Raw genomic sequence first — 288,358 nt, 5'->3', positions numbered from 1 at the left:
AATAAAAAGCCAGCATCCCTAAGAAAGGTGAGAATTAATTGAGATCCTGTATGTGAAAGCATTAATCAAAGCTCTATACCAATGGCACATCAGTGTTACCTTATCTCCTTTGGTCTCTTCAACCCCTATCAATAATATCTAGAAATAGAAAACTGGACAATGAGAACATGTGCTAAAGATTATTCCTATGCCCTTCTCTGCATTAATTCCCATAGGAGGTGTGATTTTATGGAAAACAAAATATGTTATATTCACCCCCTCCACCCCATGTTTATACAGTTATAAATGGTTCAATTTAGTCCCTATCTAAGGAGACATGTCATTGTGTGGGAAACATATATAATAATATACTCTTCACCACATAATAAGCTCTTCACCAACCTTAGGGGTTTGAGAGAGCTTCTTGCCTGGGGCGGAAGTGAGGGAAGTGGGCAGGATGGGGCAAATGGCGTCTCAACCCCTTCAGCTGATAGTAGTTTAGGAAAGAGACACCGATCATCATCTTCATAGCAATTAGAAACCTAGAGAGGTGGGAAGAACGCTGGATAATGAGTCATGAAAATTAGATTCTAGTCCTGACTCTGCCACTAAAAAGTTATATGACATTAGAAAAATTTACGATCTATGGGTTTGGTTTTCTAATTTATGAAATGAGGTGGTTTGGACTAAATTGGCTTTACCTAAAGCATGTTCTTCTGAATATTAATAAATTGTTTGTTTTGTTTTGTTTTGTTTTTTGAGACAGGGCCTCGCTTTGTTGCCCAGGCTGGAGGGCAGTGGCACAAAAAAGGCTCACTGCAGCCTCGAGCTCCTAGGCTCAAGCCATCCTCCCACGTCAGCTTTCCAAGTAGTTGGGACTACAGGTGCATGCCACCATGCCCCTCTAATTTTTTTTTTTGGAGACGAGATTTTTCCATGTTGCCCAGGCTGGTCTCGAACTCCTAGGCTCAAGTGATCCACCTGACTTGGCCTCCCAAAGTGCTGGGATTACAGGCGTGAACCACTGCAGCAGCCAAATAAGTTTTATATAAAAAAGGAGGATCTGAGAAACTTAATTTTTTGGAGGAATTTGGTTAAACAAAACAAAAAAGTATCATTGCCACAGAGTTTTTCAGGGTATTAATAAACTAATGGGCCTCATTAAGCTCCAAAAGGCAGATAGTCGCAACCACTTGGGAGGCCAAGGTGGGAAAATCACTTGAGCCCTGGAGTTCCAGGCTTCCGTGAGCCATGTTCCTGCTACTGCACTGCAGCCTGGGCAGCAAAGGGAGGCCCTGTCTTAAAAAAACAAAACAAAACAAAAATACACAGTATACAATATTTCCCAATGTATTTGGTCATAAAATCACTTGTGCACAGAGTATTTCCGGAAGTAGCAGGCTGAGGAACTTACTTTGAGAAACACTAACTTAGAAAATCTATAAAGTGCCTTTTAATTCTAATGTTCTTGTTCTATAAAGCTGGTGTGGTGCCAAGAAAGTGGACATTTGCCAGTTGTATGAATGACATGCTAGAGTAGAAAATAGTTTTTATTTTACCAGTGTCTCCTTTAAACTTTCTCCTCTTTTAATGGCGTCACTATTCTTGCTGTCAGCCAAGCTGGATACTTCAGTACTTTAGGGGCCACTTTGACTCTCGGCCATCAATCTGTCCATTGCTAAATCCTGATAATTCATCTGAAACTCATTTCTGCGTCACTAATCCTGTTTCCAGGCTTTACTGATGGACCTGTGTTTTGATTGTTGCTTTTGCTGGCGGAAACCCTGAAAATTTCTCTAGCAAAGACAGGAAAAGTCTCCTTCTCTCTGCCGGTCTATTCTTTACCTTCATGCCAGAGGTTTTTCTTGCAAACCATGAATCTAATCAGGTTACTCCTCTTCTCAAATATTTTCAAAGGTCCTACATTGTCACAGTATAAAATTTTAAATTCTTCAAAGTCAGTCAATGTCCAGGCCTAACTTTCCTTTCTTATCTCTATAAGCCAAGTTCCCTGCTCCTTAAAGATATCTTATTTCACGCTTTTTCATCTCTTTTCACATAACTTTCTGTCCTTGAGATTCCTCCTTTATTAAAACACTTGTCTCCAATAAAACATTTGTATCACTCAAGACCCAGCTCTAATGCAACCTCTTCTTTGAAAGGTTCCCTTGCACACTTATTTAGATGTGAGCTCTCCCCTCTCTGTACTTGGCTAGTACCTCTCTCATCTAATATGCCCCCCCTGGTATTATGATGATCTATAAAGTCATGCTAATCATTCTTCAGATAATACATTTATTGAACACAGGGGTACAGTGAATGACTCAACTAGGCACAAAAACTGCAGCCAGTTCAATCATCTCTGATCTCATTCATTCAGTCAGTCATTCAACAACTATTTATTATGTGCTAGGCACTAGGGAACATAAACATGGTTAAGACCTTACCATCAATTCCTTGGTTGCCCTAGTTCGGTTCCTAGTCCTCTCCTTCAGGAGAGGTCTCATTGCAAGTCCATCCCAAATCTCTCACATTCTTCTTGAGCCAGTTCACAGTTCACAGTTACTCTGTTCAAACAGTAACTGCACAAGCTCCGAATGCCACTGTTGAATGTCCTTTTTGTCCAGGTGGTAAGTGTTCTCTCATTTGAGTTCCTTAATGTTTCTTAAAAACTCAACATTAAAAGACACCTGTCCTTTGATCAAACCTCCAAAGCCTCATTTTCAGATTCATCCTATTAAGGCTCTGGAACAAGCCTGCACTAAACCCTCCACAAATCCTGATGCACTTACTTGAGTATTATTTACTGTAACCTTCATGAATGTGCAATAAACACACAGAAGTTCCCAACGCTGAAGGCTGGAAAGACGTGGCAGGATGATAAATAAGCTTTGATGATGATTTCAATGGATGGTAATTTCTTGCTTCCACAGAGACGCCACAAACACAGCTGTCAGAAGTGCATTGTGTAAATCAGATGCTAATTCAATTAAATTCCCACTGGAATTAAGGCAGCAAAGTATTTTGTCTTGTTTTCTTGCAAACTAGGCCTCTCAATCAAGACAGCTGGAGCACTGGCATTTCAGGTACGTGGAGGCAACAGCTGCAGTGAAGCAAAGCAACTGCTTTCATGATTAAATTGCCATCGGTAAAAGGAAAAGAGATGCCATTTTTGACATTAGTAATGCTAAAAATTCAAACAATTTAGCAGAAGCAGAGCTGGACCAGGAAAGAAGAGGTCTGGGTTCTGATGTAAGTTTTGGCGAAATCATTTTATGACTCTAAGCTTCAGTTCCCAGCTTCTTCTCCCCTTCTTCCTCCCTTTCCTCCTTCTTTCGTTGTTTCTGCTAAATATTTATTGAATGCCAATTACCGCCAGGCATGTACTGGGTCCTGAAGACTCAAATACATAGGACATTTTTGTCCTCTTGGCGTACCTGGTCTTTTTGAAGAACCAGGGGCTGGGACTCTATGATCATGGCACCTTCTGGGAGTTCTATCATTCTAAATATAAATGTTTTGAAAACCAGCATTTAGGTGATATTGACTTCACCCCACTTCTCTGAAGAAGATACATCCCTGACCCTGCCTTTAGTTTTTAGTCTAGTGAGAAACCAAAGCACACGTGACTGGTACAACATTTGATATTCCACAGCCAGAAATAAGTAGACGTAAGAAAATATTGCCTAAATTACGTAGAGAAGGACTGGGAAGCAGAAGCTTGAGTAAATAAGTCATTCAATGAATGCTTTTTTTCTTCATTCAATACTTCATGAAACACTGACTAAATGCTTACTATGTGCCAGGTTCTGTGCTGGGGATACCAAGGAGGCAGTCTCTGCCATTAAGGAGCCTCCAGTTAATTGGACAGGCAAATATATAAAATGGTAATTATGGTAAAATATGGTTACAGCAATGTTAGAAACATTAGAAATCATTACAATAGATGCATGGCACAGGAATAGGTTTACTAGAAAAACAAACTCAAAGCACTACTGAAAGTATTCTATCTCATCTGTTCTTTCAGTTGTCTCTACAGTTCATATTCCACAAATCACTCCTTCTTTATTTATTTATTTATTTACTGAGGCAGGGTCTCACTTTGCCACCCAGGCTGGAGTGCAGTGGTACAAACTCAGCTCACTGCAACCTCCGTTTCCCAGATTCAAGCAATTCTTCTGCCTCAGCCTTCTGAGGAGCTGGGATTATAGGCACGAGCCACCATGCCCAGCTAATTTGTGTATTTTAGTAGAGATGGGGTTTCACCATGTTGGCCAGGCTGGTCTGGAACTCCTGAACTCAAGTGATCTGCCCGCCTCCCCCTATCAAAGTGCTGGGATTACAGGTGTGAGCCACCACACCTGGCCCCATTAATATCTTAAGACTTAAAATCCTAGAGAAAGTAACTGTGTGTTGTGTATTTGCTTTGTACAAGGCGGATCCCAGTACAGGGTAGCAATATCCCTCACAAATACAGTCTGATGCTAATGATTATTTGCTCAAGAATATATGGTGTTATAATAATTAAAAATGGAAGACAAACTGGCATATTCATAAAATGGAATACAACCCAACAATAAAAAGGAATGAGCTACGAATATGTATACATGCCACAAGACAAAATCGTAAAAACTAGGATAGGCAAAACTAATCTATGATTGAAAAAACTTAAAACAGTGATTTCCTGTGGGAAGCAGGAGAGGGGATTGATTGGGTAGTAGCATGAAGGAACTCTCTGGGGTCATGGTAATGTTCTCTCTTGTTAGCAGTTTAAAATACAAAGATCTGTACGTCGGGTTACACAATGCATACTTAAGATTTGTGCATTTTGTTTAATACACATTTTACCGTAAATGAAATTTGTAAGAAGTATTAAACTCCATTTAATAATCTGTATGCTGTCATTCTGATACCAAAGCCTGGCAGACACATAACAAACAAAAGAGAATTTTAGACCAATTTCCCTGATGAATATTGATGCAAAAATGCTCAATAAAATACAGGCAAACCGAATCCAGCAGCACGTCAAAAAGCTTATCCACCATGATCAAGTCAACTTCATCCCTGGGATGCAAGGCTGGCTCAACATATGCAAATCAATAAACGTAATCCATCACATAAACAGAAGCAAAGACAAAAACCACATGATTATCTCAATAGATGCAGAAAAGGCCTTTGACAAAATTCAACAGCCCTTCATGCTAAAAACTCTCAGTAAACTAGGTATTGATAGGACGTATCTGAAAATAATAAGAGCTATTTATCTGAAACCCACAGGCAATATCATACTGAATGGGCAAAAACTGGAAGCATTCCCTCTGAAAACCGGCACAAGACAGGTATGCCCTCTCTCATCACTCCTGTTCAACATAGTCTTGGAAGTTCTGGCCAGGGCAATCAGGCAAGAGAAAGAAATAAAGGGTGTTCAATTAGGAAAAGAGGAAGTCAAATTGTCTCTGTTTGCAGATGACATGATTGTATATTTAGAAAACCCCACTGTCTCAGCCCAAAATCTCCTTAAGCTGATAAGCAACTTCAGCAAAGCCTCAGGATACAAAATCAGTGTGCAAAAGATCACAAGCATTCCTATACACCAATAACAGACAAACAGAGAGCCAAATCATGAGTGAACTCCCATTCACAATTGCTACAAAGAGAATAAAATACCTAGGAATCCAACTTGCAAGGGATGTGAAGGACCTCTTCAAGGAGAGCTACAAACCACTGCTCAACAAAATAAAAGAGGACACAAACAAATGGAAGAACATTCCATGCTCATGGATAGGAAGAATCAATATTGTGAAAATGGCCATGTTGCCCAAGGTAATTTATAGATTGAATGCCATCCCCATCAAGCTACCAATGACTTTCTTCACAGAATTGGAAAAACTACTTTAAAGTTCACATGGAACCAAAAAGCAGCCTGCATTGCCAAGACAATCCTAAGCAAAAAGAACAAAGCTGGAGGCATCATGCTGCCTGACTTCAAACTATACTACAAGGCTACAGTAACCAAAACAGCATGGTACTGGTACCAAAACAGAGAGGCAGACCAATAGAACAGAATACAGGCCTCATAAATAACATCACACATCTACAACCATCTGATCTTTGACAAACTTGACAAAAAAAAAAAAAAAAAAGAAATGGGGGAAGGATTCCCTATTTAATAAATGCTGCTGGGAAAACTGGCTAGCCATATGTAGAAAGCTGAAACTAGATCCCTTCCTTACATCTTATACAAAAATTAATTCAAGATGGATTAAAGACTTAAATGTTAGACCTAAAACTGTAAAAACCCTAGAAGAAAACCTAGGCAATACCATTCAGGACATAGGCACGGGCAAGGACTTCATGACTAAAACACCAAAAGCAATGGCAACAAAAGCCAAAATAGACAAATGGGATCTAATTAAACTAAAGAGCTTCTTCATGACAAAAGAAACTACCATCAGAGTGAACAGTTAACCTACAAAATGGGAGAAAATTTTTGCAATCTACCCATCTGACAAAGGGCTAATATCCAGAATCTACAAAGAACTCAAACAAATTTACAAGAAAAAAACAAACAACCCCATCAAAAAGTGGGCAAAAGATATGAACAGACACTTCTCAAAAGAAGACATTTATGCAGCCAACAGACACATGAAAAAATGCTCATCATTACTGGTCATCAGAGAAATGCAAATCAAAAAACCACAATGAGATACCATCTCACACCAGTTAGAATGACGATCATTAAAAAGTCAGGAAACAACAGGTGCTGGAGAGGATGTGGAGAAATAGGAATGCTTTTACACTGTTGGTGTAAACTAGTTCAACCATTGTGGAAGACAGTGTGGCAATTCCTCAAGGCTCTAGAACTAGAAATACCATTTGACCCAGCAATCCCATTACTGGGTATATACCCAAAGGATTGCAAATCATGCTACTATAAAGACACATGCACACGTATGTTTAATGCAGCACTATTCACAATAGCAAAGACTTGGAACCAACCCAAATATCCATCAATGATAGACTGGATTAAGAAAATGTGACACATATACACCATGGAATACTATGCAGCCATACAAAGGGATGAGTTCATGTCCTTTGCAGGGACATGGATGCAGCTGGAAACCATCATTCTGAGCAAACTATCACATGGACAGGAAAGCAACCACCACATGTTCTCACTCATAGGTGGGAACTGAACAATGAGAACACTTGGACACAGGGCGGGGAATATCACACACCGGGGCCTGTCGTGGTGGGGGGCAGGGGGAGGCATAGAACTAGGAGGAATACCTAATGTAAATGACGAGTTAATGGGTGCAGCAAACCAACGTGACATGCATATACCTATGTAACAAACCTGCACATTGTGCACGTACCCTAGAACTTAAAGTATAATAATAATAATAATAATAATAATAAAACAATCTGTATGCTGAAGTATTTAGAAGGAAATATATTATTGTCTGAAATTTACTTTCAAATGCATCAAAAATAAGATGGACTCATGGATGGATAGGGGGATAAATAGATGGACAGATATATCATAAAGCAAGTATAGTAAAAAAATTAATTTTTTTGAGGCAGAGTCTCATTCTGTTGCCCAGGCTGGAGTGCAGTGGTGTGATCTCAACTGACAGTAAAATATTAATTATAGAATCAAGATGCTATGGATATAAGGGTATTCACTATCGTAGTCTTTGAACTTGGCCGTATTTCATAATAAAATTTGGGGGCGGAAAGGATACACGATGGTCCCAAATTGCTGACACCTGTTGGGTGCTCTCTTACAGAAACTGTGCATCTTTCTAAGTCCTAGTGTAAGAGAGCACCTGGGATCCTGTGTGGCAGCAGTTCCTAATCATAGGTGAATGTAAGAATCTCTAGCTGAATATGGTGTCTCACACCTGTAATCCCAGCACTTTGGGAGACCGAGGCAGGAGGATCACTTGAGCCCAGGAGTTTGCAACCAGCTGGGGCAACATAGTGAGACCTCGTCTCTACCAAAAAAATTTTTTTAAATTAGTGCCCAGCTACTTGAAAGTGGGCGCAGGCTGAGGTGGGAGGATCACTTGATCCCAGGAGGTGGAGGCTGCAGTGAGCTGTGATTGCACCATTGTACTCCAGCATTCCAGCCTGAGCAAGAGAACAAGAGACCTTGTCTAAAAAAAAAAAGAATCTCCTCCATGAGTTTTTACAAATTCACATGTCACAGAGACACCCTTGGAGACCTTGATTTCAAGAGGCTTGGAATGGGAACCTGGATATTTGTGTCTGTAAAAGCACTCCTAGTAAGTTTTATATGAACCCCTAGTATGATATCCTACCACAAGGAATGAAATTCTCTGTCCACCAAATTGGCTCTAAAATAAAAATAAAAATAAACCCTCCAACAATGGGATTGTTCAGCACCCTCCGGGATCCCTCCTTGGTTTGTAAATAAAATGATCTAAGTGATGGTGTGACAGCCTCCTCCAGCAGGGCCATCACAGCAGCTTGGGCACATCGTTTATACCCAGCAAGTGAAAGGGTATTAAAAGCATGACCACATTGTGGTGTATCTTTGATCTCAGGAGCTCTAATACCAGAGGAAAGACAGTGCCTAGGCTGGGGATGGAAAGAGGGTAGGAGAACTTGGGTAGGAAGTGGTTAACCAGGCTCCAGGTTTTTGGCAGCTTATTTCTACTCCCTGGCTTCTAAATGGAAGTAGGATTTGCTCGATTCCCCCTTCTTTCCTTTCATTTTTCCTTTCCCCTGCCCTCTTCTCACATTTCCTGACACCTTTATCACTTTAAAATGAAAATACGAGGACAATACATATATGGCTATGTCTATACCTGCTTTCTGCTCCTTTCCCTCCCACTGAGGCTCTGGAAGGCCATTCTGTTCTGTACATTTGTAGTATCCATAACACCTAGCATAGGACCTATGCATATGGAAGGCACAACAATGAATTTAATTAAAAAGATAAGGTCAAGATTAGAGGTGAAAGGTGGGTGGGGTCTATTTTTCACCTAATCTAAAGAGCAAATGAAAATTTTGACATTTCTCCATGGCCCTGAATGTACTACTGTAAGTCAATTCTTTGTCATCAGTAGCTATCTTTTCCTATGTCACATATTTTTGAAGGCATAACAGTTCAGAAGTTATCCGGTAGTGACATTTAGTGAGCTGACTTTAATTACTATGTGAAGTTGGCAGTTTTTCATACAGTCTTTCTCAGTTTCCAACACAGCTCAAAAAACCATTGTTCTGAGTTGATATTTCTGGAAGAAGAAACTTAAAATTGCCCATATTACTCCAAAGGAAAAAACAACCCACTAATCTGTATATGAAACCTAATGGAGCAAGCCATTTTCAATGGTTAGACCATTACTGCTCTCCCCAGTCCACTTAAAAAGTATGTTATAATGTTTGTCTTTGCCCAGGACTCAACCTACAAAAATATTACACTCCATTACACTGGAAGCTTCTGTAGACTGATTCCTGTGGTGAACATCTGGAAATGTGCCCCAGAGTAGGGGAAAAAAAAAGAAAAAGAAAAAGTAAAAACCTTTCATTTGCCACTGTAGAAACAAAGATTAAAAAACTTCGACTGGGCAGCCATAAATTAGAGAATAAACAATAAGGTAGTGTATAAAGGGACAAAAAAGTAGATTTAAAAAAGGTGAGCAACTTCCAAGAAACAGCCAAATAAGTGGTTTCCAAATTGGTAGATACAACTGCTAACTCAGTATTTCCTATAGTGTGATCCTTAGAATACCAGTACCACAAAATGCTCCATTAAAACACACACACACACACACACACACACACACACACACACCCCACCATGGTCAAATAAAATTGAGAAATGCTACATATCAGAATCCCTTCTTGCAGATTTACAGTATGTTTTTTACCTCTGAGATGTCCTGCAGTAGAGAATCCTATTTCACTTTGCTTAACTCAGAGTGTCTTAAACTTTGACCACCAATTAATAGCTATTCATATCCCATGGAACTAATGTTCTAAGGCAGTGGCTCTTGAACTCTTTGGTCTCAGGACTGCTGTATTAGCTTGGGTCCAAAAAGAAGAGAGAAATCACATGGTAATTTGAACAGGGAATGTTTACTATAAAGAATTATTACTATAACATGGGATTGGCTAGTAAGAAGTACAGAGAACTCTGAAGAATATAAAAATAGCAGATAGAAGCAGCATTCACTAATTTCCCTAGGACTGACATAGAGTATACAAAGGAAGAGCCCTCATAATTCAGGGCTTAGATCCAAACCTTATTGGAGAAGGCAAGGCCCTGGTTCCGTGAGTGGCAGAGAAATTACTATGGTTAATGTTGATGGAACTTGCTGGAAACTTGCTCTCTGAAATTGCTAGAGAATTGCCCTTTAGGGTGCTAGGAAAAGCTGTTCATGGAGAGGTGTCTCAGTGGAGGCAATCTGTTACAAAACCACCTGAGGGAAAACAACAACAACAACAACAACAACAACTACCTGAGGGAAGGGATGTTGGGGACATTGCTGTCTCCTGGGTGCTGCTGGGTGCTGCTGGGTGCACATCAGAGGCCTGGTGCTGGAGAAGCTGCCTGTGCTGCAGGAGCAATGTGGTAGTGAAGCCACGCCTATGCTGCAGGAGCCTCTGGAGAGATCACATCAGAACCAGGAAGGAAAACATCCTCCTTCCTCAATGTCTATCTAGCTCCCTCTACTGACAAAGGCTACTACCAACTAACAAAAGGGAAAAAAATTAAAGGGCCCAGATCCATCTTCACAGAGTGAACAAGGAAGGGTGAATATGGAAATGAGAGGCAATTGATATTTAGCATGGCTGCAACAATTTGAAATTATATATTCATATATTACTTAATAGCTAATGTTCATTGATCATTTTTCATGTGCCAGGCATCATGTTAACTACTTTACGTCAATTGTTTAATCCACACAAGTCTTTAAAGAGTACTATCCTACCACTATTTTTCATATGACACAACCAAGGAATATAAAAATTAAGCTTGTCCAATGTCATACAGCCAGCAAGTGGCAGATCTAAGATTCAAACCCAGGCATGTGAATTCAGTCTCTCTCTCTATCTTACCTGAGATTAGGGAGCAGTTTTGCATTGTGCAATGCTGTGTCTGCTGTGCCGACATAAAGAAAAAATTCCTAAACATTTATTGAGTGTATGGTTCAGTGTTTCTCAACCTTTATACATCATTGTCCCCTAAGGGGCCTTTTCAGACATCTTTTCTGAATTGTCTCCCACCGTGAAATTTTAATACTGTACATATACTTTATATACATATTTATGTACTATATGTATATCTGTATTTTATACATAAAAAGAGCAAGACTCTTGCCCCCAACCTGGAATGAATTTTTGCTTCCCTGGGGGGAATATCACTCCTGTTGAATATGCTTTTTAAAAAAATGACAGCTATACAAGTGGCATGGATTGCATGCTGTGGAGGTTAGGAAAGGTATGTGTGGACTAAGGAATATGAACTTGGGTGAGTCACTTCACCTCTTGGCCCCAATTTCCAGGACTAACAGGGTGTTAGTTCAAATGTCTACATGATCCAAGTTTGTAACATAAATGTGTTAATCAGGCCAGTGTAAAAATACTATGTGGGAGAGACCATGGAAAACTAGAGACACTAAATCTGGTTAGAGCCATTTGCATTAAATTTGTAAATAACGCTGTGCCTGCCAAGCAAAACACTTCAGTAGGATGGGTTTGTCCCCAAAGGCTGCTAGTTTGAAATCTTTGAACTAAAGCCCCATTTTAACTCTAAGATTCTTCATCTTTAATTAAGTAAATAAATGACTCGTGGTACCTCTTTGTCACTATGAAAGTTGGAGAACTCGTGTGGCTTCCAGTTTTTTCTCTTATGAACAGTATTGCCAAAACCATTCTTGTACATGTTTCGTGATGTTCACATGTAAGAATTTCTCTTGGATTGTGTCAGTTGGTCTTAGGAAGCCAACACTAACACAGAGTAAGAAGCCCAAGAGATTTCTTGGGGGTAACATCTGTGAAAGATAAGGGGCATAGGGAGTGGGAAGGCAGGGAGAACCTTCAGACCATGGTGCTCGTCTCACCTGTGAAAGGAGAGGAGGTAGGAAAGAGGTTGGGTAGGAAGAGCCTCAGATATTTCTGCAGTGCAGCTCTGAGAAAGTCTCAGCCAGCCCAATGAGAAGCTCTAGAACAAAGATTGCCCGTGGAAGGGTCCCTTGTTGGCAAAAAGTGACAGTTCTCTTGACCAGTTTTTGGCTGGGGACTGCCCAGGAAGCACATAGCCTCAGCTTGAAAGCTGGGGCAGGCCGGGTGCAGTGGCTCACACCTGTAATCCCAGCACTTTGAGAGGCCAAGGTGGACAGATGGCTTGAGGTCAGGAGTTCGCAACCAGCCTGGCCAACATGGTGAAACCCTGTCTCTACAAAAAACACACAAAAAAATGGGCCAGGAACCGTGGCTCACGCTGTAATCCCAGCACCTTGGAAGGCCAAGGTGGGCGGATCTCCTGAGGTTAGGAGTTCGAGACCAGCCTGACCAACATGGTGAAACCCTGTCTCTAGTAAAAATACAAAAATTAGCTGGGCTTGGTGGCGGGCACCTATAATCCCAGGTACTCAGGAGGCTGAGGCAGGAGAATCGCTTCAACCTGGGAGGTGGAGCTTGCAGTGAGCTGAGATCACACCACTTTACTCCAGCCTGGGTGACAGAGCGAGACTCTGTCTCAAAAAATAAAAAACAAACAAAAATCCCCACAAAAGTTAGCCAATTTTTGTGGTGGTAGGCATGGTGGTGAGTTTAGTGGCCAGTGCCTGTAGTCCCAGCTACTCAGGAGGCTGAAGCAGGAAAATTGCTTGAACCCGGGAGGCGGAGGGTGCAGTGAGCCAAGATCATGCCACTGCACTCCAGCCTGGGTGACAGAGTGAAATCCTGTCTCAAAAAAAAGAAAAGGAAAGAAATAAAAGAACAAAAAAAAGAAAGCTGAGGCAGATCCTAGAGTCACCCACAGCTGAAGGCTATCAGTCGCATTCCCTGTGGCAGCATCTCTCTTAAAAGGAGTTATGGGCAGCACATCTTTGTGGCTGCCATATGGGTGTACGGCTAGGAATGCATTATGTCTTTTTGGTTCTCTTACTATTTTAAAAAACTGCATGTATTATATTGTTTAAAAATCATATAATTTTAAACAGCAACCAAGAAAACAAACATTTAAATATTTTTTTACAGGAGTACAGGAGACTGAATGTAAGGCCCTGATACTGTCCTTCTGCTCACTCCAGCTACCAGCCATCTGTCCTGAGTGGATGATCTCAGAGGGCAGTAGGCAAGTGCATTCTGGAGGATATGAACAAGGCCTGGGGCTTTGCCACAGCAGGGGCATAGAAAACCTTGAAATAACTTTATTCCCCTCTGGATCCTACCAGATGTTGAAGATCTACAGCAGAGCTCTGGGGCAGAGATTAGAGTGTGTGAATTATGGGTTTTCTTAGAGGAAGGGGAGCCACAGCCTTTGTAAGTGCTCTGCGAATTGCGGGGTTGGGGGGATATTCTGGTTTCCCTGGCCCCTAAGTGGGGAGCATGGAGGGAATTGGAGAAGCAGGCTGGGTCCTTCCTACTCCTGAGGCTGGCAGAGCACACCCTATAGCTGAGGAGACTGGAAGTTAAAGGGTTTCTTTCTTGACAAGGAACTGACAACTTGCCAGCTGTATGTGTCTTCTTCTTCTTCTCTCTCTCTCTTTTTTTTCTTTTATTTTAAATTAATTCAGAGTCTCATTCTGTCACCCATGCTGGAGTGCAGCGGTGCACTCTCGGCTCACTGCAATCTCTGCTTCCTGGGCTCAAGAGATTCTCCAGCTTCAGCCTTCTAAGTAGCTGGGATTACAGGCACACGTCACCACACCTGGCTAATTTTTCTATATTAAGACGGGGGGTTCACCATGTTGGCCAGGCTGGTCTCTAACTCCTGACCTCAAGTGATCCACCTGCCTTGGCCTCCCAAAGTGCTGTGACTACAGGCATGAGCCACTGCGCCCAGCCATGTATGTGTCTTCTTGTAGCTCACCGAATGGCTGCTGCTGAAAGCACACTAAGGAAGTAGATCTGGGTCCCAACAGTGAATAAAGCCATGTGAAGGCAAAGTTATATAATGCTGCACTCATGAAGACTAGCAGCCAGTTAGAAACAGCAAGCAGAATACACAGAAAAGGCAACTTCTAGGAAATATAACTGGGACACAAAGTTACAGCAAAGTATTTTCTGGAACTATAAAGAACTCTTACATTCAAAAATTTAGTGGATAAATTGAAGGGAAAAGATACTCACGGTTGAAACACTAATTAGTTCCCCAAAAGCTCAAACAGAAGCAGTATCTCAAAGCACAGGGCAAAAAATACAGAGAAGTAAATGTGGTGCAGAAAACAAAAACAGATGGATTGCCTGAGGCCAGAAGTTCGAGACCAGCCTGGCCAACATGGCAAAACCCTGTCCTATTAAAAATACACAAATTAATCGAGCGTGGTGGTGCACACCTGTCTTCCCAGCTTCTTGGAAGACTGACATGAGAATTGCTTGAACCCAGGAAGCGGAGGTTGTAGTGAGCTGAGATTGCACCTCTGCACTCCAGCCTGGGCAACAGAACAAGACTCTGTCTCAAAAAAAATAGAAAATAAAATAGTAAAAATAAAAGATTGGAATGACAAATCCAAAAGACCTTACATGTGAAAAATAGTAGTGGGAAAGAGGGATGAATGGGGGAACATATAGCATTTTTAGGATGGAAAAACTACCCTGTATGATAGTATAATGGTAGATACATGTCACTATACACTTATCTAAACCCAACGAAAGTACACCAAGAGTGTGTCCTAAAATATGGACTTTGGTCCATAGTGATGTGACCGTGTAGAGACTTCAAGAGAGAAGAAGAAAAGAGATGGAAACAACGATGAGAAATGAGCCTTACAATGTGTACTAAAATTTAAATAGATAATGATTGAGTGGGATTATATAGGTGGAAATCGAATTTTTGAAATAGAAAATATTTTCCACAAGAAAAAATTTACTAAAAAGTTAAAATTACAGGTACCAAATTATCTCAGCAAAACCTAGGGATAGAGGAAAGAGAAAGAAGGGAAGTAAACCAACTCTTGGAAGTAAACCAACTCTTGGGTCTCATCTTATTTTGGGGCAGGAGAACAGATATGGATAATGGGCAATAACATTCTAAGGGTTTCATATTCTTAGGAGGGAGACCAGTGGTAAGTAAAGCACCTGGGTGGGGACAGGTGGCATCTTTTTTGATGAAATAGTCAAGAAATATATTTGGTTATAAATGTCAGAGAAGAGAAGATAACCATCAGGAATGGGAAAATATGGTAAAAATTTCAAGTTAATAGGGAGAAAAGGCTGGGTGCGGCGGCTCATGCCTGTAATCCCAGTACTCTGGGTGGCCAAGGCAAGCAGATTGCTTGAGCCCAGGATTTTGAGAGCAGCCGGGGCAACATGGCAAAACCCAGTCACTACAAAACATACAAAAATTAGCCAGGTGTGGTAGTACATGCCTGTAGTACCAGCTACTCGGGAGGCTGAGGTGGGAGGATCGCTTGAGCCCAGGGGGTTGAAGCTGCAGTGAGCCATGATTGTGCCATTGCACTCCAGCCTGGATGACAGAGTGAGACCCTGTGTCCCAAAAAACCAAAACTAAAACAAAACAAAAACAGAAACAAAAAAACCCACAATAATTATATAGGAATTTTATTACACCACCAAAAACAATGAAAAGGGAAAAGAAAAAAACACAAACAAAGTACCTAATAAAAATAAAAATGAAAGTGATGAAAAGAAGCACATCAGTTATTTTACTATGTATGAACAGGATAATTTTATCCATTTAAGACAGAAACTTTTTGATAGAGTAAAAGGCAAAAATAAGTATATTTGATTATAAATGTCAGATATATCAACATATCATGCTTAAGGTGACAAAGATTAACAATAAAAGGATGGACAAATAACACTAGATACAATGCAAACAAAAAGAAATCAAGAATGGCAACTATAATATCAGACAAGGTGGAATGTAAGTTTAGAAGCTTGAAACAGGATAAAAAAGAATATTATATAATGATAAAAGACACAATCTACAAAGAAGATGTGTAATAATTACGTATATACTAAAGAGCATTGCATTATATATGAAGTCAAAATTAATTAAAATATGAAACCTTGATAAAAAACGTACAGTTACTCTGAGAGATTTTAACTCGTGTCTTTCAGATCAATAGATACAGTAGTAAAAAACGTAAGACATATAAAGACTGAATAAAAGTCCAAAGTTTTATGTCCCGTAAATAGAGAACTATTTTATTGTTTGTGAAGCATTTTCCAAAGCTGGTATTACCTTGACCATAAAGGTTAACAAAAATTTTAAAGTAAATATTTTTTGCAGGCAACATTCTTTAATCAAATACCAATTACATTAAATATAAATAACTAAAGGATGGTAATTGTATTTTTTTCTACTTGAAAATTAAGAAGTGCCTTACTAAATAAATCCTGGATCAAAGAAGAACTAATAAAAAACTATGCTTTTAGTTAGGAAGACAATATAATCTTCCAAATATTAATAGGCAAATAGAATATACTTCAATGAGATTCACTTTTCTATTCTTTTTTCTTCAGAGATGGGGTCATGTTATGTTAGCCAGGTTAGTCTTGAGCTCCTGGCCTGAAGCAATCCTCCTGCCTCAGCCTCGCAAAGTGCTGGGATTCCAGGCAAGAGCCACTGCACCTGGCCACTATTGTATTCTTAATGAGATAAAATTATCTTAAAGCTTTTATAGAAGATTAAATGTTAAAGACTTTTTAAAAATTGTGAAAAAGAAGAATAATGAAAGATACTTGCCTTTCCAGATATTAAACATATGTTAAGATCTAGGTACTAAAATTTTATGGTAGTTGCTCATTATCATTATGATTGACTCTCTTTATCCCTAGTAATATTGCTCACCCAGATGTCTACTTTGTCTATATTAATATAGCCACTCTAGCTTTCTTTCTATCAGGGTTTGCATAAGATGATATTTTTTTTCACTGTTTTACCTTTAGCTTACATGTGTCCATATTTAAAGTGGGTTTGTTGTGGACAACATATAGCTGGGTCTTACTTTTCAACCAGTCTGACAATGTTTGCCTTTCAATTGGGATGTAGAGACCATTTACATTTAACATAATTGTTAATATGGTTGGGGTTCTATTTTTTTATGTGTTTTATCTGGGTTTTTTGTTCTTTTTCCTCTTACCCTTCCTTCTTTTGGATTAAATATGACTTTATCTCCTTTATTGGCCTATTAGCTGTAACTCTTTGTTTTGTTAATTTACTGGTTGCCTTATAGTGTACATCTTTACATAGCACAGTCTACATTCAAGTGATATTATACCACTTCACATGTGATATAATACGCTTACTTCTATCAACAATACATCAAAGAGAATAGTTTTTATCTATTATTGCCTCTAGGTTTGTCTTGGTTAAAAAGTTCTTTTCAAACCCAAGCTTATACATGTATTCTCTTAAAATTGTCCCATAGTTTTTGTTTACATATGGATTTTAAGTTTTTATGGAAATTATTTTTTGTATATGGTGTGAAACAGGGGTCTAACTTTATTTTCCTTCAGGCCAGTTGTGTCCTAACCAGTACAAAATAAACCATTGTTTTCCCATTGACTTCAAATAGCGCTTTTGGCATACAGTCAGATGTTGCTTAACAATGAGGATATGTTCTGAGAAATGCATCATTAGGTGATTTTGTCATTGTGCAAACATCACAGAGTGTGCTTACACAAACCTAAACTGTATAGCCTACTACACACCTAATGCATGGACAATAGAAAAAGTATACTTCTATTTTCTCCTTCTTGGCCTTTGTATTAACCTTATGATATTGGTATCTTAATAGGCAAAAAGAAAAGTAGAAGAGAAAAAAATGTCCAGAAATAGATGTCAGTATATATATGATAACTTAATATATAGTCTGGCACTATAGAACTACATTTTGGTCAACAGTGGACTGCATATATGACAGTGGTCCCATAAAATTATAATACTATATTTTTGCCATACCTTTCCTATGTTTATATACACAAATACCACAGTGTTACCATTGCCCACAATATCAGTACAGTAACAAGCTGTACAGGTTTGTAGGCTAGGAGCAGTGGGCTGTACCATATAGCCTAGATGTGTGGTAGGTTCTATCATCTATGTTTATGTAAGTGCACTCTGTGATGTTTATTCAAAGGCAAAATCACCTAAAGATGCATTTCTCAGAATGTATTCCCATTGTTAAGCAATGCATGGCTGTATGCCAAAAGTGCTATTTCTAGTTAATGGGAAAAACAATGGTTTATTTTAAATTGGTTATGGCACAACTGACCTAAAGGAGAATAAAACTGGGGCCTCTGCTTCACACCATATACAAAAATAAATTTCCAGAAAAACTTAAGCTGTGTATATAAACAAAAACTATAGAACAATTTTAAGAGAATATATGTGTAAGCTAGGGTTTGGAGAGAGAAACCTTTTTAATCAAGACAGGAGCCTAGAGGCAATAAAACATAAAATATATTTATTTGATACATAAAATATAAAATGTTATATGGCGAAATAAAAACAAAATCAGAAGACAAAAAGATTGATAAAAAGTATGTGCCACAAAAATAATTCACACATAAGGAAATGAATATGCATATCAGTCAGAAGGCTCTTGCAAATAGATTATCAACAGAATACAGAAATAGAGACAAATAAATATAAAAAGTCAATTTATAGAAGAGAAATGCAAATGGTCAATAAACCAATAAAAATATTTTCTAATATGGAGAAAATGCAAATTAAAGTAACAATGAGATATCTCAACTTATCTACCAAATTAGCAGACAATAAAAACTTACTATTGATGAAAATGTGAAAAAACTTATTCTCTGCATATTGCCAGTGGAAATTTGGATTGTTACAGCTTTTATGGAAAGCAATCCAGATATATATTTTAAGTTTTACAATTTACAGACTGATGGAGAAATCCTTCTGGAAATCTATTATAAGTGAAATTCCAATATGTAAAAATATAGACACAAAGACATTTATTTACCACAGCATTGTTTTTTTTGTGGCAAAAAATTAGAAACTCAGTAAATGCCTTTCAATATGGTGGAAGAAACTGTGATACCATTAGGCCGTGGAATATAAGTTAATTATTGAAAAGAATGAGTTGCAGTGGGGCATGATGTCTCACTCATGTAATCCCAGCACATTGGAAGGCCAATGCAGTAGGATTGCTTGAGCCCAGGAGTTTGAGACCAGCCTGGACCACATAGGGAGATCCTGTACCTACAAAATTTAAAAATTAGCCAGGTGTGGTTGCTCAGGAGGCTGAGCTAGGAGGATTGCTTGAGCCTAGGAGGTCAAGGCTGCAGTGAGTCGTAATTGCACCACCGCACTCCAGCCTGGGTGACAGGGAAAACCCGTCTCAAAAAAAAAAAAAAAAAAACAAAGAATGAATTGAATGTATACCATTGAGAGAAATTCCATAATGTATCAAGTGGAAAAAAAGTTAAAAAAAACTAGACACACAGCAATAACTATAATATGATCCCATATTTGTAAAACACACATTAATTAGAAAAGAAAAGTTTATTGAATATAGTTTATATGTGATTATACAAATACAAATGAAGCATGAAAGAATAGATAACAGATTGCAAATTTTGGCAGAGAAGAGGAGTGAAAGGAAACAAACAAAAGGAGACTAAAGAATTTTTCTGTTCTTTTATTATTATTATTATTTTTACCATATGATTACTGATTTTTTTTTTTTAAACAGAATCTCACTCTGTTGTCCAGGGTGGAGTGCAGTGGCATGATCTCGGCTCACTGCAACCTCTTCCTCCGGGGTTCAAAAGATTCTTGTGCCTCAGCCTCCTGAGTAGCTGGGACTAGAGGTGCATACCACCATGTTCGGCTAATTTTTGTATTTTTAGTAGAGACAGGGTTACACTATGTTGGCCAGGCTGGTCTCTAACTCCTGACCTCCAGTGATCCATCCACCTCAGCCTCCCAAACTGCTGGGATTATAAGTGTGAGCCACCATGTCAGGCTATGATTTTTTATTTAGTAGGAATGATAAAAAATCTATGAGGATACCAATTTAAATACTGATATATAGTTTTAAAATGAATTATGATTTTTCTTTTCTCTTTTATTTTAAAATATTTATTTGACAAATATTGTATATACTCAAGGTGTACAATGTGATGAAGCATGTGCATATACATTGTGATATGCACAAATTAACCATCTATTATCACCTATGCTATATATTAGATCTTTATTATTTTAAAACCGAAAGTTTGTACTCTTTGACCATCATCTCCCCATTTTCTCCACTCTGAACTCCTAGCAACCACCTTTCTACTTTCTGCCCGAGTTCAACTTTTTGAGATTCCACATACAAGCAAGATCATACAGTATTTGTCTTTCTGTGTCCAGCTTATTTCCTTTAGAATAATATCCTTTAGGTTTATCAATGTTGCCACAAATGACAGGATTTTTTCTTTTTTATGACTGAAGAATCTTTCATTGTATCTAACACATTGTATTTACTCATTCATCTGTCAATGGGCACTTAGGTTGTTTCTGTATCTTGGCCATCGTGAATAATACTGCAACAAATATGGGGATATAGACATCTCTTCAAGGTACTGATTTCATTTCATTTGAATATATATCCAAAAGTGGGATTGCTTGATCATATGGTAGTTCTATTTTTAATTTTTTGAGGAACCTCCATACTGTTTTCCATAATAGTTGTACCAATTGGTATTTCCACCAACAGTGTACAAGGTTCCCTTTTCTTCATGCCCTTGTCAACACTTGTTTTTTTTTTTTCTTTTTGATGATAGCCATCCTAACAGATATGAGGTGATATCTCATTGTGGTTTTTGATTAGCGTTCTCTGGTGATTAGTGATTTTGAGCACTTCTTTATAACCTGTAGGCAATCTGTATGTCATCTTTGGAAAAATGCCTATTTAGATCCTCTGCCCATTTTTTTATTGGGTTACTTGTTTTTTTGCTGTGGAGTTTGTTGTACATTTTGATATTAACCCTTTGTCAGATATATAGTTTGCATATGTTTTCTCCCATTTCATAGGTTGCCTTTTCATTGTGTTGATTGTTTCATTTGCTGTTCCATAGCTTTTCAGTTTTATATAGTCCCATATGTTTATTTTTGCTTTTGTTGCTTGTGCTTTTGTTGACATATCCAAAACAATCAGCAAACAATTAACAAAATGGCAATACTGTGTCCTTATTTATTAATAATTATTCTAAATATAAATGGATTACATTCACTAATCAAAAGACACAGAGATGCTGAATGGATTAATAAACAAGATCCAATAATACACAGACTGCAAGAGATTCATTTTAGTCTCAAGGGCACACAGACTGAAAGTGAAGGGGTGGAAAGAGATACTCCATGCAAATGGAAACCAAAAGAGAGCAGGGGTAGCTACATTTATATTAGACAAACTAGACTTTTAGTCAAAATCTGTCACAAGAGGCCGGGTGCTGTGGCTCGTGCCTTTAATGCTAGCATTTTGGGAGGCTTAGGTGAGAGGTTCACTTGAGCGCACGAGTTCAAGACCAGCCTGAGCAACATGGCAAAACTCCATCTCTACAAAAAATACAAAATTTAGCCAGGTGTGGTGGCGTGTGCCTGTAGTCCCAGCTACTTGAGAGGCTGAGGTGGGAGGATGACTTAAGCCCAGGAAGCAGAGGTTACTGTGAACCAAAGTTGTGCCACTGCACTCCGGCCTGGGCAGCAAGCCAGACATTATCTTGAAAAAAAACAAACAAAATCTGTCACAAAAGACAAAGAAGATCACAATATGACGATAAGAGGTCAATTCATCAGGAGGGTAAAACAATTGAAAATACATATGCACCTAGCATTGGAGCACCTAAATATGTAAAGCAAATATTAACAGAACTAGAAAGAGAAACAGACAGCAGTGCAATAATAATAAGGGACTTCAATACCCCACATTCAACAATGGATAGATCATCTAGAGAGAAGATTAGTAAAGAAATAGCAGATGTGAATAAAACTATAGACAAATCAACCTACCAAACATAGGCAGAACATTCCATTCAACAGAAGCAAACACACATTCTTCTCAAGAGCACACAGTACCTACTCCAGGGTAGATCACATGTTGGGCCAGAAAACCAGTCTTAAATCTAAGAAGATTGAAATCATATCAAGTATCTTTTCTGATCACAATGTTACAAAACTAAAAATTGACAATAGGAAGAATTTTAGAAAATTCACAAATACGTAAAATTAAACAACACACTCCTAAACAACCAATAGATCAAAGAAGAAATCGAAAGAAACTCACAAAGTATCTTGAAACAAATGAAAATGGAACACAACATATCAAAACTTACGAGATGTGGCAAAAGTGGCGCTAAGAGGAAAGTCTATGGTGATAAATGCCTACATTAAGGAAAAAGACAGACACCAAGTAAATAACCTAACTTCACACCTCAAGGAACTAGAAAAACAAACTAAGCTCAAGTCAGCAGAAGGAAGGAAATAAATATTAGAGCAGAAATAAATGAAATAGTCTGGGCGCAGTGGTTCATACCTGTAATCTCAGTACTTTGGGAGGCCGAGATGGGCAGATCACCTGAGGTCAGGAATTCAAGACCAGCCTGGCCAACATGGTGAAACCCCATCTCTACTATAAATACAAAAATCAGCCAGGAGTGGTGGCACGCACCTGTAGTCCCAGCTACTTGAGAGGCTGAGGCATGAGAATCACTTGAACCCAGGAGGCAGAGGTTGCAGTGAGCTGAGATCATACCACTGCACTTCCACCCTGGGTGACGGAGTGAGACTTCTACAAAGAAAAAGAGAAATAAATAAAATAGAGATTAGAAAGAGAATAGAAAATATCGATGAAACTAAGGGTTGGCTTTTTAAAAAGATGTAAAAAATGTGGCAAACCTTTAACTAGACTAACCAAGAAAAAAAAAATACTAAAATAAATGCAATTGTCAATGAAAGAGAAGGTATTATAACTGAAACCACAAAAATACAAAGGATCACAGGAGACCACTATGAACAATTATACATCAACAAATTAGATAACTTAGAAGAAATGAACAAATTCCTGAAAACATGCAGTCTACCATGCCTGAATCATAAAGAAATGGACAATCTGAACTGACCAATAATGAGTAAGGAGATTGAATCGGAAAATCTCCCAACGAAGAAAAGCCGAGGACCAGATGATTTCATGGTTGCCATCTATCAGACACTTAAATAATTTATGCCAATCCTTCTCACATTCTTCAAAAGAACTGAGGAAGAGGGAACACTCTCATTCTTTTGAAAGAGAATAGCTTGAGTGCCTTCAAGCACAATCATAGGAGCATCCACAGATGTTGAACTTAGATGAATGTGTGCACACGTGCTTACTCTGTGTCAGGTATCACTTAGGTGAATGTTGATGGTTACAGTGATTTTGAACATTACACAGTTTTTAATTTTTTTGTCATATAACATTTATAGTTATAATGAGTCATTCAAGAGAGAACTACTAAGGAACATGATGGGGAAATATATTAAAATACTGCAACATATTAAAGTGATTTAATTCTACAAGGTTTTTTGAAAAAAGTGACCAAAACTCAGTCTGACTTGGATAACTCGAGGATCACAGCTCTGGGAGTGATGAGCAGAGACGGTGACAATGCCCAACGGAGGGCAGAATCTTATCTATGCAAAGCACGGTGGAGACCAGCAGTAAGAGTTTCCAGTTCCCTGGAACTGGGATTGGCAACAACAAAGTGGGACAGGAGTCTCTAGCCACAGAGTTTCTTGTTTTCCTTGGGGCCTTCAGTGGTGGGGTTAGCTGGAATAGGGAAGAGATGGTGAAACCTTGGAAATCTAGTGAAGGCGGACTAAGCAATCTGGACTCCTGCTGGAATATGCTTATCTATTTCTCATCTAATTGTGTTGCTGAAGTACCCACAGTGTTGGCATCAGGAGAGAACATTAAGTCTTTGATGCCATTTTGCCTTCTTAGAGGTCTCATGACTGTCTTTCCAGGGTATCAAAAATAGGAGGTTTCAGTGTCCAAATGCCCCATCCAGTGAGGGCTGTTCTTGGGCAGCAATTCTCCATATGTCTCCAGAAGGAAGGGAAATAAGGCAGTAAATTTTAGTGTTATTGGCTAGACGCTAATTTCCAGTGTATCTGTGCAGAATTAAATTGGACTTGGGAATCATAATTCTTTCCTCTCTCTGAAAAGTAAAGAAAGACTTTGTCTTTTGGCTGATAAGCCAATAGATCCTTTTTCATGTTTGAAATCTCAGTTCTAGGATATTTGATTGTGTGAAGAGAAAAAATAGAACGAAACTACTGCCTGTGGTAGTATCTAACACTGACAATGCAGAGGAGAGGCTAAGAAACAAGATATAAAAGAAAAGCAGACTCTCAGGATTTGTGCTCTGAACATCAAGTAGGAAATGCTATTACTGCAGACATTGATTGGCATTTGTTAAGTGCCTATCATGTGCCAGGCAGAATGCACAGTGCTGAGAACTTTCTTTGTTGAATTATCAGACATTAGCTCTTTGTCCAAACCTCTGTGGAGTGAAGAACCTACAATTGTCCTATTCTTTTCCATTTCGGTGTTTTATTTCTCCATCAGAAAGATTTGTCTGAAGAGGTAGTCCTCTATTTCAGAGTTCCTCACCCTCAAGGTCAGAACCAAAACGTTTTGAAATTGATTAAATAAGCCTCAAACATCAGTTTAAAAAAAAATGAAGTGGAATAAAAAAGAAAGTATCAGAAAGCAGGTAGTAAAATAGTTCCATGAAATTTTTGTTTTGATTTTATAGATGTGTGTGTGTATTAGGTCTCTGTGGAAATGTATTTCTTTCTCTGGGTAAAGGTTAAAAAGTTTGAAGAGCACTGACTGATTGATTTCACTGCACTGAAATGTACAATGGTTTACATCCAGTGGAAATATGGGGAGTGAATTATGTGTGATAACATCTCGTTAGAAAAAGGGGTCATGCTCTGTTTCTTTAGGAATATTGCCAAACATGCTTACAGAACGAATAGATGGTAAAAGATAAGCAGACTGAGAGATTTCTGATCAGATTGAGTTTTCCTGAAAAATCACTTTCCTGAAGATTGCATATCATGTGCCACTTGTTGAAGCTCAGAGCAAACTGTTCAAGCATACAGCTTTCCTTTGCTAATTATACCTATCCTCATGTCATTTATTGCATTCACTAGTTATAAGTCATTTTCTTCTTCTCTCAAAAGAACCCCTTGCTATATTTCTTAAGTCCATGTGCAATCACCTAAAAACAGACTTTATAAATCTCTGGAGTGAAGGATGTAGTGGGAACAGATGATACAGTTGTGCTTGAATTATTTAAAGCAGCACAGATCTTGAGTGCCTAAAATGAGAATTCAATTGGTAGTTTAAAACCAAAATCCCAAGAAAGATATAACGTAAACAATGAAACATTCTTTGAATTTTGTATGTGGTATTTTAAAAATGAATGCTGACTAGGTTGTTTGTGTAAATCCTTTGCCAACACAAAAAGCAACAGAATCTTGCAGAGCATGCAAAACAATTTCTTAGTCTTTTAGCATGTGTGTTTTGATTTTGAGGAAGGACAGAAATTGTATTTTTGCAACTTCAAAACAGATCTTCAAGATCTTATGTACTCTGGAAGCTCCAAAGTGCTGAATTGAGCCTACTGTCAATAAACTAGGTTGAAAATCTTGCACTGCCATCATCTCAGAGAAACGGACAGGAAACTTGAGGTCTGAGAACTGAATTGTGCCAGATGCTTGACAGTCTTTTCTTCTCTTCTTCCCCCAATTTTTTTTTTTCAAAATATCAAACCTACACAAAAGTTGAAAGAATAGCACAGTAAACATCTATAGAGGTACCTTCTATTTCAGTTCACCAATTGTTAACATTTTGTCACATTTGCTTTCATATATATGTATATATGTGTGCATGTATATAGATATATTAATAGATATATGTGTGTATGTGTGTATATATATGGGTGTGTGTGTGTAAGTTGCAGATATCATAACAATTTTCCCCTAAATACTTCAGCAACTATCTCCTAAGGATAAAGGTAATCTTCCACATCACCATAATATTTAACATTGATTCAGTAATGTCTTCTCATGCAGAGCTGAATCTAAATTTTCTTATTGTTTCAGCACCTGGTATTCTTGGTCCTGTGCCAAGACTGCATTCTTCAGCTCTTCCAATTCCTAGACTGAACAATTCTCTTAAACCTGCAATATATCTTCCTTACCCCATGCAAGGGACTGTTTTCTAGCCAGGCCTATATATTAGTATTCTACCCCCAAACCCCCACCGGCACTGAGGGATGGAAGGAACATGACTGACATAACAGAGAGAGGAGATTGCCAGTCTGGAAGTCCTCCTGGGGAAAGCAATGTTCTTCCTTTAACCCTGAGCAGATGAGCCGGGAATCTTCAAGCTGTAGGACACTGGTTCCAAACTTGCTCCTACATAAAAGGTCTATTGTGCTGGAGGGACATTTGCACTTAATGCCAAGGCCAAGTCCACCCCACCTACAGTGGCATACAAGGCCCTTCATGAGCTGGCTTCTGTTTATCTCTCCAACCTTATCTCCCTCCTCTCCTTAGAACCTACTCTCCAGCCTCCCTTAACAAAGTTCTCTTTGACCTCTAGGCTGTCACTCATGTTTCTTTTGCCCAGATGATGATTTCTACCCTTTCACTCCCAGGATTCCCCATGATGCATTCTCTGAGCACCTCTGGCCTTCCAAGCCTAAGCTGCTTCTCCCCTGGCTCCCATCACTCATCCCTTCTCCTTTGTACACTGCCACAATCTATTGTAATTGCCTGTTTATTTGCCTGTAGCCCAGATGGTAGAGACCATGTGGGTAGAGCTATGTCTCCTCAGTCCCTGGCATAGCACCAGCTCATAGTAGGTGCTCAAGCAGTATTTATCAAATGGACATTTATATGGTTCATCAATTCCTGTTGTTGAGGAACTGAGCCCCTCGTAGTTTATGCATTCCTTGACACCCTGTTTCATGTGAGGTGCTCAGTGGCTATGTACTATATGGTGGAATATCCACCCTCCAGGAGTTATGCTCTCAATAGGGAGGCAAGTCTAAAACGCACAAAAGACCAAATACTAGTATAAAAAACTGGGTGAGAGATGGCCAACACACCTGCATCCACAGGTCTGACTGTGCATTGGAATCACCCAAGGGGACTTGCTAAAAATACAAATTCCTGGTCTCCCTCAGAGGTTTTCATCAAGAAGGTCCAGGGATCTCTTGACATAAGTGACTCAGGGAATTCTGATGGACCATGGACTAAACTTTAGGAACCTTTTGCAATTAGGGGCAAAACTTCATCAGATGGAGTGGTCACAGTTAGGGCCCTTCCATTAGACCCTTTGGTGCCTCTGTGTGAATGAGAAAAAGGCACCCCCTCGGAAGGATACCACCAGTGGACACATGGCCTGATTTGTGGAGGCCAGGTGCGCTCTGCTTGCCGTCCTCATCTGGAAGCCCTTGTAGAGGGCACAATGCTTAGATTTTACTCATGGCTTTGTCCTGGATGCCCCTGAAACGGTATCTAAGCACTTTTTTCACATCCCTTCAAAGTGCTCCTTAAATGCACATAAGGAGATAAACAACAGTCATTATAATGTATCTCAACCTCTTCCATGTTAGCTGGTCAAGTGAATCCCAATAAACATAGAAACCACACAAAACAAATGACTTAAACACTATTATTTGCCTTACAGCCTTACGCCTCCCACTTCAAGGCAGCCGAACCCCAGGAGCAAAGGGAGGTTATATTCCAGATGAGAGATCCTCCAGTGAGCTTTGTGAACAGCATATGTTTGTAGCACTGAAAAAGGAATATCTGACTGTACTGATACAGACTCCTACAAAACCCCAAGGGTCAAACACTGGGTCACAGGGTAACCAAATAGCCATTTTCCAAAGAGATGAATCCTGGTGGTGCAAAGCTCCCTAAGTAATCCCTAGATGTTCAAGCCCATCAACATTTATTGGGTACTATAATATACAAGGCACTCTGCTCAGTGCCAGTGGTGGGTGTGTGAAGGTAAAGAAGGCATGATACCTGCCCTCAAGGAGACAAAAATATAGTAAACAGAAACTCCACCTAAGTAAGATGATGTTGTAACACCTCTAAAAATGATTCAGACACAGTGCTATTGGTGAACAGAAAAACGAAGATTTTATGCCACATAGAAGGACTGGCAAAGGTTTAATGGAACAGGTAGAATGTTCACAGAGTGTTAAAAAATAGATAGGGTTTTGACACATAGCACTGGAAGAAGATATTGAGGCTGCTGGAATCTTGGCTGTGAAACTAATTAGCTGTATGACCGTAAGAAAGTCACTTAACCTCTCTGAGTTTTAATTCTCTTGTGATTAAAATTAGGAAAATGATGACACAAGGTGCTATCATCTGAATGTTTCTGTCCCTTGATAAATTTGTATGTTGAAATCCGAACCCCCAAGGTGATAATATTAGGAGGTGGAGCTTTTGGGGGAGGTGATAGGTCACTGGGGCAGAGCCCTCATGAATGGGATTAATGCCCTTACAATAGAGGCCCAAGGGAGCTTCCTTGCTTGCCCCTTTCATCATGGCACAGTCAGGAGGTGCTGTACTATGAACCAGAAAGCAGGTCCTCATCAGACACCAAATGTACCAGCACCTTGATCTTGGACTTCTAGTCTCTGAAACTGCAAGAAATAAATTTGTTTATAAACCACCTAGTTTATGGTATTTGTTATCATAGACCGAACAGTCTAAGACACAAGGTTGAGTAAAATATGAAATGACATGCATGAGAGTACTTACCACGGTGTCCAGCACCTAACAGGTTTACCCAGTCATCTGTTCTGCTGTTCCTATATAGAAGAGGAAATAGGGTGAGCAGGCTGAAGACTTTGTGGGGAGAGTGAGAAGAGGCCTCACTGGAGAGGAAGGTAGGGTAAATGAAGAACATGGCTGGAAAGCTGGTTTGGGGCCAAGTGGGAGTGGCCTAGTGCATGAAAAGCACTTGGAGGATGTGCTGAAGAGCCTGTCCTTGATTTGTCATGTAATAGTGGACACAGTTATCCGAATCCAATCAGAATACTGTTAATTATTCCTCAAATCCAATCATAATATAATCTGAATACTCTGTAACTAAATATTAATTTGTAAAGTTTACCTCCCACAAAATTAATCTCCAACAAAGACTAACCATAACTGTTATTTTAAGAGCAGCAACTTAATACAAATAACTATTAAATAGGTATTAAAGAACTAAAAATAACTAAGGTATCAGAAAGGAAGCAGGTTCAGGGAGAAGCTTTGTTCCCTAGGGCTTAGGAAACTAATAGGAGAATATGGAGTTATTAAAACTTGGAAGTATGGAGCAGTATGGCAGTTTCTCAAAAAAATTATAATAGAATTACCTACAATGTAGCAATTCCACTGCTAGGTATATATTCCAAAGAACGGTAAGCAGGGACTCAGAGACGTTTGTACACATGTTGTATTCTCACAGTACTATGAAGAACTACTTGAGATTGGGTAATTTATGAAGAAAAGAGGTTTAATTGACTCACAGTTCTGCATGGCTGTGGAGGCCTCAGGAAACTTACAATCATGGCAGAAGGCAAAGGGGAACCAAGACAGGTCTTCACATGATGGTAGGGGAGAGAGAGAAAAGAGGGAAGTGCCATACTTTTAAACCATTTTGTGGTTTAAAGTTTTGTGATTTTGTGAGAACACACTCACTCTGATGAGAACAGCAAGGGAGAAATCCACACCCACGATCCAGTAACTTCCCACCAGGCCCTTTTCCTGACAAGTGAATATTTCAATTCAACATGAGATTTGAGTGGGGACACAGAGCCAAACTCTGTCACTCATGTTCATAGAGGCATTATTCACAAGAGCCAAAAGATAGAAGTAACCCAAGTGTCCATCAATGAATGCATGGATAAACAAAATGTTTTAATTACCTACAATGAAATATTATCAACTCCAAAAAGAGAGTAAATTCTGACAAATGCTACAATGTGGATGAACCTTGAGGATATTATGCTAAGTGAAATAAGCCAGGCACAAATAGACAAATATTGTGTGATTCAACTTAGGTGAGGTACTTAGAGTAGTCAAAATCATAGAAACAGAAAACAGAAATGGTGGTTGCCAGGGGCCTGTGGGAGCGATATGGTTTGGCTCTGTGTCCCCATCCAAATCTCATTTCCAACTGTAATCCCCACGTGTGGAGGAGGGACCTAGTGGGAGGTGATTGGATTATGAGGGCAGTTTCCCTCATGCTCCTCTTTTGATAGTGAGTGAGTTATCACAAGATCTGATGTTTTTATAAGTGGCGGTTTTTCCCGCTCTCCTTTTTCACCTGCTGCCGTGTAAGACGTGCCTCCTTCCTCCTCCACCATGATGGTAAGTTTCCTGAAGCCTCCCCAGCCATGCAAAACTGTCGGTAAATTAAACCTCTTTTCTTTATAAATTACCCAGTCTCAAGCAGTTATTTACAGTAGTGCAAAAATGGACTAATACGGGGGGAAGGGGAAATGGGGAGTCATTACTTAATGGGTATGGAGTTTCAATTTTGCAAGATGAAAAGAGTTCTGGATATTGGCTGTACAATCATGTGGATGTACTTAACACCACTGAACTGCACACTAAAAATGGTTAAGGTAGTAAGTTTCATGTTACATATTTATCAATATTTAAACAAAACAAAAACACTTGTAAGTTTGGAAGAAGAACCTTGCAGAGCTAAAACTCAGGCCTTGGAGTGTTGGTGTCTTTGAGCTCAGAGGAAAGGCCCTGTGGGGCTGGGACCTGGACCTCTGGGCATGGTGGGGATGGACTGACTGCTACTGGTGTCTCTGAAGGAGCCACAATGATCAGGCTGCCTCTGTAAGTGTTGGAAAAACTGCAAACTGGAACCAAGTGCTGGTACTGGGACTAAACGAACAGCTGCTGCCTGGTAAGGAAGAATTACTAGGGTGAGACTGACAGGAAGCAGAAAGAAATTCCTTCATTCTTCTCCAGCCTTGCAGTCTCCCTCTACCAACCTCTCTTGGCAGAGTCTAACTTGGAACCAGCTGGTAAACAGAAAAGTGGTTTGCAAAGTCCTGATCCCAGCAGCACCAAGCTGAGTATAGAAGAGGGGTCTGAAAATGAGACAATGGCTGACACAGTGGGCCATTGAACATTTAATTTATGAACAAGGAAATGGCATAATGAGAGTGTTAGAATGCTAACTCTGGTGGCAGTGTGAGAAATAATTGAAAAAAGGGAGACTTAGGAGACTATCAAATCTATCCAGGAAAGATGCAGTGAGAGTCCAGCCTTGGGTTTGCTCCAGTTCTGACATCAAAGTTTCTGTCCTGTTCCTGAATCCTGAGTCATTTTACCCATGTTTTCCTTAGTTCTTGCAAGTGGATACCTTTCCAATTTCCGTTGCTGTGCCTGACTTTTTAGATTACCCAAGACTGCCCATTCACAAGTCGAGGACAGTTGAGAACTCTACACTAGACAGCCTGCCTGGTTCCCCTAATATGAACTGCTTTAAATAGCAGCGTGTTCCAGGAAACTCTTCAGACATCCTGCTATTCCTCTGAAATCTCTGAAGCTAACTGCTTACCTAGTCCTACTACGTGCCATACCTAAGTGTTAGGGTTTCAGAGATGAATGAGATTCTCTACTCAAGGGGCTGGGCATGGTGGCTCATGCCTGTAATCCTAGCACTTTGGGAGGCTGAGGCAGGAGGATCATTTGAGCTCAGGAGTTAGAGGCCACCCTGGCCGACATAGGGAGACCTCATCTCTAAAAAAAAAAGGAGAAAAAGTATTCTATACTCAAGGAAACTGAAGTTCAGGGAAAAAGACATAAAATGTAAACAAATAGAATATGGTGATAGAAAAATAATTGCTAACATTTATTATAGGATAGGCATTTTTAATTAGCTTGAGATATATTAACTCATTTAAACCTCATAACAAACCTAGGAGGTTGGCTCTGTTATTACTCCCATTTTATAGGTGGTGAAACTGAGACACAGAAGATTAAGCGATTTGTTCAAGGTCAGGCAGTAAGGAAATATTGGAACTGGCATTCAAGTCCCAGAGCAGTCAGCCTCTGAATTCAGGATTCAAGGACTGAGAGCAGGGAAATTTAAAAAGGTTGCTGAGGTTCAAATGGAAATCAACAAGAGGGGCTGACAAACTGGATTAAGTTTTCACCTGTAGGTAGAAGGGGAAAGTGTGTGTGTGTGTGTGTGTGTGTGTGTGTGTGTCTGTATGTATGTGTGTGTGCATACATATGTGTGTATGTGTTTGTATTTGCACGTGAGCACGCGCGTGTGTGTGTAACTGCATGGCTCTCCTTAGAGACGCTTCTTTAAATCCCCTTTCTCTTTCCTACCACCGCTTATATCTCACCTTTTCTGCAACAAAAGGCAGAGATGAGGACCTGCGTACACTCTATGATAAATTGTTGGAGTAAAACCTGTTCAGAAATGAAACCTTCCTCTTTGGCTGCCCACCACTGTGCTGGATTCAATCATAACAAGTAGCCCAGACCCCAACTATCTTCTCTACATCAACCTCACCTTTATTCTACAACAATATCCATCGGTTATCAAACGAGATAAAGTATAGGAGAGCATTTTATAAGTTATCAAGTGTCATACAAATATTATTTTCATCGTTACTACCACCTGCAAAACTGGTCAATTTTGATGTTTCCTTTTTTGCATGTCTGAGTTCTATGAAAAACTTCACTAAGAAGCTTATTGAAAAATCCCCATGTTGTTTTTGGGAATGATCACTAGGTGTTGCTATTTGATAACACATTATCAACACCCTGCCCACCCCCAAATGCCTGTATTTTTTTGCAGAGGTACTGAGATTGATTTTTGTCTATTTGATTTTGAGAATTACCTGTTGTGTTTCACATAATTTGCAGTGAAATAATTTGAAGTCAAGTAGGAGTAACTGGCCTTATTCTTGCTTCCTCTCTTTCTCCTCTTTCATGCCCTCAATTTTAACAACCATCTCTCTCACTGCAGTGCCTGCAATGCAGATCACTCCTCAATCCCTATTTCATGTATTCAACAAATATTTATTGAACATTATATATAAGCCAGACATTGACTAGGAGCTGAGCATACAGGAGTGAATAAAACAGACAAAGTTTTGGCCACCATGCAGCTTACTCTTACGGCTCGCTCTTGGACAACAGACCCACATTTTCAACTTTCTATTGCGATAGGAACTAAACTTATCTTTGCATCTCCCACATTGAAAATCTCTCAGGTAGCACCCATGTAGCTGAGCTGCTTCTCAAACTCATCATATTCATCCACAGCACCACCTTTTGACTTGAATGGAAACATCACTTGTTCTCTTAAGTCATCAAGCTCAAAAACCTCAGTTATGCTAAGTGAAATAAGCCAGGCACAGAAAGTCAAATACTGGATGATCTCACTTATATGTGGAATCTAAAAAAGTAAATTTCATGGAGACAGTGAGCAGAAAGATGGTTGTGGTTACCATAGGCTGGTCGGGGGGAGAAGGGTGGGAAAAGGGAAGGAATGTTGATCAAAAGGTTCAAAGCTTCAGTTTAGACTGAAGGAATACGTTTAAGTGATCTATAATAATGTATTGTGTATTTCAAAACTGTTAAAATAATAGATTTTTAACATCTCACAAGAAAAAAAGATAAATTGATGAAGTGAGAGATATGTTAATTAGCTTGATTTAATCTTTCTAAAATGTGTGCTTGGATGAAAACATCACATAGTACCTCATGAATACACATAATTATTTTTGTCAATTAAAAATAAATAAAGTTTAAAAACCTAAACTTTTTTTTTTTTTAACTGCTTTCTCTCCTTTGCTTCCATTCCTAATCAATTGTCACATCCAAGGTTTGGAACAGGTCTTCAGTGCCCCTGGCCTGGGCCACAGTGATAGACTTTCCTGCCTCCTTTTCCTCTTACCTCCAACAAATCCTCTATATTGCTGACAGAGTAATTCTCTTGAAGAGTACTTCTCACCACACAACCCCCACCCCCATTCTTTATTCTAAGCATTTAAACTCCTATTCTTAGCATCTAAGTCTCTCCATCACCTGACTTCAACCTCCATAGTCTGCACTCTACCTCTAAATCAACAAAAAGTGGGTTAAGAAATGTTTATGTATCATGCATTGGACTAAGGCACATGGAGTAGAGATATGAATAAGACCAGAGCCCTTCCCTCATGATAAGCAGAAGGTTACTAAGTAAGTGTTATAGATTGAATTGTGTCCATTCCCAATTCATATGTTGACATCCTACCTGCCAGTACCTTAGAATGTATTAGGAGATACGGCCTTTACAGAGGTAAAGAAGTTAAATGAGGTCATGAGGGTAGGACACTAATTCAGTAGGACGGTGCTCTTGTAAAGGGTGAGAGATACACCATGGACGCACACACACAGAGGAGAGGTGACGTAAGGACACGGAGAGAAAGAAGACAGCCATCTGCAAGTCTGGAAAGAGACCTCAGGAGGAACCAAACCTGCCAACACTTTGATCGTGGACTTCCAGGTGATGACAGTGGAAGGCCATTTTGAGCAACCATTGCCAACATGCCAGCTGCAGCAGGGAGGCACAGTCGGGCTGCATGCTCCATAAAGCTAGCAGGAGCTGGGGAGAGTGGGACCCCCACCCCTTCTGAGTGGGGACAGGAGCTTCCTGGATGCCACAGCTGCAGACCCAGGCATCCCTGTGCTCTTGGGGCCCAGGAGCAGGTGGGCGCTCCAACCTCTGGTGCACAGCTTCAGCTGCCCAAACCGGGGCTGCAGACCCAGGCCTCCCGCTCCATGGAGCAGGCAGGAGTCACCTCCCCTCCTGCCCCTCCTCCACCCCAACAACTGCAGCCTCCCAAACTGTGGCTGCAGACCCAGGCATCTCTACACTCTTAGGGGCCCCGGAAGGCCTCCTCCTACCCTCACAGGCTTGGAAGTGCCTGCTCCTACTGCCTGGCTTCTTCCTGCTGTAGGCACCTGCTTTGATCTTGAAGCAAAGTCAGGCTGAGCCCAGGCACTGTTGGAGCCTGGCCAAGTGTGCATATACTTGGGGCAGCGCTGACATGCCAGCTCCTTGCCATCTCAGCCACTTCTGGACTTTGGGCAACAACAAGCATAGGAAGGAAGCCAAGGAGTGCTGAGGGCAGCTCGATGCTGGCCTGCAAGTGCCCCTTGTCAACTACAGCCTAGATACCATGGACGGCAGCTGGAGGCAGACAGGTTCCTGGGTGGAAGTGGGCAGATCCCTGGTGAGGCTCCACATTCAGGCAAGGGAGGGCCTGAAGACTGTGGGCTGGACTGCCAGTCCTATGGACCAGAGTAGGAACTCATGGTGCCTTTTCCAGGCCCACCCATGGCCACCCGTGGACCAATCGCACACACTTCCTCCCCTCGGAGGCCCATAAAAGTCCTGGGCTCATCCAGAGCGGAGCACACATTGGGATGAACAGCTGCAGAGAGGAGCTACCCACTCCAGGGACTCCTCTCTGCTGAGAGCTGCAGAGACAATGGCATAACTTGTCTGCAGAGAGGAGCTTCCTACTCCAGGATCTCCTCTCTGCTAGGAGTTGAACACTTGCTACTGGGACACCCTGGCTACAGAAAGGAGCTGCCCTCTGTGGGAGAGTGAGCTGTTCTATCCCTCAATAAAGCTCCTCTTCATCTTGCCCACTCTCCACTTGTCTGCATACCTCATTCTTCCTCATCACAGGACAAGAACTCAGGACCCATTGAATGGTGGGGCTAAAAGAGCTATAATGCACAGAGCTGAAACATGCCCCTTGCTTGCCATGTTGCAGGCAAAGCAAAGGAGAGATGAGCTGTGGCCTTTCAAGGAGCCCAGACCTCGGAGCTCCCCGAGCCAGGGCTGTGACTCCCTCTTTAAAGCCCTGCAGTTCCTGGGATCTCCAAGCTTCCAGGTGTCACCATATTCCACAGTGCCAGCCATGGGAGCTACTTGTGTTGCATCTGGTTCAGCTGCAGCTTCTCAGAGAGCTAGCACCCATGCCAGCACCTGGAGCTGCCCACCCCACTGCAGCAGCCAGCATGTCTGTCTGGTTGCAGTGGCCGGACCCCAGACTCATTTACACACCCCTCACCATTCCATGCCTGGCTCATCCTTGACAAGCATGGGGCCCAGGCCAGTAGTGTGAGACAAGTGCAGCCTGCCTATAGCCAAGTGGGAGAAAAGAGCCCAGAAGGCCCGAGCAAAATTTGGGCAAAGTTACCACCAGCTACAGATATTTCCAGCCAGAAAAATGGCACCCCAAAGATCCCATAACACAGTCTTGATTTTGGATTTCCAGAACTATTAGAAAACAAATTCTGTTGTTGAAGCCACACGGCCTGTAGGTATTTTGTTATGGTAGCCCTAGCAGACAAAGACAATAAGTAAATGCAATAAATGTTTGGAGAAATGGTGTTGGACAGAACACTGGGACCACAGGAGGGAGGGGTCAACATATCTCTCTTTTGTATTATTATTATGCATTATTATGTGTTGCATTATTCATTGTTTTCCTAATATGCCAGTCTCCATAGCTTTGCCCTTACTGTTTTCCTCACTGGGCAAATGCAGCTCCCTATCTTCTCTCTACTATCAAAATCGGCCCATCTTTTAAAGCCAATGCCATTACCAAATTCTCTATAAAGACTTTCCTCTGTTCCAAACTTGATTTTGCCAGTCTTTTCTCTTGGTTCCCTTACCACGTTTTGGGTGTGCGCATGCTTTTCTCATAGTCCTCATTTTCTGCAGCTTTAATTTTGATTCTTTGTGTTTTTTTGTTTTGTTTTGTTTTGTTTTTTAAGATGGAGTTTTGCTCTTGTTTCCCAGGCTGGAGTGCAATGGTGCGATCTCGGCTCACTGCACCCTCTGCCTACCGGGTTCAAGCAATTCTCCTGCCTCAGCCTCCCAAGATTACAGGCATATGCCACCACGCCTGGCTAATTTTGTATTTTTAGTAGAGATGATGTTTCACCATGTTGGTCAGGCTGGTCTTGAACTCCCAACCTCAGGTTATCCGCCCACCTTAGCTTCCCAAAGTGCTGGGATTACAGGCATGAGCCACTGTGCCTGTCCAGATTCTTTGTATTTTTAACTCACCTATTCTCCCAATTTTAAGTGCCTCAACGGAAGGAAATGTCTGTCACTCATTTATATGTACTTACTGTACCTATTACTGGGACTTGCACAGAGTAGATGCTCAATAAATATTTATTTAATCTGTACAAGGGGAAACTCCTGCAAGAATAAAGAGAATTATACATTTTTGCTGACATTTTAACAAAAATATATACTTTCTCCTTTTCTGAAAAAGAAATGGTGGGGTTATTTTCCATTCTCTTGCAAATTATGAACTTAAAAGGGGTAACTAAAAGAAACTGACCATCCAAGTTTCTATGTCTTCAAGCGTCAGTGTATCCAAATCTAGAAGTTTGGGTTAAACACACACATTCAGAGTTGATCTCTAGCACACTTCTCTGTAGGTATGAAACCAGTTGGGATTGAAGAGTTACTGGAAATTTAACTTCTAGAGAATGAGAACTCTGACCTAAAAGTTTAACTTCTTCTTTTTTTCCTGTCCCCTACGTTATGTCCTCAGCTTCTGAAGCCCTTTCTTCTATACCCTTTGCTAAATTTTATTAAGATCTAGCATTCACCTTAAAACTTCAGAGGGCTCACAGAATAGCTTCAGAATTCCCCCACTAACTCTCAGTACAAACAAGTACTCTTAACCCTAAATGCTTTCCTCTTCTTTTCTTTCAGTTAAACCTTAATTTTAAAAGTGTAATGAAAATATTTCTGACCTGGTGCAGTGGCTTATGCCTGTAATTCCAACACTTTGGGAGGCCAAGGTGGGTAGATAGCTTGAGCTCAGGAGTTCGAGCCCAGCCTGGCAAACATGGTGAACCTCTGTCTCTACTAAAAATACAAAAACTAGCTGGGTGTGGTGGCATGTGCCTGTAGTCCCAGCTACTTCAGAGGCTGAGGTGGGAGGATCATCTGAGCCCAGGGGAAGGAGGTTGCTGTCACCCTCCAGCCTGGGTGACAGAGTGAGACCATGTCTAAAAAAAAAAAAAAAAAAAAAAAAAGTCTAAAGAACTTCAGTAACTCAAACATGAGTCATGCTGGAATTAAACAGAAAAAATACCTGTCTTGCTCTGTTGAGCTGTTAACACAATAGTCTTCATATAAACCTAAGCTAGGAAATCCTATTCTCATTTGCTCAATGGAATGCTACACAGAAATGAAAGACCATAATGTGGAATGAATGAAGCTACTCAAAAGAATACATACTCTTTCTTTATTACAAAGCTTGAGAATGAGCAAAATTAGTATCTAGTTGTTGTAAGGATTAAATGAGTAGATTCATGCAAAGCCCTTGAATGAATAGATTAATTGAAACTAGTCACTTTTATCACCATGAGGGTTGGTCACTGAAACCCCTCTGAAATAATTGTAGTCATTAAGTGGTCTTTTTTTGACACAGAGTCTCACTCTGTCACCCAGGCTGGAGTGCAGTGCTGCAATCTCGACTCACTGCAACCTCTGCCTCCCAGGTTTAACCAATTCTCCTGCCTCAACCTCCCGACTACAGGTGTGTGCCAAAACGTCCAGCTAATTTTTGTATTTTTAGTAGAGACGAGGTTTCGCCACATTGGCCAGGCTCATCTCGAACTCCTGACTTCAGGTGATCTGCCCACCTCAGCCTCCCAAAGTGTAGGGATTACAGGTGTAAGCCACCGCACCCAGCCGCATTAAGTGGTCTTAATGAAGAATCTTAAGCCGCCCTGATGACATGGTGATGAAACCTCCAGTAAGCTAACTTCACTCAGAAGACTGGTCATCTCCATCAGGACTTGCAGGTAGAGGTGATGCTAGCAGTAAAATAAAGCTCACTGAAGGGCAGGAAGCAGAGAAGGGTATGGCTCAGGCGAGAGATCCAGTGAAGAGTGGCTAGCAAGGTATTTCTGAGAACAGCATGGGGAGGGTGGGAGAAACAGGAAAGCAGGTGTAATAGAAGCTCCGGAGTGGGACTTTAAAGAAACCCCCACACATGATAACTTCCATTACCCTTCCTCAAGCTATCCCAAATAAGTGCAATCCACGGGCAGTACTTTTTATAATGTAAGAGAAAACCATAGGCTCGCTTCGAAAACAGCTTCAGGAGATGTTCCTTAGCCCTGTTCTTAACCAGGACATCCCTCCTTTAACACTGAATCTGGAGCAGCCCCTGGGTCCTTGGTCCCTCATTCCCTAAGACAACAGCCTGTTCATCCTGCCTTAGATGGTCCAATGAGGCAGGTGTGAGGGACAGGAATGCATCCCTTCTCTGGTTGCAGAGTTATGTCCCACAGTGGTATTTTTCATTGTACTCTATCTGGCTATATGTTGAACCTGCAAACATGCTGTTAATGCTCTTTTTAATGTTCTGTAGTAAGAATGTATGCATGCTCAAAAATGTTGAATAGCAGAAATATCACTTTTTAACAACTGCGACCTTTCTATTTATTTCTCTCCTTTTCCATCTACTCTCCTTTTACTCAGGAATTTGCAGATTCAAAGTAACTTAACTAGTGGTTTGGAGATTTATAATAGATTTTATCAAGAAGGCTTTGAAAGTACTTTTAAAAATACTATATTCCTTATATTTCACTCTATAAATGTAAAAGTGTCTCCATAAAGAGCTAAACTGCACTTAAACTGTCATTTTCAAATTCATGGACACTCATAATCCAAAATTAATTATAATCCTCAGTAATTATAATGACACCATTAAGTTCTTCACATCTCAGGATTTGTTCTACATGAGAATGAGAAGAGAATGATCTTAACTCGATTATACTTCAGCAACCTGAGTTGTCACATAATTGCTCTCTGAAACTCACGAATGGTGACACCACAGGTACTTAACAAATGCTGTTGGATTTTCTTATCCTGATCATGTTTCCTTTTTCCTCACCTCTAAAAAAAATGATGTAGGAAAGGTAAAGGCATGGAAAAGGAAATATAAACTGTTCATGACACTTTTCAAATGAAATGATAATTCAAATTATGTTTTGGGTAATAGAAAAATGGAGCCTTAGGCAAAAATTGTAGACTAGTTGGCATTCCTCTAGCTACAATAAGTGAAGACTGAATCTTTGACTCTACATCTTGAAAGTACCCTAAGGGGAGCAGACTTTGGGTTAGTTCTGATAGTGTGGTTTTCTCAAGAAAAGTCCCACAGGCTGGGTGCGATGGTTCACATCTGTAATCCCAGCATTTTGGGAGGGCCTAGGTGGGCAGATCACCTGATGTCAGGAGTTCAAGACCAACCTGGCCAACAAGGCAAAACCCTGTCTCTACTGAAAATACAAAAACTAGCCAGATGTGGTGGCAGGCACCTGTAATCCATCTACTCAGGAGGCTGAAGCATGAGAATCGCTTGAACCTGGGAAGTGGAAATTGCAGTGAGCTGAGATTGTACCACTGTATTCCAGCCTGGGCAACAAAGTGAGACCCTGTCTCAAAAAAAAAAAAAAAAAAAAAAAAGAAGAGTCCCACAAACTTTGTTCCCTAATGAACTGTGCTATGTTGAACCATATGCATTTATAAATGCAGGGTATACTTTGTCTCTAATAGATTGGGTTAACTTTGCCTATGTAATCCATCACAGTTTCCCAAGATGAGGGATCATGGACCTAACAGGATCATCCATGAGCATATTGTATGTAAAATTGTGTGTGGGAGCATGGGCTTTTTCTTGGAAGAATTGGTGTATATTGTGGATCATATTTTCAGAACGGAAATCATTCTCATGATAGAAATAAGGGCAAAAAGCACTGACCTCTAGGTAAGAACCAGAAAAAAACAAAAACAAAAAAACCAAGGAGCCCAAGAGCAAGGTCTAATGCTGGTACAAGACAGCCGGAGGGGTGGGTGGAAGGAATGGCACAGGCAATGGTTCTGAAGCATCAAACTAGAAAATAGCTGTCCAAGAACAGAAAGCCATCCATCCTAGAATGATAGGGTTTATTTATTGCAAATACTCTGAGTTCATTTGCCAGAATTGATTTTTTTGAGGCAGGCTCACACAAATCATTCAGGTCAAAAGACTCTCCAGCCAAGCCCTAATGGACAGAGGAAAGATGTCTGATGTGAACCATAGGTGGGTAACCACTTCAGCAAACACGCAGGAATTTGATGAGGAGGAGGGAATATACTGGCTGAATTCGTGTGCTTAGACCTTAACTGAGGACCAGATAAAGGACTCATCATATAGGTGGTTCCTTTCAGGTCTTTTCAGTTAGTTTATGATTTGGCCAGAGGTCATTTTTCTCCAAAATAGCACATCTGTTTTTATTCATTCACTCTTAGCTAGGAATTCAGGATGTATGGTGACACTGGAGCAGTTAGATGCAGGGACAGGAGGGAGGTGGGAAGGGAGAGACACAAGGGGAAGGGCACATGGACTGAGGGACAGCAGTTCTGCAGAGCTTCACATCTCCCAGGAGGAAGAGTGGAAGGGCCTGGGATCATAGCACTGTTCTGGTAAACTGAGGCCCTCCTGTTCCATATGTCAATCCACTATTAATGCTTCATTTCATTAATTCTTGAAAGCCTTTTTTTTTAAATGAATATTTTCCAAGGAAATATTCATTTAAATATTGGGAGGATCAATGCTTAAGACCTCTTCAGCTTCCACCTCAAATTTTAGTTAATACCATAACAAGGGGTGGGAACACAGAGGAAATATGAGAGAGTGATGATTATGTTCCATAATTTTGCTAAGAAACCTACCTTTTTCAGTGTTCCTGTCCCAGCAGTATTTAAAATCATTATTGGCTTACATGTCAAAGGTTCAGGGATCGAATTTTTGAAATAAAACTTTCCTCCAGTGAACTGACAAGTATAAGTATACTTACATGGATAATAGGATAGGATACCCGAGATTATAATGAGCTTTACCAAAGGTGGCTGACTCCCATTTCACCTATGAGTTACACCCTTCCCAACCTACAATTAGATCTGCTGGCTAGATGCCACATGAAATGTAAAGTAAACTTTTCTTCCCCTTAAAAATTGTAGAAAAATTACTGGTCTAAAGTTTTGGGTAATATTATACTTTTTATTTGGACACTTTGGTTTAAAGACTTTTATTGTTTAAAACTGTATATTTTATTGTCATATGTTTTAGCTGTCAAGAAAAGTTTATTATCAACCATAACAAACTTATTTAAAAAGTCCACAGTAAATAGCTTTTGATGGTTTTAAGAATATCTGAATGCTGGCATTCTGGGAGTGTTTGAGGGAAGTCCAGCTTTTAAGATAAACTGATGCTTAGAATGTATAGAAAGAATGTTATCTACCTTTGTAAACTGAGATCTCTTTGGGCCCTTAAAAAAAGCAAGAGAGTTATCTTTCTCTTTAGACTATGAATACACAGGAAGAGGAAGGTGAAAACTGAGTTGGTTGGGTAATGGACTATTTTAAGTGTTTCATGTTGATTTGGCGAAAACAACTATTTTTCTTGTTTAAAAACTACATTTCACATCAAGATTGAATGATTTTAATACTTTAAACATATATTTGTTTTGTTAAAGTAACTAGAAGTGATTTTATTTTAAGCTTATTCTTTCACCTCTGCTTCTATGAAATGATTCATGTTACACTGAAATGTAAAGTACCCGAGTCTGCAATAGGGAGAAATTTCTTCAATGAAAAGAGATATTTTTCTATCTATGAATGCTGCATATTTGTCAAGGAAAAACTGTTAGTGGTTTTGCTGCTTGACTTTTTCCATTTCATGTATTATTTAAATAAACACATTAATTTTAGATTTGGAACTGTTTAGACAGTTAGCTTTCCTGAGTCATCTAAGACCACTCTCTGTTCACCTTACTGTCAATTATCTTTTTTTTTTCTAGTCTCACAGCAGTTCCTTAACTCTCTCCTTATAGCACCTACCTTTCTTTACCTACCATTTTATCATTCTTCTTTCTCTGTATCTGACTTTGTTTTTGAAAAGAAACAGATTAAATTTGCATTTTTCAAATTGTCCAAGTTGGGGAATGACCCTTTACATATAATACAAGTGAAGATGAGTGAACTTCTGTGAACTTTTCTTTCTTCTGTGAACTTTTGTACCATTCATGAGCCAGAGAACCAATTTTTGGTATATTACATATGCTGTGTGTGTGTGTGTCTGTGTGTATTTAAATATATCTTCTTAGTTAAAAAATTGAACGGTGTAAAATAAAATAATAACATTAAAGTCCAATTTGAATTCATTTATATTAAGCAAAATACACTAACACACATACCAAAGCTTTATTCCAGATTCTCTTGGAATCTTAGAGTCAGAAGTTAGGTCATCTGGCCCAAACTCACCCACTTCTCATTAAAGCAATGGTGGAAGATCATCATTCACATCTGTTTGGAGGTCTCAAATAATGGACAATTCTTTCTGCCTGTTTTAAATAGCTTTTTTTCCCTATTGATTCATGTGTTGATTTGTTTATCTCCTTGTCATTTATCAGACACAAACTATGTCAGTCACTGGAAAGCACAGTCATCTTTTCGGGTATATTTCCTGCTCTGCAGGAATGTAAATTACTGTGGGAAGAGACAGCTATGTAAATGCGTAAATGATAGCATGTAGTACGGTCATTAACACTACACAGATACGAAGCCTTGGATGAGGCCAGAGGACCAGACTCATTACCTCCTCTTGGAGGGCATTGTGAGGCTTCATAGGGTCACATTTGTGATAGTCCTGAAGGTGTAACAGTTGAAGAGGCAGAAGGAAGACATTCCAGGTACAAAGAAAAACACATGCAAAGAAACTCAGTAAGAAGAGACTGGAAAGACAGGGTAGTTGGAGGTCTGTTTCATGGAACCTCTTAAGAGAAAACTAGATTTTATCAGAAGGGGTGAGAAGATAGGTAATTTGGGGGAGAGGTAGCGAGGGAAAAGATAGAGGATGAGTCTGGAATGATAACTGGCGGTTCTGAGTAGGACAACCCACGTCTGTTAAGGAATTGGATTTTATCCCATAAGCAACATGAAGCCAACTAGTGCTTTCAACAGTAATAATAATAGCTATCACTTATATTGCAGTTTCACTGTGGTGGGCATTGTCCTAAGTATTTTAGATACATTAACTTAGACTTTGTACCAACCCTATGAGGTAAGAACTATTATCATCCCCATTTTAAGATGATGAAACTGAGGCACAGAGAGGTTAGGTAAGTTACTTAAGACCACACAGATAGTAGTGGACAAAACTGGGATTTGAACTAAGTAAGGGAGTTTTAGAAAAATAACTGATAGCAATGTGGAGTGTGGCCCAGAGCTAGTGGCAAGAAGACTAGTCCGGAGGCTGTTATAATAATCCAAACAGAAGAGTTTGTATTGAGACAGTGGCCAGGATGGAAAAGTATATCAAAAAAACATACTGTGTCAAAATTTTATCTCTTATATGTTTGCTGTGGGATGAAAAGCACTCTGAGTTCTCTCGAATGATTTCATCATAAATCAGAACTTTGATAAAGAATGGCTATAGAAGAACTTAGCAAATATTTATTGCATGCTCATTCACGCAAGCCCTGGTGCAACTCTGCTCTACTTTCAGGTATCATTTGCTTCGTTTTTATTACAACTAAATTTCCTAGTAGAAATATAATCTAGCATTTAAAATTTGGCATGGTATTTCCTTCATGCACAGGTATTCCCAGAGAGATGTTCTTTCATATTTTCTGACCAAACGAAAATAAGCCACTAGTGTCTTGCTATGAATCCCTGTCAGAAAGTGGCTCATGTTTTGCCAGAGTTTGGGTGGGCAGTGGGCCAATCTCTAATGATTTGAGTAAATCATTTGAACCCAAACACTCTCTTCTTGTTTTAAAACCTCCACGGACTAATGGTGGTCTGCCTAAGGACGTGGTTGTTCCTGCCTGCATTCTCCATGTGTTCCCTCCTGACTGGCACAGACTCCCTCTGTGTGGTTGATGGGAGTGAGGGGTGGAGGTTGCTGTTCACATTAAGGCCCCGACAAGGCAAGCCAAGGCAATTTTCTGAATACTTAATGGGAAAGTTGGGGTTGGGTGTTAAGTGTCCAGGAATTTGTCTGAATTTACTTCGCCAGTGAACAGATAAGACATTTGCTCACTATTTATTCAACAAATCATTATTGAACTCTATTATATGCTAGGTTTCATGCTAATTGCTTAGAGTCAGAGACAAATAAAACATTGTTTGTGACTTCAGGAAGGTTACCTCCCAGCTCCCCATATCAATAAAAAGAAACCACATTAGTTATTGTAACAGAGTGAATTCAGTATTGGGAATTGGCTAAGTGGGTGATGGACAACTGAAAAGGCAAGAGGGGGCACTGAGGTCATAGAGAGACAGAAGTTGCAGGAAGCAGCTCACATCTCTAGGGCTGGAGGAACAAAGGGAAGAGCAGGGGCTGCAGAAGTGGTGCCTGGGACTTCGAGGAGGGGCCACCTTTCAGTAGCAGATACTCTTGGGGAACTGATGAAGTTGGTTTTGGAAGCAGGATAAAAGCTGGAAACTGGTCCTGACAGCCATTCCCAAGGAGAAGGACCATTCCAGGTGACACTGATAGGAAATAGGAAACACACAGGAAAGAGAATGTCCCTTCTCTGTCTCCTTTCAGTATCCTTCTTTTGCCCCCTATTGGCAAAGTCTACTGGACAGCAACTGGCAAAGAAGAAATGTCCATTGGACTGACTTGTGCAGATGGAAATGCAAGCAGCTCAAGCTTTCTAGCAGGAGGTTCAGTCTAGGCCTAAGCTGGAAGTGAAATATGTTTGAACATGTTGCATTCTAGAGAACTGGATATCCAGAATTTGATTTGTGTGCTCTTGCTTCAGGGTCTTTGCCCTGGTCTTCCTTCCTTGTTCCCTCTCCTCCCCTCCCCTCCCCTTCTGTCCCACCCCTTCCCTTCCCTTCTCACTGAGTCTAGCTCTGTAGCCCAGGCTGGAGTGCAATGGTGCAATCTCAGCTAACTGCAGCCTCCGCCTCCCCAGTTCAAGGGATTCTTGTGCCTCAGCCTCCTGAGTAGCTGGGATTACAGGTGTGCAAGTCATCATATCCCGCTAACTTTTTGTGTTTTTAGTAGAGACAAGGTTTCACCATATTGGTCAGGCTGATCTCAAACTCCTGACCTTAGGTGATCCATCCACCTTGGCCTCCCAAAGTGCTGGGATTGCAGGCGTAGCCACCGCACCCGGTCACTTTTTTTTCACTTTCTTCGAGCCTCTGCTTCAGTGTCACTTCTTGATGACTGCAATTGCTACTCCCACCCCTGCCCTTTTATCGTGCTCTATTTTTTTTCCAAAGTATTTATCATTATGTTAATTAAGCCTGTTAAATTATAATAAATAAATATTTATCATCATGCTAGATACATGAATATATTTAGTTATAACATATTTATTTATTGGTTTATTATTTTCTGTCTCCTCCAACTAGAATGTAAACTCTGCAAGAGTAGGTATATTAGCCCTAATTTTCTAGATAGCCAGAACAAACAGGAGATAGCTAGGTAGCTAGATGAGAAGGGATTTATTAGAGGAACTGGCTTACGTGATTATGAAGGCTGAGAAGTCCCATGATAGACTATCTGCCAGCTGGAGACCCAGGGATGCAGGTAGCATGGCTGGGTACAAATCTGAAACCCTCAGAACCAGTGAAGTCAACGGCCTCTCTGTCTGAGGCCAAAGGCCTGAGAACCCAGGGAGCTGCTGGTGCAAGTCTCAGTGTCTAAAGGCCAGAGAACCTGGAATTCTGATGTTCCAGGGCAGGAGAAGAAGGGTATCCCAGCTTCAGGAGAGACAGTGAATTCACCTTTGCTCTGCCTTTTTGCCTCACTCTAGGCCCTCAGGTGCCTGCCTATGTTGAGGGTGGATCTTCACCACTCAGTATACTAATGGAAACACCCTCACAGACACACCTAAAAATAATGCTTTACCAGATATGTAGGTATTTGTTAATCAAATCGATACCTAAAATTAACCATCACAGCAGAAGTTGTTGTCTTTTGTTTACCAATGCGTCCCCAGCATCTAGAAGTAGACACTCTCTAAATGTTTGTTACATGACCAGATGGATGAGCTGATGCTTAGTTGAGGAAGAATAAGAATGTTCTTTTGGGCAAGAGGCTAATAAAGCTAATAAGGATAATATGGTGTCTGTCTTTGACGTTATCGATCTCTCTCTCATGTAGAGAGGGGCTGCAGGAAGAAACCGAAGGAGGTGTTTCACAAACAGAACTTGTGGAATTGGGTTTCAGCAGTGACCCTTTGTGTTTAGGTAAAAAAGCATGACCTGGGGTGGAGAGAGGACATTTGCAAGGACCTTCACTTTGAGGCCTGAAGGATTGGAAGCATAGAGGACATATGTAGACAAGACTTTGAGTCAGGGCAGCAGTGATGTCTCAGAAACTATACGCAGTTTGGCTCTGCTGGAGTGAATGTTGATGCGGGTGTGGTGAGAAAAGTCAGCAATTTCTGCATGTTTATTTGTAAATATAGTCTCAATGTTCCATTTTCCATAAATGCCACATAAATCCCTCCAACATTATTTGGGTTGTACTCCTTCAATACCAAAATCCTTATTTGACTGCCATGAGAAAAAAATTGATAAAAATAATAAAACGTGACCTTAAAAATCCACAGAAAAGCACTTCAAGAGTAATTACATGAAGATATTGGTAGTTGGATAGCATTTGTCCACTCTAAGAAAGCAACGTCCTAGATTACCATACTAAATAACACCCGATCCATAAATTATTAATCTTATAGCCATATGGATATCAGATCAGTTTCTCTGATTCAGTCTTACACACTTTCTGTTCAATTCCTTTTTTTTTTTTTTTAGATGGAGTCTCATTCTGTCGCCAGGCTGGAGTGCAGTGGCACAATCTCGTCTCACTGCGACCTCCGACTCTCAGGTTCAAGCGATTCTCCTGCCTCAGCCCCCCGCGTAGCTGGGGTTACAGGCACGTGCCACCACACCCAGCTAATTTTTGTATTTTTAGTAGAGATGGTGTTTCACCAGGTTGGTCAGGATGGTCTCCATCTCTTGATCTCGTGATCCTCCTGCTTCAGCCTCCCAAAATGCTGGGATTACAGGCGTGAGCCACCACACCCGGCCCACTTTCTGTTTAATTCTTAATACTCGTCACAGACCTTTGGTCTTGCTTCTGTTTTGTATTACAAAATAATAAAAGTATACAATGCTAGATAGTTATATAGTATATTGACAGTCAAATGTTCTTTTCACACTTTTGGTGGGGTGAGGGGAATTGCATTAATTATATTTAAGGAAACTTTCCTTTAGAAATATTTAAAGAACCTTACTTGTGTGTAAGTAGGGTTTGGCCAGGTTGAGCAAATAAAAATGCAGGACACCCAGTTAAATATAATTTCAGATAAGCAATGAGTAATTTCTTACTATAAGTATATCCTGTGTGATACTGGGGACATACGCTACAAAATAATCTGAAATTCAAATTTAACTGAGTATCTTATATTTTATCTGGCAACTCTATGTGCAGGGCGTTTTTCTGGGTAGTGAGTATTTGCAGTGCGGAGAAGGTCCCTCTCAGGACAAAAATACAGAGGAATCAGAAATAACCTGCTGGCCGGGCATGGTGGCTCAGGCCTATAATCCTAGCACTTTGGGAGGCCAAGGTGGGTGGATCACCTGAGATCAGGAGTTCGACACCACCCTGGCCAACATGGTGAAACCCTGTCTCTACTAAAAATACAAAAATTAGCGGGCGTGGTGGTGGGCACCTATAGTCCCAGCTACTTGGGAGGCTGAGGCAGGAGAATCGCTTGAACCCTGGAGGCGGAGGTTGCAGTGAGCTGAGATCTTGCCACTTCACTCCAGCCTGGGTGACAGAGCAAGACTCCATTTCAAAAAAAGAAAAAAAGAAAAGAAAAGAAATAACCTGCTATGGTTCTACCACGTGTACTCAAGGCAACTATAATCAACCTGTGCTTTATTGTTCGATTTTAAAAGTTTTTTTTTTTTTTTTTTTTTTTTTTTTCTGGAGACGGAGTCTCGCTCTGTCGCCCAGGCTGGAGTGCAGTGGCCGGATCTCAGCTCACTGCAAGCTCTGTCTCCCGGGTTCCCGCCATTCTCCTGCCTCAGCCTCCCGAGTAGCTGGGACTACAGGCGCCCGCCACCTCGCCCGGCTAGTTTTTTGTATTTTTTAGTAGAGACGGGGTTTCACTGTGTTAGCCAGGATGGTCTCGATCTCCTGACCTCGTGATCCGCCCGTCTCGGCCTCCCAAAGTGCTGGGATTACAGGCTTGAGCCACCGCGCCCGGCTTTAAAAGTTTTTAAGAGAATGCTAAAAATAAAAGAAGTGACTTCTCACTAACTAATCAGGATGTAAAGGAGGTGTATCCCCCTTTAAGGCATGAATCCATTGTTTCTACAGGAAAAGTTTTGCCTCAGCATTCCCAGCCTGTAGTTAATTCTGTTTTAGGAAATGTTTCTTATCACTGAGATGCAGAACTGAAAATTCATTCTGTTACTTACCTACCGGTGAGATTTCCAAGTTAGGATTAGAGCTGTGGATCTATTTTAGTTACCAACCATGGAGTGAAATTTTTATTGGAAAACAAAGGCTTGTTTTATTAGTTGCTGTGGAATTTAGCAGGTGAAGCTTTCTCTGGCGGGAGTATCTCTGCTTAGTTTTGATTTTCATGGGAGGAAAACAAAGTGAGGCTTGTGCACCAATCAAACACGTGGAATGCCCATTGCTTTTGCAGAGAAACAAGCAGGATTGGAGTTCAAAAGTATTAACGTGTACAAAAATCCTTAGGAACACATCCACCCAGGTTTTTAGTTAATGAGTATCATGCCAAGTCTCCCTGTTATGTTTCTTTTACACATGGAATTTCCATTGGTTTAGATCTTAAAGAGGTCTGAAGCAGAACGGCATCCCTGTGGAAATCACATGTTTTATTTGGATTCCACAGGAGTAAAGAGCTGAATAAGGCAAAATATTATTTCTATTAGAAATGTATTTACTTCAAGAAGATATGAATCGGTGCTAAAAATATTTTTGCAGGATATACAAACAAAATTAGATCAAAACACTGAGGGGAGAAGGAAATGGGGAATTATTGTTTAATGGATACAAAGTATCATTTTGGGAAGATGAAAAATTTCTGGGCTGGGTGCGGTGGCTCACACCTGTAATCCCAACAATTTGGGAGGCTGAGGCAAGAGGATCGCTTGACCCCAGGAGATCAAGACTAGCCTGGGCAACATAAGGAGACCCTCATCTCTAAAAACAAAAAAAAAACAAAAAAAGAAAAAAAGAAAAAAAAAATTAGCCAAACATGGTGGTGCATGCCTGTAGTCCCAGCTACTCAGGTGGCTGAGGTCGGAGGATGACTTGAGCCCAGGAGATAGAGATTGCAGTGAGCCCAGATCACAGCACTGCACTCCAGCCTGGGCAACAGTGCCAAATTTCTGGAGATGATGATGGTGAGTAATAGTTTCACATCATTAGGAAGGAAATAGCACTTTAAATTTAGTAATTAATTTTTCACTTTATCTAAGAGTTGTTAAGATCTTCATAGAAAATATCTTGCCTTTAATAAGCTGCAGAAGAGTTAGGAATTATTAATTGGAGATCCCTGGCTGATCTTATTTATCACTCAATTCATAATCTGTAATTAATGCAAGTTTACACCAAATGGTTAATATAGCAGAGAGTATGCTGTTGTGATTGCTTCCAAGTGTAGACTAGTTGATTTTGCCACAAATTTCTAAATTACTGGATTTAGTAGTAATTTAGTAAATTGCCACTAAATTACAAAGGGACAAGGATATAGTTTCAGACATAACTGCAAATGATATCGATGTTTATGTTGGTGGTAAAAAAAAAAAAGTAAGGAAATGGCATATACCCATGCATGAACCAAAGAGAATGTAGAATGTGTAAATAAACTTTATGAATAACTAACCTTATTAGCTCTGTTAATTAACCCATCTACCTGTCTGAGCCAGTTGGTGAGTACGGAAAAAAAAAAAAAAAGCAGGAAAATTTTCCTTAAAATTTTCTCTCCTGATTCAGATTCACATGTCCATTATCTATTGTCACCCACAAATAGCTTTTGAATAGCTCTCACAGTTCTGCAGTCAGGCTGATGCCATTATACAGACGTGGGTAAACTCCAAAGATCAGAAGCTGAGTGGGAGGAGACTGAATAGTGCACTTTTAAGGATTTCACAGTAGTTTCCTCAAGTGTTTCACTCTTTCTACATTCAAAGATCAGTTAGTTAACTGGGAAGATCAGGATTGGGAGAGAGGAGATTGTTAACTAGTTCTGTCTCTGGGACTACCGAGCAATTTGGCCTTAGGAAAACCACTATGCCTAGCTGGAAGGGCATTAGTTCCTTCCTCTGTTGACATGCATGGTTTCCAAAGTCTCCTTCCAGCTTTATACTCTGATTGCATGATTCTCCCCACCTGTGTGATTTTAATAGTAAAGTCATCAAACCCATGGTAATTGTGACGGTTTTCCTGAATGGACCAGGCAGCCATGGAGGTGTGCAAATCCTTCTCCTGTTCTTGAGCCTGAGGAGAGAAAGTGGCTCCAGAGCGCTGGTGGATGCTATAGGATGAGCTGACAACCTTGTGTCTTATAAATTGATGTCTTGGGGTTTGATTGCTAAGAGGGGAAACCTACTAAAACGATTCTTAGCCAAATGGGAGATTTACTGGAAGGACATGGAATTTTCATAGAACTTAAGGGCAGAACATTTAGCTGGATCTCATAAGGGACTGGGGAATCAAAAACTGAAAAAAAGGGAACTAAGATGATCACCTCTCAGATAAGTCTTCTCTTTTTCCAACTTTCTCTCCTTATCCTTATTTCCTTCTCATCATTCCTGTTGCTCTCCACCTTTTCCCGTCAGTTTTGAACATCTTACTGATGCCTAACCTAATTATAGGTTTGGACGACATTTCTAATTTAGCTTAGTGGAGCCCTGTATTGTGCATTGCAAAATCCATGACGTGAGACTTTCTAGACCTGTTTGAGTTCAGTGTTCATACCTGGTCTGGTTTGCTGTGGCAATGACTGTGGTGCATTCAGCTCAGTGCCCATTCAGAAGGGACTCTTGGAGCACATTATCTTAAATAAGGATTGGATATGAATACCTCCTTAAGATTGTTTTGGTTGCAAGCAGCAGCAATCTTCTTTGACTAGCCAAAAAAAAAAATGTTTTGGAATTATACAGGGATATCTCCTATAACCAAAGGAAACAGGGCAGGTCCTGGGTCTTTGGTAAAGGGTCTTAATAGATTTTTTTCTCTAGGGAACTGCCATTTGTGACTCAGTTCTACTCAGTAACTATATTCTCTTTGTGTTTCTCTATGCCTCATTTAAAATTTCTGGGGCAAAGAGTCTAAATGGTCTGGTTTAGGATATGACCACCTTTGAATTAATCTGTTATGTAGACAGGGGACATGGTAAGTGCAACCAGTTTGTCTCAGTTTTCCCAAAACTATCACAGTTTAAGCACCGGAAGTCCAGCATCCTGGTATCCCCCTCAGTCTTTTTTTTTTTTTTTTTTTTTTTTTTGAGACGGAGTCTCGCTGTGTCTCCCAGGCTGGAGTGCAGTGGCGTGATCTCCGCTCACTGCAAGCTCCGCCTCCCGGGTTCATGCCATTCTCCCGCCTCAGCCTCCCGAGTAGCTGAGACTACAGGCGCCCGCCACCACGCCCGGCTAGTTTTTTGTATTTTTAGTAGAGACGGGGTTTCACCGTGTTAGCCAGGATAGTCTCGATCTCCTGACCTCGTGATCCACCCGCCTCGGCCTCCCAAAGTGCTGGGATTACAGGCTTGAGCCACCGCGCCCGGCCCCCCCTCAGTCTTTAACAAACACGTAGCTGGTCACACTAGGACATGGTCTCTTGTGCATATGTGGCCCATAAAAGGACTGCCTCTATGTATTTCAGCCATTCCTACAAAAAAAGGAATTGTGGGAAGCTATAAGGAAACATTTCACAGAGCGTCTATTACATTCTACTTCTTGGCACCCAGTGTGGGCGCACACACACACACACACACACACCACACACCACACCACATGCACACTCTCTTTTTCCCTTCCTTTCAAAAACATATTTTGCCGCTATGTGAATCGGTTATTTCACGTACCACCACAAATGGACTACTAACCTTACCAATGGGAGAAAACCCAAAGGTGTAATCTTTTACCTCTTTTAGAGTTAATGCTATGCCGTCTAAGTACAGACTTTCTACATGATATCCATTCCTCATTTTCTTCTACTGTAATCCTATCTCCATATATATTGCAACATATGGCCTTTTGCTGGCAAAAAAGAAAAATTTATGTATTATACCATTCCTTTTTAAAAAGGCAAAGAAAGGGCTTGGTGTGCAAGAGAGTATTTATTAGGAACGAAATGGAGCAAAGAAAACAATAAATGCAACAGTCCTCATTACTGTAGCTGGTATTGAAGCTTCTTTCTTCTGGGCTCATTCCATAGTTCCCTGTGACTTCACTTAGCATCTCATTTGGTTGGGGTGATTTGCTCAATGCAGCAACCTGAGGGGTATGATCCCTTGTGGTCCTGCCTTTATAGGGTTGTGGTAGCCATCTTTTGCCTTTACATCTGGGTATGGCAGTTCGAGAAAGCATCCTCAAGGATAAAACATGCTATTCATGATCTATTTATTTTTCTTTGATGACTAGGACAATCCCCCTAGTCAACCCCATGACTCACTGTTTTGTCTGTTCCCTTAGATGACACCATGGATTCCGTTGCACGGAGTCTCTGAAGTCCAAAATTTTTAAGCATAAGGTACAACGTTCTTCATGATCTGGCCTTGTCTTTTCTCATTATGCTTGCTCTTGCATCCGCCATCTGACACTTTGCTTAACTCCTGGCCAGCTACCGGTACAAGCCAAGCTCTCATTCCATACCATTCTTCTCCTCTGCATGCCCTTCTCCACCTTGACTGTCCTTCAACTCTTATTCATCATTTATTTCAGTCTCAATTGAAGAGTCGTTATTTCTAGAAAGCCTTCTCTGCCCAGCTCCCTACGTCGCACTGTTCCCTACTGCACCACCAGAGTGCCTCTAACACTTGAGGGTTTCATTGCTTATATATTTGTGTTTCTGTGCATAAGCTTCCCCAGGGAGCTGCCGCTGTTTATTCTATAGCTAGTTTTATTTATTTATTTATTCTATAGCTAGTTTTATTCTATAGCTAGATTTATTCTATAGCTAGTTCCTCGCCCTGAGTCTAAGCTCCACCAGAGCTGGGGCTGTTCTCTGTTCACTCTATCCCCAGTCCCTACAGCAGTGGCTGGTTGTTCACAGGCCATATACAGCAGGTGATAATAATGTGAATTATCGCACTGTCTTGCGGAGTGATTTACTTCTGTTTTTACTTATATCAACTTTTAACTAGATTGTGAGGACAGAGGTCAGTGTCTGAGTCATCTTGTGCCTCACTGGGCTTGAGCAGAATAGACGCCTGGTCAACCATTTGCACACTGGTCGATGGATACACTAGAAAGAGCAGGAGCGCGAAAGGGAATTTTTTTGGCGCCTGCCTCGCCCTTTCAAGCCAAGCTCCCCTGCCCTCTGCCCCTTGCCCGCCGCCCGCCGCCTGCCGCCAGCAATCCCTCTCCCGCGGAGCAGTAGTCAAGCGAGGCCAGCCGGCCGGGAGCGGGCGGGGGGGCGGGACTTCCGGTCCCGCTCGCGACGCGGACCGCGCCAGGCGGAAGCCCGGCTCCGGGCCAGGATCTGAGCGCCCGGACTGGAGGTGAGTTCGCAGCCGGAGCGTTGCAGGCACTTGTTTCCTCAGTGGATGCTTTTCGGCGTGCCGCCGCCCGGCGCCGCGGGACTGGGAGACCGGGTAGGGACGGGAGAGGCGGCACCTCCCGCGCCTGTGGAGGGAGAGCCGGGACCCGAGGCGTGCGAGAAGGGCCAGGACTGAGAACGGGGAACCAGGAGAGCCCTAAGGGCAGCCGTGAGGGGCTGGGGAGGGAGGCACCGGGGACCCTGAGGCCAAAGAGGCCCTGAGACTGGAGGTTGAGGATGACATGGGGCAGAGATGCATCCCGGAGGAAAGTAGTCATTCGTGGGGGCGTGTCCCGGGTCCTGGCGGATTGTCTGCGAGGGTGGCATGAGATGGCAAAGGTTGGCTTCTAGGGAGAGGTTAGAGAGGAGGGAGTCAGTCCTTCTCTGCGGGTTGTAGATGAGAAGGGCGTCTTGACCTTACGAACCAGAAAGATGACCAGCCACCTATTGGATGCTGAACTCCTACTGCTTCATTTGCAATTCATGCACTTTTTTAAAAGAAATCTATCCCGCTCCGCGCGTGTGGATTTCGGGAAAATATTGTATATTCCTAGGGACCGCTTGAACTCTTGCTTCACCCACATTCTGCGTTTGTCAAACTGATAGTAGTTAAAAGTTCTCTTCACCCAAGGAAGCCAACCAAAGTTTTCCTTTTGAACTCCTCTCTACCCTGCAGAGTTTAGCTTGTCTTATTTCCTTTGTCATGGGATGAACTAAATGCTTTTAGAATTATGGTGATAATCATATGGAAAGCCAGTGCTGTCAATGTTTGCAGTTGCAACTCATTGTTTTTCTGCCCAACTTTCTAACACATTTTTTCTAAAAGCTATTTTGTTGGGTTTAGTCTTTTAGTTTAACCAGTAAAGGCAATTTTACATCAGGGTGCAGCAAATTACTAGCAGTTCTTAAGATATTACTGTTCCTTTTTATTTCTGCTATAAGGAGAATATATATATATATATATATAAATATTTGCCATTATCAGTGTTTTTAAAAAATGTTGATAACCCAAGATCTGTTGTTACACACACGTTAGCACATTTAGTTTTCCCAGTGGCCAGTGTTTGGTATGTGGGCTCCTTATTATTACCAAAGGTAATTATTTAGTTGTTATTTACCTTGTATTTATGTTTTATTGGATGTGATTAATATGTGCTTCCTAATCTACATAATATGGTATCTCACTCAGTGTAATTAGAAAGGAGTAGATGGTAGTTGAATTGGATTTTGTCACAAAGTGGGAAGAATCATAACACTGTCATTGGTGAAGGGTGAGAGTTGATGATTGCTTTGCGTGTTTCGGGTGTTTCATATTTCAAATGTTAGACGTTTTTGTTTTAAAAATTACTGTATTATTACAGGTAACTTTTAGATCTGATTTGATGGTCTGACTTGAACTAATTCAGGAAAACTAGAACATTTTATATTTATTGGTACTGCGATGTCTTGCTAGCTTGTAAATTCTTGATGGCCTTGAATATCTATGCTTGAGTGAAATACGCAGTTATAATGTCCTTCTGTTTAGGAGGACTGCTGATATTTACAAGTGTAAAGCAAGGCCTAAACATAAACAGTGCCTTGATATGTAAATGAGCATATTGAATAAGTTTTCAAATTACAAAAGGAAGAGATAACACTGATCTCTAAAGTAATTGAATTAACTGTCATGTTAATTTCTGTGTATGTCTCAAGTTAATCTTATTTCTTTAAGTAGACAATATTGTTTATCTGATAAGGCTTGATTTTATTTTTCTTCCGCCTTTTCCCACGGTTTTTGAGAAATAAAGCACTTGAGAAAGCATGCAAGTCTTTAGACATTAGTTCATGGTTGGAGGAAGTGCTCGTTGTTGAAACACAAGAGCACTTGCCCTCTTGGGCAAGTTGGGCTAGCTATATATATGAATGGTATGTTGAGGTTTGATTGCCCTGTATTCTGGAAAATCTTTGGAATTGTATTCTTTCTTCTAATTGTTTAGTAAATTTAGCTTTCTATCTAGGTAAATTATTTTTGTTATTTCATAGGATTTAGATGTATTTTACAGTTTAACCAATAATGGCAGTTTTCAATTAAGTACAGTGAACTGCTGGCTATTTTATAGATTCACTATTTCTTTTTATTTCCGAAATATGTACAGTGTCTGTATTGGAAGAACTATCAAAATAGGTATAACCAAAACACTGTCTTCATATATACATACATTTGTCTTCCTTAATCTTTAGTTTGTAAAATATGAAGTAATGTGCTAAGTTGAGCTCGTTGGTTCTATGCTCTTTGGTTATCAATTTTCTTATATAGTACGTTCTCAATTATCTGCATACCCTAGTTAGAAAGCCATTTCCCGCCACTTGATAGAATCGAGAATATTTGTTACAACGGGGAAGTACGGTTTTTGGACGAGGAGCTACCAAAGAGTGCTGATCTGCTAACTTATGGTCCAGCTGCTGCACTGCCTCTGATGAAAAGTGTGGCCCTTAATGAGGTTAACTCACACAGGGTTGACTGCTTTTAGTATCACCTTCTGTCCTTTTCTTCTGGTGAGTTAGGCCTTTTCTCCGATAGTGACCAAGATGACTTGGGTCTCAGAGTGATTCAAAAGGGGATGAGTCACTGCAGTCCTGTTAGTAGGGCCCTGTCCATTCTGCTGAATGTGATCCCATAAATCTTGGCACATTTTCCGGCCTCTAGGCACGTAGTTATGACTGTGAACCTCTTGTTTAGGTTGTTGTTTTAAAAATACTTTGAACACTAAATCATAATTTGTTGGATTATATAAGTAGACTCAGTTTTGCTTTGAGTGAGGCATCACATGACACTATAGATGAACTTTTCTATAAAGTGATAGGCTGTAACTCACAATGGCAACTATTATAGAAAACACACTGATTGCCCTTAACCTTTGTTGTTATTATTAGTTTTGTTTTTAATTTTGAGAGCCTAAGGAATAGAAGAACTATTGGATAAATGATTTGCATGGGGGGGGGTGGGGGAAGTTGACCACTACCAGTGACATACTAGGGGTCTTGATGGTGGGAGCTGTCTGCTATAGTTGGAAAGAGTATTTTAGCACTGAGGTTTAGAATTGCCAGCTCCTGGTGACAATATAGCAGAAAGACTTTTAGCTGGTTTTATTACAGTTTTTAAATACCACACAGATGATGCACTCCTTGGTTACCTGCAGGTGGCTGGGAGGGGAATCCCTCCCACCACTTGTGTGAATGACCTGGTGGAGCCTCTTGAAGCAAAATAGTACCAGTTTGATTTTCACTGTGTTAGTGTATCATTATGGTTCTCTGGAGAAACAGACCATTATCACATATAAATGTGTATTTGTTAAAGAGATTTATTTTAAGAAATTGGCTCATGTAATTGTGGGTGTTGGCAAGTACAAAATTTGTAGGTCAGACCAGCAGGCTGGAAATTCAGGCAGGAGTTGATTCTGTAGTTTTGAGGCAGATTTCTTTCTTCTTTGGGAAACCTCAGGTTTTGCTCTTAAGGCCTTCAGCTGAGTAGATGAGTCCTACCGACATTATGGAAGGTAATCTCCTTTACTTAAAGTCAACTGATTGTAGACATTAACTACATCTACAAAATATGTTTATAGCAACACCTAAATTGGTGTTTGATTAAATAGCTGGGTGCTATAACCTAACCATGTTGACACATAAGGCTAACCATGACAGCATTTAAAATACTTTTGGTGTATTAAACTAATATGGGCATATAAAATATTGCATAGTCAATAGGAGAATATTGATACGGTTTGGCTCTGTGTCCCCACCCAAATCTCATGTTGAACTGTAATTCTCAGTGTTGGAGGTGGAGTCTGGTGGTAGGTGATTGGATCATGGGGGTGGTTTCTAATGGTTTAGCACTGTCCCTCTAGTGCTGTCTCATGGTAGAGTTCTCACAAGATCTGGTTGTTTAATAGTGTGTAGCATCTCCCCCTGTGCTGGTCCTTTCTCCTGCTCCAGCCATGTAGGACACACCGGTTTTCTCTTTGCCTTCTGCCATGATTGTAAGTTTCCTGAGGCTTCCCCAGCCATGCTTCCTGTACAGCCTGTGGAATCGTGAGCCAATTAAACCTCTTTTCTTTTTAAATTATCCATTCAGGTAATTCTTTATAGCTGTGTGAGACTGGACTAATAAAAGTATCGAAATTCATAGCCCAGTTACTTTTTAAGGGATTTAAAAGCAGTGAAAACCTGGGTTTTCATCATGCCAAAGAATGGAAAATGGACAATTTAATGGCCCCTCCACTCTCTGACATTTAAAAGTTACTCTCTTTTTGCGGTTTTAATATGTTATATATACATATATATATATACACACACACACACATATGCATCTTTGTGGGTTTTTTTTTTTTTTTTTTTTTTTTTTTTGAGACAGTGTCTCGCTGTGTTGCCTAAGCTGGAGTGCAACGGCACAATCTCGGCTCACTGCAACCTCGGCCTCCTGGGTTCAAACAATTCTTCTGCCTCAGCCTCCCGGAGTAGCTGAGATTACAGGTACTGGCTACCATGCCTGACTAATTTTTGTGTGTTTAGCAGGGACGGGGTTTCACCCTGTTGGCCCGGCTGGTCTTGAACTCTTGACCTCAAGTGATCCACCTGTCTCAGCCTCCCAAAGTGCAGGGATTACAGGTGTGAGCCACCGTGCCCAGCTAATACGTTGTGTATATATTTTTACTTTAAGGTGTTTAAAAACATTTTTAAATTTTGTAACTATTTTTTTTAAAGTTTATGCTCTTGCTAATCTTTCTGCTTAAATATTTAGATCTGGGAATTAGTTTTGTGCTTATTTAGCCTGATTCCTCTCATTTATGTTCACCAAAAGGGTCCCAGAAAGATGATTTACCCAGGTACCATACCTAGTAAAAGAACCAGAATTTGAGGCCAGATCTCTTTGTTTCCAATCCAGTGCCCTTTCTGTTACAAAAGTAGTTATAGTTAAGTGAAGCTAATCAAGGGCAAATTTTCTGTAAGGAGGGTGATTTTCAGTCTCTATTTAAGGGAGTATGAATTGATTGTTATGAGAATGGAGGTGATATTCGGGCTATTCAGTTATATTAGGGGAAGGAAGAGCAGAGAGTAGATACATCATAAAATATCTAAGTAGACTACATAACTCCTTGGGGCACATAGTGAAGTGTGATACCCATGGGGCTTGAAGGGATTTGCAAGCTAGCCATTGGGTGATTCACAAGGAGTATTTGAAAAGACCTTAAGGATAGGGAACACATGGAACAAGAGAAGTTACTGAGAGGACTTCCTTTCTGGAGGCAGTTCAAGATAGGAAAGCATGGTGCTTTTGGAGCCCAAGTACTTGGAAACCCTCCAGAAGAGAATTTTAAGGACTCCTTGGGGGATAGAACATTATAGGACATAAATGGATATTCTAGAAGCTTGCCAGGTTTCAGGCATTAATTTGAGCTGAATTATGGTAATAATAATAATTGTCATTTGTTGCTCACTTGCAATCTCAGCACAGTTAAAAGAGACCTTAGGCAAGTTACTGAACTTTATGCTTTACTTGCAAAATATGCATAGTAATACCTACTGTACATAGTCATTATAGGAAATACAAGATAATGTATATAATGTGCTTAGCATACTGCCTGCCACATAGTACTCAAGAAATTGTAGCATTTATTTTACATGGCAGCTGGCTGAGGGTGTTATTAGAAAATATCACTAAAATGAGATCCCTTTTTCCTCCTACAGCTGTACGTTACTCCCACAGGTCTTTTTTATTTTTATTTTTTAAAATTTATTTTATTTTATTTTTTTCTGACTTCAGAAATATGCTTATCCATCCCACGGGTCTTTGGCATGCTTTTGCCTTCAAGTTTATAATTTCTAAGCAGGTGCGTGTGTCTGGCCATATGTAGAGTACTTCTCTACCTCTGTGATCAGTAGGGCTGTTGTTTTTGAATGAACAATGCACCTTTTGGCTGTATTTCATTGCAGGTTCCATCTCTTCAAACTGAAATGATGTTCTTAACTACAGTGCTATCTCCAATTAATTTTATTACTCTTCTTGCTTTTTTTTTTTTTTTTTTTTTTTTTGCTTTGGAATGTAACTATTCAGATGGGGTTGGGAAGAGGAGTGGAAAGCACAAGCATTTGAAGTAACATTTTTCTTTAAAGGGTTCTTCCCTTCAGGTTTTGAGTAAACAACTATTTGAATAAAAATAAACTATTTTGACAGATGCCAGCTCCAAAGATAATTGGTTAAAAAAGACATTTTCTGGGATGATGCATCGTAAGATATGAAAGCACTTAAGGATTTGATATGGTTTGGCTCTGTGTCTCCATTCAAATCTCATCTCGAATTGTAATCCCCATGTATTAAGAGAGGGACCTGGTGGAAGGTGATTGACTCATGGGAGTGGTTTCCCCTATGGTGTTCTCGTGATAGTGAAGTTCTCATGAGATCTGATGGTTTAAAAGTGGCAGTTTTTGGCCAGGTGCAGTGGCTCATGCCTGTAATCACAGCACTTTGGGAGGCTGAGGTGGGCGGATCACTTGAGGTCAGGAGTTCAAGACCAGCCTGGCCAACAGCCTGACTCTGTCTCTGCTAAAAATAATACAAATATTAGCCAGGTGTGGTGGCGGTCACCTGTAATCCCAGCTACTCAGGAGGCTGAGGCAGGAGAATTGCCTTGAACCTGGGAGGTGGAGCCTGCAGTGAGCCAAGCTTGTGCCACTGTACTCCAGCCTGGGTGACAGAGACTCCATCTCAAAAAAAAAAGGAAAAAAAAAAAAAAAAAAAAAAAAGTGACAGTTTTCCCTGAGCTCTCCCTCTTTTCTGCCACCATGTCACCATGTAAAACATGCCTTGGTTCCCCTTCACCTTCCACCATGATTGTAAGTTTCCTGGGGTCTCCCCTGCCATGCAGAACTGTGAGTCAATTAAACCTCTTGTTTACTCTTGTTTATAAATTACGCAGTCTCAGGTAGTATCTTTATAGCAGTGTGAAAATGGACTATACAGGATTGAATGACATATTTGGGCTCAAGATCCAGTAGTGAGATTACTAGGTAGGAGGCATAGAGTATCTGCCTTAACTTTGTAGTGTAATTCTTTCTGAACCAGACCTGGAAACCGTTTCACTTGCGTTCAGAAGGTTGGTAGAATTTGCATTTGAATCAGAGTGACTTGGTATGTTTAGCTATCATTCTCAGGAGCCTTTGCAGTGCTTGAAGATTTATTTATTAGGATTTATTTATTAGCCTTTGCAGTTCTTTCTGGAACCCTTCAAGCTTGACAAGAACCTCTCTATATCATTTTGTATGCTAGGTTTTAAATTTAAGTTGAGAAATTTATGTATTTCTACATTTATAAGCAGAAAGAGTTTAGCAAAGCTTGACAGAGGCTTTTGAGGGAAGAAGTAAGTTTGCATGTTTTTCCTGTAATTCCAACTGTTTTTTAAAGATGTAATTAAATAAACATTGAATTTTCAATGATAATGATTTTCATAAATGATTTAATACAATTTGATCATGAGATAGGACAGCTGCATATATCCAGACCTCAGTGTTTCAAATTATAAGGTTTTCTGTTTCACGGTTCTACAGTTGATAAGTTTTGGTAATCTACAGCAGCATTTCACTTTGAGTGAGACATGCTGGCAAATTATTGCCGCTAAAATATCAGTGAGTGGTATGTTGATCATTATATTTGTTCCATAGCCTTTGGTGCACACCTTCTTAAAATCTCCTCCTTTTCTCTGCTCTGTTACTTTCTCCTTGGTTAATGATGCTTTCTCATCTCCTAAGTGTCCATGCATTAAAATCGTACATTTCTCTTTCTTGTCCCTTAACCTTTCTCCCAAAGGGAATTTGCTTCTCTCCTGTTAGCTAGTCTGAATTATCTGAGTTAATTCAGAATAAATAGTGGAATGACTGATAGACCTAATTCCAAATTACATCAGGATGCAGAGAAAAGGTAACACTTATACACTGTTGGTGGGAATATAAATTAGTACAAACTCTATGGTAGACAATATGGAGATTTCTCAGCGAATTAAAAGTAGAACTACCATTTGATTCAGCAGTTCCACTACTGAGTATGTACTCAAAGGAAAATTAATCATTATATCAAAAAGATACCTGCACTCAGTATGTTTATTGCAGCACTATTGACAATAGCAAAGATACGGAATCAACCTAAACATCCATTATGGATGACTAGATAAAGAAAATGTGATGTACACACAACAAACACACACGAATACTATGCAGCTTAAAAAAGAACGCAGTCATGTCTTTTGCAGCAACATAGATGGAACTGGAGGGCATTATCTTAAGTGAAAGATATCTTAGAAAGGCATTATCTTAGAAAGTAAAATACTACATGTTCTCACTTATAAGTGCTAAATAACACATACACATGGAAGTAGAATGTGGAGTAATAGTCATTGAAGACTGGAAAAGGTGGGAGAGGGTGAGGGATGAGAAATTGCAAATGGGTACAACGTACATTCTTTGGGTGATGGTTACACAAGAGGCCAGATTTCACCATTATCCATGTAACAAAACTGCACTTGGACGCCTTAAATTTATGCAAATAAATAAAAATAAATAAGTAAAAAGCAAAAAAAAGTGTATGTATTTTGAAGTGAAGCTTGTAAAACTGAAAAGTTCTGTTCACCTAAAGAATTAGCAAAGTATTTTAATATATGTAGATTGCTTCCTTGTTTACCTTGTTGCTTCAGATTTCTTTCTTTCTTTCCTTTTTTTTTTTTTGACTCCCAGTATCTGAGAACATATTTCTTCCCTATAGGAGTTGAGAAGAGGAGGAAGAATAATGGGAGGAGACAGGACCTTTTTCAACTTGACAAATAGGTATAGCTACTTCTCATACGTTTTTTCCCTCTCCAGGTCCTCAGAATCTTATTACATTTTTTTGTTTGTTTATTTAAATACTCCCTGATGAAATATTACATGCCTCTTAGTTGCAATTTCCCATCTCCCAACTTGTTATAAGATAAATACTTCTAATTTATATATTAAGTTACATATTAATTTATGGAACTTATTTTACCTTGTTTTTCAGAACAGTAATAAGTTTTATTGACTTGATAAATTTTTTCCACCAAACAGGAAAATTCACCAGTAAATGTGTTGAAAATGCCTCTAATGATATTGGCCTCTATTTATTGATCATATATGCCAGACACTGCACTGCAATGAGAAATGTAACTCATTTCTTACAACAACCCTTATATAAGGTAGATGTTTATATTTGACTTTTGGAGTGATTAATTTGTCTAAGCTTGTGCTACCTGTGAATGGTGGAGCTTATTTTAAAGCCCTTCTGCTTTTGCTTATACACTGTTTTCTTCTACATTTCAAAAGCACCTTAAATGATTTGGTGCTGATACTTAAAGTACTTTTTAGAGAGAGTTAGCAGCATGTTGATTCTACTTTTTTTTTTTGTATGTCTTCATACTCCTAAAAGTGTTTTATTTTCCTTTTGTTCCACTGTAAGCATTTGTTAAATGTAATTCATTTATTTTTTCAAGGATGGTACCATAATTAATGTAGCATCTAGCATAGTTGAAAGTAGCAGATACTTTAAAAATATATGCTGCATTGATTCAAAACAGTAACGAAAGAAGAGGTGGCAGTTAATGGAGGGGGGCTCTTCACATAAAAATTCGTTTCTGTTGGAATGTGAGGCTGGAACCTTTCTCATATTACAGCATGCTGCAGGGCAGGGCTAGAATCCAAGGTTTGATTAAAATCACCCAAACTCTTTTTTCTTTGCTTTACAACCCCAAGTTATTGCCAGCTGAAAAGGATAATGGAGGGTAATGATGAATGTGTTTCCATATGCCGCTGCTGCTGCAAAAAATTTTTAGACAGTTTCATTTTTTTTAAACCTAGATAAAAAGACCACTTTGAAATGAAGAGTAAATTAGTGGCCACTAAATGAGTGGTTATTAGATTGCTGCCCTAGAAGCCTGTTCAGGTGATGCTCATGGTGGTTGCTGCCAGTTAACAGTTCGGTCTCAAATAGTTTCTCCCCAGGGGTGGGGAATGTTGGTGGGGGCGGGAGGTGGTGGTATAAGAATTCAAGCATTCTTCAGAGTCTTTCTTTTTCATTCCCAACTGTAGGTTTTAGACATGGGTGTTACTTTTTCAGAAACTGCCTAGATTTTCAGGCTGTCAAGGTCAAATATATTGATTTAGCCATTTCATAATATATACGTAGATGAAAACATCATGTTGTATACCATAAATATATACAATTTTTATCTGTCAGTTAACAAATTTTAAAAAAGAAAGTCAAATGCAAACTAAACTTTAATAATGTTCTGCAATAGATCCTTTTTTAACCCACTGGAACCTGGGAGAACTAAGCCATTTGGAATAGCCTGTGTCTCTCTCTCTTTTTTTTTTTTGAGATGGAGCCTCACTCTGTCACCCAGGCTGGAGTGCAGTGGCATGATCTCAGCTCACTGCAACCTCTGCCTCCCAGGTTCAAGCAATTCTCGGGCCTCACCCTCTTGAGTAGCTGGGATTACAGGTGCCCACCACCACACCTGGCTAATTTTTTTTGTATATTTGGTAGAGACAGGGTTTCACCATATTGGCCAGGCTGGTCTCGAACTCCTGGCCTCAAGCAATCTGCTGGCCTTGGCCTCCCAAAGTGCTGGGATTACTGGCGTGAGCCACCACTGTGCCCAGCTGAATAGCTTGTATCTCTAATACATTGTTATCCCAGCCTCCTCACCCCCTCAGCAGTTAAACTATGTGCCGGGCAGATTGAATTGCTGTGCTTGCCAAATTGTTTGTTTGTTTTTGATACTGGGTCTTGCTCTGTCACCCAGGCTGGAGTGTAGTGGTGAGATCATAGCCCACTACAGCCTTGACTTCTGGCCTGAGGCAATCTTCCTGACTTACCCTCCCAAGTATCTGGGACTATAGGTGTGCACCACCATGCATGGCTAATTTAAAAACTGTTTTGTAGAGACAGAGGTCTCCTTTCATTGCCTGCGTTGGTCTTGAACTCCTGGGCTCAAGCTGTCCTCCTGTCTTGGTCTCCCAAAGTGTTGGGATTATAGGCTTGGGCCACCAGGCCCATCCTGGGTTTTTCTTCTTAGTATAGTTGATTATTCCTCATGGTTGCCCCTCAAGATGACTTCAGCAGCAGTATAGTATAGTAATATTCCCCTAGTCCTTTAAGACTATAACCTGATTATTAGTAATTAGAGCTCTGGGCTCAATTGCAGATTAGTAGTGTCCTTTACACATTAATACTTTTTTTTTTTTTTTTTTTTTTTTTTTTTTTGGAGACAGGATCTCACTGTATCACCTGGGCTGAAGTCCAGTGGTGTGATTACAGCTCACTGAAGCCTCAACCTCTTGGGCTCAAGTGATCCTCCCGCCTCAGCCTCTTGAGTAGCTGGGACTACAGGTGTGTACCACCATGCTCAGCTATTTTTTTTTGTTTTTTAACTTCTTACAGAGATGGAGTTCTACTGTGTTGCCCAGGCTGGTCTCAGACTCCTAGGTCAAACGAGCCTCCTGCCTCAGCCTCCCAAAGTGCTGGTATTATAGACTTGAGCCACTGCACCTGGCCTACACTTTAAGAATTTTTTAATGATTTGTGGTTGTTTGGTATTGGCCTTTATGTTATTATATATCTGCTGAATGCTGTGTGATGGGTATTAAGATTATCCACTCCTATCAGGGAGCTACTAACTAAAATGTAATTTCTTTAACCATTGAATTTGGACAATCTGACTTCAGAGTTTTAGCTCTTAACTCTTTTACTATAAAGCTGATACCTCCCATTTTATAAATAATATAGCCCCTATTTAAGATTTCTAAATATAACATTCCCCCATGTCATTTTCTATTAGAGTATGTGTATATATGCAAGGTTTTCCATTTCCATTCTAATAAAACTTTCATCTTTAGTTGTAGTGGTTGCCAGTTGGTTTCTTGGAAGACGTTTTCTGCCTTTAGCATTTTTATTTCAGGTAAAAGGATTGTGTCGCCTTGATGACTTCTTGGCATATATGCTCTAAAGTTAGTCTTCTGTACCGGTAGAGACAAACAGTTAAAGCATATACAGTACTTCTTTTGGATTATGTTATAATTTGGGGGACAGATTTGCCATTTGAAGTTTGTCTTAGATACATAATTTTTATTCTGTAAACGTACAGATGGTGGAATTCTGGAAACATCCTGTGTTGAAGAGAAAAATTCCACTCAGAATTTAAAATTGGCCTTGGAGAATTATAAAAAGGGGTAGGGGCATGGATCATCCATATGTGGGTTATTGAATTAAATTTATCACTTTTTTAATTCTTAGAGTCAACTTTTATAATACTGTTACTGGGATTGCTTGACTTACTAAGCTTTTACTGGACACTTTAATTTTGGGAGTACAGTTTCTAAACTCCTGATATAATCTTCATGCAACAAGATGTTATTTTATCAAATTTTGGTATTACATGCTCATTCTTAACTTTGACAAATTTTAATAGGTGAGTTATACATCTTTAAATTTATATAATTAATAATCATTCTTTTTTATTTCTAGAACTGAGGTCAGGGGTAGTTAGCTATCTGAAAAGTAACAGCTGGGTTTTATTTTATATGCATTGTTAATCGTGGCATTTTGCTGTGGAAGGGGCATTTGCCTTCGATTTAACTTAATCTTCCTTGTGAAAATCTAAACATATTTAAGCATAGTTTAGGAATAATAAACTTGAGGTACTACATATAATTTGATTTAGAAGCTTTTTAATCCTGAATAAGGAAGGAGTACATAGAAAGTCAAGGAAAAATTCTATGTAATAGTTGTGATACTCAAGCTGAAAATAGTCTGATCCAGCAGCCTAAAATAATGACCTCCTCACTAGTTGAGCATGCTTCCGTGTCATGAAATGAACAGGACAGGAAAAGGTATCTGTGTACAATCTTTGTGTCAGGACTGTACTAGGTATAGTGTACTTGCATGTTAACTCAAATACTAGGCTAAAAAGTTTGTATTATTATTCCTCTTTTAAAGATGAGGAAACTGAAATTTTAAAAGTAGGTGACTTGTCTGTGGTTAGAAGAAATATATGTAGATTTGTGATTTATGCCCAGAATATCTGACTCCAAGACCTAAATTCTTTCTACCATATCATATACTTTCTTCTCATCTTTTGTTTGTTTTTTTCCCCCCCTTGAACTGTGTTGGAAGTTTTCTATTTCTTCTTTTCTCTATGGTTACCATAGAACTGTTAATATGCATACTTAACAAAGTCTAAATGTAAATGCCATCTTTATCCTTCTCCTGAACCTCCTTCTGACAAGAACTATTTTTATGAGATATTATAGTTTTGGGACTTGATCTTTCAGCCCCAGAAATAACAGTGTTTAGATTTACCCATATGCATTTACTCTTTTTTCCCCTGACCATTCCTTCATGTGTATCGATTGTAAGATTAACTGTTTTTTAATTTACCCCCCTCAGGAGCTTTATGTGAGACGGTCTTTGCTCAGGCTCTCCATTTTGTACAGGCCCTCAAGTTTTGCTGCCTATTACCCTATTTTCTATAGCTCCTGTCCTCCATCAGGTTCGTTCCACCAGGGATATGTTGATTCCCCAGGGCAACATTGGCTTCAGCACTAACTCACCTCTCTAGACTTGTACTTTTTAAAAAATTATTTCTGCCCTTGAGTATTTCTCTTACTTTGTTGTTGGCTCTTCCATACATTAAAACAAAATTTTAAGCACTTAATACAACATTTTTAGATGATCTCCAGCCATGGGGCTGCATTGCCAGAAATAAAAGTCCACGTTGTCATTGTGCTTCATGGGAGTATTTTGTATTGAACCTGTGGGCTGGGGGATGCATAGAGGATTTTTTAAAATTTATTTAAAAATAAATTTCTAGTAACTGATAAAACTCTTTCATTTAGAGTCATAAGAAATGAACTATTTGTTTGATGAAGAAGCAACAGATGACTTCCAAAAAGCACTTTTGAAAACTCCCCTTACTGAAGGTTTATATTAACTGCCCTCTGGAGGAAGAAAAAAAATCTGAGAAAGATCTTTTAATAGTACATTAAGTATGTTTTCCCTTGCATCTTTTTCTAAGATAAACAAGAACCAAGGATTACTTGCTCTGTGCATGGGATGCCATGTTGTAAAGTTTAGGTAGCAGATGCTCTAAGAAAATTTGTAACATTAAGGCTGAAATTACCATGAAAATGCCAAAACATCTTTGTATTGGAATTTTACAAAATTTGTTCTTAGGACTTAACTTCTTATATCAGTTTTCAAAGAGATGGTAACTTACTTCATCAGTTCTCTTTGAATTTTTTTTTTTTTTTTCATGAGATAGAGTCTTACTCTGTTGCCCAGGCTGGAGTGCAGTGGCACGATCTCGGCTTACTGCAACCTTTGCCTTCCCAGGTTCAAGCGATTCTTCTGCCTCCTGAGTAGCTAGGATTACAGGCATGCACCACCACGCCTGGCTAATTTTTTGTATTTTTAGTAGAGATGGAGTCTCACCATGTTGGCCAGCCTGGTCTTGAACTCCTGACCTCAGGTGATCCACCTACCTCAGCCTCCCAAAGTGCTGGGATTATAGGCATTAGCTACTGTGCCTAGCCAAGAAATAGAAAATAACTTTAGAGCAGTATTTTCGATATTCTGTTTTTTTCATATATTCTCATATGATTACCTACATAGGATATATGTGTTGTGTTTTGCTTTGCTTACCTGATAGAACACTGTTAAAAATAATATTTTAATTGAAAAGATGTTTAACTCACATTTTTTAATGGGTTAAGGTTAATGTTTTGAGGTTTTTTTTAGCAGATGGTATTGATTTAGTGTTTTTGGCAATAATTTTGTTAGCACTGGTAGAAAAGATGAGGATTTGAAAGGAAACAATTGCTTGCTTTGTAAGTCATGATGTTCAGTAATGACTAAGTACATTCATTTGCACAGCCAGTATAAACTCCAGATGATTTTTTCGCTGCCTGTTCCTTAAGTGGGTCATGTGATTTAGTGTTTATCACTGACTTGAATATCTTCAAGTTTTACAAACCACATAACTTGACCATGAAATCAAGCAGCTCTTTCAAAGGACTCTTTGAAAGTATATTTTATTTTTATTTTTGGGGTCATTTCAATGAAAATAAGATTGTACAATTTGTGTATGGGTTTTGGAACTTTTCTCCCTTCCTTTCCTTCTTTTTATTTCATCTTTCTTTCCTGCCTTCTTTCTTCCTTCCATCCTTCCTTCAACCTTCCTTTGTTTTTGAGACAGCGTCTCGCTCTGTCACCCAGGTTGGAGTGCAGTGGTGTGATCTCGGCTCTCTGCAATCTCCACCTCCCAGGTTCAAGTGATTCTCCTGCCTCAGCCTCCTGATTAGCTGGGACGATAGGCACGTGTCACCATGCCCGGCTACTTTTTTGTATTTTTAGTAGAGACAAGGTTTAGTCATGTTGGCCAGGCTGGTCTCGAACTCCTGATCTCAAGTGATCCTCCCTCCTCGGCCTCCCAAAGTGCTGGGATTACAGGCGTGAGCCACAGTGCCTGGCTCCTTCCACCCTCTTTAAAACAAATTTCAATGCAGAGATTTCTGTGGTACTTTTTGGTTGGTCTTCCCAACACGGTCTCTGCCATTAGCAGTTAGCTTTTAGCAAGGCTGATAGGCCATTCACTTATTTTATAAAATCAATTTGTGTATATGGTATTTGGTGGCCATCTTTCAGAGATGACAGTGACTCAAGTGTCTGTGTGACTGTAACTGCTGCATTTCATTTAGATCTGGTCCTTTTTGTTCCAGGCATAATGGGAAAGGAGCCTAATCCCTAAAGAATGATATCTAAATTTGTGAAGAACCTGCCTAAATTGTTATGGTGGCACATGTGACTGATGGATCTTTTGGATTTGAATGCCTGTAATGTTTTAAATATATGTTTACTATTAAAATTGTTCCTGGATTCCTTCTTTCTTCTGTAGGATATGTGTATGGATTAGTTGTACAGAACCATTAATATGCTGACCTTTGTGCAAATGTGAAATACTTCTTTAATGGTTCTTTTAAAAACTGGGTTCTGTCAACATTGAGAATTTCAGCATTGTTATCTGATAAGAGTTACTACCCCATTTTAAGTATTGATTAGTTTGACATATGTATGGACACATACACATGTGGAATCATAGATTAGACAATGATATGTAAAAAATGGGGAGATTATTTCAGAGGTAGTAGGTTTATTTTTGAATAATAAGTGTATCTTAAATTCAGTAAATTAAATATATAATAAATGCCTATGGTGTATAGGAACTACGTTTGATGCCAGGTAGATTTATAAATAGCTGTAAGTTCTTATTTCTTATAGAATAAGGAATTGTCCATAAAGACCCTATAGCTTAGAATTGCTGAATTTAATAAGCTCTATAATTTTTGTCATTTTTTGTCACTTTTTGTCAAAAAAAATAAGCTTTTTGTCATTACTTTTAATGGCAAAAACTGCAATTCTTTTGCACCAACCCAATAGTAGTTCACATGAGAGACATCACAAGACAAAGAGATTAGAGAAAACTTTATACATAATGACTTGGGACTGGTACTTGAAGATAGGATTTGTAGAGGCATAGAGGCATAGGGGACAAGTACCCAGTAGAGGAAGCCTGGGACAAGATGGGAAGTTGCAGCATGTGTTTGAGGGACCAGTTTGGTTATAATATATGAGATACATTTTAGAGAGTAAGGGAAGATAAGATTGGGGCTAGGACATATAGGACCTTGAGTACCATCTTGAGAAAACTCTGAAGTTTGTGAAACACTGAGGTGATTGATCATCTATTCATTTTGTAACCAGTTGAGTATCAGTTGTGTGCCAGGTACCAATTAAGCAGAAAAGTAGAGTGGGTAAGAATCACATAGCAGCCGGGCATGGTGGCTCATGGCTGTAATTCTAGCACTTTGGGAGGTCGAGGTGGGTGGATCACTTGAGGTCAGGAGTTAAAAACCAGCCTGGCCAATGTGATGAAACCCCGTCTCTACTAAAAATAAAAAAAAAATGTGGTGGGCACCTGTAATCCCAGCTACTTGGTAGACTGAGGCAGGAGAATCACTTGCATGTGGGAGGCGGAGGTTGCAGTGAGCCGAGATTGCACCACCGCACACCAGCCTGGGCAATAGAGTGAGACTCATCTCACAGGCCCTGGGGCAACTAAACTTCCAAGTTTAAGTCTTGATTTACTCCTTGTTGGCTTAATGACCTTGTGTAAGTTTCTTAACCCTCTCAGACAGGTCTAAGTCTATCTGTGATGATAAATTTGTTAAATCATCAAGTCATTGATTTTTATAAAAATTTCTAATGTTAAGGTCTAAGAAATTGTTATAAGAACTTTCATTTTTGGTTACTGGTCTAAGAGATAGAGAACTATTTTATCATTAATATAAAAAATTTTAGTATTTCACAGAGAAGTTTTTTAGTTGAGACCTTTTAAAATGCAGGATTACTTTAGCTATTTTGACTTCTTTTGGATATTCTTGAATTTAATTTTAAGTCAAATTTAAAATTAAAAGGAAGGCCAGGCAATGGCTCACACCTATAATCCCAGCGCTTTGGGAGGCTGAGGCGGGTGGATCACCTGAGGTCAGGAGTTCGAGACCAGCCTGGCCAACATGGCGAAACCCCGTTTCTACCAAAAATACAAAAAATGAGCCAGGTGTGGTGGCTCGTGCCTGTAGTCCCAGCTACTTGGGAGGCTGAGACACGAGACTCACTTGAACCCGGGAGGCGGAAGTTGCAGTGAGCCGAGGTTGCACTGCTGCACTCCAGCTTTTGTGACAGAGGGAAACTCTGTCTCAAAGAAATAAAAAATGAAAGTAAATGTAAGTTAAATTAGATTACACACATTAAATTTTAATTTAAATAAGTTGAAAATTAAAACCCAAACACACCTTAAATAAATCACAACCCAAATAATCTTGTACCCATCTATCTCTTCAACTGGAGGAAGGAATTGAGGACATGGGGGTTCTGTGTTTGACTTCTGCGAACACAAGGTAGATGTTTATTTGTTGTTGCTGCTGATGTTTAAATCAGAAAAGAAGGTTAGAAACGCATACTGAGTAGGCAGAATTACAACTTCCACCCTCTGTTATAGACAGTTTAGGATAGATATCTGATTGAGAATAGACTTTTAACAAAGTGATAAGAGTTGAGATAAGTCACAAATATAACTTCACTACTGTTCATATTAGTGTAGCAAAAGTGTGGGTATTATTAAGTAGGTTCTTCCGTACACTCTACTTTTTGTTCCAGGACATTTCTATGGGTTCTGATCAGTGGTATTTAGTGGTATTTAATATTTGTATGCCCCATGACCACCCTCTAGTACCCTACATATTTATTACTATAAACTAACTTTTGATCTCTGATACTGTGGAATAGTTCAGTTATATATTCAAACTGTGTGGCAAGACTTGCAGTGGAGAGTATAGGAAATGGGGTTTGGCCTGAGGAGAAGGGAAAGGCTTGGTGCTGTGCCTTGTTCTTTAGAATTTACATCCCTTTAATTGCTTTCCTCCTATGACCATTGCTTTGCCATGACTGTGTAAAACTATGGTATGATGTATGAGTTATGAGGTGTTCATTTCAGATGTTATGCACTGAGCTCTAATTAACTTGACAGAAGCCAGATTCATTTTTATGCAGAGACTTTTAGTATAGTAGATTTGGAGCTAGAAGACCTAGGCTTGAACCTTGGCTCTTTCTCTTATTATTTGTGCCACAAAATGTAGGTGTTCTTAATCTGTTTTCTTATTAGTAAAGAGGGAATAGTCATTACCGTCGTAGGTTGTTGTGAGGTTGTTGCAATAAGGCTTAAATGAGATGCCAAGAAAGCATTTTATAAAATTCTAAAGAGCTGTTTAAATGCCCAGTGTCCTTGGTACATGGTGAGTCTTTGGAGGCATGCAGTGTGTCTTAAGTATCATTTGGAGCAACTACAACACTAAGGCACAAATTTTTAAGTTGTAAGCTCTGTGAGTACAGACTTTGTCTATTTTGTACTGCTGCATCTGCAGCATCTTACAGAATGGTGTTTATTTATTTCTAAGTTTCAAAACTTTAAAACATTTTTCTTCTGCTTACCCCCTTTCCTTAGAAATTTGATGATTCTTTCTTCATCTTCAAAAGAAAAAGAAAAAAAAGATATTAACAGAGCATAGCACCCTATCCTGTAGTTGGATAGATAAGCTAACTCTTTGTGGGCTGGTCCTTAAAAGTAAAGAGGGAGGGTGGTTACAATGGGATTCTCTTTTAGTTCTATTTCTGCCACAAATAAAAAGAAACAAGATAATAGATGGGAACCTGAAATGAAAAATGTTTCAGTAAAACTTAGAGAGATAGGCAGGAATTTAGGAATAGCAGTTGAATGAAGAAGCCAGAATAGGAGTTTGGGTTGGGTCCAGGGAAAGATCTAGACCGTAAAGGCATACACGAGGTCTTACTATTGAAACATTCTGTCACAGCCAGGTAGGGCACACTAAGCTTATACATGGAAATTCAGACTGCTTTAAAAAATGGTACCCTGTTTATATTTTTATGTATGTAAATCAGCATTCCTGTGGTGATAGAGGATAGATAAGATTATATTTTCAGATAGTATCCCTATAATTCTTTTTAGTAGGTTAAATATACCCTTCAAATTAGTTTTCTGAGAGTGAATTATTTGACTCATCCAGGCTGTGTTACACATGAGCTGTGCGATATTGAGCAAGTTATCCAACTTACTTGACTCTGTTTTTCCCATGCCTTAAAGTAGAATAATACTTCCCTTGCAGAGTTGTTGTTAGGATGCAAAACAATGCATGTGAAGTACCTAGTGCAGTACTAAGTGCACAGTAGGGATTCAGTTAATGGTGGGAATTATTATTTTTTGATCTAGGCTTAATGTATAATTATTTGTATATCATTTGACAGTACTATTGATATAGTATGAACATTCCAAATGTTGTTGGTCTTGTGGGTTTCGGTGTTTGTTTTTAGACTAAATATATATTATGTTTTCCTTTCATAGATTTCTGAGAGAGCAGACACCATCTTATTTCTGTTGAATTATATTTAGTAACTCAAAAGGCATATACCAAGCTGTCAGAAGCAGCTTCATTTAAAAGGTAATTTCAAATTTTGAAAGGGTCATTTACTCTTTAATTTTACTTGGATTATATTTGTATACTTGGCATAGATAATTAATGGTTCTCTTACACTAAATTTGATTCATTCAGACTATAGAACATCCCTATTATATCATATTCACTCCGTATTGGAGTTTTTTTCTTTTTTAAAAAAATCTTTGGTAATACAGTTGATTTTCCAGTCTCAATGAGCACTACCATGCTATATGACATGAACAATGTAAAAAATTTGTTTCCTCGCAAATATTTAAAATTTTTTCCCACATGATTTTAAATGTATTTTGTTTAAATGCAAAATACCAGGTGCATTTGGAATTATCTCAGTGGGGAGCTTGTTACTGGAGTAGGAAGGAGAGAAGCTGGAAAGAAGTTGTATGCAATGACAAATTTTTATACTACTTTTAGGCAACCTTGACATCTATTTAAAAATCGAGTGGCCGGACGCGGTGGCTCACGCCTGTAATCCCAGCACTTTGGGAGGCCGAGGCAAGCAGATTACCTGAGATCAGGAGTTTGAGACCAGCCTGGCCAACATGGTGAAACCCTGTCTCTACTAAAAATACAAAAATTAGCCGGTGTGGTGGCACATGCCTTGTAATCCCAGCTACTTGGGAGGCTGAGGCAAGAGAATTGCTTGAACCTGGGAGGCAGAGGAGGTAGCAGTGAGCCGAGATCGTGCCACTGCACTCCAGCCTGGCAGACAGAGTGAGACTCTTGTCTCAAAAAATAAATAAATAAATTTTTAAAAAATTTGAACTTAATTCAGCAGACTTCCTAGATCTCTATTTTGTATTTAAGATAGTAGTAGCAAATAGAGCTTTTAGTGGACTACGAATAATTTTGACTTTTGAGATAGGAGGAATAAGTTGTTTTATTTTCTGAGGGCACACTTGGTACCAGAATCTTTAAGTGACCATGAAATGAAGGTAAACATAATTGGGGGAAAAAACAGGCTTAAATTCTTTTACTCTCATGATGTTTGTAAGTAAGAATGCTAGGTTTTAGAGATACACAGAGAAACTACTGTGACTGTGAAGGTTTCTTCCTGTAGCTTTATGCTAGTCCAAAGACAACATTACTTTATGAATTCTCAGTAAATGTACAGAAGTGGTAATGTGTGACCAAACTTTAATATCTGCTTGGAACTAGTGCTTTCTTATCATTTGGAAGAAAAAAAATTATCATTTTAAACCATTTAACATCTGGGAATGGCTATAATTATGACAGACAAACTTTATTTTCACTAGAAGATAGAATAGGATAGTGAAAAGAGCACTGGAATGAAAATCAGGAACCCAGGGTCTCTACTTGCCCTTTTTTTTCAGTAACTGGCTATGGGACCTTAAACAACTCATTTAATCTCTGAGTTTTAGTTACTGTGTAAAATGAGAGCATTAGAATTAAATATCAAGGTCCTTTCCACCTAAGGGAAGGAAATTTTGTAATAAAACAAATAGTATTAAGGAGGACACCCAAGACTATTTGGTTAGAATCATCCAGTTGAGCAAGAAATTAAAAAGAATATATATATATATATATATGGTTATTTAGCATGATTTAGCAGGGAGATAGTATGGGATCCAGAGACAGAAGAGGAGTTGAATCCTGGCTTAATCATTGCTGGCTATGTGGCCGTAGGCAAATAACTCTGATTTTCAATTTTCTTATCTTTAATAGGGATTATAATACCTACCTATGACAGAGACTGCCAGATATACTCCAGTAGCCATTCTGCGTTTCTTCTTTTCAGAAATAAAATTTCTAGTCCTGCCTGAAGTTTAAGCTAGCCCATGACTACCCAAGTGTTTCCAACTGTGTTTCCCAGGTAGATGCTGGTAGATTGGGCCCAGTAAGTTTGGGCCATTGGGATGTGCAAGGAAGAGATGCGGGCAACTTTTTGGGTCATCTTCTTAAAGAAAAACCCATGTGTCCTGGATGTCCTCTTTTCTTTTTTCTCTTTGGCTGGGAAATGACAAGAATTAAAGCAGCAGTCTTGGATCCAGAGATGGACGCCAATTGATGAAGACGGCAGAACTGACTGGCTAGTCTGGGTTCCCTGGAGCAGAGCTGACTCTCCACCCTAGGTTATCCATTTACTTTTGCACTGTTATGTGAGAGAGAAATAAACTTCTATCTTCTTTAAGCCCTTGGTTTTTTTTGGTATTTCTTTGTTACGGCTGATTAGTCTACCTAGTGGCCTAAACAAAACGCTACCTTACAGGGGGGGGGGGGGGGGGGGGGGGGGGGGGGGGGGGGGGGGGGGGGGGGGGGGGGGGGGGGGGGGGGGGGGGGGGGGGGGGGGGGGGGTACCTAAGAGTTGTGAAGGCTAGAGATTATAAATTGCCTAGTTTAGTGGGTGACACATTATTAGTAGGTGCTCTAGCAGTGTTATCTATCATTTGTTAAATATTTGCTTCCCATCTATTGTGGGTGGGGAGCAATGCTAAATGTAACGATCATGGAAATAGTTTCTATTATCAGTGGATTTAAGAACAATTAAAACAAGGATTCTTAACAATTTAACAGAAGTATATAAAATAACTAGCAATAGCCAGTTAGAGAACAAAATTTTATAGTGTCATTCATAATGGTAACCAAAAATATAATTTATCTAGAATGAAAAAATAAGAAATGGGCAAGAAGACTTTTATGAGAAACAGTTTAATTAAGACCAAAATACCATAAAATTTATGGAGAGCTATTTCTTGTTACTTAATGTTATAAAACATTGTTTCTCACAAAGGTTAGTTTATAGGTTTAATTAATGTTAAAAACTCAAATATGACATAATGCATATAATGAAAAACATTGGTTCCCTGGTCCACCCTTTCTCATCCCTGAATGGTTATCCCCAGAGGCAACTACTTATAATCCTCTCGATATTATGCTGCCATTTAAAATTTTTTGCATTTTAATGATGTATGTTGACTTACTAATAAGGCAAAGGAAGATTTAGCTTTTTTATACTTAAGTTTTTTCCCTTTCCCCCTCAACTTTCTTTCCCTAATGGAGTTATCACTATTTTTGGTTAGTGTCTTCACTGTTAAAATTATGTATTATTCATACTTGAGCTACTCAGTGATTATGATTACATTTACTGTTTTTCTAAAACTTGTTTTCTTGGAGTTTATGGGAAATTATCTTGTATTATATCCCTGATAAATTTTATTCTCATTTTTTCTTTTCTAGAATTTCTTTTGTCTAATATTTGAACTCCTGGATTTTGATTTTCTAATTTTTACTTTTCTAGTGTCTGGGAGATTTTCTAAGCCTTTTCTTCCAATGTTATTGTTATATATTTTTAAATGTTCTGCTCTCATTTAAATTTTTCAGCTGAGCACGATGGCTTATGCCTTTAATCTCAGTACTTTGGGAGCCCCAGGTAGAAGGATCACTTGAGGCCAGAAGTTAAAAGACTAGCCTGGGCAACATAGTGAGACCCCATCTACAAAAAAAAAAAAAATTAGCATGGTGCATTGGTACATGTCTGTAGTCTTATCCACTCAGGAAGCTGAGGCAGGAGGATTGCATGAGCTCAGAGTTAGAGGTTACAGTGAGCTATGATTGTGCCACTGTGCAACAGAGTGAGACCGTGTCTCAAAAATATTATAAGTAAACTTTTCAAAGCCTTTTCTTCTTTTCTGAGCATTCATTTTTATAGTCTATTACTGTTTTGTGGTTATAATTTCACCTCTGTCCAAATAATTTTAGTTTTTAAAAAATAATTTCTTTGTGCATTGTATTTTTGTTTGTTTTTCTGTTTGATTTGGTTTCTTTATTTCATGATAGGAGCATTCCTTGGTTGGTCCTCAAACATTTAGCTAATACTAAAAATCTTGGAAACTCTGTGTGCATGGGTTTCACTGTAGGGCTGTTAGTTGAATATCAGATTTATTTTATTGAGACATTGCTGACTCTTAATATCTATAGCAGGGGTCCCCAACTCCCAGGCTGTAGACTGGTAACAGTCTGTGGCCCATTAGGAACTGGGCCACACAGCAGGTGAGTGGCAGGCCTGAGCTCTGCCTCCTGTCAGATCAGCAGCGGCATTAGATTATCATAGAGTGTGAACTCTGTTGTGAACTGTGCATACAAGGGATCTAGGTTGCAAGCTCCTTATGAGAATCTAATGCCTGATGATCTGAGGTGGAACAGTTTCCTACTGAAACCATTGCCCCCACCCACACTGTCTGTGGAAAAATTGTTTTCCATGAAATCGCTTCCTAGTGCCAAAAAGGTTAGGGACCAGTTATCTATAGCCTTTTCTCTTGGGCTGTTTTCTCTTTCCAAAGAAGAGTCTTTCTCCTGCCTGGGAGGTACAAGTTGCTACTAGTTTCTGACAGTTAAACAAAGGAAGAGAACTGAGAGGTAGAGAGTGATCTCACTGCTTAGTATAGAAATGCTCTTTAATTTACAGTAGCATTATATCCTGATGAACCCATTGGAAGTTGAGAATATCATAAGTCAAAAATGCACTTAGAGGCGGGCACAGTGGCTCATGCCTGTAATCTCAGCATTTTGGGAGGCTGAGGTGGGCGGATCACAAGGTCAAGAGATCAAGACCATCCTGGCCAACATGGTGAAACCCTGTCTCTACTAAAATACAAAAAATTAGCCAGGCGTAGTGGCGGGCGCCTGTAGTCCCAGTTACTCGGGAGGCTGAAGCAGGGGAACTGCTTGAACCCAGGAGCTGGAGGTTGCAGTGAGCTGAGATTGCGCCACTGCACTCTAGCCTGGGTGACAGAGCGAGACTCTGTCTCAAAAAAAAAATATATAAATGCATTTAGTACACCTAACTTAATGAAGCCTAATCTAGCCTATCTTAAATGTGCTCAGAACACTTATAGTAGCCTACAATTTGGCAAAATCATCTAGCAGAAAGCCTATTTTATAATAAAGAGCGAATACTTTATGTAATTTATTGAAAACTGTACTGAAAATAAAAACCAGAATGGTCATACCATACCAAAAGTACAGTTTCTACTGAATGCATATTCTTTTCCCACCATGGTAAAATCGAACTATTATAAATCAGGGACCACTGTATAAATTGAATCTCCCTGTCTTCGGTACAGTATCTGGCTTTTTTTTTTTTTTTTTTTTTTTTTTTTTTTTTTTTTAAAGACCGAGTCTCACTCTGTCACCCAGGCTGGAGTGCAGCGGCATGATCTCGGCTTACTGCAACTTCTGCCTCCAAGGTTCAAGCAATTCTTGTGCCTCAACCTCCCAAGTAGCTGGCATTATAGGCATGCCCACCACCATGCCTGGCTAATTTTTGTATTTTTAGTAGAGATGGAGTTTCACCATGTTGGCCGGACTGGTTCTTGAACTCCTGACCCCAAGTGATCCACACACCTCAGCCTCCCAAAGTACTAGGATTACAGGCGTGAGCCACCGTGCCTGGCCTTCAGTACGGTATCTTATCCTCACACTCAGTTGTGCTTGTAGTCCCAGAGTCTGGTATCTGTCTGATTCAGTTTTTTTTTTTTTTTTTTTTCTAGAGAGTAAACTGCTTTTCTCCTGCCAGAATGCAAGTCACAGAGTTGTAGAGGGACATCTAAAATCTCTTTTTTTTTGAGACAGAGTCTCGCTCTGTTGCCCAGGCTGGAGTGCCGTGGCACAATCACAGCTTACTGCAGCCTTGACCTCCTGGGCTCAAGTGATCCTCCCACCTCATCCTCCTCAGTAGCTGGGACTATGGGCATGCGCCACCAAGCCTGGCTAATTTTTAAAATTTTTTGTAAAGACAGTCTCCATGTTGCCTAGGCTGGTCTTGAACTCCTGGGCTCAAGTGATCGTCTTGCCTTGGCCTTCCAAAGTGCTGGGATTACAGGCATGAGCCACCACACCCAACAGGGCATCTAAAATCTAATTGTTCCTTATGTGGACTTTCTGTCATCCTTCTGATTTTAGCCTTACCCATAACTCTGCCCCATTTCTGGACTCTTTATTGTGAATTATTTTCTTGTTGGTATTCCTTTTTTGTGTGCATGTGGAGATAGTGCCTTGTGCTTTTTCACCCAGGCTGGAATGCAGTGGTGCTATCTTGGCTCACTGCAGCCCTGACCTTGTGGGATTAAGCAGTTCTTCCCATCTCAGCCTCCCAAGTAGCTGGAACTACAGGCATGCACCACCACACCTGGCTAATTTTTGTATTTTTTGTAGAGATTGGGTTTTTCTGTTGCCCAGGCTGGTCTCAAAATCCTGGGCTCAAGCAATCCACCTGCCTTAGCCTCTCGAAGTGCTGGGATTACAGGCATGAGCCACCATGGCTGGCTGGTGTCTCTCTCTTAACTACACGTTATGTTTCAACTTTCTCTGTTCTGCTAAGTCAGAAACTATACTTCTGCTTTGCATCTTCCAAGCTTTTATTAACTTTTTTGTTTTCTTTTATCTCTTCCAGCCATTATCTTCAGTGTTTATAATTTTTAACATTTCTTTACTGTCATGTTAGTGGGGTTTTGGGAGCAAGTGAAGATAAATGCATGTATCCAGTCTTTGATTTTTAATTAGAAATCCTTCGATTTTTAAAAATTGAGACAATTTAAACAAAATAGCATGAAAATAAAAAGACTTAAGAGTTTGGTGCTATATGGATTTCTCCAGAAGCAAACTTCATTTAAGAATGTCCTATTTTCCATTTGGCTGCAGCATCTTTGCCCCTTTCTGCACAATTTGTGTTAGCACATACAGGGCCTGTGATGTTGGGAAAGGTCAGTTTTCCTGGCACCTGGCAAATTACAGTTGTGTGTCTGCTGAAAATCTCCAATGTAAGGCAGAGTCTTGTTTTTCTTCCTAAGCCATTTCTGAAAAACAACATGTATTTATTAACATAATAAATTTCTACTTCATAGCTCAATATTGAGTCTAAATCAGAGGAAATTTTTGTGATCAATCAAATAGAGCTTTAACCTTGTGCCATGTGTATCCAATAGAATGCTTTTAGTTGCAAAATAATAGTAAATATACCTAGCTAAAACAAGAAAGGGGATTTATTAATTAACTGGAAAGTTTAGAGAGAGGTCAGTCTTCAGATATTGTTTGGTCAAGTCTGTGGCTCTGTTGCTCTGCAGTTCTCTCAGCTCTGCTCTAATCTTTGTTTTTAGTCTGACTTCCCTTACAGTTGCAAAATGGCTACAGGAGTTCCAGGTATCATATTTCATATCACATCATTCAGTTGAAGAGAGAGTTTCTTTCCGAGAAATTTCTAGAAAACATGTCTAGACCTACTGGCTTGAATTAAGTCCTTGCTGACCCTTGAACCAGTAAGGTGGAGCATTTGCACTGAGTAACTTGTATCTGAGTCTCATGTCCCATTTCTAGAGCAAGGGTAGTGATATTTCCCCAAAATTTATAGAATGTGTGTCAGGAGTGATACTCAGAAATTAAAATAGGGAACATGGATGTTGGGGAGGTAACCACAATATCCTTTAGTTGTGATTGTTTTTTGCTTTTAACTTTCTTGTTGTTTTTTCTTTATTTGAGACAGGGTCTTGCTCTGTCGCCCAGGTGTGAACAGGGCTCACTGCAGCCTTTGAACTCTTGGGCTCAAGTGGTCCTCTTACCTCACCTCCTGAGTAGCTGGGACTATAGGCTCATACCACCGTGCCTGGCTAATTTTTATTATTTTTATTTTTGTAGAGACAGGTGCTGCCATGTTGTCTACGCTGGTCTCGAACTATTGGGCTCAAGGGATCCTCCTGCTTCCACCTCCCAAAGTTCTGAGATTACAGGTCTGAGCCACTGTGCCCAGCCTTTTTTTCGTTCGTTCTTTTTTTTTTTCTTTGCCTTTAGAGACTTTTTAATTCTACCTTTTGGTAGTCCCTCCTAAAGAAACTTTTCTTCTCCCTTTCTCTTTCATCCTTCCTTACCTCCTTTCTCTTGTCTTAATGAATCCTGAGAAAAAAAATAATTGTATTCCTGGTTGCCTGACAAGATGCCTCTTTCTTAGAGGAAGGGTTCTATGTTTTCTTCCTTCATATGCTGTTTCATCTGATTTCCCTTTTCCACATATGCTTATTGAATGACAATAATACAAGCATAGAGTCTTCTCCTTAATGTGCTATTATTATGTTTGTTTAATTTTTGTTTTTAGTGTACCTTGTAGTTTCTTCATCTTGAGACAGTGTTGTCTGGTCTTTTGAGATATCCTGTTAGTCACTGGTGTTTTGTAATTTCTTTGTGTCTTAGTTGGGATATGTTATGCTGGTGATTCCTCAATCTGATGATTAATGGCTTTCATTTTTGGAAAATTCTCAACTATTATCTGTTCAAACGTTGCTTTTTTTTTCCCTTTGTATTCTTTCTTGATTTGATAGAAGATTTTGCTAGACATTTTCATCCTCTCCTATGTATTTCTTAGTCCCATTTGCTTATTTTCTGTCTCCTTATCTCTGTTCTGCATTCTAAGTAATTTCCTAAACTCTATTTTCCTTTTAAAAACTAATTATTTCTTTATCTGTATCTAATCTGCAGTTTGACCCAGTGTGTATTTTTTTTTATTTCAATGCTCATATAAAATTCTGTTTGTTTTTTCCTTTCCCTCAGATCTGCCTGGTCTTTTGATATTGTCTTTTTTTTTTTTTTTTTTTTTTTTTTTCTGGTCTTTTATTGTCTTTCTTTTTCTCCCATGTTTTATAATGTCTCTTATGTGTTTAATAATTTTAAATATACTTATTTTATAATTTCCATCTGCACTATCAGTTGAAATTTTTTAATGTCTAATCCTACTAATTTTTGTGTCTGCTGTCCCCTTATGGTGAATTATTTCTTCTTGTGCGTTACAGCTTTAGATTATGAGCTTATCTTTAGTGACGCTTTTTTTAAATATGGGAATTCTATGGGTCTGGAATAGTTTTACATTTGCTTCTGCTAGTTATCTCAGGAATATTATCAGCCTGGGATCACCCTTTTTATACATTTCTGAGCCTTGAATTTCTTGGATCATACAGGTGGTATAAACTTGAACTTCAAACCATTGTGAAGGCTGGCCCAGGATTTAAGTTATTGGTGTAGAATTTTTTTGTTCACCTAGAACCTAGACCAAGATAGTTATGTTTACTTGGGGAATTTGGTTTTATGAGGGTCTTTTAGTTCTAACTTTCTGTGTCCCAGGGTTGGTGCTCATTCCAGCCAGTTAATAGGTATTAAGATTCAAATGTCTTGGTTATTGAGGCTGGTAAATCTCCCCTGAGTAACCATAATCAGTTTCTGCTTACTGTTCTGGATTACAGTTCCTGTCTTGTTTTTGGCCTCTGAATGTTTAATTTCTTACTATGCATTTAAAGGAATGTTTGTTTGATTTAATCCAGCATTTTGAGATATTTGAGAATGCCCTAGGTCTGGTTCTGCAGGGAATACACAGATTTGAGGCAGAAATTTGCATGCAGGAGATTTTTTCGGCAGTCCTCTTGGCAACCAACCCCTGTGGGGAAATGAAGGATTGTGAAGCAGATTCAACAGAAGGAGAAGCTAATCCATAGTGCAGCTGCATCCAAGACACCAGTCGATCCTATGGGGAGCTCCAGACCTGGGATTAACCTGCAAAGAAGTCCCAAATCTAGGTACGGGGGCCAGGTCTTTGAACTTCAAGGAGCCCAGCTTCTCATAGTATCTCCTATTATGAGGACAGCCACTACTGAGCTCAGGAATATGGTTGCCCTTTTCATCGGTGTATTGCTTATGCTTTGGGAAATGTAATGCCGTTTGGGCCCTCTCAATAGTCAGTAGGCAGTTTTCAGCCTTCCTTCATATAGACTCTCTAGCATGGCCACTTCTTTGGAACCTTTCATTCCCTAAATTTACTATCTGCCACAGCAGTTCTGCCATTTCTCCTTCACTTACTGTGTGCCTCCACTTTTTCCAAACTTTCAAGAGCCATCTTAATATTGTAGTATCATTTCCAGGGGCCTTGTCAGGGTGTTAAATTCAGTATAATGGGAGAGTGCTCTCAGTTAGGTAAGTCTTCTTTTATCCAACTTCATATTCTATTTCCCTTGGTCCAGTGTCTTCAGAATCCAGCCTTAAGTCTGTTCTTCCAGCTCTTGCTTTACATGTTGACTAAGTTGTGCAGCTCTTTCAGCCATATAGACCTTTTCCTCCTCAGCAGATTCAGCACTTCCCAAACATGGTTATTTGTGATTGGTCTGGAGGTCAAGAACCAGAGGTGGAGGTAGATCTGGGAAGACATAGGTTATCTTGTAAGGAAGAGGCATGTGCTTCATCTTGAGCAAAGGAAAGGCTAATTTCTGCAGGATCTGATAGTTCCTGGGACTCTGTGACTCCAGAGATTCAAGATTTTTAAATGTATCATCCAACTCTCAGGGTTCTGTGCCTTCGTAAGCAGAATGCTGACCCTGGTGTCATACAGTTCAATATTCATGTATGACTGTCCGTTTCTTGATTATTCTTTTATATTCCATAATATTAGTGTTAATTTCTATATTGTGAACAAGGCTTCTGTGTAATGAGTTGGTCATCATTCAAATGATACCTTCATGGAAAACAGTGGGGCTGTGTACCTGCATGCCCTATGGCTCAAGAGCAGTGTTCCTACCAAGTAGAGCAATTGAGGAGCTATAAGGGCCCTACTTAGTGCCACATATTGATACATCTGTCTTTGTGTCTTTAACATTTATTGGGTGTTTATTGGGTACCAGTCTCTGTGCTAGAGGCATTATCTCATTTGATCACAACCTGTGTGATAATGACTTTTGGTATCTTCATTTTCCAGATAAAGTAGCTGAGTCTTTGACAAGTTAAGTTACTTGCCTTATTTTATAACTAAGAAAAGACAGAGCTGGCATTTAAACCCATGCATTCTGTTTCTTGAGTCACATTCTTAAAACACTATGCTATACTGGATCTCTCTCCTTGAATATTGATAATAGTTATTTTTACTTTTCTTTGGTGAACTTGGTCTTTTCTTCCATTCCTATGATGTTTCTACTTGATGACGATTTTATCTTCTTGCCATAGTCTTGTCTTTTTCACTTTTGATGGAATGGCAAATTAATTGTATTTAAATAAGAAAATTGGAAAAGTGTCAAATGCTTAATCAAGCTAGTTAAAACTGTTTATTATAAAGGTTTTCCCATTGCAGAAGTACTATTTGCTATAAACAAAGTAAAAAATACTGTTAAAAACTATTGATACATCAAAAAGTTATAATATTTGACATGTTCTCCATTTTTTTCTGAAATAAGTATTGCATATTTTAGATAGGTAGGGTTTTACAGTACAATCATTAATGAACAATTTGGGAGTATTTATCAAAACCTTTAGTAACTCTTCTCTGAACTCTCTTATGTGCAATATAGAGTATCCTCAATTAAATTTTAGAAGGGCTGATTAGAATTGACTACGTCTTTTTGGTCCTTAAGATATAGAAACAAGAGATTGCAATTTAGTTTATGGAGGGATTGGCTATTCATAATAATACAAAATAATTGTATATCTATGATATTAAAATTTTTAAAATGTTTTATTATTATTTTTCTAAACGAGGAGAAACTCAGGTATTAAAACTTTATGGGAGAACATGATAGAGAAAAAAAGGTCAAAAAAGGACCTTAATCTGGGTGGAATGGCATGGGCCTGCAGTCTCATTTTACTGGGGAGGCTGAGGTGGGAGGATTGCTTGAGCTTAGGAGTTCATGACCAGCCTGAGCAACATAGTGAGACCCTGTCTCAAAAGGCATTTTAGGGAAAAAAGGTGAGAAATGATCTGGAGTATATAGATCCTTGTAGTGTAGTATCTGGTATATAGAGGTAAAAGCGGGACCCACCTGCATAGGATATCTCTTAGTTGGTATATACTATGCATTTTTATATTCTGGATACTAACCTACTTTAAATGGCAAAATATGTGCTCTCATTGAATGAAAGCCCTGCAATTAGATAGTATGTATTGATTTCATTTCCTGAATCTGAATATTAATTGTATGATAATTTAGAGGTTTTTAAAAATGTATTATTATTATTTTTTGTGTGTGTGTATGTGTGTGTGTGTGTGAGACAGGATCTCTCTCTGTCACCCAGGCTGCAGTATAGTGGCATAATCGGCTCACTGCAACCTCTGCCTCCCAGGCTCAAGCCATCCTCCCACTTCAGCCTCCCAAACAGGTGGAACTACAGGCATGTACCACCACGCCTGCCTAATATTTGTATTTTTAGTAGAGACAGAGTTTTGCCATGTTGCCCAGCATGGTCTCGAACTCTGAACTCAAGTGATCCACCCACCTCGACCTCCCAAAGTGCTGGGATTACAGGCGTAAGTCACTGTGCCTGGCCAAGAGTTCTTAACATTAAAAAATTTTATTTCCCATATTATGAGAGAGATATTTCTTATACTTGTCATTGAAAAATATAACTACACTTTTCTTTCATTTTTATTAATCAGTAGACTATTTTTAGACCAGTTTTAGGCTCATAGAAAAATTGAGTGGAAAGTACTGAGCTTTCCTATACCCCCTAATTCTTTCCCTTCCAGTTACCCTCTATTATTAACATCCTCATCAATGTGATATATTTGTTACAATTGATGAATAAACATTGATACATTAACTAAAGGCCATAAGTTTACCTTAAGATTCATTCTTTTATTGTACTATTCTATGGGTTTTGACAAATGTTATCATTTTATGTGTATCCAGCATCACAGTTCATATAGAATAGTTTCACTGCCTTAAAAATCCCCTATGGGGTTTTGAAGCGAAAAGAACAGGTATTTTTCTACTAACCTTCCCATTCGGACCCCTCTGAGAAACTTGAGTGTCTTTTTAGAATTGTCTTGGCAGTTTGGCTTTTTCATGAACAATGAATTTTAGATTTCTTTCCATATAAGTACATGTAGATACTTCATATTTTTTTCCAGTGGCAGCATAGTAAACAATCTTGAAACTTCTTAAAGGAAGGAATTACCAGGTAAATATGAGGACCAATAGTGCATTTATTGTTGAGTAGTGCTCGGAGAAGAATACTATGAGGTAGCATATCTAATGCTATACAATAGCACCAGTTTGGTATGGAAATTAAATGGTATAATTTAAGCTTTTAGGATTATTGAACACAGAATAATAATGTTATTAACTAGAAGATGAAGCAAGTGCTGTGACATATGTATATATGTATTATGTCCATTTCATAAGCACATTTGTCTAATAGAAAAGCTTGGCTTAGTATTGTACAAGACTTAATAATTTCTCATCCTTGATATTTTAAGCCTTTAAGCAGCTTTCATTGATTATGTGATTAAATACTTCTTAAAAACAGATATCTTAGGTTTTCTCTTTGAAATATGGAGCTTGAAAAAATGTGAATTAGTGAAGTTTTAAGGGTGTTTAATGAAAGTGCCAGGCATTGTTTTAAGCTTTCTCATAAAATTGTAAGAGTATTTGCTGGGCTGGGTGCAGTGGCTCACGCCTGTAATCCCAGCACTTTGGAAGGTGGAGGTGGGCGGATCACATGAGACCCAGGAGTTCCAAGACTAGCCTGGGCAACACAGTGAGACCCCATCTCTACAGAAAAATGAATTAGCCAGGCATGGTGGCATACAGCTGTAGTCCCAGCTACTTTGGAGGCTAAAATAGAAGGATTGCTTGAACCTGGGACATCAATGTTGTAGTGAAGTGTGATTGTGCCACCACACTCTAACCTGGGTGACAGAGCAAGACCCTGACTTAAAAAAAAAAAGAGTGTTTTGATATATGTTTATGTTAGAAATAAAAATTAATTACCATTTGGTATGGTTTGAATGTGTTCCCCAAAAGTTTATGTGTTGGAAGTTTAATTGCCAGTATAACAGTATTAAGAGGTGGGAACTTTAAGAGGTGACTCAGTCATAGGGCAGAACCGTCATAAAAGGATTCATGCCATTATATAGAGAATTAGTTCTCTAGGAAGTGAGTTGTCAAGAGAATGTGTTATTATAAAAATGAGCTCAGCTTACTCTTGTGGTCTCTCTCTCTTGCATGCCTACTTGCCCTTGTACCATGTTATGATGCAGCAAGAAGGCCCTCAGCAGAATGGGCCTCTTGACCTTTTACTTGCCAGCCTCAGAATGGTAAGAAGTACATTTCTGACTGGGTGCAGTGGCTCATGCCTGTAATCCCAGCACTTTGGGAGACCGAGGCAGGTGGATCACGAGGTCAGGAGATCGAGACCATCCTGGCTAACACGGTGAAACCCTGTCTCTACTAAAAATACAAAAAATTAGCTGCGCATGGTGGCGGGCGCCTGTAGTCGCAGCTACTCGGGAGGCTGAGGCAGGAGAATGGCGTGAACCCAGGAGGCGGAGCTTGCAGTGAGCAGAGATCACACCACTGCACTCCAGCCTGGGCGACAGAGACTCCGTCTCAAAAAAAAAAATAATAATAAAAATAAATAAGTTTATTTTCTTTATAAATTACTCAGTCTATGTTATTTTGTTATAGTAACACAAAGTGGACTAAGATACCATTTAATTGACTTGATATACTTTTAAACTTAATTGTGAAAGAAATAGAACTTCATGACAATTCAAACAAAAAAATGGACTTTTTGTTATATTCTGTTTTTTTATGTTATTCCATGGAAAGGAACACGCTTTAAAAAAATATATATATGATAGGCCGGGCATGGTGGGCTCACGGCTGTAGTCCCAACACTTTGGGAGGCTGAAGTGGGTGATGACGAGGTCAAGAGATTGAGACCAGTCTGGCCAACATGGTGAAACCTGTCTCTACTAAAAATACAAAAATTCGCTGGGCGTGGTGGCACACACCTGTAATCCCAGTTACTCGAGAGGCTGAGGCAAAGGAATCGCTTGAACCCAGGAGGCTGAGGTTGTAGTGAGCTGAGATTGCGCCACTGCACTCCAGCCTGGGTGACAGAGCAAGACTATGTCTCCAAAAAAAAAAAATTAAAACCATATGATAAATCTATTTTGTATTTATTTTTCTTGCCTTTCATATGTACCATCCAATAATGCTGACAGTATAAACTTTGATGAATCAATTAAAAATCAGTTTATGCTCATATCTGTAGCAGCATTATTCATAATAGCCAAAAGGTGGAAGCAACCCAAGTATTCCTAGATGACTGGATAAACAAAATGTGACATTACATACAATGGAATAGTATTTAACCTTGAAGAGGAAGGAAATTCTGACACATGCTACAACATGGATGAACCTTGAGGACATTGTGCTGTGTGAAATATGCCAGGTACAAAAAGGCAAATACTGTGTGATTTTACCTATATGAGGTACTTGCAGTGGTCATAGTCACAGAAACAAAGTAGAAGGGTGGTTGCCAGTGACTGGGGGAAGGCAGAAATGGAGAGCTGTGTAATGGATATAGAGTTTCAGTTTTGCAAGATGAAAAAGTTCTGGAGACTGTTTGCATGACAATGTGAATGTTGGTCCACTACTGAACTGTACACTTAAATTGCCATTTAAGATGGAAAATTTTATGTTAATATGTATTTTACCACAATTAAAAACTAAGAAAAATCAATTTACTTAAAGATAAACAGAGGCAACTAATTTTCTCTAGTGGAATATTCTAGCAAGGCATGGAGAAATCTGAAAGTTTAAGTGACTATTCTTAAAAATGTATTATCACATTTCCTAAATATTTAAGTTTAGGAATATGCTGCTAATGTCAACTACCAAAAGCATGAAGAGGAAGATAATCATTTTGGTCATTACTGTCTGATCTTAAAAGGACTGTAGACTTAATACTTTTTATATATTTGTAAAAGTTTTCTTTCAAATACCATTTGAACATTTATTTGTATTGATTGAAGTTTTGTGGATATGGTGTATACTTAAGTAATCTAATCTAGAGTTGTAAGATGTAAGTGGCCTAGTTAAAAAGAAGATACCTATGTCATAGCGCTGCAATGCAGGTTGAAAAGTATCAGTCTACCCATAAAAGAAGTTTGAGGATGTGAGGAAAACCACCAATTTGCCTAAGAGGAAAGAAGCAAACTACATGCTTCAAATTACTCTTTGTTTGTTTTTCTCAGAATGAGGAAATTATTTGATAACCAAAAATAGTATTAGTTTAAGATTAGCTACCAAAGCTAGGTTATTATTTCCAACATTCTTTAGCAACTGAGTTCTGAGACAAGAGTTAATAAAAAACGTGATTAGATATGTTTATTCTCCCTCTGTATCACTAGTGGTCAGCTTTTGTTTGTAGTATGTTTAGAAGGGTTCTTAAAAAAATAAAAATAATTACAAAACCCCAATTTTGTGCATAGTTATACCATTTAGTTACATACTATATATATACAACTGTCATCAAATTATTATAATAATAAATGCAAAGGTGAGTAGAGCACCTGATTAATCTTGGACAGAGATTTTATCTTATTTATCATTGTGATTCCATTACATAGCACAGTGCCAGACATATAAAATGCTATTAATATATGTTTGAAAGAATGAATGAATTAATGACTAAATCTGTGTGTGTATGCTAATGAGTGTAGTGGGATACATACCTTTTTCATCTGTAAATTTTTCTTTTGTTAGCATATTTTATTTTCTTTCTGTACATATTTGACTTCTTTTAAAAGCTCATTATACATTATTTTAAGTAGTTTTATTTTTTAGTAGGCTCTCATAACACATAAACAAAGATGTGTTTATCAAACATTTATACATTGTTTACTGTGTACCTAGTGCTGTTCTGTGTACCTAGTGTTTAAATTAAAAACCATTTAATCCTCATAAAAACCCTATAAGGTGGTTACTGCTAATATTCCATTTACAAGAGGAAACTGAGGCACAGAGAAGTTAGGTACTCACTCAAGGTTATCCCGCTAGTAAGTGTCATAGCTGGGACGTGAACTCATGTCTGAGTTCCAAAGTTTATGTGTTTAACCATTACACTAGACAGACTCCTATTTTTAAAAAGTACCAGCTCTTCCCAGCACTTTGGGAGGCTGAGACGGACGGATCACGAGGAGATCAAGACCATCCTGGCTAACACGGTGAAACCCCGTCTCTACTAAAAAATACAAAAAACTAGCCAGGCGAGGTGGCGGGCGCCTGTAGTCCCAGCTACTCGGGAGGCTGAGGCAGGAGAATGGCGTGAACCCAGGAGGCGGAGCTTGCAGTGAGCTGAGATCCGGCCACTGCACTCCAGCCTGGGCGACAAAGCGAGACTCCATCTCAAAATAAAAAAGTACCAGCTCTAAAAATTATTTCCATCTCCAGAAGACTGCCCTTACTAGTGAGGCTTTTGTTGTTATTTACAGTAAATTTTATTAAAATTGAAATTTTCAAATGGTAATATTCACTGTACTTGTCTTTTATCATCAAGCTCTTTAGTGAGTATACTGTTTTATTTTAAAAAGTGATATTTATTATAAACGTATTTGATGTCTGTATGCTAACAATTATATTCATAAAATGTTGATATTGGTAAAATTTGGCATTATTTCAAAATGTGATGGAATATGTATGTGTGACTGTTGGAGTGCTTTTCTTTCTGTTGGTATTGGTAAAGTATTCTTTCTGACTGAAGCATCTCTGAAATATCAGAGGAAAAATGGGAGGTGGAATCCAGAGGAATTGGAATTTTAGACATCTTTCAATTATTTTTGTCATTTGTGATAAGTACCTAATGAATTTTGAACCTGGTAATGCCCATATCTGCTATTTTGGTACCTGAGGAACTGGAGTGTTTCTATTCTTTGCCTTGTTTAGTGGTCTAGGAAAGAGGTCTGAAGATTCAAACTCTAGTCTAGTTTAAGTTTGTGTTTGATAGTTTACAAATCAAGGTGCTTAAATTTACATTTTATTTACTGCTATATGCAGCTCTTTTTAAAAGCCTTTTGCGATATTTTTTGGTATTTTGATTGTTTAAAGCCCTCAGATAGCCTAATTAAAAATGAGATGTCCAAATTCACTGAGGCATCTGTTAAATAAAACCTGTCATTAAAAAAAAAAAAAAAGGAATTGTCTGTTTTATTCTATAGCCACAGCAGAAGGGTTAAATATGGACAGAACACTATTTGTTCTTTTAGGTATTACTGTTTTAGAAGGAGATAATAGCTACACTTTCTTTTTATGCCTTCTCTCTTTCCCTAAATAATTAGTACTTTTATAAATATAGTATCTGGCAGAAATTGATTTCTGTTAAATATCAAAAACAGCAATCAATAGTGACAGTGGTCCATGTATATTAGTATTTTCCAAAGTATGTTCCATGGGAGATGGCTTGCTGTAATATGGTTTTATAATCATAAATAGAGGAACAATTGCATAAATACTGCCCCTCCCAACATACAAACATGCATCTGTTAACACACAGGCTTTGGAGAGTCACAGTATACATAATTTATTAATGGTACTAAGAAGTCCTGTGGTAATAAAAATGGATTTAATTTTGTTTAGCTCAACATTTCCCACATTGTTTGACCTCAGAACCTTTTCTTTCCTAATCTTGTGGTTGTCTAATGCACTTTGTGCTCCACAGACGGCTCTTTGGTATATAATGCTATATTCTGTGACAGTATAACAGTAGATCTGTTATTTTGATGAGGTTTCAGAAAAGTAGCCCATCAAAAATATGCCATTATTAGTTCATTCATAGTTAATAAATGGATTTTAGGAATGGCATTTAAAAGTTATTAGAAATTTGAGGTACAATGCATCTTCCTTGAATTTATATAACATTGGACCTTGCATTTATAGACCTATTACTTACCAAGGACTTTAATCTCTCACTTGATATATAATGAGAGAATGGTAAACCTCATTATTTTTGACTAATCAAGGAAGCTAGGCAAATCCAAGATAGTATTAAAAAAAAAAAACAATAGTTTTTAAAGAAATGCAGTGTTATCACTGCAAATACTGTATCTAAAATTGTACCAACAAAATAGTCCAAAGTAGAAGATTCTGAGTGGAAATCCTTTAAAGAATAAATAACAGTGACTTGTAATTAGTTCAGTTGGAATTATATAGGTACTTCTGAAATAAATGACATTATTTAAAATTTTTTTTCAAAAGGTTTAGCTTTTATTACATGTATCTTATTTACAGTATTTACTTGCTAAACCATTTCTTTATAGAGTAGTCTATTTCAAATTTCTAATGTGGTATGGCTTGTAAAAATTTACTGAGTGATCTGTATCCTAATTGAGAATAGAATGAAACATGGAAATAAGGCAGGGGAGAGATCTTCTCTAATGAAGGAAGGGGAAGAAATTTCTTTTGAGCAGTGATAAAAAGAGCAAACAAGAACAAACATTTGACTATTATTGCTGAAAGGAGTGATTAATAATTAACTAAAAGGAAAAGCATCTGCTTCTTGAGTTCTGTAAAAGTCCAGATTGAGGGCAAACTATTAAATCACAATAGCAATCAAAAGACAAGAAAGAAAAATGAAAACATGGTGGAAGAGAAAGATGAACTTGTAGCAACCAGGATGGTTAGATATCGGGGAGGCCTCAAACAGATAACATTCCACAGAAGAGTCAGCATTAAAAGATGCAAAAGCCCCAGAAAAAGTAGATAAATCATGTCATTCTTGTTTTTACACTGACGATATAGATATATTACACCCCGGTTGAAGTGTGGCGTTGGGGCTAGGAAAGGCACTCGTGGAATTGCGATAGTCTTTAAAGTACTACCTTTTTACATCCCAAATGTTTATCTCTAGAATATATCCAGAGTAGCTCATTCTCCAGTCTTTGTTTTTGCATTTTTAAAACAGCATTTACACATTTGTTTCGTAAAATCTCATCATATCAGTTGTTTTTACCAGGCTTTAATAGACCTGATGTGTTGAGATTCCCTCAATTCCCTTTTTGCTTCCTTTGTTTCTTTTTATTCCTTTGTGATATAAGACAGCATAGTAGCATCACCTCATTTTATAGGAGTGGGGAAATCAGGTTGAAGGTTAAGTGGCTTGTGTACGGAGTGAAAGGAAGGCTTTCAAGTGTAGCTTAGAAAACAGGAGTTTGGTATTTTTATAGGGAAAAAATATGATGGCTAATTTAGCAGGTTTTCTGAATTAAACTTCTTATGCTTGATTGTACGCTTAAGTATTAAATCTTTCAAGTATTCTCTGTGTCAGTACTGACTAATCTGCCTTCAGTTATATAATGGATAGCCGATCCAGCCTTTCCTTTTAAGAAAATCCTTGATGTATTACACCATTAGAACAAATTCTAACATTTGGTGTTCATTAGTGTTGTAACCGAAACAAAAACATTTTAATGGTTAATCCCAGAGTATTTTGAAGTTAGTGTAATTTTGCAGGAAAGGTATTTAAGCCTTAGTATCATTTGCAAATAGGCCACGAGCCAAGTTTCAAAGCTGTTTCTTAGTGAGACATTTGAGTTTTTCTGAATGCAAAAAAAGGATTATGCAGCATTATGCCTTGTAACAAGGAAACAGAATGGAACAATTACAATGAGATTTGTATTGATAATTGTGTTTCTGTGTGAGTCGTTTAAGTTACTGGGAAGCAAAGTGAGATTTAGAATAACTCCCCAGCAGCTTCAACAATTGCTTAAATTTAGTTGTAGACCACGAAAGAGGTATTTTTAGTATAAAAAAGGATGGGAATTGCTGGGCAGCAATTAAAACTTCAAACTCAACATTTAGGGTTTAGCCAACTGAATTTACTAAAAGGGAATGCTTTAACTTTTTGACTCTATATTTCAGGAGAATTGCTAATTGTAGTTTATTAAGGTAAAATGACTTTTTGTGATGTAGTGTTAAAAAGGTCAAATCTCCACTTAAAATATTAGGTTGGTGCAAACGTAATTGCAGTTTTTGCCATTGCTAGCTTTTGGTAGTGCTAAAGAGCTTTGCAAAATGATTTTTCTTTTAAAGAATATTTAATTTACTTTGCTTTTGGTAAATGCCAAAGAAAGGCACAGTGAAGTATTGTAAGTGCATTCAAAATCGATTCTTCAGTTCATTTGTCATCCTAAAGCAAAAAAAAAAAAAGAAGTGGAAGACAATTATTAGATGGATAGTAAATATAATCTAATGATTTATATGTTGTTTTGACATTTAACCATGGATACTGTTGCTTAAAAGGACTCTTTAAAGAAAATCTCAGCATGTTTTTTATTCAAAGTTGTTTTGACTTAGGTATTTTTTCCATGTAAAAGAGAAAAATCCCACAAATATTAAATCTGTTTCAACAAGTGTTTTGGAAACATTATGCAGATTTTTAATGCAATTTACATGAGCACAATACATATTTCTTAATGCTGTGCTTTGTGAGTTTCTGGAGTTTTGAACAATATGTTTAGGTCATTTTGAATTATTTTTGTTATGACTGTGAACTGATTTGTTTATGTGTGTGTATTTGTGTGTTTTGGCTCTATCTGTATCTCAGCAAGACGGTTTAATGTCAGCTCTATCACAAGATAATTTACTTTTTTCTCCCTCTATGATATATAACTTTGGGGGTAGAAATTTGTTTTGGAATGTAATTTTTGGAAATGTATTAGCCACTTGACATGCTTTAATATTCAAAACAATTCGCAGTGAGTCTGGATTTTTAGTGACTAGTCAATGTCCTTGGCAGACATTTTTGTTTTGATTGATGAAGTTCATTTTATCAGTTATTCTTACAAGGCTTGTACTTTTTGTATGCGGTCTAAAAAAATCTTTGCCTAGCCTAAGGTCTTGAAGATTTCTTTCTATTTTTCTTCTAGAAATTTTGTAGTTTTTGGCTTTTTCGTTTAGGTCTATAATCCATTTTGAGTTAATTTTTATGTATGTTGACTATGGATTTTTTTCTGTTTTCAAAATGTTTGTACAGAGAGACAACTTTAGTGACGGTGTGGAGGTTGCAATGAAAAGAGTGAAAAGGCTGGGTGTGGTAGCTCATGCCTGTAATCCCAGCACTTTGGGAGGCCAAGGCGGGTGGATCACCTGAGTTCAGGAGTTCGAGACCAGCCTGGCCAACACGGCAAAACCCTGTCTCTACTAAAAATACAAAATTAGCTGGGTGTGGTGGCACATGCCTGTAATCCCAGCTACTCGGGAGGCTGAGGCAGGAGAATCACTTGAACCTGGGAGGCAGAGGTTGTGGTGAGCCGAGATCATGCCATTGCACTCCAGCCTGGGCAACAAGAGCGAAACTCCGTCTCAAAAAATGAGAGTGAAAAGACAGGGAATATGAGTTCATAATGACTAGAACTAGGATAGCAGTTCTGCATATCAAAAAAGCAGGGAAGAGGAGAGATTTGATGACATTTTAGAGACAGAATGAATTGGATGGGGAGTGAGCATGGAGGTAGAAGTAAAGATGAATCTAAGGCCTATGGTTCCAGAAAGTAGTATGACCTGTGGCAAAAACTGGAATACAGGACAAAGGGAAGTTTTATGATTCTCCATTGTGGTGAATGGAGAAGAATTTTGTTTTCAAACTGTTGAGTTTATGTGATAGCAGGACATTCTGTCCTTGTCCACATGTATACATGTTGAGGAACAGCCAGATTCTTAGTGAAAACATTTTTTCTTTAATTCACTGTGACTAATTTTTTATGTTATTACATAATTTCCATTGTGATAATTTTTGTAGCTTTTCATCAGTATTTAAATTTTGTTGTGAAACTATTATATCTACTATATAAAATAATGATTTAAAAAAATGCCACTAAAGTGGTTTCCACTGTATTTCCCTCCTCTGTTTTCAATACAACTTGACCACTAATAAGGATATTCTGTCAGTATTTGTCTAGATATGCAGACATCTCATATTATTCTTTCCACAGAGGTAAAATTGTATTATCCTTATTTATTTTGATGCTCATATTATCCCAGGCATGGCCAGTGGAAATAACATACATTAAGCTAACTATTGTGTCCTTTTGACATGTCCTCATGGTTATTTGAGAACTTTCTTAAATTCTGTCATAATAAGATATTCTAGGCTCATGTTATACTTTCCCTGGGCTAGCCCTGTATCAGCCATTTCACTCAAGGTTCCTGGTTATTTTTAGTGGAGAAGGGTATTTAGAAACAAAGATCTGAACACTGGGTGTGCTCATTGCTATGAAGACATCATTTCTTTTAGGTTTTGTCAGTGAACAGAGCTTATAAATTGTATTTACACATATAAAAATGTGTATGTGCATATACACACAGGAATATAGATGGTACACATATATCCATATTTATTTTCTATATCAAACCATCTTTAAAAATAACTCTAAGTTTACACCTATACCTCTAATTCCAATCCAGTCCAATATATATATATATTTTTTTCTGGCCTTTTCCTTTTCCATGTTTGCAATTCCCTCCTCTTGCAGTAGAAACCTGGCTCCTATTAAGTCAATATATTTTGCTGTAAGACACACCAACCCCCACCCCCAATAGCCATGTGCAACCCAGGGGGAAGGGAGAAGGATGAAAGGGAAGGAAGAGGGAAGGAAGTTCCTCCGAATGAATTTTTTTTTTAATTAGCCCCATGGTTAAAAAAAATAGAAGAAAGGAAGGAGCCATGTAATTTTAAACTTGCGAATAGTCAGTTTTGTCCATCTTTCTCTTTTTTAATGTCTTTTTTCTGGCTTTTATGTCACGAATAAAGCTTATGAAAATAAACTTCATACTACTTTTTATGCCTTTTTTTTTTCTTGGTTTCTGTGAACCTATTGGGTTTTTTACATTTTAATTTTTAGGACACCTGAGATTTATTTGGGAAATATTTTATATTTTATTTTTCTGAATGGATAGCTAGTTATTTCAACATTAATATTGATTGATTTATCTTTTCTCCATTGATTTGAAATGCCATCTCCATTGTATCCTGTTCTACATTGTTCTGTTACTGTATTCTTCTGTCTTATCTGTTTGTTTTTTAAATTGCATGCCTGATAGTGGGACAGTGTAGTATTTATCGCCTAGAGTGACTCTGAACATTAAATGAGAATGCACATAAAATGGTCAGTATGGTACCAGTTATGTAGTATAAAATGGTCAACACATATTAGCAACCATTAGCATCTCAATATAAAAGGAATAAACTTTACAAACAATATGAGAGTAAATTACAAAAAAAGTAAAAATTAAAGTAAGTAGTGACTTTTTTTAAAAAATAAAAACTTGTAGGATTCTTAATTTTTGTACTTTGTGTATGGAATGGCAAAAGTTCATATTCTTTATATACAGATAAATTATGTTTAAAAATGTGTCCAATATTAGATAAAGTTAAGCTATTTAGACTTACAGATGTCCTGGATTGCAGGCTCTTTGAGGGCAGAGACTATGTCTCATTTCATTTAACGAATACCTATTTAGCACCTCACCGCGTCAGGATCTGAGCATAGAATGGGATATGATATCTACCGTGAGCAGCTCACAGGCTAGTTGGGGAAACAGACATATAAACAAATAAATATAAATAACTTGCAGAGGGCTAATATATGTATAGCAATGTACTTAGTTGTCTTCCATTAATGTGAAAATATTTATATCAGAGCTCTACACATTCACTGAGGCATTTTTCTAAATATGGGGATGGGATGAGAATATTTAAACAGTATTTTTATGCTGACTTCCCATGAACTATGTCCCAAACTGCTTGATTGTACCTCACCAAATCTTTATATAATACTAACCACAAAGAAGGCAAAAAGTCACATATTTGGAGTGTCTTTTGTATTTTCTGCTTTTAATATGTATTCCATGTGTAGTCCTCAATAGTGAATGTGTGTATACCGCATATTAATAAAATGGTAATTTCAGCACTAATATTCTAGTATTATTTTCTCTGAATGCTTCTTTCAGTTATTTGACTACCATCAGGTAATGAATTTGTATTTTTATAAGATCAAATTAATGCATTTTTAATCCAAACATCTGTTCTCTATTTGCTCCACACCTGTGACAAGATTATTTCAAAGACTCACTTATAAAAGAGAAACACATTATCAAGGGGCAACCCCGCTTTGAAGCATACATTCTATTTTTTGCACAAATAACCATGTGAAAAATACCAATTACTGAAACTCTGAGAAGAATGAAGTTACTTCTAGTATTTATACAAAAAAAGGCTGTCTAAATGAAAACCAAACTGAGATGTAATAGACCAAATCTGTGTAACATAAACCTTTCTAGATCAATGTAGCTAAAAAAAATGTATCCGTGATTTGGGAAGGCAGCTTTAACAAAACAGTATTGTACAAAAATAACTAAAACAAAACAGCTGGCCACCAATGTGACAAACATGCACCTTAGCAGGAGGCTGTGAAATTTGAAGCACCTTAGTGAGTATTAGCACATACTAGTAGACTGTTACAGGTCATATTTCTGTGTACACTATTGAAAATATTCTAATGTACATGAAGTATTTTGACAAGTGAAATTATGAAATTTCTAAAAAATTAAAAACCTAAATAAAGGTACCATTTTGGTTGAAATGAAAATCATACCAGTTTTAGGTCTCAGTGAGAGTGTAATTTAGATTCTGGTACTGTACCTATTAAGAAATACAATTTATTCTAGTGTCACCTTCCTTATTAGCAAATTGTCTTCAGAAGGAACACAAACAGGAGAGGTCTAGAGATGCCTTTTAGAGTGTTAGAAAGACAGGTTTTATGTGGATATGGCTAATAAAGATTGAGAGGCTGGCTTTGTTTAAATCCTAACTCTGTCATTTTCTAGGCTATTGAACAGTATTTTAAACATTTCTCTGCCTCAGTTTCTTGAGCTGTAAAATGTATAAGATAGACCCCATAGGGTTTCTGTGGATTTAAATGAGTGACATTAAAAAAATGCTTAGCATGTTGTCAGCACATGAGAAATCCTTAATAAATGCTGGCAGTAAAGTTCAACATGAGTAGACATTTTTTCCTTGTGCATTTTCCCTCCATTTTTCTCTCTTCTGCTAACCCTCTTGATTATGATTATTATTGTTTTTGCCTTTCTCTTTAGTTTTGTAACCATTGCATTTTTTTTTTGTTTCACTAGCTCCCTTGTTCTCTCTTTTTAACCCCTCTGTTTTCTTCACTTTACCCCAGGTTTTTATTATTCTTTAAAAATTTTCCATCCTCCAACTGCTATACTTTTTTTTTCCACTGTATTTTAATTTTTTTTAATTTTAGATTTGGGGGTACATGTGGTTTGTTACATAGGTAAACACGTATCATGGGGGTTTTTTGTACATATTATTTCATCACCCAGTTATTAAGCCCAGTACCCAATAGTGATCTTTTCTGCCCCTCTCCCTCCTCCCACTCTCCCCTGTCAAGTAGACCCCAGTGTCTATTGTTTCCTTCTTTGTGTTCATAGGTTCTCATCATTTAGGTCCCTCTTATAAGTGAGAACGTGCAATGTTTGGTTTTTTGTTCCTGCAATAGTTTGCTAAGGATAATGGCCTCCATGTTCCTGTAAAAGACATGATCTCATTCTTTTTTATGGCTGTATAATAAATGTACATTTACTGTGTACCACATTTTCTTTATCCGATCTGTCATTGATGGGCATTTAGGTTGATTTCATGTTTCTGCTATTGTGAATAGTGCCAACTCCTATTCTTTTATCTGACAGGCCCAATGGCCACTCTTTCCTTCATAGGCCTGTATCTCTGTATTTCTGCCACAGGGGCTGTTAATCTGAGATCTCTGAATGTCCTTCAGATGACCTACGAACTTCTGAAATTATTCAACATTTTATGAATATGCATTTTTATTTATTTATTTATTTGAAACAGAGTTGCTACTCTTGTTGCCCAGGCTGGAGTGCAATGGTGCAATCTCAGCTCACTGCAACCTCCTCTTCCCGGGTTCCAGTGATTCTCTTGCCTCAGTCTCCCAAGTAGCTGGGATCACAGGCATGCGGCACTACACCCAGCTAATTTTGTATTTTTAGTAGAGTTGGGGTTTTGCCATGTTGGCCAGGCTGGTCTTGAACTCCTGACCTCAAGTGATCTACCCGCCTCTGCCTCCCAAAGTGCTAGGATTACAGGCATGAGCCTCTGCACCCAGCCGAATATGCATTTTGTAAAGGAGAGGTTCCATAGTTCTTTACAGGGTTTCAGAGGACTTCACTAATTTTATGAGTTTAAGAACCATTGCTTGATAAGATGTAGCAACCCTTCCCTCCCACCTGATTTGTTGAGCCTCTCTGCCATTTGCCTCATTGATATTAGGGAAACTTTCTATACAGGAAAAAGTGTTACTCAGCGTATGTACTGGATTTGCATCATAGTATTAGAAAGGAACTTCATCCCCAGGTAATTCATTAATTGTGGCATCACTGTGTTATGTTGTAATATTTATAAGCAACAACTTTGTTTTTAAAACTTTTTTTGCATTGTGCATTCCCTAAAAGTTCTTTTTCCCAGTTTCAAATATTCATAACAAATGGTCAGCTCAATTTAAAACAAGGTAAATATTTTTCATTTTATTTTATTTTTCCATTTCTATGTAAAATACCCAAGCCAGCTTTGAACCAAAGCATTCAGCATTTTAGAAGCTAATAGTCCAGCAGAAAAATAATGTTTTAAAATTAGTTATAAATTTGCTAGAGGCCAGGCGTGGTGGCTCATGCCTGTAATCCCAGCACTTGGGAGGCTGAGGCGGGCAAATCACTTGAGGTTGAGAATTCGAGACCAGCCTGACCAACATGGAGAAACCCCATCTCTACTAAAAATACAAAATTAGCCTGGCGTGGTGGCACATGCATGTAATCCCAGCTACTCAGGAGGCTGAGGCAGGAGAATCGCTTAAACCTAGGAGGGAGAGGCTGTGGTGAGCCGAGATCGCACCATTGCACTCCAGCCTCAGAAGCGAAACTCCAACTCAAAAAATAAACAAACAAACAAATAAATAAATAAATTTACTAGAAAAAAATTGCAAATTGACAGCATTTGGGTTTTTTTTAAAAAAAGCCTTCTATAACAAAACAGTCATGTAGGCTTTTAGTACATTTTTTTTCTAGTTGGTCAAATAGCCAAAGTTGTTTTTTGTTTGTTTTTCAGTGGTTTTTTTTTTTTTTTTTTTTTTTGAGTAGAGGCTGATTTTCACCATGTTGCCCAGGCTGGTCTTGAACTGCTGGACTCAAGTGATCCACTCATCTTGGCCTCCCAATGTGCTGGGATTACAGGCATGAGCCACCGTGCCTGGCACCAAAGTTGTTTTCTTAACTAAAATCATCATTCACATGAATCATCATGACAGCCTGAAAAATGTAGAACTCGTCTAAGAAAAGGAGATAACCCAGTAAGTCATTCTTTACACATCTTGTTCATGTTTAAATGTCTAAAGAAGGAAACTATTCCTTTGAAAATAGCACTGCTTTAATCTTTGCACGGATAATTCTGACCTCAAAAATAAAATACCCATTTTTAAGACCTTGGCTCTACTGGGGAATAAGCAAACCAAATGAACAAACACAAACCTTGTGTATCCCCCCTTCCTTTTTTTAACCACTGATGATGAACCTTGGGTTAGCATGTAGAGCATAGATAATACAATGCCAAATACATATTTAACAAAAGTGAACTGAGTGCCTGGCATATGCAGGGCTCTGGGTGTACAATAGTGAGTAGTGAGTATTTGAGAAAAACAAATATATCTGTGTATATATACCAAATGTATTCATATAGAAATAGTAGTAAGTGCAATGAAGAAATGAATAGGGTCTGAGGAGAGAGTAAATCTTGCTTTAGAATACCATTAATTATCTCATAGAAAAATTAGTTATTTCATAGAAAAAAGAGAGTCATTTAGTCTCTGTTAATTTGTTTTCTGTATTTTAAAAATGAAGTTGGTGGCAGGCTGTTCAGAAAAGAACTACCAAGCTCACATTGGAGGTATCATCTCACCGTTAGGATGACTGTTATGAAAAGGATAAAAAATAACAAATGCAGGTAGAGATGTGCATAAAAGGGAACTTATATGTTACTGGAAATGTAAATTAGTACAGCTACTGTGGAGAACAGTATGGAGTTTCCTCAGAAAACTACAAATAGTACTACCATCTGATCCAGTGATTGCACTACTGGGGATTTATCCAAAGGAAAGGAAATAATGTATCAATGAGATATCTGCACCCCCATGTTTACTGCAGCATTATTCACAATAGCCAAAATATGGAATCAACCTAGGTGTCCAACAGCAGATGAATGGATAAATAAAATGTATATATACACCACGGAACACTATTTGGCCATAAAAAACAATGAAATCCTGTCATTCACAGCAACATGGATGGAGCTGGAGGACATTATGTTAAGTGAAATAAGCCAGAAACAATAAATTAAACACTGCATGTTCTCATGCATTTGTGAAAACTAAAAAAGTTGATTTCGTAGAAGTAAAAAGTAGAACAGAGAAGGGTAGGGGAAAGGGAGGGATAGGGAAAGGTTTGTTAAGGGATACAAAATTACAGCTAGATAGGGAAAATAGGGTCTAGTGTTCTATATCACTGCAGATAATTATGGTTAACAAGAATATATTGTGTAGTTTCAAATAGCTAGAAGGAGGATATTGAGCATTCCCAACACAAAGAAATGATAAATGTTAGAGATGATGAATATGCTAACTACCCTCATCTGATCACTATATGTATCAAAACATTACTGTGTGCCCCATGAATATTTACAATTTTTTTGTCAATTAATAAAATAAAAAAAGAAGCTCTCATCGAGATTTTTGTGCCTTGAAACATATAAAATTTGCTCTGGAAAGAAAACACCATGGCAAGATGTTGGCCACAGACTATAAATATAGGGGAAAGAAAACTGAAACAGCTTTATTTTTTATAACTCTGTTTCCTTGATTCGTAGATCTCTTAACAAGAGTGAATCATAGAAGCTAGGCGTATTAGTCTGTTCTCATGCTGCTGTACAGAACTGCCCAAGACTGGGTAATTTATAAACAAAAGAGGTTTAATTGACTCACAGTTCTGCATGGCTGGGGAGGCCTCAGGAAACCTACAATCATGGCAGAAGGCATCTCTTCACAGGGTGGCAGGAGAGGGAATGAGTGCAAGCAGGGGAAATGCCACATGCTTATAAAACCATCAGGTCCTGTGAGACTCACTCTTTATCACGAGAACATCATGGGGGAAACTGCCCCCATGATCCAGTTCTACCTGGTCCCACCCTTGAAATGTGGGGATTATTACAATTCAAGGTGAGATTTGGGTGGGGACACATAGCCAAACCATATCACTAGGACCCTTGAATCACTGTTTTGGAGATAGTTCTGAATTCCGGGCACTAAGGAGTACCATTTGGACACTGATCCTTTTATGTTAAAGATGGTGAACTGGTGGGTTTCAGCGAGCTGGTGGGTTTCAGTGTCCTCCTTTCAGTTGGTTAATTGGGAATCCTATAGTTGAGCCTAAATTCCTCAGTGTTTTGCTTTTTTTTTTTTTTTCCCATCATAAATGGCAAATATTGTGCCTACCTAGAATATGGTGCTTTGAAACCCAAATGTTAAGGAGATAAATGGGTATACCTAACTGCTTGGGATGAACAAGATTTTGGGGAATAGGATAAAAGCTTCTTTAGAGACTTAACAGTTATTTATGTGGCCTGGGGAAGTGGGATAGTTCATTCTGAATCATTTTCAAACTTGTCCAGGGAGCTCTGGGGCTCTTCAGAGGAACCTCAGTACTACTAGTGGGAATAGAGTTGCCAAGAAGGGCCAGGGTCTCATCCCTACAACCTTTAACTAAGGAACTTCTACTAGACATAAAGGAAAACAAATAACTTTGAAGATAATAAATTAGCTTTTGCTTCTTTGTCATAGAATCTTCCTGAGTTACTGTTTGTATACCAACTCTTGAGGCTTTCATCATGTATGACGAGGAGCCACATCAAGACCTTTCACCTGTGTTCTCTTATTCTTTTCTGCCATTTCCTCTACCCTTCTCCTCACACAAACACTTAAGTACCAGGCCTTGGGAACTAGTTAAGATCTGTTAGAAAAGAAAGATTTAAACAATATTTGAAAGCCCTGAAAATTATGTTCCTAAATCTTCTACCTAAATGGAAATATGTGTTATCTTCATTAGGAAGAATATTTATGAAAGTAATCAACACACTGAACTAGTTAGAAAGCAGTGTATTTTAGCCAGTAATGAGCCTTAACCTTTGCAGGGTTAGCACATGGAAATCGTTATTATATACTAGCAGATACAGCTATGCCACCATACTTATTTTGTCAAGGACCAATTCTTCATTATACCAGTGCAGTCTGATTTTCACAGTTAATCTTACTTGGTTGCTAAATGCCTTACATGCCTAATGAAATGAAATTTGAATAATTGACTAGCTTAATTTTGCAGTGTGAAATGGTTCCCTCCTCTTTATTTTAAAACATTTTTTTCTCCCCAAATTTTGAAGATATTTTGACTAATTCAAATTTCACATAATTTTAAGAGTACTATAATTTATAAGCCATAGAGGTATGTGATTTGAATGCTTCCTATCTAATGCAACTGGAATTTTTCTCCAATTATAAGAGAGACAAGACCATCATTCTCCAGTTTCAAAAAAAAAAAAAGAATGCAGCTGCTTGCAAGAGGAGAGCTAAACTAACAGAACGTTTAATATTTTGAAAAATATGTCCTGGGGGAAAAGATTCTTCTGTTTAAAAAGATATTAAACTATTTAGCTTGGCAGCTCCAGGGTGTGAATATTTTGAACTCCATCACTGTCATTTATTTTTTATCGAGTTCAAATGGAAAAATTGAGAACTTTATTTTGACATGTAATCCTTTATGAGATATATAAACCTTTAGCTGCAAGGGACTACATGTTACTGTGAATTACAAAGGCACATTCCACTTTCAGTGGATCAGTGTTTAATTTTCAAAATTCTCAGCAAATAGCACAACTGCAGCCAAAAATCCTGTTCTGAGACTCTTTCCAGCCCAGATGAAACTAATAGTTCCAGGCTGTGTTGCTGTCATTCATTACTAATCCAGGTATGGATGCTTACTGTTTTTAATTTTCCTTTTCTGAACTTGAAGGCAGCATTTGTCTTTTCCCACAAGAAGTTAGAGATAATGTTCTTAGATTCCAGCAACTGGAGATAGCTGACCTTTTCCACACTGACACAACTAGACTTTCTTTTAGGGCTAGTACAGATAGGAGTTTGATGATAAACATAAAACAGTGGGAGACAGGCACATGGTAGGGTATTAAGGAAAAACAAGAATGTATTAGGGATTTGCCCCTAATTTTTGGAAGCTGGTGTCATGGAAAGCATCCGTTCCCTACCATACAATATCTGTTGATGGCACTTGCCATTTGAGCAAGAATATTGAATTAAGGGGATATATGTTTTTATGTTTATTATAATTCTTTTTTTTTTTTTTTTTTTTGAGATGGAGTCTCACTCTGTTGCTCAGGCTGGAGTGCAGTGGCTCAATCTTGGCTCACTGCAACCTCTGCCTCCTGTTTCAAGCAGTCCTCCTGCCTTAGCCTCCTGAGTAGCTGGGATTACAGGTGCATGCCACCATGCCTGGCTACTTTTTGTATTTTAAGTAGAGATGGGATTTCACCATGTTAGACAGGCTGGTCTTGAACTCCTGACCTCATGTGATCCACCTGCCTCAGCCTCCCAAAGTGCTGGGATTACAGGTGTGAGCCACTGTGCCCAGCCTATTATAATTATTATTAGTAATAGAATTTTCAGAAACATTCAAAATGTCATCACCAATTATTCTATTCAAATCAGACCAGAATGGATTCATTTTGCATTTTAAACTGTCTTAATTGACACTTAAAAACAGCGTGACTTTTGGCTAGTCAGGAGGCTGAGGTGGGAGGATACCTTAAGCCTGGAGTTTGAGGCTGTAGTATATCACGATCACATCTGTAAATAGTTACTGCATTGCAGCCTGGGCAACATAGTGAGACTGCATATCTAAAAAAAAGAAAAAGAAAAAAACAGTGTGATATAGAATGAAGAATAGAGATTGCAGACTTTGGAACTGGACAAAAGTTGGAAGCATTCCCCTTGAAATCTGGCACAAGACAAGGATGCTCTCTCTCACCATTCCTATTCAACATAGTATTGGAAGTTCTGGCCAGGACAATCAAGCAAGAGAAAGAAATAAAGCATATTCAAATAGAAAGAGAGGAAATCAAACTGTCTCTGTTTGCAGATGACATGATCCTATATCTAGAAAACCCCATTGTCTCAGCCCAAAAGCTTCTTAAGCTGATAAGCAACTTCAGCAAAGTCTTAAGATACAAAAATCAGTGTGCAAAAATCACAAGCATTTCTACACACCAAGAATAGACAAGCAGAGAGCCCAGTCATGAACTCCCATTCACAATTGCTACAAAGAGAATAAAATACCTAGGAATACAGCTAACAAGGGAAGTAAAGGACCTCTTCAAGGAGAACTACAAACCACTGCTCAGGGAAATCAGAGGACACAAACAAATGGAAAAACATTCCATGCATATGGATAGGAAGAATCAGTATCATGAAAATGGCCATACTGCCTAAAATGATTTATAGATTGAATGCTATTCCCATTAAACAACATTCTTCACAGAATTAGAAGAAACTATTTAAAAATTTGTATGGAACCAAAAAAGAGCTCGTGTAGCCACAACAGACCTAAGCAAAAACAACAAAGCTGGATGCATCTGTTACCAGACTTCAGACTTCAAACTATACTACAAGGCTACAGAAACCAAAACAGCATGGCACTAGTATAAAAACAGACACATAGACCAATGGAACAGAATAGAGAACTCAGAAATAAGACTGCACATCTCCAACCATCTGATCTTTGATAGACCTGACAAAAACAAGCAATGGGGAAAGGATTCCCTATTTAACAAATGGTGCTGGGATTACTATTATGTATAATATCTATACTGGCCCTAAAAGAAAGTCTAGTTGTGTTTCATATACAGAAAATTGGAAGAGGACCCCTTCCTTATATCTTATACAAAAAATTAACTCAAGATGGATTAAAGACTTAAATATAAAACCAAAAACCATAAAAACCCTAGAAGAAAATCTAGGCAATACCATTCAGGACATAGGCACAGGGAAAGATATCATGATGAAATCACCAAAAGTAATTGCAACAAAAGCAAAAATTGACAAATGGGATCTAGTTAAACTTAAGCTACTCTGGGGGCTAAGGAAGGAGAATCACTTGAACCCAGGAGGTGGAGATTGCAGTGAGCCGAGATAATGCCACTGCACCCCAGCCTGGGGGACAGAGCGAGACTCCGTCTCAAAAAAAAAAAGAAAAAGAAAGAAAGAAAGTGATTGCTAGAAAAAAGTGGGGCAGGGGACCACTTTCTTTCCCCATTATATGTCAACAGAGTGAACTGGCAACCTGTAGAGTGGGAAATGTTTTTTTTTTTTTGCAATCTATCCATCTGATAAAGGTCTAATATCCAGAATCTACCAGGAACTTAAACAAATTTACAGGAAAAAAAGAAACAACTCCATTAAAAAGCAGACAAAGGACATGAACAGATACTTCTCAAAAGGTGACATTCATGCAGCCAACAAACTTTTGAAAAAAAGCTTAATATCACTGATCATTAGAGGAATGCAAATCAAAACCACAATGAGATACCATCTCACACCACTCAGAATGGTGATTATTAAAAAGTCCAGAAACAGCAGATGCTGGCGAGGTTGCAGAGAAATAGGAACAGTTTTACACTGTTGGTGGGAATGTAAATTAATTCAACCATTGTGAAAAACGGTGTGGTGATTCCTCAGAGATCTAGAACCAAAATATCATTTCACCCAGTAATCCCATTACTGGGTATATACCCAAAGGAATATAAATTATTCTATTACAAAGTTACATGCACACATATGTTCATTGCAGCACTATTCACAATAGCAAAGACATGGAATCAACCCAAATGTCCACCAATGATAGACTGGATAAAGAAAATGTGATACCTGTACACCATGGAATACTATGCAGCCACAAAAAGGAATGAAATCATGTCTTTTGCAGAGACATGGTTGGAGCTGGAAGCCATTATCCTCAGCAAACTAACACAGGAATAGAAAACCAAACACCGCATGTTCTTACTTTTAAGTGGGAGCTGAACAATGAGAACACACAGACACAGGGAGGGGGACAGCACACACTGGGGCCTGTCGGGAGGTGGGGTCGGGGGAGGGAGAGCATTAGGAAAAATAGCTAATGCATGCTGGGCTTAATACCTAGGTGATGGGTTGATAGGTGCAACAAACCACCATGGCACATGTTTACCTGTGTAACAAACCTGCACGTCCTGTGCATGTACCCCAGAACTTAAAAAAGTGGTAATTAAAATTCTCAGAGATAAGAGAAGATATTGTATCTACAAATGAATAACAGGATAATTTAGATGGGATCATTTAAAGAATAAATAAAGGCTCTTGGGTATTTCAAAAATTGTTAATTCAGTAGAAGGGTTGGGAGATAAATTTGAGACTATCTTCCCAAAAGCAGATTTAAAAAGACTAAGAGATAGAAAATAAAGTGGCGATGTAAGATAAAAGAAAGTACAATTAGAGGAAAACTATGCTCTCCAATGTTTGACTAGTAGAAGGAGTTCCAGATAGAGTTTGGGATGAATTAGTTCACTTAGTTCGTTCTATAACCTAGACTGTAAATTCTGGAATGTTGGGGAATATGTTGTTGGTCTTGTTCACTATTTATTCATTGTCACAGTCTGTGCACCTAGTAGGTCTTCAGATATTTTGACTGAAATTATTCTTGTGTCTTGTTGAGAAGAGGCATAGAAAAACTAAGCAAATTTTTAAAAAGAGGCAGCTAATCAGAAGGAAACTTTTTTTTTCAATAAAGGAAATTCATTTGTTGTTTTGTTTTGTTGAGATGGAGTTTCACTCTTGTTGCCCAGGCTGGAGTGCAATGGTGTGATCTGGGCTCACCACAAACTCTGCCTCCCAGATTCAAGTGATTCTCCTGCCTCAGCCTCCCGAGTACTGGGATTAAGGCATGGGCCACTAGGCCTGGCTAATTTTGTACCTTTAGTAGAGACGGGGTTTCTCCATGTTGGTCAGGCTGGTCTTGAACCAACAGGTGAGCTGCCTGCCTCAGCCTCCCAAAGGGCTGGGATTACAGGCATGAGCCCGGCCCCATTTATTCTTTAAGTGATTCACTTGGGAATAATATTTAGTCATAATAATGTAAAACACTAAATATTGATTTAACCAACAATCGTGGTGTGACAGTATTGAGAAAGCAGGGAAGAGCAATGCTACAGGAGAGCGAAATCTGCATCATCTATAGTAGAAAGCCAATACATAATGCCTGAGATATTAAATTTTAAAAAGCAGTTACGGGCATGTTAGAGATAGCTGAAATAGTTGAAAGTAATTGCTAGGGCCGGGCACGGTCGCTCACGTCTGTAATCCCAGCACTTTGGCAGGCCGAGGCAGGCAGATCATGAGGTCAGGAGTTTGAGACCAGCCTGGCCAATATGGTGAAACCCTGTCTCTACTAAAAATAGAAAAATTAGCCGGGCATGGTGGTGTGAGACTGTAGTCCCAGCTACTCTTGGGGCTGAGGAAGGAGAATCACTTGATCCCAGGAGGTAGAGGTTGCAGTGAGCTGAGATCATGCCACTGCACTCCAGACTGGGGGACAAAGCGAGACTCCGTCTCAAAAAGAAAGAAAGAAAGAAAGAAAGTGATTGCTAGAAAAAAGTGGGGCAGGGGACCACTTTCTGTCCCCATTATATGCCTTGTAGAACTAATTTTAAAACTATCTAAATGAATTGTTTTGATAAAATGGAAATTTAAGATATTTAATGGCACCAGGCCACATCATTTTCCATATTAAGGCCATGCTTATCAATGAACCAGAATATGGCTATCCTAGGGCCAGGGTATCTTCTCTTTGGGATGGTCCTTCTCTTTTTCTCTATTTCCTTTGCCAACTCACCTCTCTTTGGAATTAATGTGTTCTTCAGACATAACCATGTGGCTTGAAATACTTAGCCTGTAAGTTTTCTTGTCTATTTTGTGGTGACTTCCTGTTTTAACTCTGAGTTCCTTTCTATGAGATTTTTAAGTCACTTGTGGTTACAGTTACTTTATTGCAACCTCCACGATAAGGCTATTAATGCTTCAGTGTTGTTCCAGTCAGTTACATATTCTAGACTCTAAATTCTGTGAAGTCAGGGATTGCTGGTTTTGTTCACTATTTATTCAGTGGCTATCTAGTAGTATGTGCATATGATTGAAATTATCCTCATATTTCTTTGAGAAGGAAATTATGTAAATTTAAGAACATGGCTTTTAGGTTAGACAAACCTGGATTTGAATCCCATTGCTATCACTTGCTAGCCATGTCACTTAACCTCTTTTCTGAAACCCTCTTTTCTAAGTATTAACATTTTCTGTTTCAAATTAACACCTAAAGGCCCTCCACCTCACAAACGTTTTCACCATTTATCATTTGTTATTTCTGATTATTAGCATATTTCAAAACACCACAATAAGTGATTAAACTTGCATTTAAAAATAATATGTAACATTAATAAAGCAAGTTATACTTTTTTTTCTGAATTCTCTAGTAATGTAATTACACTATAGGTCATATTAACAACTCATTTTTTAAAGCAAAAACATGTTTCTCAGAGGATAGATTTATTTTTAGGAATGTTTATTATATAACTTCTGGTACAGTGGGGAAAATGTTTACTACTTCATGAGAAATATGTGTTTTTTATAGTACATTTTTCTCATGAAGACATTGGCTGCATTAAGGGAGTAGTAATAAGATAATTTTGCGACCTGTTTTTCTGAAAGGCTGAGCAACCCTTTTAAGACTGGGATGTCATCAAGGGTAGGAATCTGTGTTGTGCTCATCACCTCCTTGTCTATTGTCTGGCATATAGTAAAATCTTAACTGTTGACTGAATGACTGCATGCATGAATGAATTAACTATCGTGTTGCTTTATTTGTTTGTAACTTTTTATTTTGATGTAGTTTAAAACTTAATGAAGACTTACAAGATTAGTACAAGGAAATCCCATATACTGTTAACCCAGATTTATCAATTGTTAACTAAGTTTAAAGTTTTTATATTCATATATTGTTTTTCGGAGTCATTTGAGAATCAGTTGTTGCTATTACACCCTTTTACCCCTAAATACTTTAGTATGTAGTTCCTGAGAACGAGAACATTCTCTTTTATAATAAAACACTGTAAACTTATCAAAATCTAGTAATTTAACATTGATATAATATTTCCTAATCCAGTTTGTTTTCAAATTCATCAATTGTCTCAATAGTTTGTTTTTGTTTTTGTTTTTTAAGATAGGACTTCACTCTGTTGCCCAGGCTGGAGTACAGTGGTGCTATCATGACTCACTGCAGCCTTCACCTCCCAGGCTCAAGTGATCCTCCCACCTCAGCCTCCTACGTAGCTGAGACTACAAGTGTGTGCCACCACGCTTGACTCATTTTTAAATTTTTTGTAGAAATAGAGTCTCCCTATGTTGCCTAGGCTGGTCTTCAACTCATGGGCTCAAGCAGTCCCCCACCTTGGCCTCCCAAAGTGCAGGAATTATAGTGTGAGCCACTGCGCTCAGCGTCAATCGTGTCTTTTGCAGCTATTTTTTCTGAGTCTGGTACCCAATCCAGGGTCACACATTCCATGTAAGTTTCATGTCTCTTTAGCCTTCTTTAATCTGGAACAGTACTCTAGTATTTCTCTTTCTTTCTTGACTTTAACATTTTTTAGAAGAGTTTAAAAAATAATTTTGAAGAATATTCCTAGTTTGGGTTTGTATCATGTATCCTCCTGATTAGATTGAGGTTTTGCAGTTTTGGCTGGAAAACCACAGAAGAGATGCTGTGCTATTCTCAGTACATCATATCTTTAGGCACATGAGGCCACTTTGCACAAATATTAGCAACTCATCTCTTGCTTAAGTTGTATCCACAGGGTATTTCCACTGTAAAGTTGCCATATTTTCCTTGGTGTAATTTGTGGGGAGAGGGCTGAACGCGGTGGCTCATACCTGTAATCTCAGCACTTTGGGAGGCTGAGGTGGGCGGATTGCTTCAGCTCAGGGGTTCAAGAACAGCCTGGCAATATGGTGAAACCTTGTCTCTACAAAAAATATAAAAATTAGCTGGGCATAGTGGCATGTGCCTGTGGTCCCAGCTATTTGGGAGGGGGCTGAGGTGAGAGGACCACCCGAGCCCGGGGGTGGGGTCGGGGAGCTCAAGGCTGCGGTGAGCCATGATTCCACCATTGTACTCCAGCATGGGTGACAGAGTGAGACCCTATCTCAAAAAAAAAAAAAAAAATCTGTGGGGAGATACTTTGAAACTGTAAATATCTCATCCTTCATTTATGAAACTTACACTCAATAAATTTAGCATCCATCATTTGAGTCTTCCACATTTATTAGTTGGCATTTTACTATAAGAAACACCTTCCTTTTATTTTTTATTTATATTAGTTTGAATTCATAGATTCTTATTTTATTCATTTAGTTGTAATCCATTACTGTCATTAATTATTTTGATGCTTAAGGCATTCCAGATTTGGTCCGTGGGAGTCCCTGCAAACTGTTCCTTTGTTGTTTTGCTTTGTCTTCAATGTTCCTTGAGAATTTTTATCTTTTTTGGTGTAATAAGATATGCTAGGTCCTTCCTGTACTTTTCCTTGTCCAAGCCCTGGAGTCAACTTTTTTTCTGAGATGTCCTGGTTCCTTTTAATGGAGAATGGTATTTTAAAACCAAGATCTAGGTGCTGAGTGTGCTCATTGCTACTAATAGCATTGGCTCTAGACTCTCTCAGATCTCTCAGGGACCAAGCTCAGAAATGTATGTACATCTAAATTAAAGTTTTGTAGCTAAACTAAGAGTTCATATTGACTCCTCTAGTTCAAATACAGCACTCCAGGGTTCATTCTAGTTTCTCTCCATATTCGTAATTCCCATTTCCAACAGTGAGAAACCTGGCTCCATGGTATTGTTTTGTATCCCAAGTGTCTTGTTCAAGCCTTGGCATTAAGTAATTGATATATGTTGTAAGCATTTGAATGAATGAGTGAATACATAGTTATGGCATTATCTCAGTATGTATTCTCACTGCTGTGACCCATGCTTGGCATTAGGTATTAATAGATGCTAAATAAAACTTTGTTGAGCAAATAGCTCTCTTCTTGCCAATACATTTATTATATATTTTTGAACCACATGAGAAGCGACTCTGTAGGAGTACTCTCATGTTTTTGCCATTTAAATATGAATCCTTGTAAATTCAGTTAATATGAACAATCAGTCCTTTTTACAATAAGAAAAAGTCATAAGTAACAATCAGATTGATCTATTAAAAATAATTCTTTTTTTTTGTTTAAAAAAACTTTGATATGGGCAACATCATTGAAAAGATTTCAGAATTTCTAGTTATGAAAATTGTGCCTTGCAGAGTTTGGCACATTTTTCACATATGTCAGCTCTAGCAATGTGAAATATGTTCTTCATTTGAATTCTCTTCCTATACCCCCTGCTGTCAGGCAAAAAGAATTTTCACTTCACTGCTGCTTGTTATTAAGCTGCTATAAACAAGAATGCTTGAAGGTAACTTATGAGCAAATGACTAGAAATTTCTGATAACCTTAAGACTCATTCCCAAATTATATTATTAACTCTGTGAGTAATTTGGGGAAAAACAGTAGGGTTTCATTTGCCTGTGCCCTCAGAGGTTATAGAGTTACAATTTAGGACAGCCATTAATGACACTAATTCTTGAGATAGGTTTTTTGTTTGTTTGTTTGTTTTTGTTTTGTTTTTTTTCCTTAAACCTCAGGAAACGTGGTCTATTTTTCTCTCCGATGTAATTAAAACTAACAACTCCTTGCTCATAAACTGACACTTTATTCCTAGAAACTTGCTTAAAAAGGGCCCTATCCTTTTCTATCTTTGCTTTTTCTAGTTACCTAAATTATGTTAAATGTATCATATGCATTATAATTTATGGTATAGAATTCAAAATGTAAAATTTGTCATGAATCATACTACCAGAGAAGTAGGAAAAGTTGGAAAAGTGGTTATTTTTATATTAGTAAGACTTTTTCACAGAACTGGCTGAGAATTGATGACTTTTTGTTTTAAAGAAAATGTTCTCCAAGATAACATCTTTAGCCCTGTGTAGAAACATTTAAGTTGCCCCCCCCATACTTAGAAGAGGGAGTGGGTCTTTTTAAATTAATAGAAAAATCAAAACATTTAAAGCACTTCCATCTTAAAAGCCTTTCCTGTTTAAAGAAAAACTGAAATGCTGCAATTTATACAAATAGTCTTCTTTTCCTAGATTAAATTTTAAAAGCAAAGTTCTGTATATAGAAGCAAAGATATATTCTGTATCTTTTAAGTATAGACATTTAAAGGTAACATCTAAAAATTGTTGTTTAGAAAGTACTTTTCTGTGGGGCAAAGTGGTTTTGTCATATCATAGATTCCCTGTTCCTTATTTCTATAAATAGAATTTATTCCAGCATTAGTCTGGTACTACTGATTTTGTACCTACACACATATACACAGAATAATAACTATAAGAGGTGGGTATGTTTGGCATATTTCCCAAATTGTCTTTGCACTTTTAGCCAGTTATGTTTTTGTTTTCCCCTGGATTTTCCCTTAGGGGCCGGCCCCCTGTTGAGTTTTACAGTCATACAGTATCTTCTCGTAGGAGTACAGACACAATAACCCAGATGAGGTAAAAGTAACTAAGAGAGAGGAAACTGGCCCCCTCAGGTAACTGAGGGTCAGTGTTGACCTCAGTAAGTCGATGTCTAGTTCTCCCTGCTAACTCTTTTCCTCCTTTGAAAAAAATGAATGTCGGGGAGAGGGTGGCAGAGGAACTGTTGGGGTACTCTTTTTCTAGTTCTTTTGGCTGGAGCAAATGCCATTTTCTTTCTGTCACTCCCTTTATCCTCACCCTCAGCCTTTTCTATGGCTTCTTTTTTTTGAGGCAGAGTCTCACTGGGTTGCTCAGGCTGGAGTGCAGTGGCGTGATCTCGGCTCACTGCAACCTCCGCCTCCCAGGTTCAAGCAGTTCTCCTGCCTCAGCCTCCTGAGTAGCACGTTATGGGCACGTGCCACCACTCCTGGCTAAGTGAGACAGTAGAGACAGGGTTTAGTAGAGACAGGGTTTTTAGTAGAGACAGGGTTTCACCATGTTGGTCAGGCTGGTCTCGAACCCCTGATCTCGTGATCTGGCCCCCCCCCACCACCACCCCTTTGACCTCCCAAAGTGCTGGGATTACAGCCGTGAGCCACCGTGTCCAACTCCTGGGATAGTTTTATATTTCCTTCTTCTTTGTATGTTTTTAAGATAAAGATGAAACAAAATAAAATCCAGGTATATTTTAATATCACATACGATCTAAAGGTAGTTATGGATATTAAATAACTTATTGCCACTCCTTTCATATAAATTTGCAGTTTGGCAAGCTTCTTTGCCACTTGAAGTGAAAACTAATATTCCCTTCTGTCTTTAAGAATGCAGCAGAATATTTGCAAAAAAATACATGAACCTTTTAAAAGATGCATAGTAAAATTTAAATTCAATCCAATGAAGAAGAAGGACCAGTTTAGATTGGAAAACCATCTGAAGTGCAGAATGGTTTAGAACTATACCATCCTAGCAATGCGTAGGGTGGTGTTCATGTTTCTTTTTCACAATTGTATCCCTAGTAGAAAGCATCTATTATGTGCAACTGGCGATTTTTAAATGCTTGGTAAAGGTCTATTGAATGAATCAATGAATCTTAGAAGCTTTTGGTTTACTTCTTAATTTTAGAGATGAAGAAACTTAATCTAAAGACTGAATGGCTTAGGCAGAAGCAGAGCCCAACTTACTATTGATGGTCATTGAACATTTACTACATTTTTAAAAGAAATCTTTTTATTATTTTCAAGATATGTAATAATTGGAACTAAGCCAAACATATATAAAAATGAAATTTTTAGACATGCTGCTTCAATGAATTGACCATTATAGTTGTGATTAGCATATTCTTTGTACATAGGTAATTATAATGTTCTTGTGGAGGTACTTAAGTGGCTTGCTTTCTTGAGTTGTTAAAATATTTTTTCTTTTAATATTGTTCATGTGGTTAATTTGTTAGGAAACCCTTTGTGCAGGGTACACAAAGGTTCTTTTAGTAAACTCCCCTCTCTGGGTTGTCATAAAGTCTGCATTTGTTAAACAGTATATTATTGACTTCAGTGTGGAGGGACTTTAGGGAGTATCTAGTTCAAGCAATTTATTGTTTAGAGGAGGAAATGGACCTCCAGTTAAGTAACTTGTCGATGTCACATCAATAGTTAGTGTCAAAGCTAGAAATAGAGCCTGGGTTTTATGGTTCTCTGTCAGGTGTATCTTTGTTGTAAATAATTGACTTCTGACTGCCTTATATGTGAATGTCTTGGTGTAGATTTATATAGGCAATGATACATATTAAAATTTAGGGCTTTGAGGGGCAGCCTTAAATATAAAATTGGTTAAACTAAGCTTTTCTCTACTCCCTAATGCTTAGGCCAATTGGTTGTTGCAGAGGGAGTTAGTGAGAGGAAGTTTTAAAGAAAAAGGGGAATTTTAACAGTGTCAGGTTTGGAGCAAACACATGGAAAGGGTCTGAACCTCTATCAAGAGGAGGGCGAATGATTAGGAGGATACTAAATTATGTTATGTCTATACTGTGTAATTTTTTGCAGGTATTAAGAGAAGACTAGATTAGTCAGGCATGCTAGTGTTTGACTATAGTCCCAGCTACTTGGGAGGCTGAGGCAGGAGAATTGTTTGAGCCCAGGAGTTTGAGTCCAGCCTGGGCAACATAGTGAGACCCTCAACATCTCTTAAAGAAAAAAAAAAAGATTCAAGTAGCTCTGTATTTACTGATTGAAGGCATAGCGATGACAGAAGTGAAAAAGGCAAGTTGCAGAGTAATATGTGTTATCCCATAAAAAAATGAAACAAAACTCCATGTTATATATGTGTGTATATATGTTTATATATGTATATATTTATAGATATGATATTTGTATATATTTCAGTGAGCCTGGAGAAATAACCAGGCTAATAACATTCATTATATCATGAAGTGTTTGGGAGAGGAATTATTCATTATATCATTGAAGAATTTGGGAGAGGAATTATTACTTTTTCTTCATTTATTGTTGTATTATTTAATTTGTTACATGAAACATCTATTTTGTTATGTCTAATAATCTAATAAATCCATTTATAGCTTTTTGTATTTATGACTTTTTAAAATGAACTTACAACAGTGATGTCAGTTAGTAGAGCTTCCCATAGAAGAAAAATACAGATGATCTGGCTGTGAATTGACTCTACTCTGGTATTTCTAATATACTGAAATTCTTCAATAATAACATATGTGCAGAAAGGAACATATTGAAGCTAATGTTTAGAGGTGCTTTCCCTAAGATCAAAAGTTTCAATTGCCTATATTCTTGATTCACATAATGTTAAAGATTTCATTTATTTTATTTTAGAAATCTTTTAAAAGATTCATATATAGATTTTTGCAACTATATCATATTTAGCAGCAAGCTAATTAAAGTTAATATATTCAGTTAAAGATGAATATTGTATCCATGCAAAAACAAAGTTAAGAAATTCTCATAATGCCTTTGATTTAGTTAAGACTTAAACCTTCCTTTTGCCAAGAAATGAATTGCTTTTTGTAATTACAATTTTTATTTAAAAGAGGAAAAAATAAACTCCTGCATTTTGTGAGGTTTTAAGGCTCTTGAGCCTTCAATAACCCCAAATAAGTGTAAATGCTCCTGTAATTTTCCAACATTAGGGATGTCTATGGTCTTAAGAGGCTATTTGTTTGTTTTAGATCAGAGGTACTAATAAAAGAAAAATATTTTTGGATGTAAATATTTACTAGAAGCCTGTTAGTCATAGGTTTCACATAGCACTAACAAAGTTGTTCTTTATATAAAATTTAAATAGCAGTCATTTAAAAACCTGTGAGAAAAATACCAGTAACAATTTGTCTTTGGAATGGAGAAAACAAAATACTAGCCCTTTTCTCAATTTAGGTGTGTGTGTTCTAGTCAGCTGCTCTTGTTATAATTTCTATTTTTTTTCATTATGGCACCACCAAATTAATATCTTTAGTTTGTAACCAAGACTTGATTCAAGCACTACATTTTAACATGGGAATTCTTTCACTCTGAGGAGCTAGCAAAGCTTGGAGAAACCAGGAGCATCTGATCTAAAAGCCGATGATAACTTTAAGGATTAGTTGATGCAGGCTACCAAAGAACAAAATAAATTGTAGATGATAAGATAATTATAAAGAAAAATAGAGGAATTTTATTTTCTTAATATTTTCTAGCTTTTAAAATGAGACCGTTAAAGAATTCATGAAGAATTCTTACTGCCTCTTAATACCTACTATTATTACAACTCTTAGTGAAAATTAGATAATTATTAGGTCAAAGGAAACCATTAGTTTACCATTGTAAATGAATTGGTAAACCATTAGTTTACCAATTTGGGGAAGGAGATGTGTAGAGGATAGAAAATGAGAGAGAATTTGGGGCTTATAACGGGATGGGGTAGGTGAGTCATTTAGCTTGGGCCTTAAATTCATGATGTGCCTTAAATTTAGATTTTTGCCTGTAATCCCAGCTACTCGGGAGGCTAAGGCAGGAGAATTGCTTGAACCCAGGAGGCGGAGGTTGCAGTGAGCCCAAACCGCACCACTGTACTCCAGCCTGGGTAACAGAGTAAGACTCCGTCTCAAAAAAATAATAAAACAAAGATTTTTAAATATCCCCAATTCAGTTTTTATATACACTTGTATTTTTTTTGTATGTGTACTAAAGACATTAAACTATAAAATATACTACAAATTATTGTAACTCTTGTTTTGGCTTTTTTTCCCCCTTTTATATGTAGGAAACCAGAGCCTCTCTTGACCTCTGAAAGGAACAAAGAGAATTTTAGATAGAAAATAGCATCAGAAAGGCCAGGTGCAGTGGCTCATGCCTGTAATCCCAGCACTTTGGGAGGCTGAGGTGGGCGAATCATGAGGTCAGGAGTTTGAGACCAGCCTGCCCAACGTGGTGAAACCCTGTCTCTACTTAAAAAAAAAAAAAAAAAAAAAAAAATTAGCCGGGTGTGGTGGCGCATGCCTGTAATCCCAGCTACTTGGGAGGCTGAGGCAGGAGAATTGCTTGAACCCAGCAGGTGGAGGTTGCAGTGAGCCAAGATTGTGCCATTGCATTGCAGACTGGGCAACAAGAGAGAAACCACATCTCAAAAAAAAAAAAAGAAAAAAAGAAAAAAGAAAAGAATAGAAGAAGAAAATAGCATCAGATGCCTGTTATGAATTAACATTAATTGAGTTTTATCTCTTGCCACTGTTGTATTTAAGATATGTACCTGATTCTAAAGTTTTCCTGAAAAAAAAAAATGTACAAACAGACAAGGAAATTCTGAAAAGGAGAATTGCTGAGGGAAACTTGATCTATCAGAGGACAAAATGCGAGTAATAACAGTATCTGCCTCTTGTCATGAGGCTTAAAAGGTATTATTTATTTAAAATTATTAGGACATCTGCCACAGACAAATGTTTAATGCATTTTTAACTGCTAGTCTTACTTCCCTGATTTGGATATTCATTTTATTTCATAAACATTAATTGTGTGTGGTGAGGTATGGCTGTGGTCAGTCATGGTGGAGGAAAAGGAGAGTAAGATGCAGCTTCTGGAGTATATACTGTGATATCTCTTAAATCTTCAATAAAGATAAATATAAATGAAGCAGAGTGGCAACACTTTGGTGAACAGTTTTGCATTTTCTACTCACATACCCTTCTTCCCAGAAATTTCACTTCTTAGTGAAATACAGGGGAGTCATTCCTACATATGTACAAGGAGACAAAAAGGTTCACTGCAGCACTGTCTATAATTGTAAAATATCAAGACTACCTAAATGTCCATCAAATAAGAAGAGGTAAAGAAATTTTAATGTCTTTATACTGTGGAATAAAATTGCGCAGTTCAGAAGAACAAAGTAGAGCTGTGTATGAACATAAATCTCAAAAACAGCATTGAGCAAAAGAGTTGCAGAACTACAGATATCATCTGACACTATTTGTATAAAGTTGGAAGACATGCAAAAGAATACATGCATTATTTATGGATACACAGGTAGTAATAGTGTAAGACATTCATAGGATGAAAACTGCAAATTTGGGATAATGATAACCTCTTTAGAAGAAAGAAAGGGAATAGGATTCCAGAACATTCCTTGGGGAGATCCATTGTACTTGTAATGTTTTATTTAAAAAGAAAAAAAAAAAAAAACAAATGAGAAAAAATATTAAGATTTTATAAATCTGAAAGGAGAATACATGGGTATTCATATTAGTCTCTTTATCTTATGTTTGAAATATTGCACGCAAATTAAGATAAGTATATGAACATGTTGTGAAAACAGCAAAGAGAGAGAAAGAACCAGGCTTCTGGAGTCAGAGGGGCATGAATTTGTTCTGTCTCTGCTTCTTCCTGATTCTGGCTTTGGGAGAGCTGCTTTACCTCTCTGAGCTTATTACCTCATCTATAAAATGGGGATAATAATGTCTTCATCTCAGTTTCTTGTGAGGAATAAATAGGTTATCCAAAATGCCTTTGTGTTAGTCTGTTTTCACACTGCTGATAAAGATACACCCGAGAGTGGGAAGAAAAAGAGGTTTAATGGATTTACAGTTCTGCATGGCTGGGGAGGTCTCACAATCATGGCGGAAGGCAAAGAGGGGCAAGTCACTCTTACATGTATGGCGGCAGGCAAAGAGAGAGAGATTGTGCAGGAGAACTCCTCTTTATAAAACCGTCAGATCTCATGAGACTTATTCACTATCACAAGAACAGTATGTAGGAAAATGCCCACATGATTCAATTATCTCCCACAGGGTTCCTCCCACATACTTGGGAATTATGGGAGTACAAGTCAAGATGAGATTTGGGTGGGGACGCAGAGCCAAACTATATCAGTCTTTTGTAGTGTTTAGGATCCAGAAGTGCCAAGCACTGGGAATAAAATGTGAGCAACATGGGCATTGTCCTGCCTGTATATAACTTTAGAGTCTAGCAGAGCAGACAGATGATCAACTAATCACCCAAATAAATGTAAATTTTACCTATTATCGTGTCTTGAAGGACAAGTGCTGTGAATCCCTCTACTAAGGAAGTTCATGTTGGTTGGGAAGTCTTGAAATGCTCCTTGAGAAAAGCCTTGAGACTGGTTTTTTAAGGAAAAGAGCAGGAACTTGGTGAAGAAGGGAGGGCAGGATGGTCCAACCAAAGGGAACAGTCTTGAGATGTAGGAAGGAGCACAGCCAATAGAAGCTGAAGAGAGGCCACTGAAATGGAGCAGAGAGTTCCAGTGGGAGAGTGGTGGTGCCAGATAAGGCTGGAGAAGTGGTACGAGTCAGATCCTACAGAACTCTGTAGTCTCCATTGGGTAATTTGGGGTATATGGAAAGAACCATTGGAAGCCACTGACTATTATAGTAAGCTAAAGTTCCCGAATATCAATGAGAACAGAAGCAGTGCTTCAAGGACTGTTTGAAAACAGCTTTAAACAATGAGGTATTGTTATGGAGTCCTTGAAAATGATCTGGTGAACTACTGCAGAGCAATCAGAGCTAATACTGATAGTTTTTCAAAAGAAGATGAGAGTGAAGACGCAGAAACCATATCCACTGGAGTACTGGTCACCCATTGATTCTTTTTTGCCAATAACTGTTCACCCTAATGATTCTTTTAAAAATATGAGATCCTGTTGTAGTACAGATTCTAAGTTTATATGGTTATACACAAAGTTAAAGCCTAAAATGGTGAACGAAGGTGAACTTAGTAATATTGGTTGTACATAATGGAATCTATTTAGAATACTGTTAAATTCCTTTTTTAACAGTATACCCCCCAACTGAAGTACTTAATATGTTAATGTTTTAAGTGTTTTTTGTATATTGATGAATTAAATACTTATTGAGGGTTTACTATCCCCAAGGCCCCATGTTCTGTGTATGGTAAGATCTCCAGGGAATAGGTCTGCTCAGGGATTAGCTTTAAGGTAAATCATAAAATATTCTCAGTATAGGTGCCTATGTGAAAGATAGGCAATAACAATCAACTACAACAATTTATGGATAAAGCATTTTTGCAAACCTAAAGTATTGTAGAAATATGACATGTTTCTAGGTTTTGCAAGTTTACTTTTGAGAGCAGCACCTTCAAATATTCCTTTTAATTCTTAAAAAGATCTTTAAGGGAGCTTCTGTAATCTTAAAAATTAATTTCAGGAAACCAGAGGTCTGCTCTCTAGCAATAGCAATTTTATGTGTAAGGAGATTAAGTGTAAATACTTGCTTTTGGAGGAAGCATTTTAATTAATGTTTCTTTATTTGGCAGCTTGGTTCTTTGTCTGGTTCTTCGTTTCTTCTTTTGAGCAGTTAGAGAGTCTGTCCTATAATAATAATACGTTAGGGGCTTTAACAGTTTTACCTCATACTGAATGAAACTGGCCCTCTTAGGACTTTTGAAGACTATTAGTTTTTAAATTGTGCTTGTTAGTGTAACGTTTGTTTTAAAAACAAGGTTATTTAATATCTTAAGTGACAGTCCATTCCCTGGCAATGAGACACCTGGCTTAGCTCTGTATGAAATATTTTTACTTTTCCGTTTCCTTTGCAACACAAAATATATTGAGTTCTTTAAAGCTAAAGAACATGGTATACCTATTTCTGACTCTTGGGAATGTTTAGCATTGGCTGTTAAAAATGAGGAGTACTGTGGTGTGAAGGAAGGAGGTGGTAATGAGGAAATGAATGAAATATGTCCTGTTCGTTTTTTCAGTAACTTCATGTGATGTTATGTGATGTCATGAAGGATGGCAAAGATATTTTGGAAATTATATAAAGAATATTCATATATCATAGAATTTTCTATTTGAATAAAATGTGATTATGTACATTTCTGTAGGTTATGAAGAATATCTTTTAATCTTTGTCATTTTTAAGACAAAACTTATAAATAAAAAAGATGTAAGGCAAGTTAGTAATACTGTAGTTGGGTTAAGAAAGATAAAGTTAATATTTGTAAATATAAATTGTTAAAAACACGGATTGACAAGAAAAAGACCAAAGTCTTAATGGGCAAAAAGCCAATTCACTCAACAAGACATACATTACTACATTAAAAAGAATTTAATTTCTCTAGTAATCAAAGAAATATAAGTTTAAAATAAAATACTGTTGTTACGATTAACAAAATACACTATACTGTTGTTAAGATTAACACAATACTGTTGTTAAGATTAACAAAATAACACTATATTGTTGAAAAATTGTTGAAAATTGCCTGTGGAATATAGAGGAGCATAATATTAAAGAAAAAACTTTACAATGTGTATGAAAACTCCACTTTGACGACTTTTGAGGAAATAACAAGTATGCACAAAAAAAAAAGTCTTGCATCAACGGTATTACCGTTCATGATAATTCATGACTGAAATACCTTTTTATAATAACAAAAATCAGAAGCAATCAAAATGTTTAATCGTGGGGAGAATGTTTGAATAAATTATGAGATATCTATACTCATTACAATTTACACTTACGGAGATTAAATTAACTTGAGAAAGTGATTGTTATGATATTAGTGGAGAAAAAGCAGGATGTACAACCTCAGTTATATTTTACAAAGAGAAACAGACGGGCATATAAAAAAGTCTGGACACATATACATCAAGATGTTAAGAGGGTATTTTGGGCATTAAGATCATGGGTGATTGTTATTTCATTGTTCATGCTTTTCTGTGTGGTCTAATTTTTCTTCAGTTTGCATGTACTACTTTTGTAATCAGAAAGTATGTGAATGTTATGTAAAATTACTTCTGGAGCTATGATCACGCCGCTAAACTCCAGCCTGTGTGACATATTGAGACCACTTCTCAAAAAATAAAATAATGAAATAAAAATAAAATAAAATCCCTTCTATAATGACCTTTCAATGCTAGGGAGTACAGCCTGCACAGGCCTTTGCAGATTTCTATTCACGGAAAGCTGTTTATCATAGGTAAAAATTTAGGTCTTTCAAAGAGTGGGCAACATTTTCCTTTTTGAATGAATCACCTAAGAATAAAGATGATTCTGGTAGAAAGTGTTGACTTCCTGTGTGGAGAGAGAAGACTACATGTAACTTGGTGGTTAGTCATCTTAAAATAAAATGTCTGGGACAGACATGGTGACTCATGCCTGTAATTCTTGGGAGGCTGAGGCAGGAGGATTACTTGAGGCTAGGAGTTCAAGACCAGTCTGGGCAACATGACAAAACCTTGTCTCTATAAAAAATATAAATATTAGCTGGGTGTGGTGGTGTGAACCTCTGGTCCTAGCTACTCTGGTGGCTGAGGCAGGAGGATCACCTGAGCTCAGGGGTTCATGGCTGCAGTGAGCTGTGATTGCACCACTGTACTCCAGGCTGAGCAACAGAACAAGACCTTGTCTCCAAAAAAAACAAAGGTCTGGAAGAATTTTAGAAAAGTGTTATATATAGGAAAATTAATTTTAATTTGCTTGACTTTGATAGGCCTAGTATATATCTCTAAAGCAGAACTTGTCAGTATCTTTTAGAGTTCTTTTTTTCTTTTTTCTTTTTCTTTTTTTTTTTTTTTGAGACACAGTTTCGCTCTTGTTGCCCAGGCGGGAATGCAGTGGTGCCATCTCGGCTGACTGCAACCTCTGCTTCCCAGGTTCAAGCGATTCTCCTGCCTCAGCCTCCTGAGTAACTGGGATTACAGGCATGTGCCACCACGCCTGGCTAATTTTGTATTTTTAGTAGAGACAAGGTTTCTCCATGTTGGTCAGGCTGGTCTCGAAACCCTGACCTCAGGTGATCCACCCGCTTCGGTCTCCCAAACTGCTGGGATTATAGGCGTGAACCACCGTGGCTGGCCTAGAATTGTTGATAAAGTAGCGCTTTAGTTGCTGACATTAATGGATTTTAAGGAAGTATTAATAACAAGATGTTCAGATGGGGTGTTCTTGTTTTTTCTTCCTTCAGTTCTCTTTACATTGTGAGATAAGAGCCATGCTTGCAGCTTTATAGTGGATTCATTGGCAAGGGCCTACTGGCATCAGGTAGAGTTTGAGATTGTAAAATTAGCAACATAATATTTTCAGTTGTTTCAGTTGCTTGAAGGTTTTTACGGGTCATTTTTGCCTTTAATTCTGGTTTAAAGGAAAAATATTGCCTTGACAATCTTTAATTCTAAATTTGGAAAGGACATAAAGATATTCTTATACTAAAAAGAATGGGCCAGAACAGTTGCTAAGTACCTTCATGTATATTTATGTGTATGTCTGTGTGCGTTTGTGTATTTGACATGTACACATAACTTAATACCATTGCATTGAATCGAAACATTTAAAAAGGCAGTTAACAAGACTGGACCAGCAAAAGGGAAATTCTGAGGTGGAGAGGAGTATGTATTTTAACAATTAAAATTTAGAAAAATAGCAGATATTTTCTTTTCTGTAGAACTGGAACTTTGACAAAGCTTTAAAGCAATACGCCATGAACATACAAGAAATTACCTAATTTCAATATGAAATAGACCTGGAGATGTTTTAGGTTTTCTTAATTTATTTCATTATGGACTGTTTACCATGTGTATTCATGTTGTGAGATAATCAAGAATAAAATAATTGTACACTACAAAGAACAATCATTTTATTTTTCAATGATTTTTTCTCATTTTTTATCATTCATCCTCTCAATTTAATTCCTTCTTGAAGGCGTGAGAATTTTTCTTCACTACTAGAGGGTTATTCCAGCCATCTGCACTACAAAGGAGTGGTTTCTCATTCTATTTTAGTAATCTGGGAATGGCAAATATTTAGAGGAACTCTAATACAATGGCAGAAGGAGAAGGAAATTAAAGTTTGGTGAATTCTTCTCTTCTCTGCATTAGATTTAAAAGTATTTTTGTCTAGAAATATTGCAAATTTGCAGGTTAATTTAAAGGGACATTTTTCTCTTTGTAACTTTACGAATGAATAGAGAAAAATATTCTCTGTATGCTTCCTTTGTTCCAGTTTTAAATTTTCCTTTATTATATGTTTTACTTTTAGGTCATTTCCCATTTTTCTGACTTGGTTTTACATGGAATTTGACAGAACAAAGAAAGCATTTAATGATGGAGTTATATAAATTCTTTATCTTCTGTGACAGGCTAAACTTACTGGAAATAAATGTTGATGACAATTAAGATTATATTAAATATCTGCAGAGTGTATTTGTATAAATGCTTATAAACTAATATACAATGAAAAAATATTAAAAAGTATTAGAGAAGCTAAAAAAGAAATTTTTGCAAAAGAAATTTTTCAGAGAGGATCTTGAGATCTGTTACATGTAAATTATGATTAGATCAACCTTTAGAATATACATAATCTCCATATAGTGAAGAAACTTATGAGATAGTACTAGTCATAAAAGAAATGCCAGTTCAAATAAGGTAGGAAATAATTTCGTGTGTTTTTAACTAACATTTTTTGTATTTAAATATGTTAAGGCCCAGTTAGTCTGGGTGTAGGATTTAGAGGGCAATTTGGTAATACAATTTAAGTATCGTAAAAATGTTCATGTTTAACATTTTAACATGTTAAACCCAGTAACCCAGTAATTCCAAGCATAAAAATTAATCCTAAAAAAAAATTTAGAAGAAGTAACAGTACCACCACCACCACCAATGATGTACATATATACAAAGTTTTAAAAGAAACATTTTTTTTTAATTTCCACATTTTTTCAAAATAAAAATGGCTGGGTACGGTGGCTCACGCCTGTAATTCCAGCACTTTGGGAGGCCGAGGCGGGCTGATCACAAGGTCAGGAGTTCGAGACCAGCCTTTCCAACATGGTAAAACCCCATTTCTAGTAAAAATACAAAAATTAGCTGGGCGTGGTGGCACACACCTGTAGTCCCAGCTACTTGGGAGGCTGAAGCAGAAGAATTGCTTGTACGTGGAAGGCGGAGGTTGCAGCAAGCCAAGATTGTGCCACTGCACTCCAACCTGGCGAAAGAGTGAGACTCTGTCTCAAAATAATAATAAATTAATAAACAAATAAAGATTATACATTGTTTAGAGACAAGCTGTTCAAGAATTTTAAGAAAGAGTTGCACAGGCATAAGCATACACAGGTTTGTTAATTATACACATGGTGGTAAGTGTGCTTGCAAAAAGGTCTGTTAAAATATATACTAGACTCTGGAGGTATACACTGTGTAGTGTTACAATTCTGTACTTAAAACAAGGAAAACTGACAGTATACTGTGTTTGCTCACAAGTAGACAAAATGCAAAATACACCTACCTGTGCGAAAATAGAAGGCATTCAATTTACATTTTATAAGGTGAGAGGGGCTCTGATTGTAAGGAAAGCTACTGGACTGACAGCTCTTTGAAGACCAGGACCCATCTTTTCTTATTCATCTTGGTAGCCTAATAGAGTGCCTGTCCTATAATTGACTCTCAGTAGATAATTACTGTTTGGATCTGTTATTCTCTTTAACCACTGCTGCTGAATAAGGTTCCCAAACTCCTGCCAGATGACTGAATTTGAATCACTTGGGCTCTCTGCCTTGAAATTCTTATCCCTTCACCTGGCCCAGGAACTCTTTTTTTTTTTTTTTTAACTTTTTATTTTGAAATAATTTTAAACTTTCAGAAAACTTACATAGAGTTCCTGGGTTCTCAGCTTTTCTTCATGTTAGTATCTTATATAACCATAGAGCACAATTATTAAAACAAGGAAACTAGCATTATTATAATACTTCTATTAATTTAAATTTTGCCTGTTTTTTCACTTATATCCTTTCTCTGGTCCAGATCCAATCCTGGATCCCACACTGTACTAAATTGTTGTGTCTCCTTAGTCTCTTCCAATCTGTTAGTGTGTGATAGTTCTCCAGTCTGGCTTTATCTTTCATGACCCTGGCAATTTTGAAGAGCACTTTTTAGGTTTCTTTTATAAAATGTTCCTCAGCTTGGGTATAGCTTATGTTTTAGATGGAGGCTATGCAGTTTCGGCTATGCATCCTACAGAAGGGATGCTGTATAAGTCTTAATGCATCATATCAGGGGTATATGGTGTCCATATGCCTTTTTGGTGATGTTAACGTTGGCCACTTGGTTAAGGTGTCTGCCCCGTTTTTACTCTGTAAAGTTACTATTTTTTCCCTTCATGATTAATGAGTATCTTTTGCTCACTGATTTTAGCATCCATTGATGGTTCTTGCCTACAATTATTACTATGGTATTTGTCTAATGACAGCTTTTTATTTTTTATTTATTTATTTTTTATTTTTTTGTGAGACGGAGTCTCGCCCTGTCGCCCAGGCTGGAGTGCAGTGGTGCGATCTCGGCTCACTGCAAGCTCCGCCTCCCGGGTTCACGCCATTCTCCTGCCTCAGCCTCCCGAGTAGCTGGGACTACAGGCGCCCGCCACCACGCCCGGCCAACTTTGTTTTTGTACTTTTAGTAGGGACAGGATTTCACTATGTTAGCCAGGATGGTCTCGATATCCTGACCTCATGATCCGCCCGCCTCGGCCTCCCAAAATGCTAGGATTACAGGTGTGAGCCACCGCGCCCGGCCTGTCTAATGATGACTTTTAAATTTCTACATTTCTTCTACATTCAGTAATTGGAAAGCTACTGTAAGGAAGAACCATTTCTTCTTCCTCATTTATTTATGTAAGTATGGCCTCATGAATATTTATTTCATTCCATGGGTTATAATCCAATACGATTATTAATTTATATTTTTGCTTAAATTGTTCCATCTTTGTCCATTGGAAGTTCCTTTGAATTGGCTTTTGTGTCCGTTCCACATGTTTTTGAGCACTTCCGTACTTTGAAGTGCCACAAGATATTCCAGGCTCATCTTATATTTTCCCTGCACCCACCCTAGAGCTCCAAGGAGCCCTGATTTCTTTTCTTTTTTTCTTTTTCTTTTTTTTTTGAGACAAGATCTCGCTCTGTCACCCAGGCTAGGGTGTAGTGTTGCAATCACAGCTCATTGCAGCCTCCAGCTCCTGGGCTCAAGTGATCCCCCTGCCTCAGCCTCCCCAAGTGTTGTGGTATGCACTACAGCTGCATACCACAATACTTAGCTAATTTCCTAATTTTTGGTAGAGGCAGGGTCTTGATATGTTGCCCGGGCTCCTGATTTCTTTTATTGAAGAATGGTATTTAGAAACCAAGTCTGAGTGCTAGATGTGCTTCCTGCTCCTTGGTGTCATTGCTTCTAGGTCCTTTGAGAGGGCAGAGAGAGGAAATATATGTATATGTGCTAACATGTCCATATGTATATATGCATATATATATATATATTTGTTTTGTGTGTGTGTGTATACATACAATTTCAAAATTGCTAGCCTGTATCCCTGTGAGAAATAAGTTTACTAACTAGAAGATAATACTTGTGTACAGGTTTTTCTTTCTTTCATGTTATAGTATCGTCAAACACTGTTATCTAAAGTTAATTAGGGTTAATTATTTCCTTATCCACCCTCTTCAGTATGGCTGGGTTATTCACTTTTAATACAGTTGGGATCATTTGTTATTGTTTGTATTCAGCTTTGGGTTCATCCTGGTTTTACTTTGTTTATTTTGTGAGTATGTGAAACATCACAGTGTTAAGAGTCAGAGCAGTACAAAAAAAAATTGTATTCAGAAAAGTGGAAAGCTCTTTTTTAAAAGTTTTCCAGATGATTCTGACATTTCACCTGTTTTCAGAACACTGAGAACTACCCATGGGCTTTGGAGTCATTCAGCCCTGAATTTAAATTCAGCCTCTTATCAGGTATATAATGTTGGGTAAGCTACTTTCCCTCTCTGAGCTTCTGATTCCTACCTCTAGGGATTGTTGTGGGGGCGAGAAAAAATATATATGAAATGTCTATCACAATGCCTGCACAAAGCGAAAGCCAAAGTGATAGCTGTATTCTTTCATATACTAGTTTAGCAAATATTAATTGCATTGCTACTATGTACTGAGGCACTGTACTGTTTCCTAATGATTCAAAATAACTAAGACACATTTTGGGGGGCATCTAGCAGTTTTGTAGAAAATACAGTGACCGTTTCTTACATTGAAATGCAACATAAGAGGCTAACATTATAATAAATGATAATTTTTTAAAGCTTTTCTGTAGAAAGCTTAACCAGTACAGACTGTATCTCTGTAGTGAACTATTATGATAAAAATCTAGGGAAAGAAATGTATGTCTCTGATTCTCTCAAATATAAGTCATTTTTGGCTTTTAGAAGTGTCTAGATCTCAGACCATTTGAAATTGAATTTTCTAGTGTATGCCTGTAAACATGCGTTTAGTATTCTTATGTACCAGACACTCAGGTGATTCATATATCCAATATATACAGTCATCCCTAACTATCTGTGTGGGATTGGTTTCAGGACCTCTCTGGGATATTAAAGTCTGCAGATGCTCAAGGCCCTGGTAAGGCATAGTATTTGTATATAACCTATACATATCCTTCTATATACTTTAAATAATCTCTTGATTACTTTTAATACCCAGTGTAATATAAGTGCTATGTAAATAGTTGTTATACTGTCTTGTTTGGGGAATAATGACAAGAAAAAAGTTTGTACACATTCAGTACAGACAAAATTTTTTTTCAATTATTTTTGATCTGAGTTGGTTGAATACATGGCTTTGGAACCCACAGATACAGAGGGAAGCCTGTATATAAATGTCCTAGAATGGTGCTTTTCAATTTTAATGTGCATGTGAATCATCTGGGAATTTTATGAAAAAGCGGATTTGGGGTCAGTAGATCCTGGAAAGGGAACTGAGAATCTGCATTCATAACACTCCCAGCAGGCACAGTGGTTGTGGACCACACTTTAAGTAGTCAGGGTCTTTACTGCACTGACTTTGAAATCATACTTTCTGCCTTTCAATCCCAGTTCTACCGGTTATGAAATATGTGCTCATTATTAATGATTAATTTCACTCAATGTGCATATTGTACCTTGAAGTACTATTGAAGTCACCACTAATAGCAGATGAAACATTTTAAATGAACACTTAGTACGTGAAGACAAACCTCATGACTTAGCAATGCAGCTAAAGATGTGCTGCTTCTGTTTTGGACCTATATGTTATTTGTGAGATTTTTTTTTTTTTCCACCGTGACAACCACTAAAACTAAGTACCTAAATTAACTGAAATTAGAGTCAAACTTGCAAACGATGTCATCATTAAGGGTTAAATCAAGATTTAAAAAGAAGACCAAGAGCAGTGGCTCATGCCTGTAATCCCAGCAGTTGGGGAGGCTGAGGTGGGAGGATCACTTGAGCCAAGGAGTTTGAGATCAGCATAGGCAATATGGCAAAAACTCATCTTTACAGAAAATACAAAAATTAGCTGGGTTTGTTGGCCTGTGCCTGTGTAGTCCCTGCTCCTTGTGGGGCTGAGATGGGAAGATCACGTGAGCCGGGAAGGTCGTGGCTGCAGTGAGCTCTGATCGCACCACTGCACTCCAGCCTGGACAACAGAGTAAGACCCTGTCTCAAAAAACAAAGACAAGAAAAGGAAAACATGTAATAACATTGCTGTCACTATGTTAATATACAATTAATTAACATCATGTTTTATTGAAAGTTTTGGAAACTTTAATAAATTAGAGTATTTTAAAATATTTTTTGCTTCACCCATCTAGCCTTTTAAAGTTTCTAATTTGTGGGCATATTTGAATTTACGTAATTTCTTGATACTGAAATACTTTGTATAACCTATATTGGGGGTGTGTGCTCATGAATACTTTGCTCATGAAGGGAAGAAAACAAAAGTTTAGATTCTACTACTATGTAGCATAGAAATGATGATTTTCTTTCGGAAAAAGTGTTGAGGGCAGATGTTGATAGTTTTGCACCTGGATTAAGTAAAAATATGTTTTTCAGGGTATTTTCCAGGATATCTGATATTTAGAAGCTTTGTGATCTAGCTCGAATTGGAGGCCCTTCATTTGGGATTAGTGTCTATGGCAACAAAAGATCCCCACTTCCCCTCAACAACAGAATGTAAGGGAGCTCAAGTTTTAAGTGATTAATTAGTGTGTTACATTAGGTAAATTGATCTAGTCCCAATTAATGAAAGGTCTGGTCTTTAAAATATATTTTAAAAAATTATTATAGTGACATTGCTCTAAGTATAAGTGATTAACTCACCCAGGCACTGTGGAAATGTGGGCTGCTTAGGTGTCACTCTAGGCCCACATCTAGGAGTCTGATCTATGCCACATCTATGTGGCTTTCCTAGTATTGTCCTTTCAGTCTTATAGTAATTTCAGACTTCCTAAGCCAGTGGTTCTCAAACATTTTTGTCTCTAGAAAGAACTGTTTACACATACTCTTAAAGTTGATTGAGGGCCTCAAAGAGCTTTTGTTTGTGAGTTTTATATATATATATATATCAATATTTATAATAGTAGAAATTAAAATATAATTTTTTCTTTTTTTTTTTTTTTTTTTGAGGCAGGGTTTTGCTCTGTCACCCAGGCTGGAGTGTAGTGGCACAATGAGAGCTCACTGCACCCTCCGCCTCCCGGGCTCAAGTGATCCTCCTACCTCAGCCTCCCAAGTAATTGAGACTACAGGCACATGCCACCACGCCGGGCTAATTTTTTGAATTTTTGGTAGAGATGGGGTTTTGCCATGTTGCCCATGCTGGTCTCAAACTCCTGAGCTTAAGCAGTCTGCCTGCCTCAGCCTTCCAAAGTGCTAGAATTACAGTGTGTGCCATTGCACCTGGCCAAAACAGAATTTTAAAAAAGCATATTCATCAATTCTTAAAACTACAATAAACCTGTTGCACATTAATGTAAATAACATTTGATGAAAAATTACTGTTTTCCAAAATAAAAAAGTTTAGAATAGTGTATTGTTTTACATTGTTTGCAAATCTCTTTAATGTCTGACTTAATAGAAGACAGGTGGATTTTCTTATTTGCTTTTACATTCAATCTGTTGTAGTATCATACATAATGTAGCCTCTGGAAAATCCCAGTGAATGCTTGTGAGAGAATGAGAGTGAAAAAAGGCACATAGTGACTTTATATTGTTATGAAATTTTTTTTTACCTTTACATCCCCTGAAAGGGTCTCTGGGGTGTCTAGGAGAGTTTCTTCCTAAACTAAGGAAAAAAGGTTTCCCATAGCTGTCTATGGCCTCCAAAATGCTTCTCCACAGATGTTTGGCAGGGGTATACTTAGGGGCTGTGTTTGGGGTGCAGCTACCCCTCTCTTTTACTCTTCCTGATTATGTCATAGCTGTGATTGTCAAATTAAGCATCTGTGGCACTGTGGTATCCCATGAGCTGCCTCGGCTGTGTCTCTGCTAATTCTAATAAAGGTAGTTTTTTCCAAGTGGACTGAAAAATAAATTAGATGGATAGAACTTGCTCAATTTTAGTTTTTCTTTTATAAATTGTACATATCTGTTGTTAGTAAACAGCAATAACAAGACAAATAAACAATTAAATTGTATTGTGATTGATAGAAGACCTTGAAATGATCCTATACAATTATAAGGTTATCTTTTGTTGTGATACACAGGCCCTTGGTTACCTTGAATTTTTTTTTTTTTTAGAAAAACAAATATATATACATACACACACACACAGACACTCACATACACATGGAGTAGTGTTTTCTCCTACTGAGATTATTCCTAATTTGTATGACAGAATTAAATATAAAAGCGTCATGATTTTTTGGTGCTTTGCGGTGTGAATAAGTTTGAAAACTACTTCATAGGGCAACTTGGAAGGAGATATATAGGCTTAAACTGATGTATATAATATAGCATTCAGAGTTCCTCCATGTCAATCATGGGGAGACAAGGGGATGACGGAAAAGACCTTTCAGCGACACCTTTCCAAGTCAGATAATGGAGCTCATACACAAATTCCTTTTATACTTCTACATTTTTCTGATGCTGATGGCAAAGAGAGGTAGGCTATAGAAAATCTGAACAGTGAATGTTGAGAGAATGGTAGAGACAGCAAGAGAAGCAACGCTTTGAGGTTTATTAGGCAATAATACCAATGATAGGGGTAGCTACCACACCTGTTAGTTTGCACTTGTTTCATATGCTGTCAGGTTCAGACATTCATGTAGTCATGAAATGTTTATTGAGCATCTATTATGTGCTTAAAAATCACAGTGCAAAAGCCAGCCAAACTTATTTTCAAAGCTCCACTGACTCTGTGAAGATAAAGTTTAGATCTCCCTGGTAATAATACCTACATTTCTTCCTTAAGGAGGATTAACTTGGTATAGAAGAAGACAACTGAGCACAAATGTAGCTGGCTAGGTGCCAGCTCTTTGAAATTCCTTAACTTGCATAGACTAACCCTGTCAATTCTGAAGGTATAGGAAGCCAGATTGTACTTTGATGTCAGAACTGTTTTGAGAGACCATTTATGTTGTATTTCCTTTGAAGAAGACTGATTCAAGGCAATCTTTGCTTACATAGGGCCAATGATTTGACCTAGAAAGCCTACACACAAAAATCCTTTGCCAGAAAAGAGTTGAAAGTAGCTATAAGTGATCTGAAACATCATATTTACTTAAGAGTTTTGAGAGAGATCATTTGGAATTAATCTGGTTTACCTAGAGGCAGAGAATTAGTTGCTCAAAATGATTCCTTATAGGAATTTCTAGTTTGATGTATTGCATCTCTCAGAATTTTTTGGGCACTGGCATGTTTAACTGCAGTCATTTCTGGGTTTGTTTATAGATAAATGCACAACTTTACATAAACACAGAGTATGTGATTGAGACATTTTTTTAAACCAGCTAAAAAAGATTTTGAGTGGGAGAAAAATAATCACAGAAGCTGAAGGTTCAGTTTCAGAGATACCAAGTTATCAGGTTTCTTTCTCAATGTCAGATTAATGGGAAATTGGAAACTGCAAGCTGGCGTATGTTACCCTCTTACACTTTAAAATGTTGCTTGTTAAGGCAGGCACATTTTTAAAATACTTGTTTGAATACCTGAAGTACAAGCCCTTATTTTCCTGCCTGTTTGTCATCCTTCTGATTGGCTGTTCTGATTGTAGCCGGAATATCTGGGCATTTTTCAGGCAGTTGAGATTAAAGAAACTTGTCAGTATTTTCTTCTTCATTACTCTTAAATTCATAGTTCAAAATATTTGTTAGTTTTAAGCATAATAGTTTCCTGAATTAGGTAATTTATAAATGTCACATTGTTTTTGTTTTTAATATTTTTATGTTCAAAATGTTGATGTCTTTGAGAATGGAAATAGATCTTTTGTCCTAATTTGACCAATTGGAACAGGGTGTAGAGGTCACAGTAGCAGAGAAGTGGCACTGCTGAACCATTATAATTCCATTATTTCAGTCACTGATATTAAATCTGGGTTCAGGTTGGGACCCTTTGGGTTCTTGGCTTCAAATCCCTGAAATGTTGACTGTAGAAGTTTCAGTTCACAATTTTGGGTGGATTTTAAAAATTGATCTGCCTGACTGTTTAGGAGCAGGTTGCATTTCATACTAGTTGTTTCATTTAAGAACATTTCTAGGAGATGGTTTAGCTTTATAAAATTACCTGAAATATCACAATACAGTCCTACTTGAGTTTCCTGGGTTCACTGGTAAGTGATCAGTGTGTAATGGAAAGAAAGACTCACTAGTAATTTTTAAATTTAGATGTACCAGCCAATCATAATGAGTATCACATATGAAATATAGGCTGGCTACTTACTGCATGCATGTGAATGAGACAGAGCAAATCTCTACATACATTATTATATTGAACAAACCATCTTTTAAAAAGTTAAAAATTTAAAGCTATTACATAAATTGAAGAAACTAATCTTAAGGAAAATATTTTTTTTTAAGTAAAATTTTCTTTGGTATTTTTATTGGGTGAAAAGGGTAAAAAGTTTTACTTTAAGTAAATTTTTTTCTGGAGCAAGGGAATGCTGAGGGTGGGGTAGTATAAAAATTGTGAAATTAGAATGCCCAAAGTAATGGGAGAGGCTGTATTAAATTTTGAGTTATGTAGTGTGTTTATCAGAATGTATTCTGTTGCACATTGAAGATAAAAGGCAAACCAGAAAGTATTTAGAAAATTCGTATTTTCTCCCACATACTGAGAGAGTAACTACATCTTCTTAAATATCAACAATATTACCTTTTATAGAAAAATTAAAATGCAAGATTTCTTTTTGTTATTTTAGTGACAACTTTATCTTGAGTGACTGGTTATGTTATTTGTGTGTGTGTGTGTGCGCGCGCGCGTGTGTGTGTGTGTGTGTGTGTGTATTTGAATGTCTCCGAAGAGATTTCTTAGTTTATTTAGTTGCTTACTTTTTTCTCTCCCTTCAAAAACTTTTTTAAATGGACAAATAATAATTGTACATATCCATGGATATGTACAATACATAGTGATGTTTCTATACATCTGGTGTACAGTGATCAATCCGAGTACTTGGAATATCCATCACCTCAAACATTTATCATTTTTTTTGTGTTGGGAATGTTACTTTGAAACATTTAAGATAAATGTTTTTTTCCCTTAAGATTCCAACTCTTTAAAAATATACTTTATAATTTGGGTGGAGTATATTTTATATTTTTTATTACAATATATGGCATATTTTGGGAAAAGGTATTGGGATTCTTTTGAGGTCAAGAAGTTTTATGTTAAGAACAGAAGAAAAACCCCTCAAAATCTAAGCAGGCTAGCATTAAATAAATTGATGTTTAATCCTTTGTAAGCCAGGGTTTTGTTTGGTATCTAGTTACCTTGTGTACCTTGTCTGCTGAACTGATTGATGATAGGTGATTCTGTTTTCCTCCAGTAAGTGCTTTTCCTCAATTCCTTAAGACTCCTATTTAAAGGGAACTCTTTCAAGAGATTTTCTGATTAAAGGTGAGAGAATGCAAACAGTAGCACTTGGGATAATCTTTTGGCTTCTGTGATACAGTTTTTCTTCCAAATGTAAATTTTTCATTGGTTTGGTTTATCATTTTCCCCATGCAACTATTTTTTTTTTCACAGAGCCACGTTTTATTATAACTACATGAACTATATATGCCTTGGGCAAAGACTACACAAAACGTAGAAACAGGAAATGCCTGTTAGGTTAAGAGACATGAGATAATGGGCAAAAATATCTTCTAAAAATTACTTAATGTTGTCAGCAGTATTGCAGTAATATATAACATAAAATGAAGACAATTTCTGATTTCATTATCTTGAAAACTTCTTTTAAACTTGTATTTTCCATTTTGTTGTTTCAGAGCAGAAACCTTAAGGAAGTAGTGAAGTTTCGTATTTTTATTCTATGAATTTAAATGATTTTGAAATCAGTCATAGCTTAGAGCTGTGCCTTTCAAGCTGTATTGTTGGCACATGTTTCTAAATATTAAATACCAACTGGAAAGTAGAAGTAAATTGATGTAACTAAAAAAGATTTACTGGCCGGGCGCGGTGGCTCACGCCTGTAATCCCAGCACTTTGGGAGGCCAAGGCAGGCAGATCACAGGGTCAGGAGATCGAGACCACGGTGAAACCCCGTCTCTACTAAAAATACAAAAAATTAGCCAGGCGTGGTGGCGGGCGCCTGTAGTCCCAGCTACTCGGGAGGCTGAGGCAGGAGAATGGCATGATCCCGGGAGGCGGAGCTTGCAGTGGGCCGAGATCACGCCACTGCACCCCAGCCAGGGCAACAGAGCGAGACTCCTCTCAAAAAAAAAAAAAAAAGATTACTTTAGCATATGGAAGGTTATCATCTCTAAACTGTTAATATTTACAAGTGATTTTTTAAAGTGATAAGCTTCCTTATAATGAAATACTTGTCATTATTAAGTAGGCTCATTTATTCAACATGTATAATTGCTTTCTATATGACCAGCTTTCCATATGTTAAGAACTGGATATATAATCATTAGTGAGCAAAACATTGATAGGTTCTTCTATTGGAGTTTATGCATTAGTTCATTTGGTAGATAATTGTTGAACACCAACTATGTGCCAGACACTGTTGTATAATTTAGGGTTATGCTTTGTGGAGGGAGAAATAAGTAATAAATACAGTAAGTACTTAGGTAAATGATTAAGATCATTTCAGATAGGGATCAGTACTTCAAAGGCAGTAATGCAGGGAGAACTAATGAAGTACTTGAGCTGATCTACTTTACAGACTAGTAGAGGAGATAATTTTAGTATAATTAATCATATAGATAAATATGATAAATGCTGTAAAGGAAAAGCAATGAGTGTTTATGAGAGCTCATAAATAAGGGAGATGATGAATAGTTCCTTTTGGGGGAATCAGGGAAGACTTCCTGGAGGAAGTAACTTTTGAGTTTAAATCTGAGCTACAACTAGGTGTTAGTTTTCTAGGGCTGCCATAACAAGTATGACAAACTGGGTGGTTTAAACAACAGCAATTTATTGTCTCTCAGTTCTGGAGGCTAGAAGTCCAAGATCAATGTGTAGGCGGGGTTGCTGGTTCCTTCTGAGGGCTATGAGGGAGAATCTGTTCCATGCCTCTCTCTTATTTTGTGGTGATTTGTTGGACATCTTTGGTGTTACTTGGTTTGTAGACACATTAGCCTGATCTCTGCCTTCACATTCACATTGTGTTCCCCCCTTGTGCTTGTCTGTGTCCAGATTTCCTCTTTTTATGAGGACATCAGTCATACTGCAGTAGGGACCCGCCCTACTCCAGTATGAACTCATTTTAACAAATTATCTCTACAACAGCTTTTATTTCCAAATAAGGTCACGTTCTGAGGTACTGAGGGTTAAAAGTTCAATATATGAATTTGAGGTGGACGTAATCCAACCCATAATACCAGGAGTTAGCTAGGTGAAGAGAAGAGGGGGATGACTTCCTGAAGAGAGAACAGCGTGTGTGAAGGTATTGTGTTGGAAAAGCATGGCTCATTTAAGAAACGAAGTGTAGCTGAAGCATAGAAACTGAGAGGAAGAGTGAAGTGACACAATTCCAGAGACATGTTAAAGGTAGAATAGATAGATGGGGCCTAATGACCAGCTGAACATGGTGTGAAGGAAAGAATAATCAAAGATAATTTCCTACCTATAGCTGTGATGAAAGTATTTTCACCATTTTCGGGTAGAAAGACAAATTTCTGCCTGAAATCAAGGGAAAGGTTGAAGCTGGAAATAAGGATTTGGAAGTAAACTATGTTATTGGTCAAAAGTTAGCTAAAATTATTCAGGAAGAATGCCTTTAGATGAGGGCTGGGACCTAGAACCTTATAAAACATCCATATTTAAAGATGGGACCAGAACAAAAAGCCAACAAAAAAAAAATCAAAAAAGCAGGAAAAGCAATATGCAGTAAGAAAAACTAGATGGATTACTGCTTGGGAAACCAAGCTAGAAGAGAGTTTTGAGAAGGAGGGACTGGTAGATGGCATCAAATGCTACATGAAGGTAAAGTAGGATAAGACCTGGAGAGAGATCTGATTTCATTTGCCAGTTTGAGGTCCTTAGTGAGTACAACAGGTTATAGAATGGTGAAAGTGGAAGCCAGGATTTGTGTGTGTGTGTGTGTGTGTGTGTATTGAGGAGTAAAAGGCCAATGAGGAAGCAGAAAGAGTAAATATGAACGACTATCTTAAGAACTGGCAATGAAGGGAAGGTGATACAGGGAAGCACATACAAATTTTAGAAGATGGTACAGAGTTTAGGAAAAACATGTATGACTGAAAGCCAAGAGCAAGAAAATTAATGGGGGTGGGGAGAGGAGAGGAGGGAGTGATACCTTAGGTAAAGATACCCAAGAGAAGTGTTCCCATTCAAGATTTGCTTCCTGGCATTTCTCAGCAATTTTATGTTTTTCTAGATTCCCAAATGCTGAGAAATTTGGTGGGAAAAGCAGGAACACAGGCAGGGTATTATAATTTTCCTTCAAGTTTAGCAGTCAAGGCAGAGGTTACTGATTAAATTCATTGACACCAAGTCTGCAGCAACAGCAGGAAACATGACACAGAGAGTCAAAGGTTAAGATGGCTATTTCTGGGAAGCTGGAGAGGAACACAGGATGGAAAGCTTTACGTCTTATTGTGGCTTTGCCATGTACTAGTGTGTATTCCTCACCCTGACTACTGCTAATGGTGAATCATTCTTGCAAATAACAAGTATTAATAAGCTTATTCACATAGTATATTTTGTATATGATTCCAGTGAGTTGTATCCCAAGAAATAGTAAGTTTTGACAGCAAAATCTTAAATTGGTCATTTGGACATGTGATTTTTTGTAGTGCTATTAACATTGCTAGGAGATCTGAATGTTACATTACTTGAATACTATACCTAAAAATGTTTGCTGAGGGCTCCCAGTGTTTGGTATCTGCTACAGGCTACAATTATTTGTAAATACTTTTGACAGAATAAATGCAAGAGATGATCACAGTGTGGCTGTGGAACACTCTGATGTGAAATCAGAACATCTGTAATCTGGATTAGCAAAGCAGTATTCATTTTAATGACAAAACCAAAATCAGGGCAAGCATACAAAATATTTTCATTGTTAAAAAAGAAAATGAGCTTAAATGAAGCAAAATGGGTTTGAATGTCCAGCTTGGTGATCACACCAACATCTATGCAACATGATAGAAAGTTTTCTATATCTGGAATGTTTGTCATGAAACCAAAGTCAAGTCTCAAATAAGGCAATTAATGTTTTATGTGTTTTTAATTTTTATTAAAAATTGGTGGCTTTTAAATATCAAATATTTGTGATATCATCTGTAAATTTTTAAATAATTTCTATTTGACATGTGTTAATGTTTACTTGATGTTTTCTGTTATTAGATGGCTATATCAGGTAGAGATCATTTTTATGTTATGAAAATATCGATCTTATCACAATACCACAATATATTGGTTGATAATTATAAACCATGCCTTTATTATTAAATCTTTTGTGTTACAGAAAACTACTAAAACTTTAGTGGTTTTCTACTAAATGGATAATAACCCTATCACAGAAAAATTATTCACTGTATAGAATAATTACTGTCACTCATTATTGTCACAGGATCCTTGGGGTGTTACTTGCCAGCTGGAAACCTCTGTAGCTGGCGGAGCCTTCTTCCTGAGCATTGCTTGTGCCTGCTGGCCTCATTCCGCCCACTCGACCTGGCAGGCTGTGCTTGGCTCATGCTACCGGCCCGGATCCCACACCTGCCAAAGGCAAGCCAGGCCGGAGCGGTGAGGGCTGTGTGGGCGAGTGAGCGTGAGGTCTGGCCACTGTGCACAGCTAGGCACATCAGCTGCTATGGCAGGGCGGGCAGCTCCAGGCGCCAGCACTGACTCCATGGAAGGCTGCGGCTGGACCAGATGTACTGCATCCAGCTTCCACTGCAGGCATTCATGTCTGGAAGCTTGGAGACGCCAGAAACTGCAGAGCCCGAAAGAGAGTGTCACAACCTTGGCTCCGGGAGCCCCTAGGTGTGGGCTCCCTTCTCTCCTTGTGGCCCACAATGTGGCTAATGGAGGGGGGGCATGTTTCAGCCCTGTTTGTGTTACAGCTCTTTCAGTCCTGCCATTCGGCGGGTCCTGAGTTCTTGTCTGGTATCCGGGAATAATGAGGTACATGGACAACTGGAGGGTGAGCAAGGTGGAGAGGAGCTTCATTGAGTGGCAGAACAGTTCTCAGGAGACCCGAAGTGGGTAGCGCCCTCCCGCAGGCAGGTCATCCTGCGGGAGGTGAAGTGAGTAGTTCCTTCTCCCAGCTGGTAGTCCTCATGTCTGTGTGAGTCTGACACACTGGGTGGGTGGTTATGGGTCTCATAATGCAGAAAGTGTGTGCTGGTTGACCCATGGGTGGGCCCAGAAAAAGCTCCCTAAGTTCTCACTCCCAGTGCAGACTTCACCTAGAACTGACAGCCCGGCCCCCAGGCTTCAGGCCGTCCCTGGCTTGAAGGTGGGGCTTCACCACAGACCTATCCCTTTCCACCTAGGAGCCAGTCTGCCTCCTGACACCATAAGTCACTTCAGTCTATCATGCCCAGGCTGTTCCTGCAGAGGGGCACCTGTAGGCCAATGGCTGAGCCACCGTCAGTGCCCCCTCGGGCTCCCTCCTATCCCCGTAGGCACCCAAAATCCAGAGGGGACTGAGACAGCAGGGGGCTGGAGTGTCAGCACTGCCTCAAGTATGCGCACACCCGGCCAGGTTGAGACAGCGCCTGGACTTGGCTTCAACTTTGCTCCGAAATCAGAGCGGGTGCTGGGAGCAGGGAGAGGCCAGGCAGCGGGAGCAGCCTCTTCCAGGCCGGTGGGGACAGGGGGCTTCCCGGGCTCCCAATAGTGCAGAGATGCCTGGGTCTGCACCCATGGCTGGGTAGCTGTCGCTGCGCCTGGGAGCATGGGGCTCCTGCCTTGCAATTCGGAAATGGGTGGGGCTCCCACCTGTTCCCGGCTCCTGCTGGCTCCCTGGAACAGGCACCCCGAGCCCGGCTGTGCCTCCCCTGCTACAGCTGGCGACACTGCAGCGGCTGCCCCAGACGGGCTGCAGCTGCCATCATTATTATTTAAGAACACATAAATAAATCTTTGAAAAATACAGAATAAGTTATGAGGTTGAGAATTCTTGTAGATTCCAATTTATTTCCTAAAGATTTAGAAACACCACCTTTGAGACTGATTTGACCCAAAGGCTGGGATTAAAGACCCACAGGTAGAAAAATAAGCATCTGAGTAGGGACACCCTTTCTTTTTTCCTTTTTCTGAGGGAAGGATTTCAGGATAGGTAGAAATACAGATGAATTTGAAAATCTGGAGAATAGTTTCAGTTTTCTTTCCAAAGAAGGAGTACACTCACACTCCTTAATTGTGATGGACAAAGGGCCGGGTTGGGATACCAGAGGTAGGTTGTTAGGGTTTGGAACAGCTGACCGGGGATGAACCTAAGGAGATACTGTCCAGTTGAAGGCTCAGCTGAAGTGTATCAGGGAAATTCTGAAAGGCTCATTAGGAACCTTTTATAGACCTTGGTGCTTTTTTGCCACTGTACTCCTTCCAAGTAGTTAATCGAATACCAGTCAACTTAGAAAATAAATTCAACACATTTTACTGTTAATTTGGTTTATTTATTAGGAATAACTGATTTTTAAAAAATAATGAAATACAAATTTCTGCCATTTATCTCATCATTTTTTGCAATCTGTGATTTTCTTTTTCTTTGTGAGAGAATGCTGGGAATACATCAGTAGTTGCCCAGTTCTGACTCTTTATAACAAACACAAGAATTAATGTACATTTTATCTCTTTAAAAGAACATGATTGATAAACAGATCAATGGAACAGAATAGAGTCCTGAAAGACCCACACATATATGGCCAATTCATTTTTCAGCAAAGGTGCCAAGGTAATTCAATGAAGAAGGATCAGTCTTTTCCACATATGATGGGTTAACTGCATCTCTTGCAGATGGAGAAGGAAAACTTATGTATCCCACAGCAAATTTTCTAAAAGTAGATTATAGGCCTAAATGCTATAAACCTAAGGCTATGAAACTTTTAGAAGAAAACATAGGGAATCTTTGTGACCTTAGGAAAGGCAAAGATTTCTCAAGATTTTTTTTAAAAAACCTATTCATAAGATTTTTTAAAGTTTTGATAAATTGGACTTTATCATAATTACAAATTTCTGCTTTTCAAAATATACCATTTAAAAAATGAAAAAGCGAGGCGACCAGGTGCAGTGGCTCATGCCTGTAATCCCAGCAGTTTGGGAGGTCGAGGTGGGAGGATAGCTTTACCTCCAGGAATTTGAGACCAGCCTGGGCAACATAGGGAGAGGAGACTCTGTCTCTACAAATGAAAAAAATTAGCTGAGCATGGTGGTGCATGCCTGTGGTTCCAGCTATTGGTAGGCCGAAGTGGGGGGATTTCTTGAGCCTGGGAAGTCAAGGCTGCAGTGAGCCATGATGCTGTCACTGCACTCCAGCCTGGGCGACAGAGCACACTCCTGTCTCAAAAAAAAAAAAGAGGCCGGGCGCGGTGGCTCATGCCTGTAATCCCAGCACTTTGGGAGTCCAAGGCGGGTAGATCACCTGAGGTCAGGAGTTTGAGACCAGCACGACCAAGATGTTGAAGCCCCGTCTCCACTAAAAATACAAAAATTAGCTAGGTGTGGTGGCGGGCGCCTGTAATCCCAGCTACTCCAGAGGCTGAGGCAGGAGAATTGCTTGAACCTAGGAGGTGGAGGTTGCGAGCTGAGACAGCGCCATTGCACTTCAGCCTGGGTGACAGAGTGAGACTCTGTCTCAAAAAAAAGGAAAGAAAAGTAAAAGGAAAAAGCAAGGTACAAAGTAGGAGAAAATATTTGTAATACAATATGTGACAAAGGGCTTGTATCTAGGATGTTGAAAGAACTCTTACATGACAAACAACTTTTAAAAGGTGAGCAAAGACTTGAAAAGACACACAAAGAAGATGTACAGATGGCCAATAAGCACATGAAAAGATGAGCATCATCATTAGTCATCAGGGAAATTATTTAAAACCCACAATGAGATACCATTTATAACTGCCAGAATGGCTAAAATGAAAAAGACCAAAGATTTCAAGTATCAGAGAGAATGAAGAACAAGTGTAAAATGGCATAACCACTTGGAAAGTTTTGGAGTTTCTTAGTCAGCGTGCATGTACCTTATGACCCAGTAATTCCCTACATACATGAAAACATGTGCCCACAAAAAGACTTACTTATGAGTGTCCATGTCAATCTTATTTGTAATAGCCCCAAACTGAAAACAATCTAAGTATCCATGAATAGGGAAGTGGACAAACAAAATTTGATATAATCATTCAGTGGCATACTCCTCAGCAATGAAAAGACAGTGTGGATGAATCTTATAGATATCTGTTGAATAAAAGACTAGGCACAAAAGAGTATATATTATATGTATTATGTAGTTCCATTTAGGAAGTTCTAGAGCAGGCAAAACTATGATGATAGAAATTAGATCAGAGGTTGTCTGGGATGGGATATAGTGGGGAGATTACTACAAAGGGGTACAAGAGAACTTTTGGTGGTGATGAAAATATTTTATAACTTCATTGAGGTTGTGGTTTCATGGATGCATCTATTCATTGTCAAAACTCATTGCACTATATATTTAAAATTTGTACATTTTATTGTATATAAATTATACCTCAAAGTTGTTTAGAAATAAAAACATGAAACTTTAAAAAATAATGAAAAATATTGTTAGCATAGAGTTTTGTATCCTCTTTAAAAGCCTTTGTCAGCTAAATTTATGGAGATTTGTACTGTATTTCTAGGATACTTTATTAAGCTTTCTAGGTGGCAATTCAATGAACCTGTCATTAATAATTTCATTTTGCACCTAATGGTTGTGGTTAAATCTAGAAATAATGAGCTAAGCCTTATTCCCTCAGGGAAACACTTCTTAACATCTATCACTTTCACTTTCACTTGAATGTTTTTATTTTAAAAATACATACCAGTTTTATTATATTTACTTTTCTGTATGTACAGAGGCTAAAGTACTTGGTGTTTTAAACATACCTGTAATGTAAAAACATGTACATGTCCATTTCAGATTTATTTTCAAAAAGATATTCCCCATCGAATCTGAATCATAGGAATATTTAAGTCTTAAATCTTCCCAGTAAGTAGTATATTTTTACTGTAATTTTTTCCCCTGCTTTGTATCTTGATATCCTCCCGATGAACTGGTGACATCTGATATTCACTAGTCATGTTCGTTGAGGAAAAATGTTCGTTGAGGAAAAACATACACTTTCTTATTAAATCTACTTATCTGTAAAGTTTTGGTCAGGGATTTTAGCTTTTAGTATGTGGATTCTGTCTTACAGTATGTGGAAGAAATTTAACTGCAGGGATATAAACATTGTTTTGGGTGGAAAAAGCCTGCACTAGCAGATGTAGTATAAAAGTTGAAGCCAGTATCAAAATGTCTTTTTCAGAAGTGGTAAATAGATTTTTTTTTTTAAACACTGAGATCAGAGAGCCAATTGTTGGGGAGGGAACACAGTGACTGAAGTATCAACTTTGTTTTTGTGTGGCATAGAGTGTTCTTAAAGAGTAAAAGTGATTTTGTTGAAAAACAAATGGAAAATTCTTAATTTGTAACTCTTGAAACTTCCTGCCAAAAATTTTTTGAAGTGTTCCTTCATTTGTTCACATTCAGGAATATATTAATACACGTATCCCTGAAACCATTTTACATATTGAGTACCTATGTGCCATGTACCATTGGTTTTTTTTTTTTGAATTTCAACTTTTATTATAGATTAAAGTGTACACATTCGGGTTTGTTACTTGGGTAAACTGAGGCTTGGGGAATTTAATAATAACAGAATTTTTTTGAATTAAAAGATGCCTAATGGTTTAAAACATTTTCAAATGTGTCACTCACATGACCCACACGACAGTTTACTGCACTTGGCAGGAAGATACTGTTTTCAGTGTTTAATAGGTAAAGTATGAGGCTGCCTTCAGGGTTTGGTTATATTACTTATTTTCATTGCCTTATGTCTACTGTATATCTCAGCTAAACTTCATGACTAGTTTAAATTATCTCTCTAGTTGATATACTTGGGCCCTGATCTGGTTTACTTGTGCACACACCTAACATGAAGTTATTTTAGCCTTGTGACATTTAATCTTTAATGTTTCTGGAGAAAATAATTAAATACCTTTTTACAAAATAAATTATGAATACCTTTTAAGCAGCTTCTATTTGAAATAACACTTTATATAAATATAGGAATATATAACATTCTTATGTAAGAATACTTTGTATGGATATAGTCCTTTATCTTTTTGATTCCTACAGCAAGGCCATGAGAAAACCAAGGCTCACAGAAATTATGTTTAATACAGTCTTTCCATGTCATTGTGCTGCCTCCCCCAAATTTCAGCCTGTTTGAATTTGGGGGAGGGGTTGTGAGGGGAGCAAGAAAATAGTCTCAGGTTCTAACATAGGATATTTAAAACATTTTTAAAAGTTGCTTGTTTTCAGTATCTGCCAGAGAAATAATCAGAACATGTCTTCTTAGTTGATGAATTATCATGGGTGATTTTCAAGTTGGTGAAATGGTTAAGAGTAATTAAATAAATGGTTGAGAGTATTTTGGGCATTAAATGCTAACTTTTATGTGCATCAGGTAGTCAAAATAAAATCTCCATCTTAATTATGTCCTCACTGCAAAGGGTGAGGGTCTTGTTTGATATTGTCTGGCTTACAGGATTGAGATTGTTTAACCTAGAGCAAGAGGAAATTTTTTTTTTTTAAGAGATGAGATCTTGTGCTGTTGTCTAGACTGTAGTGCAGTGGCATGATTATAGTTCACTGCAGCCTCAAATTCCTGGACTCAAGGGATCCTCCTGCCTCAGTCCCCTGAATACTTGGGATTACAGGCGTGAACTACCACACCTACCTCAGCAAGAGCAAATTTTTCTTTTTTTTTTTTTGTTTGACAGGGTCTCACTCTTGCCCAGGCTGGCCTTGAACTCCTGGGCTCAAGCCATCTATCTGCCTTGACCTCCCAGAGTGTTGGGATTACAGGTATGAGCCACCATGCCTGGCCAGCAAGAGGAAGTTTAATGTTAAGTACTATGTAGAGCTGATTGTTCCCTTAATGAAAAATTTCTAAAAAATCATGATTTTGTTTTTAGCAACCCCAAAATGCTTCTGACTTCAAGAGTTCAAATAATTTTACTGTAAAGTTTAATAAAAGGCATAAGATATGCTGTGTAATTATGTAAACTGGTAAGATTAAAACAAGTAAAATACACGTAGTTTAGTTCTTAAAATCATCATATACATTTTCTTATTAACATTAATCAGTAGAATTGAGATTGAATATAGTACAGCAGTTATGAATTTAGGCTCTAGATTCAGACTGTCTAGGTTTGAATGTAAATTCTATCACTTTCTCATTGTATAACTAGGGACAACATTTTTAAGCCTTAGTTTTCTGATTGGTAAAATGAGGATAATCTTAGTGTTTGCCTCTTTTGCTAAGAATGAGGATTAAAATGATATATGTGAAACCATTTATGTCATACATACCCATTCACATGATACAGTTAATTTGGATTGTCTATGTCAGTAGATGAGATACATAAAAAAGAAAATCCAGTTGATGAGTAGTTTTGACATTATTGCATACTTAATTTGTGGATTTTCAGTGCTTCTGTTTTCTTTTTTCTATTGGAGATCCTACTGAGTAATGAATTAATTATGATATGGAAAAGTAATGATCCTCAACACATTTGTAAACTATATACTTGGATAATCGGAAAAACTAAAACTTAACTGTACTTATGCTTTAAATTAAAATAGCAACAACCAAAATACCCAGAACATACTTTTAAGGCAGGATAATAACTCATCTGACAAATTAGAGATAGGAGATCAAGATGAAGGTGGTGAAGTCAATGATGTTTTTAGTTGATTGCAGTATGATCTCCATCAAGTTAACTATTATTTTTACTAATATATGAACAGAGTGATGAGTGGGAGCTAAAGTTAGGTACTTTGTGGGGAAATCTATGCACTATTTCTAAGGAGCTGTAGGACTGAGAAAGGTATTTTACTTGTTTTGTGTTGTTTTTAAAATGAGAAAAAAGCATATTTGTATGCTGTTGGGAATGATCCAACAGAGAGGGAAAATGAGAAAGATGAGAAGTATTTGATGGTCTTGTTGAGTAGATGAGAGGAATTGGAATATAGTACACAAATAGATTATTTTTAGAAGTGAGGACAGATTATCTCTAGAAACATGCAGGATTGCAGAAAACTAACCCACAAACAGATACTGGTGGGTGAATAGCTCTGGTGGTGATAAATTGTGGAAGTTCTCTTCTGATTGCTTGTATATTCTTACTGTATTCTTAGTGAAGTAGGTCATGAGCCAAGCTTGAGGATGAAGGATTCGTGAGAGATTTGAGGAGCCAGGAAAGCATATGAAATAGATATCTGAAAGAAAAGGAGAAAGTATTAACAGTGACTAGAGACAAAAAATAGGTTTTCTACCAAGAATGAAAATGAAGATTGAAAATTAACTTCTAATAGATGACAAAGGCAATGGAATAATACCTTTAAAGTACTAAGGGAAATAATTTAAGGGTAAGAGTGAAAAACAAAGATATTTGGGGACCTGCAGAGGCTGAGGATGTAATACTTATAGATTTTTGTTCGTTTGTTTTTGTTTTTGAGATGGAGTCTCACTCACTCTGTCACCTGGACTAGAGTGCAGTGGCACAATCTCTGCTCAGTGCAACCTCTACCTCCCAGGTTCAAGTGGTTCTCTTGCCTCAGCCTCCTGAGTAGCTGGGATTACAGGCATCACCACCACACCTGGCTAATTTTTGTATTTTCAGTAGAGACGGGGTTTCACCATATTGGCCAGGCTGGTCTGGAACTCCTGACCTCCAGTGATCCACCTGCCTTGGCCTCCCAAAGTGCTGGGATTATAGGTGTGAGCCACTGGCCAATACTCATGGATTTTTGTCGGAAATGCTACAGAAGCATATACTTCACTAAAAGGAAATTGAACCCAGATGGAAAGTGTGAGATATAAGAATCAAAATGAGCAAAGAAATGGGTATTTTGGTATGTCTAAATACATATTATAAAAAGTAAATACTAAATTTATATATGTAAATATATTTACTAGGATATTGGATAACTTGGGATATCTGTTTTAATATAAACAAATTGCTTATTTTTTCTTTCCCTTTGTGATGAGAGGGAAAACAAAGTTCTGCCGACTGTTTTTAAAGAGCTCAGATTTTTTAAGCTGGCTTTGTGATCACTGTTTAAGAACTTTAGATGTAGTGTGACCTTAATCTACACTATGTAAAATTAGATGGTATCATAGATATTTGACATTGCCTTCCAAGTACACTAAAGATTACTAGTCTAAATTCTTTATGAATCAGATACCTAAGCCATTCCTAGGTTCTGAGGTGTCTACTCAGAGGTTAGGGAAGAGAACTACTTCTGTGCATTAGAAGACTTATGTTTGGGTCTTTCCTCAGAAGGAGGCAGTAGAGTGCATAAACATCAAATTTGTGCTTAAATACATTTTATTTTTATTTTAATCTGCTTCAGTGTTTGTGGCAGCCTTACTTAGATCAAATAAAACCTAGCATATGAGCTGTGTACTCCTGCCATTCAAATTCCTTTTATGGAAAAGAAAAATAGTCTTCTTATTCATTTCCCTAATCGGGAAGGATGAAGCTAATAGTTATTGGACAAAAGCTGAAAAAATATTCTCATGTCCACGTAAAGGTTTAGACATCTTTTAAAACCAGTGCCTGCCAATGTGAGGTTTTTAATGTATTTTACATTTCCAAAATTAAAAAGTAATCTCCAAGATTGTCTGAACTACTTGTTAGATAGAAAATATATTTTTGTGAGCTTCTGAAGCCTCTGCGCTTAAGTAGTCATTCAGTCTTCACTATTACATTGTAAGTCATTACTAAGCCTTTTGTTCTGAGCCATACTGAAGATGTTATTTATATAGAAACATACTTACAGATGTTTTCAGTATCATTTAGTACATTAATTAGTATTCATGATGTTAAAAAGAGACTAAAGTTTATTTCTGATAGCTTCTCTCTTAATATGATATGTTATATAAATTTAGAAACGGTAATTTATCTTTAGTTTATTCAGAGACTCTTTTATTTGTTTGTTTGTCTTGAGATGAAGTCTTGCTCTTTCTCCCAGGCTGGAACATAGTAGCGCAATCTTAGCTCACTGCAACCTCTGCCTGGCAGATTCAAGCAATTCTTCTACGTCATTCTCCTGAGTAACTGGGACTACAGGCACACACCACCATGCCTGGCTAATTTTTGTATTTTTAGTAGAGACAGGGTTTCACCATATTGGCTAGGCTGGTCTTGAACTCCTGACCTCATGATCTGCCCGCCTCGGTCTCCCAAAGTGCTGGGATTATAGGCGTGAGCCACTGCCCCGGCCTCATATTTTAACTAATAATTTCTAGTCATTTGATTATATTTTTGGAATATTTTTACTTTCAAAAACTGTATTTGTTACCAGAAAGACATAAAAACTACTCATGCTGCAAATATGCATGCTGGTAAATACAAATCAGATCATTTATTTCGGGACTGATTTTATTGACTTTTTAGGTGAGGATTCTATTATTAATAGATCTTAAATAAGAAAGAAGTAACTATCATAAACCGATTTAAGAACAAGTTGGAGCATAAAAACACTAAAAATAACATGGATTATGATGTATTAAGTGTTCTCCAGTTAAAATATTATTTTATAAACAGTTAAATAATTTAAGAAATATTTCTTCCCTTAAATGTTAGTTCTACATCAGACTAGTCTCAGATGCATATTAATAATGCTCAGAATGGAAAACATACACCTGTGGTAAAAGAATATATCATGGTAAATATGTTTACACAGCTGTGTGGTAATGTTAGTTATTACAGAGTACATTTGCAGAATCATGTAATGAGCCTCATTTTCAAACAACCATTAACTTTGGCTTAGAAATGGCTAATTAAAGAATAACTTCATTTTTCAAATGCAGACTGTACAAACAATATATAGCATCACTGTAGCTGTCTTCTTAACTGAACATATAAATTTGATTGTAAGTATATGTTGGCTAATTTCGAGGAAATTCAAACTTCTTATAAGACTATTTCTTATTTATAATTTATACTTTCATTGCATATAATGCCTACTCTTTTAGTACCAGACTGAGTTTCCATTAAACTTTATTGCACTTACATGGAGTCTTCTGTCAAGCTTCAATAAAATTATAAGATTGACTTAATTGGGTCTATCTGAAAGCTTCCTTTATCATTAATAAACTTTATTTATTCCATGGGGTTATTAGTCTTGGACAACTTGTATGACTTCATTCAAACTTGTTCTAGAATATGAATAAATATTATTTAAAAATTAAGCATGAGTAAAAGCAAATTTTAAAATATTGTCATAGGACTTTGAGGATTTACTCAAGAGTGCATAAAATGTTACCGTGAACTATGTATTGCTGTAGTGCTATCTGTAAAAATATGCTGTCTAAAAAGTTTAACAAGCAGTGGGTGGTTTCATCCATTCGTCTCACTTTGGAGCACCTGCTAGGTAAACTCCAGAAACATCAAGAAGGAAGGCTTGTTTCCTGCCCTCAAGTATTTTAGTTTCCTTCTACCGAGCGTCAACGTTTACTACCAGCAGTTACTTTTTTTTAAAACCTACCGCTTGAGAGGAAGATCCTGCAAGTGTATTCAACATATAAATAGTGGCATCTTTATTAGACCCGTAGCTCTTTTTAGAGCTCTCTAAAATGGATATTAAGTTACAAGAAGACCAGGAAAGAAAATATAACAGATTCGTGGCATATTTATTTCCACTCCTGGAAAAAACAGTTTGATGTGCTTTGGGGGTACTTTTTTCTTGTTTGAACAATTTAACTTCTAAGGTGGATACAAAGTTGTCAGAGGCGTTTGAACCAGAGCAACTCCATCTTAAATAGGGACTGGGTAAAATAAGGCTGGGATCTGCTGGGCTGCATTCCCAGGAGGTTGAGGCATTCTTGGTCACAGGATAAGACAGGAGGTCGGCACAAGATACTGGTCATAAAGACCTTGCTGATAAAACAGTTGCAGGCCGGGCGCGGTGGCCCAAGCCTGTAATCCCAGCACTTTGGGAGGCCGAGACGGGCGGATCACGAGGTCAGGAGATCGAGACCATCCCGGCTAACACGGTGAAACCCCGTCTCTACTAAAAAATACAAAAAACTAGCCGGGCGCGGTGGCGGGCGCCTGTAGTCCCAACTACTGGGGAGGCTGAGGCAGGAGAATGGCGTGAACCCGGGAGGCGGAGCTTGCAGTGAGCTGAGATCCGGCCACTGCACTCCAGCCTGGGTGGCAGAGCGAGACTCCGTCTCAAAAAAAAAAAAAAAAAAAAAAAAAAAAAAAACAAAAACAGTTGCAATAAAGAAGCCGGCCAAAACCTGCCAAAACCAAGACGGTGATGAGAGTGACCTCTGGTCGTCCTCACTGTACACTCCCACCAGCGCCATGACAGTTTACAAATGCCATGGCAACATCAGGAAGTTACCCTATATGGTCTAAAAAGGGGATGCATGAATAATCCACCCCTTGTTTCTCATATAATCAAGAAATAACCATAAAAATGAGCAACCAGTAGCCCTCTGGGCTCCTCTGCCTATGAGAGAAGCCATTCTTTTATTCCTTAATAAACTTGGTTTCTTGATAAACTTGCTTTCACTTTGCTTTGTGGATTTGCCTCTTAATTCTTGCTCAGACCCAAGAACCCTCCCTTAGGGTCTGGATCAGTACCCCGTTGAGTAACAAAGTCATGAGGTGTTTGGAGTTGATTTAAGGTTAGTCATGGAAGATTTTGACCTTGGTCTTTTTTCACACCACTTAGCATGGTGACTAACACAAAGCAAGTACTTCATAAATATTTATTGAATGAATGAATGAGTAAATAAATAAGGATTGATAAAATAGTGGCCATTGATTTGCAGAAAAGGAGAGCCTTCTAGCAGAGGGAGAACTGAGGCAGGATTGTTGTGGAGGCAAGAATTGTGAACCGGTTTGCTATGTTGGTCAAGAGATGAGCTCAGGATAAATGAGGATTCTAATAATCAGAAGGACTTCCATGTTAAACTCAATTCACTTTAGTATGAGAGCCCTGGGTCATGAATGTCTAGTCAAGTAAAATTAGTTTTATTAACTCTACAGGAGTAAAACGGGGAAGAAACTAGAGCAGAGATTCTCCAAGTGTGGTCCCACACCCAGCAGCTTTAGCATTATCTGGGAGCTTGTTAGAAATGCAAATTCTAGGGCCAACCCAGAACTACTAAATGGGAATTTCCCGGTGAGGAGCGAGGAGGAGGGAGACTCAGCAACCTGTGTTTTAGTGGGCCCTTCAAGGGATTCTGATATCCTTAGGCTAACATTTGAGAACCACTGGGCTGGAGGAGGAAAATCAGGTACCAGGTAAAAGCAGTGAGATTAGAGATTATAGAAGAGATCATTACTAAGATTATTTCCAACTGTAAATTGAATGATTTAAAGAGTTGATTATGGCTGGGTGCAGTGGCTCATGCCTGTAATCCCAGCACTTTGGGAGGCCGAGGTGGGTGGATCACGAGGTCAGGAGTTTGAGACCAGCCTGACCAACATGGTGAAACCCCGTCTCTACTAAATATACAAAAATCAGCCAGGTGTGGTGGCACAAGCCTATAATCCCAGCTACCCAGGAGGCTGAGGCAGGAGAATTGCTTGAACCCTGGAGGCGGAGGTTGCAGTGAGCTGAAATTGTGCCATTGCACTCCAGCCTGGGCAACAGAGCAAGATTCCGTCTCAAAATAAATAAAGAAATACATAGAATAAAATAAAGATTTGATTATTTAGTGTGGCTGTGCAGGGATGATTAATCATTGGATGTACAGAGTTTTTTTTTAAAAAAAATAGAGATGTTTGCACTTTGGTGGAGAACCATTAGGCTTTCAGCTTCATGGGTGGAAGAACTCATTTTTACCAGTTACCCAAAAGTAACTGGAAAGTACAATGTCAATTTATTGTGTATAGTAGATTTAAAAAACTGGCTCAAATCAGAACAGTACACTTTCATTTGGTATGTTGATTATCTTAGAAGATAAAGTTATCAATCAAAGAGGTTGTGTGCCGAAGGATCACTTGAACACAAGAGTTTGAAGTTACAATGAGCTATGATCATGCCACTGCACTCTAGCCTGGGTGACAGAATGAGACCCTGTCTGTAAAAAAATTTTTAAAAAAAGGTTGTGTGAGGAACAGATAATTAAATCAGAGGCAGTTGGATCTTTTTTTTTTGAGATGGAGTCTTGCCCTGTCGCCCAAGCTGGAGTGCAGTGGCGCGATCTCGGCTCACTGCAACCTCTGCCTCCCAAATTCTCCTGCCTCGGCCTCCCGAGTATCTGGGATTACAGATGCCTGCCACCATGCCCAGCTAATTTTTGTATTTTTAGTAGAGATGGGATTTCACCATGTTGGCCAGGCTGGTCTTGAATTCCTGACCTCTTGATCTGCCCACCTTGGCCTCCCAAAGTGCTGGGATTACAGGCGTGAGCCACTGTGCTTGGCCTGGATGTTCTTAAACAATATTTTAATTGAAATCAATAACCTAGTGAGTTTATTTTCTTCATAGCATAAATATGTCAGTGTAAAATAAGTAGAAGCCTTTTCCAGATGCAAAGACAATATTTTTCTAATCACTACAGAAGATACCCTGATTAATTTTTAGTTTTTGACTCTTTGCTTTAAAAAAAACCAAGAATTCATGGAGATTATTATTTTTCTCTTTGTGATGTTGATATACTACACTTTGTAAATTTATTGTATCGTGGTGCTGTTTGGGATACGCCTCATTCTTCCTTAGAATACGCACAAAAGACTTGGGATGGGTTACTTCTGAGGATGATGTGGGCTGCATGGGTCAAAACCATTCAAGTTGATTCATGTTCATTTCAGTTTTTGATTCAAGATAAACATCTTTTAGAATTCTATAATTGTATTGAATTATATCCTGAATCATATTAAATTATATTGTATATATAGATACACATTTATATCTATAAATGTATTGAATTCTATAATTCAATAATGTATGTAGAGAACAGAGGAAGTCAGAAAGAGATGTGTCAACACTGTGTATGATTTATACCTATCAGCTCCCTGGTTTTCTTAAAATTGTAACTGAAGCTCATTATGAATAACCCAGGATTATTACATTCATTTGGATAAGATGGACAGTATGGTTGTTATAAATCAAAGCAAGTAAAACCTATATGCCACTAGGATTGTTTATGAATGTGTTATTTCTCTTGTTATTCAGGATCCCATTGACTTGTTTGCATATATGCACATTTACTTGAACTTATGTAAAAATTATCAGCATTTATCAACTCTTCTATAGTCAGCACCATGCTGAGCACCCCAGTGTCAAGGAGGAACAGAGGAGAGTTCCAGTCAGGTGGCTCCATGAAGGTCTTGTTTCAGCACCATATCCCACATGGCAACAAAAGGATATACAAGATAAAACTAAAACGACATACCTAGTCTCAAAATCAAGACAAACATCTCTAAGGACCAGGAGGTGACCAGAAATAGAAAGTGATAAGTAGCCCTGGAACTCTGAGACTGCCAAGCTCCTGGCCAGAAGCAGAAAGTTGCTTAACTACCCCTCAGCCGGTTCTCAGGAGATGGGGGAGCTCTTGCCTGAAGGAAGGGATGGAAGCCAGGAGAATCCTTCCCCCTGCCTGTTTTCCATCATTGACACTAAAATGTTAGCTGCCAACTCTGCCTGGGGCTGTGGTCTTACTGTAAGCTGTGAACTAAGAGGCAAAAGTAGGATAAAAACACAGTTTAGTGACCAGAAACTGAAAAAGTGGTCTGCTGATTCTGTAATATCCCTAAGGCCATCCTTCTAAACTATTATTCAAGGATGAGGCTGGGCGCAGTGGCTCACGCCTGTAATACCAACATATTGGGAGACCAAGGTGGGAGGATTGCTTGAGCTCAGGAGTTCAAGACCAGCCTGAGCAACATGACAAAACCCCGTCTCTATAAAAAAATACAAAAATTAGCAGATATGGTGGTATGGACCTGTAGTCCCAGCTACTCAGGAGGCTGAGGTGGGAGAATCACCTGAGCTGGAGAAGTCGAGGCTACAGTGAGCCATGATCGCACTATGGCACTCCAGCCTGGGGGTCAGAGTAAGACCCTGTTTCCAAAAAACAAACAAAAAGGGATGAGGACAAAATTATGACATTTAAAAATATGTAGCATAAGAGTATAAGAGTATTTACCATTTACATAACCTTTCTAAAAGAAATACTAAATGGTGTACTCGGTAGGAAAAAATGTCCCAGAGGGAAGGTGTGGTGAGCTTAGAAAATAATAGTGAAATTGATTGAGATGTTAGAAGTGTAAGTAGTCATTTCTTGTATTTGAAAATGTGTGAACACGATTTGTTCAATTATAGCATTAATTAAACTACAAAAAATAAGCTCTTAAGATAATGCAAATGTCTAATATGTCCAATAGGACCTTGTTGTTAGGTAAGCAAAAGAGAGAATGACTTCTGAGTCAAAGCAGTCTAAACAGAGAAAAGGAAATTTAGGTATACCTTGAAGAAATATGTAGGATTTACCTTTGTCAATCTCATTGGAGACTGTGCAGTGAATAGGAGCAATGTGACCAAATCGCATTTAGGTAGTGATGTTTATGACTCATTTTGAGGGTAGTTTGGCCAGGGTTTATGGAAGAGAGTGATTGGGGAGGTTATTTTGAACCTTTTGGAGTAGGCACTGGGGTATCTGTATTGAGATCAATGAGATGGTATCCTTTTTAGCTGACTTTTTTCCTAGGCAAGCCCTAGTAATTTGTCTTCTGTAAATGAGCAACATATGTATCTTTAGGAAATTCATAGTAATTGTCTTCAGGGCTTTCTTTTTTTGGTAAAATGCCATATTCTCAAGTTGTGTTTTCTTTTTTTTTTTTTTCCTGATGATTAGCTTAGATAATTTGAAAGGCTGTACCTCTTTGTGTTATATCAGCTTTGGTTAAAAGCTGTTTTTCGCTTTGTTCCTTGGTTAATCCTTAGACTGAATGAAGGCCAATTAGATATAAAGTAAGTGATATCATAGCATCAGAGAGAATCTTCTGTGAACCAGAGCCTGTTGCTGCTTCCAATTTGTATTGTCTAGAGAACAAAGGGTATCTTTGCACCAAAGAGACTGGGAGAAGTTGGGATTTACCTTGCTTCAAGTATAAAACTGTAGAGCAAGGGTTAAGGAACTCTTAAAGGAGGGTGCCTTCTAGTACCCTTCTTTTCCCTCTTTTACAGATGGAAGAGATTTTTTTTTTTAACTTTTTTTTTCTTTTTGAATCAGAGGTTTTTTTTGCTCTTTTGTCCAGGCTGGATTGCAGTGGTGCAGTCATAGCTCATTGCAGCCTCAAACTCTCAGGAATTTCCTGGGATTGCTCAAACAATCCTCCTGCCTCAGCCTCCCAAATAGCTGAGCCTACAAGTGCATGCCACTACATCCAGGTAATTTTTTGTTTGTCTGTGTACTTTTTTGTGGAGACAGGGTCTTGCTATGTTGCCAAGGCTGATTTCCAACTCGTGGCCCCAAGTGATCCTCCCGCCTCAGCCTCCCAGAGCACTAGAATTATTGGCATGAGCCACTGTCCCTGGCCCATTTGTTTTCATATCAGACTGGTATTGTGCCAATATAGTAACCAGGTTTGAGGGAGGCACATCTCACACACCAGCATGAAAACCAAATCATCTTGCTTATGAACTACGAGTGGACTAGGAAGAGATTATTTTAATGAAGGAGTGAGATGGTGGGTGCCAACTTAAAGAATAGCAAGGAATTAAATAGGTGGTTGCAGCAGCCAGCACTCATGTGATCTTTGACCATGGGCTGGATGAAACTGACTCTTGTCTCTGGAATTCCCAGAAGTATCTTATTTTTCATAAGCTCTTACTAATGTGCTTTTACCAAGTTGCTATGTGTCCAGAATTGTAATGAATCTTTTGAGGTAAAAAGAAAAAAAATAAGTTGGAACTTGAAGAATAATGTTTGCAAGAGGGCTTAATCATATCTTCATATCTCTGCAAGTCATCTGTAGGTTTGCATAGAGTAGCAATTTGTACCATTTATGTATTTTTCTCTCAATAAATTGTTTTAGAAGCCAGATTACTTTGCAGCATAAAGCACCTACTTTTTCTTCTGACTTCCCTGTTTCCAGTGTTGTATTTTGTCCTCTCCCCTCAGTTTCCTCCTTTTCCCTCAGATTGCCTTAGCTTCTGCTTTGCTTATGTTCTTCCCACTATTTGAAGTGTATGTCATACATTTATCACCTTGATACTACTTATGGCTGTTTTCCTTTTCCCACATTTGCTTTACAGTCTGCCTTCTGTTACTTCCTTTCTTCATTCTCTCCTCCTCTATTTCTGTTTGCCTTGGTTTCCTCATTTGTTGAAATCTTTTTCTTAAAGGGGTTTCTTAAAGGTTAATTATCGTGGCTTGACTTATGGATTAATCAAAGTGTTTCTTTTTAACTTTAGTTTATTGTCAGGCCTTATTAGCCAGCAGAAGAATAAAGCCAGTCATAGTATATTCTTAAGTTTGAGTAAACTTTTGTTGAACTTATTTGGTTATTTGAGGTTTCACTAAAGAATGTGAGCTAGAAAAATGACAGAGTGATAGGGGTGTGCTTTCATGTCTGAATATTGACCTGTGATGTAGTGGGAACAAGAATGAAGCATAGTTGCCATATGCAGTGATATGATCTTGGAATATGAGACAATTTGCACTCTCAACCTGCATGACTAGATATTTACAGCAGGAATGCTAAAATGAAAACAAAAACAAGAAATTTGTACTGGAAAAAACTTCTAATTAGACTTTAAAGTTTTGGAATATAGTAAAAAAAATAGTGACTGGAACTTAGTAAATTAGAAAGGTTTGTTTTGATGTGAGAAGTATGGCCAGTACCCCACCTTCTTGGTACTTGGTAGTTGCTTGTATTCTCTTTAAAGATGTACCTATACAATAGTTAGAAGTGAAATATAATATTAAGACCAAATTATTTTATAGAATATTAACAAATTAAGCAAATAAATTAGGTTTTATTTTTATAGATAAAACCGTTCACTTTTATATATCAAAATGCTAGCTTGCACGTATCAATATAGAGATATTACTGTTAAATGATCTAGAATATGAACTTCCAAGTTAGTTTATTTGCAAAAGAAGTTGAATCATAAAATATCTAAATTACTTGAATTATATTTCCCTTGGAATCATTCTTCTATTTGCTTAGCAATAAGATATTATCTGTGATGGGCTTCCTTTTTCTCTTTACTCTCTGCTTTTACTCCTTAACTTTTTGTCTTTAAAAAAAGTTGCAAAGTATTAGCACTAAACATTCAGTAAAGGAGTAGATAAGGCTGGGCACGGTGTCCCACACCTGTAATACCAGCACTTTGGGAGGCCAAGATGGGAGGATCTCTTGAGACTAGGAGTTTGAAATAAGCCTCAGTAACATAACAAGACTACATCTCTACAAAAAAAGAAAAAAAAAAGGAGTAAATAGGAATCTCTAAGTATTATTTATCTTTGAAATAACTTTTATAAAATTTGAGATTCAAACTCCTTGTTTGATACACTCTAAATCCAAGTGGGGGTAACTTGTTTTATTTCCAAATTTGTACTTAAGTGTGGGAATAGTTCATCTTTTTCAAATACATTCTAAATAAAAAAAAATGGGTAGGGTCTGCTTATATAACTCATACTGTTTTATATATATATATATATATGTGTGTGTGTGTGTGTGTGTGTGTGTGTGTGTATGTGTATATATATCGGGGTTTTTTTGTTTTTTGTTTGTTTGTTTGTTTTTACCCAAGCTTACATAGGTTTTCTCTAATGCTAGGTGATCCGAAGGAAATCATTAAAATCTTTGGGTTGTTTGAAATTCCTTGCTTCTGTATTTGAAGTTAGTCTGGATCAAAGGGACCAGGATTTAAGTTTTTAAAGGAAACTTTTTAAAAATAAAAACTATTTTAGGGAGACTTATGTAAATACTCAGTTGAACTTTTCAAATATAGTACTTAAATCCAGAAATAAATGTGTATTACTATATACAAATTTAATTGCCTTCCAAAATATATTACTCCAAAGGGATATTCATTTTATGCTTTGAAGTTGGGTTCAGAAAATTTTTTTTCGTGTGACCTGGTGATGTCTGTACATTGTTATTAATTTGGATTTTAAGTTTTCTTTGGAACAGTTCAAGGAGCTTTGTCTTTAGAAACAAGATGATATGTTACCAGGACCTGACCTCCTTTTTCATTCTCACCTCCCTCTTTCTTTCACTCATCCTCTTGAAAAGGTTATAGTCATTTATCACTGTGAGAATAGGCATTGCAAATACTATTATGAATATGAGACCATTATCCTTCCTTCCCTCCTCCCATCCCCAGAGATATGGTGAGAGATCTTGTAAAACTTAGTTTTCGGCAATGTCAAAAGGTGTGAATAAGTTAACATCATAGGCCAGGTACGGTGGCTCACACCTATAATCCCAGCAATTTGAGACGCCAAGGCAGGAGGATCTCTTGAGCCCAAGAAGTTTGAGACCAGCCTGGGCACCACAGCATGACCTCATCTCTACTAAAAATTAAAATTAAAATAATTAGCCGGGGATGGTGGCCTGCACCTGTAGTCCCAGGTATTCAGAAAGCTGAGGCGGGAGAATTGGTTGAGCCCAGGAGTTTGAGGCTGCAGTGAGCCATGATTGTACCACTGCAGTCCAGCTTGGGTGACACAGCAAGACTCTGTCATTCATTCATTCATTAAAAAGGAAGGAAGGAAAGGGAAAAAAAGATCATAATAACAATGACTGAGCATTTTTCGTATGCTCCTGGCTTTCTAAAATCTGAGTTCAGCTGTGGTTGTCCTGGACACTGTCTCTGAGTAGCTGTTGTCAGTGTATCAGTATCAACAGTAACCATCATTGCAAGTACAATCAGAGATTGGGAAAAGCAATTGTTTCCAAAAGTTATGCTTCTTTGATCTAAATCAATGGTACATTTTAGCTTTATGCAAGATTAGGGATTATTTTAGAGATTTATGACAATTCCATTTTTTCCTGCATAGGGGATCTGAGCTTGATCCTTGATGCTGGATTTGACTAACTCCCTGTAAAGCCAGAAGGGTGTAGGTGTGTATTACCAAGGCCTTACACTTGGCAAAGGAAGGAATGAATACTGCATTGCCTAATATCCCATAGGGATGGGAAGGAGGAGTGCATAACATTCCTTCAGTGTAATTGAGGGCTGTGTTGACTGTGTGAGTAAGACAATGTGACTTGAAGATGTTAAGTAGAGTCCATACTTAGATCATTAGAATTCTTGGTCATTGACCAAGATATCCAGGAAAGCAAATAGTGTTGGGTGATTAACCAGGGCAGATGCCTTAATTTAGGAATGCAACAAAGAACTTACTAGTTTTCATTTCTCCAGCTCCTCAACTTTTTCTTTCATCTTTCATTCTTTTGTAGTATAAGGCATTGTCGGTGACAGATCTTTGCAAGGTCTAACACTGAATATTACTAACAGCATGGTCATAAATGTCTCTTCTGTTTCTCTTTAAGGCACAGGTTATCTTGTTGCTAACATAACTCAGAACTCTGATACCATGACCTGCTACTAAATAAAATACTTCCCTGCTATCAATGATTGTGTATGCTTACTTTTTGTTGTTGTTGATGCTTTGTAACCCAACTATTAGAATGCCCATCTCCTTTGGTGTTTCTTTGCAAATTCAGTGCCTGAACCAACACTTATAACCTATTTGTCATGGCAATTTTCATTATAAAATTAGGTAGTGAGTTGTTGTATAAAAATAGAAATGTTAGAATTCACTTTAAATATTTACCCCCTTCATTTTTTGTCAAAAGTATAATGATCCTGGGTTGAGTACCTGGAACAGGTTAACCTGTGGATTTTTCTTCTCTAAAATATTTGAGGTTAAAGGTGCCTCTGATGACTGCTATGGGTTTTATCTAGCCCCAGTTACAGCATTCTGAGTCTTTTGGTTGTGCCCCAACATAGTAGCATACTTTATGGCACATATCTGGTCGCTTGATATGGGCATTGGGACAGCTGCCTTCTTGTGTTCACACTTCACAACATGAACTGGAGCATTTACTGATCCACACCCAGGAGGCTCATTCTGGCTAACAGCCCACGAAAGTCTACCATTTAGGGATGGTAATGGTCAGCTAGGACTTGCCTAGGCTTTCAGCATTGGAGTTTGCAATAAATGTGCGAAAGATGCCTTGGTCTTGAAGAGCCTGACTGTGGAGCATGCCGATCAGTTGTAATGAGTTTTGTTTCAGTGTTTTTGAAATGGCATTTGCTGAGCTTAGTGACATGCTGCCCTTCAATATGTTAGGATACCCTTTTGCCTTCTATGACTTAATTGTAGTTTCTAATGTATGTCATTTATAAATATATTCTTTCAGCCAGGCCTAAGTTTTGAGCATAACAACACATCTGTATTGATATATTTTCAAGGGTTTTTTAAGAGGCCTAAGTAAAATATTCTAGCATATTTCTCATACTCTTAAATTCTGATATAAATAAATATCCTTACTCCTGCCCATCTGTCATTACCTTATTTCTTATCTTTTCACAACCGTCTTGCAGAATTTTATTGTTGCAGGCTGAAAGAGTGAGGGTCGTGATCAACTCAGTATACCACTGGAGGCTATATGAGTAAACAGCAAACCGTTCTCATAAATGCAGAATATTGGCAAACTGACAAAACTGCGTCTGCCGCCCAGAAGGAATGCTGAGGGCAGCCATGCCCCAAGTGCAGTGTTTCTTGTGATTAGGCACATTTGAAGCCTGTTAGCAATAATGTGAACCTGTGATCAATCAAGTAGCTGACTAATTGTTATCTGCTCCTCCCTGTTCTTTCTACCCAGTAAATATGAAGGGCTGTAGAAGCTCAGGGCTGCTGCGTTTGCTCGCTAGAAGCAAGGAGCCCTCTTCTTCCCCAGACCTCTTATTTAAAACAGTTTCTTTAAAGTTTTCATTTCTGCATTCATCCCCCTTCGTTCAGTCCTGTGGTAACCGTCGTAATTGTGGCAAACTGTGGCAAGTGGCACCCAAATAGGGGCGAACAGGGACAGAGAGAGACTAGCAGAGACTTGCAGGGACAGAGAGGGACAGACAGGGACAGATAGGGTCCTATAGGGACTTGAACGAGGAAGGCCTGCTGGAACAGAGAAAGTAAGACTGACCAGACAGATGAGAAACCCCATTACGAGTCTGCCGACAGCAATATAAGGTCAGTGCCCTAAAGAGGTACAGAGAACGGGAAGTTTTTGAATCAGGGTAACATGAGAAAGAATTTGACTATTTCTTTTCGCTTTTCTGTTTGGAATTTGGTTCATACTGTCCTTTTGTCATTATTTCAAAATTTGAGAGAATTTTTTGCCCCACCCACAGCACCTATCGAGGGTGGTGAACAGAAGAGGGAGGATGAAAATTGCCTTATACCATCTTCTTTTGTGGCTACAGGAAGGCTGACTTTAACTTTGGCTTTTGAGAATGCAAATCTGGATTGTAAATGTACACTGGCACCTGTGAGATGTACAAAAAACTTGGGAGGTTTTCTCAGAGCTTGTCAAGATACGGGAACTGAGCTTCATTGCTCTACAATACTGGTTGAAGCAATGGCCAATTTGGTAGTTGATCTAAGGGGACTAAAGTGGGAAAATGTTGTAAGTGTAGAAAAATTGGACATTTCAAAAAAGAATGCTGTCAGACCTCTGGGCAGAAGGGATCTTATACACAGTTCCCCTCTCAACAGAAAAAATGCCAGGACTTTGCCCTCATTGCAATAAGGGAAATCATTGTGCTAATCAATGCCATTCAAATTGTCATCAAAACGGCACCCCTCTGTCGGGAAATTAGAAGGGGGCCTGGACCCGGGCACCTCAAACAATGAGGACATTCCCTGTCCAGGCCACAATTCCGTTTCAGGGGTGGGCCTCCAGAGGCACATTGATTCCCTCTCCCCAGGAACACCTGGACGCGCAGGATTGGATGTCCCAGTCAGAGAACGGGTTACGTTAATTGGAGGAAACAAACCCACTAAGATTCCCACTGGTATTTGGGGACCTTTGCCAACAGGATACATGGGATTAATTTTGGGCAAAAGTCATCTTAACTTATAGGGCATTACTGTAGTCCCAGGAGTGTTGATTTTGATTGTGAAGGAGAAATTCAGGTAGTGGTAATGGCACAAGATCTTTGGGTTTTTGAACTGGGAAAATATATTGCTCAGCTGTTGCTTATTCCCTGTAAATTGCACCCTTCTCCACAAAAGGAGAAATGAGGGAATCGGATTTGGAAGTACAACTACATGGGAAGTTTATCACAACCCATAGTATCTAGTAGACCCACTTGTGCAGTGCAGATTGAAGAAAAGAAGTTGTGTGGGCTTATGGATATGGGAGCAAGAGACTGGTCTCTCATGGTAATAGATCTTGAGGACTGATTTTTTTTACTGTGCTGTTGCACAAGAAGAATAAGCCTTGATTTGTTTTCTCTGTGCCTTCTGTTAATCAGAAGGAGCCTGTCTCTTGTTATCAATGGAAAGTTTTACCCCGCGGTAATTAACCAAAGAGGCAGAAGCTGAAATACAGCTTGTGAAGCAGATGCTTCAGCAACGGCATGCCTCCTGGCTGCAGCCACAAAAGCCTTTGCTTTTGTTTCAGTTGATTTACTCATGTGGGGATGAGGGTATGCTTGTGTTTTTATAGGAAATGTACAAACCGTGTGGGTGCCCTCAAGATGTGTGCAACCATGGAACAGGAAACTGGAGGGACGCGTGGATCCCAACCACGGTCTTGGTTCCCCCAGTACGAGCCATGAGCCAGTTGAATTTGAATGTGAAGACTGAAGGAACCACCAACCAGCAATTAAGGGCTGCACAGCCTGCAATTGCCTTTCTCGATTAATTAAAAAACAAAGGGAGAGATGTTGCAGGCCGAAAGAGTGGGGATCATGATCAACTCAGTATACCACTGGAGGCTATATGAGTAAACAGCAAACTTTTCTCATAAATGCAGAATGTTGGCGAACTGACAAACTGCATCTGCCGCCCAGAAGGAATGCTGAGGGCAGCCATGCCCCAAGTGCAGTGTTTCTTGTGATTAGGCACATTTGAAGCCTGTTAGCAATAATGTGAACCTGTGATCAATCAAGCAGCTGAGCAATCGTTACCTGCTCCTCCCTGCTCTGCCTACCCAGTAAATATGAAGGGCTGTAGAAGCTCAGGGCTGCTGGCTTTGCTCACTAGAAGCAAGGGGCCCTCTTCTTTAAAACAGTTTCTTTTGTTTTAAGTTTTCATTTCTGCATTCGTCTCCCTTCATTCAGTCCTGTGGTAACCATAGTAACTGTGGCAAACCACAGCACTTTATTTCATATAAACAAATTTCTGAAGCTAGATATAGCATGACATAATTTTGAACTGTTTGAACTTCTGAATAACTAATGCACGTATTTTCAACATATAAAACAACTCCCTCTACATTAATGAAATATCTAACCCTACTAACCCTAATGTTTTCTACATTAGAGCTTGGGTAGCTTAAAGTTCTTTCCTTGCCAAAAATATTACCAGATATTACAGAAAGTATAAATAAAATGGGATTTGAATTTTCATTTCCCTTTTTCCATACAACTTCATTTTATTTTTGGGAATGTGATATGTCATTTTCTTAATGTTGCTATAATCTAAGTTATACTTAATCTAAGCCTTTAGCAATGATGACAGGTATTTGTATGCAGGTGATATTTATAGTCCTACAAAGTCTAACTTTTGGAAAATTAACTTGCATGTATTTTTATTTCATGACATACAGTAAATGTAACCTTCTCTATAAATATTTGATGTCTTACAGAAAATTTCAGTTTATTAGTTATAACGTCTCTTAATATATGCATACCACATTCATGTAGATTCATTTAGAGTTTGGTAACAAAATACAACTGAAACTGTTAAAAAGAATGTTCTGATTAGATCAGAGTCAAGACATAGTGGTCTTCATTCAAGGAGTAGATCTCCTGCCAAGAGTTTCTATCATAAAAGTAAAATATTACATTTTGAAATACTGTATCACAAACCAAAAATATTTTGGAAACTCTCCAGAGCCCATGGATTTATTGTGCTTTGCTTTTAAATCATACTGCAGCACAGATTATATTTTTAGATGATCTACAGTCTACTTATTTTGTTATGGCTGAAGTGATTCGGCTTGTTTTTGATATAAAACTATCAAATATGAGCCTTCTGTCCTCTAAAACATAACACTATACTTTGTGTGGGAGAAAAGGTCTTGTTAAAGACAAAATGTTCCCTTGAATTCCAGTATGAAATCTGTAATAAACTAACCTACTTTAGTTTTCACATTTAAAAAGTTTTCTTAATAGTAATTTTTTGGTTACATTAAGGAGGGTTGGAATTTTTGCCTATTTTTTAGGATTAGTCAGACTTTTTTCTTCACAGAAAAATGAAAAACTACATTTCTCTGAAATTTACTGATCTTTATGGTTTTTGCTTTAAAATATGTACCCCAGTTTCTGATCGCTACCAAAATTTTTGGTAGTATATAAATGAATATTAAGTAAATTTCATTCTAGATGACCAAAATGCTTTCTGTATTAGTGATAAAATGCATATGGTTTTCTAGTCTATAATCAAATGAAGGAAAGATCATAATGAATAAAAACTAAGATTTTCCAGATTCACTTGTTTCCAAGACACTTTATCACAGAAATCATATTTGCTATTATAAGATTAATTGGGCCAGGCACAGTGGCTCACGCCTATAATCCCAACACTTTCGGAGGCCGAGGGGGGCAGATCTCCTGAGCTCAGGAGTTCGAGACCACCCTGGCCAACATGGTGAAATACCCTGTCTCTACTAAAAATACAAAAATTAGCTGGGTGCAGTACATACCTGTAGTCCCAGCTGCTTGGGAGGCTGAGGCACAAGAATCGCTTGAGCCCTGGAGGCAGAGGTTGCAGTGAGCCATGATCATGCCACTGCACTCCAGCTTGGGATAAAGAGTGAGACTCCATCTCAAAAAAAAAAAAAAAAGTAATTGGCAATTAAGCTACAGACTTATAGTTATTGGCTGACTGTAGGTGAAAACTCTTATTTTTTTTTTCCTTGTTTAAAAATATTTCTGTCAATGCCATGGGAAAATTCTACCTTCAAAAACAAAAACTAAAATTATAAAAACTACCCAAGAATATGCTTGCATGTTAGCTTCTGGAGCAACCTCTACTGAGAAAAGGGTGAAAAGCTAATTACTATCATTCCTTATTATTCAGTAGCAGTTTAGTATTCAGAATTTAAAAGCTGAGAATAGTGCAACATATTGTTAGGCCCATATAAATCAGCAGTACAATAGGATTTTGTATGCTGAATATTATTTTGCAGGCTACATTTCAATACTGTATTCTGCTTAATAAAGGATATATGTAGGCCGGGCGCGGTGGCTCAAGCCTGTAATCCCAGCACTTTGGGAGGCTGAGGCAGGTGGATCACGAGGTCAGGAGATCGAGACCATCCAGGCTAACATGGTGAAACCCTGTCTCTACTAAAAATACAAAAAACTAGCCGGGCATGGTGGCGGGCGCCTGTAGTCCCAGCTACTCGGAGGCTGAGGCGGGAGAATGGCCTGAACCCAGGAGGCGGAGCTTTCAGTGAGCCGAGATCGCGCCACTGCACTCCAGCCTGGGCGACACAGCGAGACTCCGTCTCAAAAATAAAAATAAAAATAAAAAAAATAAAGGATATATGTAATAACAAGTTATGTCATTTATTCAATAAATATTTGTCGAGTATAAATATTTGACCTAGTACATGGTACAATATACTTTATCTCCCTTCTTAAGGGGTATAAAAATGATTATAATAGAACCTGTGCCTTTACATATAGATTAAGAGGGTAAAAGAGATATATAAATGACCACGATAAAAAAAAAAAGACGTGCTAAGTACCATAAGATATCTCAGGTCATGTATATAACTTGGAATAGGAAGAGAGAATTTCTGGCTTAGGTAATCAGAGAAGGTTTCATGTTATTTGCTGTGTGTTATGAAGAATGGATGGGATTATGGAAGTTGGAAATGTGAACAAAGGCCATTGCTGGTAGAAAGACTAGCACAAGCACTGAGGGTGTGAGGGTGTGTGTGAAGGCTTGTTTGGAGTAAAGCAAATTCTGTTTGGCAAGGGCAGTGAGTGAGAGGGGAAAGGGCCCAGATAATGGAGAATCTTGTGTGCCAGCTAAGATATTTAAATTAATGGGGGAGCCATGAGTGTTTTTTTGACTGAAGAGCAGCTTGATCAGATCCATTTCTTATATGATGTATCTAGAAGCTCTATGTTGCTTAGATAAGGAAGAAAAGGTAGGAGACCATAGATATGGTCACATCTATTAGGCTGTTGTAGCAATTCAAGGGAAATTTAATCTAAGAAAGTGGCAGAGGAAATGGAAAGGATGGTATATGTGGCAATGGCTGGGACTTGGGAATGAATGAACAAGGGTATACAGGGTGTAAAGGTCAAAGATGACTCCTTCCCTAGCTCAGGATGCGGCACAGATCTGGTGTTCAATAAATAAATATTTAAGTGACAATTTTGGGCTTAAATGACTGAAAGGATGGACAGAAATAGGAAAATCAAGAAGCTGTTTGAGGATGATAAGATCATTTGTATTTTAAATTGAGTTTGAGCTGCTGGCAGGATATATACATTGAAATGTCCTTAGAGAGTAGAAGCTGCAGAAATGGAACTTATTATAGAAATTGAGTGTGACAATATAGGCAGGAAACATAAAGAAGAAAGTTCAAAGGACAAGACCACTGGATATTGCTCAGGATTTAGCATAACAGAATTAAGAGGATCTACCAAGAAAACGGAATAGAGGTTAAAGAGATAGAGAATGTTAGGATAATAGAAACTGAGTAAAGAGAAAAGAATATTTACCAACAAAGTTGGTAAATGAAGAAATGTAAAGAAAATGAATATTGAGAAAGGACCACTGGGTTTCATTTTTGAAGAAACAGTTTTATTAGATGGTAGGTAAGATTGTAGGAAGTGAGGGAACGAGATGGGGTGAGGCTTGAGTATTGTCTGGCAAAGGAAAGGAAAAGGTAGGTGAGTAGCCTGAGGATTAGCAGACCAAGGGAAGGAATTTTTCAGGCTAGGGGAAAACTAAACATTTTTTATGAGTAATTGAATAACAATTTGACAAAGACGGGAAAATGAAGATGGACTTGGGGAGGCAGAGTGAGACACAGTAAAGAAAACTAAACATTTTTTATGAGTAATTGAATAACAATTTGACAAAGACGGGAAAATGAAGATGGACTTGGGGAGGCAGAGTGAGACACGGTAAAGAAACATGGTGGTCAAGATCTAGAGCACCTGTGTCCAGTAAGCCTGTCTGTAGTGATGAAAATCTTCTCTCTTTGCACTGCCCAATTCAGAAGCCGTGAACTGCATATGACTGCTGAGCACCTGAAATGTGGTGCCTTGTGCAGCTGGAACACTGAGATTTTAAAATTTCATTTAATATGAATTCATTTAAAATTAAGTCACCACATGTGGCTTGTGGCTACCTTATTGGGGAGCAAACATACAGTGTATAAATACAGTAATTAATAGCAGGAAAGAGGGTTGGACACTGAGGGATAAGGGACAAGTTCCAGAAAAAGTTTAAAGCACAGGTGGTAGTGTTTAAAGGAACTCATAGTCAAATAGTTTCATTCTTTCCCATAAAATAGGTGGCATCGTTTGCTGAGAAGGTTAAGGTAGGGAGCATGGGAAAGATTTTCGGCCATCCTCGTGGAGATTTCCAGTGGAGAACCTATGATAGATGAATCACAGACGCATTGTAGCCCTCCGGAGTTGAGAGTGTGCATTTGTTTTAGGTCTCTGCTTCCTTGTTGGTGACTTTTTTCAGTAACATTTCTAAACGTAAGAGAGAAAGGAAAAAAAGAAGGGCAGGGAGAGCAAGTTTAGTGGAGCTCTTTGAAAGGCTGGAATGCTGGTGAAGTAAATAAATGCTGACGATGAGCCCTTAACTAAGCACAAAGCAAGTAAAAATAGGAAAGGACATGGATAAAGACTCTAGAGCCACGAGGTCATGATAAGGGTGAAGATGTCAGACTAAGGAAGACGAGCAAGGCCATAAAATTTTCTGTTGTAAAATTGGTAGATTTTAGAGGTAGAATTTTCAACAGGAAATGAGATAAGAAAGAAATGTTCATCGTTGGGTAAGAGGACTATATAAAACAGATGTATATATTTCCAAATTTGTTGGGGAGGAATTTCAGCATCCCTTGATTTTTTTTTTTTCCCTCCAATGTGCTTGCAATATGGTCTTTGCTCCAGACTTGCTAACTGAACTTTGAATGCGTCGTCTTTTCTTAAATAATCCAGATTTGAGTAGTAAAGTTGGGATTTATCTTATCTATTTGCAGTGATATCCAAATTCATAAAAACTGAATTCAGAGCCAGCAGGGACCTATGAGATCATCTCATCTAATGTTTGGCTTTTGTAGATAAGGATACTGTAATCTCTTGATTCAGTGATTAGTTCAAGGTTACATAGCCAGTGAGTGATAGAGCTGAGACTAACTTCAAGTCTTCAGTGATTCCCTGCACTGGGCTATGACTTGGGCAGCATAATGCTCTGGTCTGAAGTTTTCAGTGGGTATGGAACTATTTGTACTCTGGAAACATCAAAATACAATATAGAATATTATCTTCAGAACTTTTGTATGATTAGTTTTTCTGAACCTATACTTCCAAATTACTAAAATATTAATCTGACCATACTGAAAGAAAAATCTTGCTGAAGCAGTATCTACAATATACCACAGTTTACTTATTCATAACTGTTTGACACTTAATGCTAAGAAAAAAGATAAACAGACAAGACTTTTAAATGTTAATAAATGTAACAGAATCCGGAATTGCATTTTTGACTAGGTGCAGCTGGGAAAGAGTTTGTTAATCAGCAGCTGTTTTATCACTTTTTTAAAAGTACCAAGTGTTGTGTGTCTCCTGCCGGCTCTGGTCTCTTTTTCCCTCCCCCATGCCCTTGTCTTCCTAATAATGAAGAAAGATACCTAAATAGTAGGATCTAAGACAAAAAGAATACTGTTTTCAGAAAATATTAGAACATTGTAAGGTCACTAGTACTTTTCTTTTCACTTTGAATAATATATTGAGGGAACATATTGAAGTAATTGGGAATAATATTTATTTATAAAATAATTGTGTCCCATGTGACAATACCAAAAGTGTACTTTAACTTGTCTATTTTTACATGGACCCCAAATGTTTAAATGAAGTGATTAGACATACAAATCTGTAATTTTGATTAAAATGTAAATAAGAATTTACAAGTTCTGAGTTAGAGAATACAGGTCTTTGGTTTTTGTGACACTTTATTTAATTTAAGGGATTTCTTTATAGGATCAACAACTCTAGAACCTTTGTTTGCATTTCTTGAAAGGAAAAGCACAGTGAAATAGGATTAGCTGCTTTAATAAAGTGAACCAAAATACTGTTCAGATGATCAAAGAGTGTTAAAATACCTTCATTTTTATTTTAATTCTTTAATTCCTTTTTGTCATGGGAATTTTTGGTATTACAACATTTGGCATACATATGACATGAAATCAGCATACCCTAAGATTTTAGGGACTGACTCCTTTAATATGTTTCCTCAAGTAAATATTTCACTGTTTTTCCCTGTCCTCTTCCTCCCAAGATTGGCTCTGTTTTAGGTGAATTAGGAGATACAGGGATGAAAGTTACCTTTCCTACCCTCCAGGAGCTCAGACATACAATGGTTCTCAAAATGTGGGTCCCAGAACAGCAGCAGCAGCAACATCCTGAGGACTTACTAGAAAAGCAAATTCTCAAGCCCTACCCCAGACCTTCAGAATCAGAATTTTGGGGGATGGGACTCAGGAATCTGTTTTCAGCAGCCCTCCAGGGAATCCTCCTGCACACTCAAGTTAGGAACCACTGGTCTAACGACCGGAACTTTATACCTTCCTTATTTTTAAAATTGAGATAGAAGTCACATACCAAAAAATTCGCCATTTTAAAGTAGACATTTCAGTGGTTTTTAGTGTTTTCACAAGACTGTGCAAACATCACCTTATCTAATTCTATAACATTTTCACCATCCAAAAATAAACTCCATACCTATTTGCAGTCACTCCACCCCTGTCTCCACCCCTCAGCGCCCAACAACCACTAACCTACATTTTGTCTCTATGGATTTGCCTCTGCTGGATATTTCATATAAATGGAATCATAAAATATGTGGCCTTTTGTTTCTTTCACTTAACACAGTGTTTTCAAGGTTCATCCGTGTTGTAGCATGTATCGGTGCTTCATTATTTTTATGGCTGAATAATATTCTATTGGATAGATGTACACATGTTGTTTATCCACTCATCACTTAATGGATATTTAGGTTGTTTCTACTTTTGGCAGTTATGAATAAGGCACTATGAACATTCATGTACAGGTTTTCGTATGAACATATTTTCTCTTGGGTATATACAGGCAGTTCTCATTATTTGTGGTAGTTTTGTTCATAAAGTCACTGCAAACACTGAATTAGTGAATACTGAATTACTGGTTCTCGGAGAAATACAGGATTAGGTTCTTGTAAGATTCTGGTCACATTTTCATCGATTGATCAATATATAACCTTGTTTTTATGTGTGTTTCTTTTTAAAGACATCTTATATTTATTGCTGATTCATTAACATTGAGTGCATGCCTAACAGCGCCATAACTCATGCCTGAACAAAGCAGCTTACCTAACCAGGTATATTTTCTGTATGTGACAAGGCCTGTCACAGCCTTCTTGCGCTTAGAAAGAGTAGGCAGCACTTCAGCATTACACTTGGGGGCTATTTGAAACAGTGAAATCACCAAAAAAAGCACAAAATATGAAAAACGTGGCACGAAATCAACCGGAAAAGGGAGACTTGTTTACAGTATGAGAGCCAAACACAAGAGGGTAGTCTTGTTTGGGTGACTCACATTTTTTACCACTCTGCCAATTCACATGTCTGAATGACTGTGAAAGCACCATGAGGATTATTTGGGGGTTACAAATAATTTATAGTGAATAATCATATTTGCAAATATAGAATCCACAAATAATGAGGATCAACTGTACTGGGAGTGGAATTGCTGGGTCATATGGTGGTTCTATGTTTAATATTTTGAGGAATTACCAAGCTATTTTTGTTTTTTTTTTGCAGAAGCTAAAGCATGTTATCTAATAAGATACCACTTATAAGTGGTTTTGATTTGTATTTCCCTAAATCACTAATGACGTTGAACATCTTTTCATGTGCATATTGGCCATTTGTATTTCTTCTTTAGAGATGTGTCTATTCAAACACTTTACCTCTTTTAAATTGGATTATTTGTCTTTTTATTGTTGAGTTGTAAGAGCTTTTAAATATATATTCTGAATACTAGACTCTTAGATATATGACTTGCAAATATTTTCTCCCATTCTCTGTTTTCATTTTCTTGATCATGTCTTTTGATCTTCAAAAGTTTATCTTGATGAAGTCCAATTTTATCTATTTTTTCTTTGATTGCTTATGCTTTTGAAATTTTTGAAACTGCTATCCTCATATAGTTACTCAGTACATCCTGCTAAAAGAATTGCATACACATTTTTATTACCGAAGTCATGAAGAGTTAGATTTCACGGTTTCAATAAATTACAACTTACTTGCTAAGGGATGTCATTTGTAAATTTAAACCATTTGTTTGTAGTATTTAAGAGATTTTTATGTTGTGGTTGTGGGATTTTAAATACTGGCATCATGAGGGCCAACATTTATAAAAAGCAGTGTCAAAGTTACTTAACAAACTGCTGTTTTTGTTTGGAAAATGGAAGAAAAATACTTAAAACTGGCTCTAACATTTTAAAAGAAGATTCGCCTCTTTTTAAAACCATGAACTTTCTGTCCTAAAAGTAGGGTCTCAAGCCATTTGTGAAAGAACACAGGAATCCCTGGAACTTGGAAATAAATGCAGATTGGTGTTTATTTATGTTATTTTAAATGTAGTAGCACTGTGTGTTAGAAAACTGAATCTGTAACACTTAAGTCAGGCTAAGCAAGCAAATAATATCAGCTAACATGGCTTTAATCTACTAAGTAACTTAAAATCCAAAAGATCAAAGGAAGTTATAACTAAAAACAGTCCTTCATGCAATTTCCCTGTGGAAGCAGGAAAAGGCTAGAAATTACATGTCACCTTCATATCCTGGCTTGCTGACCTTGTGCTCAGATCAAGCCCCTCTGTATGCCAGCTGTTACCATTATTAAGACCTTGCCCCAAGGGGTTAAGTAGGAGAAAAACTCTCCTGTCCTATTGGAGAGCAAACACTGAAAGTTCCAGCCCCTAACATGCCTAATTCAAAGCAATCTGCATGTGCTTGTCATTCAGTCTGTCCTGCCGCTCTGTGGAGCTGCTCCTGCCAACTCATTGCTTTCTGCTGTGCTGTGATCCTGCAGTCAGTTGCCGCTGTTGCTACTGCAATCATTTGCACCAAACTGAGCCAGAGAAGTTCCCTCTTTTAACATAAAGGTAATACATTTACTCTTGCTGTGTGAATATGTGTGTGAGAAATGCGTGTGAATTTGTTATTTTAGGAGAATTTATTTAAAAACTGAACTTCGTTTCTAGGAGTGTATTTAAAATTCCAGCTGACTGTTTTTTTTTTTCCCAGTGTAAACTTTGAACGGCATTTGGCATTTTAACACATTAAAATCTTGTGAAGTTTATTTAAATTGTAGTCTAACACCGTAAGGTAAGGCCAGCCATTTCATAAGTTTATTAAAATGTCATGTCTTTGTAAAGTTGGAAGGAGACCTAAGCTTTAAAGAAGTTTGTTTTATACTTTGAGATTCTTATTTAACTACTATCTAAATCAGAAAATTTTGAAAATATGTGCTTGCCATTGCTAGATGATAGAAAAATAAAAGTAGCGTTGTAGGAATCACAGTCACTTTTGTGAATTAAATGTTATAATAAAATAGAAAATTATTAGCATCTTCCGTCCTGCAAAGAGAGTAGTTTGGTGAAGATACCCTCTGGTGAACTAAACTTCAACAGCAAGTAATTCTTATCAGAGTTCATTTCAGATACACAGCTTGGTAAAGGCCTTCAAGCTATGTTTTAGTTGTTTAAATGTTTCATGCATTATATGGTAACTACAATAGTGACTACATTATGATTAGATTTACTATATTTAAAGTACAAGTCAAAATATATTTGCTATATTGACTTTTGCTTAAAATGAGAATGGATAATTTATTTGCAACTGGTAGAAAAATTCATATTAGTTTAACGTGAAATATGTTTATGTTTGGTGTAAAATATACATTAAAAATTAAACAGAAATTTAGTGAAAACTGAGTATTTCTTGCACATCACTGATCATAAATGACTTTATTCAATGATAATCCAAGAAATAGAGAAAATACTTTACAATTTGCTAAAAAATTTTACTAATAGGTATTCTTGTGGAACGAAAAAGAATGAAACGTGTCCTTTTTACCCACAAAAGGTTATTTTAGATCATACTATTTATAATTAAGAAAACTACAGTTTGATGGCTGGGAAATCACTAAACTATGTAAATAAGCTCTAAATTTATGAGTGTTTCACTTGCAGGTAGTGGGTTTTCTACTTCCCGTGGTTTTAATATCTGGCGACACATTTCTACTTTCTAAAATGTTAAAACTCTTTTTGCATTATTTCATGTTTTTTTTAGTCTTGCATCTCCAATAGATTATCTTAGATTGCTTTTATTGCCAACATATCAAATATTGGGATATTTTATTGATTTTACTTTATTTGGAACTTTTTGTTTTAGTATTAAAAAGATATTTTTATGTATCTTCTATGCATCATATAGCTCACATCTTAGACCTCAATTTTAGAATTGTTATCATGAACTATTTGCATTGATTATGAAAAAATGTGTAATGTTTTCAGTGTCTGAAATGATTGACCTACAAAGTAGTCTAGAAAATACATGTTTACTTTAATTCAGTCTGGGAAATACGTATTATAAAGTGGATTCATCCAAAATTTAAATCTAATCTCACTTGCTTTGCAGTTTATATTGAAGCGGTTGAGCCTTTTAGGGAAATCTGCTTTTCAGTGTTTGCTATGCATCACTTCTTTACCTTCTGTTCTAACTGCTTTGAGTTCTGGGGCTGGATCTGAGCATTCTTGCTGTATGATTCTTGTAATTCAGTGTGGATGATGGACAGCCTTGACATACAGATGATATGAACATTTCTATTTTTGAAAAAAATGCAATTCCTGATTACATTCTAACACAAGAAGCAAAACCGAGTTGTTTAGGATCAAGACATATGAGCTCCTTAGTCTATCAGCCTTTTGGAAAAAATATAAGACAGAGCAACTAAAATAAATTAGAAAAGCTAGACTCGGAGAAGATGGTGGCTTTTTGTTCCCTCCTTCTTGATTTCTATTGTCTTATTTTAATCACTATTAAACAGGCTTATGTATTACAGGCTCATATTTAGATTCCAAGAAAACTGTATAAGGAACCTAGTAGGTGCTTACCAAAATGATTGCTACGTAAGGACATTTAACTGAAAAATATGATTTAATTATCTTTGTAAGCAAACAAGAATCCCACACAATAGTAAATGTAATTTCAGTTCATCTAATATATACAAGAAAGCAAACAGCAGAACTCATGAGCATTTATAGTAATAATTTAAGGAATAGAGAAAGATTTATAAAAGTTGCACCCAGGCTCTTATTAAGAGTTAATTTACTGATTCAATTCAAGTAAGAATAAAGTCTTTATAAATTTGATGTTTTTCTAAGCTTGAAGCAAATCTCAGAGTTTTCTTTAATTGTGTTTTATACAAATACCTTGAGTGATGTTTCCCAGGTTGCTCAGTAGACTAAAGGATACTCATAAGACATTATTTGCTGGACTCTGCAGGGAAGAACCCATTTGGGGAGCTGCTCTAGGAAATTTGATTTGCTGCTTCTCAAACTTCACAAAACAGCAGGGAGTGGGGTATTAGATACTAAACATTTGTGGGAAAAGTTTAGATTATTCTAAGTGTGGTATTAAAAAACAACACACTACCATCTAAATCAAACAACTTTTAAGTGCTTTATGGTGATTGATCTCAGTTTTTGGCTTTATGAAGGACATTTTTAAAATTCTCTCACATTCTTTTGCCTAACAATGTGTGGGAGTAAAATTTTCTTACTTTGATTTACCTCAGTGATGTTTTTTTCCCCCTTTGGGCTGCTAAGTTTTGAGGTTTTGAGATGTGTGAAGTATTAAACATGCATGGTATCTTTTAGACATGCTTGTGATGTGTTCAACAACATTTGTTAAGCTCAGTAATAGGATCCTGTTTCTACTGGGGAAGAGCTATAGTGATACAGATAGATTGCTCAGTTGTAAAGCTGCCCATTTTGTGAATTTAGTTGAGACAAAATAGTTTCAAATGAAATCTCATGGCCTAAAGACACACCTATCACATCTTAAGGCTCCTGTTTATTAACAAACCATCTTGTAATTTTTATTTGGTGGGTATGTGAGGCTAAATAACAGTCCTGGTATCTGCAGATTGTCTAACCCTAGAATTGGAAAGTTTAAGATGCTTAAAATGCCACCAGAAATCTTTTTTTTTTTTTTTTTTTTTTTTCCTGGCATGGAACTTTAGGGAACATACTCTTTTATTAGAGGATCTTGAGCCTTCATTTTAGAGACTGACCAGACATTGAGGACATACTTTTTCTTGAGTGTTAAATAAACTCATTAGTCAAATTAGCTACTTCCCAGATTTTCTTCAAAAGATTAATAAATAATAAAGGCTTTATGGCAACTTGTTTCACATTTCCACAACATTGTTCCACATAAAGTCTGCACTGTTGTCTTGCTTGAGCTAGTATCTTATTAAGGCTTTCTCCTTGCTGCACCCTTGTCCCCACCCTTCCAGCTTAAGAAGTACTGCAGATGAAATCTCTTTTCATTGTAACAAGAGCAATAAAAAAAAGTAAAAATAGTATAAACTTAGAGTGCCAGGTCCAACTGTTTTCTAATATGCAACAATATTCTGCATTTCAAGCAGTATTTTCGGAATGTTGAATATTTTGAGTGGCAGTTGCTTGCTCTTATAAGTTGATCAGCATTAATTATATAAAGTATAAATCAGTGGCTCTCAGCTCTGACTGCATGTTAAAATCACCCAGGATGCTTTAAAAAATGCTAATGGCCACACTTCGGTACAATATGAATTAAATCAGAACCTCAATCTCTGGGGCCAGGACCCTTTTATCATAATTTTTTTAATATTACTGCAGTGATTCAAATGTGCAGCCAGGGATGAGACTGCTGTGATAGACTTGTAATTTTGTGAATATTCATATTTAATGCATACCTTAAGACTTGTAGCAGAGCCTAGTTAAATGTTTTGGCTAGTTTTAGGGTTAGATAACTGCTTATATAGGAGAACTTTGTAGAATTGTTTTAAAGTGACCATTGTTTGACATCCCTGATTATAGAAAGTTTCTCTAGTTTTATTTTGTATATTTTTGGTTATACAGTTTCACATAATTCTCCAAACTTAGGGTTCAAAAGAAATCAGTGCAGCTTAATGGAATTTAAACTCATCTGAAATAGAAGTGCAAAGCTATAAGAAGTCTCCCCTACCTCTTTCTTTCCAGCATTGATGCTTATGGGCACAGTACTTACAACTGAGTGTGGAGAGAAGTGGTGAATATTACATGGAATGATAATTTTTGTGGATGAACCTGGAAAAGAGATCTCTGAAAAGTGCTTTAATAATTGCAATATTGTGAGAGTGCTCTTGAAATATGTATTTAGGAAGATAAGTGTTTATGCTAAATGGAGAATATCACTGATATCATTTATCTGAGATTGAAAGAGGTAAACTTCATTTTATACCCACATTTCTGTTCCCACATTGACCAAAGGTACATTGGATGTAAAACAAAATGACAAAAATGAAATTGATGTTTCTACAACCCTGAAATTTCTCTCACTCGCCCCTATATATGAAAATTTCTGCTTTTACAACCTAACTCATTTCTAGCAGTAATACTGCTTTCCAAATGTAGGGCTTTCAAATTTGTTATGGCAGATACACTGCAATATCATTAAGGTTATTTTACTTTCATATTTTTTGTTGTAACTCTAGGGGGAAACTTTATCTGGAAACTTTAATTTTTCTTCTGTATCATTAAGCTGTTTGTAAATACCATGAATATTGAAACAAAACATTTACAGTTTATCTATATATCTTAGTGCCTCTATCAATATATATCATGTATGTAATTATATTAATAGAGGTTATCTAAAACCGTTAGGTGTATTTCATTTTCAAAGGTGGTGCTTATCATCAGAAGTTGAAACTACCCATAAATTGAATATTAAGAACAGTATGTTCTCATTGTAAAAGAATGCTAACCTTCATTTTCATATTTCCTGGAACTCAGTTTGCTTTCTCCTAGTGTGGCAGAAAGCTAACTAATACCTAGGAGGCTCTTATGAAATATATATTTAGTGGTATAGATCTTCAAATATATAATGTTGTTTCTTTGGGAAAATGGCCTTCAACTTATTGCAGTTTATGCTTAAGGGGAATACTAGAATTAACACCTTATTTTTGTATAGTCCTCTGCAATATACAAAATGTTTATGAGTGATTTTGTGAAGCTATTTATAAGTATTCTCATGAAGGACAGTTTAACAGTAGAAAGTTTACAACCTTAAAGGAAAATAAGAAAATGTAATTTGTCTCAGAAGGGAAAAAGATTATATTTCTGCATTTAAAACCATCCTTTCTAGTTCCTTACAAATGTCTGTTTCTTTCATTAAAGATACAGATTTTGCTGTAACGTCACAATTACATTATTCTTAAATAGTCAGTATACTACATAACAACAAAGATCAATCCATTGCTTCTTTTTTAAAGTTTGCATAATATGATATATGGATGGATAACACCTTTCCTTAATTTAGTGAAATATGTCTCTGACACTCTTGATTGCTGAATTGTACCTTTTAAAACAATCTTGGGAAATATCGAATTCATAGGCTACTTTTCATGTGGACCTTCAGACAGAATTTTACATCAGTAGCCTCTTGTGGTCCTATAAAAGCTAGTTGGACTTGGCATTGCTCTAGAGGCATCTTGAGGTAGTGGAAAAGCCTTACCTTTAGAGTCATACTGGTCTTGAGATTGAATCATGTGATTTGGATTAGTTACTTTAATATTTTTGATTCTCAGTTTTCTCTGTAATGGGTTTAATAATAAATTCATAGGGGTATTGTGAAAAAAGTGACTTGACATAGTGAGATGATTTTTAAAAATCTTAATAGCCTTTTGAAGGGAAAAGTATTCCTAGAGACAAAACTTGCCTGATTTGGCTTCTACATAGCCCCTCTACAGAAATGCTTACAGTTCTTTATCAATTTCTGTTGGCATTTAGAGCAGCTACTTATTTCTCTGGCCATAACACTAAATGTTAATAGGCCAACATGGTACCAGTAATCAGAAATTAGTCCATCATTTTAGGATAAGCATGAAGCAATTGTAGAGGAACCATTTCATATTAAAACAGGTTTGGTAAATAATGGATACAGGTATCACCAGACTGCCTTTATACCTGATGTAAAGAAAGACTTAAGGTCTCTTTATATATCCATCTTTTAATATCTAGTGCCACTTGAGAGGGAAAAATGTGTGTCTCAGTTAACTGGGCAGGTGCTTCAGTCCATGTATATGAGTTGCACTAAAGAGATCAAAATCCTAACAGCTGTTGTTTGCATGCACGAAAAACAGTTTGGGAGTCATGATACAAGCCATGATTAAACTTGATTATCAATTAGAACCTCCGTTGTTAAATTTGTTACATTTCTCTGCCTTAAATAGAAAAATGGGCCTTTATTTCTGTCAGTTGTTAACATTCCCTACTTATTTTTGTTCGTTCTGATTTAATTGTGCGTATCTTGCCATACCTGAGGTGTAATTCTCTTGTAGTCTCCTCACCTAGTTTGTGGTTTTCTCTTACTATGCAAAATATATTCCAGTTATCAGCAGTATGGACATGTTGTTGGAGACTTGTTGCCCTACCCCTGATGTACTGTATCAAATCTTTATTCTAACTACATCTCTAGGTGATCCTCATATTTGGAAGCTCTGGTTTGGTGTTTTGTATTTATGTAATGAAACTGCTATAGGGAGCATGACTCTTCTGAAAAAGATGGTTGGCTACAACAAGGGATCTTGTTGGTGATCCAGTCTTGGTATTTATTCTTAAGTTTGGTATTAGGAATCTGGTGAAGCAAAGAGTTATTCTAAAATATATCATGTGAGTGTACAGAATACAGTTTATCAGAAAGCTCTCAAAACCTTGGCATTATGCTTCCTAGCTTCACCATTTATCATCAGTGTGTGACTTTGAGCACCTTACTTAGAATCTCTGTGTTGTTTTCTCTTGCAAAATGGAGTGGTAATGCCTGCCCCCCACCCCCGTTTTTCCAGAGGGCTATTAGGAGGATCAACTCAAGTGAGATCATTTGTGAGAAAGTGCTTTGGAAATAGCAAAGAGGTGTACAATGGTAATAGTTGATGGGGATGAAAATGGTGTTCTTTCAGGCTATATGATCCCTGTGTTTGTTAAGGATAGTGATGGCTTTGCTAAGTGGTTACTGTGGTAATTGGAACAGGTCTGTGTATTCTCTTCAACAGTACATTTAGATTTTACCTTGGCAGTTTTCTGGCCACACTAGCAGTTCTGACCGCCAATTCCAAGTAGCTGCTATGAGGTTTTCTTAACGCTATTTGTATTCTGGGAGCCATCTAGTTTGATTGCATCCTTTGTACAAATTGTGTGTCATTAACATATTTTGGTGTATGATGCAGTCATGTGCCACATAAGGACATTTTGGTCAGTGATAGACCACATATACCATGTTGGTCCCATGTTATAATGGAGATGAAAAACTCCTATGGCCTAGCCATGGTAACACTGGAGTGCAGCACATTACCTTTTTATGTTTAGATATGTTTATCATCATTTTTTATTATTTATGTTTAGATATGTGTAGTAGACAAATACCTGCATTACAGTTGTCTACAGTATTTAGTACAGTAACATGCTGTATAGGTTTGTAGCCTAGAAGCAATAGACCACGCCATATAGCCTAACTGTGGCTACAGCATCTAGGTTTATGGAAGTCCACTGTGATGACCACACAATGGTGAAATCACCCGATGACGCATGTCTCAGGACATGTCCCCATCCTTAGGTGATATATGACTGTCTGTTGACAAATGAAATTATCATAATCCTGACAGCATTTTCAATGAGATGCAACTTTTTGTCTGAAGCATTATTATTTCCATTTATTATATATTTGTATATTTCCTGAGTTCCAAACAAGAGTCGATGTCATTATTTTGAACCATCTAATCACATGAACTCTGACACTTTTCTCTTTACATTTCAGTATGATTGAAATGTCTCTCTATGTATACACATATATAGATATATAGATACACATATATAGATATATATACACACATATACACATATATAGATATATATACGCATATATATACGCATATATTATATATATATATATATGTATTTTTAAGATGGAGTCTTGCTTTGTCGCCCAGGCTGGAGTGCAGTGGCATGATCTCAGCTCACTCCAAGCTCCGCCTCCCAGATTCACGCCATTCTCCTGCCTCAGCCTCCCGAGTTGCTGGGACTATAGGCACCCGCCACCACGCCTGGCTAATTTTTTTGTATTTTTAGTAGAGATGGGGTTTCACCGTGTTAGCCAGGATGGTCTCGATCTCCTGACCTCGTGATCCATCCGCCTCAGCCCCCCAAAGTGCTGGGATTACAGGCATGAGCCACCGCGCCCGGCCCCTCTCTATACTTCAATATATCAATTTACTTCTGTTACATATTATACAAGGGTATTACAAGGGTGTGTGTGTGTGTATATATATGTATACATACATAGTGTTATATATACAAGGGTATTAACATTCTTGTGTTATATAGCCCATTATGGTTTTCAAAACATTTCTACCTTCTCACAGTAATCCTATGAAATGTATATTTTAAAATTTAATCAAAAGATGGTTTTTGGCCAAAGACCTTGTAGCCCCAAAACTGCTAAATCATTCTGGACATTAAAATGTTGGCTAAAAAGGTAAAATAGGGGATATGAGATTAGAGGCTTTGAATTTATTAATATTGGCATGTTATATTCATGAACAGCAGGAAATGCACTAAAATATCTTGGTGTGGGCCCATCACATCTCAAGCCAATGCTTCAATAATAGCTTGCTTTTTTTCTTTTTTTGGCATTCTCCTGTGTGTTATGGCCCTGGGAGAACAGGCGATTTCAACAATAGCTGTTTTTTGTGTGTGGGTTTTTTTTTGAGACAGGGTCTGACTCTATCACCCAGGCTAGAGTGCAGTGGTGTGCTCTCAAGCTCAGTGCAACCTTCATCTCTTGGGCTCAAGTGATCCTCCCATTTCAGCCTCCCAAGCAGCTGGGACTACAGGTAAGCAACACCATGCTCAGCTAATTTTTAAATTTTTTTTGAGATAAGGTCTCACTATATTTTCAGGCTTATCTCAAATTCCTGGGCCCACACAGTCCTCCTGCCTCAGCCTCCCAAAATGCTGGGATTACAGGCATGAGCCTCAGTGCCCAGCCTCAACATAGCTGTCTTTTAAAGTTACTCATTATATTTTACCCAAAACCGATTTTAAACTTTCACTATAAATATTACTATCACTGCATTCATAATCATGTACCATTATACTTATCACAATAGTTTGACAAATGTAAAGGTATTAACACTCTCTTTCAGGAACTCCTTATTCCACTCCTTTTTATACTTATGCTTCCTCTATCATGTCTTTCCTATTAGTTCCCTCCATCTTAGGTTCAGACTGGATTTTTTCCTTGTGTATCTCAGTTCTAAAGAAAAAGGAGGCTGAACATGGTGGCTCATCCTGTAATCCTAGCACTTTGGGAGGCTGAGGCAGGAGGATTGCTTGAGCTCAGGGGTTTGAGACCAGCGTGGACAACATAGGAGACCCTATCTCTACAAAAAAATTTAAAATTAGCATGACATGATGGTACATGCCTATGGTCCCAGCTACACAGGAGGCTGAGGCAGGAGGATTGCTTGGGCCTGCAAGGTCTAGGCTGCCAGAGCCATGATCGCACCATTGCACTCCAGCGTGGGCAACAGAGCAAGACCCTGTCTTAAAAAAAAAGCGGGGGAAGGAAAAAAGGGATGAACGGGGGAAGGGATGATCTTTCTCTGTACGGGCCTTAGGGTCAACTCTTGATGTCAGAGTGAAATACTTTCCTATTCTGGCTGGTCATCTGAACACCTACCCAAATGCATCCATTGAACTTAAATAATCTATAGACATTTCATAAAATATTTTTTCTGTTTTTACTTCTAAATTTTTTACCTGTAGTTTTTACTTATTTATGAGGTCAAATTGATTAGTCCCATGTTATGATTAAAGAAATGGAATCAGAGAACACTCATGTGACTTGCTTCAAATACAAGCCAGAGTTCAAATTGTTCTTTACTAGTTCCTACTTCATTACAAGAAGTCTCCCAAGTTACAAAATAGGTTGTGTTCCAAAAATTCAGTTGGAAGTCAGTTATTTGGCATTTGAACTGCATTTTACCATGTGGGAAAAAAATGTTATAAATGATGATTAGGTCCCTGGCTGGCATATAAGAATCTATTTAACTCTTGTGTAACTACAAAATGATACATTTGTAATAAATTTAAAAGAGAATGATAGTTGTGATTCTGGTTACAAAGAAAACTATTTTTTTGTTTTGTTTTGTTTTACTGAGGATAAGCAGATTTAATTAGAAGATAGGGAAACATGAAGATTGAGAAGGGTCTAGGGAGCATTTCAGGGTTCTTTGAAGGGAGTTAGAGGTTGATGGGATTCTGTCTGAAGCCCAATGTATTCAGTTCTTGCACTACCATAAAGAAATACCTGGGCTGAGCACAGTGACTCATGCCTGTAATCCCAGCACTTTGGGAGGTCGAGGTGGGCAGATCACCTGAGGTCAGGAGTTTCAGACCAGCCTGGCCAACATGGTGAAACCCTGTCTCTACCAAAAAATACAAAAATTAGCTGGGTGCGGTGGCACACACCTGTGGTCTCAGCTACTCAGGAGGCTAAGGTGGGAGAATCACTTGAACCCGGGATGCGGAGGTTGCAGTGAGTGAGCCAAGATTACACCACTTCACTACACTCTGGGCAACAGATCCAGACCCTGTCTCCAGAAAAAAAAAAAAAAAAAAAAAAAAAAAAAAAAAAAAAAAAAAAATTAAAAAAGAAAAAAAAAAAAAAAAAAATTTAAAAAGGCCGGGCACGGTGGCTCACGCCTGTAATCCCAGCACTTCCAGAGGCCGAGGCGGGCGGATCACGAGGTCAGGAGATTGAGACCATCCTGGCTAACATGGTGAAACCCTGTCTCTACTAAAAAATAAAAAAAATTAGCTGGGCATGATGGCTGGCGCCTGTAGTCCCAGCTACTTGGGAGACTGAAGCAGGAGAAAGGTATGAACCCAGGAGGCGGTGTTTGGAGTGAGCCGAGATGGCACCACTGCACTCCAGTCTGGGCGACAGAGTAAGACTCTGTCTCAGAAAAGAAAAAGAAAAGAAAAGAAAAAAAATAACCTGAGACTGGGTAATTTATAAAGGAAAGAGGTTTAATTGGCTCACAATTTTGCAGGCTGTACAGGAAATGTGGCAGCACCAGCTGAGCTTCTGGGGAGGCCTTAGGAAACTGACAATCATGGCAGAAGGTAAGGGGAAGCTGGTCAGAGAAGGAGAAAGTTGAGGGGGACGTGTGTACCATACTTTTAAACGACTAGATCTCACAAGAACCCACTCACTATCACGAGAACCACATAAAGAGGGAAATCTAGCCCCATAATCCAATCACCTCCCACTCCACCCCACCTTCAACACTGGGGATTACAGTTCGACATGAGATTTGGGCAGGACACAGATCCAAACCCTATCAGCCAGTTGCACTTTCAAACTTTTAAGTCATTTGTTGTTATTAGATGCTTCTCACTAGCATAACTTACCCAGCGTCTGTGATTAGAATCAGTAGAATTGATTGAATTAAATACCTAGGTAAAAGTAGACTATTTGAAATAATATATTAACTAACCTGGGATGGTAAAAACAAACCAACAAATTAGAAGTATTCCTTCCTTCAACCCTCCTGATAGAAAGGGCAGGAGGAGTTGTTGACTTTCCCAGTTAGCCCAGCAGATCCCATCAGCTGTGATAGCTTTAACTGAGGTACAGGTGGAGGTTGGAGAAAAGCATGAGCCTTCAGTGATTTCTTTGAATGGAGTGCTTGCACAATGAGAGTTTCTAATTCTGGGAAATAATTGCATTGATCTCATCTAGTGATTGTTTCCTACATTATCTAACACACAATTAAACATCTTACATTTCAATTAGCTTTTTAAGAAAAGTCCAGTGCTTCTTTAAATGTCCTTTAATTTATGTTTTGTTATCTTCATAACCTTTGTGTATGGCTTTTTCTTTTGTTAACAACAAAAGGGAGGTTATATTCTTCAGTAAACTGAAGAGTAAATGAGCAGATTTTGCTGAGATGGCACATTCAGAAAACGATGAGATGAGTTCTCACCTCCTGGATCAGATTAGTGCTCTTGCCAGTCAGTATATCTACCCTACCTCCTGCTAGTTTACATAATATATTTAACTACTATTACTGTGCATTGGGTATATGATTTGAATGCTTTACAGTGGATGTTTGTTTAACATTGGATACATTGGAAAGTGATTTAATGAAGGAGAGAGCAACTGTATATACTACAGTTCAGAATCCCTCTCAATGGTCATTATAAAAGGAAGCTTGGGATTGGCAAGCCATTTTCAAAAGTGATGTAAGACTAAATGAGGGAAGTAATATCTAATAGATTTTATATATATATTGATGTTTTTAAATGCTTTGTCTTCCCACTAAGCAATTTATGAAGAAATTCCTACTGCATGATGTTTATTTAACTGAATTTGTGTATGTGGGATAGGGTGTGTTTGAGGAATTTTGTCTGAAAGGTAAATATGCTAAATTTACATCCTAGTATGGGCATGCTCTGCTCACAAACGCCCCTGCTGAGCAGTTTACATACTGGGTGAAAATGTACACAGGAATCCTCATGGGAGATCAAGGTTTGCCAGTGAGATTACGATGTACTCAGACTGAAAAAGAGGATTTCTTCTGGTTACCTGTGTGTCTGCCAGAGGTGGGGAAGGACTGGAGAGAGATCCCTCCACAAGCCGTTTTGTCTACTTAGAGAATGGCATGCTAGAAGGGTTAGTGAGCCAAATTACAGTTTTCTTTTTTGTTGTTGTTGTTGGCTTTCATGTGTATGTTGAATAGACTAATAGCATTTGATGACTTTTTTTTTTTTTTTTTTTACTGTGCATTCCCAGATTTTGTGTGTGTGTTGCTCAGAGGGCAGGTGTAGTGGGCAAAGAGATAGGGAGATTGTCTGTTTTTCTGTTTGTTGATTGGACACACTTGCTGCTGGTAATTTGAGCATCTAAGGATCTTCCTTTATACTGAAGGCCTGAACCCTTTGGTGGAAGGAAAAAAAAGTAAGAAAAAATCATTTGAAGCAAATCCCGCCCATAGTATTATTTTTCTCATGTGCAAGCATTGTTGCCTGTAGTATATTATATAGAATTTTGCATCTGACATTTTGGTTGCTAGAATTCTTAGCTTTCCTGACTGGTTTTAATTTATTATCCTCAGACTTGAATGACTAAGAGGAAAAGTCATATATTCTTGAGATTTTTCTAAGATATAAAACATTCTTAAGATTATTCAAATTATTTTAACCTTGTACAACTAATTACCCTCAGAGTGGCCCTTCATTTTGTCCGTCACTCCTAGATCAGAACATACAAGCCAAGCATGGTACTGTTGAAAAGCTGAAGGATGCTATTTGTATCCTCTCCTCTCTCATATGCAAAATGGTCTCGTTCTTAACTGATTACTTGTGCATCTAGGATGAGGTGAGAAAAAAGGCACTGAAAGAAGAGGTGGGCAGGAGGAAAGTGATCAATGGGAACAGAAGAGGGTTCTTAAGGTGCATAAAATAGCTGGTGGAAAGAAGAGGAGTGCCACTGTGTTGGCTGGTTCCATCACAGATGCTGCTGAATTCCCACCACTGTCTCAAACTCTGCAAGAACCCTCATTTTCAAAGAGCTGTTTTTAAATATCATACTTGTCTTCCCTACATATTTGCCTGCCTGACTATAACTGGGTGATTTTATATGATTTTCTTTCTTAGGGTCAAGAAATTGGAGCATGGCTATGAGCAATGGAAACAATGATTTTGTGGTTCTGAGCAACAGCAGCATCACAACCAGTGCTGCTAACCCGAGTCCCCTTACCCCCTCTGATGGAGACCATGCAGCCCAGCAGCTCACACCCAAAGAAGCAACAAGAACAAAAGTGAGTCCAAATGGATGCCTGCAACTTAATGGCACAGTTAAATCATCCTTTCTGCCTTTAGACAACCAAAGAACGCCTCAGATGTTACCCCAATGCTGCCATCCTTGCCCATACCATCACCCTTTGACTAGCCATAGCAGTCACCAAGAGTGCCATCCTGAGGCTGGCCCTGCAGCACCCTCTGCTTTGGCCTCGTGTTGCATGCAGCCACACTCCGAGTATTCTGCATCTCTTTGTCCAAATCATTCACCTGTGTATCAGACTACGTGCTGTCTTCAGCCCTCTCCATCCTTCTGCCTGCATCATCCGTGGCCTGACCATTTTCAGCATCAGCCTGTGCAACAGCACATAGCCAACATAAGGTAAGTGGTCTGAAAGTTTTGCTTTTAGCATTCAACTAATTCCACATGAACATGACAACTTGTGTTCATTTTCCTGAAAGGGGAGGAGAAAAATGTGGCACAGAAAGAAAACTTATGAAAATGCATATTCTGTGGATTGTGTGAAGCCAAGAAAAACGCAAATAAAATAATACAGTATATCTATTGTATCCACTGACTTCTTAGTCAAATCCTCCCTTCCCCTTTTCCTGTCTGCAAACTGGTTAGGAATTTCTGCTAGACCTTAAGTTATAAAATTCAACAAAAAGTTTTACTGTTAGCAGTTTCTATTATTGTACATGGGAAGCGTATTTATGATGAGACTACCTAAGCAGCCATCCTTTATTTGCTGTTATTGATAGTGGTGAGCATTTATGAAAAAGAAATAAAAAAACTCCTTGCTGGCCAGGTGCAGTGGCTCATGCCTGTAATCCCAGCACTTTGGGAGACCGAGGCAGGCGGATCACCTGAGTTTGGGAGTTTGAGACCAGCCTGACGAACATGGAGAAACCCCATCTCTACTAAAAATACAAAAAATTAGCCGGGCGTGGTGGTGCATGCCTGTAATCTCAGCTACTCGGGAGGTTGAGGCAGGAGAATCACATGAACCTGGCAGGTGGAGACTGTGGTGAGCCGAAATCATGCCATTGCACTCCAGCCTGTGCAACAAGAGTGAAACTCCATCTCCCAGAAAAAACAAAAAAACAAACAAACAAACAAAAAAAAAAAACCTTGCTTCCTTATGCTGCCTTATGACTGTACTCGACAATTTCTATTCATGTGTTTTGGTGACTATGTAGTACGCTGAGATCAGATGAAAGTAGCAATTGCCTTCATAGCAGATGAAACCTGTAAACTGTAGCATGGGACTTTAAAAAATATTTTTTGTAAAGCATTTTTAGATCTGGTAGATTGAAAAGTATTAGAAAAATCAATATCATTGTCCGTGCTTATTTCCACCTCAGCCCATAGTTTCTCATATATATGATTTTCAGCTATTTTTTCCATGGGTAAGTTAAGTTGCATTCAGCATAGGTTAGCGATGATAATATATTTTATAAAATACTAAGTACTTTGTAAAGACCTAGTATTATTTCATATTTTTAAGTAATAAAAAGAGTTTAGCTAGAAAAAGAGCATTCTCTTTAAAATTAGGATATAATTTACACATAGGGAAATGTACAGATATTAATTATTCAGTTTGAACAGTGTTGACAAATGTGTACAAAAGCGTAACCCACATTTTGGTCTGATGTAGAACATTTCTGTCACCCCAGAAGATAAGTTCCTTCGTGCCCCTTCTCAGTTATTACCTCTGTCTTCACCAGAAGCAATCACTGCTGAGTTCTATTACTGTAGATTTGTTTTGCCTGCTCGTAGAACTTCATATAAGCGGAATCGTACAGTATGTACTCTTTCATATTTGGCAATTTTTGCTCAGCATAATGCTTTTGAGTTTCATCTAATTATTGTATGTATTTGTTTTTCCATTTATTGCTGAGTAGTAATCCACTGTATGCATGTAGCAAATTCACTTTTGATTAAAGAGTCAGGTCTGAGTGCTGCAGCTCACGGCTGCAGGGATTACAGAATCGCTGTAAGATTCTGTAAGGTGGGAAAATTGCTTGAGCCCAGGACTTCAGTGCCAGCCTGGGCAACACAGCAAGACTCTGTATCTACAAAAAAAAAAAAAGGGAAAAAAAGTCAGATCCAAAAAGGGATTAAGAGATAAATACTTTTGACCTTTATCAGGTTTTGAACATTGTTGAGATTATCTGGTTACACTCTTTTTAAAGAGAGGAAGGGAAACGTGGTAATAAAGCAGAAAGAAAGAGTGGGGAGGGGAAAAGAGGAGAGTCCTTCACAGCATGTTTCTGCAGTTTCTGAATACACTTTCCATATTGGATTTGAGAGTCTTTTAGTTATAGGCTATGATAAGAACTCACATTTACCAAAGTCATTTCTTAGAAGATTTGTCCTGACAACTTTGTGCTACATGACTAGTTTTAGACTCTTTCCATTTTGAATCAAATTGTGTGAACAGTTGATTTTTAAATTATCATATTGATGTTTCAAATAATAAATTATATGGTTGCAAAGTATGAAATAAGATAGATATTTCTGCATTTTGAAGCTGATACCTCCTTTAAAAAAATCACAACATAATAAAACTGTGGACAAATAACCAATCCTTTCAATATGGAAGGTTGTGCCAAGAGTTTCAGGATTTTTACTTAGCATTTCTCAGTGACCTAATTCAAAAGCAATGAGATCCCTGTGTACACTTTAAATAGAATGGCATTTAAAAACAAACTGATAGGCAGGTGGCTGAGCTTGTCACTACCCTTGGTTGTGGAGTCATTGTTGGAACCGGGGCTTTTGCAATCATGGTGGACTGACTTCAGACTGTGTATGACCACTGGGTCCACAGACTCGTCCGTATAGGATTTGTCTTTGTGTGTTATCTAAAGAGAAAGAATGATGGAAAAGCTAACTGCCTTCTGGAAAAAAAAGTATGTTATTTAAAAGGGAATTGAGACCCATGGAGAAGTTGCTTGGAAGTAAAGGCTGTGACTGAACTATATAATATTTACATTTTAAAAGTTATGAGAGAAATAAAAACACTCTCATACTTAATTTGAAAAACGCTGACTTAAAAATTGCCACAATTGTCCGTCAAAAAAAGTTGTAGAAGAAAGATTAGTATGAGGGAAATTTTTTATATTTAGAATTGTATCTCAAGAATTTGAGCTTTCGGTTATCTGTTTGTAATAGACATAAAATATTTTAAAGATGCCTGCAGAGGAATAGTATATGTCCATTTGTGTGTATTACATACTTTATTGTGCCTCAATTATTACTTTGCTATTTTCTACATTAGTTATATAATCTGCAATGTGGCACCGAGGATGTAATTCCAAACAAGTTGAGACATTCTTTAGTAGGAAGGGAGACAGTAAAGCAAATAGGCAGCTACAGTATTATGGTAAGCACTATCAAGAAGGAATACACAGGGCTGAAGATGAAGAAAAGTTACAGATGGAGAGAGAACTGAAGAGGCTTGTCTTTTAGGTAGAGGGAACAGTTTATGCAAATACTTTTACAAGGTGGTGTGCGCTCAGCTCCAGCATAGGTCAATATGGCTGGACCCTAGTGGAAGAGAGAATGGTAGCAAGAGGAGAGGTATACTAGGACTAAATCCTGAAGGGCATTGTAAACCACATTAAGGCAATCTCCAGACTTCATCCTGAGGCTAAGGAGGCCCCATTGTAGATTTGTGTGTGTTTGTGATTTTTTTATTGTGGTGAGATATACATAACATAAAATTTAATATTTTAATCATTTTTAAGTATACAGTTTAGTGACATTAAGTACATTCACATTGTTGTACACCCATCACTACTACCTTTGTGCAGAACTATTTCATCTTCCCAAACTGAAATTCCATACTCACTAAATTATAAATCCACCTGCCCCTGGCAACCACCATTCTACTTTTTGTCTCCATGAATTTGACTTCTCTAGATACCTCAAATTAGTCGAATCCTACAGTACTTGCCTTTTTCTGTTGGGCTTATTTTACTCCGCATAATGTCTTCAAGTTTCATTCATGTTGTAGCATGCGTCATGATTTCCTTTCTTTTTAAGGCTGAATAATATTCCATTGCATATTTGTATATTACATTATAGCATTTTATCAATTACATATTACATTGTATCAGTTCATTGATGGACAATTCCATCTTTTGGGTGTCGTGGCTATTGTGAATAATGCTACTATGAACTTGGGTTCTGTTCAAGTCCCTGCTTTCAGTTCTTTGGGGTATATGCTCAGACCAGAAGTGGAATTGCTGGAGCATATGGTAATTCTGTTTTTAGCTTTTTGAGAAACTGTTTTCCATAGTGGCTGCACCATTTTACACCAGCAGTGCAAAAAGTTCCAGTGTTTCCAGATCCTTGCCAACATTTGTTATTTTATCCGTTTTTTTTTTTTAAAGTAGGCATCCTAACTGATGTGAGATTATAAATTTTAAAGCAAAAAAAAAAAACAAAACAAAACAAAAAAAAACACACACACACAGTAAGAAACATTTTAGAAAACTTCATCATTTGCATTGTGGAGAGCAAATTGCCTTGGTCAGGACCGTTGTAGATAGGAAGAACACTAGAAGGCTTGCTGCAGTAGTTCAAGTGAGAAATGTGATAACTTGAACCATGATTTATAAATAAATTCATTCTAGAGAGATTTAGGAGGTGGAATCTACTAGATTTGGTGGATAATTGTATATCGGAGGGGCAAAGGGAGGAAGATTCACAACTGATTTTCAGTGTCCTGGCTTGAGCAACTGGTTGGGTAGATGGTAATTCCATTCACTAAAATGGGGAAGACAGAAGAAGGGAACTAAGTAAACAGAGCTGAGACATTGAGCTTCCAGAGAGGACTACAGAGTAACAGTAACAGTGAAAGAGTGATGTCCCCTGAGCTTCTTTGAAAGAATGAGGTTGCTGGGTAATACATGACAGTGCACTGAGGGCAATACTGGTGGGGTTTATCTTAGAATGAACACTGAAGCACTTTGACTCAGGCCAGCAGGTATTATATTTGCAGAATTGTGCTATGGGCAAGGCACTGAGTGAGGTGCTGTCTCGTCCTTTCCCCAACCAATAAAATATCCACAGAAGCAAATGTGTTCTTGGATAGAGCTGCTATGTATGGGAGAACAGGGCAGTTTGGGAAAGTCTGCACAGGATATCCTTGGTATGGAATTCTGAAAATGAGGATGCTGTACAATGCTTTACTGCCTTTCATTATTCTCACAACTCTTTCAGGAACTTACTGTAACAAAGGTTCTAGAGGTTGATCTCTACCAGAAACTTCAAGTCTTTTTAGTTTTCTTTATTGTGGTTTATTGCTATGTAATTTTCAAGTTCTTTCTAAATTGATAACATCAAGTAAGTACTTAATGAAATATTATTCAATTAATGTTTAAGATGTATTTATGACTTCACATTACTTTAAAGGATATCTTAAACATTGACCGCCTTAGAGTAAAATTGTATGGTGATGGAAGATCCTAAGTGCTATCAATTTTTATTGCTATTTGCACCTAGACCACAAATGGGCCCACCTGTTTGTATTTGAAAGTGTTTTTTGAAGTTTTTTTTGTTGTTGTTTATAAAGCACTTAAGCCATAGATAATGTTTTAAAGACTCAATCAGATAGAAAATATAATTTTAGTCTAGACCATTTACTGCTTACCGCCTTTTATATAGTAGACTCTCTTTCATCCCCTTTTGATTCTTTAAACTCCAATAAATCTTTCTAAAAGATTCATTATATCAACCATCTGTGGTTTTTTTTTTTTTAATTCGTTTTTAGTCTTCTGATTAATAAAATTAAGGCCAGGTGTGGTGGCTCAAGCTTATAATACCAGCACTTTGGGAGACTGAGGCAGGCCAATCACTTGAGGTCAGGAGTTCGAGACCAGCCTGGCCAGGAATGGTGAAACCCCGTCTCTGCTAAAACTACAAAAATTAGCCCAGGGTGGTGGCAAGCACCTGTAGTCCCAGTTACTTAGGAGGCTGAGGCAGGAGAATTACTTGAACCCGGGAGGTGGAGGTTGCAGTGAGCCAGGATCACACCACTACACTCCAGCCTAGGTGACAGAGGAAGACTCTCAAAAAAAATAAAAATAAAATAAAATAAAGATTATTGCAAGGATCACATTTAATATATCTGTTTTAATTATTGCCAAATATTAAGTAGCTTAAATAGATTTTATTTTAAAGCTTTAGATTTCATTTTAAAGCTTCAGGCTTTTACATTTGTAGATTCCTGTCCTCATACACATTACTCAGCCATTAATTAACATGTCTAATTGAGAACAATAGGGAATTTTATTTTATCTTATTTTATTTATTTGTTTATTTTTGAGACAGAGTCTTGCTCCATTGCCCAGGCTGGAGTACAGTGGCATGATCTCGGCTCACTGCAACCTCCACCTCCTGGGTTCAACCGATTATCCTGCCTCGGCCTCCTGAGCAGCTGGGATTACAGGCGCACACCAACATGCCCAGCTAATTTTTGTATTTTTAGTAGAGACGGAGTTTCACCATGTTGGCCAGGCTGGTCTTGAACTCCCGGCCTCAAGTGATCCGCCCGCCTTAGCCTCCCAAAGTACTGAGACTACAGGTGTGAGTCACATCGCCCAGCCACAGTAAGGAATTTTAAAAGGCAGAAAATAGTGTCTCCCCACCATGAGGAAAGACTTATACCAACAAGTCCTATACCTAGCTGATTGTCTTTGGAGTCACCTGGGGAGTTAAAAAATAAAATAAGTAGAATAAGAAGAAGAAGACATTTCTTTTGCAGTAGAAACAATAAATAACTCTAAGAGTTGAGAGGTGGGAAGGATCCCCTGGAAGGATCCCTGTAGGTTATTGAGGTTAGGGACAGTCTGACTAAGAAGAGCAGAACATGAATGGCCCTTGAAAGATGACTAGAAATTAATGAAGGGACTTGAGGAGGCAAAACATGGAGAGTGGAGGAAAGTTGTGAAGGGAAAGCTTTCAAAAGCAAAAGCTTTTATATATATATATATATATTTATTTATTTATTTATTTATTGAGACAGAGTCTCGCTCTGTCACCCAGGCTGGAGTCCAGTGGCCTGATCTTGGCTCACTGCAAGCTCTGCCTCCCGGTTCATGCCATTCTCCTGCCTCAGCCTCCTGAGTAGCTGGGACTAAAACATGTAAGAAAGGTAAAGAGAACAAGATTGTGGGAGCGGAGGGTCATTGTGGGTGTCCCCAGTCTACCTCCTGAACAGTCCATTTGATGATCTGCTCTTTATCCTCCAGAGAGCTGGAAAATGCCTCTCAAAAGCCAGTTACATTCCACACATTCCAGTGTGCTGGTTGAAGCAAGTTTTGAGTTATTCATTTGGGATCTTCTTATTGCTGTATTAAAGCGAAAGAGTAATGGTATTATTGCACAATTAATAAGGGGTTCTGCATCCAAAAATAGCACACTAGAGTTCTAATCTAAACTATACTTACCTTTTAATTTGGTGTTGCAAAGAAATATTCTTGATTGTAACAGAGGACTCCATGAATGATACTTGGCAATGCCACAGACTCATTATCATGATAGGGAACCTGTGATATTTTTGGATACCTGCCAAATGCATTTTTATTTACCTAAGGTGATTTCATAGACAGATGGCCATTTTGAATGTTTCAAGTGACTCACTAGAGGAATTAGAGCTATATAGAGTTAAGAATGCTTGGCATAGAGGGGACTGAGGAACCCTGGGACTAGCTTAGCCCCTTAAGGTTAACTAAATATTGTCCCTGCCACCCCCATATGTTATGACTGTATAATTTTTGTAACTTACATTTCCCTTCTTCTTCATTTCTTTAATAATTTTCTAATTTCTGACTCACTTTTCTCAGAGGTTTTCTTTTTGTTTCCCTTTAGGACATTTGTTATTTTCTGTGAAGGGGCCTCTTTTAAAATGAAAAAAAAGTAAGAAATGAGAATTCTCTTGTTATATTAAAAAGACAAGTATTCTACCACCAGAATTCTTGTTTCTTGGCATGTGCTGTATCATGACATCCAGGGGTAAAACTACAGCTCTGAGCATCATTTCCCAAAGTGTCTTACTTCACCGCACATGGCCTATGGTGACCCACCCTTTCCCCTTTCCTTAGCCCTGGTGATTGTATTATTTTGTTAGTCAGAAAAATTGAGGCAGAAATCACTTTGAACACTTCATCAACATTGTAGCATGAACCTGCCCATTGACACAGATCCCACAGTCTCTGCTTTACCCACATCACCCAGAGTGCATTCAAATGCTTCTCTAAGATGTTGCAGCAATGAGTGGAGAAATTCAGAGTTAGTTATTCACTTATTCAACAAGTGCTTAATGAGTATTTAATAAGCCTTAGGTGCTGGAGACAGGTGGAAAAGGCAAAGTCTGGTTCCTGACTTCAAAGATGTAGAATTGGACAAGATAAGACACTTAGATCCATAGGTAGATTGTCATCTTTGGTTGGTGTTTACAGAATAGCTGTTGTATTCTCTGGACCACAGAAGTTAAATACCAGTGCTTTTACAGAGGCACAGGCAAGTTTTATTATATATTAATACAAAAAGAGAACTAGACTATACAGTTTTACAAATTCATATTCCCCTCTTTTCCTCTCTTACCATTGAAAGATTACTAATAGTGAAACAATCATTTGTCTTTATTTTTTATATAAATTATTACCTCTCTGGAACTGCTGGACAAGTGTCTTTTGCAAGAAGGAATAGCTAAACTGCATTCTTTAGACATTTGCTTTTCAATAAACCATTGGGTTTTCAATAAAGCCAATAAAATTGAAAATTTGGCACTGGTCACATTTTCAGTACTCAGTAGCCACATGTGGCTAGTAGCTAACATTTTGGACAGCACAGATGGAGAATATTACCATAATTGCAGAGAGTTTTATTGAACAGGACTACCTTCCTTGGCTCTGTTAAAACAGCTGAGATCCCTTTTCAAAGTCCACGGCAGCAAATGAAACTTATATGATATAGAATAACAGCAATATTTGACAGTGAATACTTTGTTGTTGTTGACATAATTCTACTTAGTATTTGCTTGTGTTTTGTTTACTAAATAACAAAGAAATGACAAAAAAAAAAAAAAAATCCCTTCAAAAACCTGAAGGACAGCTAGGCGCAGTGGCTCAAGTCTGTAATCCCAGTACCTTGGGAGGCCGAGGCGGGCGGATTACAAGGTCAAGAGATTGAGACCATCCTGGCCAACATGGTGAAACCCCATCTCTACTAAAAATACAAAAATTAGCTGGGCGTAGTGGCCCGTGTCTGTAATCCTAGCTACTCGGGAGGGCAGGAGAATCACTTGAACCTGGGCAGTGGTTGCAGTGAGCAGGTATCGCGCCACTGCACTCCAGCCTAGTGACACAGCGAGACTCCGTCAAAAAAAAAAAAAAAAAAAAAAAAATCTGAAGGATTAAAAGTCCTATATTAGCAAAAATTGTGTAACAAGTAGGCAATATCCTTCAGAATCTTCTAGAGGCCACAGTTACATTCCACAAAAGTCACTGCATATCTTTGAGTCAAAAACTATCATCTTATTTAGTTTATAGTTGCCGGGCTTTTTGTAAGTAGATCTAAAATATAAATGTAAAAATGCAGTTTTTCTCCAGGATAGAGAAGTATAGCTAGTCTCTAGAAGTAATCATTGTTGCTACATTATAATTTATTTTTCTTTTCTGAATTCTTTCCTCATTGTACAACATTAAGTAGTAAGAGCATCTCTGTAAAATGGGAGTAACAGTAGCTATCTTGCACTTAACACAGTGTCTGGTACCAAATTATAATCTCCCTTCTGTTCTCCATTTTTGTTCCTTTCACTTTCTCTTAAGTTTTGTTGTATTGTTTCATGCCTGTGCTTAATCCTGTTGGTATTGTTTTAGAAATGAAGATATTACTGAATCCTGGTTTAAATAAAGACATGATGTGTTCCTTTTCATTCTTCTTTATAAATGACACACCTCACACCATCAACCTATAGGAAAAGATGGTCACTCATTTGCCTTCTGGAGGAGGAAAAGGGGTCATGAAGAATAAATGGGTCTCTTTAGCCCCCCAAACTCAGAGCCTTCACACTTTATACTGATTACATAATCTGATTATGATATTTGATTTTAGAAGAAGTCTGGTAAGATTTAATTTTGATTTCACTGAAACCAGGATTTATTTTGACATTCCTTAAAGCAGTCAAATTAACTTTTTAAAAGGGATAATATTTATAAAATTGAAAATGTTCCAGGCTTGCTTGCCAAAGTAAGTCAGCTTGGCAGTCAGACGGAGTGAAGGCCTATTTTTTAGAAAGACTTCTTTGAGAGAGTTCTTCTTTTATTATAAATGAACAGATTTTAGAGTGTGCTATGCCTCAAGGAATACATTGTACATTCTGTAATACATTTTAGAATATGAGCCTTGGTCATCTTTTACTTTAATAATGAATGTCAGAAAACAATGCTTTCTTTATTTCGTAAAATTAATTAATATAACATTTTGGAATGAAGCAAATATATGCTTTATCCCCTTTCCATATTAGTGCTAGTTGTTTAGCAGATACTGGAGAGTAAAGGGGAAAAAAAGAAATGCTTTAGGTTTTTTCTTTTTGGTAAAAAAAAAAATTCAAAAGGTTGTAAAATATTTGGCAAACAGTGAGACTTAAAAAAAAAAAACATTGTTATGGATCGGTTACACATCTAATTCCAGGGAAAAGGCACTTGTGATCTATTGCATCTTCTTTTCAAACTTAAATGGATTGTTAGGTGTAATTTAAAAGAATTTATAGAACTTAACATTTAAAGGACAATTTTGATTGCTGTAATATTTTGTGTTCTTTTCAATAAATTGACTCTACAAAATTGTCTCCTTTTTTTAAACACAAACCAGATATTCAACTGATTACTTGGTATTTTGGAGTTTGAAATAGAGCCTAAGGCCTGGGACCCATTCATGGTTCAGTAAATACTTGTTGAATCAATGAATGATTACCAAAAAAAATTCTCAAAATACATCTTTTTCTGTAAAAAGTTAACAAAACTTAACAACAGCAAAAGCCTCATGAAGTTAGGTTGGTCACTGCCGTCAAACAGCTTATAGTCTAGAAGGAGAAGGATGATTTCAGCAAAAATAACCCAACTCTCTGAATGCCAAAATCAGGGTTTAGAGGGTTATGTGAGTCCTAAAGAAGGAGATGGAATCATAGGAGAGCTAAGAGAAAGTGTCATAGGAGAGGTGAGGGGCTTTTCAAAAATGAACAAGAGGCCAGGCCAGGCTGGCTCACACCTGTCATCCCAGCACTTGAAGAGGCCAAGGGAGGAGGATCACTTGAGCCTAGGAGTTCAAGACTAGGCCTGGACAACGTAGTGAGACCCTGTTTATACTAAAAATAAAAAAATAAAATAAATGAACAAGAGTGCAACTGCCTGAAATACGGAAACAGGAGGCCTGGAAGCACCAAGAACATGGCAATAAGTGGTGGGGTGGGGTATGGGGCTGGGGAATGCAAGCAGTCCCCTTTGTCTGGAGAAGGGCCAGAGAAGGCATCACGATACACTCTAGCTAGTTCAAGAAGATTGCGCCCGTAAAATGAATTCTGAATGCTGTGTAATCATTGTAAAGCTTTTTTTTTTTTTTTTTATTTTTGGAAACAGTCTCGCTCTGTTGCCCAGGCTGGAGTGCAGTGGCGCAATCTCGGCTCACTGCAACCTCTGCCTCCCAGGTTCATGAAATTCTCCTGCCTCAGCCTCTCGAGTAGCTGGAACTACAGATGCATGCCACCATGCTCAGCTAATTTTTGTATTTTAGTAGGACAGGATTTCACCGTGTTGGCCAGGCTGGTCTCGAACTCCTGACCACAAGTGATCTACCCGCCTCGACCTCCCAAATTGTTGGGATTATAGGTGTGAGCCATAGCACGCAGCCTGAAGCATTTATTCAATACAGATAGTCTGCAACTTAGGGTTTGAGTTATGATTTTTTGCCATTACAGTGCTACAGAGGCAATATGCATTTGGTAGAAACTGTACTTCCAATTTTGAATTTTGATCTTTTCCTGGGCCCAGGCCCAGTGTGCTTTCAGCTGTGTGTGTTGATGGTGTGTACCTATATAACCATTCTGTTTTTCACTTTCAGTACAGTATTTAATAAATTACGGGAGATATTCCATACTTTAGGGGAAGATGGAGAGGGACCAGGAGACTGTGCCCCAGGGAGAGTCAGTCAGGGAATAACCTTTCTGTTTGCTCAACTCTGACCACCTTCAGGACATTTACCAATCTAGTGGAAGTAACCGTAAAGGAGTCAGTAGCTTATAAAACTGGTGGATGAACCCTCAGTTCCTAAATAAGACTTTTGTCTTTTCTTTGTTCATATGTATTTTTCTGAATCTAGAAAGCAGAATAAAATGAAAGACTTCAAGGCCAAATTTGATACCTTTATTCTATGTGAATTTGCTGAGTTAATTTAGTGAAATCAGTTTCTTTTCCCCATTTGAATGGTACAGAGTTCTAATAGTTACCAAATACTTTGAGATTCAAGCCTAATGCTTTCTACAGGAATGTAAGCAATTTACTGTTTCCAAGCACTATTTTGTTGTGCTAGTAAGAAGCAAGGATGGACAGTTAGTACATTCATTCCTTCGGACCCTATTTGTGTGTCTGTGGTCACTCGGGCCTGCCCACCTCCTCTTTCCTAAAACACTGCTTTCATTATGTCACTCCTCTGCTCAGAAATCTTCCAGTTTCCCCAAATTCCTTGACCTGGCATTGCAAGTTTCCCTTTGAGGAATGGAGTGTGTTGTGGGTGAGGAAAGGGTACTTCATGGAGGAAGAGTCCCCTAGCCCTGGACAGGAAGGAACAAGGTGACAGATCTCAGTGCATGTTACTGTGGCGGATTTTCTCCCCAGCACTTTAGAAGTTTAGAAAGAAGTCAGATTAATGACTCTGTCTTTGTTTCCACTTATACATAATGAGGATCTAACAAGGTTATATATTCTGGGTCTTTGTTTTTTAGGTGGTATTCTAGAACTTTGTTTTGTTTTGGTTGGTTGGTTTTTTTCATTATAAAGTAATCCCTAGTAAAGATTTATTTATGAAGTATTGTTTGATTGTTAAAATGCTTCTCCCTAATGCATAGGGTAAAACTCTACACAGAGCTCCAAATTGTTTTTTTTTTTTTTTTTAACCTTTTTACCCCTGACCTCCTTCTCCCACAGCTTAAAATTCTCACTGAGCAACATCAGTGTTTGGTGAGTGTTTTGGCTTGAGGATTGTAGACTTCATTCCAGTATTCCATGCTCTTAAGTTAGTTAAGTTTAATAAGATTTTTCTGGCTTTCTTATGGGCTTTTCTTGGATCTCATATTAATGATTATTATTCACATCTTATTAAGAAAACTATATATTATACTCTTATTAAGCATGTTTTGTACAGGGCTCACAGCAACAGTCTGGCATGAAAAGGCTTGAGTTTAAGGGTAAGTACTTTATAATTTAGTGTAACTTTAAGATGTAACACATGGGACTGTGCTTTATAACCTCCAACTAAACCATGCAATTGTAACTTCATAGGCTAAGGAAGAATGTTTCCTTTTAAGCAAAGCTACTTTTCAGTCATTTAAAAATACTTTGAATTAACCTATCGTCCTTTTCAGATTTCTAATTGCTCTATTTTCTTTACTACTGTTTAAAAAAAGAAAAAAAAAAGCATTCCTAGATTCCTCTTTTAGGGTGTGCATTGTATGGGAGGACCAGAGCCACGTTATATTTTGACCTTTAGTACTGCCCTTTTCTTCTCCCCCTGATAAGTGGCAGAGAAAAATGTGTTTAAAAATGAATTTCCCAGGCCTGGCGCAGTGGCTCATGCCTGTAATCCCAGCTCTTTGGGAGGCCGAGGTGGGTGGATCACTTGAGGTCAGGAGTTCGAGATCAGCCTGACCAACATGGTAAAATACCATCTCTACTAAAAATACAAATATTAGCCAGGCATGGTAGTGGACACCTGTATATTCCAGCTACTCGGGAGGCTGAGGCAGGAGAATTGCTTGAACCCAGGAGGTGGAGGTTGCAGTGAGCCGAGATTATGCCACTGCACTCCAGTGTGGGTGACAGAATGAGACTCTGTCTCAATAAAAAAATAAAAAAGAAAATAAAGGGATTTCCCATACCCTGCTTCCTTCACCTTTCTAAAGGGCACCTAGCTGCCCTTTAACTAGTGATCAGCTAGGCCTTGGAACTCATCGTAAGAATAAATAATTGATTAATAAGAGGATATGACACCTTAAGATCTCTCCCCCATTCCTGCCCAGTCTTAGAAAACACAATTCCTTTCTTGTTTACTGAAATAACAAATAGTATCATTTCTGGCTTTCTACTTAGGACCAGGCTATAGTAAGAGAAAAGTTTCTTTCTAACCTAAGTTGGAACTGAAGCTGTTACATGAAAGTCTGATTTGTTCCAGCTTAGATTTGTTCCAGTTTATAGGATTTTGAGTTCATAGGGAATCTGCAGAGACCATGTACATTATGCAGAAAACCTATTTTTGAAGGTAACATCAGGTAGAAATGCCTTCTTCAGTTTCTAATTGAGATGGCTGTTAAGCAGATCCAATGAGTGTGCATTTTTGCTCTGTGGCATTTCCATCAGATTGACATACTTAATTATCAGATATCTTTCTTTTACCAAAAAGTTTCAGTTGAGTTGGCACTGGGGTTTATAAATACATGCACACAGCACATTTCTGTCATTGTTCACTGCAGTCTTTTAACACATCTTCTCAGCAATATTCTTTTTTTTTTTTTTTTTTTTTTTTTTTTGAGACGGAGTCTCGCTCTGCCGCCCAGGCTGGAGTGCAGTGGCCGGATCTCAGCTCACTGCAAGCTCCGCCTCCCGGGTTCACGCCATTCTCCTGCCTCAGCCTCCGGAGTAGCTGGGACTACAGGCGCCCGCCACCGCGCCTGGCTAGTTTTTTTTTTTTTTTTTTTTTTTTTTTTTTTTGTATTTTTTAGTAGAGACGGGGTTTCACCATGTTAGCCAGGATGGTCTCGATCTCCTGACCTCGTGATCCGCCCATCTCGGCCTCCCAAAGTGCTGGGATTACAGGCTTGAGCCACCGCGCCCGGCCCTCAGCAATATTCTTAATGTTTCCGGGGGGAAATTGTAAATTACCTAACCACTGAATTAGAGGTGTGTTGTTTTTTAGCTAATCAATAGCTATTGAATGCTTAAATTGACTTTAGACAAAAGTAAAAGACAGCAAAGAAAATTAATCAGTAGGATTGCCCATAATCCATAGACATTTGAGCAGCTCCTTTAGTCATTTTGAAACACATGCTTTATGTTTTCCCTTGGACTGGCATATTCCTGTCATTTATAAAAAGAATATACGTTTGTAAATTTAAGGTGTGGACATTCATTATTGAAGGTAGAAATGGTTATAATCATCAGTGTCTAGATATATCTGAAGAGAGGTAAATTCAACATGGTTTTAAATACAATTTTGTATTGCATAGTTTAGAAATTATATATTTGTGGTCTTTAGTTAAACTAAGAGATTCTGTTTAAAAATCATGATTTAAAAGAAAAGCAATTCTTCATCATTGTGAATTAAGTCTTTAAAATTTAGATTATATTATAGAATATGCTTAACCAGAACATAATAAGTGTCCCATAAAGGTTTCAAAATGGGAAAAGATGAACATTTTGAAGTCATATATTTCCTTTTATCTCACCTGCAGATATATAGGCTTTGCGTGAGCATGTAACCAGCTATAGATGGCTTCCACATTAATGATGTCCTTGACTATATCAGGTCATATAAACAATTAAGAATGTTTAGTTTTTTATCAACCTTACAATTTAGATTGCATAATATTTAAATTATTTCTAATTCTCATCACATTATTATCTCCTTTTAGTAATTTGTGATTTTTATAACAAAATGACCTTTCTAAGAATTTTAATAAATTTTATCATTACTATAAATATTCCAAAATATTTTGTAATTATGAACACTTTTCCCTGAGTATAAAGAATTTTTTAAAATTATGACACAGAACTTGATTGTGAACTGAACTTGTGTCATTAGTGAAGTAAGTGGACTTTAATGGCATAAAATTGCAATTAAAATTTATAACAATAGTATTAATTATTTTATTGAACCCTTACTATATGCCAGGCATTGTGCTATATTTTACATGCATTCTCTGATTTAATACTGAAAACAACCCAAGGAATTCAGTGCTATTACTGTCATTTTCATTTTATAGATGAAGAAACTAAGCTTTGAAAAATTACTGTTGGCCGGGCACAGTGGCTCACACCTATAATCCCAGCACTTTGGGAGGCCAAGGCAGGTGGATCACCTGATGTCAGGAGTTTGAGACCAGCCTGACCAACATGAAGAAACCCCATCTCTACTGAAAATACAAAATTAGCCAGGCATGGTGGCAGATGCCTGTAATCTCAGCTACTCGGGAGGCTGAGGCAGGAGAATCACTTGAACCCGGGAGGGAGAGGTTGCAGTGAACCGAGATTGTGCCATTGCACTCCAGCCTAGGCAACAAGAGCGAAACTCTGTCTCAAAAAAAAAAAAAAAAGAAAAGAAAAAAGAAAAAGTACTGTTATAGACTCAAAATAAAGGGATGGAGGAAAATTTACCAAGCAAATGGGGGAAAAAAGAAAACAGCAGAGCTGCAATCCTAGTCGCTGACAAAACAGACTTTAAACCAACATAGATCAAAAAAGACAAGGACATTACATAATGGTAAAGGGAACAATTTAACAAGAAGAGCTAACTATTCTAAATATATATGCACCCAATACAGGAGTACCCAGATTCATAAAACAAGTTCTTAGAGACTTACAAAGAGACTTAGGCTCCCAGACAATAATAGTGGGGGACTTTAACACCCCACTGTCAATATTAGATCAATGAGATAGAAAATTAACAAGGATATTCAGGACTTGAACTCAGCTCTGGATCAAGTGAACCTATAGACATCTACAGAACTCTCTACCCCAAATCAACAGAATATACATTCTTTTCTGTGCCACATGGCATTTATTCTAAAATCGACCACATAGTTGGAAGTAAAACGCTCCTCAGCAAATGCAAAAGAACTGAAATCGTAACAGTCTCTCAGACCACAATGCAATCAAATTAGAACTCAGGATTAAGAAACTCACTTAAAAACCACACAATTACATGGAAATTGAATAACCTGCTCCTGATTGACTCCTGGGTAAATAATGAAGTTAAGGCAGAAATCAAAAAGTTCTTTGAAACCAATGAGAACAAAGAGACAACATGCCAGAATATCTGGGACACAGATAAAGCAGTGTTAAGAGGGAAATTTATAGCACTAAATGCCCACATCAAGAAGCTAGAAAGATCTCAAATTGATACCCTAACATCACAATTAAAAGAGCTGGAGAAGCAAGTGCAAAGTAATCCAAAAACTAACAGAAGACAAGAAATGACTAAGATCAGAGCAGAACTGAAAAAGACAGAGACACAAAAAACCCTGCAAAAATTCAATGAATCCAGGAGCTGGTTTTTTGAAAAAATTAACAAAATAGACCACCAGCTATACTAATAAGAAAAGAGAGAAGAATCAAGAATCAAATCGACACAATAAGAAATGATAAAGGGGATATCAACACTGACTCCACAGAAATACAAACAACCCTGAGAGAATACTATAAACACCTCTACACAAATAAACTAGAAAATCTAGAAGAAATTGATGAACTCCTGGACACGTACATCCTCCCAAGACTAAACCAGGAAGAAGTTGAATCCTTGAATAGACCAATAAGTTTTGAAACTGAGGCTGTAATTAGTAGTCTGCCAACCAAAACAAAAGCCCAGGACCACACTGATTCACAGCCAAATTTTACCAGAGGTACAAAGAGGAGCTGGTACCATTCCTTCTGAAACTATTCCAAACAACAGAAAAAGAGGGATTCCTCCCTAACTCATTTTATGAAGCCAGCATCATCCTGACACCAAAACCAGGAAGAGACATAACAAAAAAAAGAGAACTTCAAGCCAATATCCCTGATGAACATCGTTGCAAAAATCCTTAATAAAGTACTGGCAAATCAAATCCAGCAGCACATCAAAAAGCTTATCCACCACAATCAAGTCAGCTTCATTCCCAGGATGCAAGGCTGGTTCAACATTCGCAAATCAAAAAACATAATCCATCACATAAACAGAACCAAAGACAAAAACCACATGATTATCTCAATAGATGCAGAAAAGGCCTTTGATAAAATTCAACATCTCTTCATGTTAAAAACTCTCAATAAACTAGGTATTGATGGAACGTATCTCAAAATAATAGCTATTCATGACAAACTCACAGCCAATATCATATTGAATGGGCAAAAGCTGGAAGCATTCCCTTTGAGAACCGGCACAAGACAAGGATGCCCTCTCTCAACACTCCTATTCAATATAGTATTGGAAGTTCTGGCCAGGGCAAGCAGGCAAGAGAAAGAAAGAAAGCGTATTCAAATAGGAAGAGAGGAAGTCAAATTGTATCTGTTTGCAGACGATATGATTTTATATTGATAAAACCCCATCATCACCAGGTGCGGTGGCTCATGCGTGTAATTCCAGCATTTTGGGAGGCCGAGGCGGGTGGATCACAAGGTCAAGAGACAGAGACCATCCTGGCCAACATGGTGAAACCCCATCTCTACTAAAAATACAAAAATTAGCTGGGTGTGGTGGTGTGCGCTTATAGTCCCAGCTACTCAGGAGGCTAAGGCAGGAGAATCGCTTGAACCCAGGAGGCAGAGGTTGCATTGAGCTGAGATCACGCCACTGCACTCCAGTCTGGTGACTGAGCAAGACTCTGTCTCAAAAAAAAGAAAAAAAAAAAGAAGAAGAAAACCCCATCATCTCAGTCCAAAAACTCCGTAAACTGATAAGCAACTTCAGCAAAGCCTCAGGATACAAAATCAACTTGCAGAAATCACAAGCATTCCTTTACACCAACAATAGACAAGCAGAGAACCAAATCATGAGTGAACTCCCATTCACAGTTGCTACAAAGAGAATAAAATACCTTGGAATACAGCTAACAGGGATGTGAAGGAACTCTTGAAGGAGAACTACAAACCACTGCTCAAGGAAATAAGAGAGGACACAAACAAATGGAAAAGCATTCCATGCTCATGGATAGGAAGAATCGATATTGTGAAAATGGCCATACTACCAAAGTAATTTATAGATTCAATCCTATTCCCATCAAACTACCATTGACATTCCTCACAAAATTAGAAAAAACTACTTCAATTTTCATATGGAATAAAAAAACACCCTGTATAGCCAAGACAGTCCTATGCAAAAAGAACAAAACTGGAGGCATCACATGACCTGACTTCAAACTTTACCACAAGGCTACAGTAACCAAAACAGCATGGTACTGGTACCAAAACAGACATATAGACCACTGCAACAGAACAGAAACCCCATAAATAACACCACATTTGTACAACCATCTGATCTTCAACTAATCTGACAAAAACAAGCAATGGGGAAAGGATCTCCTATTCAATATATGGTGCTGGGAAAACTGGCTGGCCATATGCAGAAAACTGAAAGTAGACCCCTTCCTTCCTCCTTATACAAAAGGTAACTCAAAGTGGATTAAAGACTTAAATGTAAAAGCCAAAACCATAAAAACCCTAGAAGAAAACCTAGGCAATACTATTCAGGACATAGGCATGGACAAAGACTTCATGATGAAAATGCCAAAAGCGATTGCAACAAAAGCCAAAATTGACAAATGGGATCTAATTAAACTAAAGAGCTTCTGCACAGCCAAAGAAACTATCATCAGAGTGAACAGGCACCCTACAGAATGGGAGAAAATTTTTGCAATCTACCCATCTGACAAAAGTCTAATTTATCCAGAATCTACAAATAACTTAAACAAATTTATAAGGAAAAAAACCTATCACAATTGGGCAAAGGATATGAACAGCCACTTCTCAAAAGAAGACATTTATGTGGCCAAGAAACATGAAAAAAAGCTCAACATCACTGATTATTAGAGAAATGCAAATCAAAACCAAAATGAGATACTGTCTCACACCAGTCAGAATGGAGATTATTAAAAAGTCATGAAACAATAGATGCTGGAGAGGCTGTGGAGAAATAGGAACACTTTTACACTGTTGGTGGGAATGTAAATTAGTTCAACCATTGTGGAAGACAGTATGGCGATTCCTCAAGGATCTAAAACCAGAAATACCATTTGACCCAGCAATCCCATTACTGGGTATATACCTAAAGGATTATAAATCATTCAAGACACATGCTCACGTATGTTTATTGCAGTACGGTTTACAATAGCACAGTCATGGAACCAACCCAAATGCCCATCAATGATAGACTGGATAAAGAAAATGTGGTCCATATACACCATGGAATACTATGCAGCAATAATAAGGAAAAAGATCATGTCCTTTGCAGAGACATGGATGGAGGTGGAAGCCATTATCCTCAGCAAACTAACACAGGAACATAAAACCAAACATCACATGTTCTCACTCATAAATGGGAGTTGAACAATGAGAACACATGGACACCAGGAGGCAAACAACACACACCAGGGCCTGTTGGGGGGTGGGGGGTGAGAGAAGGGAACTTAGAAGATGGGTCAATAGGTGCAGCAAACCACCATGACACATGTATACCTATGTAACAAATCTGCACATTCTGCACATGTATCCTGGAACTTAAATTTTAAAGAAGAGAAAAAAATAATTTTAAGTTTTATAAAACTCAGAAGAATTCTTAGAATCTCATTTACAAGTTAATTTGGGGATTATCTCTTTCAGGTCCTCTACCTAAATAAATTATCTTGATCCTTAATTTAAAAAAAAAAACAAAAAAAAAAGCTGGGCGCAGTGACTCATGCCTATAATCCCAGCACTTTGGGAGGCTGAGGCGGGTGAATCACAAGGTCAGGAGTTCGAGACCATCCTGGCCAATATGGTGAAACCCTGTCTCTACTAAAAATATACAAATTAGCCAGGCATGGTGGCGGGCGCCTGTAGTTCCCGCTACTCGGGAGCCTGAGGCAGGAGAATTGCTTGAACCTGGGAGGCGGAGGTTGCAGCAAACCAAGATTGCAACCACTGCACTCCAGCCTGGCAGCAGAGAGAGACTCCATCTCCAAAAAAAAAAAAAAAAAAAAAAAAACACACAAAAGTGTTTGGAAGATTAATTAGAAAGTTAGTAATAAGTGGTAGAATCTGGAATGAAGTTTAAGTGTGTCTGATTCGAGGCCTTCCTTTTAATCACCACTCTATGCTGTGCAAACACAAGAGAATGAAATATGTTTTGTTTTCTTGCTATAACTTTTTTTTTTTTTCGTTTCAGTAATAGCTTAAGAAACAGTTAAGTGCTTGCTATGTAGTAGGTGCTGTACAGGTTCAGTCTTGAGATCGTAGAACTGAAATCACACAAATAATCATGAGGGTATAGGTGATGTGTCGTAGGCTGCCCTGGTCGTTTTTAGGTCATAGAAACAGCATATTCACAATGCTACCTTGCACAGACCCTGAAGAAGAATTCCACCTAATTTCTTTAGCCTGTTTATATCATGTTGTACTTTAACACCTTACCTGGTGCAGGATACGCAGTGGGTTTTTCAGTGGGTTTTTGGAAATGCTAGTAGTAATTGGAGAAATTATCTGAACTGAATTTTCTAGTTTAAATGTTAAAGCTCTGTGTTGTCATCTTCAGGAATTTTGATGCCTTTGCTCCAGCTCCCAGGCTAACAAACGCTGCTTGCTGGAAGAAAATGGAAACAGTGCAGACTTTACCCATTCTGGTTTCATGCTTCTGTCACAAGTTAGTTCTAATGGCTAACTCCCAAGCACACTTCCTTCAGTTTTTGTTTGTTTGTTTGTTTGTTTGTTTCAAGTATTCTTCTATCCCTTGTTAACTCAAATCATAGTTTACTCTCTCAGCACCCATACATGGGCAGCAGCACCTTCTACTTTATGAAAACAATAGAAATTTTTTGCTGCAGTATAGCCTAGTGGTTAAGAATGTAGGCTCCAGAGTAGGCTGCCTGGGTTTGAATCCTGCCTCTTTATCTATGTGGCTTTGGGTGACTTCTTTAACCTCTCTGTGCCTTAGTTCTCCATCTATAAAATCTATGCCTGCCTTATAGGATTATTTTAAGAATTTTAGAATATTGTAATATATGTCAAGTGCGTAGGGCAGTGTTTGGCACATAGTAAAATCTGTAAATGTCGACTGTTGTTATTTTAAATGTATTATTATACTTAATACCTTGACTTCATATGGTCTTTTTTCTTCCTAGTGCCTTGGAGTCTAACTTCTGTCACCATTACTTTCCTGGCAATGCCAGGTCAGTGACTCCTTTGACAAACTCATTTGATTTCTTCTCCTGTTTAGTTCTATAGTATGCAATCTCTGTTTACCACCTCTTCTTAAAGTTTTCTTTTTTTGCATTCCATGATCTTATGCTTTTCTTTCTTTTTATTTTGTGCACTGTGACCATTTCTGCCCTCTTTCACAATTCACAGAGCCTCCTCTTCCACCCTTTCACGTGACTGTCATTTCCATAATGTCTCACTCAGCATTTTTCTTACCCCCATCAAGTTTTTAAAATTTCATATCTTTATTTCCTATCTATATTTATCACTGTTATGGTTAGTTTTATATTCACATTAGCCTGCAGGACAGCTTTATTTAAATATTCTGTCCAGCCAGGACAACATAGTGAGACCCGTCTCTTAAAAAAAAAAAAAATTAGATGGGCATGGTAGTACATGCCTGTGGTGCCAGCTACTTGGGAGACTGAGGAGGGAGGATCACTTGAGCCCAAGAGGTCAAGGATGCAGTGAGCCATGATTGGGCCACTGCACTCCTGGGGAACAGAGCAAGATCCTGTCTCTAAATAAATGGATGGATGGATGGATGGATGGATGGATGGATGGATGGATGGATGGATGGATAGATATATTCTGTCAAACCAAAGTATCAGAGTTAAAGATTATACTTTGTAATTTTTACACTGAAGCATTTCTTTGTTTATTACAATAAGTATATGCACTTATTGTAACTAGATATTGTAGATTCAGGCGAGAACTCAAACTTGGAAAGAAACTAAAATGTAGGGAGGCAGAATAGTATGGATTTAAAAAGTAATAATCTAGTAAAAATAATGTAATGACAAATAACAGTACCAGTAGTAGTTTTGTTGTAGATCATTGAAGTTTTGTTGCTCGTCAGAAGCCTTCTATAGGTTATATAAGATCTGTACCTTATAAGTCATTGGAAAAGGTATTTCTAAAACGTCAAGAGAAAAAAATCAATTAAATCTCATTTGGAGTCATTACTAAGACTAAAACATTACTAGGACTTCATTTTTATGTATTTTCATAAACTTGAATTAACCTGAATTTTAATTATGTGAGGTTTTGCTTAAACTTTTATTTTTGGCTGTCTTTAAATGCTGATCCTTTAGGCAAAACTAATCTGTGGTGATAGAAGCCCGAATGTTGATTGCCTCTGGGGACAGGGTATGATTATCGATTGGGAAGAGGCACAAGTGAGCCTTTGGGGTGCTGGGGAAAGTTGTATCTCGTGATCTGGGTAGTGGTTACATAGATGTGTACACAGGTAAAAATGCATCAAACTCTACACTTTAACTTAGTGCCTTTCACTGAAGACTTGAGTGAAATCAGAATGGTTTAAAAGAATGACATGAGGGATTTAAGAACTCTCCCCACCACCAGTCTTAAAATTTCCTTCTCCCTCTTGACTAGTCTGTGTATACCTGGACAGCAGGGACAATACTCTATTAATTTTCGTATTCCTGGTATGGAGTGGGAGGGAGGATCTATGCAGTTGGAGGAAGAGGGAGATGATTTCCCTTCAGGTCTGCTCTACTAGAGTTTCTTAATAAACCCAATTCCACTCTGAGTTGCCACCTCGCCATCTTCAAAATGTCACCATCTTCAAATCAAGGGGGAATAGATATATATGTAGAAATATTCCCCCTTGATTTGAAGATGGCAACATTAAGCAGCATTTTGATTTCAGAATCCGAGAAGTGGAGGACTTTGTGATGTGATCACATTCTTGCACCTGTCTTCCCTTATTTGCTTTCTTATTTGCATCTCTGTTAGCCTCTCATCTTCCTAGTTTGGTACTTAAGAGTAGAAATTGTATCTTTTATTTCTTAGTGTTCCATTTTAGGGTGGAGAAGAGATGACAAAAGGAATGATTTAATAATGCTGAGAAAATAAAGGGCTGTCCTTAGGCAACCCTTCTTAGGAAAGGTAGTAACACATCTTTTCTATCTCTCTGTCAAAGATGGTATCTAGAAGCAAGCCAAGATTATAGAAAGATTTAAGTTTTCCATACGAAAGAGCCAGATTTAAGTCCAGAAGAAGGAATAGAAAGGGTGATTTGAACATTTATGACAACAGAGAGCCCTTGGATTCTACATATATTAAGCCTTTTTCCTCCAAAATACTTCAACCTATGATGTAAGTCAGGTTCTGGGAAAACTGAGTAAGCTCAGTTGACTTGGCATTGAATGTGAGTTTGCTTTGTAAGAAAGATCTGTATGCACAAGGAAAGCATATGGGAGTCTTGGTGTTCATGCATTTGTCGTGTTATGAAGTTGCTCTGAATGAACTGAAAGCCCCTTCAGGATCTTTGTTCTAGACTATAATTTAGTATGTGCATACCGTAGAGAATTATAGTTCTTATATTTGGTTTGGGGCCCATTTAATCCTCCAGTCTTTCACTGACTAGAATTGTTTTCAAGCTACAGATGCAAGAATAACACTGTAAACCCATTCTCAAAAAGGGAATTAGGATTTTTTAAATGTATTCTGCCCTGGGACTTGCCCATGTTGAAGCCAAAATAAAACAATGTGATTCTGCGAAAGGAACTGGTAGACACATCAATGGATACTCCAGGAAAAATGAAATAGACTGCACAGGACATATAAAACTTCCATAAAGTCAAACCCCTTGATAACTCAGTGGGCTCCTGACTTCCACTTAGTTCCCATTCTCAAATGAGGTCAGACTAAAATTCCTTTCTTCTTACAAGCCAAGAAACCATATGCAACTCCCCTTCAGGAAATGAGGAAACAGAAAATAGATCCCCATTTTCCCACTATTCTCATAGCCCAGTTTCCCAAAACCTGGCTAACAAAATGGGCACCAATTAACTGAGAGATTTCTGTTACCACTATTGTAGTTCTAGAAGGACCCATTCGACTCAGAATCTACGTTCATCCCCACTGTTAATTAAACCTCAGTGAACAACTGTTACTAGATTGCATGAAACTATAGCCCATTGGACAGTTCAGCCAATTTGGACAGTTCAGCCAGACTCTGGAAATTCAATCCCATAACTGCACAAGTGTGCCATGATTAGCTACTATTCTCACAACATTGGGTGCTGTACATTTTGTGAAAATTAATTTTTAGATTATTTTTTCCCCTTAAAACAGAGTTTTGGCTGGGCGTGGTGGCTCATGCATGTAATCCTAGCACTTTGGGAGCCAGAGGCAGGTGGATCACCTAAGGTCAGGAGTTCGAGACCAGCCTGGCCAACATAATGATACCCTGTCTCTACTAAAAATACAGAATTAGCCAGGCATGGTGGCGCATGCCTGTAATCCCAGCTACTTGGGAGGCTGAGACAGGAGAATCGCTTGAACCCGGGAGGCAGAGAGTGCAGTGAGCCGAGAATGTACCATTGCACTCCAGCCTGGGCAACAAGAGCGAAACTCCATCTCAAAAAAAAAAAAAAAAAAGAGTTTTACCAAAGATGATAATTGAAGCATCAGAAAGTAATAGAGCTGACCTAGATTATTAAGTAAGTGGAATTGAGAAAAACTAACATCTGGATCAAGGATGACTCTTTAATTGTGAAAACAGTCATAGAAATTACTAAGAAATTGCTGGGCACGGTGGCTCAGGCCTATAATCCCAGCACTTTGGGAGGCTGAGGTAGGCGGATCAACTGAGGTCGGGCGTTCGAGACCAGCCTGGCCAACACAGTGAAACCCCATCTCTAGTAAAAATACAAAATTAGCCAGGCGTGGTGGTGCGTGCCTATAATCCCAGCTACTCAGGAGGCTGAGACAGAAGAATCACTTGAATCTGGGAGGTGGAGGTTGCAGTGATCCGAGATCATGCCATTGCACTCCAGCCTGGGCAAAAAGAGTGAAACTCGGTTTACAAAAAAAAAAAAAAACTACAAAGAAAAATTACAAGTTTTGAAAAAAAAATTTAATGCCTATCCGAAAACCATCTTAAAAAATACCACAAACAAGGAAAACCGTTTGACACAATTGGGGATGTTATGTTTCCTAGCTTTAATTCAAGATTCTTATAAATAAATGAGAAACAAGTTGAGATCTAACATAACATAGTAGTATGGTTACAATCGTGTGATATATAAGTAATGGCAAATATTATGGAATATATGGCTACTAAAATTCATGTTTTCAGAAGATTTTAATTACATGGAAAATGCTAATCCAAAGTGATAATACTTTATGCATCTAGTATGATCCTAATTTTGTTTATATTTAATTTCTATATTTAGGCAAAAAGGAAAAAATATTCAGAGAAAATACATCAAAAAGAGCTACAATGTTTTATCTGTGTAGTGAGAATATGGGTGATTGTGAAATTTTCTGCATTTTCTTAGGTTTCAAGAAAATGAATGTGTTAGTTTTATAATCAGAAAACAAAACCAACATTAAAACAGAAAATATATTCCTCATTAAAGCTTTCCTTTTCCTTTAAAAATTAAAGTTTACATTCTAGAATAGACAAAACATTAAGTGAAAAAGTCTACTAAAGGAAAATTTTTAGAATGAAAAAAGAGGGGTGTATATTGCCTTTCTGAGATAGTAAATGAGAAACTCAGGAAAAGTACTTTGGGAAATTTTTAAATACCCCTTTTAATTTGAGCACTCTTTCATATTTGCTCTTCTGATAAAACTCACTCAGTTGGTAAACTGGATGATTCCTGAGCAATCTCAAATGACCGTCTTTAGTAACCTGGCATTAATTCCTACAGTGTGACGTGCACCAACACGGATGTGTTACTGGTGTCACCCGCTCATCAATCTCCACCTTCATCTAAAGCAGACAGATGGGGAATTCTGCCCTGTCTTCCTAACAAGCATTTTTGAACACTTTTTTTTTTTTTATTAAGCCATGTATCTAGTCATTTTAAAAGTCTGTCTCTAGCCGTTCACATAAAGAGCCAGCATTATTTTTCAAAGCATTTTAAAATACTAGTTCTTGCCTACCTTATGGAGGGATCATTTTTATTGCCTATTCACGTGAAATATTTTACCGTCAAATTTTGATTACAGGAACCTGGCTCACCAGCTTTAGCCATGCCAGAGTGTTGAAATACTTTAGGAGACTAAAATATGTGGTGATTTGAATTATCTAAAATTCCACAGGAAAATACAATAGAATCTCACAGCAGGAAAGGACCTTAGAAATAATTTAATCCAACTCTCCTTATTCTACAGATGAAATTGAAGCCAAAGAGGTTAAAACCCAAGATTAACACCCAGTTTGAAACTGGTCCTCTGATTTCTCATTGCCGTCTATTAAAAAATACATTATACTTTAGAATTCGTTTCTAAAAGTTGTCACATAGTATTTGGGTGTCACTGGCATATATAATAGATTCTGGAGTTGCAAACAGAATCTATGCCGTGACAAATTGAATACAATGAATTTAAAGTTTTCCCTGGTTGCCCTAGTGCCAAAATGTGACAAGGACATTACTACAGTTTGAGATCATGCAGCCCCAGCATGTTGGGGCTTTCCCTATTTTTCTTCAGAAAAGTCTCATTGTTTCCTCAGTTTAATTATTTTAAGTTTAGTTGATTTTTTTTTCTTTTCTAATCTCAGATTTTGAGAAGAAAACCTTTTTCTAAATCAATATTATTTTTATTAACGATGATTGTTAGAGTTTTGCTTTGTCCCTTATTAAAGCTTTTGACAATGATTTGAGTTACAAAAATTTTAAGTTAGAGATTAAGCATGAGAACGTTTAGATCAGGAAGAAAAATCAATTTCACCATATATTTTTGTCCTTAGAAGCATAACTAAAGAATTTCTATACAAGTTTGAGGGAAATGTCTCTCCTCCCAGCCTGTAAAATGAAGATATCACAACAGCTGCAAGGTGTTGGTTACACTGTTGGAATTCATTTTGATACAGTGGATTTTTTATTATTTTTTAACCCCCACCCCCCATGTTTTTGTTTTTTGTTTTTTGGGTTTTTTTGATAGCAGGTGTGACTTTTACACTTCCAAACTCAACCTTGTACAATACTGAGTAATTTTGTAGGGACAAAATGATCCAAGATATGTGGGAAATGAACTTAAGAAAGATTAATAATGTTTCTGTAATTTTGAGCTCAAGTAACAGTTTTTACATTGAACACAGTGTAGACAAACTAAAAATTGAAACTAAGCAAATGTTGGAGGAAAAGAGAATTCACACATTTATGAATTATGATTGTATTTATACTTTTGATGTATGGTCTCATTGATAAAGGCCTTGTCCTGTTAATAAATGAGCAAATTTGAGATGGAATCTTAGATATAAAATACATAATTTGAACTTACTTTAAGAAATGGAAACATACCTTCACTGAGTTATAATTAACACACAAGCTCTTTATGCAATTTGTATAGTTTATAGTGAAAATGCAGAAAGGTTTTAGTATTTTATGTAAGATCCATAAAATTTTGAAAGTGAGAAATGTGTGTGTACCTTATCTTAATGAAGGTAATAAAATATATTTGAATTAGGCTTAATGTAAGTCCCAAAATATGCTTATACAACCATACCCTCAATCTGTAGACTAATCTTTTGAACAACTTATTTGTGTTGTAACTCAAATTATCATTAACTTCACTTCAGTAGGCACTGATATTATTTTCAATTATAGTTTGAGGCACTTCTAATTGTACTTACATAATTATATAAAATATTAAATAATAGTGAATATAGAAATATGTTGTTATAACATGCATAGGATACATAAACTTTGGTTTATCCAAAATGTCACCAGAATTATTTTCTTGTAATACCATATATATTTATGACAATAGATGCTTATAATTTTGATTCACATATTGATAAGATTGTCAGAGGCTTTCTGAATTATTAAAAGATTATTTTCCTTTTTTTCTCTCTATTTATCCTAGATCGCTGCAGTAGCTCCTAACCTGCTTCTCCTTCCCATTAGCGTTTCCTCTGGCTAATTCATCCTGCACATCACTACCAAATCAGTCCTCCGAAAATAGTGGTTTTATCCTATCAGTTGTTACTCAAGAAACTTTAGCCGCTTCCTATTTCTGTTATCTACTTCAGTCTCTTGCTTCCCCTCAAACAACCCCCAATCCAGTAAGTTGTCATCCTCACTGTTCCTTCACAGTAAATCCTCACTGACTTTGCTTATAGGTGTTGTTGACACAAGGTTTGTTTCCTTTCCCTCTGCTTTCTGTTTCTCTATCTGAAACCTACTTCTGTCAAACCTTAATTCAAATTCTGTTTCTTAGGTCAAGTTTCAGGGGCTATTCTTTGGACTACTCTGGTCCAATATTATCTTCCTATTTCCCATTCACTTAATGTCTGTACTATACCTATATGTTATAATTACTATCTTGTATTATTCTCTAATTGTTTCTTGTCTGGAGGTCATATTTTCCTGGCAGATTGTCCAAGACAGTGGTTCAAGCTCTGACTGTGTAGTCTCTATTTCAAGACCTACTGAACCAGATCCCTGGGGAGGGGGTTGGCAATCTCTAGTTTTAGTTAGCTACCCAGGTGATTCCAGTGGTCATCAAATTACTTGGTGTCACTTAAACTGGCAGTGAATTAACTATAGATTGTATTAAATGTATTTTAAGTTTTTGGAAATGTATAATCTATGTTACTTCTTTTCATCTAAATTAGAGTTAGCCAGGATACCCCATTCTCCTCAAATTATGTAGAAGTGAGAAATTTTCAAATAAAATGTTTCTATCACATGTACATAAATGAATACATAAGCAGTTACCCTTTACAAAAATTCAGTTCACTTTTTAATTATACGACTAATTTATGAACATATGCTCATGAGGAATTCAAAAATACAAAATGAAAGTCATTCTTGATTCTTTTCCTAATCCTTTTCTTTCCTCTCTGGTAAACAGGCCTATTGATTTGCCAAGTTCCCTTCTGAGCTTCTAAAATACATTTACGAATTTTGTATTTAGTTTTCTTTTTTCTAAAACAGTACATTTTTTGTTTTACGAATTTTGTATTTTCGTAGTTTTTCTTTTTTTACATATGAATACAGTATGAGAAAGAAATCAAGGGTATTCAGAGTTTGTTTTGAAACTTATTATTTTGTTTTAAAATTCTTTCCATATCAGTGCATATGTAACAGACAAACAGTATCAGGAATGTATACAATGTTCGTATATGAATGTGTATTCACATTGGAAGAACATACCATGTAGTGCAATATCATGAAAATGGCCATACCAAGGTAATTTATAGATTCAATGCCCATTACACCAATGGTTTCTTCACAGAATTGGAAAAAACTGCTTTAAAGTGTCTCCAAGACAATCCTACAAAAGAACAAAGCTGGAGGCATCACGCTACCTGACTTCAAACTATACTACAAGGCTACAGTAACCAAAACAGCATGGTACTGGTACCAAAACAGAGATAAATACCACAATCTTCAGCCATTTGATCTTTGACAAACCTTGGGGAAAGGATTCCCTATTAATAAATGTGACCTATTAAGGTTATTTTCCTTAAGAATCTTCTTCTTAATAAGTGAACATTAAGGTTGCTCTCACTTATTTTCCTTATTGTAAGCCACACTTCAGTGGACATCGTTGCATATGCCCTCTTGTGCACAAGTGCCATTTGCTTTTGGTTAGGAAGCTCTTCCCATTTCTGTGTTCCTTTTCATTTTTAAGCTAGTTCAGTTCGATTCCTCACTAGAACTAGATGCAATACCTCATAGCCTGCATCAGTGTGCATCAGTGTGCAGGTTTTCCTTTTCAGTGTGTGGCCAATAAAGCACAGGTTCAAGTCAAGATGTTTGGATTCTAGACCTGGCTCTGCCATTGACTTGCTCTATGATCTTAGACCCTTTTCTCCTTTGTTTCATAAAGGTATTAAGTGGGATGACTTTTAGGTTTCTTACAGTTCTGACAGTCTCTTATTCTAATTAGGCTTATGGGTGTGACATCGATTTTTATGTTACATTCAGCTAGTAGCAAGAATCAGTTGATCTTGTTAAGTAAATCATAAAAGTGTACAGTGCTGACGAATAAAGGGACCTTATGCTTTACTCTAAATGAGTCCTTTGCATTACTCCTAACTGATGTTTGAATGCCATTTTTGGATGAAAAAATAATAGTGTGGTAGTAGTACCTGTTTTCTCTTGGATAATTCTCAACAGTTTGTAGAAAACTGTTACACACACCAGCTTATTTTAAAGTATTATCTCATTCTCACAAATCCTGAGTAATTAAAGGAATTGTTCAAGATCATCAAGATCATTCAACTAATAAGTTTCAGGGTCCAGACTTTAACTTCACATCTTTTGATTTCTAAGTTCACTGTTCTCTTAAAGAGAAAAAAGTATTTTTCTGATACTCAAAATGGTTATTCAATATATACTACATTTCTTTTTTTAATATTTATAAAGTGCATAGTATTTATAAGGCACTCTTTAAATGTTAGTCTCGCCATTCCCAACCTTTGTCACATGCCTCCTAGTTTTTATATAGAAGCTGGCACTTTGTTCAGTTTTAACAATTCTAGACATCAAGATGACCAACACTTTTGAGTCAGCATCTCGTAAGCATTTAGAAATGCATCACACAAGTAGTTGTGGTTTTTGTTATCCTTAAAATCACTTGACACAGACCATAAACATTTAGCTCTGGTGCATGAAAAATGGGTTAGAGGCCAAGCTTAGCTTGTCTGCAGGGTATCTGTTTCATCTTCATGATAGAACACAAGTGTGCCAGTGATGTTTCATGGAAATACTTAATATGAAGAATGGCTTTGTTTTTGTTGGGAATCTTTTAAAGAATACGCATTGAAGTGTGGATTTTTTTTATTTTCAAATACTTTCTTCCTAACCTACCAGTGCTGAACTGAAGTTACTACTTGCAGAATAGCCTCTCACAGAAAGAGAATATAGCACAATCCAATGTGACTTTTGAGGTTAAACTGTGCTACTTACAGCACTTTTTGCTTAAAAATTTTGTTACTACCATAAAGCTGAAAGTATGTTTTCTTCATGGTGCAATCTTGCCTCGCAGCAGCACTGACCTCCTGGGCTCAAGCAATCCTCCCTCCTCAGCCTCCTGAGTAGCTGGGACTACAGGTGCATGCCACCACACCAGCTAATTTTTTTTTTTATTATTTTTTATAGAGATAGGGTCTCACTATCAGGCCTAGGCTGGTCTTGAACTCCTCAAGCAGTCCTCCTCCTGGCCTCCCAAAGTACTGACATTTGCAGGCGTGAGCTACCGCACCCGCCTGAGACTGTCCCTTTGTAAGTTGTGGTATTAATTCTGCAGTTATGTCTAGAAAGAATTCTCTAGACTGATGGGAAAGTTTTTGTATTTCAGTATTCTCATTTCCTTTACAAGCTCCCCTTCTCTTTCCAAAAATTATTAAAAGAAGGAAAAGTTGAGCAAAACAAAGAAATAGACGATTAGGAGCTTTTCCACTTTTTTTCTGTTTCTTAACTTTACCCCTTTCACACTCCTTTTTTTCTATTACCTTTTTAAAAAATTTCCGTTGCCTCTATATCTACCCCTATTATCTTGATTACTCCGCTTGGTACCTCCCACTCTCCCTCCTTCTGAGAACTTTATAGTCTCATTAGTTGTCCTCTTGACCGATATATGTACACATACCGCAGTTCACTGGTCATCAGAGTACTATAGCCAAGGTTCTCAACTGCTGTTACAGTTCTCAAGTGTGAAGTGCCAAGGGCAATTTATTACTAATTATGAGTACCCCAGTTTGTACATGCTTTGCTTTTTAAAAAACAGATGTGAGCTTAGCCCTAAAATAATGTCACTGTCACTCACTTGCATACAGAAATGCTTTCTTGAGTGGGAGAGAAAGAATGACACTGCAGCTGATGGACTCTCTGGGGACCGAAGCTTACCTACACCACAGCCTGTGGGAGTGTGTGGTGGGACACGCAAATGTCATCTTTCCTTGGGCCTATTCCCTTCAGAAAAAAAAAGGCTAAAACCTAATCAAAGAAGAGGAAAATGTTCCCACTGAAGATTATTGTTGCTTATTTGGGTTTGTTTTTATTAAAAGGTGAATGTTGGAAAAAGATAGTTTCTCTCTCCGAGGTTAGATTTGTTTGTTTTTACTAGTTATTTATCAACACAAGACTGAAGTTAGGGTGAAAGTCATCCGCAGGTTTTATTAGGTAGATATTAAAAATAGCAAATCCAAAGGATTTTACAAATGGAGGAAGACTGCTTTTGATCTATGAAAGTATGTGGTAGACTCCCTTGCTAGCCTCCTTTCACAGGTGTTTCTGGTAAGAGACTGCGAAAGCAGAATTAAAGAAGGCAACACTGTGAATCAAACAGGTTTCATGTTTTACCTGTAGTGTGGTTTCGGTGTTTCCATCATCTGTTTGTCCTGTCCATTAGTATAGAAACTTCAGAGAGACCTAATGTTTTCCCAGGAGGTTTCTTTGTGGTAACCTCAATTTTTCTTTTCCAACTGATGTTGACAATCTCTACTTACTGTCTCAAATTTAACATAAAGTGAAATCTTTACTCAAGCAGAAAGACTATGATGATCTTTAGTTGTTTCTCTCTAGGGAATAAATTAATCATAGATACATATATTTCTATTTAGTTAAAAGAAAAAGTTAGTGGCAAAGAGAGGGTTTACATTTGTTACAACCCAAATGTCTATAGCAAAATACCATTTCTTTGCTCAGTACATGTTCCAGACTTATGGCTGTGAGGATAATTTTAGTTCTAAAGATAGCAAAATCTCGTAATTTCTCTTGGAAATTCAAGATGTACTTTTAAGGATGCATAAGTGAAACACGGGGAGTGAAAAATTAAGATTTTTGTAGACAAGTGATTTGCTTCCTTGTCCAGGGCCTTACTCTCTGGAAAAATACATTTGCTTTCATAGCTCATTAATAGTTTCATCACTGATGTTCAGATAGCATATTCTTTTTATTTATTTATTTATTTTTTGAGACAGAGTTTCGCTCTTGTTGCCCAGGCTGGAGTGCAATGGTGCGATCTCAGCTCACCGCAACCTCCACCTCCCAGGTTCGACTGATTCTCCTGCCTCAGCCTCCCAAGTAGTTGGGATTACATGTGTGTACCACCATGCCTGGCTAATTTTGTATTTTTAGTAGAGACAGGGTTTCTCCATGTTGGTCAGGCTGATCTTGAACTCCCAATCTCAGGTGATCTGCCCGCCCTGGCCTCCCAAAGTGCTGGGATTACAGGCGTGAGCCACCGTGCCCAGTCAGCATATTATTTTAAAATCAATGTATAAGCCAGGCACAGTGGCTCATGCCTGTAATCCCAGCATTTTGGGAGCCTGGGCGAGAGGGTCACTTGAGCCCAGGAGTTTAAGACCAGCCTAGGCAGCATAGAGAGACCCCACATCTACAAATAAAAAATCTAAAAAATTAACTGGGTGTGGTGGCGCACAGCTGTGGTCCCAACTACTCAGGAGGTTGAGGTAGGAGGATTACTTGAGCCCAGGAAATGGAGACTGTAGTGAGCTGGCCCACTGCACTCCAGCCTGGGTGATAGAGCAAGACCTTGTCTCAAAAGAAAAGAATTTAAATTAAAAATTTTTTAAATAAAATCAACATACAGTTATAGTGATGGTCGCATAACTCATGAAAGTACTAAAAACCATGGAATTGTACACTTTAATTGGGTGAATTATATGGTATATGAATTATATCCCTATAAAACTCATATTGAAAAATCAATATGTAATTGTATTTGAAAATACAGGTTTTGGGGGTTTTTGGTCTTTTGTAGATTCACCAGAAAACTAAGCGTGCTTCGTGGCTTCTTCAGATGTGAACGTGTTCACTGAAAGCCCAGTCTGTGTAAAGCTGCTGAGCCCTCACCAGCTCACTGGAGTGGCCCTGCGCTCCGTTCCTCTCTGCACACTTGGATGGCCCTGGCCAGCTGAGTGCTGCAGGTCAGGAGGCTGCTCTCCTACAGCCACACACTTCTGCTCCCGGCATTTGACAAGTGTGCTTACCAAACCCATGCATGCCAGTTGGCTTGTTTTGGTAATTATGTCATCTGATTAAATTTTTTAGTTCACTTATATATAGATGCTAAAAGAAAAAGTTGTTTTCATGAAAAGAAAATTGTAGCCTTAGGAAAAAAAGGTTAATTGCTACAAAAAAATGTATACTGTTGAATTAGGCACGGGAGAAAAAATTGTAAAAGATTTGGGAAAAAATCATCAAAATTTAGATGTATATTGTAGTCAGTATACCCAGGATACTCACAAGTATCCGAAGTCCTCAAAAACTCAGTCATAGACAATGTAGCAGTTCTATGGTTTATGTAAGAACAGATTGACATTTATGTTTAAGTTACTATTAGATATTTAAGGAATGTATGTAGAACTTCAAAAAATGTTTCTCTTTAATTAACCTTTCTGATTAACCAACAAACTAATGGTTCCTGCAGCATTGAACAGAGAGCCTATACTATAGGATACAGAGGCACAAAGAGAAACTTACAAAGTTTAGTAAAATGTTGAAAGAGTTTAGGATTGACAGATAGGAATGGGCTGATGTAACAAAGTGTGCATGTGTGTGTGTTTAAGAGAAAAAAAGAAACAAAATAAAATTTACCTCTGTTAATATTTATGTCCCTAGCTTCTTGCTTTTTTAATTCGTTGTCTACTGATTTCAAAGCTGTTGAGTATGAGAAAAGTAATGAAATATCCCCATTCATTAATCCAACACACACTGATCTGACATCCACTAAGGTCCATACATTATACTAGTTATGGAGATATGAATGCAAATAAGATATGGTTCCTTTTTATGTATCTAATGTATCTTTTTAGATTTTTAAAAATGAATTATCTTTACTGTATATATATAAAAAGAATCCATTTTTTGTGTCCTTTATAATGCTGTAAATATTCAGTCTCATCTTTTTTCTTAAAGTAACAAGTTCTCGGCCAGGCATAGTGGCTCAGGCCTGCAATCCCAGGACTTTGGGAGGCCCAGGCAGGTGGATCACCTGAGGCCAGGAGTTCGAGGCCAGCCTGGCCAACATGGTGAAACACCAGCTCTACTAAAAATGCAAAAATTAGCCGGGCATGGTGGCATGCGCCTGTAGTCTCAACTACCTAGGTGACTGAGGCAGGAGGATCACTGGAACCCGAGGGGAGATTGGAACCCGCAGAGAAGACTGGAACCCGCAGAGATTGCGCCACTGCACTCCAGCCTGGGCGACAGAGCAAGACTCTGTCTCAAAAACAAAACAAAACAAAACAAAAAAACGAGTTATCTTATGCTGTTCTTAGTGGAAACTCAGACTTTAAGTTCCACATCTGCCAAAAGAAAAGACAATTATTTTCTGTATAAGAGATTAATACTTTCTCTTTTCCCTATGGGCTTTTCTTGCTTGGTTTTACAGACAAATACTCACAGTACAGAGAACAGCAAATTAGGCATCAAGAGACTTGAGTTCTCACTACAGCTCCATTATTCAGACGCTGAGAGACCAAAGGCAAACTGAGGCCCATCTCTGAAAATGAGGCTACAGTGGAATTGGAATATATATTCCCTAAAATTATTTTCAGTGCTTGCAACTTCTGAGATTGTTCCATCTCCTTGGTTTTAATATTTTAATGGGCGTAGAATCCATAATGAGGGCATGTAAATGAAGCTTGAAATTTAGAACACATGCCTCTTTTGTTCAACAGTTTAATACAAAGTGCGTTCTAGAATGTTAGCTCTGTGTAGTTGGGAACCCTGTTTGTCTTGTTCATGGATATACTAGGAATTAGATAAATGTTTCTTTGTAAGAGTGCATACATGTATCTGAGTGAGAAACGTAAACAGAGAGAGAAAATAGGAAAGAGAACTTTAGATCTTCAAGAAATTCCAAGGTAGGGTTCCAACTACTGGAAGAGTAATAGCTTAAAATAGAAAGTTTGGAGGACAGGTTTTTACATTTTGTTTTGTTCCCTCCAAGTATGGTACAGTCTGGTGAAAGATTTCATTTTCAGAAAGAGTATGTGGCTAGGCAATTCAATTATTCAGTCAGCAAATATTTATATATCCTCAATAAATTAGTGTAGTGGTTCTTAAACTTTGGGTCACACAACCCCTTTCAGTTTCAAAAATTGTTGAGAATCTTCAAAGAGCTTTTGTTTATGTCTTATAGCTGTATGTACCATATCAGAATTGGAACTGACAAATATTAAATTATGAAACTCATTAAAATTAATAAGCCCATTACATGTTAACATAAATAACACTTTTTGTGAATAATAATTACATTTTTCAAAACAAAGAAGTTTAGCAAAGTAAGTATCATTGTTTTACATTTTTGCAAATCTTTTTGACACGTGGCTTACTAGAAGATAGCAGGATTCTCATATTTGTTCTGTAATCTATGGCAATATGCCATTTGGTTGAAATATATGAAGTATATGAAGAAAATCTGACTTTACACAGATCTATAGTTGGAAAAGGGAGGTCTCACAAACCCCGTGAAAGGGTCTCAGGAACTCCCATGTGTCTTTAGACCATGATGTGATAACCAGTGTACTTTTGTTTGTTCAACAAATTATTAAATGCTTTCCAGTAAATAGGAAAAAAATAATCTGATAGGAATACAGAGTTTGGAGGTTGAGACTGAATTTGGAGTTTCTTTAGCAAGCTCATCCTATATCTGGGAGGCAAGGTATAAAGGGTAAGTGGGAATAATAAAACAGAGTATGGGAAAGAGCTGATTGGAAACACAAGCCCATATCTGTTGAAGTGGATTGCGAAGTTAGATATTAAGAAATTGAAAAATGGAGAAGCAACTGGTATCTTGAAGAGGGAATAGAATACCTAATATCCTATTTTTTTAAGTGTTAGGATCTTTGCTATGTAAGGAAGCAGCTTAGATTGGAGGCTTAGGGATGTGGATTCCTGTTATGAGAGAGAAGACTGAATCTGGTAGCTGTAGATCTCAGAGAAGAATATTATACAGTGTGACTATGATTCCATCAGGAGACGGTAATACGGAGTCTGGGAAGGTTCTGCCTCCTGAGTAGCCACTTGAGCTGTCTCTACTGGTATGTAAAGTAGCCAACATTCATCGTTTAAAATCTCTCAAATAGATTGCCTTTTTTTTTTTTTTAATGCTTCCAGGATTCTTTGTAATAGAGATAACAAGTAAAATGTTCAATACATATGTAAAGCCTTTGTTTATGTTATGATGCTTTGTTTTTGATCATTTTTCCTTTGTTTTTTTTTTTTTTTCCAGACCATCCAGACCTTTCAAGTTGCCAAAAAGGTAAAGTAATCTGGGTAATCTTATTAAATAATAAACTTACCTGCATACTTTTTCCAGTCTAGTATTTTCTCCATATTTTGCTGTTCTTTTCACTTTCCTCATTCATATTTTTATGAAAGAAAAAGAAATTCCCATGAGTTGGCTGCTTGAGGAATTCCATATCTCCAAAAGTGGTTTTAGTGTTAAGGTAGATTTCTAACTGTATTAAATTCTGTTTGTGTCTAGGGCTAGGTGCAGTGGCTCATGCTTGTAATCCCAGCACTTTGGGAAGCCAAGGTGGGTGGATCACCTGAGGTCAGGAGTTTGAGACCATCCTGGCCAACATGGCAAAACCCCATCTCTACCAGAAACACAAAAATTAGCCAAGCATGGTGGCACGTGCCTTTAGTTCCAGCTACTCAGGAGGCTGAGGCAGGAGAATCGCTTGAACCTGGGAGGTGGCAGTTGCAGTGAGCCAAGATTATGCCACTGTACTCCAGCCTGGGGGACAGAGTGAGACTCTGTCTCAAAAAAAAAATTATATTTGTGTGTAAACATTTATATTTGTTTATTTTGCATTCCTTCCTTCTATGGATTGGCTTCTCAGTGGCTTACTTAGTGAGGAAAGAGATACTGTTCTGCCAACTACCAGGACTTGAATTCATGGCAATTTATTTCAGAGGGGTTGTCTTTCTTTTTAAAAATCTTGTTACCAATGGAAGTATTCCTTTATGTGGAAATGTTTAAGGCTTATCTTTCAACAGAGAAAATGTTAACAAGATAAGAGTTCCTTAAAAAAGCATTTTCTCATCAGATGTTCTTACACATTGTAATTCCAGATACAATGTCATTACACTTAAGAAATTCTAAGCGATCTTTGAAATTCAGTTGCCAAAGAAGCTCAGATGCTGATAACACTGATGCCTGCCTCAAGGGAGTTATCCTCTCTTTGAAGTGAAATTACTACATAAATATTAATTAGTAAACTATCCTTCTATTTTAAAAAAATATATTTTTTAAATTGTGGTAAAATATACATAATAGGCCAGGCGCAGTGGCTCACGCCTATAATCCCAGCACTTTGGGAGGCTGAGGCAGGTGGATCACTTGAGGTCAGGAGTTTAAGACCAGCCAAGGCAGCATGGGGACACCTGTGTCTACAAAAAATTACAAAAAGTTAGCCAAGTATGATGGTTTGCACCTGTAGTCCCAGCTACTCAGAAGGCTGTGGTCAGAGGATCTCTTGAGCCTAGGAAGCAGAGTTTTTACTTAGCTGAAATATACCACTGCACTCAAGCCTGGGTGACAGAGCCAGACCCTGTCTCGGAAAAAAAAAAAAATATATATATATATATATATATATAGAGAGAGAGAGAGAGAGAGAGAGAGAGAGAGAGCGCACGCACATTCATATATATGTTATATATAACATAGGTTTATGTGTTATATTCAACAGGTTTATATGTTATATATAACAGGTTTATATGATAGTTAAAACATATTGACATACTTTAAATGTTATAACATGTTTATATGTTATATGTGTTGTATATATAACATGTTTATATTTGTTGTATATATAACATATATGTTGTCTTTTAACCATTTGTAAGAGTACAGTTCTTTGGCATTATGTAATTCATATTGTTGTATAACCATCACCACCATCCATTTCCAGAACTTTTTTTCTCTTGTAAAACTGAAATTCTATATCCATTATACATGAACTCCCCATTTTCTCCTACCCCCGGGCCCTAGCAACCATCATTCTGCTTTCTGTCTCTATGGGTTTGACTGCTCTAAGTACCTCGTATGAGTCGAATCCTACAGTATTTGTCCTTTTGTGACTGGCTTATTTCACTTAGTATGATGTCTTCCAGGTTCATTCATGTTGTAGCATGTATTAGAATCTCCTTTTTTTAAGGCTGGAATAATATTCCATTGTATGTATATACCACATTTTGTTTAACAATTCGCTTTTCATTTTTGCAAAAAAACAAGAGAGAAAGAAAGAATAAGGGAAAGAGGTATGCAAGTAAATATGGCATATTAAGAAAACGAATTTCTACTTTTCTATAAATAGGGTTTTTCAAATGACTAAAAATTTTACTTTGAAAAAATTCATTTCTTTCTCTGTTATTAAATTGGTATTATTAAAACAAAGTTATAATTTCTTTTAAGTATATATGCATATAACTATAACTTCTCCAACAAAGCCTTTCCTGATTCCCCTTTCCCACCTTGGCTGGAACTTATTGCTTCCCTTATTGAATTCACAAAACATTTCATCTGTACGCCTCTAAAAAACACATATTTTTGGACAGGCACAGTGGCTTATGCCTATAATCCCACCACTTTGGGAGGCCGAGGTGGGCAGATCACGAGGTCAGGAGTTCGAGACCAACCTGGCCAACATGGTGAAACCCCCATCTCTGCTAAAAATACAAAAATTAGCTGGGTGTGGTGGTGGGTGCCTGGAATCCCAGCTACTCAGAGGCTGAGGTGGGAGAATTGCTTGAACCCGGGAGGTGGAACTTGCAGTGAGCCAATATCATGCCACTGCACTCTAGCCTGGGTGACAGAGCAAGACTCCATCTCAGGGGGGAAAGAAAAAAACAAAAAACACACACACATATATATTTTTTTAACCTGTCTTGTAGATATTCATGTGCCTGTCTTATTTTCTGTATTAGGCTGTAAATTCCCTGAGGGCAAGATCCAAGTCTGCCGTTTTTGTATTTCCAGAATGCCTTGCATCCTTACTGTTTAATGCTAAATGTTGGATGAATTTGGTACTTCACAAGAAAAAAAGAGTTGTATATTCTTTTTTTTTTTTTAATTTTCTCAAACTTCAATCACTCTTCCCACTAAGTTGATAGTTGATGCCACTGGAAAAGTTATGACTTAATAACATTTTGAAATGTCTATCTTTAAGGGACAAGAGGAATAAGAAAGAGCTATTAAGGGAAACAGAAAGGAATAAACCAAAAGGGAAAGGATTTTTAGGAAGAAAGAGGTAGCTAACAGTGTTAAATTCTGCTCAGGTCAAGGAAGATCAAAACCAATAACAGTTAGTTGACTTGGGCAGTTCAGAAGAGTCATGAGAGCAAAAGCCAGGCTGTAAGGGGTTAAAGATCCGGTGGTTGGTGATGAAAAGGAAGCCTCTGGTGTGGGGACTGACTTACACCATCTGAAACATGGCTTTCTGCTCAGAGGAAAGAGAAGAAAGAAGAGTGTTTTGAGAAAGGCAGCAAAGAGCAAGGAAAAAAAAAAAAATCTTTGTAAGCTAAGAGGAAAATTTATTATGGGGGAATGTTATAATATAAATGACCCACTTAAAATTGGCCCCTATTTTAATGTCACTTGAGCATAAGTTGGCTCTATAAGATACTTCGTTTATTTGTTTTAACAGTTATTTCTGATCTGTTTCCAGAGTAAACCCAATAATAAGGTGACTGAAAATCTCTGACTATGTTTGAGGGGCTTCCACTGAGTAGCAGTGAAAACTCCAGCATGGCCATAACACCCTGGACCAGAATGCCAGGCAGCCTGCCTGCTAACTCAGATCCACGGTTCACCTACGAACATGTTTCATTACCTCTGCTGCCTCTGTTTCTTCTTCTGTAAAAGGAGAACGAGCCCTTCAGATCTGTCTCCTATTTGAGACTTAACCTATTGAGAAGATGATGTGAACTTGCATACCGCAGTGCCCTGTAAAGAGCTGTGGGCCCTAACCTCAGCAGCTAGTGCAGCAGTAGGGCCTCCGGGAAAACGGTCTTTCACTGGAAAATGACTACCTGCTGTAAGCCAGGTGTTACAGAGGTGGGCCGCATTTACAGTTATATTGTGGTGTCTAAAGATTTTCAATATTAGAGCAGGTGGATGAAAGACAAGTATTATTTGATATGCAGAAGAATACATGATAGTTAAAAGAATGGTTCCTTTGAAAATTCTTCCACTGCACATGTGGTCCACTTTTCAAAGAGAATAATGCACAGGATATGGAGATATATATATGTGTGTGTGTGTGTGTATATATATGTAAAACATCATCAAATATATATATATTTGTGAGATTTATAGGCCATTTTTAATTTCCTTTACTTCTCCAATTTTCCTACTTTATTGGATTTTTATCTTCATATTACAACCATTGTCTGGATTTCATATTGCGCATGCAACTCTGTTTCCCATGTGGTACCCACAGCTATACTGTATCTTTGCACAGATAGCAGGAGGAGTAGAATTAGCCTCAGCAATTTTGTGGTGTTGAGGAGAAATACTTGTTTGAGTAAAATTTACTCAGAATGATTGGGCTTTCCCCCGTGGTGTGTTACATACTCAGGATGGTGATCCCATTACTTAAATGTGAAGTTGTCTCTAGGAAAGGTTAGCGTGGGAAACATCGGGCGTGTAAGGAAGTGGAATTATAGTAAGCAAGGTTAAACGTGTTTGGAAGAAATGTGCTGAAATCACTAATGCCATAAAGTTTCCATATGTAGTCAGTGCACGTATATGGTATGTAGCAGTGCTGTAAAATCAAAACCAAATGTTTTCAAAGGGAAGAAAAGCAATTATTGAATGGGGCTTTTAAGGTTGTTATACATGTGTGTGCAGATTTTCAAGAACACAAAATAAAAAATCATTATATGGGTAAATTAAACCACAGTATGAATACTAAGCAATTTGGGGCCTATTGCCCTCTATTGATAACATTAGTAGGTAAAAATGCATAACTTCTGATTCATTTGAGAGAAAATGAATCCATTTAAAATAAAGTGTAATGAATAATTGTATAAGCCTGGGGCCATTTTCATTTCACAGGGCTGATATTTTAATGGTCTAAAATGTAAAGGACTCTTTTTAAGTCTAAAGCAATGAATGTAGTCTCAAATGTGCTATTGAGACAGAGGACTTTATGGCTTCAAAACTAGTTACTTTCATCTTAGTTTGCATTTGGTGGAGGAGGAAATAAAGTAAGGAGAATGTTTTTGCACAGGGTGTGTCCTAGAAGTGTGAAAGCTTCTAGCCACTTGGTGTTTACATTTGAACAACCACAATCAGCTTATTGTCACTTATATGTTTTTATTATATTCAGAATTATTCTAAAAGGTTATTCTGTCTTATCTAGCATCACTTTTCCTGAATGAGTTTTTAAATCCAAAATTTGCAGTCTAGTGAATAATGTTCAAACTTAGAACCCATATGACTTTGCATAGAGAAATTAACTATAAGTAGGGCTAGGAATGTTTAATTGTAAGTTTTGGGAAGCATTTGTGCCAAGTGTAGTTATTTGTAATGTTCCTAGTTACTCTTGTGTCTGAAGAAAGAAATGACAGCCCAGAGATTAAAAGGCCTGACACTAGAACCAGACTATCTAGGTTCCTAGTTTTGTGACATTGAGTAAGTTCTATAACTTGTCTGTGCCTTAGTTTCATCTCCAAGGGTTGTTGTGAGAATTGAACAAGATGATAATTTATGTAAAGCATAAGAGCAACTGGTATTCTGAATAAGGGCGAGCTTGTATTTATTTATTTATTTTTATAAGATTTCTCCTTTCCTTTCTTTCTTTCATTTTCCTTCCTTCCTTTATTGCTTTCTTTCTTTCTTTCTTTCTTTTTTTTTTTTTTTTTTTTGACAGAGTGTTGCTCACTCAGGCTGGAGTGCACTGATGTGATCTCTGCTCACTGCAGCCTCCGCCTCCTGGGTTCAAGTAATTCTCCTGCCTTAGCTTCCCAAGTAGCTGGGACTACAGGCGTGTGCCACCACGCCTGTATTTTTTGTATTTTTTTTTTTTTTTTTTTGTATTTTTGTAGAGCCAGGATTTCACCATGTTGGCCAGGCTGGTCTCAAACTCCTGATCTCAGGTGATCTGACTGCCTCAGCCTCCCAAAGTTGGGATTGCAGGCCACATATAAAGCCACTGCGTCTGGCCTTATAAGATTACTTTAAAAGAGCAGCAGTGAAAAGTGCCTGTGCACATGCTCCCTTAAAGCATAATTACGCTGTATTTTAATAACCTTACTAGAATTATAATTTGAAGCAAATATCCCCACAAAGCCAGATCAATAAAGACATCAGATTATAAAAATTGGCAGTCTATTCTTAGAGACATATAGTAGCTTTTTTTTTCAGACTGACATTTAGAGCCACCAGAATTATTTGTAACTACTAGCATGATTTTGAAGAAATAACTCAAAAATATATGAGTAAGAATCCTATTTCAAATGAGCCAGAAATAGCCATTGTAGCAGCCAAATGAGCTAACATTGCTGAGAATTTGAGAGTAGTGGTCCACAAGTTAAATATTTTGTCTTGCTTTTCTTCTAATAAAGATTCAAGAAACCAGAAGTTTGCAGGATGCATTTTGAATTTTAGAAAAAGTTCAGTTTAGTCAGCTGCTATTGGGTACTTAGCTCATATCAAGACTTGGAAGTGTCAAAATAATAACGTGTGATCCAGGACCTCATGGAAGGAATACAGAAACAGATCTTTCAATTTGAGGTAACAAATGCGGGTGTGGGAAGCACATCTGGAAGAAAGGGCCCGGTGGTAGGATTTGGTAATAGAGACAGTTCCCCACATGTGGGAAGAGACTAAAGCCAGATTGTAGTAGCTGGAGAGTACAAGCACCAGGTGTTTGTTCATTTAGTCAGTAGATACTGATCACCTTCCACCGATAGTACACTAAATGAATCCGACAAGAATTTCTGCCCTCATGGAACTCACATATCTAGTCGATATGTTCACTGTAGTTTTAGCTAGAAGGAAAGTTACAGGTTTGTGGGAAATGTTTAGTTTGTTTTTGTTTGTTCATTTGTTTGTTTGTTTGTTTTTTGAGACAGAATCTCACTCTGTCACCCAGGCTGGAGTGCAGTGGCACGATCTCGGCTCACTGCAAACTCCGCCTCCTGGGTTCAAACGATTCTCGTGCCTCAGCCTCCCGAGTAGCTAGGACTACAGGTGTGCGCCACCATGCCCGGCTAATTGTTTGTATTTTTAGTAGAGACAGGGTTTCACAATGTTAGTCAGAATGGTCTCGAACTCCTGACCTTGTGATCCGCCTGCCTCGGCCTCCCAAAGTGCTGGGATTACAGGTGTGAGCCATCGCGCCCAGCCCTCAATTTGGTTATTTTTAAGATTAGAACTATATGAACCTGTTTATAGATTGAGTTCTTCTTTAAGAACTGTGAGAGTAAAGGTGTGGAGAAAGGGAATAACTAGAGCAACAAAAGTTCTGGAAGACACTGCATAGAGAATGGATCCTCTGTTAAAATTTATTTTCTTTCCACTAATGAAGTGTGTATTTTATATCTTTTACAGGCATAGATGTAGATATAAAATGTTATTTGTCATATACGAACATTATTCTGACTCTCAGTAGCCTGTGGCATAAAGTGCTACTTGATCACAAAAATGAGGGGAGAATGATCTTGTAACTTTCTACTACAATTACATACAAATACTTATAACCCCATTAGATATTGTATTGATAAATACCTGTATTTGGTCTACAATATGAGGATTTAATAAATTGCTCTCTTAGGTACCAAAAATATTTCTGCAAAGGGCCTTCTTTGTGCCTTCTTTGTGTTTTTGTAGTTATGCAGCCCTGATAGCTGACACTTCTTTGTGTTTTGTAGTTATGCAGCCCTGATAGCTGACACTTCTTTGTGTTTTGTAGTTATGCAGCCCTGATAGCTGACTGGCCAGTGGTGGTCTTGGGCATGTGCACCATGTTCATCGTGGTCTGTGCCTTGGTTGGAGTATTAGTGCCAGAGCTTCCTGACTTCTCCGATCCATTGCTGGTGAGTAGCATTTATGTTTTCTTTAGCCTAAAGTCATCTTCAAATATTGTGTATTTTAATACATGTTGCCTTATGTTATTTAGTAACCCATTTCTTTAAAAACCTTCTCAAGCAACAATTCTCTTTCTGAAAAGTAAAGACATTACTTTATCTGTATTATCAGGTTGTTAAAAGATCAAGGAACTTGCTTACCCTCAAAAATCTGGAAGGTTTGCTTCTTGGTCCCCATGTTTAAGCTAAAAAGCAATAAATTAGAGAATCTGCCTTCTATAAAATTATTCTCATAAAGTCTTTAACACTGTCTCTGTTTTCTCCCAAAGAAGTTAAAGGAATTTCAGTATTACTAACAGATAGCGGAGTCTGTTTTTAAGTAAATGTTTCTCTGGAGTGGAATTATGAGGAAAATATGATCAAGGATAATGAAACACTCTTGTAAAAATACTAACGATGTGTAACATGATTTAATTTTATCATAATTTTTATAAGATAAAAATAAGTATTTACTAAATGCTTAGGCATGAGTTGAAAAGATAAACTTTCCTTAGACATGTATCATACCAAAGAATCAAACTGTTTTGTCACAGCAAATAGGTGATGATTATCATGTCAAGGCATCTTGTTTTAATGCAGTCACCTCTGGAGCAGCTGTGAGGAGCTATATTTTCTGTCGAAAGCTATACATTACTTTGACATTGCTTTCCCAAGCTTTCATTGTAACTATACTTAGCCTGAAATGAAATACACTAACGAGCACTTGTAATTTTGCCTTAGGGTTTTGAACCAAGAGGAACAGCAATAGGCCAGAGACTGGTCACATGGAATAATATGGTGAAAAATACAGGATACAAAGCAACATTAGCAAATTATCCCTTTAAATATGCAGATGAACAAGCCAAAAGGTAATCAATTATTTATTTTTATATAACTTTTAGATAAAACATTGCTTAATGAATTCCTCTTAAAATACTGCCTGAACAAAAAATTTAAATGTAAAATGTGTGGCTCAAAATCTTTGCCACTGAATTTGTTTAGCTTGTCATTGTGTTTGAAGATTTTGTTGTAGTAGGATGAAAAGGTGAGATTTTCTTTTTTTTTTTTTTTTTTTTTAGAAGTGAGAAAATTAATGTTGATTGCTTCTTTTAATCCTTTCAACTTAATATCAAGAACTAAGCAGGTCATGGCTTTGAGGAAGTACTGTTTCCAGTATGCTTATCAGCCTTGAAATAGCGAGAACTTTATTGAAGATCAAATTGTCATTCCATTTCAGCCATCGGGATGATAGATGGTCAGATGATCATTATGAAAGAGAGAAAAGAGAAGTTGACTGGAACTTCCACAAGGACAGCTTTTTCTGCGACGTTCCAAGTGAGTGGCATCGTAGATGAACACACGCTCAGCGGTTTGCTGGCATTTAAAATTGAACATGATCACAGTCTAGACTGATAGTCGTGTGTGGCTAGTCACACAGCTTCACTGTTGCTGTTGAACCTAAAGAAATTTTGGCTAATTAACTTTTTCTTTTATTTCTCTAGTCAACTACTAGTCTGAGTTTATTATATTATTAAAATTAATGAAAAAAGTAATGATTGAGTTTTCTTATTTTAAGGAAGATATAAATCTAATGAAATTCTCGACCTCGCCCAACATTTGAAGTCTTTTTAAACATTCCTTGTACTGTTTATTTCTAGATCAAATACAGGTACATAATTTTGGATTGAACCTTGAAATAATCTGTTGAATTATTTAAAAATCAGTTAAAGTTTTGATTCATTCTAAAATGAATCAGAAAATGACTTAAAGTTCTGATTCATTCAAAAAGCAGTACTGTATTAAGAGCCGTCAGTGTGCTGCCTTATCACTAGGCAGTAGAGGTAGAGAGGTGAAAACAATAAAGTCTAGAGGTTCAAAGTTTGAATACTTCGGGCCTGTCATATAATACAAGTGAATAAAGCTAGCTAGGTATGACAAGAGAAGTGATGGTGATTGTGGAACACTAAGGAACATCTGCCCTGTCTAAAGAAATCAGCTGCTACTTAGCTGCGACAAAAGATGGGGTTCTAGAAATGAGGACCCAAATGTTGCAAGAACTTGCCAGAGGTCAAAAATCCAGATTTTTTTTTTTTTTTTTTTTTTTTTTTTTTTTTGAGATGGAGTTTTGCTCTTGTTGCCCAGGCTGGAGTACAATGGCGTGATCTCAGCTCACCGCAACCTCTGCCTCCCAGGTTCAAGTGATTCTCCTGCCTCAGCCTTACCAAGTAGCTGGGATAACAGGCATGTGCCGCCATGCCTGGCTAATTTTATATTTTTAGTAGAGATGGGGTTTCTCCTTGTTGGTTAGGCTGCTCTCAAACTCCCGAACTCAGGTGATCCTGCTGCCTCGACTTCCCAAAGTGCTGGGATTGCAGGCATGAGCCACCGCACCTGGCCAAAAATCCAGATTTGAATGTGGAATCATCAGATCTCTAAATGTTGGCAACAAATTCACTACCCAAAATTTGCTGTAACATGGAGTCAGCCTGATCACTCTGCAGCTGCCAGGGAAGAAGGAAGGCACAGCCTAGAGGACATGAATATAAGTATGTAAGCCATTGATTAGCCATAGTGATTAGGATTGAGGAACTGTGGATAGTGTAATTTCTAATTAAGTAAATATTAACATTAAAGCTCTTTTGATTTCAGCTTTTGCTGTTGTTATTGAAAATCCCTCTTAAATGTATGTTTTCCTGTCTTATTAGAACACTTAATAGAACACTAGATGACTTGATTGGATCATTGATGTTTCTGGGGCTTACCAAGTCTCAGGATCTTTATTTTGATCTCTTACTCTGTATAGTAATAGATAGTGGGAGATTAGGCAGAATCTTATACTGATCCCAGGAAGCAATACATGTTTCCTTTTCTGTCTCTTCTCTTAAAAAACGTTAGGAAGTTGAACTCTGGTTACTTGCATGTTCTGGCTGGTTTATTTCTCTCAATCAAAGTGTTACTATATATTATTGCTTAACCAACATCTGTTAGTTATGATCTTAACCAGGAAAAACATTACATGTCAATAGTCAATGCTAAATATTGTCTCATAAGTAGATTCTGCCTTGACTAAAGCCATTACCAACTCTGTGTAAATGAAATGTTTCAGTTTCCACCAGGCTGATTTTGCTCTCCAAAATTAGTCAACATAAGATAATAGCCAAAACGTCATGATCATAGATAAAACCTTTTCTAATAAAGCTTTACTCATAAATTTACCAGCTGATTTGTTAGCACAATTAGGCATTTTAACTAACATAAAATTAATCTTCTTTGTTTTATGTGGTTCATATTTTTTAATATGTGGTTCATGTTGTTTCTGTTCTAAGAATACAGAAACAATATTGTTGGGCATCTGTTATCATCTCATTTAATTCTCACAGCTATTTGAGATAGATATTGCTGTCTGCATTTTACAAATGAGGAACCAAGGCTCAGAGAAGTTGTTAGTTGCCTAAGGTCACATAGCTAGTAAATGACAGGACCTGGTTATATCCTAATCTGACTTTAAAGACCATGCATGCTCTTTCTGGTATATCATACAACCTCCCTTATTCAGAAACATATTTTTTGTTAATCTGATTGTCAAAATATTTTTTCTAGATTCTAGTATACCAGAGAGACCATGTACTCAACCGGAATATGGCCAGCATTCTGTACTTAGTTGACTCTTTTTAGTGATTTTAAATAGATCACCCACCATCTTTCCTCTCTAGTTAGCTGCCAGGGAGAACATCCCTATAATCCATTCTTGGTATTCCCTAGTGCATCTTTTTTTATTATGGTGATGTGTTGTGAAATTAAAAGGGATATATTCAATTAGTTTCCTATTGTAAATTCCTATGGATTTTTCTTCCTATAGTCTGACCAAAAATAGATTTGCTATATATTTCATACAATTTTAAGATGTAGTGAGTAGACAAAGGCTTTGCGCTAAGACAATATTATGGCATTGCTTTTTTTGTTTGTTTCTTTTAACATTTTCTCCTGGAATTTATCAAAGGAAAGAATTTCCTGCTGCTAATGAATTGTCCATGTGGTTTCCCAGTTTGAGTTATTTCCGAATCCTGAGTCTTATGAAATAAATGAATAATTTATAAACCTTTTTCTTTCCTTTTTTTTTTTCATATCACCAGGTGACCGATATTCCAGAGTGGTATTTACTTCATCTGGAGGGGAGACATTATGGAATTTACCTGCAATTAAATCGATGTGCAATGTAGATAATTCCAGGGTATGTAAAATAAAACTAAAATCACCTTAGCATAAATAAGGTTGTATTATTGAAACTCCTTTTACTGCTGACCCTGGTGTCTGATCAGATGAAAGTACTTAAGAGGCTTACCTACTGAGGAGTAAACTCCAGCAGGCCAGCTTTGCATTCTCTCAGATCCCAGGATCAAAGTGTCCGTGTTTCCTTCTCTAACTTTAAAACATACCATCTTCCTTTTTCTTTCCCATTCATGGTCTCTGGCTGTTGATGGTGTTTTCTGTTATTTCACAGAATATTTCTTTTCAGTATAATATTTAAGACTGTTTTTCTTCTTTTGTTGTATTTTTGATTTCCTAACCTAGTTTCATCGGTCCCTATTTCCTGCCCTGAGGCAATTGTCGGCATCTTAATTGTGCAATGAAATGTCTGCCTCTCTGGCAATCACTGGGTCATTTGGGCCAGTGACCTCAAAGGGAAATTTAGGGAGCAGGCTGGGAAAGGGGACATCAAAGAGCATAAATACAGTATCTATGTAAATGGCCAGAGTAATCCAATCCAGACTGCCCTGAATGCTAAACACCTTGTTGCTTTGGGAGACACCAGAATGCAAGACGACAGGCGCTTTGTCTCTCAGTCTTCTCTAGAGCCAAAAACATGTCGGCCTCAGAAAATGTAGTGAGCTTCTGGGTTTGGAAGAGCTGTCAATTTCATATGTTCAGAGAGAGTTTCTCTAAATAGCAACTGCTATCTGATGTCACTAATGAACTTGTCCAAGCAAAGCAACTGGCATAAAAGGAACACTTTGTGTTCCCACATAACTCTAAAATGTAAAATAACTGGTTAGTTAAAAATCGAATCATGTGCCCTGCTGAGAGCTAGCCTGACAACCTGATGCAATCACCTGTTCTATCAACAGGGAAATGTCTTAATGAAATAGGCAGTAGAAAGGAAAGAAGAGATCACCCAAACCAGCAGTCTCATTGTGCTAATATGAGTACCTTCTAAGAAATACATATCTTAACCAGGTAACCTAGTTAGTTGGTCCCAGATCTCCCAGATTTACCCCATCCTTCATTCTAAGAGGCTGTACATTTTGAAAATGACTTTCCAATCGACTGAGGTATTGGGATTTTCTGTCAGTGCCATCTTCCTTTCACATAGACAAAACCACAAAAGATCTATAAACAGACCGAAGTTTCTTAATTGGTGATCAATCTTTGTGATATTTTCTTCTACAGCTATCAGTTCCTTATTTGAAGGCTATGAACCTATTTCTCCTTGTCATGCATTAGGATACTTCTTATACAGAAAGTTAACTCTAAAGTTGTAAATGTGTAGTGATATTTACTATGTGCAAGATTTTATGCTGGGTACTTGTACATCATTCACAATGGATCTATGACCTTGGAATTTATAATGTGTTTTACACGGATGATAAATTAAGCTTAGAGAAGCTAAGCCAGTCTGGTTACTTTATAATCACACCTTGGATGAGTGCAGTTCATTAACTTCTATCCCTTCTTGTCCTCATTCTTCTACCTTTGGTTGATCTTCAGACCTTCCCTTTCCTGAAGACTCTGAAGTGACTGAATTCACTCAGTTAATTAATAGCTGATATTTAGTGCGTATTTATCATGTGCCAGGAAGTGTTCTAAATACTTTAACACATTATTTCATTTAATCCCGATGGCAGTGTTATGAATTAAATACTAAATAGCCCATTTTTTAGTTGAGGAAAGTTCACATCTGTGGTCGGGCACTTCCAGGATTGGAACCCAGCCAAGTTGAACTCCAGAGTCTGCCTTTACCCACCCTGCTTTATGCTTCTAGTGAGGAAGATATCTCCCCCATTTTGTTTCCTTATACAGTGCCATTTCCCACAGAAATGAAGCTTAAAAAGTCACTGTGGTCCGGAATAAGTATCCTTTTTTTTCTTAAAGAATTTATTCTAGCAATTTATTCCATGAGTGCATGTTAGACTCTGAGACTCAAAAGCCAGTAAGCAATAGTATGCCATGATGGGTTTCATAAATAAAAGTAGTATATTATTTCATCTCTCTCTCTCTCTCTCTCTCTCTATATATATATATATGTATATGTATATATGTATATATTTGTATATATATATTTGTAACTACCTCAACATGATTTATGTAGATCGATGGATGATAAAAATCGTCATGTTGAGGTAGTTTACAGAAAAGCATATGCAAAGGACAGGATACATAAGTTGAATGAATTACATGAAGGAAAAACAATGGGAGGAAAATAATAAAGCTAAGATGAGATTTATAATAATGCACACCCCACAATCTTGTACATTTGCTCATGGGAGCTGCAAACTTATCTCTAACTTCCCAGCAGCCAGAGCAAAAAGAATTTCACAATCAGTAACAAAAGTCATAAAAATAGGGTAACAAATTTGTTTTTTAGAAGCCCAGCTTTTCCTCCTGCTAAGACAGGAGGAGACAGTTCCCCTATAGTCTTCATAAAAGAAGTGTGATGCTGTATACAAAATTGTTAACAGCATGCTTAGAAGAGATACAATATTAAAGTTCAGCTGATTTGCAAAACATAGGTAGGCTGGTAGCAAGAAAACATTATATAGCGAAAGCATTTCTGTAAGAGATCAAAGCAATGGAGTCTAAGTATGTGGCTTTCTAATGGTTTAGCTTGTTGCATTTGCATAATTTAGACTATCTAAAGAATAGATGTACTCTGCTTGTCTAAGTCTGTCTTTCTACCGAGTTGATGATAAGGATTGGACAGCTGTGAGTTTAAGTTTGTAATCCCTGGCAAGAACAGGACAACTACATGTTTTTAGTACATACTTTGTAAGTCACCAACTAAGAGCATTATCTATATGCTTTGGCAGTTAATTAGGAAGAGAGTAGTATTGTGGTCCATTATCTATATGCTTTGGCAGTTAATTAGGAAGAGAGTAGTATTGTGGTCCTCTTGTGAGAATTTGAAAACCAGACTCAAGACACATGTCAAAATGAATGGTTGGTATGGCCAATTATAAATCCATACCAACAAATGAATAAGTAGGTGATCAGAGCCCCAAAAGTCTACCTTAGAGAGTATGGTTATCATTTTAACTTGTTAAATACTATTTTTACCAATTATAAACACCTTTGTATTCTAGTCTCAAACTCTATGAACCTGTAATAAACCTTCCTCATAGAGATGATATATTCATCTGCTATCTTAAATAATAACTATTGGTTAACAGTTCGGCTTTCAGATTATTACTGTACCTTTTTTTAGTCTCCCAGTTCAAGACACTGTTAGGATTTTTATTTGTTACAGTGGTTTGAGCCGAGTTGTCCTAAGACTACTTGGCAGTTGTTCCTCTCCCCCAGCCCCCAGATCCTGGTTGTTATATGGAAGCACTTGATTATTAACAACTCTGAAGTTAAATGGGGCACAACCAAGTGATAGCAAGCAGAAGACCTTAATTGTTGGAGGGTTGACTCCAGAAAACGTCTGGTAATTAGTATAACATCCCAGTGAGACCAGATGTTTCAACTGTCGCCTGCCTGTGTTTACAGCACATTTAGTTCAAACTCTAGATTTTCTTTAAATTACATGCCATTTATACTCATAATTCAGACAGCATTGGTTTCCAAAGTGAAGTGCTTCTGTTTCTGATCCTGTTTTCTACCTCCTAACAGAAATGCTTGTTTTCTTACACACTTTCAAAAGGAGCTTCAGTTGATTCCCCTACTCTTCTTCATTGCCTCTTTCTACCCTTTGACATCCTAAAGGACACACTCGTGTCATTAGTAACCAGAAGTGAGTCTCTGTAATTTTGACTGCTGGAAACCATTTACTTGTTCTGTAGTCTTTGTACAATGTAGAAGTTGGAGCTCTGAGGACTCAGCTTGTAAAGGGATTTGAAATTTGGTGTCAGAGACTGTTTACTAGGGTGACTTTTGTGAAGAGCTGGAAAACCCCTGAAGCTTAGAAGATTCCAGAAACATGTTTTCCTATTCTTGTTTTAAAGAGGGCTACAGAGCCCTTGCTTTTTCTTTTCTCCCTAGGCTCCCCTTAAATGTTTAATACATAGGGAGCTTTGTTACGCAGGGAGGAGGGTCCAGCAATCAATTGAACCTGGTATTAAGGGCTTAATTTTCCTCCCTTTTGTTCTTTTCTCAGCTTCTTAAAATATCTTCAACTTAGCCAATAGTTTTAAAAGTTAAGGTATCATTTAAAACTCTCTGCTGGTTTCTTCTTTTTCTCTCTTCTCTTCCTTTACCCTCTATTTTAAGTCAACTCCACCCCTGCCACTATCTAACTAGGGAAGTGCACAAAGACATGTTATAACCACATAAGCACAATGGTTCCCCTAAGCACCCATCTTGTGAATAACTAGAATTAGAAGGGCTATATTCCTCATGAGAGTTATAAGAAGTTGCTTCCACTAACTCCATTTTTATTTTTATAAACTTCAAAGATTTTGAAATTATTCATATGAATCCCTCTTCCAAAAATATGGCAAAAACATATCTGTTCTGTGTGAAGACATGCCTGCTTTCCAGTCTCTTCAAGCCCCATAATATAATACATGCTTCTGTGTTTCTATATCTCAGTCACATGTGACTAAGGTAGTGCCATTGTCACATCACACTTCCAGACTTGGGTACTTGCTCTGTAGGTCACCATAAGCCCTTACATATAATACCATACTTCTCGCTTTGAATTACAGTTATTTATGTTTGTGTCTGATTTCCCTGCCACACCGTGAACCATTTGAGAGGAAGGACAACTGTGTCTTACTCATCTTGTGTAGATGCTCAGTAAATTTGCTTTTGAATGGATGAATAGATCAAGAACATATGACCGTACTCCCTAAAAGTATAGACAATTCCTTGAACTCCATTCCTTTAAATTCAGTGCTGGCATCCAACTCAGGGTAGAGAAAACCAGTCATGATGTCTTTTCTCTGTCCTTGTTTCTTACCCCGTATGCGTTCTCGAAAACTGGTTTCCCAAAGGTTGAACATCAATCAGTACCATCTTTCAATTGGAGAATTGGCTCCCCAGTGACTTACTAGCACTTGTTTTTAATAGCAGCCATCAAAATAGTATTTAGTCTGTGTTTATAATGTCTAACTTCTTAATCTTTGGTCAACTACACACATCTAAAAATGTGCTATTATTTGAAAAGATTATTCAAGGACAGAATTCTATGCTTTCTCTCCCAGTTTTACTTGGCAACTCCATGTCCTTTATCTTTGACATTTGATTATTTCAGCATCTACAGGTCATTTTCCTTCTAGCTGATAATGGATTTTCACAATGGATACAGTTCATTTTCTTCCATCTGAAAACTGTCAGACATTGGGGTTGCATTACCTTTCATTCAGTTCATCAAGCTGACCCTAGTGGTTTGTATGTTACTTCTTTGTAAGGTAAAACTGGTAATCTGCCATGAAAACCAGTGAGATGCCATTCCAGGGTTTCCTGTTGTTAGGTGGTTCATTTTTCCCTAAGTTAGCATATGTGAATGTTTTTACCTGGAAACAGTCAAGTATGAATTATCCTAGTTTATGGGACATCTACGATTGTTCCTCAGAAATGAGCTTTAAAATGAAGCCTTTGTTAAAGTAAATATTATTTTAGTACATTTGAACAATAACCTTTTGGGTTCATTTTTCACAATAGCGTTATCTTTAGAAAAACAAACAACTTTTTATTATGTAAATCCTCCAGCATATACAAAAGTAGATAAATAGTGTAATGGACTGTCGAAATAGGTCACCCAACTTCCACAGTTCTCAACACGTGGCTAGTCCTGTTTCATCTACACCCCACCCCCACAGGATTAATCCCAGGAAAGTATCCTGGTAAACAGAGTTCAGGGATCATAGGTAACTTGGTTCTTGGGTAAGTCCAAGTTCTAAAGAGGTGATTCATGCCAGCTGCTGCTCTACTTTGAGAAGACATTTCAATATATGATTGATAAAGCCTAGTTTAATCAAGGTAAAGAGTGTTTTTAATCCTACTAGAAAAAAAAAATACTCACTTCCTCTTTGAACTTTGGAGTTTCTTGCCTGTAACAGCCTTTGGTAAATAGAGATGAGGGAAACTGATAGGACCAGGTCATCTTTAGTTCTAGTTCTCCTAAAGAGAACTCTCTGGTCAGGCTCAGGAGAAGAGGAATATTTCTTATTCTCACCTCAGAGAAGAGGGGCTACTCATCTAATTTACAGAATGGAATGGTACAGACTTTACCATAATCTAGCAAACCAGTGATGGAACAATTTTTCAATTTTTTATAACAATAGCCGTAAGATGGAAAGCCTTCTCCTGGAACAGTGTTTTAAATGAAATACTTTCCACACCAAATCCAGAATTATCATACTTGCTAATATGCAGCAGGCCCTCATTTACCAAAAGAGAAAGTTCTCCAAAAAAGGATTTTTGCCAATTTGAATAAACTTTATGGAAGAAATAATTAAATTCTTCAGCATTTATTTTACTGTATATACCAATTTAAAAATCAGATATAAATCATATTTTAATCTAGAAACATTGCCCTTTTCTACTCATACTTCAGGAAACAATTTTATTCTAGACTTTTATGCTTCTTTTTTGGAGATGGAGTCTCACTCTGTTGCCTAGGCTGGAGTGCGGTGGCACAATCCCAGCTCACTGCAACTTCCGCCTCCTGGCTTCAAGCGATTCTTCTGCGTCAGCCTCCCATGTAGCTGGCATTACAGGCATGCGCCCACCACGCCCAGCTAATTTTGTATATTTAGTAGAGACGAGGTTTCACCATGTTCGCCAGGCTGATCTCGAACTCCCGACCTCAGGTGATCCACCCGCCTCGGTCTCCCAAAGTGCTGGGATTATAGGCGTGAGCCACCGTGCCTGGCCGATGCTTCTTGACATCAGCACTTTTGATATTACTGGGGTCACTTTTTGATTCACCAAGCAGTTTTTGTCTTAATCTGTTTGGGCTTCTGTGGCAAAATACCTCCGACTGGGTAATTTATAAACAACAAAAATTTATTTCTTATAGTTCTAGAGGCTGAGAAGTTCAAGATCAAGGAATTAGCAGATTTAGTCTGGTGAGGACCTGTTCCTCATAGATGGGGCGTTCTATGTGTCCTCATGGACTCTTATAAAAGCACTACTCCCATTCATGAGGGCTCCTCCCTTGTAATTTAGTCACCTCCAAAAAAGCCACACCCCCTAACACACTGGGGATTAGGTTTCAACTTGAATTTGGGAGAAGCACAAACATTCAGGCCAAAGCAGTTCTCTAGGGAATATCATCTTTGCTTCTAACTGTTGATTGAAATATAGTACTTTAGTCACCAACAATTTCATGCTGATAACCAGAATTTCAGGCAAAACCACAAATTTGTATCAATTGTACAGTTGTTTTCTTCATCCTATACAGGTACATACCTAAGCTGCACAACCTGTCCACTTCATTGCTTTTTAAAGTGACTTTTAAAAGTCTTGTTGACTAAGTAGGTGTTAATTTGATCTCCTTTTGTAAACAAAACTAGCATTGGTTGAAGTTGTTTCACACTTGCATGTCATCCCCAAACAGTAGTTTTTAATTCAAAATAAAGTAACCTAAAGGGCATCCTGTAACATGAAGCCATTTAGGGGGAAATTTCACCCTGTTTTCAAACTGATTCCTAATTTAAGAGGATAATGATTTAGCTTTTGTAACTTTCCCTGTCCCTCAAGGTCACCTTAGTGCAGACCTTTCCAGTTGTGAACGATTGTGAACCAATTTAAACTGTAGTCCTTCTGCTTGTCTCTATCTCTGCAGATCAGATCTCACCCCCAGTTTGGTGATCTCTGCCAGAGGACCACTGCTGCCTCCTGCTGCCCCAGCTGGACACTGGGAAACTACATCGCCATTCTGAACAATAGATCGTCCTGTCAGAAGATAGTCGAGCGAGACGTCTCTCATACCTTGAAGCTGCTTCGGACTTGTGCCAAACACTACCAAAATGGCACTCTCGGGCCAGACTGCTGGGACATGGCAGCCAGAAGAAAGGACCAGCTCAAGTGCACCAATGTGCCACGCAAATGTACCAAGTACAATGCCGTGTACCAGATCCTCCATTACTTGGTGGACAAAGACTTTATGACTCCAAAGACGGCTGACTATGCCACGCCAGCTTTAAAATACAGCATGCTCTTCTCTCCCACAGAGAAAGGGGAGAGCATGATGAACATTTACTTGGACAACTTTGAAAACTGGAACTCTTCTGACGGCGTGACTACCATCACCGGGATTGAGTTTGGTATCAAACACAGTTTGTTTCAGGATTATCTTCTAATGGATACTGTGTATCCTGCCATAGCCATTGTGATTGTCCTTTTAGTCATGTGTGTCTACACCAAGTCCATGTTTATCACTCTGATGACAATGTTTGCAATAATCAGTTCTTTGATTGTTTCCTATTTTCTCTATCGTGTAGTATTTCACTTCGAATTTTTTCCTTTTATGAACCTCACTGCCCTTATTATTTTGGTTGGAATTGGAGCAGATGATGCTTTTGTCCTGTGTGATGTTTGGAACTACACAAAATTTGATAAGCCTCATGCTGAAACCTCAGAAACTGTAAGCATCACCTTGCAGCACGCTGCCCTCTCCATGTTCGTCACCAGTTTTACCACTGCTGCTGCCTTTTATGCTAACTATGTTAGCAACATTACAGCAATCCGATGCTTTGGAGTTTATGCAGGGACAGCTATTTTGGTGAATTATGTTTTGATGGTCACATGGCTTCCAGCAGTTGTTGTGCTGCATGAACGGTATCTTCTTAATATATTCACTTGCTTCAAAAAGCCCCAGCCCCAAATATATGATAACAAAAGCTGCTGGACAGTGGCTTGCCAGAAGTGCCACAAAGTACTCTTTGCCATTTCAGAAGCATCTCGAATTTTTTTTGAAAAAGTATTGCCATGCATCGTCATTAAGTTTCGCTACCTTTGGCTGTTTGGGTTCCTTGCCTTAACTGTAGGTGGGGCCTACATTGTATGTATAAATCCAAAGATGAAACTGCCGTCACTGGAGTTATCCGAGTTCCAGGTGTTCAGGTCGTCTCATCCTTTTGAGCGTTATGATGCTGAATACAAAAAGCTTTTCATGTTTGAACGTGTTCACCATGGTGAGGAGCTCCACATGCCCATCACAGTAATCTGGGGCGTGTCCCCAGAAGACAATGGCAATCCACTAAATCCCAAGAGTAAAGGGAAGTTGACGTTAGATAGCAGTTTTAACATCGCCAGCCCAGCTTCCCAGGCATGGATTTTGCACTTCTGTCAAAAACTGAGAAACCAAACGTTCTTTTACCAGACTGATGAACAGGACTTCACCAGCTGCTTCATTGAGACGTTCAAACAGTGGATGGAGAACCAGGACTGTGATGAGCCTGCCCTGTACCCATGCTGCAGCCACTGGAGCTTCCCCTACAAGCAAGAGATTTTTGAACTGTGCATCAAGAGAGCTATCATGGAGCTGGAAAGGAGTACAGGGTACCATTTGGATAGCAAAACCCCAGGGCCGAGGTTTGATATTAATGATACTATCAGGGCAGTGGTGTTAGAGTTCCAGAGTACCTACCTCTTCACACTGGCTTATGAAAAGATGCATCAGTTTTATAAAGAGGTGGACTCATGGATATCCAATGAGCTGAGTTCGGCCCCTGAAGGCCTCAGCAATGGTTGGTTTGTCAGCAATCTGGAGTTCTATGACCTCCAGGATAGCCTCTCCGATGGCACCCTCATTGCCATGGGGCTTTCAGTTGCTGTTGCATTTAGTGTGATGCTGCTGACAACTTGGAACATCATCATAAGCCTTTATGCCATCATTTCAATTGCTGGAACGATATTTGTCACTGTTGGTTCTCTCGTCCTGCTGGGTTGGGAGCTAAATGTGTTGGAATCTGTCACCATTTCCGTTGCCGTTGGCTTGTCTGTAGACTTTGCCGTCCATTATGGGGTTGCCTACCGCTTGGCTCCAGATCCCGACCGAGAAGGCAAGGTGATCTTCTCTCTGAGTCGCATGGGCTCTGCGATTGCCATGGCTGCCCTGACCACCTTCGTGGCAGGGGCCATGATGATGCCCTCCACAGTTCTAGCGTACACCCAGCTGGGCACCTTCATGATGCTCATCATGTGTATCAGCTGGGCTTTCGCCACCTTCTTTTTCCAGTGCATGTGCCGGTGCCTTGGACCACAGGGGACCTGTGGTCAGATTCCCTTACCTAAAAAACTACAGTGCAGTGCCTTTTCCCATGCCTTGTCTACAAGTCCTAGTGACAAGGGACAAAGCAAAACACATACCGTAAATGCTTATTTAGATCCCAGGGGCCCCAAATCTGAACTGGAGCATGAGTTTTATGAATTAGAACCTCTGGCTTCCCACAGCTGCACTGCCTCTGAGAAGACCACTTATGAAGAGACCCACATCTGCTCTGAATTTTTCAACAGCCAAGCAAAGAATTTAGGGATGCCTGTGCATGCAGCTTACAACAGTGAACTCAGCAAAAGCACTAAAAATGACACTAGCTCTGCCTTGTTACAGCCCTCTCTTGAACAGCACACCATGTGTCACTTCTTCTCTCTGAATCAGAGATGTGGCTGCCCAAATGCCTACAAACGCTTGAAATACGGCCCGCACTCTTGCCAGCAGATGGGGGACTGCGTGTGCCACCAGTGCACTCCTACCGCTAGCAGCTTTGTCCAGATCCAAAACGGCGTGGCACCTCTGAAGGCCACACACCAAGCTGCCGAGGGCTTTGTGCACCCCATCACACACATCCACCACTGTCCCTGCCTGCAGGGCAGAGTAAAGCCAGCTGGAATGCAGAATTCTCTGCCTAGGAATTGTTTCCTCCAGCCAGTGCAGCACATTCAGGCCCAAGAAAAAACTGGCCACACCAATGTACACAGTCTTCAGAGGAGCATAGAAGAGCATCTTCCAAAGATGGCAGAGCCATCATCATTTGTCTGCAGAAGCACTGGATCATTTCTCAAAACGTGTTGCGACCCCGAGAATAAACAAAGGGAACTCTGTAAAAATAGAGACATGAGCAATATGGAGAGCAGTGGAGGGACTGAAAACAAGGCAGGAGGGAAAGTGGAGCTGAGCTTGTCACAGATGGATGCAAGTGTGAACTCAGAACATTTCAATCAGAATGAACCAAAAATCATATTTAATCATTTAATGGGGGAGGCTGGTTGTAGGTCCTGCCCAAATAATTCACAAAGCTGTGGCGGAATTGTGCGAGTGAAGTGCAATTCTGTGGACTGTCAAATGCCAAACATGGAAGCCAATGTGCCTGCTGTATTAATACACTCGGAACTTTCTGGTGAAAGTTTGTTAATAAAAACACTATAATAAATACAGCATTCAATTCAGAACCAGAGTGCCACCCAGGCTCAGTTCCGCCTCCCGGGTTCATGCCATTCTTTTAACATGGAAGTAAAATCCAGAAGCTTAGAAAAGAAGCCCAAAAATACAGCAACAAGTGTGTTTTGAGCATTAAACATGGAAGTTATAGAATATTTTTAACATATAGAATATTTTTATATTCCATAGGAACAATAAACTTACAAATCTGCTGAGTGTGTTAGGTTATTAGATTGGATGATTGGCTAATTGTTGTTTTTTGCATTTATGCCCAGCTTGAAATATAGAAATATATAAATATTTATATATTTATATCTCTTTCTACACTCCCACTGCAGTGAACTGGAGGTTTAAAGTTTGAATTAAAGTTTCTGTTCTCCTGGGCCATCATATTCACCTGGTATCCTCATTCTAGTGTATTTTGTGGGCAGTGATCAGGACTTCCGATCGCTCAACACGAATACTAGGAATTGCTCTAATTTTAATTGAGCCACTTCATTTGGGATCCAAAAACTAAACAACATTAAAATTTACATTTTTGGTGAGGCTTCATGTAAAAAATCAATTGCCAAGCACCTTAATAATGCATCCCACATGTCTGCTTCAGTAGACTTTACATGAAGCCAAGAACACACTTATATCCACACCAGTGTCTTTTCCACTTTAACCAAAATGTACAGTTGTTCAGTTATTTTAGCTGTTAACCCAGGAGCCATGAGCATCATCTGTGTCAGGCCACAATTATGTTAGAGGCACAGAAGGAAGGGCATGAATGAAGAGATGTGATCACACAAAACAGTGCTGCACTTCCCAGGATACATTGCCTGATGCCAGAGACAGATCCAGGTCAGGTGAGCATTCAGAGCAAGGGAACTTGGATGAAGTCTTGCTTCCAACTCTGCCCCTGAGGGGCCATGTTTAGAAGGCTTCTTTCTCCTTTGTTAAAGAGTGTCTGAAGACACGTAAGGATTATTTTCTTGTGCAGCTAACACCTGGAAATACTGAGCCTTCAGGCAGCATCTTAAATGACACTTGTGTATCTCATGTTAGATCAGTCGACAGTAATTGAGCTGTTGGAGCCTGCTTTCTGGATAAGGCTTCAGATGACAGCCGTCATCATAGGGTGTCATCTGATCCTTTGTGCATTCCAGCCCCATCCTGGAAGTGTTCCTCTGCATTCTGCTTCCCTCTGGAGTTTTACCTCCAATTTGGTCCTCCGAAGAAAACAGTGGAAATATTTGTAAATACAATGTTCCCTCCTAACGTTATATTGGTTATTTTCTAAGAATAGTTTTCCAAATTAGATCTGCATGTTATTCCAGGGCCTGAAAAAAAAGCTGTCAGGAGCAGGAAGGGATCTTATGGGTCATTGACTCCAGCCCACATCCACTAAACCACAGATTTGTTAAGTAACTTTCCAGCTTTTGCTTGAACACTCCGGTGACCAGTAGCTCACTACATGTCTACCTTGGTTGAACCGGAATCTGTTGTCCTGTAGTTTTTCTACCAGTTTGTCCTCATTCTGTTCTCTGAAGTGAAAGCAAACATCCCTCCTGCTAACATTCGCAGTTCACTGAGTTCATCCCGTGAACACAGATTGAGCATCTCCACACTGTGTAGCTGAAATACACAGACTCTGATTACACTGCAAGGAGGAGGACCAGCCCCCAGGAGCATGGATGGCACTCCCGCTAGTTCACACAGGGATGGAAATAACTTTTGCTCAAGTATTACAGCCAACTTTCAGGCAGCGTACAGGGAACTAGACCCTCTAGGTATCTCACATGTTCTGTTGCTAAGCTGCCTCTCCAAACCAGTTAGATTTTTTAACACTGACATTCAGGAATTTATGTCCATTCCCATCGCACTTAATTCTGTTAGATAAATACGAGATATATGGAGGAGAAGCAACACTTGAAAACAGGACTCACAAACCCAACACTAGAGTCTTTGATTTCCCTCTGAAATGTGTAACCACAAAGTTATGTGAAAATTTAGTGGCCCAAAAGCACTTTTTTCTTGGGCACACACACAGATTGAATTTAAAGGCATTTAAAAAAAAAAACCAATTTGTTTACGGATGACCTAACCTGTAAGACTTTCAGGTAAGCTAAGTGTCATTTGATTTGAAAATGAAGACTAGAGGGAGGAGGGGGAACATCCTATGTCTTCTCCCTGGGTTCCATCAGGGAGGCATGGTTACGGTGCACCTTGCCTGCTCTGGCTCCAGGGGGCTGGAGGGGCCTCCCCCATCCCCCAACCCCCATCCCCCATCTCTGATTAATTACCCTGAACTTTGAATGCAACAGTGAACCCTTTTCACATTTATTTCATCTCCAGATTTGGGACTTTGAATTGACTATGTTTTTCGCAAATGGATTTCTTTTTTAAAAAAAAGTATTTATTTGCTGGGGCTAGAAAGTTTTAAGATTTTTTTTTTTTTTAATTCATTACTGGGCAGCAGAGGATCACTGTTTCTAGTAATGTTTCACAAAAAATTTCATCCAATCTTCCAGATAATTTTCAAAACAGATAAGAGGTTAAATTATACATAGGGAAAAGATCCCTTTCCTCTGTCTGTGAAATACTTGTAACTTGGAAGGTATTTGGTTATGGAAAGAATTTGCAGACTCACTACAACAGAGAACATCTCTGAGGTTTGAGTCCATGTTATCAAATTTGTTCCTGACTTCCCTGCAAGGTCATTTTTTAAACCCCTATTTTATTGAAAAGTGGAAGAGGCCAAGAGCAAGGATTTTTTCACAGAGACAAGCTGTGTTTGAAATAACCACACCGCTTCATCTGTGTGTATTCATTTCTTGTGTGTAATTGCTGTAAAATGCACATCTTCCTAGAATAATATTCTTTAAAGGTAGGCTAAGCTGCTATTAAATGTTATTGTAATAATCTATGCCTGAGCTTCAATCATTCTAAATTTTTAAACTTTTGCATGGGGGTGATGTGAAGAGTAGTTTACAAATGTGATCTTCCAGGAGATTAGGAAATGTTCCCGGTTCCCATTGTCTCACATGGAAACCATCTTTCCACCAGCAGTTAGGATAGTTTCTGAATGAAATAGCAGCAAACAGTATCTTTGAAAACAGCTGCATCTTTTCACTTTAATGAGGAGAGTCATTTTAGAAGAAAAATTAAACCTATGGTTTAAAAAAATCCAGACTCAATTGAGATTTTTTCATAAGGTTCAAACATAATCACAAAAATAGAAATGTGTTGAAATCACAAGCGGATTGTTTTTTATGCAGAAGAAACTATCACGTCCAAATACGCTGGATGCCATAGTGGAGCTTCTTGAAATTTTTGCTGGCATTTAGTTTATCTCTAATTATTGTTACATTAACCTACTTTTTTTGTTAGACATTTTCATTAATGTTTGGTTTTGTACACTAAGGTTTCATATCTTTGCATTAAATATAAAAGAAAAAAGTAACGAATATGGAAGGTTGATTAGTGGTATCTTGTGCCCTTTGTTCTTAACAGTGTTTTAATTGCCTTAATTTTGGATTTGCGTGTGTGTGTGTGTGTGTGTAAAGAAATGATGTCACTTCTCGTTTTGTTAGCTTTGTAAACCAAAGGGTGCTCGCACAAAAACAACTAAGTAATCAGGATCAACAAAAGTTTCCATCAGATCCCCTAAACCATCAGTTAGAACATGAAGTTGACAATACAGGGGACAACTAGGACACAGTTCAGTAACTCAGTGGAGCCTGATGGGTATTTGTTGCATATAAGTATGCTTTCCTGAGATTCTGGGGCCGTGAGTGCTGTTTTAAGTTTTAGGGAGGGGGACATGAAATACAGCAATGATGGTCTGCATTCAGAAGTCAGTCCAAGAAGGAGCTCTTTCTAGCTTGCCTATTCTTACGGTTTTAGGTAACCTTGAGAACCATATACTTTTTTTTTGAATAAGAAGATAAATCAGTGGCCCAAATTATTCAGAATGATGCTGCAGAAAACAGGTTCCCTTCTTAAGGGATTTAAGCCAACATTTGAAATAACAGTCAACACCTCTGCTGCTCCCATCTGACCCATACAATGACTACACTTCTTGACTTTGTACTTCCTTTAGTGACTGTGATATTCACGACCCTGGGACAATCACAGTGAAATAGTTCAATTCCATGTTCTTAAATCAACTGCAATAACTAAACTTCAACATTTACATTTTCAAATCTCTTTTTTTTTTTTTAACATAACTTTCTGTAATGTAATCTACACTTTCCTAAAAAATTAAGGGCAGATTATTTTTAGCAAGAAATATTTTTCTTTGGGGCCGGGCACGGTGGCTCACACCTGTAATCTCAACACTTTGGGAGGTCGAGGCAGGCAGATCACTTGAGGTCAGGAGTTTGAGACTGGCCTGGCCAACATGGTGAAACCCTGTCTCTACTAAAAATACAAAAATTAGCCAGGCTGATGGTGCCTGTAATCCCAGCTACTCAGGAGGCTGAGGCAGGAGAATCGCTTGAACATGGAAGGAGGAGGTTGGGGTGAGCTAAGATCGTGCCACTGCACTCCAGCCTGGGTAACAGAGTGAGACTCCATCTCCAAAAAAAAGGAAAAGAAAAATATTTTTCTTTGGAACCCAATAAGGTTCTTATAAGAGCCGGTTTTAATTTGAGGCAAAGTAACAAAGTAAAATTGGCTCAATCTCTATCCACTAATTGGCCATTTTCGATCAATGCATTGGACTTTTAACTTTCCACTATTTAAAGGGGAAACGATTTGCTAAATAAACCAATAATCTAAACAGGATTACAAAGAGCCTGTTTAGCCTGCCTAAGAAAACAACTTCTAGAGTTTAAAAAAGTGTTGTGTTACTGTCTTTGCAACATAACATGATCATTACAAATCTTATTAATTTTTAAAAGGGTCCTGTGGGATAATCTCTAGGCAAAACTTTACCAGATGTTTTAAATAGTAGGTGAGAATGGGAAAATAGCATGTGTTTTCAGATGGTCCTCAATGTGGTCTTTCTGAGATTCTCCCCACTCCCACCAGCTGCATTATTCTATCTTGGGAAACTCTCTCACCCACAGAGTGACTTCTATTTCTCTCTTTTGTGGCAGCAATCAAGAGCTTAATTCACTGGAGCTTTAAACCATGGGGTGTGTGAAGCCGCAAGCATTCCTCTCCCTCCAGTAAAATTTCTGTTTGTAAAGAGATCTGAGGAAAGGCTTTGTGAAACAAGCAAATCTCTGACAATATCCTCACTCAGATTGAAGTTCACCGGTGTTTGTTCTTTTCTAGAGCTTGATCTCTTCTCTTTACTTTTTTTTTTTTTTTTTTTTTTTTTTTTTTTGGAGACTGAGTCTGGCTCTGTTGCCCAGGCTGGAGTGCAGTGGCCGGATCTCAGCTCACTGCAAGCTCCGCCTCTCGGGTTTACGCCATTCTCCTGCCTCAGCCTCCCGAGTAGCTGGGACCACAGGCGCCCGCCACTTCGCCCGGCTAGTTTTTTGTATTTTTTTAGTAGAGATGGGGTTTCACCGTGTTAGCCAGGATGGTCTCGATCTCCTGACCTCGTGATCCGCCCGTCTCGGCCTCCCAAAGTGCTGGGATTACAGGCTTGAGCCACCGCGCCCGGCCTTCTCTTTACTTTTAGTTTCCTGAACAGTGCATGTGTTATTCGTCATATATGTGGGATGGGAGTAGATATATACCGAATAATCTTGAATTGCTGAATAATTCTGTCACAGATCCCAATTTGAATTTCTTTGCCTTGCCCTGCCTGGAAAAGGACCCTGGGCTCAGGCAGATAAAGGGGAATTCCCTTCAGTGAATGGCTTCCCTGCCAATCATGACAAATTACACAGCTGTCTAGTAAATATCTGCACGATGCCAACCGAGAGGAAGCAGAGGTCAGAAAAGCCAATTTTGAGACAAAACTTCAATCCTTCCTCTAAGTCACTGTGATTCAGAAAACATTTAGGCACATCTCCTATCCTGGAAACAAAGACTGATTTTTCTCATCTGTGGGTTGATCATTACAAACCACATGGGAGTGGAAGTATTTACCTTCAGCCCCACAGAGCTGGAGGGACAGTTTTCTATTCTCTGTGTTTTGATGTCATATTTGGGTCTTGGGTGAATTGGGTTGATGAGTCTTTTTTTAGAGCAGTTTGGGCCATCCTGAAGGAAACTACAGGTAACCTCACCTGCTTGCACTCCAAACTCCTTTAGAGAAGGGAGCAGATAAACTATCTAGGCCTTTGCTCCGACACCAGGTTTCACCATCAGCATCTATTGCCCCGTATGATAATTGTCCGATGATTGATCCGTCTCCCTCACTAGACTAACTCCTGGAGAGCAGGCATTCTCGTCAGCACCTTGTTGCACTGAAGTGACAAAATTCAACTGAAAGTCCATTGCATTCAGGGCACTTTGTGCCTCCCTTTGCAGGGCCTCTGATGACCAAGAGCCTCTGCCTTCAAGAAAGCTACTGACCTGAAAAAGCTAAATCAAAGACCTCCAAAAAGAAAGGATTTGCAAAGCACATATTGCACAAGTAAGACTTTTTTTTTTTTTTTTTTTTTTTTTTTTTTTTTTGAGACGGAGTCTCACTCTGTCGCCCAGGCTGGAGTGCAGTGGCCGGATCTCAGCTCACTGCAAGCTCTGCTCCCCGGGTTTACACCATTCTCCTGCCTCAGTCTCCCGAGTAGCTGGGACTACAGGCGCCCGCCACCTTGCCCGGCTAGTTTTTTGTATTTTTTAGTAGAGGCGGGGTTTCACTGTGTTAGCCAGGATGGTCTCGATCTCCTGACCTTGTGATCCGCCCGTCTCGGCCTCCCAAAGTGCTGGGATTACAGGCTTGAGCCACCGCGCCCGGCCACAAGTAAGACTTTTTAAAAATAAGAGGCAAATATGTTGAAACTAGGATTCATGGCCGGGTGCTGTGGCTCATGCCTATAATCTCAGCATTTTAGGAGGCTGAGGCAGAAGGATTGCTCGAAGCTTGGAGTTTGAGACCAACTTGGGCAGCAAAATGAGACCCTCATAAACAACAATAAAATTTAAAAAACAAAAACGAAACTAGGATTCAGATAGTCCTGAGCATTTTATGTCACTCCTGTTTGCAACTCCAAGGTCTTTAAAAAAATTGAGGGCTTTTTTTTTTAATCCCTTTGTTTTTGACAACAAAGACCTGGGTTGAAGAGCAAGACCAGCCACTTTCTAGTACCTCAGCTCTCTCATCCGTAAAATGTATGAGACCCACCTTACAGGGTTGCAAAGGTTAAATGAGATGCGACGCATTAAAGAGGCTGTGGTGTAACTATTACTATCCAATAGCTTTTATGCTCGTCGTCATGTCATTCGATTCTACTCATTAAAGCTCATCCGGCAAACATTCGAGCAGGCCATCCTTTGTCAGCTGATTCCCTGTCATACAGATGCTACATATATATTTGCCTATATTGCAAACATTGCATATATTATATATAGTATGTAAATGTATGTACATACATATATTCAATGTATAGATTTGCTGCAAATACTTCAGTATAATAAAAACTGTATTCTACTCTAGTCTGTCTCACTGTGACCTCTGCTGTGTTTTAAATAAGGTGTTTTTATTTATGTTCCAAAAGGTGTATCAGTGTATCCATTCACTACATTTTTGGGGTACCATAGAGGCATTTTCTACTCTGACTTCATAAGCTAAATAATGTTAAGGATATCCTTCATATTCTGGCTGTAGCATTTTTTTTTTATAATTTACAAGTCCCTTTTCCATGCACACTTATCTAAATTAAATCAGTCTTCGGATGGGCGCTGTGGCTCACGCCTGTAATCCCAGCACTTTGGGAGGCCAAGGCAGGCAGATCACCTGAGCTCAGGAGTTCAAGACCACCCTGGGCAACATGGTGAAACCCTGTCTTTACTAAAATAAAAAAAAAATTAGCCGAGCGTGGTGGTTCCTGCCTGTAGTCCCAGCTACCCAGGAGACTAAGGCATGAGAATCTCTTCAGCCCAGGAGGCAGAGGTTGCAGTGAGCCGAGATTACTCCACTGACTCCAGCTTGGGCTACAGAGTGAGACTCTGTCTCAAAAATAAATGAATAAATTAATTAAGTCGGTCTTCACTATAAGTTGTCTGCCAAAAAATTTTGAAGGAATGAATGAGTAAATGGATGAAAGGATAGACAGACTGTTGAAGTAGCCGGGGCAAATAGTTTTCCCTTGTTTACAGATGAACTTGAGGTGAAGGAACTTGACCATTTGCCTGACAAGTTTTAAGGTAGGAGTCCAGAGGTTTTTCCACAATATAATCCTACCATGATGAAGTCATTAAAAAAATGATTCATGATTCCCTGATATCATTTTAGTTTTAACCATCCCATGACCCCTCTTCTGATAGAATGATTCACTAGTCTATGACCCCTCTTCTGATAGAATGATTCACCCAGGCTGGAGTCTGGCCGGATTTCAGCTCACTGACTTAGTTCTCCTGCCTCAGCCTCCCGAGTAGCTGGGACTTATTCAAGGTTTTTTGTATTTTTTAGATACAGGATATTTTTCTCCGCCCTTCTCGGCCTCCCAAAGTTTTTTATTTGAGCTAGATACTTGTGCTTATGGGTTTTGTCACATAATATTAGTTTCATGTTCATTTTGAGGGTCTTATAATACTCAGAAATTGAAAAGCGAAACCCAAGATCTGCAGTGGTTTCTGCTACAATAAGCTGAACTTTAGATGAAACTTTGAGAAAATGGATAGACACAATTGACATTTTCCAGAATACACGTTTTATTTTTAAAATCTCCTAACTCGGTGCTTTTACTAATGCACACTGAAGTTCCCTTGATTCGTCTGCCATCCATGTATAGATTTACTCATCAATCCAACAGACACTGCCGAGAGCCTGCAATAAGCCAGCTACTGTCTCAGTTACTAGAGCCTGAATAAGACACGGCCCCTCCCTTCCAAGAGTGCAGTGTAGTAAACAAACCATTACAAGATAAATGACTGCTTGGAAGAAAAATCAATTTTACAACAGCCCTCACAAACAAAGGATTAATATCTCTATCATGCAATGTAAAAGAAAAGAGAACCAGTGGAAAAGTGGGCAAATAGCCAGGCACTCGACAGGAGGGATACAAATGGACAACCTATTCACTAGTTGACTTACCTTTTTAACTTACACGGTTGTCCAGAATTTTAGATAGATGGCTTCCAGTGTTGGAAACAATGTGGGCGAAAGAGGTACTGTTTGGATGGCTGAAAATCAACACAGTATTTTGAAAGGGTAGTTTCTGACAACACTGTGGATGTTTACAGTCTGTGATAGAAGAGTCTCATTTCTAGAAATCTCCCCTCCAGAAATGATGGCATATGTGTGTGCCGTGTGTATGTATGGGAGTGCTCATCACAAGAATTCAAAACAAATGCTGTCCACCAGAAGAGCCCTGGTTAAAGAAAGCTATAGAATACGTGGTAGCCCTTTAAAAGAATGATGTAGATTTGTATGAACTCACCTGTAAAGATATTCATGGTACATCGTTAAGGAAAAAAAATAAGTTGCAAATAAAATAGAATGATACAACAAAACTTTTAGCAAGGTTTCCTCTGGCGAATAGAGCCAGATATAAGACTACCTGCAAATGACGGAGTAATTTAACATTATTTCATAATTTGTTTAATGTGCTTGGAACATAGGTGATTTTAGCTTTCCTTTATGTGTTTTTCAATATTGTATTTTGTGTATTTTTTAACATTGCAAGAAAGCAACGGGCCACACAGCAGAGAAGGGGCTGTCTATGCGATATTTTAAAAATAGGTGAACGTCCAAATGGCACAGTTTAGTGTAAGTATTGTAACCCAGGAGTGTACAAAACGTCATAAGAAAGGAGAAGAAGGGACAGAATCCTGTGTGTTTACTATTTATGTGGTCTCTTTTCGTCTATTATCCATTTAATCCCTGGACAATCTAGGAAGTCAGTAGTATTACCCCTATTTTACAGATGCATAAACTGAGGATAAGAAAAATTAGGTAACACTTCGAAGGTCACACAGCTGTGTAGCAGCAGAGATAGATTTTAGCCCAGGCCTGTTTAGCAAGCTCCCACCTGAATATTTGGGCCAGGTATTATAGATGCGACCAGAGGCCAGAGCTGCAATCCAGGCAGAGGAAACTGCAGATAAGAGTTAGAGACTTCAAAGAATTTAGCCCATCACAGGAGCATTTCTAACAACAGGGAGAAGTTGTAAAAATTTCTCATACCTGATAACGAGAAGACTATAAAAGAGTCTTCAAGTCACAACCAAAATTAAAATCTTTTTTCTACAGCTTTCTTTATTTGCTCTAGAACTAAGGGCTTGAACAGGGGCTTCTAGAAAGAAGGCAGATCTGAATCTAGACTTCCCGTCTCACACAGTGATTTGTGGAAAGGGGAATTCTGTGTGTGTGGTGGACTGTGATCATTCCTGGGTATCCATATTTTAACAGCCTCTCCATATTTCAAAAGCTTCCCTCATGTTGTGGATCTACCTTCCCAGCATGGCAGCCAGACACGATTCCCAGCCTCGCTTGCCATAAGGCTGCCCACACGTGACTTAGTTTCCACCAATCAGATGGACTTTAGTTTGAAAGTGATGAAACACGCCGGGCGCGGTGGCTCACGCCTATAATCCCAGCACTTTGGGAGGCCAAGGCAGGCGATCATGAGGTCAAGAGATCGAGACCATCTTGGCCAACATGGTGAAACCCTGTCTCTACTAAAAATATAAAAATTAGCTGGATGCGGTGGCGCACATCTGTAATCCCAGCTATTCAGGAAGCTGAGGCAGGAGAATCGCTTGAACCGGGAGGCAGAGGTTTCAGTGAGCCAAGATCGCGCCACTGCACTCCAGCCCAGTCAACAGAACGAGACTCTGGTTCAAAAAAAAAAAAAAAAAAAAAGTGATGAAACAAGCAGGGACCAGGGCTCAGACTTGCAAATGCATGTGATTTGGGTGTTGTCAATGTCAGTAGCTCCCTTACCAGGACCATTCTTCAGTGCAGTGCTGGAAGTTGTTCTAGAAGCTTGGGTGCCTCCAGTCCTTGCAACATTTCAGTGAGTTTTCTAATGTCCTTAATAAATGCTCTGATGAAAACCGGCTAGAATAGATTCTATTGTCTGCAACTCAGGACCATGACCAACATAACAGGGACTCTAAGGGGAGAGGAATAGCCATCCTATCACCCTACTGGTCTTGTCTTCAAACAAGGAATGGAGAAAGCTATGAAATAAAGTGTGCTGGCCTCTTTGTTAACACTTTGTCTTCACTTCCTTAAGGTTAATGAGTTCTAATCATGTTCAGAATTTCCCTTAGCGTTTTAAATTCTGCCCCAAGGCAATTACATCTTTTATTTGTTTATAAATACTCTAGTAGTAATGTCTTGACCTCATAGCCTCTGAAACATTTACTTCCCCAGCAAATGCTAACCATAGAGACAACTCAGCCAAAATGCATAACTGATAGAAGAGAGGCAGGGGCTATGCCTAACTCCCTCAGGGAGTTCCCTAGGATGCCCACCTGTCTGAAAAGAAGACTGAGAACCGAGGAGGGGAGGCAGACAGGTGAGAAGACAGCTTTCAAGTCCTTTGATTTTTTTTTTTTTTTTTTAGACAGAGTCTCATTCTGTTGCCCAGGCTGGAGTAGAGTGGGGCCATCTCTGCTTACTGCAACCTCCGTTCCCAGGTTCAAGCAGTTCTCCTGCCTCAGCCTCCAGAGTAGCTGAAATTACAGGGGCATGCCACCACACCTGGAAAATTTTTGTATTTTTCGTAGAGACAGGGTTTCACCATGTTGGCCAGGCTGGTCTTGATCTCCTGACCTCAAGTGATCTACCTGCCTCAGCCTCCCAAAGTGCTGGGATTATAGGCGTGAACCACTACACTCAGCCCTGAATGATGGACTTTCATGAAATAGAAGCTAGCTTCGGCTATTTTAAGTAGAGTGAAAAGATTTTTGTGAGAAGAATTGGGGTGCCTCATGGAACCCACGGGCAGGCTTCCCATGAGGTTGGAAGGCAGGAGATCTCTCCCCTGGTCTCTGTCTCTGCAGTCTCTCTCTATCTCTGTGTCAACAGGCACGAGCCACTGTGCCCAGCGGCAAAACAAACTTTCTAAAATGACTAGGACCTTTGATTTCTTAAGAGAAGATGATCTGTTGATGCAGGCGCCGGGGAAGGACATCACTGAGAAGTATGGCTGGAGTGCACGCAGCCTGCTGGGCTGGTCCTAGGCTCTTTGCCCACTCTAATAATGGGACGTGGATTCAGAGGACTAAACATACAAAGAGGTTCTCGTGCAGGTTGTTGTGCATTAGAGGAGTCATATGTTTTTTTGGTTTTTTTTTTGTTGTTTTTTTTTTTTTTGAGACGGAGTCTCGCTCTGTCACCCAGGCTGGAGTGCAGTGGCCGGATCTCAGCTCACTGCAAGCTCCGCCTCCCGGGTTCACGCCATTCTCCTGCCTCAGCCTCCCGAGTAGCTGGGACTACAGGTGCCTGCCACCTCGCCCAGCTAGTTTTTTGTATTTTTTAGTAGAGACGGGGTTTCACCGTGTTAGCCAGGATGGTCTCGATCTCCTGACCTCGTGATCCGCCCATCTCGGCCTCCCAAAGTGCTGGGATTACAGGATTGAGCCACCGCACCCGGCCAGGAGTCATATCTTAAGGAAAAAGGCCTGGGAGAGCTTCCCATCTGCCCAGGGGAATTTAGGAGAACCAGGCCTTCCTGCTGAGACGCTAGCGTGGGAGTTAGTTGGGGAGCCTGGAGTTGGGATTTGCTCACTGAGGCCATGTGAGGCCAGTCTGTAGTTATAATGATTTCCTAGCTCTCTGTCATCTTTGGAGGTAGAGGAAGAATTATTCTTCCTCGTGTAGTAAGCAGAGCTTTATGAAAACAGAAATAAAGACTAAAAGACCAACAAGTGGATGTTGGGTAGGGAAGTTTTACTGCCCGACAGGGACCTGCACCTATCCGGGAGATGAGGTTGGAGGAAGAGAAATGGGGCAAGCTTTTCAAGCCAACAAGGTGCGCCCCGTCTCTTTGGAAGCAAGGCTTCTGAGATGATTAGTGGCTGTCTGGTGACATCGGGCTTGCTGAGAAGGCAGGCTCCAGGCTGGCTGGAGGTTTGTTGTTGGTGTGCAGTCCCTGCGGTGCCCACTGCTGGATCTTGGTGCATCCAGGGGGAGCCAGCCCTGCAGATCTGCCCAGTACTGGCCGGCCAGGTGGTCAGTGGGGTCAGTCTGCTTCTTGTGTGGCTCTGCCTCTGGCTTTCCATCAGGTGCAGGGGCAAAGGGATCATGGCTGGAGAAAAGCGGTCAGTCTTCTGTGAAAAGCCAAGGGACTTTCTGTGTGTGCTAGAGGGCAGGGCCCACGGGCCATGCAGAGCCCACCACAGGCAGGCTGGGGCCCCTTCTCGCCACCTCCCCACCTGCTGGTATTTCTCTAGAGCTCCCTCTCTCCTACTTTCTCACAAGCTGAAGAGCCTGTGGCCTCCACCCCCAGGCCCTGGGAAAAAGCCTGGCTAGGAAGCAGTTGCCTGGAGTCCGGCAGGAAACCTGCACTGGTGTAACGGAGAGAATGGGTGGCTCTTCCTTATCTGCCGGGACGAAGCAGGCCGAGGGGTAAACAGGAGGCTGTCGCAGCACTGGGAATTCCTGGATGAGGTGTTCCTCTTTAACTGGAAGGAAGGGATATCCTGTGTATTAATCCGTTTTCATGCTGCTGATAAAGACATACCTGAGACTGGGAAGAAAAAGAGGTTTAATTGGACTTATAGTTCCACATGGCTGGGGAGGCCTCAGAATCATGGTGGAAGGTAAAAGGAACTTCTTACATGGTGGTGGTGAGAGAAAAATAAGGAAGAAGCAAAAGCGGAAATCCCATCAGATCTTATGAGACTTATTCGTGAGAATAGCACGGGAAAGACCAGCCCCCATGAGTCAATGACTGCACCTGGGTCCCACCTACAACATGTGGGAATTCTGCGAGATATAATTCAAGTTGCAATTTTGGTGGGGACACAGCCAAACTATATTATCTTAACATTGATTACCAAGATGATCTCAGTCAGGAATCCTTCCAGACCCACAGTAGGAAGGGGTGAGATGCACGTTTGATTTTGGGGACCGATGGCCAGGATGCTCTCAGGATTGGGGCCAGGACCCAAGGCCCCTCGAGGCCAGGCTTTGGGAGACAAAGCAGAGAGAAATCAGGATCATAGGAGCACTGTCTGAGGATCAGCTAGGCCCGGATTCAAATCCAGACCCACCCCTCACCACTGTGAGCTAAGCCCGCACCTTAGCCTCTCTGAGTCTCATCTGTGGACGGGGGTCGCACTGCTTGCCTCCCTGGGCTGCCTGTGACAGTGTGCACACCCTCCACACACCACATTCAGGCCCCAGGTGGGCATTTGCTAGGAAACTGCACAGCCTGGTTCCACTTGGTCATTCTGAAGCCACAGCTTGTCTGTGTGGGTGGGGACAAGAATAAGAGAAGACCTTGCCCAAGTTGCTCAGTCTTCAACACTGGCCCCTCCTCTGCAGAGACCTTGCAGGACAGGGCCTAAGAAGATGTTGTGGCCACTCGATGACCTACCCTCTCTGTAGGGGATCAGGAACCACAGGTCTGGGTTGGGGCTGGGGTGGAGCTGGGGATACAGTTGGGAGTCTGACCCATATCACTGTTAGACGCATGGAAGACTCCCGCCAAATCCATAGTCACCAGGCCTGCGGGAACCCTCCGAGGATGCAGAGAGAACTGCCTGACTAAGGATGGGGCAGTCATCCCTTCCTGTGTCAGGCACCTGGAGAGAGCCGGGAATCAACACCGCACATGGATAGCGGGGCCCGATAGCCCCGGCTGCATGAGCCTATTGAGCACTTAATATAGGGCTCAGGTGAGGGGGGAAGTGAATCTTTAATTTTAGCTTATTCCCATTTAAATGGCCACACTGCCGGGCGCGGTGGCTCAAGCCTGTAATCCCAGCACTTTGGGAGGCCGAGGCGGGCGGATCACAAGGTCAGGAGATCGAGACCACAGTGAAACCCCGTCTCTACTAAAAATACAAAAAATTAGCCGGGCGCGGTGGCGGGCGCCTGTAGTCCCAGCTACTCAGGAGGCTGAGGCAGGAGAATGGCGGGAACCCGGGAGGCGGAGCTTGCAGTGAGCCGAGATCGCGCCACTGCACTCCAGCCTGGGCAACAGCGTGAGACTCCGTCTCAAAAAAAAAAAAAAAAAAAAAAAAAAAAAAAAAAAAAAAAAGGCCACACTTAGTGGCTGCTGCCTTGGCTAGCCCAGGCTAGGCTGCAGTGGTTCCCAAACTTTCATGAGTATAAGAATCACCCAAGGAGCTTGTTGAAAAGCAGACTCAGAGATCTGGGTTCAGCCGGTCAGGGGAGACGTCAGGGGAGAGGCTTTGGAGTCCCACCTTAATAGGCAGTCCACACTCTGATTTAGGGGCCCCCTGGCCATCTGTTCCCTCCTCCTCCTCCTTTCTTTCTTCCCAGCCCAGCTTTCTCTTTTACTCTCTTCTCATTCTGAGCCTTGGCCTTTATCATTTTATTTCCATTCCATTCCATCTACCTACAATTCTGTGTCACTTAACAACACAGGTATGTTCTAAGAAGTGTGCCATTAGGTAATTTTGATATTGTTGTAAACCAAAAATAGAATTGTAAGGCCCCACCAACCATCTGAATGGACTCCTGCTCTCAGCCAAGGGCCTTCCAAAGTTAACCTGAAAAACTAGTTCAGGCCTTGACGGGAAGTGGGAACTGGACATACCTCATCATTCCCTCCTCCCTTTTGGAATTAGTGACAGAACAGACTCTTTAAGTCTGATAAGAAACACTTACAATCTGGTCTCCTTGAAGCCTGCTACCTGAAAGCTTCGTCTGAATGATCAAACCTTGGCATCCACAACCCCTTATCTTAACCCAGACATTGCCTTCTATTGATAATAACAGCCAATTGCCAATCCAAAAATCTTTAAATCTATTTATAACTTGGAAGCCCTTGTTTTGAGTTATCCTGCCTTTCTGGACCAAACCAATGTACCTGTTACATGTATTGATTGATGTCTCATGTCTCCCTAAAATGGATAAAACCAAGCTCTACCCCACAGCCTTGGTGAAATGTTGTCAGGACTTCCTGAGGCTGTGTCACAGGCGTGGCCTCAGCCTTGGCAAAATAAACTTTCTTTCTTTTTCTTTTCTTTTCTTTTTTTTTTTTGACGGGGTCTCGCTCTGTCACCCAGGCTGGAGTGTAGTGGCGCAATCTCGGTGCAAGCTCCACCTCCCAGGTTCACACCATTCTCCTGCCTCAGCCTCCTGAGTAGCTAGGACTACAGGTGCCTGTCACCATGCCCAGCTAATTTTTTTTTTTTTTTTTGTATTTTTAGTAGAGACGGGGTTTCACCGTGGTCTCGATCTCCTGACCTCGTGATCCACCCTCCTCGGTGCTGGGATTGCAGGTGTGAGCCACCACGCCCGGCTGCAAAATAAACTTTCTAAATTGAGACCTGTCTCAGATTGCCATTGGGTTTACATTGTGCAAACATCATTGTGTGTACTTACATAATCTAAATGGTGTCACCTACTAAACACGTAGGCTATAGGGTACAGCCTATTGCCCCGAGGCTACAAACCTGTACAGCACGCTACTGTATTGAATACTGCAGGTGATTGGAACACAGTGGTAAGTATTGTGCATCTAAACGTAGAAAAGGTAATGGGTTGTGCTGTGGCATCCCTAGGTGGCAGGGATTTTTTTGGTTCCATTGTAATCTCATGGGACCACCGTCATATAAGTGGCCAGTCATTGACAGAAATGCTGCTATGCACATGACTGTATGTAAATCTTATTAAATGGCTTAATGAGTGCTGCCAAACTTCAATGGGAGGCTGATGGTGAGGGGTGAGGTGGGGAGGCCAGACCCGGGTATGTCTGCCTACGGTGGTAGAGTAGGACACACCCGTGAGCATAGACATATTACTCAATTCTTTAAGCCTCAGTGTCCTCATCTGAAAGGGAATGCAGTAATGCTTTATAAGAAGACTTCAAGGATTAAATGGAATTTTGTAGGAATCCAATAAAGGTGAGTTCCTGTCTGCATTCTTCAATCCCTCACGCTCTCCTTTTCCCTTCCAGTAAACCAGCACCTAGAGACGAGGCCTGCAAGTAACCCACCTCCCCTCATCTCTGTGATGGGACCACAGATCCACCACCAGCATCCTCTTTTCCCTCCTTATAAACACGACTTCTGTTTGTCCCTCAACGTCTTTGAATTCTGAACTTTTGGAGTTCTCCCAGGAAAGTAGTTGGCCGGTAAACGGAGGTTTGGGCTGGGAAAATCCTGACCAGGGCTTTCCCCAGGAGATGGGGTTGAGGAGAAGGTGCCCCCATCATGGTGGACTAAAACAGCCAGAAATAGCCCAAAGGCCTTTGGGAAGCCCAGTGGCTCAGGCACTTAACATGGGTATCACAGGGGAATCTGGGATGACAAAGATCCTCAGAACCCCCGAGCAGCCATCTGGAACTCCAGGACCTCAGAAACAACCGCTGAGGCTTAGGATCTGTCCCTGGAGCCAGTCTCCATCCGGCCTGGTGGGAGCAGAAACTTGTGAAGTCGTGCAGCCCTCCATCCCTGCCTACGGCTCAGACCCATGCTCCCTCAGTGAGAGAGGGTCACTCTGCCAGGGGGAGGTCACTCTTTCATCTCGGCACCTTCCCCACCCCCTGGGGACAACAGGAGAGGGCTGGTGCTTCCTGTCTCCAAGCTCTTCTCCATAAACTACAGGCTTCTCCGTTTTCTGTGACTGATCTGATTACCTCTGGCATGTTTCAGGTTCAAATAATGTTGTCCACCTTTCCCAGAAACTGGATATTGGGCTATTGCCTGGCCAATTGCTCCTTGATATCAGGAAGGAGCTGGGGTGGGGGTAGCATGTCTCATCGCCCAAAATCTCCTCTGATGGCCAGGAGCAGTGCTGGGGGCTCATGGGCTGGACGAAGTCATAGATTCCTGAAGGAAGAGGCAGCTTGTAGTCCTCACAGGATCCACATATGCCCCCACCCACATCAGGACCAAAGTCAAGGCCAATCTGTGATCTCTGTGCTCCCCTCAGCTCCCAGGACTCCTTGGAGACAGACGAAGCACCATCCAGGCCGGACATCCCTGGTTCTGACCTGGCCTCTGGGCTCAGCACTGTCCTGCGGCCTGGCCTTAGCTACCTCCATGGATGAACTTTATTTGAATGACGGACATTTTATTTTTTGAGACAGAGTCTTGGTCTCTCTCCCAGGTTGGAGTGCAGTGGCACGACCTCGGTTCACTGCAATTTCTGCCTCCAAGGTTCACGTGATTCTCCTGCCTCAGCCTCCCATGTGCTGAGATTACAGGTGCATGCCACCACACCCGGCTAATTTTTGTATTTTTCCTAGAGATGGGGTTTCACTGTGTTGGCCAGGCTGGTCTTGATCTCCTGACCTCAAGTTATCTGACTTTCTAGGCCTCCCAAAGGGCTGAGATTACAGGTGTGAACCACTACACTCGGCCCTGAATGATGCGCTTTTATGGAACGGAAACTAGCTTGGTCTATTTTAAGCAGAGTAAAAGATTTTTGTGAGAAGAATTGGGTGGCTCATGGAACCCACAGGCAGGCTTCCCAAGGGGCTGAAAGCAAGAAATCTCTCCCCGTCTCTGTTTCTGCTGTCTCTCTCTGTCTCTGTGTCTGTTTCCCTCTTTCTCTCTCTCTCTTTCTCCTCCCTCTCTCTGGATTGGCTTCCTTTGCTCAGTTTGCACTTGGCTTGTCGGGGCTACTCCAAAATGGTGCCTTCAACCCTGGGTCCGCATCACCCAGCTCCAGCAGCAAACTGACCCAGGCTCTTAGAGTCCGAGTTGCAAATTTCAAGAGCGACAATCTGATTGGGCCAGTCTGGCCTCTGGGTCAGTTCCCTGGGGTCAGGTCTCTGCAGGATGATGTTCAACCATCACAGCCAAGGAGGAGCAGAGCCATGAGAACATCACGCTGGCTTCTCCCCGGGCAGCCGAAGGAAGGTGGAGAAGATACCTCCGAAAGGCATCTGTCGCAGGTCAAGACCAACATCCCCGTCAGCTCTGAGGCTGAACAGTGCGTCCCTACATTTACCTGTCAGTGCACTGGCAGGGCTTGAGGTGTGATAAATGAAAATATAAGGTGGCTGGGTCCTGTCTCTCCTTACAGGCAGCAGGAAACTCTTGCCCCAGCCTGCTGCTCCCTCAGTCCCTCCCAGGCCCCTATTCAAGGAGCGAATTCCAGAGAAGGTAACAGGAGCCCCAGCCTCCGCACGGTGCCACAGTTAGACACCGGTGCCAGCAGGCACTTCCCCAACACCTCCAGCCCCAGGCGCTTCCTCCGAGAGAGCAATTCCATCTGGGTTAATGGCCCAGCCCATCTAATGTGCCCGGTAATCCCTCTGAAGCCTCCTTTGTTTGTCTCCTCTGGCTAATCCAGCCCCAGCAACTGAGATGCCCCCAGCTGAGTCCTAGGCCTGTGGCTTAGGCCTGGCTGGGGTTTGTCTCTGTTTGACTCCCCCAGGGTTGCAGCTTCCGAGGGAGGCAGCTGCTCCTGCCCATCCCCTGCCCATCCCCTGCCTGCCTGGTTTGCATCCCGGAGGCCCCAAGACACTCACACAGGCAGGAAGGCAGAACCAGTTGTCTCCAGGGGCAGAAATGGGGGCTGTTCACCCAGAGCCACGGTGGCAGCTGGACTAGAGAGACTGGCCAGGTTCCCCACGGGTGTCCCCGCAGGCTGTGGTGTCTCCCCACCGCTTTGCAGGGATTAGTCCCCAGCCTTGCAGCCTCTCACTGCTGCGTCCTCAGCATGGGGGCTTCTCTCTGTGACAGGCTGGAACTGGGGCTTGATATGAAAAACAGCTGGAGCCTGAGGCATTCACACTTGCTCAGATTTCACACTGTTGTGATTTAGGATTAGCAGGAAGGAGAGGCAGATCAGATGTTACCATCATTAGAAGCCCTGGGGCCAGCCCTCCTGCCCTGCCCTTTCCTCCTCCCCTAGTCTAACCTTCCGCTCTTCTCTCCTCTCCCATCTGGGCTGGGCCCACCCTTCCTTAGGAAGCTTCAGGCAGCCTCCACTGGTTTCTATTTCAGTCCAGGATGTACCTATCTGGCTTCTGAGTCTCTAAGCTCCTGTCCTTAGGTGGTCAGCAGCTCAGGCATCAACCAGGTGGGCTCTGGGCTGTCCCAAGGAGAGAATACTGGGTGCAGTCCACAAGCAATAGGCACTTGGGTCTGTTTTGGCGGGGGACATTTAACAGACCATGTTTTGGGGGCATTTTGAAATCCATTCTATTCATTTAATCACTTCATGCACGCATGCAACAATGGAACGCTACCCTGTGCTATCAACCCCCGGATACAGTGGGGAGCCAGAGAGTATCCTTGCCCTCAGTCTAGTGAGAGGTTAATCAAGCAACCACAAAACGTGTGAGAGGGCCAAGATGGGGTGATACGCAGGGCAGTTCTAAAAAGTTTCAAGTAATCTAGTGTCTTGCCACTCAAAGTGAGGCCTGTGGGGCCAGCAGCAGGCCCCCAACCTGGGCGCTTGTTCGCAATGCAGAATCACAATCTTCCCTTCAATACGATCTGTGTGGGGTTTACATACAAAGTAATGTTGGAGCAGTGTGACCGCTCAACAGGTTCTTCCTGCCTGCTGCACAAATAAAGACTGCGGCATTGCAGTGCGAACCCCGAATATCTGAGACAGGTCCCAGTCAATTTAGAACTTTTATTTTGCCACGGTTAAGGATGTGCGCCCATGACACAGCCTCAGGAGGTCCTGACGACATGTGCCCCAGGTGGTTAGGGTACAGCTTGGTTTTGTACATTTTAGGGAGACATGAGATATCAACCAATATATGTAAGATGAACATCAGTTGGGCAAGGAAAGGTGGGACAACTGGAAGTAAAGGAAGTGAAGAGGGAGCCTCCAGGTTATAGGTAGGTGAGAGACAAATGGTTGAGTTCCTTTGAGTTTTGAGTTAGCCTTTCCAAAAGAGGCAATCAGATACATATCTGTCTCAGTGAGTAGAGGGATGACTCAATAGAGTGGAAGGCAGGTTTGCCCTAAGCAGCTCCCAGCTTGACTTTTCCCTTTAGCTTAGTGACTTGGGGGTCCCAAGGTTTATTTTCCTGTCACAGCAGTAAAGAGGAGTTTAATAGACAAGAGGCTGGCCACACAACATGGGAGATGGAGTTACTACTCAAATCAATCTCGTCCAAAACTTGTAGGTCAGGGTTTTTTAAAGGCAGTGTGGGGAAGAGGTGGGGGTGGCTAGGCTTGCTACTGACTGGTTGAGACAGATAAAATCACAGCAGGTAGAAGCTGTCCTCCTGAGCGGAATCACTCCTGGGTGGGGTTACGGGAGCAGTGTGGCAGGTTCAGGTGCAATCATCAGTGTCAGACATGCAAAACGCTTGAAAAGAGATCTCAAAGGCTAATCTGCAGTAGTGGTGTTATCTGCAGGAATGGCTGGCAATTTATGTCTGCATCTCAGCAGGATCAGGCTGCTTTCTGCCCCCCAGACTGACGGTCTTTCATTACCTTTACAAAGCTGGTTGAATTTGGGGGAAGAGCTATTATCATTTAAACTATAACCTAAAAGTCTTCCAATGTTAGCTCAGCCCAAAAGCTCAGGAATAATTAAGGGAAAGGCAAGATGGGGAGTGGGTTAGCTCAGCTCACTGTTACAATTTTTCTCACTGATATGCTTTTTGCAAAGGTGGTTTCAGAAGCAGGGCCCGTGTGCTGCTTTTCAGCTTCGGCTGCGGAGCTTGAAACATACAGGTGTCTGGGTCCCTCCCCATGGATATAGATGTAATTGGTTAGGACGCTCCCATGCATCAGGGTTTTTGAAAGTTCGGGGGTGATTCTAACATGCAGGCAAGGAAAGAACCGTTGGTCTAGACGAGGAAATGACACCCAAGCTCATTGGCTCACACATGCCCTCTCTCACTCTTTCATGTAAACACCACCATTGATTAAGCTTTTAGAGGAGGCAGAGAGAGCGGAACACTTCAACCCTTTACTTCTCATGCATATTCAACAAGCGTAACAAAAACAACTAGAGAATAGAAGCAACCGACAGATGTTATAGCACAATTCACAGAAATAGTAAAGCCCCCAAGGCAATGCAGTGGTCTCTGTGGGTTGATGGTGGTCAGAGGGGAGGTAAGGGGAGACTCTGCCTTGAAGCAAAAAGAGAAGCAGTAGATTTGGGAGCTGGGAAGCTGCAGGCTGCTTAGGGTAGATCGATAACCGCTCCTTCTAGGCTGTGGTGAATGGGAAATGGGCACTGGAGTGAAACTCCCCATGGGAAATGCCTTGAGACCTGGCTGGCCTGGAGTAAGTGGAGCAATGGGATCTCGGTCTAGGCAGAGTTCCGGGCTGGAAGCCCTAGGGCTCCCTTCTCTGCCTCTGGGCACAGTTGGACAAAAAGTGTCCTTTCCACACCAAAGATGTTCAATTTTATTGGTACCACGGTGAAACCCCGTCTCTACTAAAAATACAAAAAATTAGCCGGGCGTGGTGGCGGGCGCCTGTAGTCCCAGCTACTCGGGAGACTGAGGCAGGAGAATGGCGTGAACCCGGGAGGCGGAGCTTGCAGTGAGCCAAGATCGCGCCACTGCACTCCAGCCTGGGTGACAGAGCGAGACTCCGTCTCGAAAAAAAAAAAAAAAAAAAAAAAAAAAAAGCAGAGAAGGGTGTGGAAGTATCCTCAGCTTGGACAGCCTCCTCTGGCCCAAGTCCTCCCTGGCATTGACTTCCACTCCTGGGGCTGACGATGGCGTCCGCGTGGGTTGGTTTGTTTCCCTCATCAGTTCTGGGTGGAGGTGCGGGCCTCCAGTGATTGGGAGTGAGTCACTCGCAGCAGTCATCTCTTGGATCCTCAGGCAGCCTGGCTTCTGAGGCACATGTTTAGGAAGTCATCAAATCCACTGATGGCCCTGGGGAATGAATAAGCCCCACCCTGCAGCAGTTGCTGAAAAAATCCAAGTGGCCAACAGGGTCTGATCACCTCTTTTCCTGTAACTTCCTTGCATCTTTCTTTCTCCCTAGGAACTGGGGCAAAGTCCTTGTATTCCTAAACCTCACATCCCGACCCTTCCTTCCTGGAAGCAAATGCTCTCACCCTATTGTGGAAAGTGAAAGTCAAGATCAGCACCCCTCCAGGCCTCCTGGTCCAGGCATTGCTCAGGCTCTCGCCTCTTAATCCTCCTGGGTTGTGGATTCTAGTGCAGATTCTGTGGACAGACAGCCTGACTCATACCCAGCTCATCCACTTACAAGCTATGTGACTTTGCCTCAGTTCCTTAACCTCTCTGGGCCTCAGTTTCCTCATCTGTAAAGTGGGAATAATAATAGTGCCCACCTCACAGACTTGCTGAGAGGATTGGATGAGACACTTAACCTTGTGCTTAGGCCTCAGCTTCTGGTCTGCCACAGTGCCTAGATCCAGGGGGTCTATAAAATCCCGTAGAAAGGCCAGTGTGTCCTGACAAGGGACATTATAAGCCTCACTGCATTATTGCTTTTGTCAGAGGCGTTTGAACCAGAGCCAGAGCAACTCCATCTTGAATAAGGGCTGGGTAAAATGAGGCTGAGACCTACTGGGCTGCATTCCCCGACAGTTAAGGCATTCTAAGTCACAGGATGAGATAGGAGGTCAGCACAAGACACAGGTCATAAAGACCTTGCCGATAAAACAGGTTGCATTAAAGAAGCCGGTCAAAACCCACCAAAACCAAGATGACAACAAGAGTGACCTCTGGTGGTCCTCACTGCTACACTCCCACCAACGCCATGACAGTTTACAAATGCCATGGCAATGTCATGAAGTTACCTGGTATGGTCTAAAAAGGGAAGATATGACTAACCCACCCCTTGTTTAGCATATAATCAAGAAATAACCATAAAAATGGACAACCAGCAGCCCTTGGGGCTGCTCTGTCTATGGAGTAGCCATTCTTTTATTCCTCTACTTTCTTAATAAACTTGCTTTCACTTTATGGCCTTGCCCTGGACTCTTTCTTGTGCGAGATCCAAGAATCCTCTTTTAGGCTCTGGATGAGGACCCCTTTCCTGTAACACTTTTAAGGGTACATGTCATAGGCCTTATAAACAGAGTATTTCAAAGCACTGACTTAAGTTGTGCTATCATCAGGAATTAACTATTCAAGTGCAATTGGTTTATCTGATTATAAGACAGTATTTCTGAGTTTGGGCATTTTGATGGGCTGTCTGAAGTACCTACCAATGAGAAAAAATGAAATATCTAAAGCATGTGCATTATATTGGTCACCAGAGAGAATTAACATATTTAAGGCCAGGCATAGTGGCTCACACCTATAACCCCAGAAATTTGGGAGACCAAGGTGGGAAGACAGCTTGAAGCCAGGAGTTTGAGACCAGCCTGGCAATATAGCAAGACCCCATCTCTACAAAAACCAAAAAACTTAGCCAGGTATAGTGGTTTGTGCTCGTAGTTCTAGCTACTTAGGAGACTGAGGTGGGAGGATTGCTTGAGGCCAAGAGTTTGAGGCTTCAGTGAGCTATGAGTCTAACTGCCCAGTGGGTTCATCTTGCCTGCTGCCTAGATAGAGCAGATTTATCAAGACAGGGAATTGCAACAGAAAAAGCATTAAATACACACAGAGCTAGCCAAACGTGAGATGAATTTTATTATTACTCAAATCAACCTCCCCAACAATTCAGAGGCTAGGGTTTTTGAAGTGTAGTTTGGCAGGCACGGGGCGAAGGAAGGGGAAGGCTGACTCATTGAGGATGGAATCAGGGGTGTGGAAAACCGCCCTTGTGAGCACTGAACCACTTCTGGGCGGAAGCCACAGAGGACGGTCTGGTCCAGGTGAGGCGATCGGCAAAAGCTTGAAAAGACATCTCAAAAGGTCAATCTTAGGTTCTACAATAGTGATGTTATCTGCAGGAGTAATTGGGGAAGATACAAATGCTGTGACTTCTGGAATAATGGTTGGTAATTATTTAACTACATCTGTATCTTAGCAGAATTCAAGCCCCTCTCATCCTCCTAACCTGGTGATCTTTTATTAGTTTTATAAAGACGAATTAATTTTGGACAGGGCTATTATCACTTAAACTATAAACTAAATTTCTCAACAAGTTAACTTGGCTTATGCCCAGGAATGACCAAGGGCAGTTTGAAGATTAAAGGCAAGATGGAATTGGTTAGATGAGATCTCATTCACTGTCATAATTTTCTCACTGTTATGATTTTTGCAAAAGTGGTTTCATGATTATGCCACTGCCGTCCAGCCTGGGTGACAGAGTGGGCCCTGTCTCTAAAAAAAATTAACACAAAATAAGTAAAAGTGATTGGTTCACTCTGTAGCACCTGGTGCAATCTCTTTCCCTAAGAGAGAAAGAGTCTCAGTTACCTTGCAGCCCACGACAGCTGTTTGTCCCCAGCAAAACTAGGCAATCACTGTGGCAAAGCCTTGGGTTCTGGCCTCTGTGGCAGGTACTGGCAGTGGTGTGCTAGTTAGTGGCCCTCTGGAATACAGACAGGACCTATTCATAGCATCTGCCAGTTTCCATGGTGTAAATATTCCCACCAAAGCGATTTCAGGTCACCAGAGTGACAACACTGACCTAGGTTGGAACAGAATACTCACATTCTGCTCTCACAAGCCTGTACCAGCGAAAGATGCCAGCCTGGGAATCACATCTCTGTCTGTGGGAATTTGGTGGGTCCCTGCACTGCTCTTCTTGCCCATACAGGAGGCCAGCCCAGGTTGTCCTAGGGTCCTAGTGAAGTGGTGTCATTGTCTGGGGTAAATACCCAAGATTCATTATCTCACAGCCATAGAAAACTAGGACACAGACACACAAGGAGCGAGCTTCAGAGTGGAAGTTTCATAGGCGAAAGAAAAAGAAAAGCTCTTTCCTGCAGAGAGAGGGGTCCTGAGCGGGTTTTCTGGTCTGTGGCAAAATGCAAGGGATTTTATAGATGAGCTTGAGGAGGTGGTGTCTGATTTACATAGCGCATGAAAGATTTGTTGGACCAAGTGTGCCATTTGCATAAGGCACAAAAAACTGGTTAGGACTCGGTGTGCCATTTGCATAGGGCATGAAAAAGTTGGCCGCCCTACCCTGATGTTTTATTATGCAGATGTGTTCTCTACCTGGCAGGAGCCACGTTACCTGCTTCTTTACTATACATGTGGTGACAAAGAAAAGGGAAGATGGAGCCTCCGAACTGAACACGCCTGGCTTCCGGGTCGCCCTTTTGCCACAGCTGCCGGCATTCGCTTGTGCAAGCTTCCAGCTTGCTTATCTATGTCTGCAGTTCGATTTTTCAGGCTGCTTTTTGTTAGAAAATAAATTATTTGGGGGCTGCTTTTTGTTAAAAGGGAAATTCTGCCAAGGACTCTTACCCTCACTATCTGCCTAAATAATTTCTTTCTAGCTCCTCTACCACTAGGGCCCAATGCTGGGTATCTAAACAAACAGGAATGAAAGGATTGGTAAGTGGCGCTGCAGTGAGAAGTTGCTCTAGTCCATGCTTCGGTTAGATTTTCTCCCACTCAGCCATGAGGTGGAAGGCCAGAGAAAGCCACTTGTGCACAGAAGCTGGGACAGAACATCTAATTCCCTGGAGAACATCAAAACCAGCCCAGGCTGGTTGGGAGTCTTAGGGACATGAGGTAGGTGACATGTTCATGAGAGCATTGTTCTCATCAAAAGAAGGCTTGTTACATGGGGAGAAAGTGGAAGGGGTGTGTGTGTGTGCGTGCACAGGACTCACTGACGTCCCCGAGTAGGAATAGTGAAATTGAGGGTGCAAGACAAGGAGGAGATGGGAATTGTGTTCAGAGCCAGAGGGTGACGTTTTGGTTTTGGAGAAGTCATTGGTGGTCTTGGTGAGTCATGACATGACCTGGGGCTTGTTCAGGGGACAGTGTGACCAAGATGGAATGGGACTGTCATAAGTAAGGAGGAAGTCAAAAGGCTGAGAGAGAAGCGGAGGGTTATGGGTCATTCCAAGGACAAGTGACTCAAGGCATGACATGATATAACCAGGAGACCTAGAATTTTTTTTAAAACGAGATTTTTGAATGAAGGTAAAGGTAATGTTCTGGAAAAACAAGTAAAGCAGTAAAGGACTAATCCTGCTTCAAGCACTGTGGCTTGGCGGGCTTTGGGGGCGAGAGTGGCTTTGTGCTGTCAGAGAAACAGGGAAAATCATGAGTCAGAAGCAGCAGAAGTGAGGGCAGAGGTGCCCTTTAGCCCCACGCCATGCTTGCCACCCTAACAGCCTTTCAGGCAAGTCAGCGTGCCCTTGGTTTCCTAGCAGGCGCGCTCTCCCAGGTGGAGTCCTGGGGCTGAACACATCCCCTGGACCCATGTGGACTTTCCAGGATCTGAGTTCATGGCACTAATTGCTGGTTTATCCTTTTCTCCTCTGGGGAAATTCTTATGGCTGGGAAGATTCCCTCTGATATTTTAGAAGAACATAATAATTAAGCATTTTAAGGGGAGGAGGCTTGTAGAAGTTCAAATTAGATGCTATATGGGGAAATTATAGCTGCTGCCGCCAAGAAGCAGCAGCAAGAAAGGCTGTCAGCAAGAAGTTGGGTGCAACGGAGACAGGAATGGGCCCGCTTTGGACCAGCAAGGCCAGGTGTGCTTCCCAACCTTCCTGCACCTCTGCCCATTCCATCTCAGGTCCAGGCACCGCCCAGGGCCCAACAGACCAGAGAGCAGCTGGGTTCTCATCTCCCAAAACCACACAAGAAGTCCTGACCTTCTCAGATGGTTGGCATGAAGCCCCACTCCACGGACCACCTTCCTCCTGTGTCTACCCCACCAGCAAATCATGGGCAAGGAGGGCCATGGGGCTGCTGGTGAAATGGGACAGTTCCCTGACTCCCCTCGCAGGACATGGGGCCGCTGGTGAAATGGGACAGTTCTCTGATTCCCCTTGCAGGGCATGCGACAGGGGTGTTGCCTGTTTGGTCACCAGGGAGCATGCAGACAGGCAGGTACAAAGGCCGGGGCGCGTGCTTTTGGGGTCCCACCCCAGGCAGCATCTGGGGCGGATGTCTGAGCCTCCCGAAGCCCAAGTGAGCATGTGTTACAGGCTTTTTCAGGTTTGCCATCTGCAGATGGCTTGTGTGTTAATCAGCTCAATGGACAAAGTGTGACAGCTTTCTCTATCTGGAGCTCTTGCCTAGCGTGCTGGAAAAATCGGATCGCGCACCGTCTCGAAGGATGCATGCAAGGTTTCACTGAGTGGTGGAGGTGCCTCACAGCAAGATGGATGGAGAGCTGGGAGGAGGCATGGAGTGGGAAGGTGGTGTTCCCCTGCAGTCCAGCTGTTCTCGGCCCATTCCGTCCTTCTCTGCCGTGCTGCCCCACTGCTTTTTGTTGCTCTATTCCTCTGCTTCTCTCTGTGTTCAGCCTGTGTGTCTGAGCCTGCTAAGGTCTGGGGTTTATATGGGCACAGGATGGGGGGCATGACAGGCCAGAGTGGTCTTGGAAAACGCAACATTTGGGCGCGAAAACAGGAGTGCTTGTTCTCACTTAGGTCCGCAGGCACAGGCCTGAGGGTGGAGACCTGGCAAGGGACCCCGCCCTTCTCTAGCCAGCACTTCCCTGCCCCTGTGTCTGCACCACTGGGTCTATCCCCTGAGCTGTCCAGGCTGTTTTCAGGAGCCAGTGGTGAGGAATCCCAAGATGGGAAGACAGTGCCTCCTCCCTCCTCCCAGGCCTCCAGGAGGCCATCCTCCAGGACAGAGGACAGAGGAGGGGAGATTCCTGCTGGTGCTCTCTGCTGCAGTGTAGGCTCTGAGGTAGGCCCAGGAATTCATGCCATCCAAAGGAGGAGGATCCAGGAGTTCTGTTGGCCTCACAGCTTCTGTCCAGAGCGGCAGTTCTGGGGACAGAGAAGTGCCGGGGTATGGGGCTCCCGAGGCTGTGTGTCTACATCTCATCACTTCTGGACTGTCGAGATTGACCATTGGTGACTTTACCTCCTGTCTGCACTGTGCCGGCAAAGGTGAAGCCCACACCCTGGGGCAGAACAGTTCTTGCTCAGGGAGGGCCCGCTGTGGCCGTGGTGGGCTCCGGGTGTGGTTGGGCCTGGGGCATGGTTGGGCTCTGCGCCTGAGTCTCCCTACAGCTCCCATGTGTGCGCCTCCTCCTCGCTGAGACAGAGTCCCTGCAGTGTTAAAAGGCGGGGATCACATGTTTTGCTCAGTGGCTTTGGGGACTGGGTGTTTCTGCTCTCAAACAAAATTGGGAACCTTCTGGGCCTTTGGCCCCGCCTGCCTCTGCATGGGTGTTTATGGGATTCCTGTAACCAGGCAGACCCATTTCCAGATTCGTAGAGGATGGCAGCCCGCCTGTGTAAATGCTATGGTTGCCTGACATGGATTGGGACTCCGGCTGGCCCAAGGCCCCAGGGCCCTGCTTGGCATCGGCTGCCCCTGAGCTGCTCACTTTATTTGGCATTCGCAGAGGGGCCTTTGTACGGTCAGCAGCCTGCACAGAGCTCTCTAGGCCATGATCATGATGGAGTCAGGTCGGAGCAGGGACCCAAAAGCAGCTGCAAGGCCGGATCCCTGGGGCACAGAGGAATGTGTGGAGTCTGGCAAGGGGCTGTCAAGTCCAGGTTGCTTAGTACAGACCACGCTGGGGACACAGGAATCCAGATGGCAAGATCTCAGGGTCAGATGAAGCAGCAGGTGGTGGGGAAATTGGACCGGAAAGGCCAAGTCAGTGTCCACCATCCCATCAGACAAGGGGTCCTGGAGAGTCTCAGCCCAGCAGGTAGGAGACTGTGCTCACAGGACCCCTGGGAAGAATGTCTCAGGCCTGACATATTTTGTGATCGGGCCAAGATTAGGATGAGGCGAGTGAGGAGCAAGGATGTCAACTCTAAGGAGGCACCACTCCCAGGACCAGCCTGCCCTTGCATGGCCCTGAGACCTAGGAGAGAAGCTTCCTTCAATTCTGCACCTTGTCACCTCCCTCACCTCCCCTCAACCCTAGCCCTGCAGGTTATGCCTTTGCTAACCCAGACGGCTGCCCCTTTGGTTCCACATAACAGCACCGACAGACTGAGTTCACAGATTCTGGGGGTGGTTGGGATCTCTACCTGGGTTTAGGCACCCTTCCTGGTGGGTTCTCTCAACACGTTCTCAACAACTACTTCATTTATCCAGCTGCCCAAAACAGATCCTTGGGACTCAGTTCCTCCTCTTCTTTCCTTCCCACTGAGACAGCTGGGCCAGGTTCCTAACTGGTCTCCCTCTCTCCAGTCCTGCCCCTCGAATCCATTCCTGGCCTTCCTAAAACTCAGATCTAATGTCATCTCCCCCATGAGTCTTGGAGAGGACATGACCCAGTCTATAAAGGGGTGCCACACAGTTCTTTATTGAACATTGCTTAGTTTTCTGACTCTAAAATTAATAATTAAGGAAACACAAGGAAAGACAGAAAAATAGAAAGAGGTGGATTACTCATTTTGGCCCTATGAAACCAGATGCAGCCACAAGACTTGCTTGGCCAGTGAACATTCAGTGGAGGTGATGTGTGTCACCCCACTGGACAGAAACTTCCAGAGCCAGTGTGTGATTTTCCATGTGCTCTTTTCCCGCTCTGAGAGTATGTCTGTGTCTGATGTAAGCAAGACCTCTTGCCCCTGAAACTTCTCTGCATGGAGGAGACTCAGGCACAACCCCTGATGAGCCTCCTGGCTGGGCCAGTTAACTTTGTACAACAGGTGCAAAGCTCACTCCAGCAGAGACGCTGATCCTGGTCAGCAGCAAGAGGATGTGGATGGCTTCAATCATGCCGTTTCCACTTCTGGAAAGAGAACTCATTCACTGGCAACATTTCCATTGTGTTACCGGGCAGCATCCCAGCTGTTGAGGACACGAAGTGGACAAAACAGGCAAGCAGTGAGGGTCCTGCTCTTTTGGAGCCTACCTCCTTGGGGGACCCAGACACGCAAGCAAATAAAATAATGTGTTAATTGCAGATGGCGCGGAGTGCTTTGATGAAAATAGAACTGAGCAGTGCACATGGAGGGGTGACAGGAGACCAGAGGGGTGTCAAGGGCCTCTCCTGAGCTGAGAATGGAATGAGGATAAGGAGTCAGCCAGGTGAGGAGGGAGAAGAACACCCCAGGGCTGAGACACATTTGGCATGCTGAGGGACAGAGAGGGGTCCTGTGTGTTGCTGCAGAGTCATGGGCAAGGGGCAGGGGGAGGAGAAGGTTGGAGGGAGCAGCAAGGGAAGATCATGGGGACCACGTACACAGCTGGGATAGCTTCTAAGTGCTGTTGGGAAGTTCTTTTTTTTTTTTTTTTTTTTTTTGAGACAGAGTCTCACTGTGTCACCTAGGCTGGAGTGCAGTGGTGCAGTCTCGGCTCACTGCAACCTCCACCTTCCGAGTTCAAGCGATTCTCCCACCTCTGCCTCCTGAGTAGCTGGGATGACAAGCATGCACCACCATGCCTGGCTACTTTTTGCATTTTTAGTAGAGGTGGGGTTTCGCCATGTTGTCAAGGCTGGTCTCAAACTCCTGATCTCAAGGGATCTGCTTGCCTCGGCCTCCCAAAGTGCTGGGATTACAGGCATGAGCCACCGCGCCCGGCCATGTTGGCAAGTTCGTAGAGGGCTTGTAGCACAGCAGTGACCTCCTCTGATTACCCATTGGCTATTGGTAGAATTGGCTATAGGACTGAAAGAGAGAGAGTGATGGCTTTGACTGGGAATGTGACAGTGAAAGGGAGAGAAGTAAACACATTTGGGAAGTACTTTGGATGTAGCATCTGATGAGGTTTGAAAAGAATTGTTTGTGGAAGGTGACGCCAGAGCAATCAAGAATAACTCCTGTGCTTTCACCTTGAGAAAGTCCAAATGTCATGAAAAGCCAGACAGCAGTGGAATCTCTAAATGGAAATAGCAAGAGATTTTGTTCCCTCTCAGTTTTCCTAAGAGGTCTTTCTTCATGAAGTTGGGTAGGACACCGGGCCCCTGAGGCTCTTGTCCCTCCTCACCATTCTTTTTTCTTTTGACTGGAGAAGTGTCCGCATGAGTCTGTGGGAGGCAAGGGTTGGGGGTTGGGAGGAGGAGGAGAAGGAGAGCTCACCTGTCTGCTTCCCACCGCATGCCCAGAGGCTGTGGTTTGTGACTGTTGGTTTTGACAGTCTTTACTGGCATCTGATCAAGCTGGAGAAGATCAGGAGGTTAATTTTGCCCTGAAGGCAGGCATCATGCCTGGCATCTATGCAATAATTTAGAGCATGTTGAGTGCTCTCTGATGTCCAGTTTTGAGTGGAAGGGCTCCTAAGGCTACACTGGAAATAGGACTTGCCTTGGCCTCAAAGTCATTGGACATTCCACAGGCTGACCAACAGAAGTAAAGGGGGCTCTTAGAAGTTCCTAAAGCCCCCAGTGAGGTATTTGTCTGGGCAGAGCTTTGAGGAGCACAGCAGCTGTGCCTGGCTTGCTCCCTAAGGATTTAGGGCTAACCCTAGGTTCAGGTTCCTCTTTGCCAAGAGGGAGAATACCTGTTCTTACTCCTGTTCTCAAGACCTTGTGGGGAGAATGATTAGAGAACTAATAAAATGATGGGTAAAGACGCTGGGGTGGGGAGAGGCAGGCTTGGGTAGAAGTATGGGTAAGAGGTATTCTGCCAAGATGTATTAAAATTGTTCCTAGGCCGGGCGCGGTGGCTCAAGCCTGTAATCCCAGCACTTTGGGAGGCCGAGACGGGTGGATCACGAGGTCAGGAGATCGAGACCATCCTGGCTAACACTATGAAACCCCGTCTCTACTAAAAAAATACAAAAAACTAGCCAGGCGAGGTGGCGGGCGCCTGTAGTCCCAGCTACTCAGGAGGCTGAGGCAGGAGAATGGCGTGAACCCGGGAGGCGGAGCTTGCAGTGAGCTGAGATCGGGCCACTGCACTCCAGCCTGGGCGACAGAGCGAGACTGCGTCTCAAAAAAAAAAAAAAAAAAAAAAAAAAAAAAAATTGTTCCTTTGGGCCAGGCGCGGTGGCTCATGTCTGTAATCCCAGCACTCTGGGAGGCTGAGGCAGGTGGATCACCAGATCAGGAGGTCAACACCATCCTGGCCAGCATGGTGAAACCCCCTCTCTACTAAAATACAAAAAATTAGCCAGGCGTGGTGGTACCACCTGTAGTCCCAGCTACTCGGGGGGCTGAGGCAGGGGCATCACTTCAACCCAGGAAGCAGAGGTTGCAGTGAGCCAAGATCACGCCATTGCACTCCAGCCTGGCAACAGGTAAGATTCTGTTTAAAAAAAAAAAAAAAATTGTTCCTTCGATACCAGTTCCTATGTTTGGCTGTTGGCTTTGAATGTGGGAATGAAGCAACAATACATGACGTAGTTACAATACAGAAAACTGGTCTTTTTTATGTTTCTCCTCTTACCTTGTCATGTTTAAACAAACAAACAAAATGCACAAAAACCCCTAGGTTAAACAATATAATTCTCATTTTAAAAATTCAAACAGTTCAATGTCCCACAACTATTTGGTCTCATTACCCAGAGTTAACTACCAGTGACAAAAACATTCATCTAGACATTTTTGATGGATAAACAATCATAGTTGTCAGGCACGGTGGCTCACGCCTGTAATCCCAGCACTTTGGGAGGCTGAGGCAGGAGGATCACTTGAGGCCAGGAATTCGAGACTAGCTTGGACTACTCGGTAAAACCTTGTCTCTACTAAAAACATAAAAATCAGCCAGGTGTGGTGGCACATGCCTGTAATCCCAGCTACTTTGGAGACTGAGGCACAAGGATTGCTTGAACCCAGGAGGTAGAGGTTGCAGTGAGCCAAGATCATACCACTGCCCTCCAGCCTGGGCTACAAGAGCAAGACCCTGTCTCAAAAAAAAAAAAAATCATAGTTTATACATAATTAAATATACACATAGATATATATATAAAATAAGTATTTTAAAATGAATATGCCAGCAAATTGTAAGGCTCTTTTGCATCTTCTTCTTTTTTTACATAACTTTTTAGAATGTTTTATATCAACATACATAAATCACCTTTCTTTTCAGTGACTGACAAGTACTCCATCTAATGGATGTACTATTATTTTCTTATCTAGTTCCCTACAATGGATAGTTAGGTTATTTCTAGTTCTTTGATGCTGCAAGAATCAAATCAATGAACACACACAAAACCACACATAAAGTATTAAAAAGTAAAACGGACTGGGCACAGTGGCTCACCCCTGTGATCCCAGCACTTTGGCAGGCCGAGGTGGGCAGATCACTTGAGGTCAGGAGTTCGAGACTAGCCTGGCCAACATGGTGAAACCCCATCTCTACTAAAATTATCAAAATTATCTGGGACTGGTGGGCACTTGTAATCCCAGCTACTCTGGAGGCTGAGGCAGGAGGATCACTTGAACCTAGGAGGTGGAGGTTGTGGTGAG

The 288,358-nt window shown here is 39.1% G+C and overlaps 1 protein-coding gene and 1 non-coding gene across 27 annotated transcripts; one reads left to right on the top strand and one right to left on the bottom strand.

The window, feature by feature from the left end:
• Positions 1-55,009: 55,009 nt before the first annotated feature.
• Positions 55,010-253,838, top strand: DISP1 (dispatched RND transporter family member 1). Of its 26 annotated transcripts, XM_050780072.1 has the most exons (10): positions 55,045-55,084; positions 177,610-177,750; positions 177,893-177,973; positions 191,614-192,139; positions 230,377-230,406; positions 238,070-238,193; positions 238,965-239,092; positions 239,461-239,558; positions 242,357-242,454; positions 250,231-253,838. In XM_050780072.1, exons 4-10 carry the CDS (start codon positions 191,631-191,633, stop codon positions 253,813-253,815), a joined length of 4,572 nt encoding a protein of 1,523 aa, XP_050636029.1. In that variant the 5' UTR covers positions 55,045-55,084; positions 177,610-177,750; positions 177,893-177,973; positions 191,614-191,630; the 3' UTR covers positions 253,816-253,838. The 26 variants fall into 26 exon arrangements, 14 of the variants coding, with proteins under 14 accessions (XP_050636054.1, XP_050636035.1, XP_050636046.1 ...); XM_050780097.1 differs by lacking the exons at positions 177,610-177,750; positions 177,893-177,973 and adding an exon at positions 63,883-63,972 and having other exon boundaries at positions 55,010-55,084; XM_050780078.1 differs by lacking the exons at positions 177,610-177,750; positions 177,893-177,973 and adding an exon at positions 63,911-63,972 and having other exon boundaries at positions 55,016-55,084.
• LOC126945615 (small nucleolar RNA U13) lies at positions 160,707-160,810 on the bottom strand. Its single transcript, XR_007722503.1, has one exon. It is a non-coding gene; the product is annotated as a small nucleolar RNA U13 (small nucleolar RNA).
• Positions 253,839-288,358: the final 34,520 nt, after the last annotated feature.

This window comes from Macaca thibetana, chromosome 1, assembly GCF_024542745.1.
Source record: "Macaca thibetana thibetana isolate TM-01 chromosome 1, ASM2454274v1, whole genome shotgun sequence".
Lineage (NCBI taxonomy): Eukaryota > Metazoa > Chordata > Mammalia > Primates > Cercopithecidae > Macaca > Macaca thibetana.
The sequence above is the reverse complement of the archived record's forward strand: the minus strand, read 5'-3'. Positions and strand labels throughout refer to the sequence as shown.

Coding starts and splice junctions, on each gene's coding strand:
- DISP1 (XM_050780060.1), top strand. CDS start 189,018: ATGTGGCAGCACCAGCTGAGCTTCTGGGGAGGCCTTAGGAAACTGACA. Junction 238,194..238,964: donor ACTTCTCCGATCCATTGCTG/GTGAGTAGCATT, acceptor ATTTTGCCTTAG/GGTTTTGAACCAAGAGGAAC. Junction 239,559..242,356: donor CTTTTTCTGCGACGTTCCAA/GTGAGTGGCATC, acceptor TCATATCACCAG/GTGACCGATATTCCAGAGTG.